The sequence below is a fragment of the Sphaerodactylus townsendi genome, linkage group LG06 (assembly GCF_021028975.2).
Source record: "Sphaerodactylus townsendi isolate TG3544 linkage group LG06, MPM_Stown_v2.3, whole genome shotgun sequence".
Taxonomy (NCBI): domain Eukaryota; kingdom Metazoa; phylum Chordata; class Lepidosauria; order Squamata; family Sphaerodactylidae; genus Sphaerodactylus; species Sphaerodactylus townsendi.
Window position 1 is genome coordinate 85,496,558 of NC_059430.1, and position 248,331 is coordinate 85,744,888.

The 248,331-nt window shown below is 42.4% G+C and overlaps 3 protein-coding genes and 1 long non-coding RNA gene across 8 annotated transcripts; 1 reads left to right on the forward strand and 3 right to left on the reverse strand.

Annotated features, from left to right (window-relative positions):
* The first annotated feature begins 4,247 nt into the window (after positions 1-4,247).
* Positions 4,248-220,724, forward strand: COG5 (component of oligomeric golgi complex 5). Of its 4 annotated transcripts, none has more exons than XM_048499481.1 (22): positions 4,248-4,353; positions 4,953-5,092; positions 7,756-7,813; positions 21,308-21,362; positions 21,449-21,518; positions 24,065-24,185; positions 109,521-109,651; positions 145,196-145,361; positions 154,869-154,981; positions 155,064-155,141; positions 167,415-167,496; positions 172,894-173,098; positions 175,819-175,980; positions 176,696-176,795; positions 188,678-188,788; positions 192,160-192,222; positions 198,155-198,258; positions 199,896-200,133; positions 209,553-209,629; positions 210,520-210,646; positions 213,015-213,094; positions 217,495-220,724. In XM_048499481.1, the coding sequence occupies exons 1-22, from the start codon at positions 4,269-4,271 to the stop codon at positions 217,607-217,609; spliced, it is 2,481 nt and encodes an 826-aa protein (XP_048355438.1). In that variant the 5' UTR covers positions 4,248-4,268; the 3' UTR covers positions 217,610-220,724. The 4 variants fall into 4 exon arrangements, with proteins under 4 accessions (XP_048355438.1, XP_048355440.1, XP_048355439.1 ...); XM_048499484.1 differs by lacking the exon at positions 4,248-4,353 and adding an exon at positions 4,421-4,501; XM_048499483.1 differs by lacking the exon at positions 213,015-213,094.
* Positions 29,471-42,128, reverse strand: LOC125434301. The gene is made up of 3 exons (XR_007244763.1): positions 41,434-42,128; positions 40,091-40,093; positions 29,471-29,481 (listed from the first exon to the last, which is right to left on the reverse strand). It is a non-coding gene; the product is annotated as an uncharacterized LOC125434301 (long non-coding RNA).
* GPR22 (G protein-coupled receptor 22) lies at positions 50,177-56,076 on the reverse strand. Its single transcript, XM_048499488.1, is given in 4 exon segments — positions 50,177-50,952; positions 50,954-51,886; positions 54,176-54,432; positions 55,674-56,076. Coding segments are annotated over 3 exon segments (1,392 nt in total). The 5' UTR covers positions 54,220-54,432; positions 55,674-56,076; the 3' UTR covers positions 50,177-50,537.
* HBP1 (HMG-box transcription factor 1) lies at positions 218,203-240,539 on the reverse strand. Of its 2 annotated transcripts, none has more exons than XM_048499485.1 (11): positions 240,343-240,539; positions 234,568-234,760; positions 230,530-230,764; positions 229,777-229,909; positions 229,387-229,498; positions 229,187-229,299; positions 228,150-228,306; positions 225,360-225,504; positions 223,609-223,926; positions 221,946-222,087; positions 218,203-219,269 (listed from the first exon to the last, which is right to left on the reverse strand). In XM_048499485.1, exons 1-11 carry the CDS (start codon positions 240,355-240,357, stop codon positions 219,258-219,260), a joined length of 1,575 nt encoding a protein of 524 aa, XP_048355442.1. In that variant the 5' UTR covers positions 240,358-240,539; the 3' UTR covers positions 218,203-219,257. The 2 variants fall into 2 exon arrangements, with proteins under 2 accessions (XP_048355442.1, XP_048355443.1); XM_048499486.1 differs by having other exon boundaries at positions 234,568-234,756; positions 240,343-240,404.
* Positions 240,540-248,331: the final 7,792 nt, after the last annotated feature.

Genomic DNA, 248,331 nt, shown 5'->3' on the forward strand with positions numbered 1-248,331 from the left:
AGTGCATTGATTGTATGCTCCTTAAAGTCCTACATTAGTGACTAAGGACAGATTAAGCAATCTTCTTGTCTATCAGCCACCTAATTCTTCAGTGGGCACTCTCTATTAGTTGGCAGAGGTACTCTTGGATGGTGGTGCTGGAGATTCTTAGGCCCACTCTGCACAGTAAATGTATAGCGGGTTGCAGTTTGAATAAAGTAACCTGTTTTCCTGCTTTCATGTTTGCATGCATCCGTGCAGGCTGCATTTGGAGCCCATGGAAACAACGTGGGTTGCTGTCGTGCCTTCGCACGGAGGCACTTCGAATTTTTTTTATTTACTTCCCACTGATGAGGTATGCAGGCATGCACAAATGAACTCCCACAACCATGCTGACGTCTCATGATACGACCATCTGCACCTGCGTGGCTTTGCAGATGTAAGCTGCAAAAATTTTTAAAAAGGAAAATGGAGGTCTCCTGCCAGGCCATTCACTTGCAAGCAGATGCAACCCGGGATTTTGGAAAAGACTCGCAAATAGTGCAATTCTCAAAAAAACCCAGTTTGGGGAAAATAGTACGAGACAGACTCGCTATAGGGATAGGATCTGTGCGAAATGCCCCCCAAAATATTTTTTAACCATTCTAAACCCATATTTGTTGGCCCCTGCGGAGTGGGCCTTAGGCTGATAATTCTGGGGGAGTTCAACACTCATGCTGACGATTCCATGCCAGGATCCATTTAGGATTTTTATTTATTTATTTATTTATTTATTTATTTATTTATTTATTTATTTATTTATGCCATGCCATGCCATGCATGCCATTTCTGGTTTGCTTTTCTCACTTGGACTCAAGGTGCATTACATGGAGTAATTCAATACAATCAAAAGGATGGGATATTGAATAAACAATGCAATAGGATTAGGGTTGCAGAACCAGTGGTAAATCTAAAAACAGAACTGAAGCAAAGCATAAGTCTTAACATGACATAGTAAATCATTAAAAATTACATAGCATAATCCTAATTTCAGTAAGCTAAACACAGCATGGACCACAGTCCCCAATAATGTATGCAAGTAACTTTGTTAATCATTTAGTACAGTGCAGTTTTGTTGCTCACAAAGAAACTTATTTTATTGCTTGGGTCTCTTCCAAATCATGACTAGCCCAAGACACACAGGAGGTCACACCCTTAATTTTTGAGGGAAGGTTTGGTGTCAGGGCTGGAAATTTGCCCTGAATCATTGTCTGACCACTACATGGTCGTTAAGAGTGAACTCAAATCTGGAGAGCCAGGTTTGATTCCCTACTCTTCCACATGAGCGGTAGATTCTAATCTGGAAAACTAAGTCTGATTCCTCACTCCTCCACATGCAGCCTGCTGGGTGACTTGGACTAGTCACAGCTCCGTTCAAACTCTCCCAGCCCCACCTGTGAGCCTTGAAAAGGCAGTGTCAAGGGGTGGGAGACCTCCATGGATGAAAAACTATACAACATGGGTGATTGCAAAGAGGACATCAAAGCAAGAGAAATCATCTGTACCTGTGAATTTCCAAAAGCATCTGACTGGCTATTGTAGGAGATAGGATGTTACTAAATGTGCTTGACCTTTGATCTGATCCAGCAGGGATCTTATATTCTAAATATATTGGAGGGCAAAAGCAATTTCTAAAAAATCCTTTCTGGGATGGTTATAAACAAAGAAACTATGTACACTTTTAAAAAAATAAAACAAACCATATATATTCAGTGAAATCTGGAATCACCTAATGCGTTCATGCCAGTCTTAGGGATGGCATTCAAATACTGAAAAGGTTTTGAAGCACAAGGGCTGAATTTACAATACCTTTCCTCTTCCCTCCAAAGCATGCCTCACTTCCTCTTTCCCTCCTTCCTCTTTCTGTTTCCATCCTGCCAGCTCCAAAGATGAATTTCAAAAAGACATCATCCCAAAGCACATTTGATGTTTCAGATGTCCATCCTGATGAGTGATCACTTTCACCTCTCAGTAGTGCTTTCAAGTCTTGTTACATGTAGACTTCCTTTCCTTTCTTGTTTATTCATAACCTCCTCCTTGAAAAATTATATATTAAAAAACACTGCTCTATTTCAGCAAAAAACACTGCTCTATTTCAGCAAATGGTAGTATATCAGAAAAATAGGATTTTATATGTGCGTGTTAGCCAAAGACTAGTATCCCAGCTAGGCAGATTACAGTACCATCCTAAGCGGTGTTACATCTTGCTGAAACCATTGACTATGCTGAAGATGGCACCATTAGAGGGTAAACTTGATTATAGTAGCACCTGATGCTTGGATAAGCATTTTGCAGTTGAGCTCAGATGAATCTGGTGGGCTTGTACGGGTTCCCTGACTTCCCAAACAAACTTTCCAACATTAAAATCCATGTAACATCTTGTATTAAGGTTGTGATTGGTAGTCATGATGGTCCATAGTTCACACAATGTATTATCTAGTTGACCTTAATAAAAGGAATGGTTTGGGATTCAGCAACCATCTTTTTTGTCAAACTGTATAATACTGAAATTCTATGTAAAGTTACCCCAGCCTAAGCACAGGCTTATACTGAAGTAACAGTCGAAATGACTGTTTAAATAAATAAATATATACTCTGAACAGCATTGCACTATAAAGCTCTGGCTGCAATCTTATGCCATTACCTGAGAATAAGTCCCACTGAACAAAGTGAGACTTCTCAGTAAACATTCACTATAGCTTCTATAAAGATCAAATAGGGCCACAACAATACAGAGTCTGAACTTCAGATACGAATGCAAAACCAAGGATAAGAACATAAGAACAAGCCAGCTGGATCAGACCAGAGTCCATCTAGTCCAGCTCTCTGCTACTCGCAGTGGCCCACCAGGTGCCTTTGGGAGCTCACATGCAGGATGTGAAAGCAATGGCCTTCTGCGGCTGTTGCTCCCGAGTACCTGGACTGTTAAAGCATTTGCAATCTCAGATCAAAGAGGATCAAGATGGGTAGCCATAAATCGACTTCTCCTCCATAAATCTGTCCAAGCCCCTTTTAAAGCTAAGCTTTAAGATCCCCTGTGGGTCTTTGCAGTGATCAGTCTAGTTTTTAGAATGCAGATGGACCACACTTCTCTGTCTCTCTGGTTAAAGCTAGACCTGGACCAGACACAAGATATAGAAAGAACTTTATATTTTAGGAAATTTAACCAAGAGAACTATGGATACTTTGGTCACATTATAAGAAGACAACAGTCATTGTAAAAGATATTAATCCTAGAAAAATTATTTTGTCCCTCAAGAAGTTTTCCTTGTTCAAATGCAATGTAGTCCAGACTGGGAAACTGTTGGGATTATCAAAGGCTTTCACAGCCAGAATCAATTGGCTGTTGTGGCTTTCTGGGCTGTGTAGCTCTGGTCTGGTAGCTTTTGCTTCAAACATTTCACCCGCATCTATGGCTGGTATCTTCAGAGGCAGGTCATAGTGAGAAGTGTTTCTGTGTCAGGGAGAGAAACATTTATTGTGACATGCCTCTGAAGATGCCAGCCATAGATGCAAGTGAAACATTAGGAGCAAAAACTATAGCCACACAGCCCAGAAAACCCACAACAGCCAAACTCCTGGATATTTGGGGAGGGAACCTAGAAAGGACAGGGACCTTAATGGATACAATGCCATACAATCCACCCTCCAAACCATCCATTTTTTCCCAAGGGAACTGTAGTCGGAAGGACAGCTGTAATTCTGAGGAATCCCCAGGTGGAGGCTGGCATCTATAGTATGGGGAGGGGACCTATCTATTCGTTGCATCTGAAGATCTGAGGATTTAAGTCTTGAAAATTTATACTGGAATAAAATCACATTTAAAGCGTCACTAGACAGTTATCTATATCCATACAGCTGAAGATAGATAAAGCTTCCCTTCTGGATTTTGCAAAAAAAACCAAACATTTTTGTGCCTTTCTTCTTAAGTCTGAAGAAAACTTCTGCGGGAGTGATGAATTCCTGTTACACAGAATTCTTGTTACTCCAGAGGAAACCCACTGGTTTCAAATGGCCTAGACAGGAGTAACTCTGGAATTTGGAAAGACTTTGTAGGTTTCGGATTTATCGTCGCGTCTTCTACCTGGCCGCGGCTTCGCTACTGCTTTCCCATAACGAAAGCTAGCGATTGGCTAAGAGTAATGCGTTGCCCCGGGAGATCATTCCGGAAGAAAGCGAGAAAGCTCTCATCCTTATGGGCGTCGTCGCCGCAGACTGATTGCGTCATTGAAAGGCGGCCGTATGCCAGCATGGAAGGGGAGAGAAGCGCTGTTGGTTTTGGAGCTGCACCTGCTGTCCCTCCTGAAACGGCCATGGGGCAGTTGCTGGGAGACGGTGAGTGGAAGTTACAGGAGATGTTTGGGAAGCAAGAACGGGGCTGGCCGGGCCGTCCTCCTCATTTTTACTCAGGAGAAAATCTATTATACTCACTGGATTTGCTCCCAGGAAGTGACTTTTAGTTTGTAGTCCTTCCGTGTTGAAGGTAATTTCGTCACATCTATTGTTGATACATTTTTACAATACGGTCCTATGTAGAGGCACTCCAGCCTATGGCTTTTAATTTAGGCTTCTTCCTTTCCCCTGTGTGAATGGGTGGCTCTCAGGAAAACACCACAGTCTTTGGTGAACGGATCTGTTTTACTGAAGGTTTCTTTTGGCTGAGTTTATGGTTGGTGGGTTCATGGCTATTATGTGGCTGATGATTTATTTATAAGGCTAAGGTGTTACTTCTGAGCTTTTGGTAGGGGGTTGTCATTATTTTAGGGGTCATACACCTGAGTGACTGAAAGAGTGGGAAAGTAGAGTGCCCCTGTAGATCTGCATGACAAACAGGTGTGGAAGATGACTGGATTCTATGTAGGCAGATTGGGAGTCAACTTGAAGAGCCTGTCGGGGAGATGAAAGTTAAATCACTTCTTTGGTGTCTCTTTCAGAATGTTATGCTGACTTTTTAAGGGAAGACTTTGATGTGAAAACATATACCTCACAATCTATTCATCAAGCAGTTATTGCTGAACAGTTGGCAAAACTTGCTCAAGGGATCAGTCAGCTGGATAAGGAGCTTCACTTGCAAGTAAGTGTCCTACAGATTGCCCTGATCTACATAAGGAGCTCTGAATAGCACTCTACAATCGCCTTTTAAACTTATTTTATGAAGAAGAAGAGTTTGAATTTATACTGCTTTTCTCAAGTGTAAGGAGGAGGAGTAGTAGTTTTGGATTTATATCCCCCCTTTCTCTCCTGTAAGAGACTCAAAGGGGTTTACAATCTCCTTTCCCTTCCCCCCTCACAACAAACACCCTGTGCGGTAGGTGGGGCTCAAAGCAGCTTAAAACTCCTTCTCTTCCTCTCCCCACAACAGACACCTTGGGAAGAAAGCGGGGCCGAGAGAGTTCTGAAGAACTGTGGCTAGCCCAAGGTCACCCTGCCAGCTTCATGTGTAGGAGCGGGGAAACAAATCCAGTCCACTGCTTATGTGGAGGAGTGGGGAATCAAACCCAGTTCTCCAGCTTAGAGCCCACCTGTTCTTAACCTCTACACTATGCTGGCTCTCATCTTACTTGATGACAAGTAACTTCATATTTATTAATTGGGTCTATATCCTCCCCTGCATATTTATTTATGAGGAAGTGATTGCTAATTTTTGTCTCTTACAAAAGTTTCCCTATTATGGAGCTGTGCTGTGCTGATGTTGTTTCAAATTGTAAACTTGTACCATTTCAAAGCTGAGATAGTAAATACTGTAAATTAATATGATGCATATAATTTGTGTGGGTTTTGAAGTGTTAAAAAGAGTCTTGAAAGTGAATCACAAAGGTAAGTAGAAAGTTAAGTTGTAAATGTAAAATATGCATTACCTGTCCACCTACTCTCTATAAGAGAAAGTTGACATTGTGAGATACAGCACATAGAGGGAGAATGCCAGGTGCTGGTGTTGCACCAGTTAGGGCAACTGTTTTTATTAACTTTCTGTACAAGAAAGTTGATTGTCTTCACTTATAAAAGTGGGAAATTTGGTTCTGGCTCCTTTACTGGCTCTGCTTCACTGTTCTCTGCTGAATGTGGACTCAAAGTGGCTTGCAACATGAGAAAGCGATAGATCACCAAACACAAAAATTAATCTGGCAGCAACAGATTAGTTCACAGTGGAGAGAAGAGAAACACAACAGGTGGGTAAAAGCCTTGCCTGGATGGCAGTTCTCTCTCTCCAGGCACTTCCTACTTTCTAGGAGGTAAGCTTCAAGGGACTAGAAGGGAGGAACAGAGCAGGTGCTAGAAAATTTGTACCCAGTGGTAACAGTTCAACCCCCCCCCCCCTCAGCACTTCCAAATAACTCTGATAATTCCTTCATTTTAAAGAGAATGAAGTTTCATAATGACCTTTTGTTTTTGGACAGCTGCGTTGGACTGTCACAACTTTTCTAAGGGGAAAAAATGGCACCTGTTCACAGTGATTAAATTTGGGATGTTTTCTGGACTCTTCTCAGGAAAATCTTTACCTGTGATCATATATACAATATTTATAAATAGCAACCATTAAGTTTGCTTTTCCTCAGTGTTCCTTTTGTAGGTATGCCATCCTTCCTATTACTTATGCTCATTTTTGGAATGGAATAGCAGAATAACCAAGGTTTGCTACAAGAGTTGCGCAATTATCAGCATAGGCTTACTTCAGTTTTAGCTGATTTTAGCTCTGCTCAGGATTGCACTTAGAGCTCTTGTCATGTTTTTCTTTGGGACAGTAAAATATTTGACTGAATCTTGTGTGATTGAATCTGAGAAAACTGGAGAATTTGATATAAGGTAGCTACATTTCATAGGCAGCACAGCTGTTACTTCATCTAATAAAGGCATATATTCTCAATTAAAAATTCATGGCAGCTTTCTTTGTAAATACCTTAACAGGCAGAACTATTAAATCTGTTGGAGAAATTTGAGCTGCAACGGGGTAATAACATTTTGACAGGGATTCAAATGAAATACATTGCCTTGCATAAATTGTCCTGGTTGCTAGTTTATACCAGTTGTCAACTGTTGCTTGGGTAGTTTGATTTGAGGAAGGTGATAACTGTCAGAGGGACTTCCCCATATCTGCTTCTGTGGAGGTGAAAGTTGAAGATTTGACATTGCTTCCAACCAGGATTAAGTGTTCTTGACTAATCATGACAGCTTTCAACCAACCACACTGGGCTGGATCCCACTGAATAGATCTGCATGTGCAAGAGGGGAATCAATTCCTCCCTCCAAGGCAAAACTCTCCCTCTTGTTCCTCTGTTCCCCAACTGCAACATTTCAAGGAGCTTTTGGGGCTGCTTTCAGAGGCTGAGAAGTTACCATTCCTTGTATGGAATTTAGACAAGATCCAGCTCAGGATGAGCTCTCCAGCCAATTCACATATCCTATTTTCAGGGCTGTGCTGTGGTAAGTTGCAATTGTTATGTTTAACACTGGTGCGTTTAGGAATATTGTTAACTGAAAGTTGCCTAATCAGAATAAATACCATTTATTCAGTGGCAATGTAATGGTAGGTGAAATACTATTCCTATTATGGTCAGTGGATACCTTCAGCTTTATGGTGTGCTGTCATTAGTGCCAATGTATGCTACCATCCAAACAACTAACTCGTCCTGTTTATGGATGCTTTTGTCTTGCACTTCTCAAACTGTGGTCTGTTGTGCAAACCATTTGTTTTTGTGAGTTAGCATTCAAATTATAATCAATAGTTTTGCTTTGCAGGTTGTTGCAAGGCATGAGGATTTGCTGGCCCAAGCGACTGGCATAGAATCTTTGGAAGGTAAGCATGCTTTACCCTTCTCTGGATAGATGTGTTGATTTGGTGGCTATAATATTTGCTTTGCATCCAAAAGGTCGTAGGTTCAGTCCCTGGCACCTCCAGTTAATAGGATCAGGTAGGACGTGATATGAATGATATCTACTGGGACTCTAGAAAACTGTTGCCCATCGGTAGATAATATTACTATTGGCAGATACAACAGTGTGGCTCAGTATAATACAGTTTCACGTATTGTGTTCAATATGGTTAGATTTTGACTCAGGTCAGTAGAATGTTTTCTGGCATTTATTAAATATATTGATATCTGTCCTCCTTGTGGCTTAAATACAAGGCAGATTCAAATGTAATTGAAGTAAGATAATTTATAATATTTCAGTTTGAGTTCAGTAGAACCTTAGAGCCCAACAGGATTTTTTGGGTAAAGGCTTTTGAGATTGAAGTTCTCTTCATCATATAATATAATAAAAACATCTGCATTAAAATAATATATATATTAAAAATTTCTAAAACCAATAAAACTGCTGTTCTAGGCGGCCATCCCCAGTGCCAAAGTGGGCACTGCCATCTGGGACTCAGGCGGGTCGGTTGCTGTTGGGATCTGTCCCCCCAAAGCTGCTCCAGGAAGAGTAGGGGGCCAGCTGAAGTTGCTAGCCACAGCTGGGAGGCACCACTGGAGCACTCAAACATACACACACAGAGCTCCCACTGCCAGAGACCCAAAGAATGCTTCACCTTTCACTGCCAACCAAGCTGTGGCTGGTGGGCGCAGGTGGTAGTGGCTGAAGGCCAGGGAAGGAGAGTGAAGGCACAGGCTGGAGGTTGGCCTAGGACCGCAGGATTGTGGCAGTGGCCTGGTGTTGCAGAGGTGACCACCTGACTGATGGGGGACCTGGAGAAGAGCGACCAGGGCAGGGTCAGGCCCCATCATGCTGACCAGGCCTTGGAGTCTGAGCAGGGGAAGAGGGTGGAGTTGGGGAAAGGTCGGAGTGGGCAGCAGCAGTAAGGGACAGGGAGAACTGCCAATGTAGTCAAGGCATCTCCTATATAAGGAAAGGGAGGCCCAGTGCCCAAGGAGGAAATCAGATCCACTGTTCCCAAGGCTGGAGAATTGTGTGGATCGTAAGGGAGAGGCAATTGGTGAGTCCTTCTCCCTCACTTCTGAGGCCACACAGGGACCCAAGGCATGGGTGAGCCCTGTTGGAGAGTCAGCACAGGAGGACCCCCACCTTGTGGGGTGCCACAACTACCTTCATGAAAACCATGCTGACAGCAATGAAATAAGTATAATGGGCATAATGAACATTACTATATTGGGATTTAATAGGCCATACACAAATGAATTTAAGAAACGGAAATAACATCAAAACTAAATTTATCCACGTCAGCTGTGCAATTCTTTCTATAACAACTTAAAAAGAACTTTAATTTGTGAGCATCTGTGGTAGCTGTGTACTTTTCTATCCACCGTGCAAGACATTTCTTCCTGGCTGTGGCATATTTTGATTAGTAAAAGAAGATACATAATAATGAATCCACCACAAATAAGGGACAGTTGCAAAGATTCTGCTCTGGAGCCATCTTAAAGAAACAACCTTTCATTTGAACTGTAGGCAATGCATTGTAATATGCTAGCTAGCATATATGACTGCCTCAGTTTGGGAATCATTAGCATGCAAAAATAGTGTGGGAGTTCAAATTTGGCTGGGTATTTGATTCCCTCATAAAGTGGGGAATATCAAAATCATTGCAGCAGTGATAGTATTATAAATATGATGAACTCAAAAAACCTTTTGCAATGGTTTACACAAAGCTCAACACAATAAATACAGTTAAGCAACTATGAACAAAAAGGCTTGAGGAAAAAATGTGTTGTCTTGGTGCCTTTATCTTGGTAGCCTTAGTATCAAAGGATTTCCAAAATGTAGATGTTGCAGTTCCTTTGCCTGCGTACTTTACCTCACAATAGTTCTTTGTTTAAATTCTTACATAGTGAACAGGCACTTATGGGAAGGAGGGGATGTTAGAGTATTAAGTATATTCCTGGTTGTGGGATTTTGACTCTTTTTTTTTTAGTAGAAATTGGCTCGGGGAATGTTTTAATGAAGAGGATGATTTATTTATAGTCAGAGGTGGGATGCAGCCTATTCGCACCTATTCGGTAGAACTGGTTACTAAAATGTTCTCAGTTCGGAGAACCGGTTATTAATGATTAACTCCACTAGGGACAAGGGGTAATCTCTGTCCCTGGGTGCAACGAATCTCGTCAAGTGGGGGATGCAAAATCGCCCCCCCAGGGCCCCCTGCAGTCCCCCCCCATGTGTGTATGAACTGTATGAAATAATACAATATGTAGTAATTCTATTTTTTTTCTTCATTGGTATAAAGGTTGGAAAAGTATTATAGGTAAAGATTTTTCATTTTTCCCCCTTGAAATTTATATTGGGAAGGGAGGAATTTAAACTACTCTTTTAGATTAAGGATTTTGGATCTCTCCCTCTGTTAGTTTTCTTTCAAGTGGAATAGATAAAGTAGTTATAGAAATCTGAAGGGGAAGTAGAAAGTAGGGAAGGAGGCAATATAGGATTTTTTAGTTGAGGGGGTTGAGAGAGATAGACAATTAGATATGTTTGTAATATGTTAACAATTGTAAACAGTTTTTTGGCTTCTCTCCTTACTTATGTTCTTATTTAAAATCAATGAATATAATTATATAAAAAAGGAATAATACACTACCATACGGTATATTGCTTTTTTAATACTTTAAACAGTCATTATTTGAATATAGAGGCGGGGCGAAGGGGAACTGCACCTGGGGCGCACGCACCCTGCGTCCTTGCCACAGCCCCACCCAGGAATGCCCCCCTGGAATGCCTGGCCACGCCTCCATCGTGTCCCGCCCAGCCCCATTGGTGCCACGCCGCTGTTTGAATCCCACCACCATCGGAACCTGTTACTAAAATTTTTGAATCCCACCACTGTTTATAGTGCCATCTTAGACCATTACATCCTTCTAAGTCCATTAATTTCAGTGAATTTAGGAGGTAACTCTGTTTAGAATTAAACAATCAATTGCAAAATTCTGCAAAGCATATTTAGCTTGTTAGAATTACCAGTGCATTTGGCATTGGTATCTGTGGAAAGGGACTTTGACTCTTGAAAGCTTATACCTTGGAAACTTGTTGGTCTTTAAGATGCTACTGGACTTGAATAGTACTTACAGCAGCAGCTTCCTTTACTTTTTTGCTGTTATGTATGCTATTAGATTGTCAGCAGGTGGAGTGTGGTGTTCAGAGATAATTTTTGACAGATCCTTTCTTGTATTTGCAAGAAGACCGGCATTCAAAACATTCTGGAAATTACATGAACTGCAGGTCTGGGTAATTAGAGATAAGTTTTTAATTGAAGGAATAATTGAAGCAAGCAACAGTATATTTCTACTTGATTTCTGAAAAAAAACTGGCAGACAGTCTAGTTTTGCCTTGAATCTCATTGAGAAAGGCTAATATAAATAACTTCAATAAATATATGCAACAGAAATCCTTTTCTTTGAGTTGGTTACTCTTGTCTGAAGCTCGTGTACGTGTCTGTCAGTGTCAGTTCTTCTCTGTGTAAAGACTGTTCTTGTTTGTTTGTGTGTGCATAAAGTTCTGTCAAGTCACAGCCAACTTCTTGTGACCCTTTATGGGTTTTTCAAGGCAAGAGACTAACAGAAGCCGCTTGCCACTGTCTTCCTCTGCATGGCAACTGTGGTGATCCTACTTAGCTTCTAAGATCTGCCAAGATCAGGCTAGCCTGGACCATTCAGATCAGGGCTCCTATTTGTTTAAATAGGTGAATATATTGTATGTACTTACGTGGCTTTTAAAAATGTGCATTTAAAAAAAAGGTAATTGGATGCATGTTACTAGACTGAAGATTATATATCTGAGAACAAGATTATTTGTTTGGAATAACTGTCTTTTATCACGTTATTTTGTCTTTAAGTGATAATTTCAAATGCATTGTGTGGAAGAATCCTAACACAATTTGCTAACTGAAACTATGAGGTATAATGGTTAGTTCTGAACTGGAATCTGGAGGTCCAGATTCAAATCTACATTCTGCCATGTGTCCTTGAGAGAATCTCCCCCCATCCCCCATATGTCCTAAGCTACCGCGCAGACATATTGTTGAGAGGATAAAATTTAGGCAGGACAGAGGGGTGCACATTGCACCGGGCGCACGCCTGGGGGTGGAAAATTGCCCCCCACAGCTCCCTTCGCCCTCCCACACTTCCCCTGGGAAGTGCAGTTCCCACCAAGCCATTTTCAGCCTCAAGTGGCAACTTTTCCAGCCTGCACTTTCAGGCTGAACTAAGGTAAGTGTGTGTGGGAGGCACGAGCCCCCCCCCCCCCCGCAGAAAACGCAGAGTGCACGCTGGGCGCAGTATGGCCCAGCTACTGCCTTTGCCATGTGGGGCTCCCTCAGAGCAGGGCAGGACATAACCTCTCCATGAGAAGTTCCAGTGGCTCAAATTGAGAATCCGCTTCTCCTTTGAAATCAGTTAAATTATCACATGTTCAAGAATCGATTTGAAAAGTTTGGTTTGTGAGACCGATTAATACTTTTTCAGTTTACAAGCACATCTTGGGAGAAAATAGATTGTGAATACCAGCGATTTGAGTCAGTGGCATCCATTTATTAAATACTGGAATAATTAGTAACATACAGCAGGAATTAATATTAATTATCTGAATGAGAACTCAGCATAAAGAATGAACAGTGATGGTTTACCTAGAACATGGATTTGCCAGAATTATGGTAGCTAATTATGGTAGCTTAGAATCATTATTGTAGAATTTAATCTCTTATCACTAATCCCCTTCCTTATTTCCCCTGTCCTTTACCCCTAGTATAATTCCCTTTATTTCACTCTTACGTTCTTATTCTAACTTAGCCTTTGTTTATACTTGTACTATTATTGATTTTTCCTGAATATTTCACCTACCCCTTTTGTGCTTGGTTTTCCCTAAATATTTCACCTACCCCTTTTGTATTTGGTTTGGGCTTCCCCCTGATTCTTCGCTTATCTGATATATAATTATACAAAATGAAGGTAGTCTTTATTCCTTTACTAGCTATTCTAGTTTTGTAACATTCCCCAAATCATTTCAATTTTATTGTTTTACATAATTTTGAATAATTCTGTTTTTACTGTCTCTTTCTATGTATTTGATAAATTGTGTCCATGTGTCCATAAACCTTTTCCACTGCAAGTCTTTTAAGATGGTTGAAAGCTTGTCCAGCTGCATGTACTCCGCCACTTGTAACGGCCAATCTTCATGTTTAATGCAATAATGTAATAATAAAACTTTTTTTTTAAAAAAAAGAATCATTATTGTAGAATTATGGTAGCTTAGAATCATAGAATCGTAGAGTTGGAAGAGACCACAAGGGCCATCAAGTCCAACCCCCTGCTATGCAGGAACACACAATCAAAGCACTCCCGACATATGTTCATCCAGCCTCTGTTTGAAGACCTCTAAAGAAGGAGACTCCACCACTCTCTGAGGCAGTGAATTCTACTGTCAAATAGCCCTGACAGAAAGTTCTTCCTAATGTTTAGGTGGAATCTCTTTTCCTGCACCTTGAATCCATTAATACTGTTTCTTTTTTCTCTCTTGTCCACTAGCAAGATGACTGCTTATATAATAATTGGTGATTTTTTAAAATATACCTTGAACGTTTTCTACAAAAAATAGAGAACATTTGAGTTTTTAATTGGATAATGATAGAAGAAATAATGTGAAAAACAATCCTAAGATCTGTATTGTCGAAGGCTTTCACGGCCGGAATCACTTGGGTGCTGTGTGGTTTCCGGGCTGTATGGCCGAAGATGCCAGCCACAGATGCAGGCGAAACGTCAGGAGAGAATGCTGCTAGAACACGGCCATACAGCCCGGAAACCACACAGCACCCAAATCCTAAGATCTGTTTTCATTTGTTAACTCTGCAGTGTTAGAATTTTTTTCCTGTTTATTTCGGGCAGTCCCATCCAAGCAGTGAGGCAGGTGGCCGCCCTGTCACTCTCAGAGAGGTTTCCCAGCAGCACGGTGTATTTCAACCAAGCATAGTCATGTTGGGTAGCCTCATTATTTATCAGGGAGGTGGTAAGTTAGTTGCTAACTCCCAGAGGCCCATATTGTTCCTTTTAGGTCAATTTAGGTTTTATAAATTCATATTATTTAAATGCAAGAAAGCGATTGAATCTATTTGAGATACTCAGGAAAATATGAACAGCTCTTCCTAGGAAGCAAATACAAAGTTGGACTTAGGTTAGGGATCCCAAGTTCAACTCCTTGGTCAAGTTCACTGGTTGATCTCCTATCTAGGCTTAGGCTAAAAGATTACCCTATCTCATAAGGGAGAAGGGGATCATGTCTGTTGCCCTGAACTGTTAAGAGAGAAGAAAAGATGGCAGACAAATACAAGTGTTGGCTTCCTCAAATCCTTTCTGTGCTGAGAAGTTTTTCTCCAGTGGAAGGAGCCTTCCCCTTTGCAAGAGAAGAATGTCTTGAATTAGCAGAATGTTCCTTTTAATGGAGAAAAATACCTCCAGCTGTGGAACAGATCCATGGAATTCAGCTCAATGCATATTATGCTTACTGTGGAGAAAACTCTTGAAACAATCCAACACATATATACGTCATTATGCCCTCAACATAGATATTGAATCTTCCTGAATTTCTGTTTTTTTCCTCACTTTTTCATTTTCTTGTTTAATAAAGTTTGATAATATGTGACTTGGATCTTGGCTTCTTGATATATAGATGACTAAGCTTTGACGAATATGTGGGATGACAGATTCTTGTTATGTCGCCCAAGTGTGTGGAGCCTACTTTTTATAGAGAGAATTGGACTCCTACAGGCTTCTGAGTTTGTGCATGAATTTTAACTTTATGCACATATGTTAAAATGAACCCCTGAATTCATGTAACTTCCAAAAAGAGGTGAAAATAGCTTGAAATAGGTTGAAATTTGGCTAAGTTTCTGATTCTCTTTTGAAGTTGTATCCCTACGCTGTAAAAATGTTAGTGTCCCTCAGTGTTGATATGAGCCTTCCCCCACTTCAATTAATGCAACATTCTGTTCTCGAGGAACACCTAGTTATGAAAGCTTGAGATTTTATTAGTATAAACTCAAACAGTGTGAACTTTTTGTTCTTAAGGCTGTTTTCCACCAACTGTTTACTGACTCTGTAGCATTATTCAGTCATCATGGTAAATTGCAGTTTGATTAAATGCTGGGTTATTGTATTTATTATTTATTTTGCTTCATTTTTACCCTACCTTTATCTGCAGCAGGTACCCAAAGCTGTTCTCAGTGTCTTCTCTTCCATTTTATTCTAACAACCACCCTGTGAGATAGCTTACACCCTGTGCATGACTGGCCATCTAGTGGAGTTCTAGCATGGCAGAGTGTGGATTCCAATGTGCATCTCCCAGATCTTAGTCTGACACTCTAACCAGCAGGCTGCCCAACAAACCGATGACTCAGTAATCATGCAGCTTCATATGAGCATATGATGGTCTGAAGTGGTTAAAGTACTGGAACTAGGGTTTGTGAGTCCAGGTCCAAGTCCCCACTCTGCCATGAAAGTTTGCTGGTTGACCTTGGGCCAGACTCACTCTCAGCCCAACCTATTTTATAAGGTTGTTGTGAAGATAAATGGAGGAGAATGTTGTAAACTGTTTTCTGGAGAAAGGTGAGATGTAAATGAAGTAAACATTTATAAGTAACCAACAGCTTCAACAGAACCTAGAAGTGAATTTGGTAGCTACTATAAATCTGTTAGCATCAGTGAAATATTTACTTGTGATTTGTATCAGATGACAATCTTGTTGTTGCATTTTGAAATAGCTGAAGCTTCTGAACTATCTTCAGTGGCTGTCCCATGTTTAAAAGCATTGCAGTAATCTAGATTGGAAGTGATTAATAACGCTGGGCAAGTAATCTTTCTTAAGGAAGGGCCTGAACACATCATTCTGCACCACATGGCTTAAATAGGTAACTGCTCTGGTAGAGTGTTTTATTCAACTGGTTCATGACTGTAATAAATTGTTTGATCCTTAAATTTGGTAATGGGCTGCAACTCAGTCCATGAAAAATGGATATTATGGCGTGAGACACAGAGTGGGCCTGACCTTAATTAGATCAGGCATCTGCTGAAATTTTGGACTTCACTTTTCTCCTGAACTCCCTGATGTTGACAGTGCTCTGCCCCTCACCACTGCAACCTTCTCCCCCCGTCCCAACTTTTCCTCATCTACACCATGTACTAGGAGATCAAGATCTTGAGGTTGCTATTTATACCTTACTGTGCAATCCTGTGTGGAGTTAGTCCAGTCTGGGCCAACTGAAATCAGTAGCTTTTCAAAGGATCACGCTCTGCATAAGGTTACACTGTTAGTGATCTGTTGATTAGAGTATTGCATTGTGCTCTGCTGCATAAGGCCACCCTAGGATTTTATACAGAAACTTCAGCTAGTGCAGAATGCTGCAGCTGAAGATTTGTCTGGCAGGTCATGCCACACTGTGTGTTGGTTTTTTGTACATTTCTGGGTCAAATTCAAGATACCTAAGGACCTAAACAGTTTAGGTCATAGATATTAGGTATGTTTACTCTGTGTGAATATTTTTGTGTCATTTAATATCCCACTCAGCCATACAGCTTGCAGCTTAGCTTTGTGTCATTGCTTTGACCTTATTTAATTGCTTTATTTACTTCATATATACTGCACCTTTCTCCTCTATGGGCACCCTAAAAGGCTTACATTGTTCTCCAACATTCAGATGTCAACCAATCATAATTTATTTGTGATATAAGGCTTATACTCTCTCCCCCCCTTTTTATGGCTTCATCAAAACTGAAGCCTTCTTGATTTTAGGAAGTCTTCAATCTCACCACAAATTGTTGTGATATCCAGAGATGGGGTTTCTTAACAATTTAATCAGCATTTCACCTGAGTTTATAATCCTGGCTTGTAGGGAAGAATCAAATCAAGAAGTCTTGGTGTAGAATTCAAAGGGATTATTATTATTATTATTATTATTATTATTATTATTATTATTATTATTATTATTATTATTATTATTATTATTATTTATTCCACTTTTATACCGCCCTCCCCCAAAGGGCTCAGGGCGGTTCACAACATAAAATACATATAAGTGGCTAAACAGAATAAAATGCTAAAATTTATACCAGTTAAAATGCAGCGCTCCAAGTTCATAAATATTTAAACAGACGGCGTTCAACCTTTGACTCCTCTAACTCTGAGAGGGGAACAGCGGATCTCAGTTGTTAACGGGCACCTATCAGCAGCCGGCCTCCCCAAAAGCCCGGCGGAATAACTCAGTCTTACAGGCCCTGCGGAATTCGTTTAAGTCCCGCAGGGCCCGGACAGCTGGTGGAAGAGCATTCCACCAGGCAGGGGCCAGGGCCGTAAAAGCCCTGGCCCTAGTGGAGGCCAGCCGCATCATAGAGGGGGCGGGGACCTCCAGCAAATTGGCCTCTGCCGAACGCAGAGACCGACGTGGGACATATGGGGCCAAACAGTCCCTGCGGTACGAAGGTCCCAGACCGCGTAAGGCCTTAAAGGTTAACACCAATACCTTGAAGACGATTCGGAATTCAACCGGGAGCCAGTGCAGACGGTGCAACACGAGCATGATGTGATCTCTGGAGGCACCTCCTGTGAGCAAACGAGCCGCCACGTGCTGGACCAGTTTCAATTTCCGAATCAGCCTCAAGGGTAGGCCTGCGTAGAGCGAGTTGCAATAGTCTGGAGGTGACTGTTGCATGGATCACTGTGGCCAGATCCGCTTGGGAGAGGAAGGGGGCCAGCCGCTGGGCCTGGCGAAGATGGAAAAACGCAACCCGGGTTACATGGGCCACCTGGGTCTCCATAGAAAGAGACGAATCCAGGTGGACCCCCAGGCTGCGAACCGAGGGGGCCGGTGCCAATGAGACCCCCTCCCACACCGGTGGCTGAAAGCCCCCCCCCCCCGGCGGCCTAGCCAAAGGATCTCCGTCTTTGCTGGATTCAGTTTTAACCTGCTCTGTGTCAACCAACCAGCTACCGCCTCCAAGCAATGCTGTAGAGCTGCAGGGGCAGTGTCTGCTCCCCCCTCCATCGACAGAATGAGCTGGGTATCATCAGCATACTGATGGCACTCCAGCCCAAAGCTCCGTACCAGCTGAGCAAGGGGTCGCATATAGATGTTAAATAACAGCGGGGACAACAGCGCTCCCTGAGGCACACCGCAATAAAGTGGGCACCTCCGGGAAGCTCGGTCCCCGCACCACACTTGCTGACTCCGGTCCCGGAGAAACGAGGCAATCCACTGAAGGACAATACCCCGCACCCCAGAAACGGCCAGGCGGTGGGTCAAAAGGTCGTGATTGACCACATCAAACGCTGCGGTGAGATCCAACAGCACCAGCAGCGCCGATCCGCCTCGGTCAAGCTGCATACGGAGCATATCTGTGACGGCGACGAGAACAGTCTCCGTCCCATGCCCAGCACGGAAGCCGGACTGGAAGGGATCGAAGGCCGATGCGTCCTCCAGAAAACCCTGAAGCTGCTCCAACACTACTCTCTCAATTACCTTCCCCAGAAATGAAAGATTCGAGACGGGGCGGTAGTTGGCCAGATCACTAGGATCTAATGATGGTCTTTTTAAGAGTGGGCGGACCACTGCCTCCTTCAACCCACCCGGGCAAACTCCTTGCTCCAGGGAGCAGTTGATGATAGCCAACAGGTGGGGTCGCAGCTCCTCCCGGCACGCTTTAATAAGCCAGGAGGGGCACGGATCCAGAGGACAGGTAGTAGGTCTAACAGCAGCCAGGGCTCTGTCAACATCATCTTCGGAGAGCAGGGAAAACTGGGCCAAACAAGGGCCGAAAGACGGCAAGGGAGCCTCCAGTTCGCTAATTGTCTCCAAGGTGGCAGGGAGGTCCTGGCGGAGCGACGCAATTTTATCTGCAAAATAGCTCATAAATGCCTCCCAGCTAATGGCCAATTGATCATTTTTTGAACCCTCTGATAAAGAGGTAAGAGATCGAATAATGCGAAACAGTTGTGCTGGGCGAGAGCTAGCAGACGCGAGAGAGGAGGAGAAAAACACTCTCTTCGCCTCCTTCCTCGCCATCTCATAGGCCTTCATAAGCGTCCTATAAGATGTTTGCGTAGCTTCGTTACGAGACTTCCTCCACACTCGCTCTAGCCGTCTAAGCTCCCGTTTCAAACAGCGTAGCTCCTCAGTGTACCACGGAGCCAGCCGAGAATGGGGTCGAAGAGGGCGTTGGGGGGCAATAGCCTCGATGGCATTTGAGAGGCGGACATTCCAGTCCGCTACTAGTCCATCGAGGGTGCTGGTGGGTTCAGGATCCCGCAGAGCATTCAGGAATCCATCAGGATCCATAAGTCTCCGCGGGCGAACATAAATTCGCTCGTCGCCTAGACGGGGGTGTTGCGGCATGCTCATCCGAGCCTTCAGGGCATAGTGGTCAGACCATGGCACTCTATCAATAGAGGATATGACCACATCAACACCTGATCCAAAGATCAAATTTAGTGTGTGACCGGCCTCATAAGTGGGGCAGAATTTACCAGGGAGAGGCCAGCATCGCCATGGATGACACCAGGTCCACGGCCACCGTACATGAGGCAGCGTCGACATGGACGTTGAAGTCCCCCAGAACAATAAGTCTGGGGTACCGCAACGCCCAGTCCGCCACCACCTCCAGCAGCCGCGGCAGGCTGTCTCCCGGGGCGCTAGGCGACCGGTACACCAGGAGAACAGCCAACCTCTCCGATGCCAACCACTCTAGGCCGACACACTCCATACCCATGATCTCAGGGACAGGGATAGCCCTAAAAGGGATAGAATCTCGGACTAACATCGCCACGCCACCCCCCCGGCCCTGTGTTCGCGATCGGTGGAGGCACCCGAAACCTGGTGGCGTGACCTAGCCTAAGGCAACGGTCTCGCCTTCTCGCACCCAGGTTTCGGTGATGCAGGCCAGGTCCATCTGCTGAACTCCAAGAAAATCCTGGAGAACAGCGGTCTTATTATTTATGGACCTGGCATTTATCAACACCAAAGACGAAGCAGGGTGTCTCTGAACCCAACCACCTTCGTCCCTTGGGATAGGTCGGAGGTCAGAAGGTGAACGAGCATAGCCATATCTCATCCACCTTCTCTCATATGGCCGCCGCCTACCGTCATACCTGCCCCGTCCCATCAACACTGGGATCCCCAACCCCAAGGAAGGTGCCCCCATCCCCGCTGTCCCCTCCCAACTCAACCCCGGCAAAACTCTCCACCATAGGTGGACTCAGCTCGCCACTAATTTGCTAGTTCTAATCTATCTAACTAACACTAATACTATACAATAAGCAAGCTAATATAAATTATACAAACCACCCACTAACTAATCTCAGCTAATCAGTTAATCAATTAATCAGTTAATCAATTAATCAATCAGTACAATCAATACAATCAGTCAACCAATCAATTCAGTTAATCAACTAATCAGTCAATCCATCAATTAAGCAGTCAATCAATCGGTGTAATAAATACAAAGGAGAGGGGAGATGATGAACTCCACAGCAGAAAGCAGCATGCAGCACAACTTCTTGATGTCTTCAGCAGTGCTTAAATTATGTGCTCCTGTTACTGGCTGGGAGCGAGTGCAAAAGCCAAGTTGGAGTGGTTTGTTACTGGCTGCATTCACACATGGCTTCTGTGATTAGCAGTGCAGTCCTAAATGGAGTTGCATCCTAAATCCATTGAAGAGGGCTGCAATTTTAAATGTACAAAATCCCATTGAGTTCAGTAGGAGTATACACACACACATATAAATTGTGGAATAACTTCAAAATTTTCTCCAAGGCACAGGAGAACCTGTGTGTGCGGCTCAGGGGACGTAGACTCAGTGTCACACCCGAAGGTGAAAGGGAGCTGTTGATCCAACCATTGTTAACTCATCATGTATATCCATTCATAGATAATTCAGATACACATTCTGTAAAAATGCTATTAGAAGATCGTGTTTCCGCCATTTCACAGAAGGTGGCTAAATTTTGTATTCTGGTACACAACAAGCGTAGTTCCTTATTAAGACAAAGAGCTGTACTGTGTGACGAGGACTGTAATAATGCCTGAAGTTAATGTTATTTATCAATAGATCTTATAATGGATTTTACAATTTATATTATATTTTTGTATAAATGGAATGCTATGTATTTACATGTATTCACATGTACTCTGATCTTAAACTATTGGCTGGCCTAAAGGCCGTAATCAATATCTATCTATCTTCAAAATTTTCTGAGGTTCTTTATCTGAAATATTGTTGTTTTTGTTTTTCAAATTAAACCAGCCTTTACGTTAGATCTGTGCTGATGAAATACTAATTTTAATACGTTTTAACAATCTCGCATATAGGTGTACTTCAAATGATGCAGACGAGAATAAGTGCCCTCCAAAGCACAGTTGACCGGTATGTTAAGCCATTAAATATAAATAGAAACATTAATTTCTTATGTACCACCAGAGCTTCTAAAACATGTTTTCATCTTTCATTAGGATCAGAGCCAAAATTATTGATCCCTACAATAAAATAGTGTCTCGTACTGCACAGTTAGCGAGGCTTCAGGTAAGTTATCTCTTATCTTTTGTCTCCTATTCCCCAGCCAATACCTTTCTTTTGATTGTAAAAAAGGTGGTGACTTCAACTAGAGCATTTCAGAGAGTTATGAATCTGCCAGTGTTGCAGGTAAGCATTTCTTCTTGTAGAAAGGAATGTAATAATTCTGAGAACATCAGACATGTTTCTTAGGAAGGGCTCTTTCAGTATCAACATGAATAAGGATTGATCTTAGCCAAACTATAAGGAATAAGGATTGATCTTAGCCAAACTATATAGTCTTTCCTATGGCAAAAACACAGAGTGTTGCTATGGTTACTGTTTAATGTAGGGTGGGGAAAGTCCAATGACACATTCTCAGAATAATTGAAACCACTGAGAATGTGTTCTGAACACATCAACCATCTTTGCGGGGTGGAGGGGATAAGCCAAATGGACTTGCTCATTACTTGTATTTTCCTTATTGTTTGTTTCAATCTAAATTATTTTGGGAGAGAGGCATTCTGGAAAGGGTCTCCCCAATAGTATCCTTAATTTATTGATTCTGATCATCTACAATAACTTGAAAATGATTGTTCAGGTCTTGTGAGACATAAGAACATAAGAACAAGTCAGCTGGATCAGAGACACAAATATAGCAGAATAATTTAAATTTTCCCTTCATATAATTCCTTAAACATTTGTCTGATTGACAAATCAATAAACTTTTGATAGTTGAAAAAATAATAGGAACAGACTGATCCAAATTATGTTGTTTCATCTTTTCACATTTCCACATGCTTCCTCAATTTGTGGTTTCTTGGATCCATTTGTGGTTTGTAGAACTCAAGCTTGAAAAACAGATGCACCCCCCCCCCCCGCAGCTTCCTTTATCTGAAGAAACGCTGCTTCTGCAGGGTAGAAACAGAGCAGATGCCAGTCAGAGAGATGTGGTAGGAAGGGTTATTCACAGAAGTCACCCCCTCCACCCACTTGTGTGGAGCTGTTGCTTTGGTCATGGACAAGATTTGGCAAGAAGGAAAGAGATGATTTCTGCAAATTTTCCCCCAATTTGCAACCCCCCTGTGTTGCACCCTGCTCAGTTCTCAGAGGCCCTCCAACCCTTGTGAAGCAGGGGGAGATAACTGGGTCTTGTCCTGCTCTATGATATTAGTAAAAAAAGTCCACATATTATTGATATGACTCAAAAATATTCAGTTTAATCTAATGATATGTTTGCAGAAAGTTATTTTCCTGAAATTTCAATTGTGCTTCCTGTGACCCTTCCACCTATGGTCACCAAATGCGATATCCACTTTTTTCTTTATAAATAAATATGCAATAAGTACCAACTTGTATTGTTCCTTTAATTCTTCCACATGTGGTAGCTGCCACCAGGAATATAAACTCCCCTCCCACCCCCAATCTCATTTTGATAGTGTGTGTGAGTTTATAAGGCAAAGTGGATGGCTTTTGTGGTCCTAAGGAAAATGGGGTGGGATTCCAATGTTTCTTCAAACATAGTAAGATTTTATTTATAACTGATAGGTAACTTCAAGGTTTCAAGCAAAATATTTACCAAATCAAATTGGGAAAAAATACTTTGAGGACTTCACTCAACATAAATTCACTCTGACACTTTTGTGTGTGTTTATTACTGTTGTTTTTATGACTGTTGTTATACCAGAAATTGTCAATTACAACAAAAGGAACTCACACAAAAAAGCTTGCATTGGAAATTTTGTGTTAAAACACATACCGAATGTCAAATAAAAAACCCAGTAGTCTGCCAAAACTATAAGCAAACTATATAGTCCTCAACTAATCTATAATTCTATTTTTGCTTATAAAGTCATTGTAACAGCACCCACTCCCTGAGGGGAGACAGCCGCCCCCCAAAAGGCCCAAAGTGGTGAATGACAGCACTACCACGAAATGGCTCCTATACCACTTGGCATGTTTGTGAAGCATTAAAATAAAAAGATTTGAATGAATTTTTTTAAAAATCCAGTTTCTGAATTAAAAATACTTTTTGTTCACCCTAATGTGAATGGTAAGCAATGCCATGCCCTTCACCATTTTATATTCACCCTAATGTGAAGCAGCTATTTATATTGTACTGATTTCAGCAATTCTGCACATACAGGTCATTTTTCTTAACATAGTCAATGAACGAGCTGCTGTAGTAACTGTCAGAGAAACTAAGTTTGGGAGTTTGGTTCTTCCTGTGTTGAAGTTAGGTGCTGATCTTCTGATGGTTCTAACAGAGCAGAACTGCAGCCTTTGTATTCTCTTATTGCCCTTATCCCTAAATGACCTTATCCCTACAGAAGAGCCTGTCATTACAATCTTTGACTGAAAGGAAATCTTTATGTGTGTTTGTGTATGAGTATGTATGTTCTGTTGCAGTTAGTGCTGTATATAATGTGTTTATGCCAGATGATATCAAGGCCAGAAATGAATTGTAATGTGATTCAGCTTGCATTGTAAGCTCAGAAATGTATGCAGTGTTTTCTAAAGACAGTGTTTCAAACTGTGTAATAATGCAATTTGTTGAATATGTTCTTCCTCTCAAGGCTGCCTGTGACTTGCTGCGTAGAATAATACGCATCTTATACCTCAGCAAGAGACTTCAAGGGCAGCTGCAGGGAGGAAGTCGGGAGATAACAAAAGCTGCTCAGAGTCTCAATGAGCTTGGTAAGTCTGCTTGGCCATTTCAGTGTCTTTCTGTTTGCTCACAGGAAATGTTCTTTCAATATCTGGAATGTAATTTCTTCTTCATTTAGGAGTAATTGGAATTCATGGCGAACACAGCTCCTCTTACTTTAGGTGCTTTTGGGAATACTGGGAGGGCAGGAGGTGTTGACTTCCCCTGCTTTTAGTGACTGAGAAACAGGTTGGTTGGTTGGAGCAGATCAGTTTTTGGATTGATTTGGATGGTCTTGGTCACAGGTGTCAGCATTTCTGATGTTTTTACACTGCTGAGTAGCCACATAAACATGACGAAATCATGAACAGGATTCCAAAAGCCAGATGTTTGAAGCATTTTCATCTGTGAATGGGGTTTTGATTTTTTGTATTGAATGCTGCCATGGAGCGTCCTCTGATTCTCATGGGTAGCTTGTGGGGATAAGGGGAGAGAGAGCATGAAAAGTATTGGTTTGTGTGTGCAAAGGCCAATGTGTGATAATCCTAGCTCATAGTTCAAAAGTTTATTTGTTCTCTTCTAAAATGAAGAAAAATTGTAAACTGTGTTGGATTAGGTTCTTTCTTCCATGCTTGCCACCACATCCTTTTTTAGTCAGGGCACCACAAAAATAGACTATAAAAGTGTGTGAACGACGCTCCTCTCTTCTGTCCTTGCAAGATAGGCTCAGCCCCTCATGGCCAGTCAGCAAGACAACAGAAAATGGACACCGTGGGATACTTTGATTGGAATGCCTTTCTTCAGTTTCTGGAAGTTACAGTCTTCTCTTTCCCTCTCCCTGTCTCCCATACCACTACTATGGGCTCCTCCTCTTCCCTCCCTTTATCCCTCTCCAAAAGGTTCCTTCGCCTTGAATCTCTATTAGTGGCTGGTTCTAGGCCTTCCCCTTTGGTTGCAACCTGGTTTGGACTGTGGCACCCTGCCTTTCTCTGGGGGGATTCTGAGGCTGGCTCCTGCTGCCCAAGCATTCCTGCCAACTAACTGCAGTTTCTCCTGGTCTCTGGCTTCCAAGAGTTTCCTTGTTCTCTGGACCGTCTGGGGACAGACTTGTCAATTGCAGGGTGTTTTGTAGTTCATGGGCAGGTGTTTGTGTTAGAGAGGGGTGTGGGGAGGGCTGCTGGGTACTGGGAGGCAGTTCCATCCCCAGACGAAGTGATAGTTACAGCACTGTAGATGATTAGTGGCTTGACAGGTGTATTTATTTAAGCAATGTAAGTACTCTCTTTTGATTTAAAAGAAAGTCCTTGAAGCAGTTTTCAACCCATTATAATCACAATATATCAGAGAAAAACATAACTTAACTGCCAAACTAATTGTCATTACAAGCTCAGAAAAAGGGCAGATTTGACCCAGCATTTGATGATGATAGAGACTCTTCCAGGCAGATCTCCATGAAAATTTATTCCCAACACCACAAAGATGTCCCTTTCAGCTGAAACCTAACTGACAGGGTTGGAGCGAGGGGGAACTGCACCCCCGCCCTGGAACACCCCCTCCACACTCCTGCAAAGGCATGCGCCCAGTGCGTTGCACCCCGCCCATCCCCTTGGTGCTACGCCACTGCTAACTGATGTATAGGATAAGTATGGCCAGATCATCTCATTTCAGAAGACGATGTTGTTGGTTCCCATTTGAACCTGACAAAAGGGATTGCTTGCAGTAGATGTTGCTTGAACGTCTGTTGCTTCAGCTTCCGTATACAAAGCTGGGTCCCAAGAGCATCCCCAAGCTGCACACTGAAGGTGGGCAGTGCAACCCCACCAAGAACCTGCTATGTACCACCTGCCTGGTCTGATGGGCCTACAGTATCTGTGTCTTACATGCATTGTACCTCATTGTGTTAGCCCTCATCCAGCCCATTGCTGTCTCCAAACAGCTATTTGAAATTAACTGATGCATTTAAAATACTTGTTAGCCATTTTTCTTCCTTAAAGTGTCAGTGCCTGTCCTTCATGTGCATCATGTCTTCTAATTCTAAAATGAAAATGAGGGTAAGGCAGGAGTCACTTGCTCATAGTTCTTTTCAGCTAGCCAACTCTCTTACCTTCCTCTTCACTTTGCAAGGATCCCAGTGGACATTTGTCAGTTCTACAGAAATCAGGCAGTCATCTTCTGGTGTACCCTGATCTGCCCTCTGTGCACTCCTGTGTTAATATTGTTGGAACTACTTGTAACAGATGACATTCTCTTTAAGGATGTTAAAATTTAGTAATTGTTCATTTGTGTTTTGAAAGTGATAATGTTTTTAGTTAGTTGAGGGTTTTTTCTTTTTATATTTGTTAGAACTGTATGAAATCCCCCCCCCCCAAAAAAAACACATTCATAAAACACGGCAGGACCAATTGTAAACAAAAACAGGATGTAGCCTACTCTTATCTGTACAATAAGATTTTCATTATAGTTTTGCTTAGGTCTTAGGAAATAACAGCCAGCACACCATATAATTAGCACAGCATTGTGCAGAAGCTATGCTGCTAGCTGTTCAATGAACCACAACTGCAGAGATGTCTGTAATGTGCCGTGATTATCACATGAATAATATTTTCTAGCTTAGCTAATGTATTCTTGCTTGGTGCAGCTGAGTTTGGGAGATGATTGATATAATGACCCAAAAGGATTTATTGTCAATTAATGCGCTTGATGGGATGTAAATGTTCAGTTGAGCTTAATCAGGGATACATCGAGAGATGCAGCAAGAAGTAAAATTCAGGTGGGGAGAATTAAAGGGACCCAATCTGTTTAATATTTCAAACACACCCGTAGCTGCATGCTATTTTTATTTGCCCGGCTCATTTGATGCCATAGTGTTGGGGTCGGTGGAAGAGTAAAGGTGATTATGTGTAAGAGGAAGGCAGTTCTGTTGTGCGGATCATATTTGTTTTCCAGCTATTCTGCATCTTCACTTTGCTACAGAAACTGTGGGTCACATATGAGCAGTTCTGGAGTAGTGCCAAATGACATGGTGGAGTCTCCAGCTACGTATTGATAAGAATCTCAAACATCTTTTTAAAATCACCCCATAGTTATTGCAAATAAATTCTTGAAAGCTCTTCAGCTGAAGTTCATCAGTTTGTGCAAAAGCTTTGTATTCTGAAGTATTTATAACAATGACCAACATCCGATTCAGTTCATGGATGCTTTGCAGCTGAACAAATTAACTATTTACTGTTTAAAGTATTAAGTGGTTGCCTTTGTTAAAACATTCCCGAGGCAGCCTGTAACTTTAAAAATAAAACATCTAAAGCTAAAACACAAAGCAGTAGAAACAACAGCATGTATCTAATTATGCAGTTCCATTGATGGAACTGCCTTCCCATGTGCTTATGAGGGGGCACTGATCCAGCCAATTTCCCCTTTTTTCCTGCACACCATCACTTTGCCTTATGCTGTTCCTGGGGATCTGCTGAACCCCCTGAAACAAACACGGGGTGGGGGTAGAGAGAAGAGAATTAGTGTGCTGCAGCAGTTGGAGGAAAATACTTCTCCACAAAGTCTGCATATGGTTGGATACACATCAGTGATACAATCAACCAGATAAAATCAGAAGTTAAAAAGTGGCAGTAAAAAACAAGGATTATCATGAGCACACAAATGAACAGAATCCCTGACACAACTTTTACCTGCTGTGTAAAGGCAGGTATCAGGTTTATTATTGTAGGGAGGATGATTTGGAATATAAGTTCCTCTTCAGAAAAGGTCCTGCCTTTAGTTCATACCCTCCTTTTCTCAGAAGATAGGGCCACATAGTGGGGCCTTTGATGCTGATCTTAACCAATGAACAGATTCTCATGGTAGCCTTTGGTCCCCATACAATGTACAGTTTTAAAGGTAAGAACCAGCATTTTGAGTTGTGCACAGAAACTGATATCCAATGTGGTTCTCTAAGAACCACCAAGATGTGTTCTACTGAATCCCTCCATCAATGATTATTTTGTCATGTTTTTACACTGTCCGTGGTTTCCAAACAGCCTTCAAAGAAAACTGGAGTGAGTTGTTTTCAACTCAGGATAAAATGAACCTGGGGTTGCTCCTGAAGTTGCTTCAAAAACCTGAGTAGATCTTGATTCTTGCAATGAGTTTCAAGGCATTTGAATTGAAAACTGGAATTGAGTAGATTTTTGTCACCTTCTCTGCTTAGTGCATTGTGCAATTGCATGCTGTTTACTTTTTTCATTAAAATTATTAAAATTTGTGAATTGTGCATTGTTTTCACTGCTGGAATCAGATGGGTGTTGCAGGATTTTTGGGCTGTGTTGCCATGGTATGATAGTTTTTGCTTCTAATGTTTTATCCACATCTATGGCTGGCATCTTCAAAGTCATAGTAAGACATGTGCCGTGGAGAGGAACAAGATCTTACCATGCCATGTCTCTGAAGTTTCCATCTGTAGATGTGGGTGAAATTTTAGTAACAAAAACTACCAGACAATGGCCACGTAGCCAAAAACTACCAGACAACGGCCACATAGCCAATGGCCAGAAAACCCACAACACCGGTTTAAAATATTTTTGGTATGGTACTTTAGGTGCCCGGGCTAGTGGAAAGACATTGTTAGAAGTCAGCTAACTAAATGAATACAATATTATTGCAGTCATGCATCTATGTTAGCTTGAGTACTATATAGAAAGATAAACAATCTCAATGTTCTGCCTCAAAATTCACCATCTGTTTAAGTTTCAGGAGGGTAGCTGTGTTGATCTGCAGTAGAAGAGCTAGATGTGTATCCATTAGAAACTAACAAGATTTCCTGCCTGTATTTGACAAAGGAAGCTTTGATTCTTGAAAGCTCATACCCCAAAAATCTTTTTGGTCTGTGAGGTACTACAGGACTCATATCTAGCTCATTTATTTAAAACAGCATAACAAAGAGAAAGGAAAAGGAAAAAAAGGGAAGGAAAGGCTTGAGTCAAACACAGTAATATAAATTGACGCCATTTAAGCTTTTTGAGTGATTTCCTGAGGGGCAGCAGAGATCTAATAGACCACATCTCGGTGGGTAGTACACTCTGAACACAAGATGAACTACAGAAAAGGGACACAGCTTTATATGACGTTGAAATATGTGGTTTGAAAAGAAGAAAGGAATCCGAGGGGAATAAAAGGAAACTTGTTCTCACTTACGCAGGCTTACAAATGTGTCAGTGTTAACAATGACCACAGACACAGTTGGTATAACAGTGGTGTTCTTGTCTTGTAGGGATTTCTGTATGATAATCGCACAAATATATTGGCAGAATTGTAATGGCATTCTGACTTGAAGCCTTGAATTTGTGCATCTTTTTCAAGCTCTTGTGGAACCAGTTGTCTTTGATGATGCCTCAAGATCACAGAGTTTCCTTGGTTGTCTGCAGTAAGCATGCCTAGAATTAGTCTGCAGCTTTCATTAGAAAAGTTTATTAATGTTCTGTGCATGAAAGAAATTACGTACAAAATTGAGAGAGAAGACCAACTGGTTTGCATGACCTACTTGTTGGAAGACTGGTGTCCTTTCCTCTCTTCCAACTAAGGAAGGTGGGATTGTGGCTGGGAAGTGAGCAAGATCTTTCCATGGTGTTTTGGCCTCCTAGTCCATCTTTAAGCAGCTCTTTGAGATGAAGTACCCAAGTTCATTGTGTTTGGTGAGACCACATTAAACCAATTCTTCCAAATCAATTTCTGGTGGGCTTTTTTTTTTGGGGGGGGGGGGGCTAACATCTATGCTGAGCACTTGCAGAACAACTAAGTTGTAATCAGTACAACTGGCTATATTCAGAATTCATTAATTAGAACAAAAGGTAGAATCTACTTTAAAACTAATTTGTTTTGGAAGACAGATTTAAATATGGTTGCAGAGAAAATAATTACATCTGTGCTGTAGTAATAGTGGGATGTAACAGTCCACATACATGCGTATTAGCTTAGTGCCTATAAGTGCTCTTGTGCAGCCAGCCTACCACCACACTGTGAACACTGGTGGATGGCTTACCAATAAGTCCATCCAGTTATGGATAAATCAGTGACGTATTTCACCTGGTGATCAGGAAGTGATCTGAACCAATAGGAGTTTGAGCATACCTAGTTAGAATGAAAGATTGTATCCTGGAAACCATCCTGGCAAATAAGTGAATGATAATTCCTAGTCCACATACAGTTTCACCAGAGCTGTGAAAGCCTAGAAAAGTTTGACAAAGCCCTCCTTCAGTTTTTCCCAAAGGAAAAATCTTAAGTTTTGGGAAGTACTGAGAGCAAATCCAGTGAAATGTTTTCTGATGGAGAATGCTTTTTAAGAGATTCATAGTGTGATTTCACTCATAGTGTGATGATTGTGAAGAAGAATTACAGTGTTAGAGGATTCCTGTGTATACTGCAGATATATACGAAATATTTTGAAATATATTGTTTAAATGCTTAAATTTAATATGCTAGAATGTGTATGATGATAACAAACCCAGTGTTTTCAGTGTTATAAATATCCAAATAATGCTATTTAAAAAAAAATATGTTTATTATATTTCAAATTGTATAATACATACAAATGACGTTCTGGTAACATTAAAAAAATTAAATAGTAAAAATAATGCAATTGTTTGAATAATACACTTTCTTCTGTTTACTACCCAAGTTGTTTTCTATTTTTACCTTTTATTTTTTCCTGCGTTGTATATGGCAAAAACTAAGGTACATCTGCTATGGCAGCACATGGTGTTCGCAGCTCTCTTTGACTAGTATTGGATATATTCCCAATCTTGCTTGTAGCTTATAGCCCAATTCAGACCCTGAGGCAGCCAGGGAAAGAGCAGCTGCCATGCTGCCTCAAGAGGACTTTCAGACAGTGTGGGTCGGTGGCAAAACATGAAAAAAACCAGCTGTTTGAAAGCCCTCCATAGGGCTTAAGCCTGTTGATCATCCTTGTGGGGCCAGGATCGCGTTTCTGGTCCTACACAGCTGAGTTAGTTTTAAGAAAAACTAAAAATTTGAAATAAAAGCAAAAGACATCTGACATTAGAAACAGACAGTTTTTACTTAGCAGAATGTAGATAAGATTACAGAATGTGAACTCTCCCGAGGGAGAGAGATATCACTCTGTGCGCCTCAATTCAGAGACACAGAATTTAGAATTGCTATAGGAGTGCTCACTTCCCGGGTGGCTCTCGCTAAGGATGCACTCCCTGTGCAGAGGAAGAGCCTTAATTTTATAGATGCAAAGACGTCACATAGTCCATCCCCTTACTCACGTATTAACCCATACTCCTTTCACATGCTACAAGCATGTATGGTCAAACCCCATTGGATCAGATCTGTCTCCTGGTCACATGAAGATTCTGTTACTCAAACACTACATGGTGTGAGCTCGTGGCCCTCTAGGCATATGCAAAGGGCTGCCATAAAACTAGCTTGCTGTCTTCAAGAATAACCTGTTTTGCTAAGTTGCTCCCAGAGAGAGCTATCCCCTTCAGGGTATTGCAGGTTTGAATCTACATACTTCTAGATCATAAAACTTTTCTTCTCTCCCAACGTGAAATGTTAAAACATAATTCTAACAGATTTTACAAACATGATTCTAACAATTCCCCAGTTTGAAATGTTAAAACATTAAAAAGATTATACATACACTGATTCTAACACAATAGAATTATAGTAAAATACTAATACATGTGAATTTCTCCTTATCATTTATGTGTTCATTTAACTATATAGAAAAACACTTGTTGATTTAACTAATCACATTCATTTCTAACCCAAAAACCAAAGTTAGTAAAATGTACTCTTGTTCCTCTGTCACGTAGTAACCTGTAGTTACAAGATGCTAAAGATGTTATCTGTACCTGCCTGCATAGTCACTGACAAGCTTTGACCTACTGCAAAAATGCAGGCTTTGGGTCACTTACACAGAAGCTCCCATTTTGATTCTTAGCTTCTTAGGTTCATTTGGATTTTCCATATTTCTTGATTAAATACAATTTATACACATTCTGGCCCGTCTCCACATCCTGCTGGCGTTTCCAGGGCCAAAGTCCAGTGAAAGCTGAGTAGTGTCAGCTCTGTCTCTGAGAATGTCCCTGAATCCTGGAATGCCCCCAGCTGTGTTGGCCTCCACACTTTAGGCAGGCATAGTATGGATACACCCACCTCCCTTGTTGCCCTCCTGGCCAGCGTAAATGCCACTTATGCCAACCAGAAGGGCAGCTGCGTCAGCTTGAGCCCGCACTTCCTCCTGTGGCCATTCCACCTCCCCCCCCCATATCTGCATTGGGCCACCTATCATTTTATCCTTTTACATTTCACCAAATAGTACAACTTTATATATCAATGTAGTTATACATGATACATTGTATGTTAAAGCAGTAAAATAAGATTAGGGTTGGTCAGTATGTAAATATGGGATACATTTTAATTTTCCCAGTATTTCTGTATTTTCCCTGGAGGGGGGTGGGGGAGAAGTCCTGGTTTCTTACTGACTTTCAGAATTCCAGAAAATTTATATCTATAGTATAGTTCATCGATATTTACTTTGATTAGGGGCTTAAGTGAAGGCATTAAGTGAAGGCATTAAAAGAAGAAAATGTAAAAATATTTTGAGTATTTGCTGTTTCTTAACTTTGAGTAATCCAGTTTATATAACATGACTTGTGTTAAAACCCAGACCTCTATGCCCCCCCTTAAATATGGTATACAACATTTCTTAACTATTTTCCGTTAATATTAAGTTGATTTGATTTTCTTAATGCATATGCTTTTATCCCTGTCTCAGTTTCTGGAGGTTCTTCTTTATTTTGTTGACTACTCTGACTGTGATTCACAGTATGTCCACTGTAGGCAGACCCAAAGGCCTGGACACTCAGAGCTGGAACTTGGAGAAGGTGTTGAATAGCAACCCTGAACTATAACTCAGTCTGTTCTTGAGCATCTTTTCAGCTTCAAAAAAGCTTTCTAAATGAGGTTAGGGGAAAGTTGCGTTTTGACTTCTTGTGTTTTGACTCCCTGCCTCCTTCTCTCTATTGTAGTCCTTTCCCTTTTGACACCTGTTTTTATGTTCCTGCCCCCTCATTACACCCCAACTGTCTCTAGAGCATTCCCTTCATTCATTCACTCTGTCCCTTTCCTCCAGACCCATTCCTTTTGGTGCGTGTCAAGGTAACCCCACAGCTTAAGTTCGTTAACGCTCACCTTCACAACCAAATCCTTTGCCCCTCACAATCCATCCTTCACATCATTCTTGTCCTTCTCTCCTACAGCCCTGTTTTTAAGTATGAGATGGATGCCTTGCTGTCTGAGGTGGTTGCTAAGGCAACCATTTGACACCCACTGTTTGGCTGAGGGAACCATACTCTTTGCTGAAGCCCTGCAGCAGAATGCAAGGGGGATACTTCACTGATTGCTGAGGTTGCTAAGACAACCAAAATGGTACCCAAACTCTCTCAAGAGAAGGAAATCCCATGAGAGTTTGGTCACCATTTTAGTTGCTCTAGAAAACTTATTGAATGTCAAAACGTCTGCACTGAGTTTCTCCAAGGCTCCAGCGCATGCAGTCCTGGTAGTTCCTTGTCTGAGCAACCTCCTCCCAGTATGGAGGCATTACAGAGAAAATTCAGATTTTTCTACATACGTGGCAGTTCTCTTGGTTATGTAGTGTTCTACATGACTTTTGTGCCTGGCCTTGTAGAAGATTTTATTATTCTCACAGGATCAGACATTCACTGTTGAATATAGTCATATTAATAGTTAACAGCTTTCTGCTAGCAGAAGAGCGGGAATGTGATTTTTATTTTGACTGATTCCTACCTCTCACTGTAGCTTTCCCTGTTCAGTTACCTTGATGTTCCTGGGTATCAAATGACTTCTAGGGAACGAAAAATGTTGTATGCATGGTGTTGGGAGGGGCACAGTTGAGATTGGTATACATAGCTCCATAAGGATCTCAGACAGCCTTTTGAGACTGCTTAGAATGTTGGAAGCATTAAATGTTTTTCTTTACATTATTGTAATCCTTATAACAGTTCTTCAAGACAGGTTAGTTGTATCCCAGTATGACACATTTGGATCACAGATAGTAGTGGGGGTAGGGATGCCTGAGGCCCAGTGGCAAAGCTATAATGGGGACATCTGGGGACATTTGACCTGGGCATACCCCAGTTAAGTCACGTGGGGGGCGCAAAATCGCGGCCCAGATCCCTTCCCACTTCCCCTTCCCCCTCGGCCTCGCTCCCCCCAACAGACTGCCCCCGACAGAGCTGGCTGACGGAGCAGTCTGTTGGGGACTGCCCCTCCTTCAGCAGAGCCGGTTGAATGAGCAGTCTGTTGGGCCAGGCCAAGGAGGGAAGGAGGCCCAGCACTGCCAGGCTGCCTGAGACCACCACAGCACCAAAGGTAAGTGGGGTGTGGGGGAGGGGCCGCGACCTGGCCTGGCAGAAGCCCTCCCTCCCTCCTCCCCCATCCCGAAAGCCCAGCCGGGCCTGCAGGGCCCTTGCAGAAGCCTTCCCTCCCTCTTCCCCCACCCCAAAAGCCCAGCCGGGCCTGCAGGGGCCTGGCAGAAGGTCTCCCTCCCCATTCCCCCACCCCAAAAGCCCAGCCGGGGCTGCAGGGGCCCAACAGAAGCCCTCCCTCCCTCGTCCCCCACCCCAAAAGCCCAGCTGGGCCTGCTCTGGGCAGTGCCAGCTCTCCAGCCCCCACCCACCCACCTCCAGCCAGCCTGCTCTGCCCATGGATCACAGGATCCATGGGCAGACCCAACTCTCCTTGCCCCTCCCAGTGGTCACACCTTTTTAAAATGGTTCTGTACTGTGTGCATAAGGAGTTCACTCTGTGTTTTGTCTGGGAGGCAATAATTTTTCAGGCATTCCACTTTATGGTCCTTAAATGGCAGCTGTGTAGTCCTAGGGCAAAAAGCCATTGGTAGAAATTGTGTATTAATGAAGCCTGTTCCTTTTTTCAGACTCTTTTCAAGGGTTGAGGATGATAGTTTGTTTTCTCCCTGATGCAACTTGTAGTGCAGTTTTGCAGTGAGGTAGTTTTGTGGAAAATACAAATAGCCAACAGAATAGCTGTGTACAGTTGGGTGGGAAAATGTCTGGAAAAGAGTTACTGTAGCAGTTGTTTGTGAATCCTAAAAGTTAGTGATATTGCCCCGAAGATCCAAAATTAAGAGCAACAAAGGAGGCTTCTCTTCTTGATCATGCTAGTTTCCAAGGAGCTCAGGTAGTGTGCCTTGTCCCATCCCCCATTTTATGCTATGCAGACAATAATTTAAAACACTTGCTTTTCTTTGCCCTGAAAATATAGCCATAACTTTTTGTACTGCCTGTAGCTTACGGCAAATTGTGTTGTGTAGTAGCTGGACCGGCATCTGAGCATATTAGAAGGTACAGAGTTTGTCCCAATGGCAATTGGCTTTCTTAATGTTTGTGCTTTCTCTGTCTTTTCAATTTGTTTTAAAGGGCAATTTCTAGACTGGTGGCTGCCTGGTGTGGTGATTAAGGTTTCTAACTCTGAGTTGGGAAATTCCCAGAAATTAAGGAGTGAAGTTTGGGGTTGGGGAAGAAAGGGACCTCAGCAGGGTACAATGCCATAGAGTCCATCCACCAAAGCAGGTGTTTTCTCCAGGAGAACTGATATCTGTAGTCTGGAGATCAGTTGTAGATTCAGGAGATCTCTTGGCCCTACCTGGAGGACTGGCTGGCCACCCTAATGGCATTATTTTGGCTGATTGATATTATGATTCAAAAGGCTGCATGGAAGCTTTAATTAATAGCGGATGTACTTTGGTCACAATCGCGCTGTTTTGTATAATGTGTGTCATGGCCAACCCACCCTGCGTTCTGCCTCTGATGCCTCGTCTGACAGCAAGGGGACTTTACATGGCTTCCAGAGCGAGCCCAGCCTCTCACTCTCTGCCTTCGACCCCTCATCAGACAGTGGAGACATGTTTTATGGTTTTGAAAGTGATGCCCACCTCCCGCATCCTGCCCATAATTTCTCCACTCATAGTGGGGAGACATTCCTTGACTTTGAAAGTGAGGTGTAGCCAGATGACAGTGGCAGCAGCCTGGATGAAGCAGCAGCAGCTGTCAGTAGGGAAGCATTGGGCTATTTAGATTTGCCAGTAGGAGACCAGCCAGCTGTGCAAGCGCACCAACTCAAGCAGGAAGCATCACCTGGCAATGACAGCTTTGAGACAGGGCCATCTTACTGGTTCCCTGGCGATCCTGCCCTCTCTCAGAGATACTATCAGCACAGCACCCAGAGCAAACCCCCCCCCCCACCCTCCAGCCTACCATCCCCATTGGAACAACGCCACCACCAGCTCCGCTCTGACCTGGCTGAGTTCCTAAAGGCAGCTAGATCAGTGGTCTGTCAATTGTAAGTGTCTCACAGATTTCATTCAGAAGAACAAGGCAAGATGACACAATTCACTCCAGGGGTGTAGCTAGGGTAAATGGAGCCCGGGGCAAAATCTGAGTTTTGCGCCCCCCCCCCCCCATATGGGCAGCGTCCCTCCCCCACCACGACCAAACAACATTTTTTGCACCAGGTAATCTCAAAGTCACCATTGCATTATAGAACATGCCCCAACACACAAATCTGAACACACCCAGGGCTCCCTAGTTTAAACAACATTGAAAGTGATAAGAGTTTTGATAAGGGAATCCACCCTGAAACAGCATCACTTTTAATGTTGTTTAAACTACAGAGCCCAGATTCTCCTTTTAAATCCACCTTAAGGGGATACTCTGGGCTCCCTAGTTTAAACAGCATTGAAAGTGATGCTGTTTCAGGGTAGATTCCCCACCCCAAACAGCAGCATTTTCAATGTTGGTTATTGTGGGTTTTCTGGGCTGAGTGGCCGTGGCCTGGTATATCTTGTTCCTAATGTATCTGTGGCTGGTATTTTCAGAGGTGTATCACAGAGAGAAGTCTATTATACACTGTGTCCAGCCTTCTCTTATAACAGACTTCTCTCTGTGATACACCTCTGAAGATGCCAGCCACAGATGCAGGCAAAACGTTAGGAACAAAATCTACCAGACCATGGCCACACAGCCTGTAAAACCCACAACTACCAGTTGAATCTGGTTTTGAAAGCCTTCAACAATACTTTCATTTTTTTTAAATCTAGGGAGCCCAGATTTTCCCTTTAAATCCACTCCAAAGGACTCTCCTGATGAAACCACCCAGGTTTAGTGAAGTTTGGTTCAGGAAGCCCAAAGTTATGGACCCTCAAAAGGGTAGCCTCATCTACTATTAGCTCCCATTGGAAACAATGGGGATGGGGGTACCCCTTTTGGGGGTCCATAATTTTGGACCCCCTAAACCAACCTTCATCAAACCTGGGTGGTATCAGCAGGAGACTATCCTTATGATACCACCTAGATTTAGTGAAGTTTGATTCAGGGGGTCCAAAGTTATGGACCCTCAAAATGGTAGCCCCATTTACTATTAGCTCCCATTGGAAACAATGGAGTATGGGGTCACCCACTTTGGGGGTCCATAACTTTGGACCCCCTGAACCAAACTGCACAAAACTTGGTTGGTATCATCAGGAGAGTCACCTGACAATAGCCTGAAATTTTGGTGCCGCTAGTCTAAAATTGCGCCCCCTGCAGGCCAAAAATGGAAAAAACCCTGAAAAATAGAAAAAGCCACAAACAAACCTGCAATTTTTGCGCCCACCACAAGGGGGCGCCCGGGGCACTTGTCCCTGGATGTCCCCATGGTAGCTACGCCTCTGATTCACTCCCCCTGGCCAATATATGAGAGGCTGAAAATGGCTGCCTCTCCACAGAAGGCAATGTATCACCTCGTCTCACTACTGCTTGCCGTGGACCTGCCTTCTCCTGCATCCCTGTCACTCAGCTTGTCTCTTTGGCTTTTTTATTACGGACTGGCCCTGGACTTCTCTTCTGGGACTTCTCTTCAAGTGCCCTTGACTACTGCTCCTGCCTTCCATTTTGGGACTGTGCTTGCTCCATCGTGCTTCAACTCTGGACCCACACAGGGGTCCCGTGCCTCTGCTACTCAGCTAGCAGCTAGACCTCCACAATGTGTCTCATAAAGCTCTTTCCCCCTCCTGAGGCAAACCAAAGACAGATTTCATGTACTTCTATATTTAGCCATGCATTATAAGTATCTGTGCCTTGGACAACCTGGCATCTTTCTAAAGAGGAAACTGATTTGATAAGATGGAAATTTGATATCTTCATTATCAGCATCAATTGCATTTTCTACATGTTTTAATTTGCCAGCAGTACCTCTTACAGAACAGCTTTATAACACCCCCCCCCTCCCAATCCACATTCCATCAAACAACATAGTCTTTGTTCTGTTCTTTGGGAGCTGCCATTTTTAGCAGTGTTATTTTTATACTTACTCTGTAAATAATGCATACATGCACATTCAAACTAGTGCTTTGTTATTTCTCAGACTGCGGTTTAGGGGCCCTGGTGTACTCCTTGAGGGTACTGCAGGGGTTCAAAAGGCCTTTGTGAGACCAGATGATGTGCCCTTTTGTTCCCTTCTGACTAACATGAAAATTGAGTCCTCTCAGTTTTCTTGAAATAGATGCAGGGATTTTCCTTCTTGGAGAAGGGGATGGCATTGGACACCCCCCCCCCCCCGGTCTCTAAGGGTAAGAGTTCATTGACCTCACCTAAAACCATACTGCATCAGAACTGTGTTCTGAATAGTCTATCATCCTGTTTCACCCAGGGGCCAACCAAAAGGTCATCGTTGTTGTCCACTGATAAATTGTAGATGTGCCCCTGTATGTGATTTTTAAGCAGAAGGGAAATGCAAATTTCATATATAAATATTGCCTATATACCATGAAGCTGTCCCTCACAGGAGAAAAAGGAAATGTTTGAGATAAGAAAAGATCCATCAAATACTTCCTTACCCTGACTGGTAAGAGAAACAAGGACATGCTATCTGATGTAGGCATGATTCCTTTTTTGCCCTGAGTAACTTCCAAGTTGCTGAGGCAAAGGCAGTGCTGGGCTAAATTAATGATGTTGCAAATATAAAACATTTATCAAGCCTGAAAGCTAGTATTTTAGTTCTATATCATGACAGAACCTCTAACCACTCCTGTCAGTCTTAAAAAGCACATTTATTTATGTCTATTGCCAAATGAAATAGGTTAAAAGTTAGAAAAGCTGTAGCATTACTCCATCAAGAGAAAAAATAGAAACAGTTTAAACTGAAGGTGAGTATATTTTTCATATTTATAGAAGCTGAGATCCAAAGAGAGTACCATCCACCAAGCCACTGCCCGAACTTGGAAAGTCTTTGGGAGTGGTATATGATTTATGATGGCATCACAAAGATGCATAGAAATGTATGCATAGAAATGGTAGACCATGCAAATAGGTCTCTCTTTTGATTCTGGCAATTTAAATCTATGGTTGCCGTTAGAGAATGTTTTGTAAAATTTTCTAATAACTGTTGTCTGACCAGGGTCCTTGTCTGAGGAGTCTCATTCTGCACGACTGTTAAAAGCCTGGTGAGTTACTGAACAGTGGGACATCCAATTTTCCTTGTAACTTACTGTATTTGGAAAGAATGTGCCTGGTTTAATGAAACAATAAAATATGGTAACCTGAAATTTAACTCTGTATCTTTCCATGCCTAAAAAAATAGAAATCAAAAGCAACATGGTCAACCAATCTTATGAGAATTTGAGCACAACTGGATGTACCCAGGTTTCTAGTGACATTTTCAGGAACAGGAATTTCAAGTACTGCTATCCAACCTATCACATTAAGCTGTGCTGAAGTTTTATTTAAATGATTAATTTGCATCTTGATAAGCGTTTTGTATTTGGCAGAAGCTGTAACAGAAGAAAGAGACAAGGTGCTTCTTACCTTGAACTCATGTTACGAAGCTAGAAATCTTCATGATGTCATTTATCAGAAATGCTCACTCCCTTGGCTCTTATGCTGATGTGCTTGAATGTGCAGTTGCGTCATATACATGTTATTCTAATTTTTTTACCAGATGTGAGCAATATTACAAGAATATCTGCTGAAGTAATGGTTGGGTTATTGAAAGCTATGGATGGGTTTGAGACTGTAGCCCTTGGGCAACACAGATGTAATATTTCCTCATTTGTAGACATAGCAGCCTGAATAGCTCAGCTTCAACTGGGCTTGTCAGATCTAATGTGATAGCTTGTTGGCTGTGGTCAGAATTTGGATAGGAGACCACCGAGGAAAATTGAGGTTCCTGTTCAGAGGAAGGCAATGGCAAAATATCTCTGCTCATCTCTTGCCTGGAATGCCCTATTTTTAAAATTATTTTTTATTCATTTTCTCAATATACACAGAATTAGAAAATAGTAAACAGAAAAAGTAAACAGAAAAAAATAACCAACCATAAAACCAGAATACAACAACAAAATGTATCTTAATATTCTAACACATAGACATATAAACATAATACCATTTTAAGAGAGAGCTTTCTATTCCCCCCCCCCCATCTAGCATTCTATTTTGGGATGAGTCCATTAGCACCAATGATATTTATCAATTTAACAAGTATCTATAACTTTAACTATTGACATATTTATATTATTGATTCAGCCTCATACAAAAAAATGCTTCCCACTTCTCATCGAACTCAGACTTTGGTCCTTTCTGCACGGGCCATATGAGCGGGGGTGCCGGTGCACACCCCAGGATCGTTCGCATGAATGGTCCCACTGGCATGCTGTCCGCATGGGCCATGCCACTCCTGGTGCCCTTTTGCCTCCGGGGTCGGAGGCCAGGAGGTGTGTCCCCTGGCCTTCACAGAGTGACTGGAGCCAGCAGAAGGTAAAAGGGGACCGGGAGCGTCGTGGGAAAAACGCTGACTTCCACACGATGTCGTTCGCTCAGCACCAGATGGAAGCCGGCGTTTTCAAAAACGCAGTTGTGGTGGGAAAATGCAGTTGTGGCAGGAAAATGCAGCTGTGCGATCTTCTCCCCCACAATGGCATTTTTACCAACCCCACGCTGGTCTAAATGGCCTATGCGGAATGGGCCTTTGACTTTCTGTGTACAAGATTTGTCAATTTTGCCATTGTAGCACATTCATTTACTTTATCCTCCCAAATTTCCAAATTTGAGCATCTTTTAGTCTTCCAACGGTATGCTATTATCACTCTGACAGCCGTTAACATATATGAACACAGTTCATTAAGTTTCTTTGGAAAGTTCTAAGGAATAATACCAAGTAGCATTGTCTTGGCAGCAAAAGGGAATTTAGTCTTGAGTATTGCCTTTTCACACCAAATGTAAAAGAAGGATCTACTTTTTGACATTTCCACCAAAGATTTTTACTATTTTTGTTCATTTGCATAATGTCTTTGAAAATCATATACCATCTGTTAAACATTTTATACTGGTCCTCTTTTAACATATGGCATGTAGTAAACATAATATTTTATGACCATGATGGCTCTCATTATTGGAAGGTTATTCTTTGAGATTTTACATCCATTTTACCATACAAACTTTTATTTGCTCTGTTTCTGTTTCATATTTAAGCAGGATTTTATACATCCTTTCCAACAAATATTGTTTCTGTGATGTAATCTCTTTTTCTAGTTCTATCATGTCTCTTAAACTTCTTCCCTCTGATTTTAATTACCTTCTGAGTCTGGACATTAATTGAAAGTATCAGCCATTTTATTACCTTTCCTTCATCCTTTATCTCTTTCTATGACTTGATATTCCCTTCACTAATCATTTCTTTGTAAAGTATGTTATCATTCTTCTTTCATGTCTCTCTGTAATATTAAATTTCTATAGGAGATTTTAGAGGTGAAACCGAAAGACTAAGCCTTAGACTAATCTTTTTCCAAATTCCAAAAAGTCCTTTCCTTATTACATGGGAGCTTTTTCCAGTCAAGTCTTTTCTTGTGATATGATTTTTCCATCCATAAATAACGATGTATTCCTGCTTTCAGATCTGCTGTTATTTCTAAGGCCGTTTCCGCACGGTGGCGGAAACGGCTGGGTCGGCGCATTTCGCGCCGACCCAAAGACACTGGGACCGTCCGCACGGACGGTCCCGGGAAGAGGCGGGACGCCGGCGCCGCTGGGCGCCGCCAGCGTACCGTCGTGAGCCCGTAAAGAATAACCCTGGGTTTGAGATCGCCGCTGGTGCCTGGGGATATCACCGCCTGGCGCTCCTGGGCGCTTGCTCGAAAGCGGCGCAAGAGGCTGGGCGTGTCCTCAGGCCTCGGCGCGACACGCTTCGAGGCCCAGGGACAAGGTAAAGTGCCGGGCGCGGGGAGGCGTAAGGCGATGAAGCTGCTGCCGTTCGCTTCGGCGAAGCGGGCTTCATCGCGCGGCGTATTCCCAAAAAGAACGCTTCCCAGCGTTCTGGGAATACGCCGCTTGGCGGGCCAGCCGAGGAGCGGTATGCTGAGCGGCATGGTTGGCGCTGCAGCTTTCATGCGCATGGAATGGCGGCCTGGAGACGGCGTTTTTACAGTCTCCAGGCCGTCATTTTCTGCCCGTGCGGAACCGGCCTAAGTTTCTTATTCTTTGGACTGGGTTTTTAATCAAACGTGCAATACATACAAGTCCTGCAGCCAGGTAGTATAGTTTAATATTAGGTACGGCTGGACCTCCTCTTTTTCCCCTCATCTTGTAACATCTTAAATCTTATTCTTGGCCTTTTTTTTCTCCAAATAAACTTGTTGATTTGGATTTGCCATTCTTTTGGACTACCTTAATAAATCTTCCTGTATTTTCTTCCAGGTTACTGCATAGTTGTCTTTATATATAGCATCATTTTGTCCATTTAGGTTGACCCTAAATATTTTATTTTATGAGATAAGACATCATATCCAGTAACCTTTTCAGTGTCTATTATTTCTTGTTTAGTTAGAAACTTTGTGATTATTTTTGTTTTGTCTATTGATCTTGTATCCTGCAGAATGTCCAGATAATTCAATCTGGTCCATCAGATGTTTTATTTAAAGTTGAGGATTACTTATTAGCACCACATCATCTTCATAGCTCTTCAACTTAAATTCTTCTCCATTAATTTGCAGACCTCTAACTCTTTGTTGTTGTCTAATCTTTGTCGCTAACAGATCCAGTATCAAAATAAACAGTAATTGCCGTATTCCCTTTTCCATTTGAAACTCTTGTTAGAGTGCCATTAATTAATATTCTTGCTTTTTGTATACAGTATATATTCTCTTTATCCAGTTAAAAAATCTTAGTTCACGTTCTAAATACTCCAGTTTTTTAAAACATAAACGTCCATGAAATATTATCAAAAGCTTTCTCTGCATCTAGGAAAATAAATACAGTTTTCAAACACTGTCTTTCATATAGCTTTTAGGTACAAAACCTGTTTGGTCGCTGTGGATTATTTTATGTGTACCTTTTCTTAATTTAGTCACCATTATTGTTGCAAATAATTTGTAATCTAAATTCAGCAATGGTATTTGTATGATTATGGTAGTTCTGGCTCTTTTCCTCCTTTTTAAATTAATGTTACATATGCTTCTTGCCATGATAGAGGGAATTTCCTGTCCTGGCAAAGCTCGTTCATCATTTCTTTAATTCTGGAGTAAAGCCATCTTGTCCTAGCCATCTTTCTTTACCTTTTTAAAAACACTTTATAGCCTGTGTCAGTTCATGGATCATTATATTTCCATTCAGACCTCTGTAGTCTTCTATAAATTTCCTTGGGAATCCTAGCAATATCATCCTTTAAAGCTTCTTCCTCAACATTTCTTTTTCTAAATAGTTCTGAAAAGAAAGAAGGAAACCGTTCTTATCTCCTTTTCTGAATAAGTAATCTTACCATTTTTCTTAACCCCTTTGATTATTCCTTTGTCAGTTTCTTTTTCTCAAGCATTGTTCTAAAAATCTTTCTGGTTTATTTGCATGTCCAGATGTTTTTTGCTTCAAAATTTTTAACTTCTTTTGCATTTTTTCAGTCTCAAATAGGTCTGTTACATTGCGTAACATTTTTATTTCTTTCATTTTTTGCCCGATTTCTTATCCCAAAATTTTATTTAATTTATAATGTTGTTTTTTAGTTCTGACTTATCTTTCTTTTGTTTGGCAGCAATTGCTATCAATTTCCCTCTCATATATATTTTACTTGTTTCCCAGATTAATGTTTTTGACATTCCTTCAGTTTTATTTATTTAAAACCTACATTTCAAACTTTTTGCAGTAGAAGATTATCCTCTAATGGCCATCTCCTTCCTTTTCTCATTGTCTGCCATGTTATTTCTATTGGGTTATGAGCCACATAAATCTTTGGTTTTATTTCCATCTTTTATAGATTAGTGAGTAAAGTTTTCGAGATCTAACACATATCAGTTTTGGAATATGATTGATGTCTGTCTGAATAAATTGTATAATCTCTTACATTTGGGTTTTTAACACACCACGAATTCACTACATTTAGTTATTTTATATATGAGAACACATTTTAGGAAGTTTACTTCCTCCCCCCCCCTCCGATCTATTCTTATTCAGATCTATGACTGCACTCGTGTCCCCTATTCATATTCATTCCCCTTCTTGAAAGTCCAATATTAGTTGAAACAGTTTTTCAAAAAAGTTTTCATTGGAATTATTGGGTGTATATATTTGAAATAGTATATGTTTTATCATTAGGGATTATGATTCTCAGTATAACAAATCTGCTATCTAAATCTTTAATTTGATCAAGAGTTGTTATCTGCTTGTTTCATATATGAATGACCACTCTGCCTTTTTTGTATGAGTTGAAGCTGAATATTCATTGCCTAATTTTTATTAATCAACAAGGTTAGTGCTTTTCCTTTATATGTGTTTCTTGTATACAAAGAATATCTCCATCTTGCTTTTAAAGTCATTTAGAAATTCTTGTTCTCTTTTAGGGGAATTCAGTCCATTTACAACTGGAAACCATTTTAAACCATTGTTACCTTCATGTGTGACGGAACAGACACATGTACCCTTACGTACGGTATACAATGAACAAATGTAGGATTCATGGAATTTCATATGATGAAGTAACTATTGTGTGGAAATCTTGTGGACAGGATCAGAAAATTTTAGGTGGTATTGTGGTATTTTCCATTGTAAAATCACAGAAGAGGGATATTTACCAGAAATAATGTGTACTACAGTTCAGCATGTACTGTATTACTGGCTATGTGTATGAGATTGTGATCCACATCCTACCTTTACTTTTTTTCCTGCACCATGTTCCTTTATATATTTATTTTCACCCATAGCTTATCACGTAGATCAGAACAAAATGATTTGTGGGTTGAGGGGAAAACTATCATAGCACAATGCTACCCAGACTCCAGTAAGTGAGATTTATACAACATCTGAACAGGCACAGATATCACTTAATGTTTTGAGATTTTTATTCCCACATTAGGGTAGGTTTTTTGTAGGTAAGGTTCTTCTGCAAACCTGGGTATTTTCTCAATTTTCAGAACCCTGCATGACAATTGTGGTAGATCTCATGGTACAGATTTGGCACTGTGAAAAATTATAAGGTTAATATATAATGCATTTTAAGGCCCCTTAAATATCAGCATCTATAACAGTAAATTGGTTGGATCCATTGCACTTGATAAAATCTGCAAAATCCTTCAAACAAAAGCAGAGTTTTTAAAATGTACTTGGGGGACTCTTCAGGTAGATGAGTCTTTGTAAATTAACAAAAAATAGTTATATTTTAGTAGGCTTCTAAAGACTATCTGAGATGTAGAAATTTGGTGAATCATCTTCAAATTAAGGAAGTTAGTTGTTGCCAACAATGCCGGAGGATCTTCATTGTGTGAATTCTACAAGTGAATGGGATTTAATTTTGTAGGTGTATACTGCATTAGGTATATACTGCATCAATTGCCACTAGAATGAAATTTGCTTAAAATAACTACTCAAAATAGCTAATCTGATGTGTATAGCAGTGCTATATGACTCTTATAATTTTCAGTGTTATGTCTTATTTAATAGCAACATAAAATTTGCCTGCTAAATATTCTCTTAATAATATTTATGATGTCACTGCCAAGTAACTCTCTTGCCTTGTAAATTGTTCCCTTGCTAGACATTTGTGTGCTCCACTATAGATTACTTCTTTCCAGACTGTGGCTAACTAAGGCATATGCTACCCACTCCCTTTTAGTGACAATCTTGATTAAACCATCTATTATTTGCTTCCTATCTGGAAACTGTTAAATACTTGTTAGACCTAAGTGGGGCTGCTGGATTGTGTTTCACAGGCCTGTGGCATCTATTTATGAGTAAGATGATAGTTTGTTTCTAACTACTTAGTTAAGCCCAATGTTAAGCACCATTCTACAACTGTTCTAAAAAAACAGGCAATCAGAGCAGAAATATTGGTAGTCAAGGGCTTTTTAGAGGACAGGCCATGGTATGGCTATTTTGAAAGCCTACTGTAGGCCCCAGTCTTAGCAAAAATCAGCCAGTGAAGGGATCCAATGTATCTGAGCAGGCTTTCAAGACAAAACTGGTGTAGGTGACATTTTACTTTCACAACATCCATCTTCAAGCCTCCAACACAGTGATTCCCAACCAGGGTTCTGTGGTACCCTGGGGTGCCGTGAGCATGTCCCAGGGGTACCGCAGCAATACTACCGGCCCCCTTCACTTTTGCGGTGTCTCCCGCACCAGCAAGGATATGGAGCTGGCCCAGGGGCAGGACCTGCCGCAAGATCAGCAGCCACTTCCCACCCCCTGTGCTTCCCTTCACCCTGGGAGGGGTTAGGTGGGGGTGACAAGCAGGGGAACTGGGAGGGGAAGGTGGGGCGATGGTGGCAGGGGTACCGTGAGATATGAAGAGTGAGGTCAAGGGTACCGTGATGTCGAAACAGTTGGAAAACACTTCTCCAACATAACAGCAATCCTTTACAGAGTGATTCCATTATAAACCCATTTAAATCCATAGGCTTAGACTGGAGTAATTCTGTATAGGTTTGCACTGTTAAATACATTTAAATGAATATTCACATTTTCACATTTCTCTCATACTGGGACTTCTTAAGAGTCCTGCAGTGCAGGGTAGTAAGCTGCAGTACTGCAGTCAAAGCTCTGCTCACAACCTGAGCTTGATCCTGATTGAAGTTAATTTCAGATAGCCAGTTTAGTGTTGACTTGATCTTCCATCCTTTCAGCGTTAGTAAAATGAGCACCCAGTTTACTGGGAATAAAGTGCAGATGACTGGGGAAGGCCATGGCAAACCATCCATAAACATAGTCTTTCTAGTAAATGTTGTGATGTGATGTCATTTCATGGGTCAGTAATGACCTGGTGCTAGCACAGGAGAACTACTTTTACCTTTAGGATCTCTAAGTACGTGCTTAAATCTGACCTGATTTCTAACATTTACCATAAGATTTAAGAGGAAATTGAATCAGCTGTCATAAAAAAAGAATTTGAAAGTTGCTTGACTGAAGGAATGGTTAGACCATATGTGGAATTAGGTGACATCTGTTATAATTTTGTGGTAAAAGTTTGTTTGGACATTTAAAATTCTTAGTCTTCAGATGTACTGCAAGAAGATCTAAGTGAAATGAGACTGTTGTTGGGGAAAGTAGATCTTTGTCAATAAGCTATACAGCAACCCCTCTCCATGAGTGTACAGCAATATAGTGACAAAGCCTCTGAGTATTTTGGCAGCTGAATCCACCTAAGGTGAGCTGTGAAATATTGCATATAGGTGTTTGCAGTATGCATCTGAGTAATTATGGCAGCTCCAGTTTCCTACACTGTGATACCTTCTCTGACAGCACTTTGATTTCAAACTGAAAGGAATACTACTTATCCTACCTTTTTAGAATTGTCTGTCTCTTTCCTGTAAATGTCTCTGAATGTCTACACTCTCAAAGTGTCATTTTAAAAGTGTATGACATAAATTGTTTAATTTCAGAAAGGTTGTTTATGGACTTCAGATCTTGAAGTCCAATTTTTCCTTATCCTTCTAGCAATCACCTTTCTGGCCCACAGTGTTGAAGCCCCCATCTGTAACATTAAAACAATTGAAGAGGGATAGCCCAATTTGGGTGTGGTAGAAGAGTTATATTATCTGTTAATAGTCACTGTCCATCTTTACAGCCAGATAGCATTTAGGATGACCATCCTCCTGCCAGCTGTTTGGAAATTCCTGTTCTTTCATTGGCAGTTTAAATGCTATGGCCCCTTCTGCACACGCAAAATAATGCATTTTCAAACCACTTTCACAACTGTTTGCAAGTGGATTTTGCTATTCCGCACAGCTTCAAAGAGCACTAAAAGCAGTTTGAAAGTGCATTATTCTGCATGTGCGGAATGAGCCTATGGCTCAATCCCTCCCCCAATCAAGAACAGCAATTCTGCTTTGGAATGGAAGTGCAAACCATCATTTGTTTGTTTATATGTAGCATCAAACTATTCTCCACAACAGGAGGGCAGGGGAAAAGGGAGAAGAATGAAACATGCTGACCTGAGGTTTGTTCATGTAACTACAAGCCATGGTTTGCCACTACATTTAGACAATATCATTGGGGTTTGATCCATTTTCCTTTCATAGCATAATGCTGATGAACATTGTTGGAGCCCTGAATTCCAGAAAGCAAAATGTACCTTTTAAACACACAATGCTGTTGAAAATTGCACAGACAAGAAAACACTTTAGGTTATCAATCTAGGGTGGATTCTGCATGGGCCAAAAACAGCAGTGTGAAAACAGTGTAAAAGGGTTTAAAACGATATAAAAGGGTTTACACCATTTTCACACTGTTTTCACACCACTGTTTTTGGCCCATGCGGAATCTGCCTAGGATAGCTAGAATGTGTGAACAAGACTTCAATGTGAGTAAAAATCATTACTGGTTCCAAAGTGTAATATTATCATACCTTGAACAGATCTAGAATTTACCTATAAAGTATTTTAAAGGGATTAAAATGATTGTACTTCCCCATTTTTTTTCTTTGTATAGCTCTAAAAATATACTCACATGAGACTTCTTGTTCTAATAGGGAAGGAATATGAGTCTCTAAAGCCCCTTCAGCATGGGCCAATAAATCCGGGCTGGGGACAGGGAAAAACCTGTTTCAGGGGGAACTTTGCATGGCTCCTGCCCCTAAAACAAGGCTACCCTGCGTTTTCTCCCCCAAATGGGTTATTGGAGAATCACGCTATCTGCAATTCTCTTGTTTTAATGCATTTTGCAGCTGCTTGTGAGCGAACGGCTGCGTCGGAAAGCATTTTACTCGGCTGCACTTCCTGGTTTTTAACAGTCCCCGCCCGTAGCCTTCCCTCGGAGCTACACATTGGAGAGGGGTGCATTTTTTAAAAAGCCACGCCTCTGTGCGAAGGCACAACAGCTGCCAGCATTACATTTGCGGGCTCCGTTCGCTGCCTGCATGAAAGCATGCGAACATGAAAACAAAAGTGGGTTACTTTATCCTGCTCTCCCTGTGCTGTGCGGAAGGGGCCTTAGAGAGTGTTATGCCCTTCCATATGTATTGAAGTCTATGGGCTTAGAAAGGTGTAAGTGTTTAGGATTGCACTATGAGTTTCTTTTTCTTAGGGACATTTAATTGTAAATAAATTATTGCCTTACTTTCAATAAACTTAACTTTCAGAGTCCCTTAGGATTGAGAGAGGACTTTTTTCTTTTTGTTTATTTGTCCTTGTTGAAGATAATCTTATCTTGAGTTGATTGGAGGCATAATTTTAGACTATTCACAGTTATATAAAAGTGTCCAGAGTTAATTGATAGAAAGCTGGATAGTATGTTTAAACAGAGGCAGTTGGTAAACCTTTACAATGCAGGGGCTGGATCCAGCCAACTCATCCAATTCTCTGTCACACTATAGTCCCCATTCAAAATGGCTTTTGCCTACACAAGATACACTGTTCTCAACAGACTTTTTGGGTGATCAAAAACATCTCCTTCCTTTCTCATAAGCAGAAAAGCTGGTTGGATCCATCCCATAGCCATGTGACTTCTTTGTGGCAAGCCAATAAAATATTTTTGTGGCAGAAAGCTTAAAAACAAAGCTTTATATATTTACAGCAACTCAAATATTACTTTTTAAAGTGTACACTTCTTTTAAGGCTTTTTTAAAAAAAAGAAAATATTTACTTTGATGTATATTAGAGGAGGACAGGCTTTTTGACAAATTATACCTCTGATAGGACTTTGACACACTGCCATGCAATATACATCTTGGCTAATCATGAAGGAAAATATACAGGCCTAACCTATGCAGTATATATGTTAAACATTTACAGTCTGGGCAATTCTTCTTTTTTCTTTTAAAAAATATCCTTATTTGGCAGTATTTATTTTAATTGTTTTTATATTTCCTTTTAAATGATTCAGTGATTACCATACTACAGTCTAGTCTGTAACAACCTGAGGTACTAAACACTTCTGTCTTACTTCATTGTCTTCAAAGGTAATTGTCCTGTTCCTCTGAGGCTCTATCCATGAGTTGTGTATTACAGCATTATTTGGGATTGGGTCAGCTTCCACTATTGAAACTACTCGCTTTTTCATTTTACTTTTCAGAACTTTTTGAAATTTCTGCCTAGTGAATGCATATAGAAGAGGGTGAAAAATGGTAGTTCCATATGCCATGACTAGAAAACACAATCTCAACTTTACCAAAAGGTCACTTGGGCCCAAACATAAAATTGTAGTGTTTAAAACTGTAATTGGTGTCCAGCAGAGAAGAAAAGTTGAAATGATCAACAGCGACATCCTGAAGACTCTCTTCTGTCTTTCCCGTCTGCTCCAACGGTGATGTCGCTTTTACTGCCCCACCTTGTGAAGGCAATTTAAGGTAACTGCCAACAGGCTGAGAGTCCCTTACACCAAAGACCACATTTCTCCCTCCGCTGCTTTGTGATGCATCAGTGGTTTCATGTTGTGTGGACAAAGAAATTGTCTTTTTCTTTCTTGCTTTTTTCTTCTGCCCTGTAGAAAATCTTGTGCCTATTCGGATATTCAGTGCCTGGAGTATTTTGCTATATGTAATTAGCATTACTATAACAGTGAAGAAAAAGATAGGAATTTGTACTAAAAGGTGATAGTACATCCCTAGTTCTGTGTGATATTCATTTGCACTAACACAAAGAAGTGTCTTGTTTTCCCAAGTATTTGTACTTTGAAGACTGAAGAAACTGACTTCGATGAATGGAATCAGGAATGAGAAAAAAGAGACAATCCATATTGATGTCATAAGCATTACAGCCCTCCCCATTGTTAAAATCCGATTAGCTGGTTTCACAGAGATATCGTATCGGTCCAGCGTGATAGCGAAGACATTGATGGCAGTGGAGACGCTTGCAAAGGACACACAAGCCTCATGGAAGCAGCAGATTAGTGCAGAGTTACTCTCCCGTGAAAGCAGAAGAATAACTGTAGTTAGAGGAATACATCCCACACAAATTATTACATCTAGAACATGAAGGTTCATTGTAATAATGTTACTGACAGAATTGATTAAGTTGGATTTCATGCAGTAAAGTACCAGTACGGTGAGATTGCTGCCAAGTCCCAACACTATTTCCAGCATCAGAAATCCAGTGAGAGAAACTTGAAAGCTTAATGGATAAGAAAGTGGCTGGTACATATTCGTGTTGATGTCATCAATGGCATCTCGAACTGTAATGTTAGATTCAGGCTGCATGTTGACTTCTGGAATGGAAGTGAAACACATCCTTTTGTTGGGAGATCGTTTTGCCCTGAGAAGATAACAGAGAAGATGTATAGCAGTTTGAGTTTCAATACTCTTCAGATGAATTGCATACATACAGTCAAGCTGCTTTGATTGTACATCGACTAACATGCAGTAAATTGGGCAAGTATAAATATAACAATTGGCCAAGTGGGAATTTGAGATGTAAGAAAATAGATTTTTTAAAAAGCTGTAACAGACAGTATTTGAAATCCAGATGATATGTATGCATATATTTGGTCTCTACTCATTGGAAAAGTAAGTTGAACTATTTTATATAAAGCTTTTGTGGGAAAAATGCAGAAGGACCTAGATTTGAAAGAAATCCTCCTCCTGAGATACGTAATTCTTTGGATTAAAATTACTATTTCACATCAGACTTCACGAGCAGCATTCAAATATATTGTAATGGTATAGTGTTGCCTATTCAGAAATTTCTCTGTGTGTTTCTCTGTGTAGTTATGTGTTTGTGTGTAGCTGTATATAGTGTGTATGTATACACACAAATACATGCCCTTATTCTTATACTTGATTGTGGAACTGCATAAATTAGAAGTGCCAAGATTCTAAGAAGCTCTGACAACTAGCAGGCAATGTGTCACATTGCAAAAAGCAAGAATATTTAATTGTGGCAAATTTTCCACATCTAGATTAAACATAAACATATATTAGTTATTACAGTGGGGATGAGCAAAAATACCTTAGTAGGTTTGGGGTATGTGGATTTCAGTATTGTAATAGATAGTTATTTCTCTAGTTACATAGTTCAGAGATTTAGTGACCTGTCATTACTGGTAAAAATATGATCATTCCTTGAACAGATTATAATACCACTATGACATATTTATGTGAGATTGCTGCTATCTACTGTTTTGGAACAATGTACCTTTGTATTGCAGCAAGAATTCTCAGAGATTTTGAGTTGGAGGCAAATTTGGCTTTGGTTGAATTCATGCAGTCACTGCTCAAGAAATCATAAAATAAACATTTAAAAAAGTAAATAAAATTGCATTTATGTCATACAGATTTTTGAAAATCCTTTCAGTTGCAGAAGTTGCTAGGTTTTTGAAACAATTTCTTCTCTTTAAATAGTAGCTTTAAATATAAAATAACAGGATGTTTTTTGAAAAGAAAAAGATTTTATTGAGTTGTATGCACATTTAATAATTGACTTCTAGATGATATTCTATATTTGATGTCTCCCTGCCAGTTTTAGCTATTGGTCTATGTATATCATAGTATTTTGCAGTAGTTTAAAAACAAGGATTCAGGAAGATTAGAGTTAAGTAAGTTGAAAATAAGTAATACTTCTCGCCTTGTAAAATAAGCGAAAGGAATATGCAAACCGAAATCTGACAAAAATAAAGCAAAATTCAATGTGCCAACTTTTAGACAGGCAGCTTTAAGCAAACCAGGCTTTATTGGATCAGTTACTAAGATATGCTGTTAAATGAAAGATTTCACAATGAAAAGGTAATTGAAATGAAATGCATCTCCAGAGCTGTGCTCTGTCCTTTTGTAAATGTGAAGCAGAGGTTGGGGGCATGCAGCATCTGACCTACCTGTTTTCTCTTACCTCAAGGGCCTCTCAGTTTGCTGGAGCAGCTTGTTATAAATTCATACATGGTGTCACTGACTGATTTTGACAAGTGTTTTCACCTGGCAACAGAGAGATGGCTGCAATCTGTTTCCTGCCTTGTAGAGTATTTTAGTTTTTCCTTTCCCTCCAACACGGTTACCAGCAGATTAAAAAAAATTGAACCAAAGGATTTAATTCCCTGATATGCTTCTATAGACCAGTGCCTGAGAGATACGAATTATCTTTCTTTTTTAAAAGCCATTAGTAGAAAGCAGAACTTCTGTAAGAGGCTTGTGACTGTTAACATTTTTGTGGTGTTTGGCACCATTTTTTATTTTCCCAGATGTAGCAAAATAAAAATTGTTAAATAACAACTGATTTCAGAAGTGTATTCAGACATCCTCTTGTTACAGTGGTATGCTGATTTGAATAGGATTTTGGTGCATTGGTCTGAAGTTATGAGTTTGCCACAGAAGTTGTCATATAATTCAGTTCCTGTGTTTTCACTGAGGCCCATGAATTGTATCAGCTGACCTGTGATGGTTAAACTTCGGTCATTGGACTAGTGACTTGGATAACACTTTATAGAGTATTTATAAAGCCCAATCTTAGCTTACTGGTAACATACAAAAAGCCACATCTTACTGTTCATTCATCAGCCATCTCCACAGGTCTGATTTTACATTATAAATCCCCCTTTTTTAGTGAGATGCTCACCATTTTGCTGTAATTTTAAATCCTTGATTTAATCTTCTCTCCATGAATAGTTGTATCAGGTGTCTTAATCCCTGCTGATGTGTTGCAAGTATTTAAAGGGTAATGTGGACTTCCTCCAGGGTTTTGCTCTGGTTCTTCTGTCTTAAAAAAATTAAAAACATGTCCTGATACTTGTAGTGCAGATGGCTCAGAAGATTCCCCAAGCAACTGTATTCTTCATGTTGTTATAAATAAAACCAAATTAGAAAATCTGTGCCCTTGTGAAGAAAGACAGAGAGAGAAAGGTTAGAAACAGAGATTCTAGAATAATGTGCGTCCAGGTATCCCTTAGGATAACATTTTCATATAGTCTCATCTGAAGGCACTTCGTGTAACATGGCTTGTTTTAGCGATTGTATAATGGGGTTTTTTTGCATGAAGTATATAGAATTAAGAACATTCATTTGATTATTTCTAAATATGTTTATATGTATTTTTTGCCCACTATACCTGAAGGTCTGAGGGCGGTTACAACATAACATCAAAGTCATAAAAGTCATATTGACAGACTCAAAAACCATTACCATCTATAACAATAAAACTAATTTAAAATTTATAAAACCTATTAAAACCTATCAACATTTATGAAACTTAAAAAATCATTAAAAACCATTTAAAAATTCATAAAACCTATTTAAAAATAATATTTGGGCCCCCTCAGATCTCTTCAGTGCACATTTCAAAATATTAAAAATAAAGGACAGTAGGCAATAAAGCAGGACAATTGCTGCATTCTTTTCATAAGTATTCATAGGTACTGCTTTTACATATGTGACTGCTGCTTTCTTGGGAGTAATCCCCATTGACTAGAACGGAATAGACCTGTTTAGGATTACTCTCTAAACGCACTCCTGTCTTGACTTCATGTGACCATCAAGAGCCTGTTCTGCTCCGTGGGAATTACAGCTGGTCTCATTCAAAATTCCTTACTTTGTGTGAGCTTATTTACATTACATTTATTGAACTATACCTTCAGTAGCTAAGCAGTTAACAGAGTAATACCCATGCACAAAAACAGGTAATTATTTTCTCATGAACATTTCAGGGATTAGTGATCTAACCCATCCTCCATAAAGCAGTATATCTTGTTCTTTACAGAGTATTTTAAATCTATTTACAAGATACGTGGTGATCAATAGTTTTAAAAATGGCCTGGACGAATCCTTTTTCAATTTCTGTAAAAATTTCTTAAGCAACAGGATCTTAAGCTATACCATCTCTAAGAGCTTTTGGGCACATGAATGGTAATTTTCCACATTTATGCATTTATAGATGAGCACACCAAGGACTCCATTCCTTTGTCAGTCCTGTTAAATATTTAACAAGGTGTGTGTCATTAAACATACGAACAGGAAGTTTTTTTTTAAGTCAGAATTTTACAGTTGAACCTGCAGTCTCACCCCCATCACAAACCTCTTTTCTGCTTAGGCACCATATAGTAATAAGGAATGCACCTTACCTTCACTGAGGATTGGATAAATTCCCGAAGCTGGTGGAGCCGTTCCAGTTTAGAGGGATTCATTTTTTGTGGGGAGGGGGGCTGGTTCACTTGTTAGCAGAATACAGGGGGAAGAGAGTGAAGAGCATCTCTCCAAAACAGGATCTCAATGCAAATTTGTGCTTGTGTTGTGCCATTGTTTCAGCGTTTTGTTCCCGTCTGCCACACGGAATGCTGCTCTCAGAGCCTGCTGCAGTCTCCTGCTTCCTACCGTAGAATCAATAAGCGTCTGAAAAGGCATAATGAAAGTAATTTAACATACTGAAGCCTTCTTGTCTCCAGAGACGACATTGAGACTCGGTTGTTCTGGAACAGGAGCGGTGCGGGCTGCTTTCAGAAAGCTTGTTCTGGGCAGCCTGTAGGGTATGACAAGCCTACCTTGTCGCTTCTCCTTCACTGCAGAGAGATGCAGTGCATTCACTAATTTTGATTGGTCAGTGATGGTTGGGCTTAAACTGTGCTTCATGCATATGGGAGTGCATTTTCTTTTTTCCTCTTTTTAGATGAGGATTCTTTTTCTAAAGGACTCAATTTACACACGTAAGTTGTGTTTCCTTTGAGTGTATTAAGGAAATGAAGTTTTAGTTCTACAATTTCATACACTGTATTCTCCCCCCACCCCCACCCAGGCTTTTTACTGCTTTTGCCACATGAAATCACACTAGTTGAGGAATACATGTGCCTCTACTGTATATGCTGTACTTAGATTATAGGCTGTGTCTTTATTTCAGGGTATCTATTTTACAACTACCTCTAATACAAATCCAATTGTGTCTTTGGCAGTGGATGACAGTTAATATTTGCTAATGTCTTCTGTAAAACAGGTTAGCATTTGTTCCTTATTTTTCATAAGCTATCTTAGTGATAAGCAGAAACTGCAAAAAGATTTTGATTGGATTTGTAAAGAATATACAATGATAAGAAAGAACAATAATTTCAATCTTTGTATATCTTGTGTATCTTGTCTTGGGTGTTGTCCATGAATTCTGGCTTAACACAATTAGATCATTTGTACAGAGACATGCACTGAATGTTAAAATTGCATGAACAGTTTTGTGGGTTTTTTTAAACATTGACCATGTTTCTGTTCTTATAAAATGTTTCCTTTATAGGTTTTAATCCTTTATGTTTTCCCTGCATTATTGCTTTAAAAAATGTTCAGTTCCTTGGTTTTTACTTATATGTCAGTAAGGGCATTGATGATGGTGGTTATGTGATATGCGACTGAATCAAGGAATTGTTTTATTATGTGTACACTGTGAATAATGCAATTGATTAGGTTTTAAAAACCCATTGATATAAGGTTAATGGGAGCGTAGAGATGTGGCCTACAATCCAGCAGATACGAGCTACTGTCCAGTTTTTACAAGTGATGACTTTCTAGCTATGACAGCTGCAGCAGTGAAAACTCTCAAGATGAACCTGACTGTTGATGTGAAACACTTGCATGCATGTTGTGTAGCGTCGTGCACCAAAGATCCTACAAGAGGGTAGCGTCGTGCACCAAAGATCCTACAAGATGGCAAACTTACTGTAAATACATAGGTGCAGGCTTAAGTTCATTTGAAATACCAACAGCCTGAGTTGTTTGTGGCATTGTCAGCTTTATTCAAAAATTGTAATTGTCATGGTAGAACAGAGAATTTGCAGGAAATTCATAAAGTCAAAGGGCATGAAATTCATAAGGGCATGAAATTCATAAAGTCAAAGGGGTGGGACAGGCTCCCCCCTCCCAAGAAGTCTCACTGGACTTGGGCAGCAGACTTGCTGCACCCAGTGTGCAGGAATAAAAGTGACCCTTTCCTCTGGCTTGAGAGAAAGGGAGATGGGGGCCTTCTCTGTGGAATAATTCTGGGCTTCAAACATACTTCAAATCCAAGAGACCTCTCACTGTCTGTGTGCAGATATGAGGGGTCCCCCTCCCATGTGTCTCACTTAGCAGTTGCTTGCCTGGTTATAAAAATACATTTTCATCAATGAGTGGAGCTCTGAAGGATGCTCCATGAAGCCCAATATTTTGAGTTCCTTTCCAGTCTTTTCCTGATCCTCCCATTTGTTTGTCATCTTATCTAAACATGTGGCTGAGTGACTCTGTATTGGAAAAAGGTTGCTAGTTTTGCTCTTTCTACATTGTTTTCATTTGACTCTGACCTCTTTAGCTGCTAACAAATATTGAACTCCATTGTTATTGGAATGGCTCCAGTTCTGTTTCATAAGCCTCTTTATTATATACTGGAATATAACAAGTAGGAACTTTTTTTTTTAGTTGGCGTTTGGGCTATGCCTGTTGAGTTTCACAGCTATGACACTTTGCTTGTCAGTTTTGCTCAACACTTTCTCAGAAGGTATTCTCATGTATAAATCGTGTTGATTAGCAGAAGCAATGTACCTTGGAAGGGAAGGCAGTATGGTATAGTCCGATCTTGGCAGATCTTGGCAGCTAAGTGGGGTTGGAACTTGGATGGGAGACCACCAAGGAAAGTGGGGATTGCTCTTCATAGGAAAGCAATGGCAAGCCACCTGTATTTCACACTTTTCTTGAAATTCCAGTCTCTTGTACACACCCCTTTCTTTGTAGTAGTTCACACTAAAGTACTGATTAGAGCACTACAGATTTATCGTTTGGCATAGTTAAAGGATTTATTACCATTACCGGTATGCGATTTTTTTCACCATCTTTGACAGAAGAGCTACTTTTTTATTGGAAGTCTTTTGATTTTTTTTTAAACATAGGGTTCAGTATTGCCCTCAGGATTTGTTTGTGACCACTTAATGAACCTAGTGAGCCATGGTTTTGGTCTTCTCTGCTCCTCTGCACTGATTACCTAACTGCATGCTATGCTATTTCTGACCTTCCTGAATCTGGTTAACAGACTTGGTCTGGGAGTACCATGCTTCCATGGAGCACATGGACCTTTTTGAATTGGGCTGTGGTGCATGGAAAGAGGCTGCTTAATCTGCCTCCAGCACCATCTCAACCTGAAATAAGCCTTGTCAAGCTTGCCCAGTTGGAGAAACCTGTGTGTAGCCTTTATCAATCCCCATTAATTTTCTCTAGCAAAGCAATTAGCAGCTCCATGTGGTCATTCCTGTAGAGATCCTGATCAGGACTGGTCATATGTATTCTTGGGAAGCATACAATATAGGCCATGTATGATGCTAGCCTGGACTAAGGAACTGGGTATCATATAGTCAGGCCCTGAGATTCTAAACCATGATATCAACCAGGTTTAAAGAGGAAAACCGCAGTAAGTTCTAGCACTTGATTCAAATATCCAGGATGTTTTCATGAATACGAGGTGGTGCTGGGGGAAGTAGATGGCATGTACTTGAGGACTTGCAAGACTTGTTCTTGTCATTATTTGTTAGTGATGTCTGAATATAACCTCTGTGTTCCTAGGCCTCTTAGGCTTCTTTCCTTGAGTGCAGTCAAAGCCTCCTTAGTTGCTTAGGGATATAAAATATCATTCTTCAGGCTACAAGCGAAAAAGGTATAATTGACCAAAGGCTCTTGGTTTAACTTGCCCTCTTTGACTTTCCATTTGTAAAGTCTGTAACATAAAATTGTTGGAATAAAACATCACATGCATGTTCAGAGCGTAATTCCAGATTTCAGGTTCAGATACCCGTTCGACCTTTTGAAGATGGACAGCCCATAATGGAAGTTCATGGGTAGATGCAGAGCAGTGGTTGAAATACCAGCATCTGAGGCAGGAGGGAATTTTGCAATGCAAAGCATTTGAAATAAGACTTCTTGAAGACTGCTTCAATAGTATATTCATAGTTGGCAATCCATTTTAATGGTGTCCTGCACAATTTAAAATAATTGCATTGATCATTAATGAGTTGCCAAACTTCATGGACTATTTAATGAAGTAGGTGGCACATCACAGTACTTCTATATTTGGTTCTGACTTAGAGACTGTTCAGACTGGAGACAAGGGGTTTCTAAATATTATGGAAGTGATATTCTAGGCAGACTAAGGAATGTTGGCAGGGATTATAGTTTGCATTTAGGCTATTAAGCTTCTTGCTTGTACGCATCACATGGTAGATGTGTAAAAGAAATTAGTTCCCTATGAGTTGAGGTGTCTGTGGTGTCAGCTGAACCAACTAAAAAGCAATTATAAGCATTTTTCCAAATATCGTTTCAACTCTGTTTAAAATGGGTGCAGTTGTTCATGGATTGCAGGTCTTGTTCCTGAGGCTGGTGCTCGCATAATGTTGAACCAGGGATCAGTAGGTCCACATATGCTTTGTCTTCCTCTCTTCCCCTCTTTTGGACAAAATGGTCCCAATTTTCCTCTGCTGTGGATCAGCATTACATGCATCTGTCATCAGCTGCTCGTTAAGGGCTTTTCTTACCTTTTGAATGATCCTGCAGTCACATGTCAATCCCTTAGCTGCTGTTCAGCTGCGTATCTGTCCTACCCCATAGATGCATATTTTTGAGCAAGACTGATATTTTCTAAATGATAGGTATGTGAGTGTGTGTCAATCCTGAGAAAAATTATTAATAAAAATCATATCAGTTTCTTTAAACTCTCATTATAAATTGGAAGAGACAGCCCATTGTTCTTGAGGGGCTTCTCATGGTCCAAGGATTAATATAATGAGAAATTGTACTACTTCCGTGTCCTCAGTGTTGCCCCCCCCCCCTTTCCTGGTAGTTCTATGATGTTGGCTGTAAACTGTACCAGGGACTTCTTTACTTTCAGAAAAAGCTCTCTTTGTGTGTGAATATGTGTGTAAATAAATTTTATTTGTGGTCATGAGTGTACGTTATTCTTTCCGATAGGGGAAAATGAGAGTGACACTTAGGATCTCCATGATTTTGTAGCAGTCATAATATATTTTATTTTATTCACTTATACCTCCCCACCCCTTTTCTCTTCAGTGGGGCCCAAAACTGTTTACATTCTTGTCTTTGCATCCATGTTATCTTCTTAGCAACTCTGTCTGGTAAGTTAGTATCAGAGTTTGTAACTGTCCCAAGGTCACGCAGTGAGCTTCAGTGGTAGAGCATGGATTCCATCTGTGGTGTCTCAGATGCTAGTTGGACACTCTACCCCTGGAATGGAGGACAGATTCTAAATGGAAATGATAAACAACAGGCATTTCTTGTACCAGTTTTTCCTTATTGTTGATATAGCTATTTTTCTCTATTACCTAATAATGTAGCTTGAAACTCTGCCAAACACATCTAAAATGTTGGTGAAAATTTTCTGCTACTTTTCTGCCTCTTTACAAAGTTGAGGATGACAAAATTATATTCAAAATCTTAATTTATCATGTTTGGCAAAACTATTTGGAACTGTTGTATAAACCTCTGAGGTACCTTAATGATGGCCATCTTTTTGGTGCTTGATCCTGGGATGAATGACTGTCTTTAATAGAAAATATTATTTATTTTCTCAACGTTATAGCAATTCTTAGCTTCAAATGTCATGCCTAGAATCCTCCCACCTGTTACCTGAATGACCATACTTACTTACCTATGATAAGTCTTCAAAGCACTTAAATAAAATAACAGAATTCACACAGGCATACAGTGATTGCACAAAATATCATTCTGTTTTTCTAGAAACGGGTGAGAGCTTGCAAAAAGTTGGACTTTCTTTCCAACTGGACCAACAGGGAAAGGCTGTATGGCCTGGGTGATAACTCTATGGGAAATTGAATGGTTTGCTTGTCACTTGTTCCTGGTTCAAGCTCCAACATCCCCAGCCAAAGAACTTTCTTAAGTAGTGTAAAGTTGCTATGAGTCTAGTAATTGATTTGGACGGTCCAGTACTTTCACTAGCTGTCCAGGAAAGAGAACTGAAAAAATACATACATTTAAATGTCCAGGGCCATTTCCGCATGGCCAAATAACAGCGACCTATGGACAGAAAAAACCCTAGGGTGCTGTTCGCACAGGAGGCCGTCCTCGCCCTCCCCAAGCGGCGCAAAGACGTCGCTTTTAAACAAGCGAGGTTTTTTAAAAGCGGCGTCTTCCCACCAGCGTGGTGCAAACTTCACTGGCGTGAGGGCACCACTTTTGACCCCTCCAGTGTCTGCGAGGGACTTAACTTGTGTTCATGTGCAGCTCTGGGCAGCTGGAATGACATGTCCATGCTGCCCTGTGACCCCCAAGAGTCGGAGGGCAGTATGGGTGTGTCTTTCCAGCCACCCGGAGCTGCACAGGAACGCAAGGTAAGTCCCTCGCAGACACCCTGAGTGGCTCCAGCGGCGATGTCGGGATTGCCCGCATGGGACCATGCGAACGGTCCCAACTCTCCACTGGCTTCATCAAAGCCAGTGGAAAGCCGCTGCCTCTGGCCGTGTGGAAATGGCCCAGGTTTTTTTCCAGTTTTTCTCAGTCAGTGAAAATCGTGCAAAGTACATGGTTTGGGCTTGGAGGAGGCACTGTCAAACCCAAATGTGAAGCAGTGGCCATTGCTGCTGCTTTGCACTTGACTGTGTGCTTCCTGCCTTTGCAAACAGTTCTCTTTGTGCAATTTATGCTGGGAGGAGGTGCTGCTGAGCCTCGGTGTGCCTGGTTTTTTTTTTTAACATATCTGGCAACCCTAAAACAGAGGTAGGAAAAACCTCTCCCTGAGTCCCTTGGAGAATTGCTGTTGGTCAGAGTCATCTGTACTGAGAATGATGGACCAGTGGTCTCGCTGTGTATAAAGCAGCCACAAACATTTCATGTATTTTAAGCAAGCTTCTTCTGCCTCCCTGTTCCCACTCTGTCACAACCTGTCACTCCTTTGTCGCTCTCACTGTGGAGGTGTCACATATCATTGCTTATTTGACACAAATTTTTAATGCTGCAGTGCAATTGTGTGTCTTTTTATCGACAAACATAAAGCACTGAAAAATTAGTGACAGGAAATATGTTTAGCTTTCGGCAAAACTAGGCTGAGAGGATGAAGAAAGAGCGGAAAGGAGAAGAGCAAGCAACACAAAGTCAAGGTGGATGATCTGTGGAATCAATTGGAGTGCACCCTTTCCCCATTAAAATGTACCATGATTTGTAGAAAATTGGCATGTAAAAAAGATTACGTGTTAGAGTGTATTGGAGGAGGGCTTCAGTCTTGGAGCTTTCCCCACCTAATGTTTGAGTAGTAGAGCAAAAGCTTCTGCTGATTGGCCAGCCATGGTCCCAAATTGCCCCTTCCTTTAAATGCTTCCCTGTCCTTTGATACATGGCATAGGATTGGATCAATCCAGCTTTTTCACTTAATCTCAGCTGAATCCCCTCCTTAGTACAACCCTTTTTCCACATGGCTTTTGTCTATGCAAGTCCTATAATCCCAAGGTGATAGTGCTGACAACACGGATGGAAGAATTCAGTTACAAATACAGCCGTAATAACTTTGGTCAAAATTAAGTTATAGTCAAAAAGACCTTAATAAACAATATAATATAAATGCCTCATTTGGCTTCAACTATTAAAGATAAGATAACATTCAGAAACACAACCTGCACGAGATACACTGTACCGAAGATGAGTTGCAACTACTGAGAACCCCAGACAGGGTTAGGGGGAAAATAAAACCTTATATACAATATTTTAGTCAGGGAACAAGTTCCCTGCAATGTACTTTTTACAATCAATGACAAAACCTCTTGCAATTTTAAAGTACAAATCACAGTTCATCTGCAATTGGGATAATACCCCCTTGCAATCTAAAAGTAGACTCCAGTGCGATCCTTTACAGATTTAAACATGCAGACATGCAACACAGTGCTCAGACTTTCCAGCACTGTATTTAGCTATATTTTCTCTTGCCGCTTGCTTTTGACCTCATGTCAAGGGCTCTACAAACTCACTTGACAACTGCAGTTTAATTAGTGTGAGTTTTTAATGGTTATTAAAACGTTTGGAGTTTTTTGGAAAGTTTTAAGAAACCACTGGAAGAGTAGATTAAAAAATGTACACCCCTGCTGCGGTCCATTTAGTTTTCCCTGAAGCATTTATACATGCACATGTGCATAGATTTTCATGCAAACACATTTCAGTTTTTTCCACAATCACACTCTCACAATTTTTATATTAAAACGGATTACACAGTGATGAATGTGGATGTGTACTTTGTTTCCTCTGTTGTGGTGAAGGATAACTTGTTAAATATTATATCTGGCTAAGGTTACTTGTGCAGGTTTTCAATGGGACTCAGGCCTGGTTTATGCTTGTGACAGAATGAGATGATAATGAATTGGTGGACTGCTGGGGGATGGTAAATATGGGTCTGTGTTAGATCAGGCTGCAGGTGAGGGATTCTTCTAAGTTTGCTTGCGTTAAACATTCCAGCAAAAGTTAGACTAGGCCAGTGTGCAAAAGTCTAGGTGAGAATTATTCTCTCTATGCTAATTTTTTTAAATCAAGGGAGCCTTTAAATTTATTTGTGCCCTGCTTTTCTCCCTGAAGGTCCCAAAGGGACTTATAGAGTTTGTGTGTGCTGTCAAATTACAGCTGTGTTTTAAAGGTAAGAGATGTTCAGAAGTAGTTTGCCATTGCCTTTCTCTGAGTCACACACCTGTTATTCCTTGGAGGCCTCCTTAGCTTCTGATATTTGACGAGATCCGGCTGGCCTGGGCCTATCTGGGTCAGGACTGCAAATTGGTAAGCAGCAGATAAACCAAACCAAAATAAACGATTACATCTTGGACCAGTCCTGAAATCATTGGCTGGTTTGTTCAAAGACACAAGCTGTGAGCCTTGGGCCAAAAGTTCTTTAGCTTGTAGCCAAGGGCTCATACCTTTGGCCGTGCCATAGTTTTATAAGGCACCTAGAACAGGAAGGGAAACAACAGTCCACTGCTAAGATGTTGCAGAGATGACAAAGATGTTTCTCCTACTCCTTCCTCCCTGCTTATGGGAAGAGTATGGGGAGGGAAGGCAGCATGGTGTAGCCTGATCTTGTCAGATCTTGGAAGCTAAGCAGGGTCGGTACTTGGAAGGGTGACTGTCAAGGAAGACTACAGAGGAAGGCAATGGCAAATCACCTCTGTTTCTCACCTGCTTTGAAAGTCACTTGCTGGGTTCAGCTGTGATTTGACATCCTCATGAAAACTTAGACTGGAATAAATTTCATTAGTCTTAAATATGGCACTTTATACCTTTTTTACATTGTCACAACAAAGAAGGCGGCCATTTTGAATAGTTCAGTAAAATGTCAAGCATTTTGTTTCCAAATGAAGCAGGTTATTTCTTTAATGCTTTTTAAATGACCTGGATGCTTCATAAATGACCTGGAAGTAGGGGTGGGTAGCGTGGTGGCCAAGTTTGCAGATGATACCAAATTATGTAGGGTGGTGAGAACCACAAAGGATTGCGAAAAGCTCCAAGCGGACCTTGATAAATTAGGTGAGTGGGCTCAGAAATGGCAAATGCAGTTCAATGTAGCAAAATGTAAAGTGATGCACATAGGGGCAAAAAATCCAAACTTCACATACACGCTACAGGGGTCAGATGCTATAAGTCACAGACCAGGAGAGGGATTTGAAGTCACCGTCTTTAGTTGATAGTTCCATGGGAATGTCAAGCTCTCAATGCATGGCAGCTGTGAAAAAAAGGAGCAAAACTCTATGCTGGGAGGATAATTAGGAAAGGGAAGGTTGATAATAATAAGAACTGCAAGGATTGTCAAGCCCTTATACCCTAAAGCAGTGTAGTGCGACAGCACTTGGAGTACTGTGTTCAGTTCTGGGTCGCATACATCTCAAAAAAGGATATCGAGAGAGACCTAGAAAAAAAAAAGTGCTGAGAAGGCTACAACCTTGAGGATGATTGAATGGGATTGGAGCAGTCCTCTCCTTATGAGGGAGAAGGTTTGCAGCGTTTGGGACTCTTTAGTCTGGAGAGGAGACGTCTGAGGGGGGATATGATTGAAGTCTATAAAATTATGCATGGGGTAGAAAATGTTGATAGAGAGAAATTTTTCTCTCTTTCTCACAATACTAGAACCAGGGGGCATTCATTGAAAATGCTGGGGGGAAGAATTAGGACTAATAAAAGGAAACACTTCTTCACGCAACGTGTGATTGGTGTTTGGAATATGCTGCCACAGGAGGTGGTGATGGCCATTAACCTGGATAGCTTTGAAAAGGGCTTGGACAGATTTATGGAGGAGAAGTTGATCTATGGCTACCAATCTTGATCCGCCTTGATCTCAGATTTCAAATGCCTTAGCAGACCAGGTGCTCAGGAGCAGCAGCAGCCATTGCTTTCACCGCCTGCATGTGAGCTTCCAAAGGCACCTGGTGGGCCACTGCGAGTAGCAGAGAGCTGGACTAGATGGACTCTGGTCTGATCCAGCAGGCTAGTTCTTATGTTCTTATGTTCTTAAAGAGGTAAATCCTCAGTCCCTTAAAAAAAAACCCAAACATTTCTTAATGTTGTTTTCTATACATACATGTGTATACATTTTTCTGTATGTTTTAATGGATTTTGCTTGGTTTTTAATTGTTGATTTTTGATTGCCATTATTTTTTGTTATAAGCCACCTTATGTAGGTCTGTGGAGAGGTGGCATATAGGTTCTCCTAAATGAATATTTTATTTCTTCTCACACTTGCGTCATTTTGGATGAATTGTTTCAAATTTTCTCTGTTCGAAAGATTGGACTTCTGTTATTACTTTATCATTAGCCATTAGGGTTGCCAACACCAGTGTCAGAAATGCCTGAAGCAGAGCCGTAGCTAGACCAGAGTGCTCCTGGTGCACACTCTGGCTTTTGTGGCCTCCCACAGCGCCCTAGGGTGCACCCCTCTCGCGCACCCCACCCCACCCCACTTACTTTTAAGAAAGGAGCAGGCCGGAGAAGAAGGTCGGAAGCCTGCCTGCGTTGCCTGGGCCTGGTGGGAACTACATTTCCCAGGAGCCCCTGGGAAATGTAGTTCCCACCAGACCCAGGCAACGCAGGCAGGCTTCTGGTCTGCTCCATTCCTAAAAGGAAGTAGGGGGACGTCGTGGAGGGGGAGGGGGGATTTTTCCACCCCCCACGTGACTAGAATTGGTGCACCTGGTGCGTCGCACACACCCCGCCCCCTGGTGGCTTTGCCACTGGCCTGAAGATTTGAGACCTGCGCCAGGAGAGGGCGGAGTTTTGGAAGGGGGAGGGAGCTCAGCAGGGGTGGGATGCTAGAGTTCCCCCTCTGAAACTGCCATGTCCTCTAGGGCAGGGGTAGGAAACCTTTAACACTCAAAGAGCCATTTGGACCCGTTTTCCACGGGAAAAGAAAACACTTGGAGCCGCAAATAATTTTTGACATTTAAAATAAAGATAACGCTATATATATTGGGGTTTTTTTACCTTTTACTCCGTTCATTCTGAGAAGCACATGGATACGCCCGCCCTGCTGCCTGCAGGGCGGGCAAGGATGAAGCCGGCGGCTCGGCCTCGCCGGCCGCTGGGAAAGCGCCTGCCCCGCTCCAACGGGGCATGCGAGAGGGCGCGGCCCAGCCAACCGCGGGCAGTTGGTGCGCCCACCCTGCTGCCTGCAGGGCAGGCAAGGATGGGGCTGGCGGCTCGGCACATGGAGCCACAGTGCAAGGGCAGAAGAGCCGCATGCGGCTCTCGAGCCGTAGGTTCCCTACCCCTGCTCTAGGGGAACTACTCTCTGTGGTTTAGCGATCTGTTGTAATTCCGGGAGACAGACTGTCTATCTTAGTCATCATATTAGCACAAAAAGCTAGATTGTGGTATGTTCTTATTTCCTTAAAGTAAGAACACAAAAGACTAAACACATGCACAAATGACATGTTTCTTTTTTTGGGTGCCTGTTGACAGCTAGGATATATTTCGAATAGCTGTTGCCATAAAGCAGTTAGCTAGGCTAAAAAATTCTAAGTCAGTGTGATGGTTTCCTTCAGTAATGGTATTCAGATAAATCTGCAAAAAGGGTTTGTCTTCCCAGTTCTTTCCCCTCCTTACCTTATTTCATGCCAGTGTGGCACAAAAGGATCATTCAGGACACATCAAATTCACCTTTCAGTCTTATGAAGTCTATAGTTTTAACCATGTAGTTTAATCTCTCCAGAAAATAATGTGCTACCAGCTGCTTAACAAAGACTGTCAAAGCAAAGACTGCAAAACTCTAGTCTATACTCATTACTAATTTCCTGCTTCCGTTGGAACTAGTGAGAAATGCATGTGAGAACATACAGTTGCTTTCAAAGGAGATCCAGTGATTAAACCATGGCAGTGAGGAATAAGTCTGCACACATCTGTGAATGATAAATGTGTGCCTTTCTCTACTTTAAGCAACTTAGTAAAATGTATTGGTGGGTGCCTATTTCCTAGTGTTAACTGATGAGCCCAAGTAATTAAAACTATCCATCAAACCTTGTGTTCAGTTCAAATCCATGTGCTTGTTCATGCATATTTATTAGTCACGTGTTCTTGGAACTGCCATTGCAGTGTATTTGCACTGAAAACTATGTGCGTCTACTGTCTGGCCTACCTTAAGTTAAGACAAAGTCAGTGTCTTCAATATACATTCTGTAAAATAAACAAGCTTTGCTTGTACGGCTTTTGAGGAAGATGGATGGGTGCTACATCTGCAGGGGGATGTAGCCAAGAAAGGGAAAGGTTTGAGGAATCATGAGGTAGTTAATCTAGTTTTGACAAATTATTGTAAGCAATCAGAAACCTAATGAACCTGTGGTAGATGTGACATGTGCAATATCCTCCAGATGTAAAGTTCCTTCATGGGACTGTTTTTGTTATTGTTCACATGGGGGCAAACAGGTGGAAAACATCAGCATAAAACCAGATGGCCATGTGGCTTTTTCAGAGTGAAGCGTGGAGAAGAGAGTGCATATATGTTATATGTAACTTGTTAGTCTTTCCTGAAAAATGTAAATTGTTGTCCAATTCTGACAGAGTGTTTTCCGTTTGACTGCATCTATAGTTGTCAATTCCTCATGCATTTAACCTAGGCATATAGAGCTACTTGTGCACTATGGTCTAATATGGTGCATAACTCTAAAATATGGATAATCTTAAATTTAAACCTTCTTTCTTCAAACATAACTTTGGATCGAGGTTTTAATTGTATAGGTAGAACATTTTATTTAAGTCCTGAAAGATCTGTATTGCTTACCTATCTGTTTCTGGACACAAGTCAAAGTGTTGGTTCTTTCCTTTGTCATGAACAAGCTTGGGGCCATGGTACTTGAGTCACTGTCTCCTCCTGTGCTGTCAATCCCGCTAATTTAGATTTTTTTCCCATGCCATATTCTCTCTGCCCCTGACTTCAGAGGTAAAGTGCGTGGTAACTAAAGATTGGGCATGTTCTCTTTGGAATGTCCTCTTGAAGCTCAGCTGATGCTTCCTTACTGTTTGTTAGATTCTAGATCAAAACATCATTTTACCTAGGCTTCAGGTCAGACTGAAGGTATAGGGTCCAGACAGAACTACCAAGTCCAAAATCCAAGAAGCAGGTCTTCAACTGCACAAGACTCAATCTTCAGGCAAAAAGGACAAGAAATCCAGAAGGAGAGAAGGACAAAACTACAATTAATGGTCTTGCTTTACCCCCGACTGCCTGCAGTTCTCCTGTGTCAATGCTATAAAAACATACTTATTTACCTTATCTTACCTGTGCCATAAAATAGGCTTAGATTTAAAAGTTACAGTTATGATAAATTATTTGTTAATTTCATTGTTCCCTTGTGCGTATTATTTTTTAGGTTTAAGCCTTTTGCTTTCTTTGAATTGTGTATACTCTGTGTCAGGGATGGCCCCTAGTTGATTGAGTGGCATTCCTAGACTGAAATAGCCTGACCGTATCTGGGTGATTAAACTTTACTTCTGTCAATGTAACTGCTACAAAATATATTTATTCCATTTGCTATACATTACTATGCTGTAAAGGGACATTCTTTCCTTTATCTGTATTCTCCCTTTCATTCACTTAATAGATAAATAGGCTTATTCCTGACACCTTCCTCTTCCACGGGAAAAGGGGATGTTTCTGTTGACTCATGGGAATAGATGTCCAGTTGGCTGTATCTCAATCTGTTGCTGACCTTGGGGCACTGCGGTGCCAAAAACAACTCTTTCTTACATTCTTTGGGAAATTGGGAGGGGGGATTGTTTCTGAATAAAGAAGGGGGCAAAAGCCAGGTTCCTCAGAACGGGCTTCTTGTAAGCTGGGTGCTTCATTATCTTTTCAATAAACACTACTGATCAACATTCCAGAGCCTGTTTATTGTCTCAAGAATCCAGATCTAACACCTTATGCTAGTTTATACTGGTTTTATTGAAAACATTTTTATATCGTCTTTCCAACCAAATAGGGTTTCAAAGGTGGCAAACATAACAGCACTAAACATTTGAATGTTAAACCAGCATTTTAATTAATATATAAAACAGTTTAATAAGAATGTACAGACAAATAAGCACACAGTGCCAATAATGGTTATTGGGGGTATACCAAATGGAACTAAAAGGTCTTCCGCTGCAGGGGGAAGACATTAGTAGAGGCAGACAGATGAATCTTCCTGGGGGAGAAAGTTCCAATATTTTAGCGGCACTGTTTTGAGTTGCTATCATCTAGTTTCAGATGGTGGGGGCACCCAAAGCAGGACTTCTCATTGTGACTGGAATGTACAAGATGGTTCCTATGGGGTTGGAAGGCCTATGGTAACTTAATTCAAACAGTGCAGTTCTGGGTTTTATCAGTGCCTGGATGAGAGGCCTCCTGGAAATGCAGTGAATGTACTAAATAAAACACATCCCTATCTTTTGCTCATGATTACCCTGTGAAGCACCTTTCACATGATAGGGTTTAAAAACCCCTATAAACCAGGGTCTTTTGATTTAATAAAATCAAATGGAATTTAGGAGACCAATGTAAGCGCCTTTGAATTCCCACTGGGGAGAAAGGCAGGGTATAAATGAAGCAAATAAATAAAACCATAAAAATAGCCAGTTTCAAATAATTGCTTTCAATAAAAACATTACTTTTATAATTTATCTATAACTACATTTTTATTTTATTTCTTCAACAAAGAATAATTCCTCATGCATGCTAATTGATACCTATAACAATAAAAATTTATCGATTTACCACTGCGTTGAGCATTTATGCAACCTAAGAGGGTACATCGTGTCTTAAATATTTAATAGAATATTTTTGTTATTTTCCGAAAATGATAATACAATATGCTGCTTATTTTAGATACTTTAATACTCATTCCCCCAAATATGGTATCTCTTCTGACCAGCAGTCATGGCTAGTTTTGTAAGAGGGATGGAATTTACACTCAGGGGTAAATTTCTTTTCAGTATTCAGTTTTGGTTTTGTCTATACTTTTCATATAATTGCACTACTGTCCTTCCACCTCCCAAAATAGTTAGTACCTCACAAAATAGTAATGTAAGCCAGGGCCGGTAGTTGTTACTATTCACACGTTCTTTATGGAACAGAAGTAATATCCCTTTGACTTTGAAGTAGAGGTATAATTAGAGCTATAGGCCACTTGCAGAAATCAGGTAATCACGAGGCAGAGACGGAAGTAAATATTTGGTCAGGACTCTTTTAGAGGACAGAGACCCATTATACATGGAACACTTACCTTGGTGCTTTTCGCTATGCAGTGGGCTTGTCGTGGGGTCTCCTCACATTTCTCTGTTTACATGTGAGGAGGCACTCACTCCTGCCCTGAAGTTTTTTCTGCAGAGAACTCTCTCCGCCTCAAATGAAATAGGCAAAGCAATTTCCTGGACCATACACGGCTGAGGAAGGGAACCATTTCCTAGACCTCCCCTCCCCCCCCCACACACACACAAAATTCCTGCCACTGCTGCTGCCACAGGAGAAGATGGATGATTAAAAAAAATAAAGGTGTGTTTGAAATAAACTTTTAAAAAGCTTCCTGGTAATCGGGGAGGGCAGAAGTAGAGCGGGGAAGGTGGGGTGGAGCCAAAAAAGACCTTCATTGTACTATTTCTTGGAAAAGCCCTCTCTGTTGTTATTATATTGAGATATCTCAATATGAGCATTTAGAGAAACAGGAAGGAGCTGGCAACATGGAAGGGCAGGGAGAGGGGAAAGGTGTGGATGGCAGTGCGAGGGAGTGGGACGGGTGGAGCTAGGTAGGCTGGCCATGAGTGGAGGGAAATTGACCAAGGCAAAGTTGTGCTGACTGGAAATCTGCCCACTCTGATGGCAAAGCAAATTAAAATTGCACTAGAAGTGGTGTCGCTTGCCACAGAGAGAATGGAAAGTGGAACTGAAGCTCGAGGAAATATGTTGTTACAAGAAATCTTACCGCAATGGACATTGTACAACAGTTACCTTATATATATATATACCTTATGCGTAATCAGTCAAAAACACCAAGATCACTCTGTCAGTGGCCAAATTTCTCACAGCAGTTATAAAACAAAAGCACCAGCAGATGGTTTTAGCATTAGGCTGATCACTATATACCAATTTTATATCTATATTTGTTGTCATATTGATTAATCTGTTTTTTTATTATTATTACCTCCTATTTATTATTTTTAATACATATTACAACTTGTAACTTATTATTCCTGAATATTCTTGTGTATTTTAATAAGTTGGGTCAATAGACAACAATAAAAGTTGTTGTTGTGGTAGGACAGAAGTGAACAGTCACTTGGATGAAACAGTAAATAGCATCTTTGGTATCTTGACAGCTTCTGGTCCCTATAATCTAGTCATAACCTGAGAATGAGAACAATTGTATTATATGATGACTGACGAAGATGTTTTCTCCACAACTCTTAATACAAAGAATATAGGATTTCATAAGATAGTCATACATGGTGGGTGAGTGGGTTGAGAAAAATTGAGGGAGGTTATCACTTTTTAAACTTCTTTATATCCTGCGTTTCTCCACAATTGGGACCCAGTGCAGCTTACATTGTTCTTCTTTCTGCACAACTATTATGTGAGGTAAGTTAGGCTGAAGGCATAAGACAAGCCTAATGTCACTCTTCAAGACCATGGCAGAGTGCAGATTTGAGTTTGGATGTCCCAGATCCTAACCCAACACTCTAAGCCACTGTACAACCTTGGCCCTTTTTTAGATAAAAATGGGTGAGGCAATATTTCTAAATACATTCAAATGCACACTTGCTCCAGTTTCTAAAAGGTATTGCATTAAATTGTAAAGATTCACCAAACAGCATATTATATGGGATCAGGCATATACAACTCAGGGAGAGTAAAGAGTAACCTTATTCAAAACGCGCAGCAAAAATTTGGCTATGATTTCCTTTATTTCAGCCTCGGGATTGTTGAGCAGGAAAATCATCCTTGCAGATAGGAAGATTCGAGAATCCAACTGAGAATCCAGCCGAGGTTGAGGCAGAGAAGTCTGCCCTAAAGCTGGTATACTTAAGGCAGGAGAACAAGGTGTGCTCAAGGGAGTCAGTGTAAGTAGGGCAGAAAGAACAATGTTGATCATGCCGAGGGATGTTTAAGAATGGACCTTGAAGTAAAGACAATGGAAAAGAATTGCATCTTGCTCTTGAGAATGCCCATCTGAGTTTATGGTTAGGGAGTTGGTTCAGATAATGGGCAACACAGAGCTTTTGGGGAATAATCCCAAAGTACAAGGGTGAACAGGAATTTTGTGCCTTGTTCAAAAGATATTGATATTCCTGCTCATATAATTTGTTTTTTAGTTGAAGATAAACCTAATTGGCAGTGAGCATGAGCAAGGAGTCCCAATGATGAGATCTTAGCCTCGATTAGTACCACCAGTCAGAGGTCTGGAGTTCATGCATCACTAGTTGGACCAAGCTGTGTGGAGTTGGAATGGAAACAGAGGTGCACCCAAAATTTGAAAGTGGCAACCCGTGCCCTGGTTTCTAGAAGGTGCTGTCCTGCCTCAAGGCAAAGGACTGCATAGGGGACACAGTGTGAAATTCCAAAGATTTTATATAAGAAGCTGGACTGCAACTGTTCAAGCTTGGATTTCCATGCGTGGATCCATATAGGAATCCCATACATTAGACGTTGAACCACTTTCGCGTTGAATACTTTCAGGGCTGCTGGGATGAATCTGCCACCATTAAGGGTAAAAAAACTTCAGAACAGCAGCAGAGGCACATTTGCTACCCTTCAGGGCCTTGTCTCTGTGTTTAGCCCAGCCAGGCTTATGTTGGAAGACAACCCCTAAGTATTTGAAGGCTCTAATTTGCTCAATAACTGAGCCCTGAATAGACCAGGTCATTGGACTACGAGCATTTTAGAAAACCATCACCTTGGATTTTGATGGACTGATTGAAAGCTGATTAGATACGCAGTAGTTGTTATATTTGAGGAGTGCATTCTTGAGGCCAATCCTTGAGCAGGACAGCAGAACTGCATCATCGGCCAGAGCCCTTCGGGGGAGGGGCGGTATATAAGATTAATAATAATAAATAAAATATAGATGAATTGGGATCTGAACATTATCCAAATGAGGACAATGAGAAGTTATGCAATTCAGTGTCAGGGCAAGATCATTTAGGAAGAGATTAAACAGAACAGGGGCTAACACACAACCTTGCTTGACTCCCCAGGAGACAATGATGTTGGGGGTTAAGTGGCCTAAAGGATTGATTCTAATTTGACAGGTGGGGTTTTTATGCAGTGACATTATTAACATGAGAAATCTGGGGTCCATTACAAGTTTCATCAATTTAGGCCACAAGAGACCCCTGTCGACAGAATCAAATGCCCCTTTTAAGTCTATGAAGGCTGCGTAAAGACTGGATTTATCTCTCTGCACATATTTTGAGATGAGCATACTCAAAATCAGGCAATGATCTAGGGTGGACATCCCTTTCATAAAACCAATCTGTTCAATTCTAATGATCTTTTCCGCCGAGTTCCAAGAAAGAAAGTGATTCAGTAGAAATTTAGCATTCAGTTTGCCAGAAATCGCCAAAAGGCTGATTGGTCTATAGTTAACTGGCAAATTGTGATCACTCTTTTTTGAACAAGGGGAAAATGGTGGCATTTGTCCAGGATTATATGGGATCATATACAGGATAATTGCAAACACAGAGTGCCAGCTAGATTCAAAAGAACTGTAGACTGAGTTCTTTAAGCCCAGTGGTGCTTTTGAGTCGTATTTTTTTCTCCTTCAGACTGCCACTCCTGTCACAAGCTATTTTTGAAACTGTTGGAAGTAGTAAAAACAATTTGTAACAGGTATAGTGACCAGCTGTTCAAAAGGGGAAAAAGGCAAATTAAATAAGAAAAAACTAACATGTTGCTATCCTTTGAATAAGCACTTGCTATTTGTGGGCCAACTTAAATAGGAGCTATATTTGCTTGTACTAATGCTTTAGCATTCATGCTTAATTCCAAAATTATTTTGCCTTTTTTATATGTATACTTCCTGACATAAGCAAAACAACAACAAAAAAACCTGTGGCTGTTCCCGCAACCTGAACAGATGGGGGCTTCTTGCTCCCCTGCAACCTATCAATTTGCATACTCAAATAATAAAATGTTCTGGATTTTTTGGGAGCGGGGGTGGTGGGGTGGGGGTGGAATGACAGAATCCACTCTATCTGTTGTATGAAGTTCGACTCTTAGCTGATTGATTATTTAGCTAGAGTGTTGTGCTAGGTAGGTCATTCCATAACTGGATTGGTTATGGGTTTCATGAAATAAGATGTAGACAGATATGGTATGTAGCCCTGCTCTCACCTTGAATGAATTAGTTTTGCTGCATAGTGATGGGTGGGGTACTTGGATAGGGCAGAGGTTCAACTGATGACAATGTGCAGGACCTAGAAGGGAAGGAGGGCAAACTTCTGCAGAGCCCTTGCTTGACTGAAGTATCTCTTTTGAAAGTGGATGGCCTATCAGTTAAGGCCAAGGCTCAATATAGTATCAGTGCAACCGTGCACCATAAATGGACCTCTTCTATACTACAGCCCATCTGGAGATGATTAACAGCAATGCCAGTCATTCCAAAACCCATAATGGAGGAGCTTACACATGGGGAATCATGAATGGTTCATTGAAATAAGTCAAATAAATAGTTGGGTGGACCCATGGCCCACCTTGTAGCTAGCACTGTGGAATCGTAACTATAGTTTTGGAGATACTGGGTTGGATCCAGGTGGAAGAGTGTACTTTTTTCACTGGTTCCCTTTTCCCATTGCAGACCCCACATTGGATCACCTCCTGAGAACCCCCCTCCCATTTCAACATTTCAGGAAGTTGGAAGAAGTAGGTGGGAAAGATGTGTTCTGCTTTAGCCCTTGGGATGCAGCTTTATACCTATGTGTTAAGTTCAGATTTCAATTTAAACCAGGGCCTTTTTAAAGGGGGGTGTTTATATCTGAAATGCTTATTTTTAAATTTAAATATTTTTAAATTGGAAAAACAAACATTTCAACATGATGCAGACATGAGAAATGCATATATTACCTGTGTTATTTACACATGCTTTATCTATGGGTGTGGCTTGCGGTAAGGGGAGGGAAGAAAGGTGAGGCTTGCAATGAGGGAGGGGAGAGTTTGAAGGTGAGTATCTTATAAAGGAATCTTATGAAGGCTCTATGGTAGTGATTTTCCCTCTTAGCTTTTGTTCTTGGAAGCCAAATTTGAACATTGTTCTAATTTATGCAGATTGTTAATATATAAAATGAAAATATTCATACCTACATAGGTAACATTCTTTGCAAAATATTGTTATGTCCCACCTGCCCTTAAAGATAGCATTCTGTACAGACCTAGCTGAGGTATAGTTTGTGAAATCTTTCCTGGAAGAAAATAGGCTACACAAATGGAAGTTTAGTGCTGTCAGGTTCCACCCTTAAGAAGAGCAACCTGCACAAGATTCTATTCTTTTCCTACAAATCTGTTGTGTAGGGGGTGGTGGAGGAGTAACTCTGTTAGAGATGAAAGAATAGCAGAATTGTTGTAAGTACATCTCGCTTTCTCTTTAAATCCATCTTTTGCAGAGCTTGGGTTTATAGATTCCTCTTATTTTTATCCATATTTTAAGCTTAATTTTTCATCTATTTTGGATTACTACAAAAATGTCCCATAATACCTTTGTTCGTTAGGTTAAATAAAAAAGGGATAAATCGCCCCTATTTTAGGAAGCACCAGAGAAACCAAAAAAGATTAGCAGTTTCCATTGACAGAAGAGGGGCAGAAGTATAGTTATTGTGAAAAAGCCCAGATTGAAGTTGTGTTGGCAGAATTTGTGATCTTGCAGCAGTTTGTACCTTAATATAAACTGCCTCTCCAGTGTGAGATCATACTTCAATTTTTTTCTGCCTTCTCTTTTTGAAGTATTTGCAGTGGGTTGGATCCAGACTGAAACAGTAATATCTGCTGATGGTTTCATTCTGATTCAGACCCTCCCCATGTTGTTGCTCAGGGACACCTGTCCCCCAAGATGACTATTTCATGTCAATCAGTGGGAGAGGAGAAACTTCTGCCACAGGACAATTTAGTCTGGATTCAACTCAATGTATAGTAAATTTGTCTATAGTGCCTCCTCATTTACTAGAAAGCTTCTTCTTCACTAAATCTATTAGTCATTACATTTCAATAAGTTTATTTCTTTAGTACAGTCACAGCAAACAATATAACCCAAGAAAAAATACAATAAATTACAATATCAGTATTAATCATTAAGATGATGCCTTGTTTATACCATTGTGTTGGAGTAGATTGTGGTTTCCAGTATGGATGGTAGGGTCTCCAACTCTGAGTTGGGAAATTCTTGGAGATTTGGGTGTGAGCCTGGGGAGAGGGGTTTGGGGAGCCGAGGGTCAATTTTATGGGTCTATGCACACTGAGGCAGTTTTATTGTACTGTTGTTTGATCTGTAAATCGCCCCAGGCCAGTTCTGGGAGGGACGATTAAGAAACTTGAGAAATAAACAAATAATAAAATAAAATAAACCTCAGCAAGGTATGCGCTGCCATAGAATCCACCTTCCAGAGCAGCTATTTTCTCCAAGAGAAGTGATCTCTGTAACCTGGGGACTAGCTGTCATTCTTGGACATTTCTGGGCCCCACCTGGAAGTTGGCAACCTTAATTGAAGGGGCATGCGAAGATAAGATCTGTTGCATCAACCAGAAATGTCAGGAGTGGGATTGCGCTCAATATGGAGAAAGTGCATGGTTGCATGATGATGGGTTTGACCAACTTCGACCAATCAAGCCAATTAGCCCAAGGATCTGTTGCTGCTTTACAATAAATAATGTGGTGCAACCAACACAGAGGGTGGAGGGGGAATGGGACACAGCTGTTCATTGCACTGGAGATGTCAGTTCATAAAGAACTCTGGAAAAGGCATTTCATCCCAAATATGTCTCTTGTTATGAACAAGCACAAGAAGGCCACCTTTATGGTTGTCATGGAAATGCTAATTTCTAGTTTCCTGCCTGGGCTGATCAAAGTATTCTTTTAAAATATTATGGGAAAGATATGAAAAAATACTTTTTACATCTGCATCTCATCTAAACCACTGTCGTTCTTTTGCAAATGGTAATTCCATTCTAGCACACATTTTTTTCTTGTAGCTTCCAAGTTCTCATGTGCGTGTATAAGTGCCATCAAGTCACTTCCAATTTATGACAACCCTATGAATTAATTATTTCCAAAATGTTCTATTGTTAACAGCCTTGCTCAGGTTTTGCATGACTTATTTGACTGAGTCAACCAGGTTGCCTTACTCCAGTAGAAAGTTTTGCCAATTATGGCTAGCTGATCATGACTGCCTCTTGATGATTTCTATCCCCAGCATCTTGATAATCTATATGTGCTCAAGGCTGTTGTGTCGGATTGCACAATATGTAGCTCCCTAGTTTCTGATACATGGCAATTTAACTGTAGACTTTACAGTAGTTTTAACTAATCCATAGCCATTTGTTTCTAATGCAAATACAACCATTAGTTCTGTTTATTACATAGGGCTGCTTTCAGGTGAAAGTCTTTTGAGGCCATAGGTGTCACAATACTGACCTGGACTGGTGGTTATTCTCATTGCAAGTATCATTTTGGATCAAGGTTTCTTTTTGCTGTAAGCCACTCTTTCCCCTCTAATTACACACTACTGTTATTTGTGTGGATATTCACAAGGAAGTGCTTCTAGTAGCATTATTTCTTGTGTTGCTGATCCAGCTGCTTTGCTGTTGGCAGGTAAAAATTGCTGCCTATTTAACTTATTTAAAATATCTCATTTGATTCCCTGTGTCTTCCCCTCTTGTCCCTCCACATTACAGAATCCTATTTTTAGCAATGATTTTCTTTACCTTTGTTTGTTCTATTTCTGTGTGTGCCTTTCATTGCCCCCAAGGTCTAATCCAGCCTGGTTGCCCTAGCAAATTACCTATATTGGGAACTAGACAAGATGAATGTGTCCCTGATGGACCTTTACCATTGACCATAGTATCCTTCTGGGCTGCATGGGTAGATTAGGCCTTGAGGGCACTATATTACAGTGGTTCCAGTCTTTTCTGGCAGGCTGTTTCCAGAAGGAGATATTGGAGGATGCCTGTTTGATGCCTTGGTCATTAGCCTGTTGTGTCTCTCAAGGTTAGTCTATCACTCATGCTATTTAACATCTATATGAAGCTGTTGGGAGAGCTTATTCAGAAGTATGGGGAGCTGTGTCATCATATGCAGATGATGCCCAGCTCTACCTCTCATTTCCTTCACAATCTAGGGAGTCTGTGGAGGCCCTGAACCAGTGTCTGGCATCAGTAATGGGCTGGGTGAGGGCCAGCAAGGTGAAGCTTAATCCAAACAAGACAGAGGTGTTACTAGTTGACCACAGGACATATCAAGGGATAAAGAACTCACCTATGTTGGATGGAATGGAACTCCCTCTGTAGGCACAAGTTCTTAGTGTGTAGGTGCTTCTGGATTCATTGCTGAGCTCGAATAATCAGATTTCAGCAGTGGCCAGGAGTACCTTCGTTCATCTTTGGCTTATGTACCAACTATGTCCCTTCCTGAAGTTCTTGGATCTGGCAACTATGACACATGTCCTAGTCATGTCATGTCTTAGGTGCTCAGGAGCAGCAGCAGCAGAAGGCCATTGCTTTCACATCCTTCATGTGAGCTCCCACAGGCATCTGGTGGGCCACTGCGAGTAGCGGAGTGCTGGACTGGATGGACTATGGTCTGATCCAGCAGGCTCTTTCTTATGTTCTTATGTCTTGCTTGACTATGGAATGTGCTCTATGTGGGGCTACATTTGAAGAGTGTTCAGAAGCTTCAACTGGAGCCAGGTTACCTGAAAGACCACCTACTCCCATACAACTCTGCATGTTTTTTTAAGCTCAGCTGGGGAGGATTGCCTCTTTATCCCAACTGTATGTTTGGTAGGGAGTTGAGCGAGAGACTGTGCCCCCTAGGCCCTGGAATGCCTTCCGTAGAGAAGCTTGGTTTGCTCCCTCCCTGATTGCCTTTAATCTTATATGCAAGTTCAGATCTGAAGAGGAGTATGTAGCATTCTTCCATCCAATGTTTACTGCCACATTGGCAACAAATGAAAAATTCATACTACTTCTTGAAATCTTGACCGTACGTAGATGCTGCATGTTTTTAGCTTCTGCCTTCCTTGGAAGTACTGATGCTGTACAGTTAACAGGTCTGTGATGTGTGCTTTTTTTGGATAGACACAGCATCTTCAATTTATGTGAGGCTAATGACGCAGATACAATTTTCCTGATCATGAGGAAAGTGTTCTTTGTGGAACACTTCAAAGTCTTTGACATCCTCCATTCAATATTTACAATGTGTTTGTAGCAGAAACAGTTCTGATAATAGCGGGAGATGCTCCATCGGTGATGCCAAAGGCATTCTTCCAAATCAAATCTTACCTTGGCCATGAACTCACTTGGTGATATTTGGAAAGTTACTATTCTCTCAGCCTTTGTTCTCCTACACCTTATATCTATCTGCTTCTGTGTTACTTTTCCAAGGCACTGAGAAGGTATTTGCCATAGGATTGAGCTATGTTTTAAACCAGGGGTTCCCAATTTGATTGAGCCTGGGGCTAATTATGGAATTTTGGGAACAGTGGTTTCCACAACAAAAAGGTTGTCATGGGGATAGAACCAATTGCAAAATGGCTGCCATGGGGTCTATATCCAGTCATAAAAATTGAAAAGTTCCACAAAAACGAGGAGGGTCATAGTAAGTAGCATCCTAAGATGGAGGCAGCTGTTTCTGAATTAGTTTTCCTTATTCTTCCTGAGGCCATCTGAAACATCTTCTACTTCAGTGAAGTGGAAGAAAGTCAAGACAACCTCTGTTTTTGGGAAGAGAGAAAGAAGCAAGGAGGTTCTAGGAAACACTTTTGGCATGATAGTTTTCCTATTATGAGGAGGGGCTTCCAATGCTATTGGTACAACAGAAGGGGCATGCATTGCTGCTGTTAGGATTCTGTTAAGGTAATGCTGGAAAATGCTGTTTAGGATTTTATATGAAAATATTTGTTTCCTTCCAATAACATATTTGATTTCAAGACTTTCTTTTCCCCCTCCTGTAGCCAAATCCACATCCTACCTTTTGTGTAGAATTCTGTTACTTTGTCTAATTCCTCAAAGTGATAAGTGTTTCTGGATTTTTTCCAAGTAGCAAAATTCACCTATTTATATGACTCTTTGATAAGATGTAACCATTATTATATCCCTTGCCTCTGGCCATATGTATTTGCACTGCTTCTGCTATCCCCAGCAGGAATCTATTGTTTGATCTTTGCCATGTGCTTTTCCCAAACAGGAATTCAGTGAATAAGCTCATCCCCCACCACTACAATCGCTCATCAAAGTACCAGAATTGCATTAATTAATTGCATTTCAGACAAAAATTAAATGTCAGCAAATTGCTTCTGAGTTGCTGTTAATTTCTGTTATGAACTGTTATTTGTGATGCACTCTCAAATATTATTGGAACTCAGTGGTACAAATCAATGTACGCAAGTATTGCCTTATAGAATTTGTGAAAGCATCCCATTTAAATACCAGTGATTATTTTTAGATGGATTGCACACACCATTTCCAAAGTCAACTCTTCGAGGATATCAAAGACCTCGTTCATGGTTGTCAAACTTTTTTTACATTACAGATCATTTTCTACTCAGTGGCTTGGGAGCTACATGTGACTGTTTGACATGCCAGTTGTGGCTCTTCTTAGCACTGTCCCCCAGTGTGGCATCCATCCCATTTTCTAGGAAAGCATGTAAAGCCATTTTCTGGTAGAGTCTGTGCTTGTCCCCTTGAGACTACAGGAACTGGAGAATGGGTAAGCAGCAAAACTCTCTGAGCTGTGGGCCAGGGGTAAAGGATCAATCATCTCTAACAACCTCCATTTTCTCCAAAGCCTCCATGCTCTCATCCCAACACCCAGGAAGCAGAAAAAACTGGCCTCAGAAAAGAGAGAGTAACTACCATCATGGTAGCTGTCTAGGAAAAGAACAAGCTGACCATAATGGTGTTTTTCCCCATTTCTCTACGGCCATCCTGCTCTTATTTGGGCACCTTGGCAATCTCACATTCTTACCTGGCCCTGCTGCTGAAGAAAAAGTAGGAAGGCAGAAAAGTAAGCCCTTCCTCTTATTCTAGATACACAAGGGAGAGACAACCCAACATGCTCAGAAGTACTCTGGTAATTGAGGCTACAGCTATATATTTAATATTAATAGTTATATCTTATATAGTAGGGGTGGTGCACAGCACATACAGTGCTCATGTGGCTTTTTTGGTTGATGGTAAATGTGAATGTGATTGACCATGAGCCATGGAGTAAGTATCACTATTCTACACTGATTTATCCGCCATGGAACCCTTGTAGGGATTTCTGGGACATAGGTTGTTCAATGTGTTTGCACAAAATTGTAGCGTTGTGCTTTGAGCATGTGGGTGTCCTGTGTTAATTGCCAGTACATCCTCTGTTACCCTGCCAGTGTGTAAGAAAACCTCCCTTTTATTTCAGGGTTCAGAGGTGTTTACATGTTCAACAGAAGTCGTCTTTGGCTCAGTGTGGAGTGGCTAGGAGAGATGGTGGGGGCATCTCTGCAGCTCCCTAGTGTTCCTTCTGTCCTTGCAGAGGGTGCAGTGAGCTCAGAGGAAATAATCCCTCCAGGAAGTGTAATGCCAAGCAATGCCCATTCTAACTACCTTTAACAGGTGGGCCTTTCCTTCTAACCTAGGTGAAATGTTGCTCCTAACTCAAATTGTGGTGATTTAAGAGTAAAGTGTGAGATTTTACTGGTGCCCCTGTTGCTGTTTGCAGCAGGCAGTCCTTTCTGTGAAGAAATCCTGAGAAACTCTGGAGAAGCACAAGAGTGCTCCACATCACAATTGGAAAATTACTAATGTAAGACAGAGGGAAGATTTTTTTTAAACTTTCTAATCTGGTCAGAGTTAGGATATATTGTATTTTGGTTTCCAGATCATTTCACATTGGTGCTATTCCCAAACATTTAATTATATTATAAATTCTTCTAGAACCTGGGCTACAAAAGATGGGATTGAAATGTGTACTGTCTACACTCCAGTCAACTGCAGATCGTCTTATTTCTCAATGTGATCTGCGTTATGTCTTCCCAAATTCATTCAGGTACTTGTGCCTTTTTAATTAAGAAAACTGACTTTAATTTTATTAAAATAACAAGAAGGAAAGCAAAGCAATAATCAGGTTAGTGCTCTGAGAGGATTCTTATTACAAACAGCAGGCAGCTTTCTACACCTGCATGCTTCATATAAGGCATAGTTTATCCTCTGAAATATTAAATACTGATTGGTTCATTTTAACTTCATTATTTTTATTTTTTGTACTTTTAATTTATAAGCTGTAATATTTAATAATACTTATTTTTAGAAGAGTTATTAATACTAATAGACATCTCAGTAATCGAAATATATTTTATCTCAACAACATACTTCAGTCCTAGAATTAATGCTGAACTTCAACCCATGAGGACTGATAGACCTAAGCAAATGGACCAGGTTCAGAGAAGGGGGCATTTTTCTTTAGTCCTGGAGAACCCTCTAGGTTTGTAGAAAAGTTAGAAAACACCTCATAAATGGAGGGGGATTAAATCCAGTCAAAATAATTGTGTGAGGGTTGAGAAGGAACAGCAGGAGCCAGCCTAATAGAGCTGTTGGAGATCCTGCCATCCTCACCATCTCTCCTTGGTAGGCAGGTGGGTAGAGGAAGAGTGGGAGCTACTGCTACCAAGGCATTCAAGGTCAGCCTTACACACACAGCCTTTGCCACCATAAGTCAGACATCTCTTTCCATCACCATCATTGATTTGGGAGCTCTGTGGAGTACTTGAGAAAAAAAATCAGGAGACAACAGCATCTATATGGTAAAACTAGCAGAAATTCTCTTAGCTATTACTTTCCAAAATTGTAGAATTCTGAAGCAATGCCACCACATATGCGAAAATGAGGCAGTATCACATTATCTACAGTTATTAGAATTCCTGTTATAAATCCTCTCAATTCAAAGTTGTGAAAATGCCACAGAACAGTTGTCTTCCTGGCATTCTCTTAGTGCTGAACACATTGTAAATGCAGATTCCTTGGTGAACAGATATTTCCATATTTCCATAAACCTGGTAACCCAAGGCCTTATTCCTACTGTTTACAAAACTGTTAGGATTTCTCATTCTTGATAAAGCAGTTGATCATATAATTTAGAGATGGCCATCGTGTTGTAGTGGTTAAGAGCAGTGAACTCTAATCTGGAGAACCAGGTTCAATTCAATTCTCTGCTCCTCCACATGAAACCTGCTGGGTGACCTTGGGCCAGTCATTCACAGTTCTCTTAGAACTCTGGCAGGTTGTGCTTCAGGCAGGCAAGGTGTGGACAGGTCCAGTCTCGCAGGACAGGACACGTGGCAGACAAGAATGCAGTCAGAAGACAGTCCAATGGGTCAAGGCAGGCGGCAGGCGAAGGCGTAGTCACAGGTCAGTTCAACAGATTACAGCACAGGAGATCAGGTAAACAGGCTGGGAATCAGCAGTAGACCAGGTACTTGTTGCATTCAGGCAGAAGCAAGCTTACAGCAAGGCTTTTATAGAAAGCCTTGTCCAAGGGTTTGGGATTCTGCAAGGAGTTAATCCTCAGACACTTCTATCTTTCCATATCTTTCTGCAATACGAGCACTCCTCCTTTGCTTCTGCAGCAGCTGCCTCTGCTTCTGCCTCCTGTGCAGAGCTGACTCATTACTGGGTTCCCTTGGAGGATCTTCATGCTCCTCCATCTGCACGTCATCAGGCAGGGAAGGGCTGGGAGTTGGCTCTGCTGCCTGGTCTTCCTCAGGAGCAGCCAACTCTGGCTGCACCATGTTGTCAGGTTCTGCCTCAGACTCCTCTGTATCCTGGTAAGTACCCAGGGGCGGGCTGATGACACAGGTAATGCCAAACCTCCTCTGAATGTCTCTTGCCTTGAAAACCAAATGAGGTCATCATAAGTCAACTGTGACTTGATGGCAACAACAATTAAAACCTTTGTGCTATATGAGAAATTCTCAACACAAAGTCAGACATCTCATTTTATGAGGGTATTCAAAATAATTGTTTTGATGGATTGGATTCCACAGATCTGTTCTGCTGACAGTGGAACTTCCCTCCAGTGCCATGAGCCCTTTTGCTTGTACTCTCCAGACCTCTTGGGTCAGAAAAAGCTTCTTGCATTAGAGGGGGATGTCACTGATAATGTAACATGTCAGTGGGATCCAATTTACCATTTTTGTATAGGCTACTGAGTGTAAGGAACCTCGAAGGACCCGAAATCAAGTAACTTTGAATAGTTCTTTATTTCATAAACTTCAGGAGTCACAATACACGGAATGCAGATTCTGACCTTCCCCAGATCAGGTCGCCTCTTTTACGGGCAAAACGGATCCTCCCCGAACTCCCCAATACAATTCCCACGATAGAAAAAGACAAGCTTCAAACATATATGATAAGCGCAGACAGCAAGGTTAACTCCAGCAGCCACCCTGGGCATACATCCCAGACCGTGGAATGTTCCAAGGCCAGGCTGGCTGAACAGAAACACACATCAAACCACAACCTTACACTCTGCCTCCCTTACGAAAGTTCCCTCCCCACCTGGCTTGTGGGGAAAGGATTTATGAAAAGCAGAAATCAGTGAGGGGGCATCAATATTTTCAACATAAATCCACTGGTTATGGCCTGAAGGATATCCCACCCATGAAACTAAGTATTGCAAGCGCTTGCGGGAATAACGAGAGTCCAGAATAGCATCAATCTCATAGTGCTTGTGGCCGTCAATAATCACTGGTGGGGGTGCCTCCGTTCGGTCGTGCCAGGCATCGGAATCTGGAGCCCGCTTGAGTAAGCTAGAATGAAAAACAGGGTGAATGTTACTCAACGAATTTGGCAATTCTAACCGAGCAGTCATATCATTGATCACTTGGGTGATCCGGAAGGGACCTATGAATTTCTTGCCCAGCTTGGAATATTTGTGCACATCCCTAAGGTTTTTTGTGGATAAATAAACCCATGTCCCAATCTGCAAAGGAAAGTCAGAGCGATGTTTGTCTGCTTGGGTTTTTTGCGCCTCCTGCACTTGTGCGAGCGAAGAGGACACGGTCTTCCAGCCCTCAGCTAAAGACTGGATCCAGTCGCCAAACTCCGGGGGCTGCAACGCCTGATCTGGGAGTTGAGGCAAGGGAGGGTAAGAACGACCTGACACCACTTCAAAGGGGTTTTTGTTGGTACTACTATGAACCGCATTATTGTAGGCGTATTCGGCAAAGGGCAGTAGCTCGGACCAGTTATCTTGATGATAATTGGTGTAGCAACGTAGGTACTGTTCCAGGGTTCTGTTGGTCCGTTCCATCTGGCCGTCACTTTGCACGTGGTACGGGGCAGCGACAGCTGAAGTGATTCCCAGAATCTCCAGGAATGCCTTCCAAAACTTGGATATGAACTGGGGGCCACCGTCGGAGATCACCTTCTCAGGAGAGGAGTGCAAACGATAGATATGTTGGATAAACAATTTCGCTAACTTGGGTGCCGAAGGAATGGTGGAGCATGGAATAAAATGCGCCTGTTTCGAAAAGAGATCCACCACCACCCACAGAACGGTATTTCCATGGCTTTCAGGGAGATCCGTGATAAAATCCATGGAGATCACTTGCCAGGGCATAGAAGCTGAAGAGATGGGGTGCAATAACCCATGGGGTTTGCCCGGGATAGACTTGGCTTCAGCACATGTCTGGCAACCTCTAATATACGCTTCAATGTCTTTGCGCATGGTGCGCCACCAAAATTGACGCCTGAGCAAGTGGAGCATTTTTAAAAATCCGAAATGTCCCGCTTGCCTGGCATCGTGGCCCGCCATCAGGACCTGCTTACGTAGCGTCGGCGGGACGTACCAACAGTCTCCCCTCCTCCAAACTCCCCCCTCAGTTGCAGGAGGGGGTCGGATTCCCCCGTTGGGATGTCTTACCGCCCCGCCTCCTCCAACTGGCGTAGGAAAGGCGAGATGACTTCTGGGATGCTCGGTGGGGGTAGAGGAGTGGGCGCGGATGTTTGGGATCGGGTGACCGCCAATCCCAATTGTGAGGGCTAGAGAATGGTACGCGGAATAGCACGTAAGGACGTGTCCGCCCCCTTGGGCAGGCGGGACAATGCGTCCGCTAATTTGTTGCTTCTGCCTGGGAAGAAATGGACTGTGAAAGCAAATCTGGAGAAGAAATCAGCCCATCAACTGTTTAGCTGACATTTTGAGTCCTGTAGACAGGGCTGCCAGGTTTTTATGATCAGACCAGACCTGGAAGGGGCGGGAAGCTCCTTCCAACCAGTGCCGCCAAGTACTAAGAGCCTCCTTGATAGCAGCCGTTTCCTTGTCACCCACCGTCCAGTTGAGTTCAGGACCGGAGAATTTTTTCCTAACGCCTTGTCCGAAGCGTCTACATGCACGACGAAGGGCAAGGAGGGGTCCGGGTGTTTCAATACTGGTTCTGTAGTGAAAGCTGACTTAAGCAATTGGAAAGAGTCCTGACACTCTGGGGACCAGGGGAGGGAAGCCCCAGGTTTGGATGCTTGGGGACCCTTCCCTTTTGTGCAAAGCAAGTCAGTGAGGGGCAGGGCAATTTTGGCGAATTGAGGGATAAAGTCCCGGTAGAAATTGGCGAAACCTAGAAAGGATTGAAGCTCCTTGCGGGTTGTTGGAACGGGCCAATTAACTACAGCGGCTACTTTGGCTGGATCCATTTCCAGGCCCTCTGGTGAGATCCGATAACCCAAATAATCCATGGACGTCTGATGAAAGGCACATTTAGACAATTTCACGAATAGAGAGTGATCGAGGAGACGTTGTAACACAGCTCTGGCCAGACGAACATGCTCCTCTTCCGATTGGGAATATATAAGGACATAGTCTAAATACACAACCACTCCTTTGAACAAAAATTCCTGTAGTACATCATTGATAAGTGACATAAAAGCCCCTGTGGCCCCAGATAATCCGAAAGGCATTACAAGGTATTCCTATTGACCAAATTTAGTATTAAAGGCTACTAAATGTTCAAAACCTCCAGCGATCCGCACTCGATAGTAGGCTTCGCGCAAATCAAGTTTCGTAAAAATACGCCCCTTCCCCAACGCATCGAGGAGATCCTTGATCAGGGGCAAGGGGTACTTATTTGAGATAGAGATGGCATTTAGTCCCCAGTAGTCGGTGCATAGCCGTAGAGTTCCATCTTTTTTTTTTACAAAAAGAACCGGGGCTGCGTGCGTGCTCTTGGTGGCCCGACGAATAAATCCCCGAGCTAGGTTCTTGTCCAGGAAGGCACGAAGCTCCCTCTCTTTGGTGGGGCTCATTCGATATATTCTACCTTTGGGAAGTTGTGTTCCTGGGACCAATAGGATTTTACAATCTGTGTCCCGATGGGGGGGTAACTGATCACACTCCTGTTCTTCGAAAACTTTGGATAAGTCCCAGTAGACTTTGGGGATTCTGTTTAAGTCCGAGCTAGGAGTGACATCGAGAGCCAGGGGTTGGGGGCCATAGGGAAGTTCAGTAGAGTCTTCCGGTGGTTCCCCCTCATGCATGTGATCCCCGCAAGGGGGATCTGTGAAACGGACGATGCGCTGCCCCCAGAAAATGGTGGGTTCGTGGGAGAGCAACTAGGGCACGCCCAACACGATGGGATGTTTGGCGACTGGGGCCAGGATGAAGCTACGTCTCTCCCAGTGTTCTGCGCAACGTAGGAGCACTGGCTGGGTTCTGAAACGGCCGGACCCTCGGTGCCTAACGGACTACCATCCATCTGAGTGAATGGGATGGGTTTGGCCAATGCAATACGCTTGAGCCCCAGTTGATCAGCAACCTGGGGCCTCATGAGGCAGTGGGAGCAACCAGAATCCACTAGGGCGCGTGCTAAGATGCACGTGTGTTTAGACGTATTGGCCAAAGAGGTCATACTAGTTATGGGGGCACCCCCATCACTCACCGCATCTGGAGCTGGGTTCTCCTCCGCAGGAGCCAATGAAAGGCTTACTCCTTCTGGCTCGGTGTCATCAACTTCCCCCAGATCATCATCGAAAACAGCTTGTGACGCTCCCTGGGGCCCCTTTGGTCCTGGCTTGCTTGGGGTTCGTGCTGTTGACTTGCGAGGAGCTGGAGTGGGGGCCTTCTGTTTCTTTGGGCAATTGGCTGCCATATGGCCCGGACCTCCGCAATATAGACATAATCCTAGGCGACGGCGACGATCCGATGTGGACTCGGCGGCTGGCAGCCCCCCTCCCGTTTTCTTCGGTGGCGCTTTGGAACGGGTGAGGCGGGTCGCAATGGTATTGCCCACCTCGATCCACTCCGCAATGGTGCGTGGTTCATGATGCATGACTGTCCAGGTGCAAATGTCAGGGTCTACCGCATCGTGGAAATATTCGCATTTCATGCGCTCAGGCCAGTCAGGTAGTTTACTCGCTGCCAAACGGAATTCTCGAGTGAAATCTGCAAAGGATCTATTACCCTGCTTAATGGTTTTAATAGTCTTAATAGCCTTGTTCACCTCGTCTGGATCCTGGAATCGGAGTCGAAGTCCCTGAAGCAAGGCAGCCACGGTTTGGCGCTCGCCCCCCCCTCCCCCATTTCATGCAATTCCACAAACCATTCCGCCGCTTCCCCATCCAGCACAGATCCCGAACTTTCTCCGCTTCCAAGCGATATAGATTATCGAATTCTAGCATGTGGGCATCCAACTGTAGGATGAAATACGGTAACTTGGAAGCGGTCCCATCAAAACGTGCCAGAATGTGGGGTCGCGGGTAGCCTCTACCAGCCGCCGGTTTCACATGGGGTGCAGGAACGGGGACAGGAGCACGAACTGGCGGCGGCGGCGGTTGTGCTGGGGGAATCACCCTGTGCGGCCGAGGGGCTGCCATCCGGGGGGCTGCTGCTGCATGGACTGGGGCGGCGGGAGAGCGCGGTCTTGTCGCGCCGTTGGCTTGGGTTGGGGCAGCCTGGGGCACTCCACTGTCTCTCCGGAGCAATACTTCTCTCGCAGCCAGTTCCCTCTCTCTGCGTGTGAGGGCTTCCCGTCTGAAATCCAAGGCATCTCGTTCACGCTGCAGTCTTTCACGCTCGGCCTTTTGGATTGCGGATTTGGCCTCCCCTTGGTTTTCAAGAGCTTTTAAGCACTCTCGCTGACGTTGGAGTTCAAGCCTGGATTGTTCCATCACTCGATCATGGACTGTAATATCTTGAAGGTATTGTTGTCTGAGGATATCTTTCTCCTGTGCCAGCTCCAATTCGAATTCTTGGCGTTGCTGCTCACGTTCCAGTTCGAGGGCTTCGTGCTCCCTCTCAAGGGCTTCACACTCTTGCTCCCAATCACGTTTGGCCACTTCGAGAGCCTCAAGCTGCTCAGCCCAATGGACCGGTTCTGAGTCGGGGGGGCGATCCAGGTCCGCTGCAGGCATGGCAGTCGCCCCCTCAAGTTCCTGTAAGTCCAGAGGATCCCGGGCGCGGGTATCCTCTGCGAAGGCGAGTTGAACCCGAGATCCTTTTTGTAAATCCATAACACCTTCCATGGAATCTCAGGGTGCTGATGGGTGCGACCCTTTCGGGCGGGCTCCCATGCTCTGCCAGTGGTGTGCAGGAGGAGGCTCCTCAAGGTATTGATCCAGAAATTTCTCCAGAGATTCCTGGGTGTCTCCATGGATGGTAGATACTCCGACTTCCTCCATCACCATTCGCATCACCGGTTTGTAATGCACATGTTGGCGGGTGGTGAAGTGCTGCTCTTGGGGGGCACGATCCATCGACACTCCGCCACCTGGATCGTAGAACTCCTGATGCACCTCTAGACGTTCGGCCGAGACCATGCGCCGAGCCATCAGGGGGGCTTCTTCCACTTGCTCGTGCAGTTGGAGGAAGGCTAAGCTCCAGCTGAGCCGAGGCTTGGAGAGGGTCACCAGGGAGATTGATTCCGCTGGCTCCTCCACAGAAACGGTTGCCTGGGGGGAAGAGAAGGAATCCTCTTTGGGGGTTACCGCAACCTCATATTCCACGTCCAGCGGACCCTTGAAAGCCAATCTCTGCATGTTGGACGACATCAGAGATCCACAAGAACGGATGGAGATGGTGCTTAGCCACGTTCAATCCGAAAAGAAAGTTGTGAGAATCTGCATAATGTAAGGAACCTCGAAGGACCCGAAATCAAGTAACTTTGAATAGTTCTTTATTTCATAATCTTCAGGAGTCACAATACACGGAATGCAGATTCTGACCTTCCCCAGATCAGGTCGCCTCTTTTACGGGCAATACGGTTCCTCCCCGAACTCCCCAATACAATTCCCACGATAGAAAAAGACAAGCTTCAAACATATATGATAAGCGCAGACAGCAAGGTTAACTCCAGCAGCCACCCTGGGCATACATCCCAGACCGTGGAATGTTCCAAGGCCAGGCTGGCTGAACAGAAACACACATCAAACCACAACCTTACACTGAGATTGGGAAAGGAAGATAAAAATGTTTTGAATGAAATGAGAAGAGATCTAAATATACTACAAAAATACATTTTCTATTAAACCATCTTCCTCATGATTGTATATTTTCCTCATTTATCGCAAGTGTTATAGCCTACAAATCACAACACTCTCTTAAAAATTACTGTCTGCAAAGACACTGCCTTGCATCCAATTATCCAGTTCCTGTAAACTCCAAAGGGAAAATCTGTTTGTTCAGTTTATACATTTTGGCATATTCATAGTTTTGTTTCATAAGAACATAAGAACTAGCCAGCTGGATCAGACCAGAGTCCATCTAGTCCAGCATTCTGCTACTCGCAGTGGCCCACCAGGTGTCCCTGGGAGCTCACATGCAGGATGTGAAAGCAGTGGCCTTCTGCTGCTGCTGCTGCTCCTGAGCACCTGGTCTGCTAAGGCATTTGCAATCTGAGATCAAGGAGGATCAAGATTGGTAGCCATAAATTGACTTCTCCTCCATAAATCTGTCCAAGCCCTTTTTAAAGCTATCCAGGTTAGTAGCCATCACCACCTCCTGTGGCAGCATATTCCAAACACCAATCACACATTGAGTGAAGAAGTGTTTCCTTTTATTAGTCCTAATTCTTCCCCCCCAGCATTTTCAATGAATGCCCCCTGGTTCTAGTATTGTGAGAAAGAGAGAAAAATTTCTCTCTGTCAACATTTTCTACCCCATGCATAATTTTATAGACTTCAATCATATCCCCCCTCAGACGTCTCCTCTCCAAACTAAAAAAAAGGAGTCCCAAAACGCTTGCAGCCTCTCCTCACTTAAGGGAAGGTGTCCAATCAACTTCAATCATCCCTCGCATTGCTCCCTTCTCTGCACTTTTTCTATCTCTTCGATATCCTTTTTGAGATGTGGCGACCAGAACTGAACACAGTACTCCAAGTGCGGTCGCACCACTGCTTTATATAAGGGCAGGCCCATTCCAGGCCCATTTACTTTGTGGCAGTGCTTACTCCTTATTCTCAGTGTTTAAAATGTGTCCACACGTTTGACAATATTACAGCCTCTTTTACAGAGATCCCCATTGCTGACTATCCCATGTTATAGTAAAAATGTCTAAGGTATTGTTAGTACAGATAACACTAGTTGACTTCATTTTTGTTTGAGAAGTGAAAGCTTTATGAATTCTGAAGGCACAAATTACCAGGAGTTGGAATACCTTGACAGTTTTTATTTTTATTCAAATCTTACTCAGTACCAAGACGGAGTTATTTAGAGAGGTGTAAACAGCAGTGCTAGTGTAAGGAATTCCATAGAAGCAGAAATAAAAGGCTTTTTGGGTGTAAAAGTCCGTTTATTAAGACATCTTAGAAAGCTCACGTACACGTAGTGGCAGGAATGACACTTCCCGCCAGAAGCACAGGTTATAACACCATTCACCCCATCCCCCCTCCTGCTTCCCATGGGAACGGAGTCCTCATCTCCCGCCAAAGATAAAGTCTCCAAATGATGAAGCTGGCCCATCGCTTCGGGCTGTGGAGATGCACTCAAGGTTACTTCTACCATCAACACCATTTTCGAATCCCTTTACACTCTGCCTCCCTTTAAAGAAGACCCTCCCCCCCCAGGTTTATCTGCGGAAAGCAGCTGTGGAAAGCAAGAAATAAGGGGTGGGAAGCGTCAATATTCTTCGAATAAACCCATTGAGTTATACTCCAGAGGAATATCATCCACCCAAGAGACTAAATATTGCAAAGCGTTTGCGATTAATGCCAGCTTAGCCCAGGATAGCGAAATCAATTTAGTGAGTGCTTGTGACCATCAATAATAGTGGGTCGGGCCTCCTCCGCGTAGTGCGTGCCAGGCATCGGAAGCGGGGAGCCTCTTGAGCAAGCTGCTGAAATGGAAGACAGGATGAATATGTTACTAAAGAGAGTTAGGCAAATCTAAGCGGCAGTGACATCATTAATCACTTTAGTAATCTGAAAAGGTCCACCTAATCTTTTGCAAGTTTAGAAAATTTATGCACGTCTCTAAGATTTTTTGTAGATAAATACACCCAAGAGCCCTGCATGAAATCCGGCGGTGTTTATCCGCTGCAGCTTTTGGGAGTCCTTAGCTTGTTGTAAGAAGCCCGGTCTGGACGTTTTCCATCCCTCGGCTAGGGATGAAATCCATTGTTGAAACTCTGGAGGTTAAAGCTGTCATGAGTGATAGTTGTAGCAGCGGCGACCAGACACAATTTCAAAGGGGTTTTCTTTGTACTGCTATGAACCCGCATTGTTATAGAGCTCCATAAACGGAATAAGCTCGCGCAATTGTCTTGGTGGTAGTTGGTGTAACAAGCGTGAAAATACTGCTCTAGGGTTCTGTTAGTTCTCTCCCGTCATCGCTTTTGAAGGCGATGGTAGAGGCCCGGCCCGGCGGCAGGCGACTAACAACCCAAAAGCGCCTTCAGAACTTTGAAATGAATGGTGGGGGCAGCGGTGGAGACCACCTATATAGCGAGGCGGAATGGAGGCGGTAAACATGTTGAATGAACAGTCGTGCCAACTTAGGGCGGAGGGATGGAAGCACATGGAATAAAATGAGCTTGTTTAGAAAATAAGTCTACCACCACCCACAAAACCGTGTTGCCATGACTTTCGGGCAAATCCGTGTAAAATCCATGGAGATGACTTCCCAGGCGAGAGGCCACCCGGAGAGGTTTCAACAGTCCATGGGGCTTTCGGGATGGTTTTGGCTTCTGCACAAACCGAAAGCAGCCCTTAATGTATGCCTCAATGTCCTTGCGCGATTGCGGCCAGCCACCAGAACTGCCGGGCGTGGCCAAATGCAGAGTTTCAGAAAGCCAAAATGTCCAGCCGGCCGGGCATCGTGGCAAGCTTCAAGAACCTGCTTGCGGGGAGGCAGAGTGCACAACATTCCCCCCTCCGCCAAACTCCCATTCTCCAAACGCGAATTGGGAGTCACTTTCTTCCGCTGGAGGTTTCGTGCAGCCGCCTCCTCGGTTCCCACTTAGAGGAAAGGAGAGACGGAGGACTAGGAATGGGGGGTGGAGGAGGAGTGGGCGTTGAGATGGCGTGACAGCCAGCCCCAACTGGGAGGGGAGAGAACAGTGCGTGGAATGTCTCGTAGGCAGCTCCACCCCCCCTCCCGAGGTGGCCCGAGAGCGGTAGCGTCAGCCAGTTATTGGTTTCGAGGGAAAAAAAGTGGACTGTAAAGAAGCGAGAAAAGAAATCATTACTTGAAGTTGTTTTGCGGACATCTTGAGGGGTGGAAAGAGCTGCCAGGTTTTGTGATCCGACCAAACCTGAAAGGGGTGTTTAGCCCCCTCCAGCCAGTGGCGCCAAGTGGAGAGTGCTACTTTAATGGCCTAGTCTCTTTATCCCCCTACAGTCCAGTTGAGTTCCGCACCAGAGAATTTTGTAGACAAATAAGCACACGGAACCAGCCTACCATCTTTCTTTTTCTGCAACAGGGCTGCCCCAAGAGTGCTTTGTCCGAGGCATCCACGCGGAACCACAAGCGGAGATCTGGGTCAGGGTGCTTTAGGATAGGTTCGAGGTAAACACAGACTTTAAGAGTTGAAAGGCTGTTTGACACTCCTCGGACCAGGAAAGGGGGCCCCGGCTTGGCGGACAGTGGATCTTACCCTTAGATGCGTAAGAGGTCTGTGAGAGGGAGAGTCCAGTTCAGCGGGTAGGGTATAAAGTCACGATAGAAATTAGCAAACCAAGAAAAAGATTGGAGCTCTTTGCGGTTGGTGGGGGGCAGAGCCATTGGAGGACTGCGTCAATCTTAGCAGGATCCATTTTCAAGCCCTCGGGCGAGATCCGGTAACCCAAATAGTCAATGGAGGTCTGGTGAAAACAGCATTTGGAGTGTTTGGCAAAGAGAATTGTCGAAAGCAAGCGTTTCAATACTCGAACCAATGTTTCATGCTCTTCTATGGTTTGTGAGTAAAATCAAAGCGTCATCTAAGGTATACCACAACTCCCTTGTACAATAAATCATGGAGAACTTAAGTTGATAAGGGCCATAAAAGCCCGGGGCCCCACTTAACCAGAATGGCATTATCAAGTGGAAACTGTCCAAACTTTGTGTTAAACGCATGGTCAAGTGTTCATAGCCTTCAGCATGATTCTGACCCTGTATTAAGCTTCTCTTAAGTCCAATTTAGTAAAAATAAGCCCTTTGCCGAAAGTGCATCTAAAGGGTCCTTGATCAAAGGCAAAGGATATTTATTGGACAGGGAGACCGCATTGAGACCTCGATAATCTGTGCAAAGTCGTAAGAGCCCATCTTTTTTTTACAAACAAAGCGGAACAGCGCGGTGTGTGTTTGGTAGCCCGCCCGTATGAACCCTTGTACGAGGTTCTTGCTTGTCCAAGAAACGCAGTTCCTTCTCCTCATTGGGACTCATGCGGTGGAATTCTACCTTTGGGTAGTTGCGCCCTGGTTGTACTATACGATTTTGCAGTCAGTGTCTCTGTGGGGTGGCAACTGATGGCATTCTTGCTCCTGAAAAACTCTGGCTAAATCATGATACATAGGTGGGATGTCAATAGAATGCGGAGCAATAAGCTGAAGAAGCCAGGGAGGGGGGGTGTGTCAGGAGAAGTTGGTTTTCCCCAATTCATGTGTTCACCGCAGGGGAGGGTCAGTGAATTCTAAGATCCGTTCTTTCCAAATGAACTTTGGTTCATGTAACAATAACTTCATGGCATGCCCAAAACTATGGAGTGTTTGGCCACTGGCGCCAAAATAAAACTAATTTTCTCCCAATGGTCGATTATAGCGGAGGAGAACGGCTGTGTTTTTTGAACTGGGCCGTCCTTACCGTTCGAGGGCACAGATCATTTGGGTGAATGGTATGGAGCTTAGCCAGGAATTTGGTCCAGACCTGACTCCTCTGCCACCTGGGGCGCGTGTTAAACAGTGGGAGCAGCCAGAATCCCACAAGGGGCGAGGCTATAATGCGAGTGTGTTTAGGGGTTGGCCAAGCAGCTTGGACAGTAATGGGAGGCTGCCTTCACTCACCGCGTCGGTCGGGGCCCATGTTGGCATGGGGCTGAAGAAGGCAAACAGCTGCTTCCCCTCCTCTGGAGTGCGCCGATGACCCCGCTTTAGGCGAACCCGATGGGGCCCGGCCCGATCTGCGTGGTGGCTTGGCAGATGGAGTGCTTGTAGCTAAGCGGTTGGTTTTGTTTCTTAGGACAGTTGGCGGCTAGATGACCTGGCCCTCCGCATGAGTAAAGACACAATCCCAGTGGCTGACGGCGTTCAGAGGTGGTTTGGTAGAGGCGGCAGCTTGGTGGAGCACAGTAGGCGGGTTTTGAAATGCGTGACCTCCCGACACAGCGTGCTTGAGGCGCCACCTGGGACCTAACTGGATCCAATCTGCAATAGTACGAGGAACCCGAATTAAAACTACCGTTTCCACGCAACACCCGTCACAGCATCCAGTATTAGCATTTCATGCGTTCAGGCCACTCAGGAGAAGTCGAGCAGCCGCCCTTACGAAATTCCACCCAGGCAAATTCTGCAAGCGAGGCGGTTGCCTTGCTGGATAGTTTTGATAGTGCGGATAGCTTCATTCTGCTCATGCCCTGGATCTTGGAAGCCAGCTTCAAGGCTTGGGCTTGGAGGAATGCGTGGCACCCGTATGGCGTAGAGTCTTCTTATCTTGCAAATCAAAAAAAGAGTCACTGAACCAGTCGGAAACCGCTACGTTCCATCCAGGACTGACCCGATGTCACCTGTTACCCCGGCGCTCAGACCCGGTATAAAATCATCAGTATAGTCTTCAAATTAGGCGGGCATTGAGTTTGCAAATAGTAAGTAGGAAGTTTAGGCGGTCCCACTCAAGCATGGTACAGGTGCTCGGGGCAACATAGTGCAGCCCCCCGTTCCACAACTCTTAAGCGCCTAAGCTGGCGTAAGTGGTTGCCTTGAGTTGAGCAAGGTTGGGCAGGCAGCCGTGCCGAATGCATCGGCGCCATACAAAGAGTCGGGCGCCATGGCGGTGCCGCTGGCGCTTTGGGTGGCAGGACCCGATGCGGGTATGGCAATTCCCTGGCGCCGGTATTGATCAGTAACAGCATAGACTCCAATCCTTGGGGCTTCCTGGTCTGCTGCTCTGTAGCTCCCTCTCCAAGCTTTGCAGCCAGCTCCCTTTCCTTGCGCTGGTCAATGCATCCCACAGATGCGCATGCAGAGCAGCTTTTTTCGCTCCAATTTAGCCAGTTAGGTCCCGTTTAAGAGCTCTCCAGTGAGCTCACTTTGGCGTGCGCGAGAGAGCCTGAAAACGCCAGCTTTCGTTGCCGTTGTAAATCCAGTCTGGAGAGCGGTTCCAGGACTTTATCAGTGGACTTCGACCAGATTCTGGGCATATTGTCGTTGCGGAAGCATCTTTGTACGGTACGTCCAACTTTCGAAGTTGGACTTCTTTGCGTTGCCGTTCCAGTTCCTTCTGCAGGTTTTCGCTACTTTGCTGCAACTGCGCCTGCCCCGTTCCTCCCTCCCATAGCTGACGTCAGTCTGGTCCAGCAGCTGCTGGGCGATCTACTTGAGTCGCCCCACCTCTTCTTCATCCTCGCAGGTCTCCGCCGATGGGAGAGGGAATGCAGATCCGGGCTGGGAGTGTAGGCTTTCTTAGGACTCTTCGTGCCGCCTGGAGGCGAGACATCGGAGATACCCAGTGAGCCACCGGTGGCTCCCGGGGCACTCCTCGAATTTTGCGCGATTCGCTGGCCGGGATCAGGGGTTAACCGGATTGGAAGACGGTAATGCGGATAATTCTCCCAATCCCAGGTTTGAATTTGGTATCCTTCAGGATGGCCCTCCCACTGATGTAACGCGGTCCCAGTGGTTCTTTAGGAGCATCACCAAAATCTGAGTCCAGTCAGGAACTCGGTTGTGGATCTCCTGGGTTTGCCGCCACATGAAAGGTGGCCGGTCAGGCCCCTGCCTCCTCCATGACAGGTTGCATCCGAGGTTTGTAATCCACACACGCAGCGGGTAGAGATCCGATCCACAGGCACTGGACGATCCATAGAACCCAGCTTCCCAAACGGCTCCATGGGAAGTCCCCATGGTGGTCGCCACGTCCCTCGTTCCAGCGGAGTAAAGGAAGACTTCGTTAACTGATCCCCGAGGACGGAAAAGAACCACCAAGCGAGGGCCTCGTCTTCTCCTGCTTTCGGTTCCTCCAGATCCAGAAGGAAAGGTCCAGCACGCGATTCTTTGGAAGACTACCGCACCTTCCGCGAGTAACATCTAACCTCCTTTCTCCATACGTCAAGACACCTAGAGGTCCACTGCACTAGGAATAAAGAAGATGAATTCAAGATTCCTGCCACAATGTAAGGGAATTCCATGAGAAGCAGAAATAAAAGGCTTTTGGGTGTAAAAGTCCGCTTTATTAAGACATCTTAGGAAAGCTCACGCATTTACCGCGTGTGGCAGGGAATGACACTTCCCTGTACAGAAGCACAGGTTATAACACCATTCACCCCATCCCCCCTCCTGCTTCCCATGGGAACGGAGTCCTCATCTCCCGCGCAAAGATAAAGTCTCCGCCGATGAAGCTGGCCCATCGCCCGGGCTGTGGAATGCACTCAAGGTTACTTCACCATCAACACCATTGAATCCTTTACAGCTAGCTGTAACCCTGAGAATTCTTGCCGGAGAGCAGGGCCCGCTGTAGAAGTTCAGGCTTCCTTCTGAATAAACTGCCTTCCAGAACGGCTTTTGTTGAACAAATTAATCAAATAATGTATTTTTGTTTCATTCAAGGCCATTTGAGTATTGATAAGCATAACTGAGTGGTTTAGTCTTATATTTTTTCTTGCAAATTCTGGAAGACAATAATACTTAAATGCCTGTCATTGTTTCAATATAAAGAGCAAGCTTTTTTAGACCTAGTCAAACAGAATTGTTCTGTACTGTGATGTTGCCAGTGGATTTCCAATACTTCAGCGAGTATGAGATTCTTCCATACAAGAACAAACAAGCAAGGTTGTTTGCTAGATCTATCCTGACACTTACCTTCATTCAACAGCTATTGCATAATATCTGGTCCCCACACAATGAATAACCAGCTGTGGGACGATAGTGCTGGGGGGAAATTCCATGCACACTTCTTCTCTTGTATTGCTCTGCCACTATTCTGGAGTGGGAGAACTCTAAAGTGGTGGGCAAGAGCAGCTGAAGCAATTATTTGTTACATTTTGCGGCACAGAGGGTATTAGCTGTGCCCCCCCCCCCCCACCTTTATTTTACATGACGGTTGTAAATTTACTCTAGACTTAAGGAGAGGAAGCTCACAGTACTAGCTTATGAAAAGAAAAATGCGGGAAAGACTCAACAATTGTGTGGTGTCTATTATAGAACTAATTGGTGATATTGAGAGCAGTCTTGATCTACCTGTAGACACTGTGTGATCGAACTGCAGTATTTTATGGGGAGAATGGATTGCATTTTTCAAGTTAATGAATATCACTGGATTTTGCTCAGAAAACTTCAGAAGTACTTCTTTTAAAATGTCAACTGGATCTATTGTGACAGCCAGCATGGTGCTGTGGTTACATTGTCAGGATAGGACTGGTTAGACTCGGATTCAGATTTTTATGTCACCATTAAACTCATTGGGAGACATTAAGCTAGTGATGCCCAATAAATGGGGTACGTTATTTATAAATTATTTACCTTGTAACTTCTTTGTTTTAACGTAACATTTCCCCCAGTGATATCTTTATCACAGAGAAGCATTTTGAAGTCATTATTATGGTGGATATAAAAAAGCTCCTGCGTTTTGAAGAAATAGATAGCGGCCAGCCAGTGGTGGGATCCCAAAATTTTAATAACAGGTTCCAATGGTGGTGGGATTCAAATAGTGGCGCCGCCGCACACACGCACCTCCAGTCCCTATTGGGCAGGGAGGTTGCTTTAGTAACCCCTTCTCGGCACTCAGAAAAAATTAGTAACCACTTCTAGAGAAGTGGTGAGAACTGATTGGATCCCACCTCAGCTGCCAGCTCAGAAAATATTTGGATTACCCAGCCTGTGGTTATAGACATTTGTGTTAACATCCTTCAACCAAAACTGTTACATAAGTGTTCTTTAAAGTTTTGATTTAAAATACATAGATCATTAAGCCGCAGCTCTACTGGTAAGTTTTTAAAATCTGTTTACCTTTAGTAAATCAAGAAATTTTCAATTTTAATGACAAAGACATCTCTCTTCTTAAAGGGTCCTACCCCCTCTTCAGACTATTGTAACCCATAAATCAGTGATGGCGAACCTATGGCACGGGTGCCAGAGGTGGCACTCGGAACCCTCTCTGTGGGCACGCGCACACAGAGTTCATCATGTGGGGAGCAGAAAATCACCCCGCCCCCCACACATCTAGGCTGGCCTGGGCCACTAAGCACGACATGCTCGCACCACGATGAGCAGGGAGGACTCGGCTGGCGGGCCTGGTGCCTGTGCTCCAGGTGGCTGCTGCCCGAGGGAGAGGGGCACAGAGGAGGCAGAGATGCTAGAGAGGCACAAAGCAGTGCACATGGGACTTGCTGGAGGCTAGAGCAGGCTGGCCCCTGCTTTAGAAGGTGGGGTGGAGGAAGAGAAAGCTAACCGGTTTTTTAAAATCTAAAACCTCAGCATTCAGGTTAAATTGCTGGGTTGGCATTTTGCAATAAATAAGTGGGGTTTGGGTTGCAATTTGGGCACGTGGTCTCAAAAAGGTTCGCCATCACTGCCATGAATGCTACTAATCCTCTTGTGGTTTTACTAATATAATGATCTTATGCATGGTAGGATTCATTGATGTTATTGTTGCTTTCAACTGCAAGCACAACTTACTAAGACATTACACTATTTACTTAAGTGCGAAACTAGTTTTTCCAGGTATGGCATTAAAAAGAAAGGAGGCCATCTTAAATTTTGCATCCAACTTACAGTTATACCTAATAATAAAAATCTTTGGGAGTATAACATTTTTTGCAGGGTCATCTCCCTTTCAAATAAATACAGTACTATTGAAGTACATGTTACTATGATGCCCCCTTCTACTGCTTCCAGTTCTCTCTTTTCAGACCCTGACCTTCTCATGCTAGCAGTTTTATCTTTGACCTTGGCCCTTCTACTCTGCTTGCCTGCTCCCACTGGGTGGCCAGCTTGGATTTATCCATTCTTCTCTGCATACTTGCACCCCAATTTGGGGGGGGGAGGTGTGCCGTCGCGAAGTGACATCTAGAGGTGACCCACGGTTGTGTTGGTAGAGTTGTCCTCTCTGGGGCACTTACCCTGGCGGAGGGGCAAATTTGCTTGTAGTCAACTGCCACAGCTCTCCAAGATGCCTGGACATAGTGCAGAGCTCTGCATCAGCGTTAACCAGCGTAGCGGGGGTATTCCAGAGGAATAGCCAGGGACAGAACTGATGTTAATTGTCTTTCATCCTGGCTTTCCCTCCAAATGCGCCATTACCTGGGCCTGTGACTTAATGCCACAGTTTTGGGTGGCATAAATGCACTGAACCAATTAGAAGGTTTTCCAGTGGAGGAAAACCTTTTTTTGTTTTTTGGCTCCCTGTGTCGCCGAAAAGCCTTCTGGAGGTGGCAGGGCGATGCAGCCCTGGCCTCCTCAGGACTCAGAATTCAGCTGCCTGTGTCATAGCTGTGACTCAGTGGGATTCTCTTAATGGAAAGTGGGAGTTAGGGTCTAAACTGGGAAGATCAAAATCCTGACTAGAAATGCCAGTTCCCCTCCTCTCCTCTTCAAATCCAGCCTTCAAAATTGAAACGAATACGGAAGTGCTTTAAAAGGAGATAAGGGGGGAATGTGTTTCTTGCAAGAAATGTATTTTTGTGAAGAAGGCAAGTGATCAAGCTTGATTAGGTAGAACTCAGTCCAAGTCATGGGCTATTTTGCACTTAATTATGAGAGATTTTGGGTTTCATGAAATTAGTAGGCTTATGTTTCTTGCTTAACTGCTTTCGAGTAATTTCTCCCTTAGTCATGCAGGTAGAGTTTGCAAATTTCTGTTGAACCCTGTTTGTAACTCCTGGTGATGTTTCATCTGTTTGTTTACCCTGGAGCAGTTACGATGGAGCATACTCCACAATGGTAATGGAATACAGTGCTGTCACATGACTTTGGTTTAATCCAGTCAGGGAGGCTGCACAAGAATGTTTAGCATTGAATTATGCTCCCCGTCATTAGTAGGGCCTTGTTATGGAACACAGTGAAGCCATATTTACAGTGAGGCATAATTTCCTTTGCATCACACTAAAGACCAGCCATGGCTAAATTGTGTCTAGAGTCAGCAAATAAAGATGACTTGCCTGAATATCTCTTGTAACCCATCAACCAAAAAATATAATGAGCTTTTCAGAACTCAATATGCCGTAAACACTCTGCATGCCTAGCAGACTCACTTCTGAATCACATATACCTGGCAATTGTTCTTGGGAGTCTGGGGAGGAGAGCTAGTAAGCTTTCTGTATACAGACTTCAGCAATTTTCAAAACAGATCAGTGATACTGGGCATGAAAGACTAGGGGCCAAACTTAGAAGAGGCACAGATTACACCTGTTTTAACCTATTTTATTTGGAGCCTGTAAAAAGGGGACAGTATTCTTACAAGAAGAGTCTTCTTCAAAGCACACTGATGCCCCTTCTCTCTGAAGCAGAGCAAGATTTTGCTTGAGGTTCCTGCATCTGAACTGTAGCAAATTGTGAAGCAAATGAAGTTTGGAGAAGCCTCTGGTCTGGATGGAAATTGTATAGAGCAGCCATTCTCAACCAGGGTACCGTGGTACCCTGGGGTGCCGTGAGCATGTCCCAGGGGTACCGCGGCAACACTACCGCCCCTCCCCCCTCATTTTTGTGGTGTCTCCCACCGGCGCCAGCAAGGACATGGAGCTGGCTCATGGGGCAGGGCCTGCCACAAGGTCAGCAGCCACCCCCACCCCCAGTGCTTCCCTTCATCCTGGGAGGGGAAGGTGGGGTGTATGGCAAGCAGGAGCAATGGGAGGGGAAGGTGGAGGGTGGCGGCAGGGGTACCGTGAGATATGAAGAGTGAGGTCAAGGGTACCCTGACCTCAAAAAGGTTGGGAAACACTGGTATAGAGTAACAGCACACAGGCTCTCAGAAATCTTCTGCCACTCAACAGTGCTTTTGACATGAAATTTTAGAAACTTTTTTTGAAACCTGAGAACTTCTGTGTGACAAATATCTCTGTTCGTTCTAGACCAGGCAGTAGTTTCTCCCATCAATATAGTTGCTATAATTTCTATAGCATTGGACAGTTGGTTAAGTAAAGATGCTGCCACTTTACTGTATGCTGCTCACATGGGGTCAGTTCCTGAGCATCAAGGTACCACCTTAGGCTTCTGTTTATCTTAAGCATCCACAGTGGCAGTAACAGAAGAAAGGGTTTTTAATGATGATGATACTGCTGGGTTCAGAGAAGGCCTTTTTGCTATAGTAATTCTCTACAAATGGGTCTTACTGGTATGGGAGGTGGAGGCGCCGGGCAGGGAAACCCCCTCTGCCCGACGGAGCAGGCAGCCGCCTGCTCCATGGGGCAGAGTGGGGCTGGCTGCTGCAGCTTTCCCGGTGCCGCTGCCTCTCGCGCTGCAGGCGGCTGCGGGAATGGCAGAGGGGGGATGGCAGCTGCTCTGGAGGGACACGTCCATACTACCCTCCAACCTCCAGGGGTCAGAGGGCAGTGTGGGTGAGTCCCTCCAGCCCTCCAGAGCAGTGCTGGAAGGAGAAGTGAGTGGAGGGGACGTGAAAAGCGGTGCCCTCACACAAGGAGCAGCCTCTGGTTCAGCCCCTCCTCTCATCTTTCCTTCCAGCGCTGCTCTGGAGGGCTGAAGGAACACACCCACGCTACCCTCTGACCTCCAGGCAACGCAGAGTTGCAGTATAAGGCTGAAAGAGCCACATGCGGCTCCGGAGCCGCAGGTTGCAGACCCCTGGTCCAATGTGTTGCTAAGAGAGCAGATTTTTAGAGTTAATTTTGCTGGTTGTCATGTTTTATTGTTTTATTGCTTTATTCAATATTTACTTATAATGTTTTTGATATAATTGTAGATGTTTTGTAATCAGTTTTGGCTGCATACAAATAAATTCATTCTAAGAGGTAAGGAAAAAATGTTGAAGGTTGAGAACAAATTCTGTTATAAACGAAGTATATTGTATGGTCAGAAACACTGTCATGCAATCACAATTTCAGTATTAAGTTAAACTTTATAAACGGAAAACACTGAACTCTTTAATAATGTATCATTAAACACATTATATTAGAATCCACAATGTTTTTGATCTTGTGGGCATCTTTGGAATTCTCTCACAGGGTTGTGGTTCAAAAGCAGGAAGCCAGCAAGGGAAGCGGTAGGCCCGTTAGATGACAAAGGAACAAAGGGTGTGCTAAAAGATGGCAGGGAGATTGCAGAGAAGCTGAATGAATTCTTTGCATCTGTCTTCACCCAAGAGGAGGTGAGGAACATTCCTGCACCTGAACCAAGCTTCTTAGGAGGCTTAATCCAGGGGTACTCAGCGAATGATAGTGGTAGACAAGGAAGAAGTTCTGGCAGCCATTGATAAACTAAATGTTACCAAATCCCCTGGCCCAGATTGCATTCACCCAAGAGTTCTTAAAGAGCTCAAGCATGAAATTGCTGATCTTCTCACTTTAATATGCAACTTATCCCTGAAATCAGGCTCCATCCCTGAAGACTGGAAGCTGGCCAATGTCACACCAATCTTTAAGAAAGGATCTAGGGGGGACCCGGGAAATTACAGGCCAGTCAGTTTGACATCTGTTCCTGGTAAATTAGTAGAATCTATCATTAAAGATAAAATTATAAAACATGTAGAAAAGCAAGACCTGCTGAGAAAGAGTCAGCATGGCTTTGCAGAGGCAAATCCTGTCTTACAAACTTACTAGAGTTCTTTGAGGGTGTAAACAGGCATGTGGACAGGGGTGAACCGGTGGACATTGTCTACTTGGATTTCCAAAAGGCTTTTGACAAAGTTCCTCACCAGAGACTGTTGAGAAAACTCAGCAATGAAGGAATAAGAGGGGAAGTCCTCCTATGGATCACAAAACTGTCTGATAAACAGGAAACAAAGAGTGGGTGTAAATGGGAAGTTCTCACAATGGAGAGATGTCGGGAGTGGTGTCCCATAAGGATCCGCTTTGGGACCAGTGCTCTTTAACCTATTCATAAATGACCTGGAAGTAGGGGTGGGTAGCGTGGTGGCCAAGTTTGCAGATGATACCAAATTATGTAGGGTGGTGAGAACCACAAAGGATTGCGAAGAGCTCCAAGCGGACCTTGATAAATTAGATGAGTGGGCTCAGAAATGGCAAATGCAGTTTAATGTAGCAAAATGTAAAGTGATGCACATAGGGGCAAAAAATCCAAACTTCACATACACGCTACAGGGGTCAGTGCTATCAGTCACAGACCAGGAAAGGGATTTAGGCGTCTAGTTGATAGTTCCATGGGAATGTCAACTCAATGCATGGCAGCTGTGAAAAAGGCAAACTCTATGCTGGGGATCATTAGAAAAGGAATTGATAATAAAAATGCAAAGATTGTCATGCCCTTATATAATGTAGTGGGTGCTGACTGCGACTTGGAGTACTGTGTCCAGTTCTGGTCAGCCGCATCTCCAAAAAAAAGGATATTGAGGAGATAGAAAAAAGTGCAGAGAAGGGCAACAAAGGATGATTGAGGGACTGGAGCACCCTTCCCTATGAGGAGAGGCGGGCTGCAGCAGCGCTTGGGACTACTTTAGTTTGGAGAGGAGACGCCTGAGGGGGGGGATAATGATTGAAGTCTACAAAATTATGCATGGGGTAGAAAATGTTGACAGAGAGACATTTTTCTCTCTTTCTCACAATACTAGAACCAGGGGACATTCATTGAAAATGCTGGGGGGAAGAATTAGGACTAATAAAAGGAAACACTTTTTTCCACGCAACGTGGTGATTGGTGTTTGGAATATGCTGCCACAGGAGGTGGTGATGGCCACTAACCTGGATAGCTTTAAAAGGGGCTTGGACAGATTTATGGAGGAGAAGTTGATTTATGGCTACCAATCTTGATCCTCCTTGATCTGAGATTGCAAATGCCTTAACAGACCAGGTGATCGGGAGCAACAGCCGCAGAAGGCCATTGCGTTCACATCCTACATGTGAGCTCCCAAAGGCACCTGGTGGGCCACTGCGAGTAGCAGAGAGCTGGACTAGATGGACTTTGGTCTGATCCAGCTGGCTTGTTCTTATGTTCTTATGTTCTTACAGAATGACTGATGAAGGAGGTGGAGCCAACCACAGAATGTCAGAGAGTGAGGTGGTGCATAACTAATAATAAGTCTAATCCATTTCAGGCCAAATCTGGATTTACCTAATGTTCAATGTAATGTGTGATGTCCTTTGTCCAGTGTTTGAGACAGCAGAATGCAAATGGAATTGGGAATTCAGAAAATAAAAAAGATCTTGGAAATATTTTCTGTCATTCCCTCTTTTTTAAAAAGAAGAATTCTGAAAACACAAGAGTGATGCAGCTTGCATCCCCTCTCCCAAGAAATCTTTGATTAAGACAGATCTTGGTTCTTGGATCCCACCTTAAATTTCTGCAGGGTTTTCACTAGTTCCTGCCTTCTGTGGCAGCCCAAAGGATCCTCAGATTTTCACTGCTGGAGCATTGAGACCCCTACATTTAGCTTGTGGGGGAATCAGAGGTCTCACAAAGGAGGGGAATAGATCAACAGCAACAAAAATCCACCCTCATGCATTTAAGGAAATTGTAGACTGGACCCAGGCCAATATCTGTTTCTAAAATGGGCAGCAATATTACAGTTTTCACAGTCTGGTGTAAGAAACAGTATTAACATTCTAGTTCAGCAAAAGTCTCTATTTTTTAATAACTGGCATTTTTGATTTGAAGAAAGTGGTATGAAAAGTTACAGCTATGACAAGGTTCAGGAAAGAGGCGCTACTCAGAGTTTTCACCAATGTAAAGGCTTATTTACTGTTTCTTCTGTGATACACTTCAGTGCCTTTAGAGCAATATTCAGTTATCATCTTCTTTAAGTGCTGTTGAGCTAGAGGAAATTACTTCTGCACTTCAAATGCTGGGTTTCCGTCTGGAATAAAAATGAATTGGAATTGCTCAAGGAATGGCTTTAAAAAAATAGTGTTTTTTATTTCCTGTATCAAAAGAAATCTAAATGGAGCAAACAAGCATAGCAAAAAAGCTGTCCTGGTTTGATGAAAGATTAAAACATTTAATACAAATAATTTACAGAACAAAGTTTCCTTTAAAATGGTACAAAGAAAGAGATCTAATATATATAGGATGTTAGTAACATTTCTGTTTCAGTCAATTACTATATTTTAATTTTATAGCTTTGACTAAGGTCTTATAGGGGATAGCTGTGGGATGCTTAATAGCAGCAACAGAGCTGCAGCTGTTCGTTTAGACACAGCTGGCTTTTCCTCTCCATGTTTCTTTGTTCCCCTCCATACCACAGTCCCCATTACACAAGTTATTTGTATATGTGGGCCCCATGTTTCTCAGAATAGCCTTTTTTGCATGATTAAACTGGACGTTGCGTTCTTTTTTCACTAGCTGAAAAGCTGGTTGGATCCAACATGTAATCCTGACCTCAAAGATGTTTCCAGTGCATTCTTTCTGAATGAAAATTAAACAGCTATAACTCACATTCATTTTGTATACTGTATGATTGTCCACATCAAAACCAGACTGCTTCTGTAATTGGCTGCTATCCTAGCCAGAGTTAGAGCCCAACACTCAGATTTGAGTCCATGGACTTAGAAGGGTATAATTCTGTTCAGAATTACACTGCTAGTCATTTATGGCAGGAGTATAGATTCCATGGGGATATAGGGCTTAGACATATGGATTTCATAGAATGAGGTAAGAGATGTGCCATAGAGATAGAGGCTTTAACAGTAGCAGTTCCTGATTGCACATAATACAGCCTTGCATTCTTATTTTACCCACGTATTGTGTCAATGTCTAGATATTGGGTTTCTTCCTTAATATAATATTTCTTCCTTAATAGTTAATTTTAGCACTTTCCTCACTTTGTCACTCTGTTGTTTATTTTTATCTCTACCTTTAAACTGATAAGAATTAATCTGAATTTCAGGGCAAAAAAATTCTAGTTACCGGTAATTATATAACATTGTTGCTATTTCATTTACAGCTGTTGGGCACTTTTAAAAGTAACAGGGTAAAAGGATGATCATCCCAGTTGAAAATTGATTGCATCCCTTTCTTCTGTGACTGTAATCTCAGGTCAATGGGCTGAATTCAGAAAACGTTGAGCAGAAGGGGAAATAGCTGCCAACTCTGGTCTGTGAGCTCTTGCACAAGGCACATTGCTGTGATAGGTTTTGTGGTGGTTCACATGTTTCTGCTTGTGCAAGTGGGATAATATCAATAGGTTTAACTTTTCACATATCATTCTAGAGAATGGTCTAAACCATCCTTTTGACAATCAGAAAGTACCTGTGGAAGTAAATTTTTGAATTCAGCATAGTATTCTTGTATTTTAATCAAAACATTCCCTTGATCACTAGATTATGTTTAGTAGAAACAAATTCACTTAGTATGTTGTTGAAATATCCCTACCTTGATGAATAGTGTTTATTTTGGTGACTTGTAAAATAAATGGTTAGAATGTATGTCAATATCAAATGTTCTAGATATAAAAATGTGACATGTGAAATAATGCCTAAACGGTGCAGTATTTTGTATTCTCATTGTCAGATTTTTTATAATATATCAAAATTCTGTTACTTTTTATAGATTATCTTTCTCAAGGAATTGATCTCTCTGGAATAGAAGTTATCGAAAATGACCTGCTTTTTATTGCAAGAGCTCGACTTGAGGTGGAAAATCAAGCTAAACGTTTGCTGGAGCAAGGAATTGAGACTCAGGTACCATCTGTTATGATTTTCCTCAGAAGCCGATACATAATTTTTTTTTAGTGTTTATAGTGAAGTGGGTGTATTGGATTGTTTGCAAATATATTGGTGAATGTACTGCTTTTCATACTGCTATGTAACCAATCCAGTTTATTCACGATAGTATCCTTTTGCAGGATTACAACTTGAAAACTAAACATTCCACCCTTATGTTTGGGCTCTTGAAAAATTGCTTAGGCAGAGAAAACAGACCCCTTCCCATATGCTGTGGTCTTAATCAGAATCAGGCCCCCATGCCTTCTGAAAACTGAGGCAATTTCATTCCTAAAATGATAGAGGTGTCCATATTGTGAGGATGCCACCATATCTAGTTTGGCTCTCAAACTGACTCAGTGATGGCAACGAGGTAGACTGGCCATTAGAATCTATTTTCTGGCCTGCCCCCCCAGGAGGAGTCAGTAGAGGCAAGCAAGCTAACTTTTCACTTCCCACACTACCACTGTCTAGATTTGAGCTGAGTGGCTCCTCTGCAAGGGTCACTCAGCTTGGACCCAGACAACAGCCGTGAATACAGGCTCACCCACCCCACATCACTACTGGTTCAGTAGGGGCCCCTGTAAGGTTTCTAGGGTAATAGTGCACCAGAAATTTTCCTAGTAATGTAAAAATCTAGTTCATCTCTAGGTGCAGGAGAAACAGGTTTATTTATAGCTGAATTCAAGAACCACCTTGCATTTTCCACCCAACAGTTTACCAACATTTTGAACAGCTTCTTTGAGTTGTCTCACAATTTCTAGAGTGGGAGAATACTTCCAATAGCTGTGCTATTTTGTGCATAGGTTCAAATATGAAGTGATTAAAAATATGCTACTTATAGTACCTTCAGCATTGAAATTTGATTAATGTTAAATTCCTGCTGGAATAGAAAATATTTGGCTTACTTCAGGTCTTCATCACACCTATTTTAAATGACCATATTGTTCAAAATATTTTCTTGCTTACACACAGTTTATCCTCAGTGATGCAGTGGAGGTCTTTGAACTGTGGTAACAGCTGCTTCCAAAGCATTTTTTTTAATCTGCTCAGCCAATCAAAAGCCCTGCTGTGAAAAAGCCCCATCTGGCTGGCTCATTTTCTGAAAACACTTGTCAAGCACCTGGAAAAGTATCAGACTGTGTGTACTTGATGGACATCTGGCATCCACCATATTCTGGAGTGGGCTGTTCTGGAGTGGGCATAGAACTTTGTATCTATGAAATCTCTGTTTCTATTTGCATTGTTAAAAAAGACAAGTTATCATTATTGTGTTTGATCCAGTAGAAAACTTATGCTAACAGAAGGGAGGGTGATTTTTACTAATTCCCCCTTTCTGTTGTGAGCTTGTACTGTCTTCCAGAAACATTATTTTGGGGATCAGTTTGTGCTGCATGGGCAGAGAAGGAAATTATATTCCGTTGATGCAAGATCCAACACATTAAATACATAAATCTTAAAATGTGTTGTTCAAAAAGCCAACATTAGGAAGGACATTTTCACCCTGTGCCCACAGAATTTATTATACTATGTTAGCTGCCATGATCTTCCTATTTTATATTGAAAAACAAGTAGATGCATGCAAATCTGTTTCAGAACAAGGAGTATTGCTTTTCCAAGCACAGAATTGGTATTGATTTAGGCACTCTGGAAAAAAAAGGGGGGTATGTATGTAAATGTTTGACTATAGATATCTGAAAGTACTTACACAAACAATATTTTGCCTTGAAGATCCGGGTGGATCTGCCACACCAACCCTGTCTAGGCGATGGACCAATTTATGTCCGCCCGCAGAGACTTATGGAACCGAATAGTTTCCTGAATGCTCTGCGGGACCCTGAGCCCCCTGGCACCCTCGATGAGCAGGTGACAGACTGGAACTCCAGGCTTTCCGACGCCATTGAGGTGATTGCTCCCAAGCGTCCTCTGCGCCTCCTCACGGCAAGCTCCCTGGTACACCGTGGAGCTGCGCCAAATGAAGCGGGAACTCAGACAGCTAGAGCAATCGAGGAGGAAGTCTCGCGACGAAGTAGTGCGAACAACTTATAGGACGTTTATGAAGGCCTATGAGTTGGCGATTAAGAAGAGAAGAGTTTGGATTTATATCCCCCCTTTCTCTCCTGCAGGAGACTCAAAGGGGCTTACAATCTCCTTGCCCTTCCCCCCTCACAACAAACACCCTGTGAGGTAGGTGGGGCTGAGAGAGCTCTGAGAAGCTGTGACTAGCCCAAGGTCACCCAGCTGGTGTGTGTGGGAGTGTACAGGCTAATCTGAATTCCCCAGATAAGCCTCCACAGCTCAGGCGGCAGAGCTGGGAATCAAACCCGGTTCCTCCAGATTAGATACACGAGCTCTTAACCTCCTACGCCACTGCTGCTTTAAGAGGGTGAAGAGAGCCTATTTCTCGTCCTCTCTCGCATCTGCCAGCTCTCGCCCGGCACAACTATTTCGGATTGTTCGGTCCCTCACTTTGTTAGTTGTGGGTTCCACAAATTCTCAATTGGCTATTGGCTGTGAGGCATTTCAGAGCTTTTTTGCAGATAAAGTCATGCTACTCCGCCGGGACCTTCCAGCCACACTTGATACAGTAAGGGAACTCGAGGTTCCTTCGCCATCTTCGGGTCCAACTTTGGACCAGTCCTGGCTGCTGTTAGACCTACTACCTGTCCTCTGGATCTGTGCCCCTCCTGGCTGATAAAAGCTTGCAGGGAGGAGTTATGACCCCATCTGTTGAATATAATTAACGGCTCCCTTGAGCAAGGAGTGTTTCCGGGTGGGTTGAAGGAGGCAGTGGTCCGCCACTCTTGAAAATACTATCCTTAGATCCTGGTGATCTGGCCAATTACTGCCCCGTCTCGAATCTTTCGTTTCTGGGGAAGGTAATTGAGAGAGTGGTGTTGGAGCAGCTTCAGGGCTTCCTGGAGGACACATTGATGCTCGATCCCTTCCAGTCCGGCTTCCATGCTGGGCATGGGACGGAGACCATCCTCGTCGCCGTCACAGACACACTCCACATGCAGCTTGACCAAGGCTGATTGGTGCTGCTTGTGTTACTTGATCTCACTGCAGCGTTTGATATGGTCCATCACATCCTTTTGATCCACTGCCTGGCTGCCTCTGGAGTGCCAGGCATTGTCCTTCAGTGGATTGCCTTGTTTCTCCAGGGTCGGGGTCAGCAGGTGTGGTGCGGGGATCAGGCCTCTCATAGGGCCCCACTTAACTGTGGGGTCACGGAGGGGGCCTTGCTCTCCCCCCTCTTATTTAACATCTATATGCGACCCCTTGCTCAGCTGGTGCGGAGTTTTGGGCTGGTCTGTCACCAATATGCAGATGACACTCAGCTCATTCTGTTGATGGAGGGGGGAGTGGCCTCTGTCCCTGCGGCTCTACAGCATTGTTTGGAGTCGGTCACTGGTTTGTTGAGGCAGAGCAGGTTAAAACTTAATCCAACGAAGACGGAGGTCCTTTGGCTAGGCTGGGGGGAGAGCCCGAGGGATTTTCAGCCACCTGTTTTTGAAGGGGTCGCATTGGCCCCAACGTCCCTGGCCCGCAGCCTGGGGGTCTGCCTGGAGTCTTCGCTAACTATAGAGGGTCAGGTGGCCCATGTTACCCAGGTTGCGTTTTTCCATCTTCGCCGGGCTCAGCGGCTGCCTCCCTATCTCTTCCAGTGTGACCTGGCCACTGTGATTCATGCGACAGTCACCTCGAGGTTGGACTACTGTAACTAGCTCTACGCGGGCCTTCCCTTGCACTTGATCCGGAAGCTGAAACTGGTCCAGAACGCTTTGGCTCTGCTTTTGACGGGTGGTGATTACTCCAATCATATCACCCCCGTACTGCACCGCCTATACTGGCTTCCAGTGGAGTTCCAGATTGTGTTCAAGGTGTTGGTATTGACCTTTAAGGCCTTGCGCGGCATGGGGCCCTCATACCTGCAGGACCGCATCACCCCTTATGTCCCAAATAGACCGCTGCGTTCGGCTGCGGCAGAACTGCTGGAGACCCCCGGTCCCTCAATGATGCAGCTGGCCTTGATCCGGGTCAGGGCCTTTATGGCTCTGGCCCCTGCCTGGTGGAATGTCCTTCCTCCAGCTATTCGGGCCCTGCGGGGCATTAGTGAGTTCCGCAGGGCCTGTAAGACAGAATTGTTCCACCGGGCTTTTGGCAGGGCTGGCCGCGGATCCACCGCCCCCCAATGAGGCTACCATATTCCATCTTGGCAGGGCCATGACTTCCATCTTGGGCTTGGCCCTTCCCCTCTTGGCTTTTAGATCGAGCACCTGATTTTATTTCCTTGTTTTCTTTAATTCTGATGTATCTGTTGCTGCTGAAAGATTTGTTGCTGCTATAATTGTGTCATTTTATCAGGTTAACTTATATTTATGTTTTTATGTAACTGTTATTGAGTATAGTTATGACTGTGAGCCACCTCGAGCCCTTCGGGGATGAGGCGGCCTATAAAATCCAATAAATAAATAAATAAATATTCTGTTTTTATTAAATGCTGAAGAATAACTGACATATGAAACCCTGAAAATTAATCTTCCTTGTTTTGAACAATTTACAGTTTTGTTAGGTGGTCTATCAAAGTAATTATGAAATTATTAGTTTATATACCTGCTCTGTGTGGCCAATACTTGCTTCCAATCATGCCAAGGATCATTTGGGAGAACTTTATAAGTGTTTAGTTGTACCTCAAGTGGAAGGAAGATTGAAAGTACCATGATGAAATGCTGCAGGGTTGGCTTCTTTGTTTTCTGTGTAATAACCAGTATGACCTGAGAAACCTGTCCAGTGTGTTGTAGGGAAGGTGGGTGAATCGGATAACTTAAAAGAGAAATTGCAGATTTTACATCTTTAATTCTTCCTTACTTGATACAGGCAGTGTCTCTATTCTTCCTCACATGGTTCATTTTCATATGGTTCATACTGTGCTTGTTCATATGGCAACTGAATTTATATTCTTGGAGTCCTTGGTATGCTAGTTTAAGTTCGGGGAAGGGCAGTCTATAAATTTAATAAAATAAATAAATAGAGCAGTCACTAGAATTTTGTATGCTAGTTTGAGTGAAGCAGTCACTAGAATTTTGTGTGCATTTGAGTTCATTAGGTGAATTTTTGAGCTCTTTTACCCTTGTTAATAAATTGTAATCATTTTTGGTTATGTAGCACAAGTTCATGCTTTACTTTTTCACTGTTAAGTTCTCTTGTTAGGCTAACTATAGTAGAAATGATATTTATGTCCCAAGTAGCCAATTCTGTGTCGACTGACTCACTAAAGTATCCTGAAAGCTGTTTCTCCATCTCCCTTCTTCCAAAAGTACAGTAGTAACAGACAGCATCATCTTTGTGGAGCTTCTGTGCAGTCACAGTGTGGGACTGCACAAGATCAGGTTTATCTTTGGAGAATAGGAAACTTATTTCTGTTCTGTCACTTTAAGAGCACTTTCTCCCCATCCCCTCATTCAGGCAGGAACCTTCCCACCTAAACGTAACGTGTTAAAAGGGAGGGGGCAGAATGTGTCCCTCAGGTCTTCTTTTGCTGCCACGGAGTTTAGATCACTTGATTGTAGCTCTGTCATTAGGTTCTTGGCCTTCTACAGTGGCTGAACCAAAGAAAGACACTGCACTCTTCAAAAAGTGTGCTATGTGTAGCACAAAGGTAGCAAAGATGGATTTGCACAGGGAATGTCTCCTGTGTTTGGGTGAGACCCATATCCCTTCCAAAGTCTGAGGGCTAGACAAGGTAGGGCCTCCCATCTGAAGCTGGCTGTTTGTGAGAGGGCTCTTTGTCCACTGGCGAGAACCAACAAATCATCCCTTTCTATCCTCTCAGAGCTGGCTGACACCTCAGCCTCTGCCCTGCTATCCCTTGCTAGGTTGTTTCTGAGACTCTGGCAAAAAAGGCCAAAAAAAGGGAGCAAGTGGATAAACATTGGGAGAAGAAAAGCCCACCATCAAGATGAAGGTCTCCAGATCCAAAGTCATCCTGTAACCACTCTTCATCCGGTCTCCAAAACCACAAGGAGACAAATCTGTCCCAGTGCAACAGAACCAAAGCACTTGGGGACACTCATTGCCATTGTCCCCTCAGATTTGAAGTATCTCCCTGATACTGTCGCACAGTTCTGACTGTGCTCCTCTCCAGCTCTGCAAGAACATGGGTCACAGATCTCGCAGCTTAGTTGCAGCAGATCTTCATCTAGACGCTCCTCAGTCTCTTGCATGGGACAAACTTCAGTACCATTGACACAATCTGATGTGTAGCAACCCCAATCAGTGTACTCAAGAGAGATCTGCAGCTGCCAGATGATGATGTCATTGTCATTCTTCCCTGCTAAGGTGTGAGCCACTAGGACCAATACTAGAGCATCTAGTTCTACCTAGGGTGCCCCACACAGGAAAGTTTTGGCCGCAACTTCCTCCACCATTCGGATACTTCTCATATCTCCAACATCCACATATTTGGATGTGTATAGTGCTTATCATCACTCCCCTACTTTGTCAGTATTGTAAGCCTCTTCGACATACTCTTGTTCAGTTCTGAAAGATCATTATCACTCCCCAGAACCAATGAAGAGGTGTCAGGAGTGGCACTCATCAAAAAGATCATTTGCTGGTTGCGGAGACCATCTCCCAAGTATCACTGTATTGGTTTCCTGAGAAACAGCCATCCACACTGATCAAGGTCACCAAGGTGCTCTAGGTCCAGCAGTCACTGCAGGTCTTCAGAACTGAAGCCATCATCCTTGAGGCACACTGTTCAATCACTGCTCAAACTCAGTCGCACCCTTTTCAGTCTCTTGGGACTGAGCTTCTCAGACCGTCAATTGGAGAAGATCTTCCTCTAGGTCTGACTTAGGCAATTTTCCTAGGAGTGATTCAGATGATGCCTCCTCGCAATCAGATCCAACACCTGAGAACATCCTAGAGGAATCTCTGTCTGTGTTTCTGGCAGAGGAACTCTGCATTTTCTCTGAATAGCTGATCTTCATGGCAAAATCACTGAAGCTTAACTGTCAACAAGCTTCACAAGAGCCCAGTGATTCTGACTGGTGATGCGCTGTAGACTTGGCCTCAGAGGATCCAGAATGTATTCCTTTCCCCAAGGAAGTTGTCCGTGAAGAGGCCCTGGGTCTACAAATGGGGCAGATTCAATAGATGGACCCTTGCTCAGGGAGTGTCTACTGAATCTTGCTCCCTAACATCTATATTTGAGTTTATCTTACACTGAAAGACTCAAGTCAATTCACTCCTCTATTAGGGGGTGCCACTCAGCCATCTTGGTATTCCACATTGGATTTGATTCCTTTTCAGTTTTTTCACAATCCTCAAAAAGATTATTCAGAGGCCTCCATCAAACCTCTTATCCCACACTTGAGCTTGACCTTGTTCTCTAGACTCATGGGCAATCCCTTTGAGCCACTGGCCTCATGCAGTCTGGATACGTTATCTTATAAGATGGCATTCTTAATGGTCTTAACATTGAGTAGGAGGGTGGGCTATTTAAGTGCTCCACACTGGGACCCCCAATTTACTAAATTTCATAATTATCAGGTGGTCCGCCCCAGCTTAGAGCATTTCCCATGGTGGTTCTATGGTTCCACTTGGGCCAAGGGATTGTGCTGCCAATGTTATGTCCTAATCCAGCAACACAGCCTCAGCAATTCCTTCACATGTTGAACCTGAAGAGACTCTTCTGTTGTGCATCAACTGCACAAAGCTGTGCCGCAGAGACGACAGCCTCTTTGTCTGCTTCACAGGCAAGCACAAGGGTTGCAAGGTGATAATGCAGACTTTGTCAAAGTTGGTCAACAAGGCCATCAACAAGGCCTGTGATACTGCCAGTATGCACTTCTCATTAGTGGTCCACATTCATTCCACCTGAGCTCAAGTCACTTCCACTGCCTGGGCATCCAACATGGCTATAGAGGGCATCTGCTGTGCAGCTACGTAGTCATCCCTCTCCAATTTCATAAGGCACTCTGTCGTAGATACCGACTCCGGGAGAGAGGCAGCAGTTGGGAGAGCAGGTCTGCAGGCAGGAGATGTTTAAATGACATCCTCTTCCAAGGTGAGAAAGCTTTCTTCTCTCCCAATGTGGGACTTTACAGAAGCTCCACGAAGATGAAGAACAGTGGTGCACTTATCTGTGTAACAGTGGTTCATTAAGTGAACTTCTGTGTAGGCAGACATGCCCTCCCTCTTACTCTGCTGTGGGCTTCAATTTAACCACCTCAGCTCTCTTCCTCAGGTATGTTACCATAGTGGTAGTAGAACTGAGGCACACACTCTACCACTTCCCTTTTATCATGCTATGTTTAGACAGAAAAATTCCCACCTGAAGGAAGGAACGGGGCCCGAGTGCTCTTAAAGCAACAGAACTGAAATAAACTTTCTGTTCTCTGAAGGCAAGCCTGCACATGTGCAGTCCCAATATATGCCTTCACAGAAGTCTACTAGATGAACCACCGTTACACAGGTAAGTGCAGTGTCATCTGTAATGTTGCTCTTGTTGTCTTCCTCTGTCTGCATGTGTGTATACATATGGGTACCAGGTGGTACATGCTCAATCAGAACAACTGCCCAGGGTCCACCAAAACCTTGAGCCGGTCATGTTTCCAAAATAGAGAAAAAATGAATAGAGAATTTTAGATAATGAAACATACTGCCTAAGCTGTGTTTTTCTTTCTTTCCCCCACCTCCACTGGTTTTAGGATCCTAAGAACAGGAATTCCCTCAGAGGACATGGACCTAATAAACATTTTCAGTTATTGTAAACAACATTTAATCATGGTCAACAAGATCTTCTATATATTCAACAAATATTGATATGCTGACATTAGATTTTTCATCGTGTGTATGATGCATTATGTATGCATTAGTATATGTAATGGAATTAGATAAAAGGGGAAATATATAAAATACACTGATAATATCTTTTTGAGTTTAGATTACAACTGATGAAGTTGACACTGACTTTCCATTCTCTTAACTAACTCTAGAGACTAAAATATCTTCATGTTATGCCTTCTGTAATGCTGAGTGTTCCATTTCATCTTTTGTTGGCAGCAGGCCTGATCAAGAGCTGAACCACCAAATGTGTGCTATGCTTGCCTTCCCATCATTAGCAATCAATATAATTGAACTTGATCCCAATTTGGTAATAGGAGGTCTGACAGGCACCAAAATAGCACTTGGCCTATTATCAGTTAAGCACTTTGCTGTCTTTATGACACTTGTGACTATTATGCTTCTTTCCCTTTGTCATACAATAGGAGACTCTTAATTTGAGCTCACTGTTAAGAAGCCTATAGTTCTCCTGAAGAGTGTTCTCCTGGACACTTCATAAAATCTGAAAAGGCTTGGATTAAAATAAATTGTTCTATCAAATATGAACACTGGAATAAAAATGGTTCTCAGCAGCTGTCATTACTATATTCTTTATTTCAAAGTGAGAGAGTTCAAGGCGTTCCATCTTTTCAAAATGTGGAACCTCACTTAACTCCTTGACATTCTCAGAAATTTTGGGCCTACTTTGCTCAGTAAGCAGGGATCATTGTGACTTCTCGTTATTCTGCTAACGATTCCCAAGGGGAGACTTTTAATCAACTATCTGTCTCAATTTAGCACCAGTAGCAAGCCGAAACACGTTGCATATTCTGAAGCTAGTTCTTTGACCCTCCTGGAAAGTTCACTCATAATAGGCTCTTACTAGCTCAGGAAAGCTTCCTCATGACATTTTCCCTAAGCAGAGGTTTTTCCTTTATGAACCAACATCTGCTGATGCAAGTGTACATATGCATGGAAACTAGTATATATAGTCATAGTCGCCCAAGTGTTTTGAGCGTTGTTGTGTGCATATTTATGCACGCCTTCATCATGGAAGGAACCCTCAAAATGGGGCGAAAGAGATGGTAATGTAGGGTGGGATCCAAAGATACTGTATCATTATCGTAATGAAATCTCTTCATAGAGAGAAGGACAATTTCTGTCTATTCCTCTTCATATTGCTGCCCTCCCCTTTACGGTATTCCTGATAACTTTTTGAGCCCTGGAGCATCCTCAGGAAGGAGACAGATGTAGGAAGCTGTTGTGCTGCAAGCTTTGCTGCTCTTATTATGATCTGACCCAGCCTATTGTGCGTTTGGATTAGAGTGGACTTTGAAGCTGTAATGCTAAAGTAACTGAACTTAAAGAGAACATTGAAGTTCTCAGTTGTGTTTTTCATTTTGTTTTTTTCTGTCTGTACCTTTCTTTGAGAATTTTATGAAGGCTCATATTGACTTATTGCATTTTGTTTTCCTGCCCCTGTAAGGTTTGGCTTGGCAGAGCAGAAATTTGAATTAAAGTTCTCCTAATTAGAATTGGGTTTTACCCAGTGCAATTGCGTTAATTACATTAATATCAAAAGTATTATAAGGTTATCATTAGTACACAGCACCTAAGTTAATTTTTTAAAAGAATAGCATAATTATTGTTCTCAGGTGTATTGATTTGCTGTAGTCAAAACACCAAAGACAAGCACTGTTGTGGATGAGGGGCAGAGGAGCAAGATAGATGATGGTGACATTTATGGAGATGAAATGATGGGCTGGCGTCCCAGTGATGGGCAGAGTATGGGGAAGTTACACTTCTCCAGGTAGAGAAAGTTCTTTACTGCTTAAAGCAGTGATGGCGAACCTATGGCACAGGTGCCAGAGGTGGCACTCAGAGCCCTCTCTGTGGGCACACGCACACAGAGTTCATCATGTGGGGGGTGGAAAATCACACACACCCCCACACACACACCTAGGCTGGCCTGGGCCACTGAACACGATGTGCGTGCACCATGATGAGCAGGGAGGACTCAGCTGGTGGGCCTGGTGCCTGTGCTCCTGGTGGCTGCTGCCCGAGGGGGGGGGGGCGCAGAGGAGGCAGAGATGCTAGAGGGGCACAGAGTGGTACGCGCGGGACTTGCTGGAGGCTAGAAGCGAAGGCTAACTCTGCTTTCAGTAGCTGGTGAAGGGGTGGAGGAAGAGGGAGCCAACCGGTTTTTTTCTAAATTAAAACCTCAGCATTCAGGTTAAATTGCCGGGTTGGCACTTTGCGATAAATAAGTGGGGGTTGGGTTGCAATTTGGGCACTCAAAAAGGTTCGGCATCACTGGCTTAAAGGTAAAACACACAAGCTCTTTGATGCATTAACACCTTAAGGGGAGATGTTCTGGTGGGCTTGAGCCCCAGGACCTGTGCTCAGCTTGGCTAAGGCCCTAGGACCCCAAGTGGAGAAGGATCTAAAAAGGGGAGCTGTTCCTTTGTTTGGGGTTCCGTATGGGAAAAGTGTACTCTCTTGTACATGCATTGCCATGAGAGATGATTGCAGATAATGTCAGAGGATACTTGAGGTGTATCCTGGAGTGGGGCACCACGCGACTGGCAAAGATCAGATATTCTAGGATTATAAGTAATTAGCCAGTTACTTGTCTTTATTTTGCTTGGCTGTACCTAGGGCTATTTTATAGCTGCTCTGAGTTTGTGCCTTGTAGGAATAAAGTTGCTGAACTAGAGAGTGTACAGTAGCTTATAGCCTTGCTACTGTGAAACTGACAAAATGTACCCCTTTTAGTGACAGTCCTTGGGTGACAGTAAGAGACAGAGGGGGGCAGATTTTATATCGAAATGGTGGCATGCTGCCAGAGAGGGACAATTGGCGACTTTCTGTGCCAGCTTCCCGACTGGGCTGTGAGCTGGCAGGAGAAGTATGGAGAGAAAATACCCTTCCATTTACCATCACATTAATGGAGTAATAAGCCTGTCCCAATGCAAATAACTTAAGGTTGAATGAAATTGTTGCAGCATAAACTTGCATGAATTCAAGCCCACTTTGGTAACTGCATGAAGTGTTCCATTCAGTTAGCAGATATGTACAAGCGTACACAACTACAAAGAGCAGAAAGTGGGGGGTACAGGGGGGAGTTATTGCAAGGTTAGTCAAAAGGGCAGTTCCTAGAATATCAGTGTAATACATTATATTGCAGAACAACAATTAAATAGTATAATGTCAGAAGAATAAAATACCGAATCAGAGTCTATTCATTACTTCCTATGAATGATGCAGAAACAAAATAGGATGAATCTGAATAGTGTACAAAAAACTGTAAAGATGGAACAATGATTCTGTGTATTAAATTAACCAATCCCAGTCTGATAGTAGGGAATTGAATTCCACTTCAGCCGCTTCTTCCTGGAGTCTCTTTTTACTCTTCTGAAGACCTTCAGCCCTTAAAATCTACCTTTAACGTAACAATGCCCTCTGACAAAAGAGTGTATGAAATTCTGTTAAACATTGTGATTTGTGTATAAAATTGGGTCCCTCTGTGGAACGATGTACTTCACTGAAGAGTGCCTCTGTAGGTATGATGGTAAAGTGCAAAGACTATCACATTCCAGCCAACTTTCAGCATGAGTTGTAGCATAGCCATATGTATGGACTAGCTGAGCATTCTTCTGCACTTCCCTTTTTTGTTAAGGGAGATGATCATGTGAATACTCACCATCAGTGCCTGCATTACATATTATGTTGTAGGTGGGATGGAGCATGGAAGTATTCAACCTCTCTCCCATCTTGTTTAAGCTGGGGAGTTCCTTTTCAGGGAGTTTAGGAACCAAGACACAAAGTTAAACATCCTTTTTCTCACAGTTAAAAATTTCTTATTAAAGCATGTATCTTGACCATATTTATTGAAAGCAAATCCCATTGATTTGAGTGAGTCTTTAAGGATTCTAGCCATACTATTCTACAAAAGAGCTTTAATGACATTTTTTGTGGGACATAATTAGACATTATATGATCTGTCTATTACTGTCACAATAGAAATGTTTAATGCTTGCCTTGAACTTTCATCCTGCTGAAATTGAAATGCTGTGCATGGGCATTAAAATCAGACTAACATTCTGTAGTGAAATACATTTTTTTTCAAATTAGGGTTTAAAATAAACCACAGATTTCTCTGCAGTATAATCAGCTGATAGTGATATAACCTAGAATATCTTTTCAGTTTCCATAGGAACAGATGATAGAATATTTGAGTCTTGAAGTAGGTAAAATAAATTGGGAAAATAGAATCTTGCTGATCAACTTGTATATCATTGAAAGACCCCCTCTCCTTATCCCAAATTACTCATTACATGAAACACTTGTGGAATCCAATGATATTTTATGGGTTTTTTTAACGTTTTGGAATCTTTGTTTTGTGTTGGGATGTCTGCACATCACATAGAAGTGTTTCCTAGCATTTGTTGGGTGGTGGGGGGGAGGGCTACAGACATGATTTCAATAATGACACATCATTTTCATTTAACAATTGCTGTAAAATTGTAATCTAGATTAGTACAGCATAGTACTTTATTTCTGTACAAGTTGGATCTATGACATATTTTGAAACATATTTTTAATAATTTTTCTTCCAGATAGAGAAATTAATAGATCTGTAATAAATTGGATAAGAGTTCAGGAGAAGAAATGAAGCCATTTTTTTTTAATTTGTTCTCATTGGCACCTTTTGTTTGCTGTAGTTCAGTCAAAATTCTGCACAAAAATTGGAGCTGTGATTTTTTTTAACAAAGAAGAAAATATTGCACCTCAAGAAAATAATTTGAAGGCGTAGCCCCTTTACTAAAGTTAAGCAGATCTGAGTGTGATTGCTGCCTGAATGGGACACTTTCTGATTAACCCTTTATCTGTTACCTGAAGCTCACGGCAGAAAGACTAGATGTGTATGTAATAAATATAACGGAATCTGAGAACTGGCTGTTGTAGGTCTGTTAATTTGGAGCCTTGGCAAGGAAAAATTGATGATATTTCTGTACCACCTTAACAGTATCTACCCAATTCAATTCACCACGGAAACACTACCAGCAATGAGAGTGTCTTGTATTGTGTATACACCAAGCTACAGATTAGTGTGAAATTTCTCTTAGAATGTTGATACTTCTACCTGAAAAAGAAAATAATGCTCAGAATCTGAAATCATTCGTAGTCATTTTTTACTTTTGACTTTTCCTATATACTTCTGTGTTTCCCTTTTGTAGTTTACCCTCCCATAACTACAAGATCCATGGTTAAAAAGGAAATGATAAATGTTCTCTCCTCCCATTTCTCATTTAGTACCTATGCTAGCAATTTACTTTTCCCTTAAAAGTTCAACTAATTCTAAAGCGGGTAAAGATTTTCCAAGAGCACAAAGGTTAATATTTGTCAGGAACAGCATCTTCCAATAAGGGGGCTGGTTATTAATGTTTGTGGGCAGCTTATTTCTTTTCCGTTCAGAAGGCCCTGTTACCATTCTCTTCCAGTGGAGATATAATTCAGATATTTAACAAGGTTTTTAAAGTAATCCAACTGTAATGTAATTGTTATTAAGAACCTTTTATGCAGTCAAGATTTCAAGCCAGATTAATGTTACTGTGAGGAGGTGGACATTAATGATGGTCGTTCTGACTCATGGGACCCAATGCATTTTGTCGTTTAATCACTGAAAATATTTAGTTGTTAAATAGCATCTTGCTGCAGTACATACGGCTGTAAGAAATCATTCACTCACCTACCAATAACAGCACCAGCAGCTGCTACTATAAAAAATTAACATGCAATATTTTTAAACCTGAATGTAAATTCTATCTGCCTGAATACATACATATGTAAAGTCATGTTACTAATGACTTATAGTGACCCCAGAAAGAGTATTTCAAAGCAAATGAGAAAGGGTAAGAAGGGTCCTGGGAGTACAAATTGGCTAACTGTGACACTGTTTTGGTGCAGCCTGGGAGCCAGAAAGGGGGGGGGGGGATATACCTGATATATGGAGTGTTACTATTTTGCACATTCCCAGACGTGGGATGGGAGACTCAAAAACATCTCTTAAAAATCCCCAAGGAATAATACTTTCAATGCGAGCTCAGCCTGAGTTAAAGCAATATTAACTGAGGAGCAAATTAGCTACCGGTATAACTGAGTACCTGATGAATCAGGGATCAGACTCTCTGCCTTAGGCTAAACTACCTGTTCATCTTCTAGCTAAAGGCTATGAAAATCTTGACATTTCAGCAGTGAGCTGCCTTTGATGACTTAGTTGTTTTCAACCTCATGGTTAAAGCTATAAAGTGTCTTGGGTCTAGCATATGTGTTTGGCTTCTACAGCTCAGTAATTACCTTACAGTTAAATAGTGATAAATGGATACCATATACATCTGTCTAGATCTCAAGAGCTATTCAACCTTAGTTCCCAAATGCTTAAGTAAAAATGTCTTTACTTGTTTCTTTAAATTATTTAAACTTTGCCTGCCTGTTCAAAAAGACCCAAGATTGTGTCCAATACTTTAAAATACAATGTAGCCAGTAGTTTTATCAGCTTTGTTTATGGGCCCTGTACGCCGCTCAGAGCGGTTAATGAAGTATAATAATAATAATAATAATAATAATAATAATAATAATAATAATAATCCCATAACATCAAATGTATAGTAAAATTTATAATGGTAATACCTAAAAAAACCTACACTGGTACATTTGACAATTACATTATTGATTATTTCAAAACTTGGTTGAGTAAGATAAATGGATACTTGATCCTGATGGAGGATTAGCATGTTAGCATGATGACCTGCAGCTTTTTCTACGATCATGGCTCTGAATATACTGCGTCTTTGTGCAAGGTTCATCTCAAATGTTATATTCCTATATGGAGGTTAGTCTCACAAATACACGCTGAAGCACACAGCTGCTTGAGTACATTTTCTCGTGCAAATACACCAGTTATACAGCCACTGCACATCCTGGGTATTCTATCAGTGTATTCATAGCAGAAATATGCTCAGTTTTAGAGTGTGCATGCTTTTTTTTCTGCACAGAGGTCTATGTGCATTCCTTGTCTATGGATAAAGAGAGTCGAAAATTTGACACAATCTGTAAAAAAGTATTTTTTTCGGGAGCATTGGTGCTAAGAGTTTTACATTTTATGGCAGTCATGGGAAGGCACCAGATGTTTTCTCTGGGATTGACTGGCCCAATGTACTCATGCTTTACCTGAGGCCAAAAAGATGTTATTCAGAGTCCTACATGTGGAAGGGATAAGACTAGGTAGACAGATATTGAATGCATCTAGCCAATAGAGCTATGGATTCAGGTGTGGTTCTAAGGTGTCACTCATGGCTAAGAACCTCTACACTCCCTACAGACACAAAAGCAGGACCTCAGCAATCAAACCAGCGCTGTCCTAAATTAGAAAGGGTAACAGCTAAGTTGCTGGGAATCACTTCATATTCCTTGGGACCTGACAAACGAAGGTATTTCCCAAGGCATGTGCAGCAGTACCAATATAGTAGACTTTCCAAGTATCACCCTCACCGACAATATCAACACGGTATTCAACAACCTTGCAATACACAACAACTAAGAAAACACCCTCAGCAAAAGGGTGAAGGTAGGCATGTGGGATATTCCCCAAGAGACCAACCGTCCAAGAGCAAAGCAGGAATGTGTATAGTTGAAGATAAGCCTGTTTCTCACCAGGGTTTCTCAACTCACATGTGACAATTAAATTTTATCAATAACTAGCGGGCCCAGCCATGCATTGCTGTGGCTCAGTCTGGTGAAGTGGAAAAGAAAGAAAAGGGGAAGCGAACGGTTTGAACATGTGTCATTGAACAGTGCTTGCAAGGGAGGGGAGGGGCAAGGGGCCCCTCGCTCCTCTCCCTCTCTCCTGTTCCCTTGCATGGCACCCCACCCTGTCCCTCCCTAACGTTCCCCTTCTTCTGCTAGGGTGGGTGCGCCATGTCCAGGTGGCTGGCCCTCTCCCTTTCACTCCCTTTCTTTGCAGGCGAATTACCTAGCTGAAAACACGCTGGGAGGCATGAGCGACGTTGTGTTCAAATTTCAGAGCGTTTGGTCCAGCAAACCCCTGGACCCTCCCTCACCTTCCCCTTCCTCCTCTAGGGTGGGTGGGCCATGTCCAGATGGCGGACCCGATCCCTTTCACTCCAGATGGCATAGGTTTTCAAGGAAGGCATGTTTGTTTCCCTTGTATCAGAGGGTGTTGCTTTGACGGCCAGCAGATAGCGCTGTTGTGGAACAGAACTGTGGTTCCAACTGTCACATGTGTGGCATGCACACAATAACTGGCATAGTTGTGACATGTACACAACAGGAGGTATGGAAACAGTATGGAAACCTGGCCACATGCGAATGCGACGTGTGAAAATTTCAAAGCAATAGGTCCAGTATTTTGGGAGATTACCTGTCAGCAGAAAAACGCACTGATAGATTTTTATATATATAGATAAAAGTTTGTTACTGTTTCGAGTTTAAACAAAAGAAGGAGGAGAAGGAGGAGGAGGAGCAGGAGGAGGAGCAGGAGGAGGAGGAGGAGGAGGAGTTTGGATTTGTATCCCCCCTTTCTCTCCTATAGGAGACTCAAAGGGGCTTACAATCTCCTTGCCCTTCCCCCCTCAACAAACACCCTGAGAGAGCTCCAAAAAGCTGTGACTAGCCCAAGGTCATCCAGCTGGCGTGTGTGGGAGTGCACAGGCTAATCTGAATTCCCCAGATAAGCCTCCACAACTCAAGCGGCAGAGCTGGGAATCAAACCCGGTTCCTCCAGATCAGGGTGCACCTGCTTTTAACCTCCTACGCCACTGCTGCTCCCATGTGTTTTTATATGTTTTTATAGCCTCCTTAGTCATCCTTTCCAGAACCATTTCTGAAAAAGTGATTATGTGTGTTCACAAAGTACCCAACAGCAGTAATAGCCTACCTGAGACTTGAGGGTTGCACAGTATACCCATCTCTTGATGAGTGGCTTTTTGTAAGCACTCTCAAGATTCTTGTTTGGAATGCAAGCCTATTGTAGTAATTAGGGTGACTAAGATCTGGGAGACTCAGGTCCAAATCCTCACTCTACCATGGAAGCTTGCTGGGTGACCTTCGGCCAGTCATTCTCTCTCAGCCGAACAATCTGTCACACAGGATATTTGTTACAAGGTTAAAATAGAGCAGGAAAGAACACAGTTTGGGTACGTACTGGGAAGAAGAGCAATCTATAAACGTACATAACTTTTCCAAAGATAACGTGCTCCAGTGGAAGAAGGTTGGATTTGTTTTGGGTGGGATTACAGTCTGACATCTAATTTAATTAGTATGACTTCCACTTATGAATTAAAACCAGCTTCAGTTTTACCAGACTTAATAGGATACAAATTTTATTCAGTCCAAAAATGCCTGACCTCCCACCCATCCCCTGCTGGTATGACGTTAAAATATCCCTGACTTTCTCTTTGCCTGAGTAAAATTATGTACTCCTTTGTGGTCACTAGGTTCAACAGATGTTCTGCTAGACTTGGGATAGATTATTTGACGCTTAAAAGCATGAGGAAAATCTTCTAAGCCTAAAAATTACCTCACTGCCTTATAAATTACAACTGAAAAAGAATGGACTGTGTGGTGAACAGCTCACTCTGATATTTTTGAAATAGTTTCCCTCCATTTCCTTGCTGATCTTAACTGTGCTGCCAGAGCAGCCTGCCACACAATTTAATTAGGCTTTTCTGTTGTTGTTGCTACAAGTTACATTTTTAAAATAGAAATCAAGAAGGCGAAAGCAGCGCCCGCTGCAAGCAAGTACCACACAAGCCTGTCACGACAACAGTATTTAAAAGGAAAGAGACTCATGAGCTGTTTAAAAAGTAATGCTGCTTGCCAGATTCCCAACATCAACTCTGACAGGAAAGCTAGAGAAGGAGGAAATAGATAGGAAGGTACTGAGTGATTACAGTTTGATAACTTGTTCCTGTTCCAAGGAATTAAACAGTGTAAGTACTTGAATATTTCAAAGTCATGTTAAACTGCTAAGAGAGAATGACCCCTTCTGCACAGCAAATGTATAACGGGTTGCAGTCAGCATAAAGTAACCTGTTTTCATGCTTTCGCATTAGCATGCATTTGTGCAGGCTGCGATTGGAGCCCACGGAAATAATGTGGGTTGCTGTCGCACCTTTGCACAGAAATGTGTTTTAAAAAATTTACTTTCTACTGATGCATAGCTACGCAAGCATGCACAAATGAACCCCCACAGCCATGCTGACGTCTCACAACTATCTGCACCATGTCACTACGCAGATGTAAGCTGCAGAATGTTTTTAAAAGGAAAGTGGAGGCGAATAAAGTGTCCCCTGCCCAGCCATTTGCTTTTGGGTGGTTGCGACCCAGGATTTTTTAAAAGACTTGCAAATAGCACGATTCTTTTTTTAAAAAAACGTTTGGGGAAAATAACACAGGGCAGACTAGTTTTAGGGTCAGGATCTGTGTGGTCCCCCCCCCCCCAGTGGGTTTTTAACCATTCTAAAACCATGTTTATTGGCCCGTGCAGAGTGGGTCTACGTTCTACACTGAATTTACCAAGTCCAGTGATTCAGAATTGCCAGAAGGGTTGATATAAGCAGTAATCTTAAATGTAAACGTATTATATAGTAGTATTATGCAATTTTCCTGGGCTTTTAAATTACTTCTATATGAAGCATAGAAAGTCTAATGACAATTTCCAGTTAATCTGTACAGAAACAGTATCAAATATTGGTTTTATACTTAATTGCCTGTTGATTCTCAGATTTATAGCATTTGTCAGTTTGCCAAGTTACTGTGTTTCACCACTAGTAAATATAGCATTAAGCTAGGCTATCACAGTTTGGATCCAGCAAGCGGGCCTTTCTCATTTCTGTCTTTTGTGCTGCACTCTCTAGGTAGCCAAGCAGGAGTCCCTCTGGAACAACATGGTAATGTTGTGTAGTGTGAAGGGAAATCAGCCACAGTCAGAAACGCCACTTGCTCAAGTGAAGCAGTTTCTACTTTTGCAAATACATCTTGGATTCAAGGATATACTAGTGTGCAATTATGAATGCTTTCACAAGAAATGTCATGTAGCTTGAAAACTGAATTTGAATTGAATTTTGTTCACTTTTGTCTATTCTCATGACATTTGTATTATATACAGTGCCTAGTAATTTCAGGAAAAAAATCCTTTGCCAATTGAATGCAGTGGATGTTCAATTTGTTGAATATATTGCTATTCAGCAATCTTGATGAGACCCAGCAAATAGCAGTAGTAATTAAGCTGCTAGGCAAAAATCCTGAATTAACATCCTTCTTTAAAAAACATTACTTCTCTGAAGCATGTGAATTCTACAGACAGCTTCTGGAAGCATCTACAATGGCTAATGTTTCACTTTTGGTGCCATGTAAAAATACAGAATGGTTGCCATTTTTGCAGCTCTCCTCTTTATATTATTTAGAAGCCAAGTTTGTGGCAGTTTCACAACTGTATTCATGCTAAACATTCGATTGCTAACTTTCTTCCCATCAAAGTAGAAATTAGATGCTGTATAACAAGAGTCCCAGTGGAAACATCACCAGGTATTGACAGCAGCACAGCTTATAAATTTATATAAGTCAATGGCTCCTTTCAGCTGTGCTGTGTTCCTGCCATAAAACTTACAGGCTATCTGACACATTTTCTCCTAATCTAACTGATGAGCATTATGTCTTTTGGCAACATCCCTTTTTTTAGGCTATTGAGATTTCCCCATCCCTATTACACCCAACCCTCATGCCATTTTTAAGGAAAAGCCAGAAATAAAAAAAAAATCATGTCTGAGGTAGTAGGTAGTTGTGATTCATGAACACAAAATTAGAACTAGAGATTTAGGGAGTGAATAATGGGGCATTTACAGATACTACTCTGTGCTTCACAAACAGCTCTTCACATTCTAGTGTTCATCTGTGAGCCTTTATTGTCACTGTGGTTCATAAAATACTTTCATTTTATGTTCCTAGTTTTGTGACAGCTCTCTCTGCTCCCCCCCACCCCACGTGTGGGTAGGTTCCAATACGCCGATGATGACAGCACTCATATTTTTGTGGTGAAAAATGTTGCTAGCTTCAAAAATATTTGTTTTTTCCCTTTTCTGTATGAATCACCACTTCCCCCCAATTTAGTGATAGGTTTTATTAAGGAACATGTTGAGGAATGACTAACTGTCTTTTTATTCCATGTCCTAGTCTTACCCTCCCTTTCCCCCCAGTGGTTAATCTATACTGCCATGGCATTCCACCCAAAAGATATTAAAAATTATATTCTTCCTAAGAAATATTGGCTTATTTTACTAAGTTAGAACTTGATATTGATTTAGACAGTTTTAAAATGAGAGCTTTCTGAACTGAATGTTTCAAGCAGAAAACCTGGTGCTGCATTCTTTTCCAGACGCAGTCTATTTATGGATAGGTGAACAGACAGACTTTCCCCCCAACTTATTCATGAAAGCAAGCATGTATAATAATCACTATTACCTACAATACAAATTCAAATAGACAATGACATTTTTAGTGAAATTAGAATGTTATTGACCTACCCCTTCCCAGTCTGAAGGAGAAGCAGGATTTGGCATCCAGTGTGAGGTAAGAAGAGCATGTGTCTGCTATGTGTTATGATAATCCTAATTAATATATTTCTACCATGCCTTGTCTCCTCAGACAAGATGGTTTCAATATAGCAAGAACATAGAACCATTGAGTTGGAAGGGGCCATACAGGCCATCTAGTCCAACCTCCTAATAAGTGGAGGAGCAACTTAAAGCATCCCTGACAAGTGTTCATCCAGCCACTGCTTGAAGACTATGTGAGAAGGAGCTCACCACCTCCCTAGACAGCGGATTCCACTGCTGAACCACGCTTACTGAACCCCCCTTCCTAATATCCAGCTGGTACCTTTTGCTATCCTCTGCTGCCAACCAGAACAACACCCTGCCCTCCTTTAAGTGACAGCCTTTCGGATACTTAAAGAGAGCAATTATGTCCCTCTTTAACCTCCTCTCCTCCAAATTTCCAAGTCCTTGAGCCTTTCCTTGCAGGACTTGGTCTCCAGACCCTGCTGATCATCCTCATCACTCTCCTCTCCTCTGCACTGTCTCTATTCTGTTCATATCTTTTTTGAAGTGAGGCTTCAATAACTGCTCACTGTACACCAGGTGTGGCCTGACCAATGCAATATACAGTGAGACTTTGACATCTTGCAGTTTGGATGTTATGCCTCTGTTGATGCATTCCAAGACCACGTTGATCTTTTTTGCCCCTGTATCACACTGACTGCTCATATTTAGCTTACAGTTCATCTGTATCATATGAACTTGTTCACACACACTGCTGGCCAGTATATGTGAACAACCAGTATATAAAATTCTCATTTTTGTTACCCTGATGTAGAATTCAACACTTAACTTTATTGTATTGCATCTTGTTCATATATGCCCACTTTTCCAATGGAAATAACGCTGCAGTGTCATGGCTTAGCAGGGCTGATTATTTATTTGTTTATTTAAAACATTTTATGCCACATTTCCACCCAGAGTCCCCAAGATTTCCACCAGCTCACAGCATGAGATCTTGGGTCTTCTCTCAAGGCCCGCATAATGCCAACCTTAAAACTGTGACTCTTGTAAATGTATATCACATTGGAAGAATTCTGCCTTTTGCATTCATTGCTGCTGAAAATGTAGAGGTATACCAATTTGTGGAGCCGCGTGGCATAGTGGTTAAGTGCTTGCACTGCCACTCACACGGTCAGGAGTTTGAGCTCCCTGTGGGTCAGATATCCTGGCAGGTGGCTCATGGTCAACTCAGCCATCCATCCATTTCTTGGTCGGTAAATGAGTACCTAGTTCATAGCTAGGCGGTAAAGAATAGCTGGGGAAAGCAATGGCAAACTACCCCACAAAGAGGCTTGCCTATAAAATCACTGCTTTCAGTGGTACCCCAGGGTTGAACATGACTGAAGGGGAGACTTTACAATTCACATATCAATTCACATTGGAGTTTCCAGAGAGGAGGTTTCTGCTCACTGTCTGTCCTCTGTTGGCCAGTGTTTTCACTGCCTTTTGCTTTGCTATGCCACTGGAGGGGGGGGGGGGGCTTTAAAATATATCAATAATTGTTTTAGCACTATAACATGATGGCATTGAACCCATTGCTGATGTTTTAAGAAAGCTCCCACAAAAGTCCTCTGGTGGCACAGCAAGAAAAATGTCAGCTACAAGGGGCTGATAGAGGGAAAATGCTTCAGATGCGGGTGAAAAGACTACCTTTCCGTCCAGACAACAACCTACTTCTTCTCAGTGAGAATGAAGAAGGGCAGGCTTTGAGAAAAGAGCATACCAAAGACTGAAGCATAATTAAACCTCCACATAAAATAGATGCTGTTTAAAAAGAAAAAGTTCTAGTTTCTTAGCCAGAGTGAAAAAAGTCCATATGAATGCAGCCTATGAAAGAGTTTCAGTGGGTGCTGCTTTCCACTGTGTAGCCAGTTATCCATGCCTATGAAGAAGCCCTCTTGTTTCTTTATTTACAGGTTGTGTGTGCAGTACTACCGTGTTACTTGGATATAAAGGGTCAAATTTTTCCTTGCCTGTGTTTTAACATATGTCCCTCTATAGTTTTAAATTATATCCCTCTGTAGTCCCAACTGCCATTTTTATATCCCTCTTTAGTCCCACTTCCAGTGTTTCTCTGGCGCGTTTCAGAAATGAGATGGTTAATAGTTAAAGGTGATTTCTCCCAGATAAGACACATTATGTTAAATGCCCACCCCCAGTCTCTAATTCCATTTGTTGTTGTGCTGTTGACTGTTGATTGTTAACAGGTTCTGAAATAATTACATTACATGAGCTATGAATACATATGCACCATTAATAGGCTGCATCTGTTTGTAGCAGAGTTGAAACTTTGTCTGACAACCCTTGAGGTCCCGTTCAGGAAACGTAATACAATTCCTCCTTCTCCATATGCTGGTAATCTGATTTCACTTATTTCTTCTTCTCTTTAATCCCCTTTAGACCCATAGGTTCTCCATCTTTTTCTTTCTCTAGGGCTGCTCATTAAATTCTGAATAATTGCACATTGAGACCAAAGTGATCTTGCTGAAATTTATGCCACATACAGAAGATTACATCTTTGCACTCCACATTAATGATTCTGGGAGTAATTCTTTACTCAGATCTTTAATGCAAATTAGAACCTCAGCTTTGCTTTTCCCGTAAGCATGACTTGAATAGATGAAAAGAAAAATCTCACCTATTCTATCTTTGTTGGATGTTCAACAGAATCATTAAAGGGTACTGAAAAGTTATCCATCTGCTTTAAGTAATCTTAACTGTGTGCCCTTAGGGTTAGAACATAAGAACATAAGAACAAGCCAGCTGGATCAGACCAAAGTCCATCTAGTCCAGCTCTCTGCTACTCGCAGTGGCCCACCAGGTGCCTTTGGGAGCTCACATGTAGGATGTGAACGCAATGGCCTTCTGCGGCTGTTGCTCCCGATCACCTGGTCTGTTAAGGCATTTGCAATCTCAGATCAAGGAAGTTCAAGATTGGTAGCCATAAATCGACTTCTCCTCCATAAATCTGTCCAAGCCACTTTTAAAGCTATCCAGGTTAGTGGCCATCACCACCTCCTGTGGCAGCATATTCCAAACACCAATCACACATTGCGTGAAGAAGTGTTTCTACTGTAGGAGTGGGGCATCTTGTGTGGGTGTGATCTCGACCAATTGCAGAGAGGCAGGAAATGATGAAATTCTTCCATGTACTTCCTGTGAGGTCTTGGGGTCACCTTCTTCAGTATTTTCCTGCCTCTGCAGAGAAGCGGATAGCCAGCTTTTTTTGGCAATGCTGGCAAAAAACCACTATTCGTAGTCTGTTTGTGTCAGTCTGTGTTTGTCTGAAGTCCTTAGAGGTGTGAGTAAGCGCGATCTGGCTTGGGGAAGAGTAGTCTAGCCGCCGCTGAAAGCAACCGCTTTCATTCCCACCCACCCTCTCCCCACCCCTTTGGCAAATAGAGCGTTGGCAAATAGACAGTTAACCCCTCATGGGCCGAGGAGTCCTTTTACGCTTCTGAAAGCAGCCGAAACCTTTGTTAGCTCCGCGGCGAATCGAATCACGCATCCATAAAGTCGAGGCTGACCATAAAGAAGGGGGGAGAAGCTCCACTCAAGCCCGGACGCCGCAACGCACTTGGCCCGGCGGGGAAAATCTGGCGCCTCGAGCATCTTGCGCAGATCATCCCAACCCACGCCAAGAAAAAGAAAAGATCAAAAGCGGGCGGAGTTCCAGCCGCCCCAGGGGTTAGCTAAGCCCTAACGGCGGCGAGACTCCATAGCCGACCTCCTCCCGGCCTTCCCAGGGCCTGCGGAGCAAAGTCGTGCTTTACACCTCAAGCAGGCCCCCCGATCCCAACTGGTTCTTCCCTGTGCTGCCCTAACAGGCAGAGACCCACAGGATCCCTGAAGCGGGGAGATTCTAACACTGGGCAGTTAACTCCAGCCTCCTCCCTGGATGAGCAGCGCCCCTGCGAGTTTTACAAAGCTGGAGTTCCCTTAGAAGGGGAGATAGACAAAGCTCTTTGATGCAAGAGATCAAAGAACAGCTAATGCCCGCTTCCTCTACTTCGGGTCCCATAGGATCACCGGGCGAAGTCCCCACCCGAGAGGACTCTCCGGCTCCCTAAGCAGAAGGGACCCTTAGGCCTACTACCTACAATGAGGAGGAAGAAGAATTATCCAGTTTAGACAGCGAAGCTCTGATGGGGGAGAAAAATTCTCTGGACACAGAGGAAACCCCTGAGCCAGCTGTAGAACAATCCATACAGTTCTTTAAACTGGAAAGGAAATCCAATCCTTAATTTCTAAAAACTATCTCCTCTCTCTGGATTCACAGCGACCACTGAGGACGTGGAAGAGGGTACAAATTCCCAGCCTTCCATTAACAGCTTCCAACAAGCCAAATCAAGGGCTATCCAAAAGGCACATCATCCTACTTCCCCGGGCTGATAGAGAGAGGGCTTAATAAGTATTTCCCTGTTCCTACCAGAATGCTTTGTTAAAAGGATTCATAGGGAATGGCTCAATCCCACTGCCCACAAGGGCTTGCCCCTAATTTTAAGAAGAAAAATATCTGATGCCTCTCCAGCAGTTTCATCGTCCTCCTCCAGAATCTCTCTCAGTTGATGCCCTGTGTCCATCCTACATTTCCGGGGCACTGGTAGCTAACTGCAAAGAGGGGGAGGGCAAATATCAAGGACCCAGCTTGATAGGAGGTCTAGGAAGCAGCGCTCGTAGAGATCCCATGAATGGTTGGCGGCAGCCATCAAAACTCTTTAATGCCCTCCCTCCACAGTGTGCCAGAGCCTCCATGGTGTGGCTCAAACGTCCTCCCTGGAGATGATCTCCAGAAGTCAAAGCAAAAGGCATCCAGAGAGAAGGCATCGAAGCGGTCGCTTTCTGCCAATTCCTTCATAGCAGATGCCACCTTGGCGACGCCATGTCACTGGTAGCTGGCAGATCCTTAGCCTCCTAACATGATAGCAAAGATCTTAACGCCTGGATTTAAGCCATTTATGGCAAGCGGACATACAATCCCTAAACACGTAGTGGCTGGTTATTCATACTATGGAGGGGCCCTATTTGGCAAAGAATTGGGTCGAAGTCCTTGTCCAAACCACAGGACAACAAAAAGAGCGATGCCAAAATCTGTCCGGGCACCCGGTTGCAAGGTCCTTCTACCAACAAGCAAGTTTACCTTCCGGTCCCACAAATCCCTTACCCCGCACGCGAGCAGAGATCGGGCAAAGACCCACACTGGCAGAATCAACATTCCTTTCGGAACTACAAACAGTCCCTTCCAAACAATACAACAAGCCGGGCAAAGTCCTTCCAACTCCAATAAGAACAAAGCAACGTGACGATCAAAAGCATCCCGGTGGGGAGACCGTCTCCAACACTTTCAGCACCGTTGGCAGGGGAAACCCACGTGGACAGGAATGGGAAAAAGGAAGTCATCTCCACAGGTTATGTGATCGAATTCAACGTTATTCCACACATCACCACCTGTTCATTTTAAGCCGCTCTCAAAGGATCCGGCCAAAGCCAGCAGAACTCTGGAGGCTGGTTTCCTCACCTAACCAAGATCCAAGCCATCGAACCTGTACCGAAGACGAAGCGGAACCTTTCTCAGGGAACATATTCACATTTTGCTTTACAGTCCCCAAAAGAAATGGGGACTGGAGAGAGAACAATCACTCAACCTGAAGCTGGCATCCAACAAATTCATTCGGGTCCCCAAATTCAAGGATGGAAACCCTTCGGTCCTATCCACGGCAACTCTTCGCCATCAAGATCTGCTGACTTCAAGTTAGATCTGACCGAAGCCCTATTTGCACATCCCTATTCACAACTCTCACAGAAAGTACCTGAAGGATTCGCCATGTACAGGATCAACAATAACATTATCAATCTGGCAAGAGCGTTGCCATTCCGGACTAGCCACGGCCCCAAGAACCTTCTCCAAAGGTACTATTGGCTCCAGTCATCATGTTGAGGGGAACAGGGGATACACGTCTACTCCCTACTCTCGACTGCATCTGCTGGATGGATTCGTTCACGCATCCATCCTCCAAAGGCCATACGCCCGACATCGAGGTAGTTCAAAGAAACCCTAGCACCAGCATGGCTTTATCGTGAAACAAGAGAAAAAAGCTCTTTCGATTCCCTCCACCACGGCTTCTAAGAACGCACCTGAGGCGCAGTGCTGGACAACGGTACAAGACTCCCTTTTCATACCAGAAGAGAAGGTAGAAAGAAGAATCAGGAAAACTTGAGCATTACTAGTCATGTCCAACAGAAGATCGGATCCTTGCTAAAACTGGCAAGTCTGCTGGGAACCTTTCATCTCTCCAGTAATCGAAGCCTGACCCAGTGGAGCACGTTTTTCACGAGAGACCGGCTCCAGCGATTCCCTCCGTGCATACCAGCTGGACATTATTGCCAAAAAAAGACAGAAAATTGACCATACCCCCAAGAGTCCGTCTCATCCTTCTCTGGTGGGGCCGAACCACTCCAACCTCAGACAGGGGAAAGCGTTATCTACATGCTCATCGAAAGCTCAAGTCTTCACAGGCAGCCAGCCTTCAGGGCTGGGGGCCACCTCCAGTCAAATGTCTTATGTCCAGGGAATCTTGGTCTCCAGGAAGAATCTCGGCTCCACATCCAATGTGTTTGGAAACTTCGAGGCGATCTTCCTTGCCCTCTTCAACATTTCCGGCCAGCTAAATTACGTCACCAACATGTCATCATAAGAACGAAGACAATGTTGCCTTGAAGATGTACATCAACAACCAGAGGCGGCTCCAGATCAGCAAAGGCTCCACTTTCGGAAGCAACAAAAAAATCCTCCGATGGGTCACCGAGGAGAACTTGGTATGCAGCTTAGAAGCCTTCCTACATACATCAGAAGGGAGTCCAGAATCTAGAAGGCGGATTGGCTCAGCAGACAGAATTCACTGTCGCGTAGGAACCGAATGGCGACTTCGGGATCCACGGGTCTTCTTCAAGATATGCAACACCTTCGGCACTCCGCAGAGTGAGACCTGTTAAGCCTCTCAGGAAGAACCATCAACTTCAAAGTTCATGACCCGACACACTACCATCCCACAGGCAGTAGCAACGGGCCCTCGAAGCGCGACATATGGCCTCCAAATCTTCTCTATGCATTTCCCTCCTTTTTTCCCCTGATCCCTCGACTCCTGCGCTTGGGATCATATCCGAAGAAGCGCCTTGGTGATCCTTGTAGCCCAGCTAGATGGCCCAGGAGACCCTGGTTCCACCCACCATCCTGGAACTGGCCATCGCAGAACCACCCTGACTCTGCCAATCACTTCCGACTTCCTGGCCTTGAGGCTCCCATCATACATCCCGATCCCAGCTTTTGGTTCAAAGCTGACCGCGATGGCTCTTTGAGCGGGCAATACCTCCAGGATAAAGGGGTACTTTCAGAAGAAGTCACATCTACGAAATCTTAACAGCCAGGCGCGGAATTCGAAGCGGTCAATATCTACAACTGTTCATGGAAGGCCCTATGCGTCAGGTGGTGCCATACCGCCAGCTTGACTTCGACCCCACGGAACCATCCATCACCGTTATCTTGGAGTTCCTGCAACAGGGGCTGCTCAATGGAGACTCCAAGTGTTTCCCACCTTATGCAGACAATTGGCAGCTCTTGCTATCGTCATCCCTTGTGTGGGCGACACCCCATCACCAGACATCCGACGACGTTCTGAACTTCCTAAGAGGGGTAAAATTGTCCCAACCTCGCGGTAGTGTTCCCCTCTTGGCGCCTGGACGCTGTCCCTGTCGGGCACTCACTAGGTCCCCGTTCAAACCCACATTCAAACTGTAGTACACATCAAATGGGTAAGAATGAAAGCGTTATTCTTAATTGCAATAACATCGGCCAGAAGAGTGGCTGAACCCAGCCCTTACTCAATAAACTCAAAATTCTGCGTGTTTCCCTAAGGATAGAGTAATGTCTTCATACAGATCCAACTTTTCATTCGAGTTAACTCCCACTTTCCACGTAAGCCAGGAGATGCGTCGTTCCCAACTTCATGCCGAACCCCTCTCATCCCAAAGAGAAATGCGTGGCACACATTGGGCCAGCCTTGGCGGGCCTTAAAAGCATACATAATAAGAAGCGGAGGAGTTACGCCAAATCAGAGTATGTTCATCAACATTAGCCCGCCCAACTTGGGGCGCAAATGTCCAAGGCAGCAATCAGTAGTACCCTGAAAGCCTGTATATCACGAAGCATACAAAGCTTCCTGACTTACCCGGTCCCTCAGGGAGTCACAGCTCACTCAGTTAGCGATGCTTTCGACCAACGCAGCCTTCCGAAATCAGCCATCGGTGAAGAAGACATCTGCCAAAGCTGCCACCTGGTCTTCCATTTCCACCTTCATACGTCATTTATAAAATTCGGTCCCTGGCCTCCGGCGGGAATCAGCCTTTGGCAAAGGGTACTTGGAGAAGTATCATCGGGGGACTAATGGAAACCCCACCCGAATTAGGGACACTGCTTTCGGGGAGGTCCCACACAAGATGCCCACTCCTACAGTAGAAGGATCCATTGGATACTCACGCCATTGAAGGAGTCTTTCTACTGTAGGTAAAGTGGGGCATTTATCTTATCCCTCAGTTCCATTTGTTTCCTGATGTTACTCTCTCAGTTATCAACTAAATTCATGTTTTCCAGACCATGTTCAACGTTTAGGGTTGTGCGTTGTTGTTGTCACTGTTCTAATTGATCCCTAGTTATTGCCGAGCCGTTGTTTTCCTTCCCGATGTGTTTTTGGTTATATGTTCCCTGTTACTTAAGGTGCTATACTACTATGCCGAGCGCGAGGGGTACTGAAGAAGGTGACCCCGGTTACCTCACAGGAAGTACATGGAAGAATTTCATCATTTCACTGCCTCTCTGCAATTGAATTAGAGATCCGCACCCACACACAAGATGCCCCACCTCTACCTACAGTAGAAAGACCGCTTCACGGTGAGGTATCCAATGGATCCCTTCCTTTTTTTATTAGTCCTAATTCTTCCCCCCAGCATTTTCAATGAATGCCCCCTGGTTCTAGTATTGTGAGAAAGAGAGAGAAAAATTCTCTCCGTCAACATTTTCTACCCCATGCATAATTTTTTGTAGACTTCAATCATATCCCCCCCCTCAGCCAGCCTCCCTCTCCAAACTAAGAGAGTCCCCAAACGCTGCAGCCCTTACTCTCCCCTCATAGGGAAGGTGCTCCCCGTCCCTCAATCATCCCTTGTTGCCCTTCTCCTGCACTCCCTTTTTCTATCTCCTCAATACATCCTTTTTTGAGATAGCTGCTCGAAGCCAGAACTGGACACAGTACTCCTTATATAAAGCACCACTGCTTTATATAAGGGCATGACAATCTTTGCAGTTTTATTCTCAATTCCTTTTCTAATGATCCCCAGCATAGAGTTTGCCTTTTTTACAGCTGCCATGCATTGAGTTGACATTCCCATGGAACTATCAACTAAGCATCAGCCTAAATCCCTTTCCCTGGTCACCTGTGACTGAGTAGCACTGACCCCTGTAGCTGTGTATGTGAAGTTTGGATTTTTTTTGCCCCTATGTTGCATCACTTCTACATTTTGCTACATTGAACTGCATTTGCCATTTCTGAGCCCACTCATCTGAATTTATCAAGGTCCGGCTTTGGAGCTGCTTACGCCAATCCTTTGTGGTTCTCACCACCCTACATAATTTGGTATCATCTGCAAACTTGGCCACCACGCTACCCACCCCTACTTCCAGGTCATTTATGAATAGGTTAAAGAGCACTGGTCCCAAAACGGACACCACTCCTGACATCTCTCCATTGTGAGAACCTCCCATTTACACCCACTCTTTGTTTCCTGTTTCTCAACCAGTTTTTAATCCATAGGAGGACTTCCCCTCTTATTCCTTGATTGCTGAGTTTTCTCAACAGTCTCTGGTGAGGGAACTTTGTCAAAAGCCTTTTGGAAATCCAAGTAGACAATGTCCACCGGGTCACCCCTGTCCACATGCCTGTTTTACACCCCCCTCAAAGAACTCTGAATGGTAGAGTTTGTAGAGACCCAGGATTTTGCATCTGCAAAAGCCATGCTGACTCTTTCTCAGCAGGTCTTGCTTTTCTACATGTTTTATAATTTTATCGCTTTAATGATAGATTCTACTAATTTACCAGGAACAGATGTCGTCAAACTGACTGGCTCTGTAATTTCCTGGGTCCCCTAGATCCTTTCTTAAAGATTGTGTGTGACATTGGCCATCTTCCTTCCAGTCTCTTTCAGTGGGATGGAGCCTGATTTCAGGGATAAGTTGCATATTAAAGTAGAGGAAGATCAGCAATTTCATGGCTTGAGCCTCCTTTTAAGAACTCTTGGGTGAATGCAATCTGGGCCAGGGGATTTGGTAACATTTAGTTTATCGTCAATGGCTGCCAGAACTTCTTCCTTGTCTACCACTATCTTTGCATCAGTTCCTCGGATCTCGGGCCTCCTAAGAAGCTTGGTTCCAGGTGCAGGAATGTTCCTCCTACCTCCTCTTGGGTGAAGACAGATGCAAAGAATTCATTCAGCTTCTCTGCAATCTCCTGCCATCTTTTTAGCACACCCTTTGTTCCCTTTGTCATCCTAACGGGACCTACCGCCTTCCCTTGCTGGCTTCCTTCTGCTTTTGATGTACTTGAAAGAACTATTGTTTGATTGCTGGTCTTGATGTTCGCAGGCCATAAGAGTTCTCTCATATATCCTTTTTTGCCTCCCCTTACAGCTAACTTGCTTCTCTTTTGCCACCATTTGTGTTCCCTCTCATATTCTTCATCAGTCAAACTGGACTTCCATTTTCTAAAAGACATTTTCTTTTTTCTGATAATTTCCTCAACCTCGCTTGTTAACCATGGTGGCTTTCTTTTGGACTGGGTGCTGCCTTTTCTAACCTGTGGAACCTGTGGAACACATTCCAGCTGAGCTTTTATTACTGTGTTTTTAAATAACCTCCAAGCATCCTGGACAGTTTTGACTCTCTTGATTTTCCCTTTCAGCTTCCTGCGCACTATCCCCCTCATCTTTGAGAAATTTCCCTTTCTGAAGGCGAATGTAACTACATTAGTAGTTGCCACTTGTTCGCATGCTGAGATACTGAATCTGACAGCATTGTTGTATCCAACCAGCTTTTCTGCTGGTGAAAAAGGGAGGATGACGTCCCCTTTGGCCACCAATAAGGCTATGGTGACACTTACAGGATGTGTATTCACCAAAGACATACAGTTTAACTGAGTAAAGCAAGTATCTGTCTCCTATGACTCTAAAGCCAATTGTGGCTTAATGCAGAACTAAGTGTGGCTCTTTGACAAAGAAAATTAAAAACTAGTATCTGAAATGAATTGCAGGCAAAGATTTTTGTGAGAGTAAAGGAATTTAGAGAGCTTTTACAGAAAATAAAGTGATGGAGGTTAACAGTAGCCAGTAATCAAAGTACAAACTATACACAAATGTATTACAGTGCACTATTACAGCCATGCTAGTTGCTCCTGTTTATGTTTAATACTTCTTATGAGACCTTGTGTGTGGGATTTCCCAGTAAAGAGTCCACTACACCAATTTGTGAGTTGAAGAAATGTTATAGATTACAATATCTGAGATGCCTTTCGAGAACACATTCAACCTGTGTTGTGCCGCTTGCATTGGCTCCCAGTCGAGTTCCGAATCATTCATAAGGTATGGGTGCTTACCTTTAAGGCCTTACGCGGCCTGGGACCTTTGTACCTTCGGGACCGTCCTACCCCATATGTCCCTGCATGGCCTCTACGTTCATCAGAGGCCAATTTGCTGGTGGTCCCTGGCCCCTCGATGATGCGGCTGGCCTCTACCCGGGCCTTTACAGCTCTGGCCCTGGCCTGGTGGAACACCTTACCACCATCTATCCAGGCCCTGCGGGATCTTGGAGAGTTCCGCAGGGCCTGTAAGACCAAATTGTTTCACCGGACCCTGGGGGGGGGCGCTGATGAGCGCTCCTTTCCCCCCTTTTCTTCCCCTTTTACACTCTGGGTCTTAATACTTATGGGGGCCCTCCGCTCCCTTATCTTGTTTTCTTCCAGGGTGGGTTTATGAAGTTTTATGCTGGACGCCAATGTAATTTTGTTAATTTGTTGTTTTAATGGGGTTTTAATGTAATTGTTGTTTTATTGTGTTGTTCACCACCCAGAGCCCTTCGGGGGAGGGGCGGTATATAAAATTAATTATAAATAAAATAAAAATAAAATAAATGTTGATTAATAATTTTATGCTGCATATTTTCCATTACTCATATAGACTTTCTTATACTGGCCTCTGTTGATCATTTGATCTGAATGTTGATGTAGTTTGGCTCTTTAATTAAAGAAGATTGCTGAGTCTTGTTTTGAAACTTTACATAGCCTAGAACAGGGGTCTGCAACCTGCGGCTCTCCAGATGTTCATGAATTACAATTCCCATCAGCCCCTGCCAGCATGGCCATCTTCAGAGGTATATCACAGGGAGAAGTCTGTTATACACTGTGTCCAGTTATAACAGACTTCTCTGTGTGTGTGTGATATACCTCTGAAGATGCCAGCCACAGATGCAGGCGAAACATTAGGAACAAGATCTATCAGATCACAGCCACACAGCTCGGAAAACCCACAGCCAGTTGAATCCCACCGTGAAAGCCTTTGACAATACATCCAACTAAGTCCTTTCATCCCCAGTCAAATTTTAGGACTTGTGAAGCCTCTTCCGCTCAAGTTAAGCAGCATGGTGTTTAACAGGACAGTGATATAGCTCCAAGTTTGTTCTGTAGTATTACTGAATGATCTCCAGGGGTGTTATCTCCAATGGGTACCTTTAGGAAATTGGAACGGTCTTGGGTATTTGGTGGGTTGCTTCAGACTGAAATGTTGTATGCTGTTACTTCCTGGGAAACAACAACTCTTCCTCATCCTGTGGAAGGTTTGTGGGAGGTTCTCTGCTGAGTAGATGTCTGCTGGGAGCTGGTGTCTGATGTGAGACCCCCTCCCCAGGCAGGTTATCCTCACTCACAGTCATTATTTCTACCTGCTTGTGAGATATTTTTAAATGAATAGATCAGTGGGAATTGTAATTTCTGCTTCCTATTCAGTTTTCCCTTCTTCTTGCTGTTTGCTTCTCCAGGAGAATGGTATCAGTATTAAGAAATTTTAGGGCTGAAAGCTGTAATCATTCTAATTGACAGATTGATCAGTTTAAGATTTAGTTGATTCACTTAGCTGATTAATTCAACCAAAGTTCTGATTAATAGCTTGAGGCCAATTTTAACCAATGTGCATGTTTGATCAGTAATGTTCTGAGTGATGCTTGTTTATATTTCACCTCAAACTGTTTTATAAGGAATTTAAAAAGCAGTATTGAAGATGGTTCTGTTCCTTTGAGAATGTGAATAACTTTGCCATGTTTACTTTAAAAATAAAACCTGGCCTTTGACAACAATGGGTTGTACCTTTTGTTTACGGTGTTACAACTTAGTCTCACATGTCCCTCAGTGTCTCAAAAATGGTTTTGTAATATGCACAGATATTGAGATATGTATTGGACTAATTAACCTGTTAAAAATGATCAATAGACTCATTTTTTCCCCAGGAGCAGCAGTGGCGTAGGAGGTTAAGAGCTAGTGTATCTAATCTGGAGGAACCGGGTTTGATTCCCAGCTCTGCCGCCTGAGCTGTGGAGGCTTATCTGGGGAATTCAGATTTGCCTGGTACTCCAACACATGCCAGCTGGGTGACCTTGGGCTAGTCACAGCTTCTCGGAGCTCTCTCAGCCTCACCTACCTCACAGGGTGTTTGTTGTGAGGGGGGAAGGGCAAGGAGATTGTAAGCCCCTTTGAGTCTCCTACAGGAGAGAAAGGGGGGATATAAATCCAAACTCTTCTTCTTCATTGGTCAGCAGCCTTATCAAGTAAATGAAGCAGGGCTATGAAATCAGGACTAAATTGATTAATAGCAAGAATATACAGACACTTGCTAGTATCTGGTCTTCTCTATCCCCTCTTAGAATCCTACTCAAGTTGGAACTTCTCTTCAAGTTTTCTATAATTTGGGGACCTTAAAAGAGACAATTACGAATGTTGTGGATGGATATTGTGCATCCTTGGAAGAGGACATCAACAACACCTTGGATATTAAAGTTTTGACTCAGCCTTCACAAGCAGTGGTTCGAGGTACTACTGGTTTTTTTTTAAATAATCTGTATTAGAATACCACCTGGTAACATAAGGTAATATCTCCACAAATGGAATAAAACCCAGTTAAACATGTCTGATATGTTCTGCAAATTGATTTCCTTTAGTGTGGTTCCCTTTCAAACTGTGAAATGAAAAGGTAACATTAAGGTGAATGAAGTTGGCCCAATGCCAAGCCATATTCAGTTGAAATGCATTGCACTTCATATTTGCAGTGTGCAACTCTCTTTTTATCCAGATTTCAATTCATGGTAGCAATTGGTGTAGCATAGTAATGAAAACAGTATGAAATGGTGAAATTGTGTAATTTCTGTCCTCTACTGTGAACTTACTGGGAGACTTTAGCCTAGCTCAGTGATACTCAGTGGCTCAGGAGCTACTTTATTCACCATGCCATTTGTGGTTATTTTAAGCATTGCTCCCTGATGTTTCAGGAAAGTGTTCAGAGTTCTTGCCTGGTAGGGCTTGCGTTTGACAAATGGTTTCCCCCTTCAAACAACCCCTGCTGGAGGAACAAATAACCTGAAGGCCTCCCTGAGGTACAGGCCTTATGTCAGGGATTAAACTAAATGTGGCCGTGGTATAACAGTCCTGCTCCGACCTGCAGGCTCTATTCCATTGTGCCTTCCCAGTGGCTGCCTAAGGTATATTTCTGGCACGTTCTACCCATCTGGTTTTCCCACCACTTGATGGAACTTTTCTGTGTCTCTGTTCAATTGCCTCCATCCCCTGTCTTTTGTAAGAAAGGCCACTAGGAGGGCCAGGCTCCCCTCCTTTCCCAGTCTGAGGCGCAGCTAAAGCCAGGCCAAGAAAAAGGGGTGAGCAAGAGTGGCCAAACTTGCTCAACATAAGAGCCACATAGAATACATTCCAGATGTTTGAGAGCCACAAGACATGAACAAATATTACTCACACATTTTTATTGTTGCATATACATTTTGTTACAAACATTTTGTACAAATATTAAGAAACACACAAACATAATTGTTTGTTGTATTGTCGAAGGCTTTCACGGCCGGAATCACTGGGGTGCTGTGTGGTTTCCGGGCTGTATGGCCGTGTTCTAGCAGCATTCTCTCCTGACGTTTTGCCTGCATCTGTGGCTGGCATCTTCAGAGGATCTGAACACTGCTAGAACATGGCCATGCAGCCCAGAAACCACACAGCACCCCAATAATTGTTTATGTATGTAATATTTATTAACATTAAATGAGACTAAAAAATAAAAACAAAATGGTTAAAAACAGATATTGCTAATAGTATTTATTTGACTAAGACTCTAAATATCTGGTCAAAACATGGAGAAAAATATATAAATTAGAGATAGTTGTTGGCTGTTAGTGCTAGTAAAATATTGCGAGTTTCCATCTTTGCTGTAAGTCTCCATCTTTGTTGTGAGCAAGGATTCTGTTTGGAGATTCTAATGGAGATTAAGAAGAACAGGAAGAGTTTGGATTATATCCCCTTTTTCTCAACAATAAGGTGTCTCACAGCAGCTTACAAACTCTTTCCCTTCCTCTCCCCAGAATAGACACCTTGTGAGGATGGTGGGGTTGAGAGAGTTGAAAGAGGACTGTGACTAGCCCAAGGACACCCAGTAGGCTTCATGTGGAAGAGCGGGTAATCAAACCCAGTTTTCTGAATTAAAGTCCACTACTCTTAACCACTACACCATTCTGGCTTTGTGCGGATTTTTTAAATGTTGTTTTGCTTCAGTGTAGCTGCCCAGTTGCTTTGGCACCTACCAAAAGGGACAAAAAGGGGGAGAGTTGTTCTTCTGCATCACTGGTGACAGTTCCCTCAGGAATAGTATGCATTCAGCAGTAGTATGTAGAACTAATACAGTTGAAGAAGCAAGGGTAGGGGAAACCCCAACACAACAGAGGAACAGGAAGTATAACTTGAGCCTCTCACTCTGGCTTGTATATCAGGATGTGTAGTCATCCCCGCAGGGTCGTCGCTAAGGAAGAGGCGAGACGCGGAGGTTTCATCTGGTGGAGAGCGCCAGCAGCGGGAGTGCGGGTGTCCGTGTTCCTAGCGACCCTCCCGCGTGCTGGTTCCTGGCACCTTTTATTATGATTATAGCGGGGGCGTGTAGAAGGGCGGATCGGAAATCGAGGCCGGGAGAGCTGGAGAGCGGGAGACTGAGAGAGATCATCATGTGATGGCATGATCTCCACCCTGGCTGCTACGTCTTGAGGAGAGGAACATCCAGTGTCTGGGAGCCTAATCCTCACCTGGGGGGGGCAAGACCATTGTCCCTTTGTCTGGGAACACCCGGTGGTTTGTGAGCCAGGCAGTTCCCATGACCCGTGACTCCATCGGGGGGTGAGGGGCTGCAGGGGAGGGCCCAGTGGCGACCAGAAGACCCGATGAGGGGAGTCGCCGGTGTTCCAGCGCTCTACTTCACGGGTGCTGCTGGGTCAGCAGCTCATCCCTACATCTCCTCCTTTTACATTTAGGAAGGGAGGCCGAATTGTTAGGAGGGGCGATTTAAAAGGACGCTACCTCCCCTCGCGCCGGCTTGGCCAAACTGGTCGAAGCTGCTTGTGCAACATTAGAACTTTGGTTCGCGATGTAAGGGAAAAGTCAAAGGGTTTCTTGCACACGTTACAGGCAAAAGTAGATATGCATCGAGCAAGGCAGAACTCCAATAATAAAGCATACAATCAAACCAATGCAGGGAATTGGAACAGGTGAGTACAGGTATCTGGCAACCTCATGCACTTTCATATGAAATCAACAAATGACAAACAATCAATGGCGTACACACGATTATCTAAAGGTCGCTTGGCAAGCTCCTGTTGCTTTCTCGAGGAGACCAGAGCATCCAAGGCAGTTGAGGTAGAATTGGTGGAACCCATCGCGAAGGGCACAGGCCATTAGAGCGGCCGATAGTCTTGGTGTTACAGGAAATAAGAGTCGAGGAGTTCCTGGGCACAAGGGGAAGTCAGCGAGGGAAACATACTCCGCCTTGGCTAGAGCCGCCTTGTCGCTCCAGCAAAAAAAGGGGGGGAGCCAAAGGGAAGGGGGGAGCGACGGGCGGCAGCGTGGGCTTCGAGGTGGAAGCCTAGAGGCAGGACGACTGGTGAGGCGGCAGCAGAGAGTTCCAGCGAGACCGGATGCAACAAACAACAAATAACATAACTTCTAAAATTAAAGCATGCAATAACTTCCATGATCCCAGCTGGGTTTACAGTACTCAATAATTCCCTTTGGAGGTCGGCTCCAAAGGAAGGGCATCATGTAGATGGAAACAATAAACATAGCTAAACAATACAAAGGCTAGGTGATGAAAGGAAAAAGGGGGGCAGCCAGCGGCTGCATAATTGTTAATCCAATGTCTACGGCTCTTGCTGTTTGGCCACCAAAGCCTTTAGAGTGATGGTGGTAGAGGTCCATGGATTTCTCCAAAGAGCGTAGAGAGAGAGAGCTGACTGATAGTCTTTAGCATTTGTAAAGTTCGAGTGACTCTCACGAGCAAGAGCTGCGAGAGAAGGCATGTTCCGATAATAATGGCACAACTCAGGTGGCTGGAAACGAAGCGGAGAGTTCCAAAAGGTTAAACCTATCAGGAAATGTTCCTGGCTGTAACTTCAAACTCCAGCCAGGGGGCGGTAGAGAGGGAGAGAGAATGGCGGCTGTAGATGAGGAGCAGCTGCACACACAGAAAGCGTCAACCTCTGAGTCATAGCTGGCCCAGGCAGAAGGAGCTAAAGCGTTGGCGTGACGGCAGCTAATTGCTCCCAGATGTTGGTCTGGTCAAAGCTCATCGGGGGGGGTGGCCGACTGCCACCACCCGGCAGGAGGAACAGCAGAGCAGGCAGAGAATGGTGACTGCCGAAGTTGGCGGTGATGATGCGCCCAAAAGATGGCAGCACAGAGACCCTCCCGAGGTGTCTCGATAGCCTTGCCATGGCGCAGCAGCTCTCGGAAGCTATGGCTGGTGGTTGGCCTTGACATCCCCCCAGGTCATCCGGGTCTCTTGGGACCCGTCGAGGCGTCGGGCGGCCAGCGTCTCCCGTTAAAGGGGCCGCTTGGCGGGATCACTCCAGAGAGATCCTGTTCCATCTCCGGGATGGGGTTGGTTTCCTCCCTGGCGCCCCATTCCATGGGCTGGCCGGGTCATGGCGAAGTCGGAATCCCACAGGGGACCTGTAGGGAAGAAGGGACTAGAAACACACACCCCTTCCCCAGGTTATGGGAGGGGGTCGGGTCCCGCCAGGCTTTCGGTTCTAGAGCCCCAGGATGGCGGGGAGAGTCAAAGATCGAGTTTTGTTGTTTGAGTTAGAGTTTAATATAAGAAGGCTTATTTTGCAGCCTGCGTGAAGGTTGCTTTTAATGCAATCCACTGGGGGCCGCCTACTCCTCTTTCTTTAAATTGTTTGACAGGAAGGGCAGAGGGTAGGCAATCCTGATGGAAGCTGGCTTCAGAGCATCATCAGGGTGCGTCAAAGCGAGGGTCCGAGCCTCGAGGGAGGAGGGGGCTAGCGGACCCTAAGGGAATTGTGGGTGTGCATGCTTAATTTGCAACACAAAGGAGGGCTTGGATGCGCTTTTGGGTGATGGATGCATCCGGGAGACAAGCAATCAGGCGATTAGGGGTAAATTTCACACACAAAGGGGGGGGTCTTTCTTTCGCGGGGAAAATGTACCCCGTGACCTTGGTGGTTAACGCCGAGAGGCTGGAATGGTGCTGGAATTTGTAATGAATTATCTTGGGGAGATGCTGCCCGCTTGAGACCGCTCCTTAAGGGGCGGCTTCGGTCAGCGCCAGGGAGCCTACAAGCTGAATTCATACAGCTGCCCTGCGCTTTGGCAAACACCACCCACCCAGATCATGAGTGGATCTGTGTTTGCAGCAACCCCTTAACTTGGGGCCTGTCCTGGCAGTGCTGCGGTACCAGGATGGGCCCAGATTTTAATCCAGGGAGGGCCAGTCAGCCAATTGGCCCTCCTGCCTTTGCTGGTTGAAAAATAGAAGGAAGGAAGGAGGGAGGGAACAGCTCCTGGGGAATTTAGGGAGTGAATTCAGAAGACAATACAAAGTGCATGAGAAGAAAGCAAAAGGGGGGGAGGTTTTGGAACTTTACCTTCTCCTCCTGTAAGGAGACCTTGGCGGTTTGAACTTCGCTTCCTACCTTCACAGCGGAGGCTGTGTAAGGTAGGTGTGGCTGAGAGAGCCCCCAGGCATTGTGACTAGCCAGGTGTTCCCAGCGGAAAATGTGGGAGCACGGAAATAATTCTGGCTCCACATATAAACTTGTGCTACGAAATGTGGTAATGTAGGCTCAGACAGCCAAAGAAAAGGGTTCTCAAGGAAAAGCTTTAAAGAAGGATTTGAGGGTTTAACTAAGATGGAGGCTGACTCGAGCAGGCTCCACAGGCATCCTAGGGAACATGCACGAGCTGTGTCCTGCTCAAGGCTGATGCTGTAATGGGTGGAAACCTTTCAGGGGCACTGGCACACATAATCAAAAGGAGAAAAACTTTAATTGAGGCACAAGAGCGTGGCTTAGAAGCAATGGAAAAATCCCTCTTATGAGGGGAAAACTTTAGGGGTCTCTGAGAAGGGGGCAAGACATACAGAACATATATAGGCATACAGAGCACATATAAAGTAATGAGGAGGATTGCATCTCTGATTTGAGGTCTTGCTCTCTGGATCTTGCAGTCTTGCGATTCCCTTTGCAGGCTGCGATCCTGCTTTCCCTGAGGTAACTAGACGATTTTGCTGCCACTGGGAGCTTTGAGCTTAGAGAAGCTTTGCACAGGCTCAGAGGCTATGAGATCTGGTTTGAACCTTACAGCTGGAGAGGGCCAAAGGGGAGAAACTCTCTTCTTCATGAAAGGACTTTGGGCTTAAGGCCATTGTCGCGAGCAGCATCTTCCCCTTTCCATGCCTCTCATTGTCCCTGTAAGGATTGGCAGTATGGGGCATTCTGAGGAGGGTTCCAAAGCGGCAGTCCCTCTTGGTTAATAGAGACGGACTGGGCATAGTACCAGAATGTTGCTTGGCGTTCTCTTCGTTAGCATTTCTTTCTGTGGCAAATTCAGTGACTGTGGACTCTGGCAGAGATTTTTTGAAATGCGTGCCCACTCTGGGGCGCACTGGCCGGAGGCATGGTGACTTTGGAAGTAGAAGGGGTTAGCAGGAGCAGGAAATATAGGCGTAAGGGGGGGAGCAAACAAGCAAGATTTAGATTAAGCTGGAACTTACCGATCAGCGGACCTCGAAAGTGAAAGCTAATAGGGGCAGGATGATCGGATGAACTTGGCAGTCCCTGCGGGATGTTTGTCCACACCTGGATGTGGATGGCTCCCTCAAGTCGCGTGGAGTCGAAGCGACCCTGGGATGATGAGCAATCCCCTGTTCAGCCCTGGCAGAAGTTTTTTGGCAAGACCAGCCCAATGGTCTCCGATGGGGGATGGGATCACTACACTGAGCTGGAGCTGCGTAAGATCTCATAGGGGAGCTCCGGGGAAGGGGTTTGAAGGAGTCGCGGACCTTGGTTCCCGAGGCTGGGGAGATGCCTGGGTGCGAGGCCTCCCCAGTGGGCATTGGGAGCACCTGGTCTTGGAGGACCTCCCTGGGGGTGCTTCGCCCTCTGGGGGGAGACCCCCCCCTTCAGACGTCTGAGGCTGTAGGCCCCACCCGGGCAGCTCTGAGAATCCTAACGGGAAGTGTCCTGGCTTGTTGCAATTGGAAACACTTTGGAGTCTCGGGGCTGTCTCATGGCAGCGAGGAGAGGGCTGCAGCTAGAAGAGCTGGCTTGATGGGCGAAAGACCCGATATCCCTGGCGAAGCCTTAAGCATGTCGGCCAGTTGCCCGGGTTCCTACCTAGACTCTGTGAGCTGCTTCGCGGCACTCCAGCGGAGGCGTTCTCTTTGGCAAAGGCAGCTTTAAGGAGGTCTAAGCCTCTGGGCCTCCCTGCGTTGTCAACCTGCCTTTTGAGGGGCCTCCTGGAGCCTGGTTCCACGAATCCGAGGCATAGAGGGCTCCTCTGAGAGGCTTCTGGCCGAGACTGGCTAAAGAAAAAGCTTTGGGCTGGCCGTCCGGTGCTGGGGACTTTCAAAAGCGCCTTTGTAGGCGATTCAGAGGCGACCGTGGGGTGGCCTCCGGCAGGAACAATTTGTCTGCGCTTTGGGGTTTAGTGGGGAAAGCTCGGTGAGCCACATAAAGCTGCGGCGGCTGGCCGGTGTAAGCGCCGCCAGAGGCTGCTCCTCTGCTTTCATTATGCCACTGCTGGCTGGTACTTGCTTTCCCAGATCACATACTGTGCGGGGTTTAAAAGCATGTCACGAAAGGTGGTTTTCTCTTAGTCCCTCCGGGAACCGATTAAGGTGGTTCCTGGCAACTGCTTCCAACATGCACCTCTCACATAGGGGCTGAGTGGATTCCCTCGATCCCGCATTGCCTTGCGGAGCTCAGTGAAGAATGTTATAATCACCAGCGGTACTTTCGAACAACTCGCCCGAATGATGCCATCCTCCCCCTCGTTATCTGTGTAGTGGATGGAGGCACATGGCAAGAGATGGTCGGCATCGTCTTCTCCGTCAGGGTTTTCCTTCTTGCACGCAGATGCGTGGCTATCACGCTCTGTTAGGGTTTTGAAACCCAAGCGCCATTACGTATGGCGCCGACTTAGTCGCGGTGGCTTTAGAAAATGAAGGCGGGGCGAAGGGAGGAGGCGGCCGAGCCGCTTGTGGAGAATTTGAAGGAGGCTGAGGGAAGCAAAGGGGAGGCAGAGGGAGTGACAGAGGCGTCCAATTTGAGTGGATAGAGAAATTCCGGGGGTGAAACGCTGAAGCTGGAAAGAGGTCGTTAAAGGAGGGCGATCTACGGCAAGGGAGCCATAGACCTGCAGGCTGATGGCGACATAGCATTGTCTCCATGTCAGTAGCAGTGACATCGGCGCGCAAGGTTCTGTGTGAAGTGTGCGCCCGATGTTTTCCCAATCCTTAAGATTCAATGTACCCCTTTCTGGGTACCATGGACACTGAGCTTCAATCTCCTCAACCAATTTGCGCAGCTCCCCTCTCTTTATGGAGACCCTAGAGCTTTCAATTCGCTAACGTGCTTGTCATAAGCCCTGCTTTTGCAAGCTCCCATACTTACCGTTGTTCCGTCGGACGAGAGAGTGTCCTAGGACTCGGGTCCCTGGATGCGCCGATCCAGCGGACGGGCGGTACCGAGAGGTGGGTCCCTGGATGCGCCGATCCAGCGGACGTCGGTACCGCGGCCCTTTCCCAGGCGACGGTAAGCAGGGTGGAGGTTTGAGGATTCCCGGGTTTCGGCACCAGCTTGTAGTCATCCCTGCAGGGTCGTCGCTAAGGAAGAGGCGAGACGCGGAGGTTTCATCTGGTGGAGAGCGCCAGCAGCGGGAGTGCGGGTGTCCGTGTTCCTAGCGACCCTCCCGCGTGCTGGTTCCTGGCACCTTTTATTATGATTATAGCGGGGGCGTGTAGAAGGGCGGATCGGGGGGAAATCCGGGAGAGCGGGAGACTGAGAGATCATCATGTGATGCATGATCTCACCTGGCTGCTACGTGCGGAGAGGAGCATCAGTGTCTGGGCCTAATCCTCACCTGGGGGCAAGACCATTGTTCCTTTGTCTGGGACACCCAGTGGTTGTGAGCCAGGCAGTTCATGACCCGTGACTCATCGGGGGGTGAGGGGTGGGGGAGCGGTGCGACCAGAAGACCGTAGGAGCGCCGGTGTTCCAGCGCTCTACTTACGGTGCTGCTGGGTCAGCAGCTCATCCCTACAAGGATGCATAATGATTTCTTAACCCCCATTTAAATCTGTGATTCCTAACTTCTTGGTTATGCACCATGTCTTGCCTTAGGTAACCAATTTATTACCTTTATTTTGTTTAATATGCATATAACCTGCTTTTGTTCAAGTCATCAGAGCTCAAAGGGGCTTCTGTCACTAAATCCTTTTTCTCAAGCATAACAAGAAGAAAGCTGTTTATTCCGTCATCATAACTGACCTATCCTCCCAAGCCACCAAAAGCACACTAAAAAAACTCTGCCTTAGAGAACGTTCAGAGTCTCTGCAATGGGTGGAGCCTTCCTTGAGTCCTCTGGAAACTAGTGACCACTGAGAGAGTCCAAGGAGAAAAGTGCTCACTAACCAGAATGGAGGAACTGTTAATAATCTTTGGCTTGATGACTTGTATCTTACCCTCTAAGAAGCTAGATGGTATACATGAGAGGTATTCTGCTTTGTCTTCTGAACATCTCTGGGAGATAAGTAAGAAGAGTAGTTAATGATTTTCAGAAGACAATTCAGTGGGCTTCATGGCAGACAGAGGCTAGAACTTTGCCAAACCAGGACTCTGTTGCTGCTCTCTACCTACTTAAGGGCTCTGGCATAGCTGCATCTTAGGTCGAAAGCAACCTTACATCTAGAGATTCTGAATATTACTACTTAATAGCGTGTTCATCTTTGATGCAAATTTTTCTTTAAAATCCCTTTAGGTGGCCCTGGGCGAGCAGCTATGCCAACACCTGGAAACACAGCAGCCTTTAGAGCGGCTCTTTGGACAAACATGGAAAAATTGATGGATCAGATCTGTGCAGCTTGTGGGCAGGTATTTGATTTTTTAAACATTTGTTTCCATTGTGGTGTAGTTTATGAAATCAGGTTTCAAACAATGTCTGCTCACTTTTCAGGTGCAGCACCTGCAGAAAGTATTGTCGAAGAAAAGAGATCCTGTTACACACGTGTGTTTCATTGATGAGCTAGCAAAGGTAATCTTCCACACCTCACCTTCTATCAAAGCAGGGTCTTGCCGAAGCAGTTTAGTAGCTTTAATATATATTTGTTTACTTCATTTAGTCCCTGCCTTCCCCCTAGTGAAAACCCAGAGTGGCTTATATCATTTCTCTCTCCTCCGTTTTATTTTCACAGCAGCTCTGAGAGTGAGTTGGGCTGAGAGACTGGGAGTGGCCCAAGGTCACCCAGCAAGCTTTCATGACAGTTGGGAGTGCTCCATTTAAAATTCGAAAACGATATATGATGCAATAAAATAGAGGCAAGAGGGGAAAGCTTACATAACATAATCCATTGATTGGAACAGTTTTGCTTTCCTACATTGCTTTCCACATTTTAAATCAGGCCTCAATCTTATGTGACTTGAACCCAAAGCAGAACTGGATTTTTTCCTGCTACTGGCGCTCAAGGGAGAGCATCTGCTTTGCATGCAGAAGGTTCTAGTTTCAGTCCCTGGGATCTACAAGTAAAAAGATCTCATAATAGGTGTTCATTGTCATTGGATACTGTGCAGGCCTTCCACAAGAAGATTTTGAAGCTCAAGATACTACAGGGTGCTCCTTCCCCCCTCCTCTGTACTGCTTTCCTCCCTTTTCCAGTGTAAATGGAGGAGGGGAGAACCATTCTCTCTGCCATCATGGAGAATGATTCTTTTCTACAAAGCCTTGTGTGAGCAAATTGTCAGTCTTCTGACCTTCTTCTACTTGTGGCACACCAAATTTGTTACAAAGAGAATTCAAAGCAACGAGCCTCAAATAACGTGGTCCCGAAATCTATGTTTAAAGAAGTGCAGAACTTGCAGGGCTAAAAATCCCCCATAAGAATGACTGTATCTTATGTCTACTGTGCTTCGGTAATGAGCACAATGTATTGAGGTGCCTGGCATGAAGCCTATTTACTCTTAAAGTAAGACATGACAATGTGTCATCTTTGAAAGCTGCTGTGTGAGAGAAAGCTTTGTATGTTGCTGCTTCCAACCGTCTTCCAAACCACAATGCCAAGGCTGGCTTCAACCTCCTCACGGCCTTGGCCACAGTGCTGAAAAGGCTGCAATTGACTGCCACTCCAGCATCATCCAGCAGAAGTGCTTTAGAGCCTCTCCATAAAAAGACTTGTGATAAGCACAAGCATGCTGAAAAAATTCATCGAAGTCACCCAAGTAGTTTTATTCCTCCCATCATAAAGCCACTGTTCCAGTCCAGCCACGGCTCCCCTTCCTAAAAAGTTCACGTTTAGGGTAGTTTTGAGGCTATCTCTTGAATTCTAGCCCAAGATAGTTTTCAAATTCAACTTGTGTCAAGATCTCTATTCTCCAGCATTCCTTCCACAATCATAGGACAAAATTGAGTATGACCTCCACACTTTGGACATCCATAGGGCTTTACTATTTTACCTGGACAGAGCCAGAAGTTTCAGAAAGGATAACCTGTTCATCCCATGTTCAGGTCCTAAATCAGGCCATAAACTTTCCACACAATCCATTTTCAGATGGGTTATCACTTGCGTCCAATTATGCTTCCAGCTTGTGTGAGTTGACTGCCAATTGTGCCTCCACTCCCATTTCACCAGGGCATAGTTTACCTCAGCAGCAATCCAGAAAGGCCTTCCATAAGAGGAGTTATGCAAGGTCCCTCTGCTTGCTCTTTCAGCAAGCACTATTCCGTGGACTTGATTGCCATGAAGGATGTGGCAGTCAGAAATGCATTACTCCAAGCAGTATTAATTCAGGAGCCTCACACCTGCCTTTCAAGACTTGGTAACTGAACTTGCTACTCTCCCATAAGGAATTGCACTTGTACCACAAAGAAGAAGAACAGGTTGCAGCAGTGGTCTCCTGTGCTGCTGTGAGTTCTAATTATTATAATAATCATTTCCCCAGTGAAGAACTGAAGGATGCTCCACCCCCTCCTTTTACACTGGAGAAAGCAGGAAAGCAATGTAGAGAAGGGGAAAGAAGAGGAATTGTTTTTATACCCCACTTTCCTCTACCATAAGGAGTCTTGAAGCAGCTTACAAGCATCTTCTTTCCCCGTCCCCCCAACAGGCAGGTAACTTGTGAGATAGGTGGGGCTGACAGAGTTCTAAAAGAACTATGACTAGCCCAAGGTCACTCAGCAGGGTTCATGTGGAGAAGTGGGGAATCAAATCTAGTTCTCCAAATTAGAGTCCACTGCTCATTCACTTCCAGCAGGTGCTAACTAGATCATGGACAGACAGACTAGAGTCCAGGGCAGCAAGCGAGGCATAGTCAAGACAGGCCCGAATCAGGGCAGGCAGCAGGCAAAGACATGGTTGAGGCAGTCCAGAGCCAAGGCTCAGCCAGGAGATCAGGCAGGCAGGTTGAGAGCCGGAGGTTAGAGGCAGACCAGGCATGTGGAGCTTACTAGGAAGTATACTCGTTGCACCCAGGCAGAGCCAAGCCCATGACAGGGTTTATATTGGAGGTTTTGGCTAATGAGGCCAGGATCCTGCAAGAATTCCGTCCTCCTCAGAATTCCGTCCTCCTCCATTTTGCAGAGCCTTCTGCCATACCTAGCAGCAATGCGAGCACTTTTCCTTTTACTCCCAGCATTGCATTGGCCTACCTTGGCTTGCAGGGAAAGGTTTGTAGCTGGCTCTGATGCCTGCATCTCCTTGTGAGGAGCCTGCTCTGGCCCCACAGTGATTTTAGGCTCTATATCAGAGTCCTCAGTGTACTGGCTCATGACAACCCATGTGGAGGAATGGTGGATCAAACCGGTTCTCCAGATTAGAGTCCACTGCTCTTTACATCATGCTGGCACTAGAAGCCAACTAGCTCCAGAAGCACCTTCTAGAGTTTTTGAGCTTCAAAATTTCTCTGCAGCAGGCTTGCACATGTACCACTCAATGAACAACAATTACAGGGAAGTTCAACCCCATTGTGTTAAAGAATCACCTAACATTCAGAGCAGTCATTAGTTACCTTGATAGACCAATGATCTGACTCAATACAAGATAGATTTATGTTTTCATGTTGTGTAGCACAAAAAAAGGGTTAGCCCTCAAAAGGTTCTTAGAAGTTATTCATTGAAACACTTCAAATTGCTGTGCCTTACTTAGGAAAACTATTCTGAGGTTAGCAAATTGGCCTCACAACCCCATCCTTTGGGTTTTCCTCTCTTCCTTCCCTGCATCCCAAGAAACCCATCCTGAAATTGGAGGAGGGAACCTCCCAAACAGCTTTTTGGGTAATGTAAAGGGCTGTCAGTAGTGGTGATGGGGTGGGACACTGATTCTCCCTTCCTTGTACATGCACAGAACAACATTGCACTTATGTGTAATTTATTTGGGGCCCAAACTGTTCTTTGTTTTAACTGATAGAACCCAGAAGATACCATTAAGTCATTTTATTAATTATCATTGTTTCCATTCTTCCTAATAATGTGTGGACTGACTGATATTTATGCATTAGTAATAAAAAGTGTCTTCATATTGTATGTAGCATGATCCAGCCATCCGCTTCTCTCCTTTTTGGCAATTTCTCTCTGAAAAACAATCATGGCTGTTCTTTGCCTCCAGGAACTCCAATGTGAATACTTATTCTTATCCATTCATTTGTATTGTTTTATGTTCTTAGTTAGAAGAATTTGATTAATGGTTTTCCCAAAAGCTGAGAACAGTACTGCCAAAGCCATTTATCTGTTATAATGTACAGGAGGAGAACTCTCTCTTCCCCTTGTGTTTAAGTTCTGGCTTTATGCAGCAGCGGGCAGGGAGAAAAAACCTTTCCAACTCCAGGTGGCTACATTAATTCTAACATCTTCTACTTTTTAAATCAGAAGGGGAAACCATGCATGCAAATCTTTTTAGTGCTAAAATTAAACAGTGACTGCATGACACAGAGCTTGTTTCTCTTAGCAGATTCTGCTGACAAAAGCAAAATTAATTTTTAAAGAAAGCAGATCTCCTTTATTTGGGAAGCTTGTTCATGAAGCAATTTTTTTTTGCTGTTGGTGGTGATGCTTATAGCCAATCCCATACCAAGAATCATGTTGATTTAAAAAGAAATCCCACTGTTTCTGGAAAATATTCAGGTTTGGTCTTTAGTGAGTCTTCAGGGGATAAAAATTCCAAAGCTGAGGGATGCAGGGTATCTGTTCCTCAACTCTGGAATGCTCATCCCCTGAAGACTCACTAAAGACCAAGCCTGAAGATCTTCTAGAAGTAGAGTAAGGTGATGAACATCTCAGCTCATCTTAAACGTTTATAACGTTCAAGTCAAGTAATCCCCCAAAGTCCAATTTTTGCCCCAGGTTATAAGCTTTCATCAGCCAAAGCTCACTTTGTCAGCTTATACCCTCCAGAAAAAAAATCGGCTTTAAGGAGCTACAAGGCTCAAATTTGGTTTTACTATTACAGAATAACATAGCTAACCATATCATATGATTTTAAATATTATGTAAGAAGATTAGGTGGAGGTAGTCTCATGAGTATGCTGTGTCTATCTTGTCTTCCAATGTGCTCTGTTGCTTCATTGGAATGGCCTAATGTCTTCAAGGATGTATATAAATCAATGTTCATTCTCCATCCTCCTCAGATGCTACCTTTTCTGAGACCTCTGACTGTTCCAGCAGCTCATGTTGGTTTTGGAGCCACGTAGAGTGGGCTGCACAGATTTTGTGCGAAATGTCAAGTGGAGGGAAATAGATTTTCACTTGATTTAGCACTTTAAACAGCCTGTCTCTAAAAAGATTGTCAAAAGAGAGGCTTAGCTTCTGATCAGTAGAAGACTTGTCTGGCACCAAAAGACCAGTGGAGAATATGTGGAGGGTGGGTGGGTAGGGTACTGCTGGTTATTTGGTTGCTGCATTTGTTTTAAAGTTGGAAGAGCCCGCCTCTAGCTCCTTTGGATAATTTGTGTTTTAAACTATTATAATTAAATCTTGCATATGCAGTTTCAGCTGAGTTGTTTATTGAGCAGGAGCAGCTCTCAATAAACTTTAAAATATATTTTTCTAAAAAGTGTTTGTGTTTCTGCATTTTTGCGTGCACTTTTACAAAATCCTAACCCACGTTTCTTTGTAAAGAGTAAGCAGTAAGCTTATCTCTTTCTTTACATGGTGGAGCCTCCCACAGATAATCCCTGAAAATTCCTGAGAACCATCATGGATCAGCTTCCTTGTCTCCTTACCTTGCCCTTTCAAATCTTTCACGTTGTTCAAATGGAGTTAAATAGGTGCCCAGCTATGAGATGACTGGTAAAGCATTAGTCATAGATTAAGATGGGACTAGTATGTGCACTGGCAAATCAGGTATCTGTGATGCTTGCTCCCCAGTTGGCTTAGTAACTTTGGCCCTTTGTTGCATTGTGAGTTTGAAAATCAACACGTATTCATTGGCTGTAGAAATATATTAGGAAGAGGCAAGTAGGATGAGCGCATACAGCTTCTGTCACCATTCTATATCCTCAATTCATAACATCAACTCAAGGAACGTTTTAAGTGGTGTTTATGAGCTTTTCTTGTACCATTTGTTTAAGCAGTAGGAAATGGAGGATGACTACAGTTGAGTGTTTCTAAATTGGGCATTCCCAGAGTTTTCATATACTCATTTCAGAAAACCATACCCAACTGAGAGTGATTCCTTGGCCTTGTGGACAACTTTGATGACCCTCCAGTTTGGGATTTAAAATCTTCAAGGATGTATATAATCATATCTCTATAATTTCCAGAATGACCCACCCATGCTGAGCAAATTAGTAATTTGGGATTTTAAATGATGGTTTTAAGGTTTTATGTTATGTAAGTGTTTATTTGTTGGTTTAAAATATGTTGTGCACTGCCCAGAGCCCTTCAGGGGTGGGCTGTCTATCAAATTCAAATTATTAAATAAATAAATAAAATACCTTTTTGCTTTTTTCAGAGACAATGCAGTTTCATTTTCATCCTAAACCACTTCTGCTTTCTAAGTGCATTAATGTCTTGTGCCTAGAATCTTGTATACATTCAGCTTAACAGTCTACTATTATTATATATGTGGTGTTGGAAATATGTGCCAAATGTTGGGAGAGATTGTCCCATTTGTTTTAAAATTTCCCCACTATATTGTCACAAGCTGCTAAGTAGGTCTTTCGGAACTGCCTAACAAACAACTAAAGTTTAGGAATGTGTGTGCATCATCAGCGCATGTTGAGCAACAGGGACAATCATACGGGAGAACAAGAGCAATTGAGTCTGCTGCCAAGACTCATAAATAAATGGATAACCTTAGTGCAGAGCCTTAGAAATTCTACTATTAATTCAAAAGCTGAATCCATTTCATATACTGTCAAAATTTCAGCAGATATAAAACGTCTGGGACAAGATGTTAGATTTCAGTAAAACCAGATTTCTAAGTTGAATGATCAACCAAGCATTCCCAAATTTGCACATGTTTAAAGGCAGTGTCCCTACTCTTGCAGGAGGTGGAAACATGAACCCTGCAGAAACTTGAACACTTGTCAGAGATGCTCCAGGCCTGTGTTTCCCAACCTGTTTTCACTCGCTTATTCCTCTGCACCCCATTTCCCTAAAATTGTACCCTCAAATAGCATAATTACATAATTTTGTTTGCATACCCCCAAGTGCTCTGGCATGTACCCTGGGGGTTGCACAGATTGGAAACTATTGTTCTAGGCTGATTCTGCATTAAGCAGGGGGTTGGACTAGGTGACTTATATGGCCTCTTTCAATTCTGTGATTCTATGATATGTTTATTTTGGGAATAAGCACCAGATGGCTGGTTTTTCTCAGGACAGTAGTGATGGTGCTCATCTTATTGATTTCTTTGTTTCTACATAGAGTGTCCTATCTGTCTCCTTTTCTCTCAGGCACACCCTCCAGAATCTGGTGGGATGAGACCAACACTAAAAAGTATCAAAAGCCGTGCTTGGTTTATGAAAGGATGACGGTTCTGCAGTTTGCCATGCTGCTTAAGTGTTGCTAAATAGGATTTCACACATTCTCTCTGTGAGCTTGATTCATGGATACTAGGAAGGACTATTTATTTCTCATTTTCATTAGCTTCTCTTTTTCTCCCAGTCTTTAAAATAAGTGATGTGATAATAAACTCTTCATGGAAGAGCCAGTTCTTTCAGAAGATCCTCCTCCCTGTGTTGTGGGAGTCTCTCCTTGCCCCAGGTTACTATATCTGTGTCTTCCCCTCCAACCTTTCCTAGCCATCAGAAAGAGACCTTATGCCACTGTGAACTAGAGAGCGTTGAGTAGTTACTGACACAAAGTAAGTAAGCAGCTGTCATTTTACCTATTCCAAATGTGTCGGGCTATATCCTATAAGTATTACCTCTTGGGTAAGTCCATCATGCTCAGAATTGCCAATCAGCTGTCACGGAAAAGCTCACAGCCAGGACAAGTTGAAGGTAGTTCATTTCTAGTTTATTTGAGCTTATTTTCTTTTCATTCTTATGCTCGGAACCATTTGTAGAGACTTATCTAGACTGAGCTGGTGAATTAATGTGGCTTAGCAGTTAGAATATTAAACTGAAATTAAAGGTACCTGGGTTCATATCACTGCTCTTCTGCAAAGCCTTCTGGATAACTTGGAACCAGTCACTATCTCTCAGTCTAAGACAACCCTTGAAGTAATTAAGGTAGTTAAAATGTTTGCATTCTCTACTAGACGGTCTTCAGAAGGATTTAGAACTTCTGGATGGCTTGGGTTTATATGTCGAAACAAAAAAGGGTGACAGTGGGATAAAGAAGCCTTTCTTTCTTCTGAAATCAAGTCTATTCCCATGCTTGTTGAGAAAGTTCACTAGCTTCTATGAATGAATCTGATTTGGCTGAGGGTATCTTCGACCACTATTGGTACTTCATTGAACTTTTTCTACCACTGGCCTCACTTGCAAATCATGTAATGCTGCTTGAGCAAAGGATCTGACATTTTACTCTTACTTGGATATTAGGTCTGACTGGGCTGTAGTGTCCATGATGCCAGGCATCCGAAGGGCTGGATCCCTCCATGTGAATTTGGGAGGTCCATAAGTTGCCTTTGTTGGAAAATTCCAGCAGCCACATTCTTTAATTGAGGAGAAAGTAGGAACCACAGGAGGAGAGCTGCCTTAACCATTGTGTTGACCTTGCACATTGTTTCTTCAGAAGAAGTCACTACTTACCTGTTGGAGATCATCTGTTTTTAAGAAGTGATAGAAAATTGAATAATAATTTGAGGCTCAGTGTAGATTCTTGGCTATCTACTGAACTAATATTTCTAACAGACAGCATACCAGCAATGTTTCTAAATGAGCAGAAAAATATTTTCTGCCTTAAAATAGTTTACCTGTTCTCTTTCATGCTGAAGAATAATTTGGAATGTGTTTTTTTTAATTACAGCTGTCATGTCATCAGAGTAAGAAACACAGCTTGCAGAGTTTTAACTTATTCTGTGTCGTCAATTGATTTGTTGGCATTAATTGATTAGAAGAACAAACTATATTTTCAAATAGAAGCATTAGACTAGATTAATGCGAACAGCTCTGTCACTGCGAACAGTGATTTCTTTCAGGAATAATCTTATAATCCTTTTCACTAGGCAGCGGTAACCTAAATTTGGAGCTTGTGTTGTTGATCAGAGCATCTGGAGACATGTGTGATGTAATGGATGCCATAAATGCAATCCTTCAGTTTTGTTTGAAATTTCCAGCTTTAAGTACATAGTGGCAAATTTAATTTTATAATGTAGACTACTATATTATTTTAAAATTTGTTAATACTGCATGGAATCCAACCACCTTTTCCACTCAGTACATCTCCTTGCTACACCATGTGTCCTACATGGCTTTTGTTCATGAGGGTCAAAGGGGAGTTCCACCCCTTCTTCAACTCAGAGTATCGGTTTATTTTTAAAAAGGGGAAAAAACTGAATGCTATGAATTCATTCTATTAAAAGGGGAGCCTTCCTCAAGTGCCAGGACCCTTTCTTCAGTGGAAGTCACATACTGTGCTGAAGGAAGGTCCTGACAGTAGCAGAAGGCCTTCACAAGATCAAACCAATTTATCCATTCCATCTTTACTACAAGACAATGGAGGAATCATTGTATCTAATGCTCAACATTTCCTCCTTAATGGATACCTAAATCTAGAGATTGTGGTCATGATCAGGCAGAAAAGATCTTAGACATGTTTGCAGAAAAATCCAAAATCTGAAAAAAATATGATGGAGGAGTTAGCCCCCCACCCCTCATGTCAGAAGCAGCACCTATACTATTAAAAGCAGGAATCTCAGCGCCAACTGTGTAGGTTGCTAGGTAGCTAACACAGTATTGTCAGCCTTGGTTTCTGTCAGTAAAAGGCAGTGAGAAAGGCCCTTTCCAGGGCTATTTTGGCCTCTGTCTACCCTGCTCCGTACCTTCATGCCCAAGAGGGAAGATTCATTGGGATAAAGCACAGAACTAGCCACCAAATAACTTGCTGCCATGTAATCAGTATGATTCACTCAGTTGCAGCAGTGGCTGCTGGACAGTTTGATGTCAAACAGCTTATCTGAACCCAGTGGAAGCAACTTGGTGGGTCCTTTTTGGCAGTCATCACCGCACAACTCACCCGAACGATTTGGCACTTTATGGCTTTTGCAACTTGACCAGATTTGTCCCTGGGAAAGGCAGCTGGGAAAAGCAAAAGTGGAAGCCAGTGTGCTGTGGTGGTTAAAATGTCAGACTAGGATCTGGAAGGTCAAGGTTTGAATCTCCACTCTGTAACATATGCTTGCTTGATGACCATGGGGTAGTCACTTTCATTTACTTCCCAGCACTGTTGTAAGGATAAAAGGGAGGAAAAGAGAATGATGTGAACTGTTTTGGGTGCCTGTAGGGGAGAAAGGTGTAGGCAAAACAAACCACTTTTATATATCCTGACTTCTTGCTGATGAAATTATCTTTAAGATAGCATGATTCTGTTCTGTTGCATGATCAGTAGGGCTGTGCATTCAGATAAATGTTTTGAAGTTATTGTTTCTGGGCAAGGTAGTTGAGAGAGCAGTTGCAGAACAGCTGCAGGTGTTTCTGAACAAAACCTTGGCTCTGGTTGACCTATTCCAGTCTGGCTTCCAACCTGAGCATGGGACAGAGACTGTATCTCATGGATGAGATGGACCAAGGCATGTCAGTACAGCTGTTACTCTTAGATTTGGTAGCAGCTTTTGATACAGTCAACTACTATCTTTTCATCCCCTGCCCCACTGGCTCTGGGATCTTGGATACAGCCTTACAGTGGTTATCCTTATTTCTCCAAGGCCAAGGACAATGGGTGGCAATCAGGTGGGAGGTGAACAGCAATTCTCCCTTTCTTGTGGGGTCCCTCTCCCTGATGTTATTTAACATCTATATGCGCTCCCTGGTTTAGCTGATCTGGAGTTTTGAGCTGGGCTGCCATCAAATACTCAGCTCTTTCTGTTGAGGGAGAGCCAACTATTCTGGCCAGGTGTCTGGATGCTGTGAGGTGATGACTGAAAATAGCAGACTGAAATTGAATCCATTGAAGATGGAGGTTTTGTGCCTGGGACAGAGTGGGCTGGAGGGGAATTTCCAGCTCTAGGAGTTAGGTGGAACAGTGCTGGTACTTGCCTCCTCTGTGGAAGCCTGGGTGTGCTCCTAGAGTCCTATTTTTCAGTGAGCCCAGGGTGCACACACAGCCAAGGTGGCCTTTTCCACCCATGCCTGACCAGGCAGCTGGCCCTCCTAACTGTTCCACTAAGACTTAGCTACAGTAATCCATGCAACAGTCATCTACTGGCTGGACTACTGTAACTCACTGTAAGGTGGCCTACCCTCGAAAGTGCTCTGGAAACAGCAGCTTGTTCAAAACGCAGTGGTTTGTGTCCTTAAAGGGGCTCCAATAAGATCATCATCATTGTGTTTGTTCGGTCATTGACCCACAAATTAATAAAAATCATATACAAATGAGCAGATTAACTTCGAAAAATTAACAGTCATTCTATCAGCCCAATAAGATCACTTGTGCTCTGTCAGCTGCACTGATTACCAGCTTAATTCTGGATCATGTTCCAGGTACATGTATTTTAGTTGAAGCTTGTTGATATTAATGGGTTTATACTGGAGCACCTCTGCATAGGTCTGCATAGGCAGGAACACTTACTGGAGTACTAAGCCACTTGATCATTAATGGGACTCATCCCAAGCATTTGTACATTAGGGTTGCACTGGAAATATATCTATGTGTGCTTGTATCTATGTATGTATTAGAAAATATATATCCTGCCTTTCTAACCTCAAGAGGACTACCAAGGTGACTAGCAAATCAAAACATACATAATAAAATGACATTTAAAAACCATTAACACCAGCCTCTCCCAAAACACACACACACATCATTAAAACAGTTTAAAGCATCTGAAATATGTGTAAAAACATAAAAGCAGCAATTAAAACATTGGTCAGAAAAGAGGGATTCAGAGTTTGGGTACCCCAACTGAGAAGGCCCTCTCCCAGGTTGCCACCTGCCTTATCTCAGAAGGTGGAAGTAGCCAAAGCAGAACCCCCGGAACACACATTAATCCACTCTTTATTTATTTGGTTTGGTTTGTACTAAAGAGTCATTAGTACTGTGGTCAAAACATTGTAAAAAGCATTAAATTGTCTAGCATTAAATTTGTCCAACACATTTCTTCACTGCTCATTTGAGTTGCTCAGTCTAGAAGATCTGCAATCCAGTTTTCGGAATTTGGAGGTGTACAAGCTTTCCAAGTCTTTATGACCATTCTTTTAGCCGTTGACCAGCTGCAACTTGTTCAAGGTCCAGATGAGGGGTATATAACTAATTATTAAATGAATAAAGGATGATTCAGAAGCAGTTGGCAGAGTTGAGCTATTGAACAAAATGTGGCAGTGCTGTTAATGTTATCCTCAGAGTTATGAAAAAAAACTATTAAATGGTGATTGCAAGACTGCCAACACTTGGGAAATCATGTAAGCATTTATAACTGAGGACTGGATTGCAGCCTAACAGTTTTAGAATTACACTGGAACAGCACAACACTATATTTATAGACAAGAATAAACATTTTCCAGTGATTGCTATGTTTTGAGGCCTACAGTTGCAGCAAAAGAATTTGCTCTGTTCTTGGGATTCTGTATCCTCTATGTTGAATTAATCACTCACAGTTAGTAAGTAGCAGTGTGATTGACTTATTAAGATAAACATTGAAACACATTCTTGTATTTAATTTTGGAATATAACAAGCTCTACAGAATGCTTCTTTTCATTTTTCTTATCCAGGATGGCCAGACAGACATTTTGTATACGTTTTGGACAGCGGTAACTCGAACTCTTGCCTCCCAGTTTCAGATGGCAACAGACTGTAAGTTTTCAATTCATCCCTTGTGGCTGTTCTGTCCACTTGAAAGTGTGATGAGTCATCACCATTATCTACTTCAGATGTTTGACTAGGACGGGGGGTAGAACCTGCGGCTCTCCAGATGTTCAGGAACTACAATTCCCATCAGCCCCTACCAGCATGGCCAATTGGCCATGCTGACAGAGGCTGATGGGAATTGTAGTTCCTGAACATCTGGAGAGCCGCAGGTTCCCTACCCCTGGACTAGGATAATGGGCGGAGGTAGAAGTAGTGGGAGAAGATTTCTTCTTCCACATATATACAACCTCCAGCCATCCAGAGAATTTAGTGCATGTAACTATTATTTGTGCAGACTCTCCATGAAGGAAGGCAGCGTCAGTGATGACTTCCATTTAAAAATTAACTGGGACTCACTTCCTGGAATGGGACTTCTCTACATAGCACAGCCATTCCACTAGTAGAGGTGATCTTTTTCCTTGGCTCCATTGAAATTCTAGAAGCAAGGTATTCATTGGTGTCTTTGCACCTGGCTGATGACTGTGTAGGAAGTCTACACATCTGATGGAGAATTTGAGGTTTGACCATAATTTTTGGTGATGCCAGATACAAAGCTAATAACAAAATCAGAAATGGGAATTTTTCTCTCTTTTACCTTTTTGCCTATTGAGTAGCCATGGTCTATAAATATTAATTTCATGAGCTGTGGAAATTTCAGCATTCTTTGGGTTTGTCTAGCCCAGGGGTCTGCAACCTATGGCTCTCCAGGTGTTCATGGACTATAATTTCCATTAGCCCCTACCACCATGGCCAATTGACCAGGGTGGCAAGGGCTGATGGGAATTGTAGTCCGTGAACATCTGGAGAGCCTGCAAAGAGTGCATCTTTTTCAGTTGCACAGCCCTCTCACATGATTTCCAGGAAAGGGGGAGATGGTATATTTGGTATTGCAGATTTTTGTTGATTTCACATTCTCTCTTAAAAGATAGGGAAATGAAAATGTCAAGGCTATTTTTTATGACTTGAAGGGAAGATCTGTGCCACACCTGTGAAGAAGGCACAGCTTTCAACTTTTTTAGAAATGAAAAATATTTGTGAAATGGTGATGATCAGGAAAGAAGGAAGTTTACCTGCATTGTAGCTTTAGTTGTTTCCCTAATAACAAAAGAAAAAAATCCCTCCACAGTTGCACAAAATAATGCAGGAGGCAATTGCTTTACTGGTAATTATTCAGTAAGTAGTCATGGCATCTATTAGCCAGAGTTCACAGAGAATTTTTGATGGCATGGACTGGAGAGAGAGATCGTGTTTCCAATAGTGAAATGTTCCAGTTTGCGTGCTAGGAAAATGCCCCTTTTTGCACCGGAAGTGCTTCCTTGAAGAAACTGGATTGGGCATCATGAACACAAGTGCCGTTTTAACTGCTGGATGATCTCCATGGAGTGATTTTTTCCCCTTTTGCACGGAAATGTGCTTTTGAGGACTGACCATCTTGAATACCCAGCTTTGAATATTTATAATGCAATATTAACAAACATTCTGAACACCTGGTTTGAGTATGTTGCCTGTGTGCCTAGAATCAAAGGTCCAATAAAAAAGTTGTGTGTAGCAGATGGAGTTGGAGTTGCCTTGGAAACCGCTGGCTAGGATCCAGGCTTTCTACCAATTTCCCCCTATTCCTCAAGAATAGCATTTCATTGAGATCAGTGAGCTGTGGTAGGAGTGGGAAGGTAGGAAAGTTCCATTTTGCCATTAGAAAATTTAATCAGGATCCAACCCTTTGACTACACTCTATCCCCTTTCAAATAAATGAGTTCATCCCCATTGATTTAAGTGAGAAATAGATTGTACTATTAGGGTACAATCTATGCAGAAATATTTCAGTCTAAGCCTATTGCAATCAATAAATTTAGAGTGCAATAATTCTACATACTGTTGTACTTCTGGAATCAAATTTCCATTCAGCCATAATGTTCACTGGGGAGACTTTCATCGTGTCACTAACTCACAGGGTTGTTGTGAAAATAAAATGGGAAATCTCTGAGACTCTTCAAAGAAAAAGGTTTTGAGAAAATAAATAGTAAACTGAGATATGTGTGTGTATGTGTTTATTTAGTATTGCTGTGATGAGCTTACAGTATAATTAGTCAAACAACTGTGGAGACTTGGTATAGGTTTTTTTTCCAGAAGGTGCAGATGATGATGAACCCCCACAAACAATATTTTTCTTCTGTTAATTTGCTAGGTTAAAAAAACCTGTGCACATGCAGCTCAGTAAATAGCATCTGTGGAAGCATCTTTGTGGGTTCAGCTTAAATACTGGATATATTATTCAGTATGTAAGCATTTGCTCTGTAGTTGCTAAGCAACCAGGTGATCCAGAAGCTAACTGAAATCAAGGGACTGCCTAATTCTACCATGCATACTACCTCATAATTACTAGGAATGTAGTGCTGGAAAGAGCCAGAGCATTTCTTGTTTTAATTGTATTTTACTCTCACAGGACTGCGAGGTACTGTGCTTAAGAACTTCTCTTAACCAGGCTGGTTAACCACAGAGATTCTTCCCTGCAGGGAGAACGGAAAGCTGCCATGTTCAAAGAGACTATGCGCATTCAGAGCATGATTAGTGGGGCTTATTGGGCCTTTCCATCTCTTTAAAGCTATTTTTCCCCTTCTTGCCCAGCCCAGCCCAGTCCTGCTAACCCTAACCCATGCTATGCCACAAAATGGAAAAACGAGGTTTCTATACCTGAGTGAGGGAGAGTCACATTTCCCATTGCGCTGTGCTTTTACTTAGGCAGATAGAGGCAGGAATGGGTTTGTGCCGACTCCAATTTCACCTGTTCTTGCCCTGCTGTGGTGGCAGTGGCACATTTTTTGAGTCCAGTCTGTGCATTTGATTTGATTCTGTCAAATCTAGGCTGTGCTTTTGCAACATCATACTTCAGTTTCAGTCATGAATATTTCTTTCCTACCATTTTGTCTCTTGTTCCTTTCTGAACCTATGTGTAATTATTTCTTGTTTATGAGACATATGTGTGTTTATTTAGTAAATAACAGGTCAGATTGGTATTTAGTCAAGCAGAAAAGCCCCTTCTCTTAGGCACTCCTGATTTTGCTGTGAGATATATAAAAATCTAAAAACAAAAGGCATCTCAGGCTCTCTCTGTTGCTCCTATCATAGAAGCCCTCTTTAATTCCACCATGGCTGTATTGGCCTATTGTCTGGAGACTGTGGTGAAATGGTTAAAAGCAGAGCCACCTGAAATGAAATCCATGGAAGATGGAGATTCTGTGGCTGAGTGGTGATAGTGGTGGGAATTGCCAGCTCCCAACATCTGATGGCATGCAAGTAACACCTGTGCTGGCCAATAAGAGTTTGGGAATGATTCTAGATGCCTCCTTATCTATTGGGGCCCAGGTCATGAATGTGGTGCACCAGGCATTTTACCACCTTTGCCAGGCAAAGCAGCTTCTCTCCTACCTGTCCCAACCTAACCTAGCCTCAGTGATCCATGTAACAATCACCTCCAGACTACCTCAGCTCTCTCTATGCAAGGTTGCCCTTGAGACTGCTCTGGAAACTCCAGCTAGGAGAAAATGCAGCCAGCTGCCCAAGTCCTTATGTGGACTCCATGGCATTCTCACATTAAGCCAGCGCTTTACCAGCTGCATTGGCTCCCAGTAGAGTATTGAATCAGGTTCAAGGTTCTGGTATTAATTTTTAAAGCCCTAAATGAACTGGGGTTGTGATAGCTGCAAGACTGCCCCTCCCCATGTATTCCCCAAAGAGCTTTGCACTCAGCAAATTACAATCTGCTGATGGTCCCTGGTTCTAAACAGTTCAGCTGGCCCTGGCCTGATGGAACGCTCTGTTGAGTGAGACCAGGGGCTTGCTGGATTTGGTGCAATTTTGCAGGGCCTGTAAGATGGAACTGTTCCTCTGGACCCATGGTTGGGGACAGCAATAGTTTTCTATCTGACTGGCCTCCCACCCCACCCCACCCCACCCCACCCGAACCCTTTCCCTCTCCAATATGACTGAAGAAATTGTTGTGAGAGGGTATTGGTTATGATTGATACCTTCAATTTTAAGACACCAAAGTTTTTTGTGTAATATGGAATTTTATGTCAATTTTTTTGGGTTTTAAGCCACCCTGAGCCCATTCGGGGAAAGCTGGCCTAGAAGAAAAACAAACAAACCATCTGGCATCCACAGTAGACATGCTCCTTTTCATGCTCCTTCCTTACAGAGGAAGTGAGGATGACCCATACTGTGTCATAGTTCTGCAGGCAATGCAGGGCCATGTTATTTAGCTGGATCTTGGATGGACCTCTGCTGAGGTCTATGCCTGTGGAGTTTGTGAAGGCTGTGTCATATTGATGTGATGTGGATTGTTGCAACATCACTAATGGTGATAAAAGTAGGACAATTTTTAAAAAAAATTAACAATAACCTTTAGGAGATATTTGCAGTAAAATTAATGGGCTCATTTAAAGTCAGAAAAAAAGCTGTGATCATTCTTGTGAAGGTTAGAGTCTTGGTATGTATATTCAGATTAATCAAACAGGAACGTTTATAATGGTGGTAATGTCCAAGGAAAGGTACCATGTTTGATTTCTAGAAAGAGACTTGCTTAGACTCAAATCCATCTGGAGATGGAGCCCTCTGTAGTGGAGTCATCTTCTTTTAACACCTGATATTCTGGGCCTCTGCATAGTTGACTGGTGAAGGAAATTCACTTTGTTCTTGATTAGACTAGACTTTCCTCTGTTTCTATGTTCTAGGATTGACTCATGGCCCTGAAAACAGGTGCCAAGGTTGAGCCAGGTATACATTAATCCATGGAAGGACAGCGACAGCAGCTAGAAGACAACGAATTGTGGAACAAACATTTATCTAAATTACCTTTACCAGTGTTAATGAAAATCGTTTATCATAGTAAAGGGTAGTAGCTGTTTCATAAAGTAATATTTTAGCACTAAAATTATAGGAGTTAGGGGAGAGGACTGTACAAACTGAACAATATTTTATTAGAACAGAACATTTGAAAATAGACTTTCTGCTAGTTGCACCAGGGGCTTCCTCAGTCCATTCATTAACTTCTTTCTGTAGTAAGAAGGGAAGTAGGAAACAGACCTGACCTTCTCCTGAGTTCAGTCTTGAGAGGAAGGAGACAGCCCCAATACACAAACTGCATTTATTTAAAAGCTATCATATCAGGCCAGTTCCTTCTTAAAATGGTATCTGATTAAGGTGATTTGAACTCTCTAAAGCTTATGCCCTGAAAATCTTGTTGCTCTCTAAGGAACTACTGGACTTGAATCTAGCTCTTAAAATGGTAAGAGTCACAGAATTGAATACAGTACAGCACAGGTATTCATGGTTTTTGTCTTACAGCTTCCACGTTTCTGAAACAAGCTTTTGAAGGTGAATATCCTAAATTACTGAGGCTCTATAATGATTTGTGGAAGCGCCTTCAACAATACAGTGAAAATATTCAAAGAAATTTGAATACAAATGGAACTACGGAACACTTTGTTGAACTTCAGCAAATGGAAGATGATACACATGACCTATTCATGCAAAAGAAGCAAGATTATGAGTATGTGCATTCTGTGTATAGTTAATGTATAGGGAATCCCAGGCTATACTATTTCTACTCTTCAGCAATATCTTTCTTTTGAAGTTTTGCTGGGGAATCCATAACGTTAGACTGAACAAAAAGAGTATTTTCTGCAGCATAAAGACACTGCAACTTTTGTATTGATCTTCCTGTTGAACACATTGACTCTTCTCCCAATGGTATGCACAGTAGAACATCTATTAGTTTTAATTAATGCAAAATAATGCTATGAACTCCCAACTGTGTGGGAATCTATGAACTCCCAGCTATGCGGATAGCTATTTGGGTTTTCTCACCATCAGCAGGAACTGAAGGATTCATATATGACATGCTTGTGACTGGGGTTGGTTGATGGTAGGGTGATGAATTATTCTAGGTGACTAATTCAGCAATTTATGTATTTAGAAAGAAGAATGGATTCCTAGGTAATGCTGATTTGGGGCCTGTGTGAGTCAAAATCAAATCAAATTCACATTTAATTATATATTATTAAATATGGTAAATATATTATTAAATATAGTATATTATTAAATATGGAAAAAGTAGCACATGTTAAATAGTGAATTAGAAAGCACAGTCAATATCATACACGGAATATTTCCATTAATATCAGAATAGTTTACATTACATTAAGCATTTACTTTACATTTAAAAAGACTCTGTCAGAAATTGGATCACCTGCTGCTTATTAACAAATCTTTTGGCCTAAAGGATGTCCAGAAGAATCTCGGCACAAGATCTCTCATGTAATTGACAATCAAAAATAATATGGCATATTGAATCTGGCAAGTCTGTCCCACATGAGCAGAGTCTCTCCTGATAGGGGACATGACAGAACCTTCCTGTAGTACCTTTGATGGGAAAGAATTCAGTCTTGCCAACATCAAAGCTCTATGTTGAATGGGGAGGACTAAATTATGGAATAATGGGCCATAGTCCTGAAACTGAATTTGGATGCCTAACTTAGCTAGAGCGCATAAATATGGTTGGAAGGGGCAGAGCTTCTGCTGTTCATGATCCACCAGACTCTGTTTAATAGATTGAAAAAATAAACAATAAGAAAGTAATAAAGAATTATAGGCGATGCTAATTTGATTTAGTTTTTGCAACATTACATGAAACCAGTATGCACTATAAACATCACTTTCCAAATGGACAAGAAGACTATTTGGTTGAGCTCTAGAATGAATATTGAGCCAGTACCTAAAGATGGTAATCCAAGCCTTAGTGTCCATGCAACTTTTTCCCAGTTCAGCACAGATGGCTAAACAGGGAACACATTTTGGCCCCTTCTGCACAGGCCTGGGGAGCAGCAGGGCACCGGTGTACATGACACTGGTGCAGCCCCAAGACCCTTCGCACACTTGTGTATGGGCAGCCCCGGAGCTTCCGTGGCCCGCAGCAGCACCTCTGCACAGACGCACACTGCTTTTTTAGAAAAACTCACCTCTTCCCTGCGTAGCTGCATTGGAACAAGGGAACACACACCCGTGGTCCTGGCAACGCCCCAGGGAGCAGAGGGCAGGAGGCATGTCTCCTGGTTCCCACGGAGCTATGCAGGGAAGAGGAGATAAGTTTTTTTTAAGCAGCACGCTGAAAAACAGGCCTTCCACCCGGTGCTGTTCACTCGGCACTAGATGGACGCCACTGTTTTCTAAAAGACTCACTCATTTAGCAAGTCAATAAAACACAGTTGCGGGAGAAATGGGTCGGTGCAGCTTCACACCAGCAGTGGCAGCTGTGCAAAGTCCTCCCCCACAATGGTGTTTTTACTGGCTGCACATCGCTGTATACGGCCTTTGAGTTCCCAACTGTTTGGCAGGAAAAGGAGGTTTGTATGGCCTCAGTATACTTATTAAAAGCAGCAATTTGTATAGGAATTCCATTTAAATTTGTGTTAAAACTTTAGGACTGAAAAATTTCATTGTGACGGGAACACAATTGGTTGCTTCTCAAAAAATAAAATTGTTTGATTTGAGTTGCAGAACATCTGGCCAAATTAATAGCACAATTTCTGTTCATTATCATTTAAGATTATGTTGATAAGAAATTCCCAGATATTTAAAATTTTTGACTCACTCAGTTTCCATATCACAATACTCAATTTCTGTGGTTGCCAACTTTTTGGGGAAAAATCACAACTTTAGATTTATCATAATTAATTGAGAGCAAGTTATCTTGGCAGTACTGATGAAAAAACGTTAAATATCTTTGGAGGCCAACTCTGATACAAAAGAGAATGGCAATGTCATCTACATAAAGTAACAAAGAAATTGATAAAGAACCTAACTGGGGCAGGGGTCACCATTTACAGGGTTTTAATTATGTGCCAAATCATTTATAAAAAGGTTGAACAGATGTGGATCAAGGACATATCCTTGCATAATCCCCTTGGTAGTTGGCATTTTAGATGTCAATTGGCCATTAGCTGAACCTGTGTGAGTCTTCCTGCTGTTTATGGAATTTGAGGTTACATTGTCTTTTTTGCCCTGTACCATTAGGAAAAGAATTGCATCAATACTCTGAGAAGTATAGGATTGAAGAACAAGGTTCTGGTTGATCTTATGAATTCTACAAGAGCAGCGCCCCCTCAAAGTTTATAAATACTAAGTTCTTTCAGCCAGATCTATTGCTGTTATTTCTTTTGTTTGGAAAAAAAAAGAAAACAAACTTTTAAAACCAAGTCCTCTGTTACCCAGTCCAGAAATAGCCTTGAAAGACTCTCTGCAACCTTATGAAGCTGCCTACTTGTCGAAGTCATTATCTCGACTCTTCGACCCCATCAACCTCGTCTTTCCTCCTGGGGGTCGCAATCCTCCTTCGACTGATGAACTTGACAGCATCATCAAAACCATTGCAAGGTGTGTGACCAAAATAAATTTCCATATATAATATGTTGTCCTATCCTGTCCCCTTTTTTTAGAAATGAGAGTTCATTACTGTTAAATAGCGGTTCATTGTGCTCCTTCACATTTGGTGGGGTACATCTCACTGCTGAGGAACCTGGACGTTTTACTTGATTCAGCACTGTTGCTGGAGAAGCAGGCAAGCTCAGCTATGAATAATTCCTTCCCCTGTCTTCATCTGGCATCTGACTGGTTCCCTACCTTGCCCAGCTGATCTGGTCATGTGGGTTCATGTCACAGTAACTCTGAGACTAGGTTCTTATCATATACTCTATGTATGATTGCCCTTGAAGACAGTCACAGGATGTGACCTGAGACAACAACCTGTGCTTGGGCTTTTACAGTGGTAAAGCTCCTACAAGCTGGAAAAACCTACCAGTGGAGGTTAGAAAAACTTCCAAATATACATTCCACAATCTAGATACGACAAAACTTTTCAGGAGGGCCTTTTTATAAATTAACTGCCGCTTGTAATATTATTTTGTTGCTGTTTGTTTTTACTGGGTTTAAGTCTTTTAATTGTGATCCACCTTTGGTTTTTTTTATTGAAAAAGGTGGACTACAACTACATAGTGAACTCAAATATCAGGAATAATAGTTGAAGTTTTAAAAAGTCTACTAAAAAGCTAGTGCTTTTTCAAGCTATATTCTTTTTCTGTTTGTTTTCTAGTGAGCTAAATGTGGCTGCTGTGGATCCAGACCTCAGCCTGGCAGTATCTAAAAATGTGGCAAAGACTATACAACTGTATGGTGTAAAGTCTGAGCAGCTTGTAAGTAACTCTCCACTGCTAAATTGTTTCAAATTGTTTCAAATGGCCATGTACATGGAAATTCTGTTCAACTTCCGTGGCTCATGGTCATGATAGGTGTTGATCCGCCTATCTTCCCATGAATCTCTTTACTTCTTTTAAAAGATTATCTGAACTTTGTGACTATCATCCCACTTGACAGTTGTACACATGTATCAGTGTGCATATAGTGTCTTGTTTTTATGGTGCTTGCTTTTTATAATTTGTAATCTGTCTCAAAAACTTCTCTGGAGGGACTGCACATAAATCTAAATACATTTGGTTTTAAACATTTAGCAAACTTCTGGACAGCATGACTTTGTGGGCAATATGCATTGTGGGTTTCTGCCCTCAGCAGAAAGAAGAAATGCTTCTGCCATTAAGAAATAAGTTGTGTTTAGTTTCATTCAGTGTCCCTTTTGTATCTTGTAAACAGAATCCCCAGCTTTACTTTGTCTCAGCTGTGAGGTATTTATGTGTGTTCAGTGTGTGTGTCTGTGACATAGCAACTAGCATATAAGTCTTACAGTTTAAATATTAATGCTTGCTCTCCATGTTCGTTGTGCGTCCTCATATATTATTTTCTTTGAGCACAGCTCCTCCTTGATCTGGTTTATATTAAGCTTGTTGCTAACATTCTGAAGGTGCACCCTTAATTAAGAACCCAGCTTTGTTTGTGGCTGCTTTGTCAGAAATTAATCCCGTTGACTCCATGCTGCCTGTCCACAGAGCTTTGGAATGTCTCCCTGGTGTTCCTCAATAGACTTCCCTCAATTAAGTAGTGCTGATTTCTGTTCACTTTATCAGCCTGCTCTGTGTAACAGAAGCCAAATCATCTTCAGGATGTCTAGTCTTAAGATGTCTAGTCTTAAGTACAACCACCTTGAAAATGAATGGCTTTGATACAACAAAGCATTTCTATCCAGGGAGCAAAACCTTCACCCTTCCCCACTTCCACTTCAACCCAAAATGTCCCCTTCCTCTTTTTGGTAGATGGGGAAGGTGAGAAAGTCTCGAGCAGAACTTGCTGTTGGATCTTGACCACAGTCCTTAACCTATTCTTATGTGGCTTATGGATTTCTTCAGTTGCCTCTTGTGAGAATCAGTGAGTCAATTGTGTGTCCAAAGTTGACAGTGGTTGCTATGACAAAAGTGAGAGGCCGCTGAACGTTGCTACCCAAGAGTTACTGCAGGCCTCTTGGTCTTTAGAGTGGTGGTTGTCGTTTAGTTTGGTTGGGAATGATTGCCGATAGCAGTGTGGTTCATTATTCACTTTTCTGAGCTTTGCAGATTTGATTCCTTCCATAATCATGTGCTAATTGCTTTTTGGTGCAATCAAAAGAATGAAAAACCCATCCACTTATGAAAATTCTTGGAGCAGGTATTAGTATTTTTAAAGCGTTTGGAAATTAAACAAAATATGAAATTACTAGCACTGAAGTCAGTTGTGTGAAAAAATACTCTAAAAAAGTGTATCATTACCAATACATGTTGCATGTGATCGCATCAGCATGGCCGACACTATTCACTTGAGTCCCTTTTAAAAGTAAGCCATCAGCAGAACATGTTGCCTTTTATATATATATATACACAAAAGATACTGTCCCCTTCTCATTAGCGGTAAAGGAAAGGTCTTTGATTGAGTACGGATAGAGCAGCCATGTCTTAATTGGGAAATGATGCTTGTTCTTCTAAAAACTCCTTGGCTCTTAGAGTGCACTGAACCACTTGCATGATCTCCAGTCTAGCTGCTCCACTAGTCTGTTCATCCACCATCCATTCCTGTTTGTTTGAATAAGAGGGACTTTAATTTTGCCTGGGAGTGGGCTACATATTATCTTGGTTCAGGTAGAGATTGTAAAGGTACCACTGCTTTCCCCATAGCTAGCTTGGCTTCTGTGCCCTGTTGTTGGCCCTCCTGAGTAACCGGCTGGCCACAGTGTGAGACAGGATGCTGGACAAGATGGCTCTACTGGTCTGATCCAGCAGGACCATTATGATGTTCTTGGCCTGTTTGAAGAAGATCCATGGGTACATTTGTGCATAGATCGTCGAATGAAAGAGTTTTGTAGTGAATATCCTGAACATTCTCGGCATTCATGGATAGGACATATTTGAAGAAGGAGGTATTACTTCTTGCTTCGAACTTAAACAGGCCAACCTTACTGCTCCTTGAATGAAGAGAAGTTGTTCTCAGGAGGAAATGAGTTAATCTAATTTTCTGGATTGACAGAAATGCAGATTTTCTTGGAAGAATGGATCATCCTCTCTTATTTGGTGACTTTAGTAAATTAATCTTGGATAACATGCCTATTGGTGCAAGTGTTGGTAGATTGAAAATATGAATTATTTTTGCAGAGCTGTAGTGTTGTTCTTTTCTAATCCCAGTAGATCAAGAGACAGCTTGGGAAACAGTGTGTCATTCTGTGTATTGTCGAAGGCTTTCACGGCCGGAATCACTTGGGTGCTGTGTGGTTTCCGGGCTGTATGGCCGTGTTCTAGCAGCATTCTCTCCTGATGTTTCTCTCCTGACATTCTCTCCTGAAGCTGACAATGTTTCTTCACCCACCCTGGACACTCCAACAGGTATATATACTCTATTTGCTTTCCCAACATCAGATCCTCTGAAGATGCCAGCCACAGATGCAGGCGAAACGTCAGGAGAGAATGCTGCTAGAACACGGCCATACAGCCCAGAAACCACACAGCATCCAAGTGTGTCATTCATCTCTTGTGATGAGTTTTTGACACTAGTCCTCCTAAAGGTGTTCTGTCACCAGTTTCAGGTTATATTGATTCACCTTTGTGTGTATGTGGGGGGGGGATATTTTAAATGTCCCCTCCTTGGTAATGAACCTTAATTTTTTTCTGACTCCCAGTTTCTGTTTACGGTATTTATTTAAGGTATTTATATTCAATTGCTCCTAATTTCTTTGTGATTGGGTCCGTAAAGTGCATAAATCACAATTTGGCAAATAACATTTTATTGTTAGATTGTATTTGGTACTTTTTAGTAGAATTATAATTATATGCATTTATGTTATTAATGGATTAAGGTATGGGGGATGACAACATGTGCCTAAAGTATGTTTATGAATGCATCATGTAACTTATTGCACTATCAATCAAAATATTAGAATAGGTTTTGACTGCTGTCTCCTCCTAGTGTATACGCATCTTATGAACCCTATCCTTGGACTGGATGGAAGGCAGGGAAGGAGCGAGGGGGAACTGCGTCCAGGGTACGCGTGTGCCCTGCGCCCCCGCCCCTCCATGCCCCCACACAGGAGTGCGCTTGGGGCGTTGTGCCCTGCCTCGTTGGCACTACGCCACTCATGGAAGGTCATATGGTTAAGACACATAGTCTGGTGGTTAGGATGTCAGTCTAAGATCTGAGAGTCCCAGGTTCAAATTCTCACTCAGCCATGGAAGTTAATTGGCCCAGTCGCATGCACATGGTAGTGATTGTGACGATAAAATGAAGTAAGAAAGCATGATATTAAACCACTTTGGGGTCATATTGGAACAAAAAGTGGGGTATAAATATTGAGATAAATAATTAAATGGCACTATAAGAACATTTCCCTCTCATTAATGAGAAGACTGTAGTTATGTCACGTTTGAGGGATGTCACAATGGAATTATACTAGATACATTATTTTAGTGAAATGCAAATCACATAGTGCAGTGTTCAGAAAACCTTCATTTGTATTACTCAAAAGCATGTTATATAAATATTCCAAAGATAAAATATTGCAAGTACCAGTAAGTTTAAGTGGTTTCATGGAAGTTAGTTGGAATGGGCCAAATAAATCCCCTTTTCTTTGTCAGTGAAGTATTGTTCTCCAAATGCTTGTAATTTTTAAAATTCTTCCCTCATTCTGAGCCGTGTCTGCAGTTGGCTCACACTGTGTGAGTGGTAATATAAAGTACTGTATGTTCTTTTACTTTGATGCTATTTCTGTTAAGCTTCCCATGTGGGTGGATAGAAATACACTAACAGGCCCACCTGCTGCACATAGATAAAATGTGTTGTACTGTGAACTGGAAAATACAGTTGTCTAGAAATGAGGAATGGGTTCCTTGTAGCCTAAGATATCCAAGCTAATATTCCCTTTTAAAAATCAATTATCTTGTGATATTGCTTTTAAAATAGTTTTCATTGCTTTTTGTCCCTCTTTTTCTCTTTGATAAAGGTTTGCCTTAATTGATAGATGAATTTGTTAAAATGAACATTTTGAAGTGATAGTGACTTTCATTTTCTATCAGTATATGCAAATGGCTTCTAGGAATCTAGGAAGTGTCTGTTTCTGCAGAATCTGGGAGCTTCTTTTGACAGTTCAGTTATTTCTTTTTCTCTCAAGCCCCATTTTATTGCGCCTTCACTAGGAAGCTGTCTTTAAGATTGACTTTGGTGTTCATTTGTGATAGTTATTAGTTTTTTTCTGAAGCAGGCATAGCAGTCTTGCTCGTTTTTCTACACGATAGAACATTACTATCAAGAGAATACTAGCTGGCTTTGGTCTTGATGATCTGGCATAGCTAGCTGAATGTGTGGTCACTCCGTTCCAAATACTGGTCTGGGTGATAGCATTACATAGGATGTTCATTTGAATGCATTTTCTTTCTATTTCTTTGTTTCTTGAAACATTTTCTTGTTGGCCTAAAGAGAAGATAACTGACCCATTTCCTTTCAAACCAGTTGACGACAATTCATTCCACACTTCCTAATTGTATTCCTAATCAGCTTGATTTTCTGCCAAAGATAAATTCCACGTTTTATAATGAACAGCTCTCTCCCCTCTGTCTCAGTCTCACCCACCCAAGGGATAAGATTTGACACCAACTCAGTGTGTGTGGAATCTTCATATACAACATCAGTTTAAATCCTGGTCTCTGTTTGAATGAAAGAGCCTTGCCTAAAATATCATTTCCAGACTTAACATCCATCTCCTTTGATTTACCAGTACAGAAACAGCTAATTTTTTAAAAGAAGGGTGGTGGTGCAGAATTTCTATGATTAGATCACATTTGAGCATAGCATTGTGGAATATATCCTTAGGAGGCTTCTCCAGAGTAGGATGTCTTGTACAGTGATCGCATCATTGCTTCTAATTCATGTTCTACTTGTGTTAATCATCTGCTTTCCTCACTGTTCGTACTTAATTTCTCAGACTGTTAGGTGGTGAAACAGTTTTAGGTCTAATGAGCTGATAGTACATACAGTCTTTCACACATCTCACACACTCGTGGTCAATGCTTGCCATTGCCTGATTGGCCAAACAAGGACATTAATGTTTCAATGAGCTGTCTTCATAGACACGCAAACACAATTTCAGAGTCCATTCCAATTTTCATACTGTGTCTGCGTGTTTTTGAAGACAGCTCATCGAAAAAATTTTAAAAGAGAAAATTATATATTGCCGGAATAGGCAGAATGAGCTGAGTACAACCATGTACTTTCCAGGGTGAAAGGGCACCTAGCAGCAGAACCTACAGAACAAATGTCCCAAGGAAACCTTGAGCAAAAAGCTTCAGGCACAAATAATCCCTGCACCGCCATAAAATGTCAGGCGCTAGTGGAAGAGGAAACTGAGGAGAGTTTAAAGGTAGGTGGGAAAAATAAGATGTCTCCTCATCTCCTGAGCTCCACATAGCAAGCAGGAGACGACTTGTAGACGACTTCAGGAAAAATTTCACAATTTACTGACTTTTAAAAAAGTCTTGGTGGAAAAGCTGTGCAGAGTTCCTCCCTGGGATGCTTTTTTCCTCATCCTCAGGACGTCTTATTTGTGCTGTGCAGAATGGACCATTGGTTGTAAAGGGACGAGGATGGATGAGTCACCGAGGAAACCCTGGACTTGTTCTGCTAGCATATGTTCAGTTACTTTCCCTACAAAGGGCAAATTGAAAACCAGCCTGTCATTTGCCAAAGTTTTCTTGTCTAAGATAATTAGTGAACCTCTGCCTCTTTTAACAGTCTAGGAAAGTCTCCATTTATCAGGGAAGCACTGATGATCTTTCCCAGTAAATTCCTCAGTTTTTTGCAACAAGCCTTCACCAACCAGGATGGGCTGGGATATAAACTGCATGTTCTGGCCTTCATAATATCATCTTAAATTTGCCCTCAAATTAAAATCTGAGAGATTTTATTGGTAAAGAAACACACAGAAGTATCCCAGTTAAAAGCGAATTATAATTTTGGAGTCATAACAGGCCTGCACTAAATAATTTTGTTGGACACTGTTCATCTGATGCAGAGGTGCAGTGGAAAAGTAAACTTTCTTCACCATCAGCTCACGCGTTTTCCAATGAGCTCTGTAAAATGCTGTGTCATGATATCCTAAAATGATATCCTGAAATATCATTTCAAAATCACTGTCTGTGAGTTCCATAGGGCTGAATTCCCAACATTAACACCAGGAGGACACTGGGAGGCAACTCTGTTAATTGCCTTGCAGAGCTTGGTTTTCTTCAACACCTGAAGAAAATTGGCTAAGTTTCCACATCCCCCAGGGAGTTGTAGAAACCAGCTTGATCTGTCAGCGACAAGGTGGTTACAAACCTAACCAGTCCACTACCTCCAAGGCACATCTGCTTTACCATGGTGCAATCTGAACCATCAACTGGTACAGACCCAGAGAGAAATTTCAGTCCAGTGGGTGCCCTTTCCCATTTGTCCTGCCCAAAATGGCATGGGACAGCCTTAAGGAAGCTGTAGTGTGACTAGAGAAAACAGCCTCTACCTAAGCGGTGAAGGACCAAGAATCAGAGTGGTGGTAAACCAGTAAGTTTGCTTACTTTTACCCTGGAAGCTAATGTAGGGTACAGCATATCTTTAAAACATACTGCAGCAAGCCCTGGAGTATACACAGACCCCTTTTACATACTGTGTTTCCCCGAAAATAAGACAGTGTCTTATATTAATTTTTGCTCCCAAAGATGCGCTATGTCTTATTTTCAGGGGATGTCTTATTTTTCTGCTCCACAGCTGCATGCTCTGTGTTCTGTTCGACGGGCATGCTTCCAAACAAAAACTTTGCTGCATCTTACTTTCGGGGGATGTTTTATATTTAGCACTTCAGCAAAACCTCTACTACGTCTTATTCTCAGGGGATGTCTTATTCTCAGGGAAACAAGGTAGTCTCATTCTGCATAAAGCATCCCACAATGCTACACCTGCCTCAGAATAGTATTAATCAGCGCTGAGTTACCAACTCAGCCATTGCATTAATTTCAGTTAATAGAAATCTTCCATTTTGAGGCTAGCAAATATCAATGTGATCTGTGCACTGTTAGATTCTACTAAGCTATCTTATGACAGATATTCCAAAATTGATTTGCCTGAGGCTATCAGAAAGGCCCCCACACTTCTGTCATTTTACAAAATGTGCAAAGTAGAATTGTTCTGGAGGGCGTTCTTGTAGTGGGAGCAAAGCCGTAGTATAATGAATCAGCTCAGCATAAGCTTTATTAGGGATAAAGTTTTTTTCTTTCCTGCACTGATTGCCTTGTTGCCTTAAGCAGATACGTTTTCTTGCAATATCCTTGTAAACCCCCCCCCCCACCACCACCAATTCTACAATCTCAAACCAACTGCATAATTCTCTCTTATTAGGAGTTTTCGCTGTTAGATTCAAATGTTGTTATATTTTGTAATCTGGTTACTGATTGACTAACTGATGTAATATTTTGTAGTCTGTACTGACTGACTGAAGGGTTTTTTGTCATACTTGTAACCCACCTTGAATCACAGTGAGATAGGTGGACTATAAATGGAAATAATAATAACAACACAATACACATTTCTAATATCTAAATTCCTTCTAATATCTAAATCAAATCTTTTTTAAAAATCTGGGTTTGTCTTATATGAAATGAAGCTCCTTTTGAATTGCTACAAACAATGAACAAGTGAACTTCAGTAAATGACCTGTTCAAATCCCACTTCACCCATTTTCTTGCTGGGTGGCTTTAGGCAAATCCCTGACTCCGATTCAATTTCTCATCTGGAATGTTGATTAATTGTGCTTGTCTATTATACAAGGTTGTTGGATGGATGATTCTGTTCCCTGTATGAAATAGTCACTTGGAAGAAGAGTTTATAAATAGTACTTTCATGAGTGCTGAAAAACTGGGATTCAAACTGTGGCATAGCGCCAATGGGGCGGGGCGGGGCACGACAGGGGCGTGGCCCGGGCATTACAGGGGTGCGGCATTCCTGGGCGGGGCTGTGGCAAGGATGCAGCCACTGCGCCGGTCCTTGGGCGGGAAACGAATGCATGCAGGCGTAGGCTGCCACGCATGCCGGTGCACCTCCTGCTAGACTGCTTCAAGTTCTGCACACTACTGCTGAGAGGAGGGGCATAACTAAGGCAAAAATCACGTGGCAAAATCACCAATTAGTAACCCCCTCTCGCCACACACAAATAATTAGTAACCTACTCTCGGGAACCTGCGAGAACCTGCTGGATCCCACCTCTGCCTTTATCCCCAAAGCAAGGCCCCTTCCCATTTTTCCAAGAATTGGTGATGCCCCAAGGTCTCAAGCCACCTGGCTTTCTGCCTCACAAGATAACGAAAGCAACATTGTTCTCATGGGACAAGAGGGCCAGGGGGAGCCTAGTTGTCTACAAATGTGTAAAGCCATAAAGCAAAGATCAAGGGAAGAATGCGCAGATGACAGTGGTTACATATAGCAGACTGGTTACATATATCTCAATAGCAGCAGCAATGTGTTATTTTAAGCTGGCACATGGTTCTGGGAATGCTTCTCAATCACCTAGCTAGCATGCCCGTGACAGTGGACTCAGTGGTATTCTATATCAATGTGATCCCTTTCCTTCCCAAACCACACCCTCACCAGATTCCTCCCCCCTAATGTCCAGTTATTTCCCAATTCAGATTTAGCAATCACTAAGGTGGTATAAAAAAAGTCATAAGTTTGTTTGAACTGCTTTCCCCTACTTTTCTAAAGGTTAATTGGCAGCTGTGCATGAAAGGGATTGCCCAAACTAGCCCTTTTCTGATTTATGGCACATCTTAAATTCTTGGAATCCAGATCACTTTCTCCCACAGGGTTCAATTTTAGTGCTTTTCTTGTTCTGGTTTTCTTCAAGTGTTGACTGAGGATGATTTATGTAGCCTCTCATGTAATTGCAGAATGTAATTGCAGCATTATCCTTTCTGGTATGAAGCGGCACAGTATGGTCACCACACAAAGTAAGGAGAAGTAGTTGGTCGCTTGCTATTCCTTCAGCACTTCTTTTTCCTTCCCTATCTCTGTCGTCGAAGGGAAATTGGTTAAACAGTGTTGTTCGTATCAACACTGTTCTTTTCTTTATTTTTAAAGTATTAACTTTTGCATGATAAATTCTACACTGAATCATTTTTAAATGCTTATGGGACAGCTTAAATAGACTCTAATTTATCTATTTTAGTAATTAAAAATATTTGAATGTTTGTGAATTATTTTTTGTGCCGTCAAGTTGCTTTCAGTGTCTTCAATGTCTATGAATCAATGTCTTCCAAAATGTTCCGTCATCAACAGCCTTGCTCTTGCAAATTAAACTCTATGGCTTGCTTTATAGTCAATCCATCTCATGTTGGATCTTCCTCTTTTCCTGTTGCCTTCAACCTTTCTTAGCATTATTGTCTTATCCAGTGCACTGACTCTTGTCTTCTCATTATGTGGGGGAAATATAAAAGCCTCAAGTTTCGTCATTTTAGCTTCTAGGGCAGTTCAGGCTTGATTTGATCTAGAACCCACTTATTTGGTTTTTTGGTGGTACACAGTATCCATAACACTCTTTTCCAGTGCTACTTTTCAAAGGAATCTACACCAGTGTGGTATAGTGGTAAAGAGCAGTGAACCAGGTTTGATTCCCCACTTATCGACATGAACAGAGGACTTTAATCTGGTGAACCGGGTTTGTTTTCCCACTCCTACACTTGAAGTGATGTTGGGCTATTCACAATTCTCTTAGTACTCTCTCAGCCCTGACTAACCAGCAAGGTGTGTGTTGTGGAGAGGGAAGGAAAGGAGTTTGTAGCAGCTTTGAGTCTCCTCACTGTTGAGAAAATTGAGGTATAAATGCAAACTCTTGGTTGCCGTCTCCCTTTGGTTGATGATAGACCCAAGAAATAGAAAGTCTTCAACAATTTCAGCTTCTTTATTGTCTCCCTAAAGCCAAGTAATTCTCCAGCAGTCATTAATTTTTCTCTACTTGATGTTCAGCTGTAGTCTTGCTTTGGCACTTTCTTCTTTAACTTATAGCAGTAATTAGTTATTATAGTAGTTATTATAGTAGTTCTCTTTGTGTACAAGTTGCTGGAATGCTGCATTTAGACTTTTGCTTCTGTTTCTATCACCTTTCAGTTTTCCTTTTCACCTGTCTTTAACAGTTTTAAGAATTTCCCCAGTCATCCATTTCAATGTAACTTTTAATTTCTTTTGGCCACAGGAAAGGACTTTGCACATTCTTCCTTGAACATATCTCTCATTTCAACCCACAGTTCTTCTAGTTTACATACACTTGAACTTAGTAATGCAAATCTGTTATTTTCATGGTCTTTAAACTCTTCAGGAATGTTGCTTCCTTTGTAGTTAATTATGTTAGAAGACGTTACCTTTTAGGGACAGAAGCAAGCCTGGAATGCTGTGGTTGCCTAGCAGTATCCACTGATGGTAGTCACTGCTTAAAGCTACACACTCTCCTTCCATGGTTTTTGTTGTTGTTTTTTAAACCCCCAAATCTTTTTTTTTTTAAGATTTCACATTTTCATGTAAACCTAGGGCACTTTTCAGGTTTGTAGAAAGACCTGTTGTCTATGCCAATAAAGGCTTGCTTCTTAAGAAAGACCTGTCCTTCCCATTCACAGCTCCAGGCCCCACATTTAAGTATCCAAAGATTTGGCCAACTCTGCTATTGGAATATAAGATGACGATACAATATAAAAATAATTGTCTAGGCAGTTTCTGAGACATTGAGAGAAAGAAATGTCTTCACTATATTGGGTACCATAACTTTTTTCAACGAATATATCACCATGCCTTTATGTCAGCAATTGTTTTTTGTTAACTGAAAACATGTTCCTGAATTTTTCTTACCAGTGAATGCCATTGGGAGGCTAGCAGTGGTTTAGTACATTGATGAATTGTGTGTTTACTGCTGAAGAGATTGCTTCTTGAGTTACATTTTCCAGTTGACTGCATGAACTCCATGAGACATTGCCAGTATTGAGTATTCATGGAAATAGAGTTGAAAGGAGTGGCTTCACAAATGTGCCCCCAAGTGTTAGATTTTTTTTCACTCTTCTATTATTATTCTTATTTATTAATTTTTGTATACCACCCAACCCCAAAAGGGCTCTCAGCAGTGTACAATAAGGCCAAAAGGCAAACAACAACATACGACAATACATAAATATAAAGAATACATTAAAAGTATTTGAAACAGTAGCAGTATCCCACATATTTATTGGCGGTGCCTGGTCCCACCCTCGGGACCAATGATGATATTCAACAGGTGGGGTTGTCCGGTTGTCAAATCCTGGGGAGCAGTCAGCAGGTGAGGACTTTTGTCTGCAGTTCTTTATGGACTTCCCTGTGGCATCTGACTAGCTGATGTTTGAAACAAGATGCTGGGCTGGATGGAACACCGTTTTGATCGTGCACGGCTATTTTTTTTGTTTTCATGTTAAAATGTAAGACGTTATTTTCCATAGGGGGGAGGGGGTAGTAAAAATTCCCAATTGGTTTTTTTAGCATGGAATTTTATTTTGCTTTTCATTCTATTTAAGAGGCAGGATGTGTGTGTTTGGATTAATATCCTTATATCGCATTCCTTATATCCTTTCTGCAGCTCTCTACACAAGGAGATGCCAGTCAAGTGATTGGACCATTAACTGAGGGACAAAGACGAAATGTTGCAGTAGTTAATTCACTGTACAGGCTACACCAGTCTGTTCTAAAAGTAAGTGCCAGCAATGTGGAAATACTTTTTTGTGGATTTTTGAGTTTAACTTTTCTGTATCAGTTCTAAATCAAATTGGAGAATTTGTACACAGTTTGTACACAGTTTGTTATAGAACTTCATTTATTAGATGTCTGTATGAGTGACTTGGTTGTACTTCTACCTAATAAGACTTGGATATGTTGTGGCCTTGTTGTTTTTGTTGATTGGTGCGTTTGATAATGTTGAAGGCTGGCACAGAGTTGGACCAGAGGATACTCTCTTGAATGCTCTTGATTAAGCTATATTTGCTGGAATAAGTAGAAAGCCCTGCTTAGTTCTTTGGCTAAGTCATAATAGGCTCCAAATAACATAATTTAATTGTGCTGAAATATTTGGTCGGGGTTTTGACTTTTCCTCTATTTAAACATCAGGTCCACAGGACGCCATCTTGCACTGTCCAGGCTGGATCCTGCAGACCTGTTCACTAGCAGAGGCACTTTCCTCTAGTGGAAAGCACTTTACCCAATACAGCATGTACTTCTGGGCTTCATGTGTTGAGGGAGATTCATCTACTTGAAGAAAGTTAGTAGAAGAATCAGTGGGATCCCAACCCTACGTATGGAAGGTGGCCTGTTTCAGAAGTACCCAGAGTTCTTTCAGCAGTTCCAGTGTTCTGCTTTTCAGATCCTGGCCATGTTATTCAGATTAGAAGCCCTATCCAAACAGCTCAAGAGAGGCAAATGTAAACTTTTTTTCTCATAAATCTGTACCATTAGGGATTAGGAATCAAATTGTATACAGACATCACGGAATATAAATCACTCATATAAATCTCTCATGTGTTTGGTACATTTTAGAACCCTTGGATTAAGTTGGTTGGAACCAGAGGCGTAGGTAGGGAAAATAGAGCCAGGACAAAATCTGAGTTTTCTGCCCTGCCCCCCATATAGGCAGCTCCCCCCACAACTAAAGAATGATTTTTTGTACCAGGTTATCTCAAAGTCGCCATCACATTATAGAACATGCCCCAACTCACAAATTAGAACACACCCAGGGGTCCTAGTTTAAACAACATTGAAATTGATGCTGTTTTAGGGTGGATTCCCCTCCCCAAACCAGCATCACTTTCAATGTTGTTTAGACTAGAGAGCCCAGATTCTCCTTTTAAATCCACTTAAAAAGAGACTCTGGGCTCCCCAGTTTAAACAACATTGAAACTGATGCTGTTTTGGGGTGGGGTGGGGGAATCCACCCTGAAGCAGCATCAAATTTAATGTTGTTTAGACTAGAGAGCCCAAATTCTCCCTTGAAATCCATACTGAAGCAGGTAGATTTAAAGGGACAATCAGGGGGAAAATTGAGAGTGCCTGTCAGAGAAGCAGTATTTAAGCTAGCAGTACCAACATTTCAGGCTATCTTTAGGAGACTCTCCTGATGATACCACCCAGTTTTGATGACGTTTCGTTCAGGGGGGTCCAAAGTTATGACCCCTCAAAGGGGTAGCCCCATCTACTATTAACTCCCATTGGAAACAATGGGGGATGGGGCACCCACTTTGGGGGTCCATAGCTTTGGACCTCCTGAACCAAACTGCACCAAACCTGGGCAGTACCTGCAGGAGACTGTCCTGATGATACCACACAGGTTTAGTGAGGTTTGGTTCAGGGTGGTCAAAGTTATGGACCCTCAAATGTGTAGCCTCATCTACTGTTAGCTCCCATTGGAAATAATGGGGATAGGGGCACCCCCTTTGGGGTCCACAACTTTGGACCTCTTAAAAAAAATTCACCAAAAGTGGGAGGTATCATCAGGAGTATCTCCTGAAGATAGCCTGAAATGTTGGTGTCACTAGTCTAAAGATTGGGTCCCTGCTGGCCTAAAACATCAAAAACACACAAAATGCTATGAGCCCAGGATTGTATGGCAGTAAATACCTGTGACAAAAAGGTTAAAAAATTACTCAGTTTTATTTCACTGTTAATATTATATGTAGTGTAATGTGTTTATTGTTTTCTGAGCTTACAATCCAGTTTTATTGTGTTTGCTTATTGTATATTCTGGATTCCTCAACCCTTTTAAACAGCTTTGTAGTTTTTGGAATTCTGACACGGGATGCAACCACAAATGGCTGCCAAAGGAAACAGAGCCAATCACAAATATTAAGGATTGATGTTATGCAAAATTCTAATAGTAACTCTTCAACATTTCAGGCAGAAGCTCTTTTTAAAGAGGATGCCTTCTATAATGAACATGTTTAAAATATTTTGTTGTATCTACATAGCTTGTCTTCAAGTAACTCAGTGAAGGTACTTGTGCTGTGGTAGCAGCTACTGCCAAATCAACTTTTTAAAAAATCTGCACAGCAAATCAGATCCAAGCCATGCTGAGCAAAATTCCCACCCACTTTCTAAAAACACTTGGAGGGCATCAGGAAAGGCATTGGTGGACACCATGGTGCCCACAGTCACCATGTGGGGCCCCATGGTATGTTCTATAACGTTTGTCATGCATTTTTAAAAATTGTAATGCATTTTGAGTCTCCAAGAAAAGCAGATTAGAAATGAAATCAATAATAACAGCATGGTGTAGTGGTTAAGAGTGGTGGATTCTAATCTGGAGGACTGGGCTTGATTCCCCTCTCCTTCTCATGAAGCCTGCTGGATGACTTCGTCCAACCACAGTTCTCACAGAACTCTCTTTGCCCATGCTGAGGCAGGCAATGGCAAACCTCCTGCAAACATCTCTTGCCTTGAAAACTCTACAGGATTGCCACAAGTCAGCTGTGACATGATGGTGCTCGAGCACACACATACACAACTTCAAATTTAACTTATTTTTGTGTCACAGTGGCACATCATGGCTTTTATTACATAGTTGTCAAATAATATTTATGCAGTGTTCACAGGGCGGGGGTGGGGGACAAAAAGGATTCCAATGTGCTTTTAAGAAGCGGGGCAGGAGGAGCTGTGAATTTATTCTGCTGTCACACCCTATCTCCTGTAAAGTCATACATAGTACTGGGGGTAAAAATTGCTACCTTTGGAAGGGGCTGGGACTAGAGATCTTCAAGTATTACAACAAGTCATACAGCAATCAACCCCTGGAGAAAATGAGTGCTTTGGGGGGGGGGGTGGAAGTTTAGACTCTACGGTGTATTATACCCTGCTAGGTACCTCCTCTGCCCAAACCCCACCCTTCCCAGACTGCATGCTCAGATCTCCAGGAATTTGCCAACCCAACCCTAATTGGGTTTGAGGCCTCAAGCAGACATTTTGCAGCTTCCACCCTAGAGCCATTGTTGATATCATATAAATGTAGTAGAAGTAGATGAGCATTGGCTTGCTTTGGGCCTCAGTATAAGAATAATAGTTGTTCTGGATGTTTTTCAGGTAGTCTCCAACCAGAGTGCATTTCCAGCAGCTTCTGAGCAAACTATTAGCACAGCCTTGAAGGTAGGTGAATATTAGCCTGATACAAAGGCAGATTTTGATATCTATTGTATTTTTTCCACAATTAAAAATAAACCACATTCCCTCCTTAGTAATATTTGTATTTCATTTTCTTATCAAAGTTCTGGCAGTAATTCTTATCTGTATTATGTGAAGATGAACAGATTTTCAAATTTAGGGGAGGTTCTTGTACAGTTTGGTGTTTACAGGCCATTCTTTCTGTCTCTTCCCTCATCTTCCAACCCTTCTTGCTTTATGCTGTGCTTGCATATTTAACTAGAGGCAGTTGTTCTCTACTCTCTTTCTTCAAAGGTCTGCCCAGTCCTGCCCAGTCCTGCATTCCATGTTGTTCACCTGCTGCCTTAGAGATATTTCAGTCTACTGGTGCTTTCTGTCTCTCTTCTTGGGCCTCCACATGACACCTGAAAACCTTGATCTTCAATAGCATATTATTAATTAATTAGTGTACTGTTCTTAGACTATATTGGTCTGCAGAGGCAGTTAATTTCAAAAAATAATTTTAAAGAAAACACAACTGAAAATATACAGAACAGTAGCAAATTGTGGTCCTAAAATACCCATTATACCCTAAGGGAATGTTGTGCATTGCCTCCACACAAATAAGTATTTTACACATAAGTCATTTGAAGCACTTTGAAATGCCATAGATTTCAGTGGAAGAGTTCATCATGTCCTTAAAGTTGCCATCTGAGAAGTTTAAAACTTTGAATAGCAGTTATATCATGCCCTTAATATTTTACTTAGTACGTTGCACAGGTTGAATAAGTTTTTACATTTTCTTTTACATTTGATTAAATTAACAGAACCACACATACTACACAGAAGGAAAAATATGTGTAAGCAAAAGGCTCCTTCCTCATTGGATTTTTCCTCACCTTTTTCTGCCTATAGCAGCCCTTTGAGACCCCCCCTCCCAAAAAAGGTATCATCAAGTGTCATAAGATGCCTGCAGCTAAAAAAATCCATCAAACATGGAAGGTTACTGTACAGAGAGGCAAAACTGCTTTCATAACAATAAACATCTTGCTCTACGTTGCGTCTTCCTCCAGTGGAAGAGTGAAGCGGAAGCAGTTTTTCTTAACTGGAGTCCTCCATGCCTAATGACTTTTGGTATGTGGGGGTCCTATGCCCCTCCCCTTAATTTGTCACCCCTGTTCTTAGTGGCTTTTTGTCAACACAGATACTTCAGCAATGTCTTTTCATTGGTGTCTTGGAAACTAAAACTGGTACAAAATGTGGCCCAATTCCTGTTGATGGCTGTATGGCACATGTAACACGAGTTCTGAAACAGTTCTTTTGGGCTTGGTTTATTGTGCTGCATTGCTCCCTACAAAAAAGTAGAGTATGCATTTATAAATAAATGTCATGGATAGGAACAGTGGTAAGCTTGCCATAATAACCTAGTTTTCCCTCCATGTAAAGGTGAAAACAAAAATATAAATTAAAAAATGGCAGTTGGAAAATAACTGAAAAGCTAATGTTTCTGTTTGTACCAAATTCTAGAAATAGTTGTTAAATCAGATCAAACTTTTCTACAGAACTACGCTGCTACAAGTGATCTCTACTTTGTTTGACCCATACAATCCCATAAGCAGGGCTGGGAAGATTTCCAGCCAAGCAGCACAACAGGATATGTTTACCGTATATACTCATGTATAAGTCAAAATTTTCAGCATATTTTTAATGCTGAAAAAGCTCCCCTCAACTTATATGCGGGTCATTAAACATTGTTGTGTGTTTTTACTTTGCTGGCCAGCAGGGGGCGCAGTTTTTATGCTAGCGGCACCAAAATTTCAGGGTACCCAGATGACACTCCTGATGATACCAGCCAAGTTTGGTAAATGTAGATGGGGCTACCCTTTTGAGGGTCTATAACTTAAGACCCTCTGAACCAAACTTCACCAAACCTGGCTAGTATCATCAGGAGAGTCTCTTTATGATACCAGCCAGGATTGGCGAAGTTTGGGTTAGGGGATCCAAAGTTATTAACCCCCAAAGGGGGTGCCCCATTCCCCATTGTTTACAATGGAAGCTAATAGTAGATTTTCCATTTCTGATAATATCCCTCTTAAAATCTAAGTTGGGTTACATTTGGACATACAGATGAGGAGGAGGAATCCAGTTTTGAAGGATTTTAACTCTTATGTTTTAGCTTGGTTGCTGATTGAGCTAAGGTTTTTGTACTTTTACAGTTATTGTTGAGATTATATGTATTGTTCTTGTATATTTCGACCCTCACTTTTCCAATTTCTTACAGAGCTGCAGTTTACTGTTTTTTTCTTTTGAAATAAATATTCAAAAAAACATTTAACCTACTGGATGTAATTTTATTGTGTATCTATTTTTTATTTTTTGAAATTTTACTCAGTAGCTTCCCACCCTGTCGACTTATACACCTATCTCAATAAATTTTTCACCCAGTTTTTTGTGTCGGAAGTAAAAAATAGGTGCCTTTCGAATTTTATATGCTGAGGTCGCACTTCTACCACGAAAGTATATATGGTAATTCATCTTCATGGTATTCTGTGAACTCCCCACACTGGAACTGTGCTTGTGCAGGCCTGTCACAGAAAGGTCTTAAAACTTTCTTTCTGCTCTGCAGCTCTAAAGAGCACTCCCTCCCCCCATTCCCTCAGAAGGGAAAGTTCCCACCCAAATGGTCACATGATGGAAGGGGGAGTAGTGCTCTTTGCTCAGTTCTTCTTTCACTGCCATGGACGGAGGAATTTTGGTCTTCAGCTCTGCTGATTCTTCACTTTACATCAGGCTTCAAGCCCTGTGGGGTTATTTTTCATCAAAATCTGAGGTTTAACTCTTCTACCGTGGAAGTTAAGAAGAACTCTGCCCTTTTCAAGAAGTGTGTGACTTGAGTTTTGAAAATGGCTGATGTCATTGATTGCCTCTAATGCCTGGGTGAGGCACAAGCTTCCTGCAAGGCCTGGGCATCTCCCTCACCAAAGGCAGCCCTACATGAAAAGTCTCTGGCTCTTTTGGGTGCTTTAGAACTAGGAGAGAAGAGGACTCGTTCACCAACCTCCAACATTGTATGAAAAGTTTCTGGCTCTTTTGGGCACTTCAGATCAAGAGGGGGAGGAGGCATGTTCCCTAGCCTCCATTCTGTTCCTTCCCATTGCACCTTGAGGCTTTCTTTGCCACGGCTGCTTCAGAGCCCTCTCAAAAAAAGGGTCACAAAAGGAAGAACAGCAATCATCAATTAAAAGATGATTCTTCTATGAAAAAGGTCATCTCCCCCACCCAGGCAATTGGTGGATAAAAAAGAACTCTCACCGACAATCACCATTGAGTTTTCTCCAATGCCAAGAGGACATGGTCCAAACATGCGCTTGTCATTGAGCCTTTTGAGGCTCGCCACCAACATTTGTTGCCAGTGAATTATCATCATCAAGATACTCTCACCCTGAGTTTTCCCCAGGGCTGGTTTCATCACCTTTGAGCTGTCAGGCCAGCAGCTTCTCACCATCTGACCCACCCATCTCCAGATGACAGAGTTACAGAGGTTTTACAGCAGCCCTTTCAAAGTAGTCCCTCCAATGTTGCAACCTGGGTCTAGACCTCAGTGATCTTAATTGGGAGTTCCTCGCTGCAGTACCCTCTGTACTTCTATCTGCAGTTTTTGGAACCATGGGGCCATCGTCACTCTTGATGCCTGACTCCAGTGTTTTCAGTGTCGAGTGACCACGCTTGTCGCCAACACGGCATCTAGATGCATCATCATCAATGCATTCCATTTGCCACGGCAGTCTCTTCCCTTCATTTGAGAACTGGGACTCTCATCTACCTCTGAACCCACTGTATCACTCATCCTCCTCCGGCTGGTCTGGAACCATGGGTTTGTACAGGGAGAACTGCAAGCTCCTTTACAGGCACCTACAGCCAAGCTCCATGAAACAGGGTGGGAAGTCAACCTTCCCTTCACAATAAGGGGATGGATCTAATTATCAAAAGTTCTATACAGCTACTGTCCTGGAACCACAGATGGATGCCTTTATATGCTAATTTTCTTGTGGGATACAATGGGTCGTGGCCAGATAAGCCTGAAGCACGGGCTAATCTAGTTCCCCAGATAAGCCTCCACAGTTCAAGTGGCAGAGCGCGGAATCAAACCCGGTTGTACAGATTAGAGTGCACCTGCTCTTAACCACTACGCCAATGCTGCAGGGAAGTCCCAGGATGACTCTACTACAAGGGCGTCCTGATTATGACTCCACCACTTTATCATGCACATAGTCATGAATGGCTCCCTGTCCAGGTGGAAGGGCCCACTGTGAAGATTGAGTGTTCAAGGTTTGTGATCAACTACTGCAAGTTTCTTTTCATATTAATCTGCTCAACCTTGGGGCAATCAGGAATACCCTTATTTTGATTTCAGGCATGTTGGCCAGGATAGATGCCCAGATCCGCACAGACAAAATGACTGCTGTGTGTTACATAAACAGGCAGGACAGTTCAGCCACCATACGTCAGGGCTAGAAGTTCTCTGATCTGGAAGTGGCCCAATTCCTGTTGGCCATTCAGGTCTCTGGCATTCAGAACATCATAGTTGACAAGCTGAATTCAACTGGGATTTGAACAAGCTGAACCAAGTTTGGTCAAGGGCAGACATGGACACACGGGATGCATTCATAATCCACTGGAATGTAGATTTCCTTTATCTCTTCCCACCTTTCACTCTACTGGATGAAGTGGTAGCCAGAGCCCAAGCTGACAAGACCTGGAGAATTCTCACCACCTCTCATTGGAGTGGACATCCTTGGTTCCCAAACCTGAAATCTTTCTTCAGATTGTTACCACCTCCTGACCTTCTTAGGGTGGCATGCCTGGTGCACCATGGCATGCAAGCTGTCCGCCTAACTGCATAGCTGCTTCAGCCTTACAAGACTGGCCTGACAGGATAAAGGCAGTTCTCTTAGTATCCAAAAAAGAGCCCACCAGGAAGTCCTTTGTCTACTGGTGGGACCTGTTTTATTTTGTGGGTACAAGGGGAAAAACGTACCAGAATTGGGTGACTTACCTCATATTTTGATTATCTCATTCACTTTAGAGACCCCAGTCTACCCACCTCCTCAATTGAAGTACATCTTTTTGCTGTTCCATCATTTCAGCTTGTTTAGATTCTTTTTACTCATTGGCTCACCCCCTCTGCAAGGCATTTCTCAAGGGGTTTCAAAACAGGCGCCCTCGTGTTAATAAAACTGTGCCCCAGTGGAATTTGGCTTGGGATCTCACTGGGTTAGGGGAATCCCCTTTAGACCTATGGTGTAGTGGGATTGGTTACTCCTGTCTTATAAGACCAACTTCTTCATGACCATCACCTCTGCTAGGAGGTTGAGAGACCTGCAGGCTCTCAGGTGTGATCCACATTCAGTATTTCCACCAAGAAAAAGTTCTGCTATGCCTCAGCCTGGAACATTTGCCTAAGTTGGTCTCAGCATTCTTGTCTAGCCGTGACAGTCATAGGAGAACTGAGGGAAGAGCACTCCTCCCTCTCCCATCATGTGACTATTTGGGCAGGAAGGAAAGTTCCTGCCCAAATAGTCACATGATGGGAGAGGGAGGAGTGCTCTTCCCTCAGTTCTCCTATGACTGTCACGGCTAGAGGGAGGGGAAGTGACTGCTCTTTAATGAAAGCTTGAAAATCTTTTTGTGTCAGGCCTGCACTAGAGCAGTCCCCATGTAGGGCTACACAGAAACCCACTCAATGAACTACAGTTGGACAGGTAAGTGCAATGCTGAATTTTTATCTATAATGGATCATGCCACAAAACAGCACTTTTCAAAGTTAACTGATCAAACATTTCATAGTTTTATTGCTCCTTGGTACCCGTGGGGTATAAACATGTGTTTATTTTCCTTCTTGGTTATTTTCTGACCTTGGCTATATATTTCCTTATAGACAGTCCATGATTTGATGGGCAATGCTGTGCAACCTTTACTGAACTCAGTTGGAGACTCGATAGAAGCTATAATCATCACCATGCATCAGGAAGACTTTTCTGGGTAATGGATTTACTACTTCAGTGTTATCTTAGGCGTACATATGATAGGTCCATCCTGGGAAAACCAGAAATTAACATCAGTGACTTCAGACCAGAAGTGCCAACCTCAGCAGTTCAGTCTATATTCTGGTCTTCAGTTTAGGAAGCTGCAGTAATTCTGGCTCTTCATCTGTAAACAATTCACTTATTTCTTTGCCTAATAAGGAAGACAAATCAATACTTTTCCAAAATGAAAAATGAGAAGAGCAAAAAGGACCAAACCACCCTCATTATTCTTGTTTAAATTGTGAGAAATTTAAACTGTGTTGTCTGCTTGAATATACAATAAATTGTGACAACTGATTGAACTTTTTTTTAGAAGTTTGGGATTTTTTAGTGGGTTCAGTCCCACAAATCCATTCTATTAGCAGAGAGGCTTTCCTCTAGTAGACACCAGAGGAAAGGTCTTCCTGGTAGTGAAACATTTAAGCAGGATCTAACTTTCCCTCCCACAACATAAAATTAAATCAGAAAACAGATACTTGCTGTAATGTTGATAGTTTTCAAATCATCCGTCATGAGGTTCTGGGAAAGATGCAGCATAGTCTTCATTATGTATTTCAAGCCCAGATGTTTCTTTGTTAACAGACTGATTTGTCAGGTGAGCAGGAATGCCAGTCATCAGGTTAGTGCAAATTAGGGCCAGAAATTCCAGATGCTTGTTCTAATTTTTGTATCACAGATAAGCTATAGGGTTAGGGATTTGGACTTTCCAAAGGCTATAAAGTGAGGTGAGTGTGACTTTCCTCAGGTATGTGATGCAATAGGCCAGTGGTGTGAACCTTTGGCACTCCAGATGCTATGGACTACAATTCCCATCAGCCCCTGCCAGCATGGCCAGTTGGCAGGGGGTGATGGGAATTGTAGTCCATAACATCTGGAGTGCCAAAGGTTCGCCACCACAGCAATAGGCTAGGAGACCATCAGGCATTTGAGTTGTCTGTTGAATAACCCAGGCAGCTACCCTGTGATCAACTCCAACAATAAGGTCCAGATTTTCCAAAATGTTAAAGAGAAGATTATTTCCTGTTATTGGAGGAGGTGGCAAGCAAGGGACTTAGCCATTGTCATGAATCATTCAGACATAACCATGGGCTCCTCTGCCCCTATTAGCTCCCTGTTTTGCTTTCCTCTGTTGCTCTTTGGAAAACATTGTAGTGTTATGAACTGGAATTAAAACAGTTGAAATAACTAAGACTGCATTCAGACATCTTACTGAACCTTGATTAATCAAAAACATTCACAAACATAATTTGTTCCTGGGCTCAAGCGCACGTGTCCCCTTTGTTCCTGGGCTCAAGCACACGTCTTTCCCTTTGCCCCTTCCCTTCTTATACAGAGAACTATGGTTAAAAACCATGGGAAAGTGGAAGGTTACCCTCAGAACAGCAATAACGTTATATTCAGTATTTGGGATTTAGCTTCAGGGGGAACCCTTGTGGTTCAAGATTAAAATAGGACACTCAAACACATGCCACTATCGCAATCATTGTTCTGGGGATAAAAGGAAACACAGCATAGACACAGACAGATCTCATCGATTTGTATTGGTTATGAACAGGAAAGTAACACTTTTCTTTGCTCTGCTTCTCCTGGTAGATCACTGCCTACTTCAGGAAAGCCTGATGTTCCTTGTTCGCTTTACATGAAAGAGCTGCAGGGCTTTATAGCTCGAGTAATGAACGACTACTTCCGACACTTTGAATGCTACGACTTTGTTTATGAGAGCACGGAAGCAATTGCACAGAGAGCTATTGAACTTTTCATTCGCAACTCCAGCCTGTTACGGTCTCTGGGTGAAGGAGGAAAGATGCGGCTTGCAGCTGACTTTGCACAGGTAAGCGAAGGAAGACAGGCCTCAGTTTCTATTTGCTCACATCTTGAAGGAAGAATGTACATTCCAGCACACACAAACACACACTGGCGCAGTGTCCCATATTGTAGTCCTATATTACAATTTTATCCGAGCCTTTCTCCAAAAGTGTAGGGCAGCATACAGGGTTCTCCTGCCTTCCTCCATTTTATACACTTAGCATCCCTGTGCGGTTGATTATGTTGAGAAAAAGTGATTGGCTCAAGGTCACCCTCACTTTGCTTTTTTTTGCAAAATTTATCTCCCAAACGTGCCTTCATCACAGCTGCTATGGCTGCTAACAGATTAAAAACATATATAATAAAATATGTCTTAAAAACTATTAAAACCAAACAAAAATGCACCATTAAAACAATCACAATTAGGCTTGAAATTCACATACAAAAACATAAAAACAATTAGAACATATGATATCTAAGTGGGGGAGTCCAGTTCAGTACACTCACCTCTTCACTCGCTCAGACCCACCCACCTCACAAGGTGCCTGTTGTGGGGAGTGGAAGGGAAAAGAGTTTGTAAGCCCCTTTAAGTTTCCTTACGGTTGAGAAAAGCAGGGTATAAATCCAAAACTACTCCTCCTCCTCCTCCTCTTCCTCCTCCTCCTCCTCCTCCTCCTCTTCTTCTTCTTCTTCTTCTTCTTCTTCTTCTTCTTCTTCTTCTTCTTCTTCTTCTTCTTTGTCTTCTTCTTCACTATTTCAACTTTCCGCCCTCCTGCATTTTTCCATATTCTGCAAATGAAAAAAGAGGCTTCAGAAAGCAAGATGCTTCAGACATTACTATTAATTTCAATTTCAATTCAATTTCACTTTATTACAGTCAAAGACCAGCAAATTACAGTCAGGGACCGACAAATTCTATAAACATTACTATTAAAAAGATAGTCTGTTTACAATTTCCATTATAACAGCACAGCTGATTCACACATTTCAACCAGATGTGTTCTGGGAGTTTCATTCTTGGTTTCCCAGAGGCACACTTTGCATCCCAGAGACCCAATTTGCATCAGGCCCATGGTGGGGAGAGGTCTTAAGCATTCCTCCATGTTTTTCTCAACCTGAAAACTGCCCTGGGAGCCACTACTGCCCCTTTGAGGCTGCAGGTAAATTTCTGTGAGGGAAACAGTAGCTTCCCAAAGCCATTTCAAGTCCGAAAAATGTGACTGAGGGGCTTAAGCCCCTTTCCCCCATGTATATGATCTAAATCAGACCTGCATGCTCCTGGGAATTCCTGGGAATTCAGTTCTAAACATGGAACTCCCAGCACACATCTGATCAGAAGTGCTTGTGATATCCTAATGGGTGCCATGAGGACTTTGTAATGTGTGACTATGGTGATCCTGGTAAATATAGCTGTGATTCAAATACCCAAATATAGGTGTCACAGTGTGTCACAGACTTCCCTCTGCAATGCACCTCTGAAGATGACAGCCACAGATGCAGGCAAAACGTTAGGAACAAGATCCACCAGACCACGGCCACACAGCCTGGAAAACCCACCACAACCAGTTATATTCTTGTTCCCTAACAAGATTTTCCTAATCTCTTGATCTGGATCCTAATTATTTTGATATTTTTTTATTATTCAAGTTTTCTTTTACCTGAAAACATATCAGCATTATTTACTGTAGTTATTGACTGCTCACTAGAATGAGAAAAGGATCGCTAATCCCTGTAGCAGCAGTGTCCTGGGAGAGAAGTTTTATAGAAGCCTGCAGAATGTCTTCCTCCTCTTCTGCTTGTCTTGGTTTTGTTTTGATTCTCTCTGGATCTTCTCTTTCTCAGTATTGCTCCTTTTCCTTCTTGATGTGGAACTTCTTTTTTAAAAGAAAGCTGGCATCTTGGTATTTGGTCCCCTGGGATTTTCATGTTGCCTCCCTTCTGTTTGAGCTGCTGGTCCCAATTTTACACCTTCACCTTTGGCTGGCTGTTTTAGCAGGGAAGGAAGTACATTCTCACTCAACTCTTCCTGAAAGTACAGAAATTATTAGGTCTCTTCAAAATCATCCCTGGCATTTGATGCACCTGCAATACAAAACAGCTTATTGACTAGAATGATTTGAAATGAAATGGTTGATCACCCTTCCTTCAAAAGAAAGGAAAAGACAACAATGCCAGGAAAAAAGGAAAGGAAAAGACAACAGTGCCAGGAGAAATTGAAGGCAGTTGGAAAGAAGGCAGTTGAAAAGGCAGTTGAAAAGACCTAACATGAGAGATGGATTGATTCAATGAAGGCATGGCTACATTGATAAATGAAGGCATGGCTCTCGGTTTGCAAAAGGGTTGTCTGTGATAGAATGTCTTGAAGGTCATTAATTCATAGGGTTGCCATAAGTAGAAAGCAACTTTGAAGGCACATAGTACAACATACAGATCACTTTGAAAAGCTGCTATTTGGTATCTATGTAGCAGAGGACCTGCTGATTGTTCGAAAAGTACAGAAGAGAAGAGGGAATTTCTATGCCTTGTAATTAGAATGGGGTTTTAAGGGCTTTTCCAGAACAGTACGAAAGCTGAGTGCAATCTTGGTACCTATAGAGTCTGAAACATTCTAGATCAGTAGAGAATACTGAAAAGAGGATATCTTAAACAGAGCCTGGATTGTGATTTTTTTTGCTCAGATGATATAATACAGTACAGAACAAACAAGTGGGGAGAATAAAGGGTTGTGGGATTTCTGTTTACAGATGGGTGGGGTGGGGGTGGGGAGAGCACTTCTGATAGCAGCTAGGAACATGCAGTGGTTGAGGAGCCTGTGTCTGGTTTGCAGAATCCATGATTCTGTTATTTTTTTATATAATAGGACCACCGTTACAAACAAGGCAACTAGGTTATGGCTAAAAGTAAATGAAAAGCATGCAGCTAAATTGACGGGACTTTCAGCTGCCTTGTATAAACCTTGTATTGTTTGATGCATCATAAGATAAAAATAGTTTTTGAAAATGTTGTTTTACATTTGGACTGCCTCAGTGATGCTGGATTCCTTCTATCTTGAAGAATCATTATTAAGCTACTGTTTATCCAGCTCCTTTTTGATGAAAATTCTAAATTGCCTCATATTACAAAATAAGATATTAGACATATGCAGAGTGTGGTGTTTGACTGGGGGCAGAGTCCTGCTTATGGATACCAATTTCACCTTATCCAGAACTAAGCAAACGCTTTCTTAGGGTGATTTGTTTTCTTTTTAATGTTCCAGAGAACTGAAGCCAAACTCCAGAGCCTCAGGAAGATAAGCCATGCAGACTCTGTTGTTTAACTGTGTGCTTGGGGAAGCTTTTCAGTCTGATCATAAACAGCCTGTGCAATTCTCTGTAAGCTCTATCTTCCCTCCTTTCTATTTCCTTGCTCTTTTTAACTTATGGGGAGCCAAAAAAACCCAATTGCCCTCCCTAAAGCCTCAGTGTGAAATAAATCTGCATAATGCAAATACAAGCCAGGCAAATGTGTGTTGTGAAGCAGGTAATTACAGATTTCATCAGCATCACAAGGCCTGTTGTGTGCCAGGTTGAGCATGCGCATTTAGCATCAGCAGCGTACCTGAACTCTCACACATCTGCAGAGATAGGAGCCTGAAAACATTTGCAATCCCCTACCAGTTTATCTCACAGTATTCCCACCTGCCTGAGAGAGAGATCTGAGAACAGGTATGCAGACATTTAATTTGCTAGCACTCTGTTCTCTCTTGAAAATTGGTGTCGCTCACGGCATGAGTGTCAGTCAGTGAGGAAGCTAATAGAAATCTGTTTTTAATACATCACATTTTAGAAAAGGTCCCTTTTAATAAGGAAAATAATCACTTGTTCTGCGCTCATGGCTATACTTTTGAACATTCAGGGATAGCCTGATAAGGATTTGTTGGGGTCAGTGAAATATTCTGAAATGACATTTTCCTGACATTTATGCACACCGTGAGGCATCAGCTGGGAATTGATGTGCCTTCTGACATACTCATTATGAAGAGCTTTTTTGCTGTTATAACAAAGCTAAGTGCACTAAGGTTACAGTAATTTAGAGTATTTTAGGTTGCGTTCAAAGATACATTGCTGGAAGTCATATCTTGGCCTTTAAACGTGATGCTTCTCTGAATGATTAAGAGCATGAAATGTGAACATGATGGAGTCAAACAGTGGAAGAAAAACTGGTTTTTCAGTACCTGGCACCAAAATTATGGCTATTTAGACATCTCACCATAGTCAGGAAAGCAGTAGAGATATGTGATTAGAAAAGATAATAATTAGGCTGATATTAGGTGGAATAAGTCGGAACCTTCAAGAAGCTTGCAGAAGCAGCTGTCCTATTCACCCCACCGTTGCTTTCTCTCCTTTCCCCCACTTGTCACTCATTCTCCCTTCTGCCATCCCTTTTTTCTCCTCCATGCCTATCACTTTCTCTTTCTGCCACCCAGCCCTATCCCTCTGCCTTTTTGCCTCCCAACCTCCCACCAGCTTCCTCTTCCTTTCCCAGGCAGTAGCAATGCCAATGGCACTATGAGCCACCCATTTGCTTTCCCCACTCGCCAAATGGTGCAGCAGTGGTGGCATTAGCTTTTCTCCCAGAATGACAATGGACATCCCAACTACAGAGATCATGTCTCCTTAGGGTTGCCAATTTAAACTTTAAAAATCCTGGAGATTTAGGGGTGGAGCATTGGGAGGGTGAGACTTGAGGATGAAAGCAATCTCATTAGGTGAACTGATTTCTGTCATCTGGAGAACAGTTATAACTCCAGGTGATCTCCAGCCCTCACCTGACAATTGGCAATTCCTAGTCCCTGCTGAAGGAACTAGCTGCATTGGAGTCTATGGTATTATATCCTTCTGAGATGGGGACTAAAGAAGCTTACATTATTCTTCTCTCCTTTCTATTAGCACAACAACCCTGTGAGGTAGATTAGGCTGCAAGTAGGTGAACTGATCCTAAATCCAGTGAGCTTCCACAGCAAGATAAGGATTTGAACCTTGCTCTTCCAGCCCCTGCTCTGAAACTCTAACCTCTGTACGCCACTGGCTTTCAGAGGGTGGCAGCTTTTGAACAAGCAGTCAGGCCTAATGGAATCATGCAAGTCAGGTGATATGTTGGCCAGAGATTGCTGCCAAGTCTAAGGTTGCCAGCCTCCTGGTGGGATGTGCAGTTCTCCCAGAATTACTGCTGAACAGATGACAGAAATCTGTGTCCCTGAAGAAAATGGCTTTTCTGGAGGGTGGACTCTATGAAACAATATCCAGCTGAGACCTCTTCCTTCCCCAAACCCTGCCTTGTCAGACTCTGCTCTGAAATCTTCAGGAATTTACCGAGCTGGCAATCTTAGCAAGGCCTGTCCCCAATGACTCCTCCCTCAAAGGCTAAAATAGACTTAGAAATGGTGCTGCCCCTTCTCTTTGCCTTTTAGTGACAAGCCCAAGCCTGGCATGCTGTGGTTGCCTAGCAACAGCCACTGCTGGTAACCATTGCTTAAAGCTACCCTCTCCTTTTATCTTTTTAAAGGCTTTTTAAGCAATCCAGTGTTTTTTTTTAAGATTTCAGTTTTCAGGTTTGTGAAAAGATCTGTCTTGTCCATTCACGGCTCCAGTTACCGGATTTTAGCATCCAAATATTTGGCCAACTTTGCTGTTAGAATATACAATGAAAATCCAGACAGCATCTGGTCTTTACTTTTTGCCAAAGAGGCCATAGTAGAATACGAATTTCCATTTAGAGAAAATACATTTTTGTTGGTTTGGTGTACATTATTATCAGTGTTTAGCAGACACCAATAAAGACCCAGATACTAGTGAGTTGCTTTATATAAAGGTTTACTAGCTAAAAGGGTAGAGTAGCATGGAGAAAAAACAATATATACTATACTGTCCTGTTACATATTTATAGTTGTCTCAGCACATGGCAAGGACTGAGAGAGAGATCTGAGAAAAAAAAAAAAAGTTAAGAAAACTTCAGGTATATGTGCTCACAAACATGTAAGCAATAGCTAACACTGCCCAATAGTTTATCAATAGGTCATCTCATTAGCATGTAACCTCAACATATTGCATACACACAGGTAACACTTTCATGATTGGTTGTGACAGACACTTGCAAATACCAACCATTTTACATAGAAGCAGAGATACAAAATTTCTGGAAAAGTTGAAGTTATTGAATTGTTATATTAATTTTTTTTAATGGAAATGTGGGGAATTGTTCTTTCTTATCAAACTTGAACATATTTTACTGATTTAACAGCATCAAGTGCATAATTTAGAACAGCATATAAAATTGTACTATTTGTCATGTTTATAAAATTTAGACCTATAAAACGTAGTATTCTACAAGCAGAATTGTGAATATACCTAATACTTGAGCAAGAAAGCTGCAAACGGCTGCATCCTATGCTACCTGAGCACATTCTTCTTAGTAAAACATAGAAGCTGAAAGTAGAAAAACAACCTTTACAGTAAACTGAAAAAGTATTATCTGCTGTTTATGGAAATTGTTCCTACTTTTCTGATTGGGTAATGCAGGCACCTGACACTGCAGGCACTGTTGTGTTATGCAGGCACCTGACAGCGTGTGTGGATTATGTCGTTTGATGATGGGACTTTTAAGTCCGTACAGTAGTTCTAACTTTTAGAAACACGGGGGGCGGGAGGAGCGTTCTGGGCAGGCCTGATACAATAAATGTATTAATTTATCTTTTCTTTGGATATATGAAACTATGGACAGCTGCCCAACAGAGAGAAAATGTGATCCTTCATCATCATGCTCTTACCTGCATCTCATGAATGTATTTCCTCTTCACTTTAATACAAGGTAGAACTTATGTAAGCCTCTGCTTCTACTCTCCCACTTTGAAGGACACATGGGCTGCCACTCACTGGGCAGGGCAAAGTCTGTTTTCTATCTTAATCCCCCTCACTGCCACCAGTCAATGCTGCCTTGACAAGACAGCCAACATGTGTGAACAAATCACTTGCCCCTCTTATTGCAGGCAGACTTTCTGTCATCAGTGTATTCTGATGCCAGGCCTTTGCCTCTGTTCCATCCTCCCTCTCTCTACCTTATTGCATGAACAGCCAAAACCTTTCTCCCAGCCTAGTAGGAAGTGAGCAGGGAACCAGCATGGTGTAGCAATTAAGGTGTTGGACTAGGACCTGGGAAATGCAGGTTCAAATCCCCTCTTGTGCAATGGAAGCTTGTAGGCCAGTCACACAATTTTACCTTGAGCCATGCACACACTTTCAGCCCTCACCCTGGCTAGTATTTGGATGGGAGGCCTCTAAGATATACCAGGGTTGTATTTGGAGGTAGGCAATACAAAGCCACCTCCCAACATCTGTTGTCTTGAAGACCCTTCAGGGTTGCCATGCATCAGCTGTGACTTGACAGCAAAAAAATAAATAAAAACAAAGTGAATACTGCCCAGATATACTGTAGGCCATACAGATAGTAGCCTTGTTCTTATAAAGAAAACAGAAAGCCCTATCAAAGCAAATGGGATAGTTCTGTGATTGACAGAAAGTATGAATGTTATTTACAGAAAGCAGCTATTTAGATCACCCTGTCTGACAGGAAAATTGCCAACCAATTCTGGTTTAGCCAAAATTCCTATCAAACACATATCTGCTGAATCACTGTCTCCCCTCATAGCCCTGCTGCATAGGAAAATGAAATTCAACAGTGAGGCACAAGAATAATTATCTGATATGCTGGCTTCCAAACATTTATTTTATGGATGGGTATTGTTTAGGTTGGATCTTCAGTAAATTTTCAGATGAGCACCTTCTAGAGTTCAAGGCTGCTCTAACATTTGACCTGAAGGAATTTCTTCTTATACCAAAGATATAATCAAGGAAGAATGTGCAAAGACTATTCTTGTAGCCAAAAGAAATGGGAAACCTCAATCAATAACTGAGGAAATTCTTAAAAATTGATAGACAAGAAGCAAAGGTAAAAGGTGACAGAAACAGTAGTAAAGTCTACATGCAGCATTCCATTGGTTCACATGCAGAGACAAAGAGAACTCTTGCAATAACCAGTATAAAGAAATAAAAAAGAGCAACAAAAAAGGAAGAATAAGAGATCAGTTCCACAAGAGCCAAAAAATCAAAGGAAAAGCATAGTTAGGCATGCTGAAAGATGAACATGAAAATACATTAACTGAACAGAACAAGGATAAAAAAAGAAAAAGTGAGAACTATACACTGAAGAACCATACAGAAGAGATGAACAGATGACTTGATTCTTTCCAAGAAGGCTTTTTTGAAGAAGGACCTACAGTTTTAAAAAATGAAGTGAAAGCTGCACTGAGCGCAATTGGGAAAAACAAATCACCAGGAGCAGATGGGATATCAATAGAACTATTCAAAACCACAGAAACATATCCGTCAAAATATTGACAAGATTATGTCAACAAATACAGAAAATGAAACAGACTGGAAATTATCAATGCTTCTGATTTGTTGATCTCCAGGCTCTGAAATTTGTCCAGATATTTCCAGGAATGAAAATTATGATTGGTCCTGTTTGATACTAAGAATTTTCTTTTCACTTGTGTACAGAGATGTTGGTCAAATAGTGGCTAGATTCAGATTCATAATAGGGCCTCCTAGCAAGGACAGCACTGTCTGATTTCCATTGTTGTGGCATTCAATCAAAGGTTGAAAGAAACTGACAAAAAAGAAGCAGTGAGCAACCCCCTATAACCGTGGTGGCGAACCTTTGGCACTCCAGATGTTATGGACTACAATTCCCATCAGCCCCTGCCAGCATGGTCAATTGGCTGTGCTGGCAGGGGCTGATGGGAATTGTAGTCCATAACATCTGGAGTGCCAAAGGTTCGCCACCACTGCCCTATAAGGCAAAAGGCACTTGCTGCCTGCCATTCGTCTCCCTTGTCTACTGTGATGAATACCAACCCTTAGCCTTATTTTCTGCAACTGGGCTGCAGCCCACAAGGAGTTAAGTCCTCAAAAAGAAATAAAGTTAGATCACCACGTTCATGCTACTGCATCACAATATTAATAACAGAACCGAGGGGAGCTGCTCCAGGGCCAGAAGCATATGTGACAGTTAGGAATTTTTTTGAGAAGGAAGGCATCTCTTCCAGCAGGCAACTAGTGGGAAGAGGGAAGACACTGGGGGGTTAAGACCTGCTAGTCAATAATTTGTTGTCCACAGGTGATCACCTGCTTTTGGTCAGCTGTGTCTCCTGAGTTTCTCCTGCTAACACTTGGGCACTAGAAAATGCACTCAATAGAAATCCAGCTTGTGGAAACTTCCGCATATCTGTGAAATTCACCCACTGAAGATCTGCATCTCAACTGCTGGATGTCTAGTTTGGTCCAAGGTTTGAATTCCTGATTGACACCCCCCCCTTTTCTTTTTCTTTTTTTTTGCTTCCTGCTTCAGATGGAGTTAGCAGTGGCTCCCCTCTGCAGACGAGTTTCTGACCTGGGAAAACCTTACAGGCTCTTGAGATCATTCAGGTAACCTCCTTTCTTAAACAGAGTCACCTACTTGACATTCTGTTTGGGATTTTAATTAAAACCTTCTGCCATCATCATATGTAAATTACCAACAAATTAATGCGTTTGTGCATATGTGACCATTTCTCCTTTAATATTTTATTCAGTGAAACTCTGACTTGGAGAATTTTGTCATGCTAATGTAAGCTAAATTGTACCTTTTTGATTTTGTTTTTGGTCTCAGTTCTTTTGATAATGAGCTGTGGTGCAGTCACACTAGGGGTTTTTCTAAAAACAGAAAGTAAGATGTGGTAAGGGGGAACTGTTTAATTAAAATAATAAGCTGTTACTGCAAACTATCAGTAATAGAAGAGTGTAAAGACTGTAAAGCAAAGAAGCAAACAACCTCATGAAGAAAAGATCTTGTTTTTCAGACGGCATTTGTTCCCTAGCACAGTGTAAACAGTGTACAAACTCCTGGGTTATGTCTCTTTGTTGCACTTTAGCATGACCAACAGTTGCAGTCCAGTTGCAGTCCAAACTCCTGTCTAATCCAGTTGATGTCAGTGGTCTTAGACTCAGCAACTCTGCATTAGGATTGCAATGCAAGAAATAGGACTCAAGGCGCTGTAGCTAGTGTTGGACCTGATTCTTGGTAGCTGCCGTGAAGTGCAAAATAAGTTGTGCTAACAAGCAGTGTTAGGAGAGAGCAAGCTGGCTCTACCCAATAAAGTGGGAGTAATCTGAGGCTGCACTCTGATGAGGATTACATACCTTTCCTTATGACATACCTCCTGAGACTTGATACAAGACAGAACCCATTCATTGTGACCAGTTTTTTTTTACTATTAAGTCAAATGGAATAGGAATTTCTCTTGATTTTATAACTTTCATTTTTCTTCTCCCATCAGACCACTGCTGTTCCAGACAAGTGAGCTTATTGCGAATAGCCCAGCTCTGGGAGATATTATTCCGTTCAGTACTATCCTTCAGTTCTTATTTACAAGAGCGCCACCTGAACTGAAATCCCCTTTCCAGGTAATCAAGTTATTCAATCTTGAAGAAAAAAAACCTGAATCGATTGTGAAAAAACTATTTCTCCTTAATTGCAATAGTGTTTGTACCAGCTTTCCAAGTTATAGCTTGATGGTTTTGCTCTGGCAGGAGGAGGTCACAGGCATTGTCTATTCTATTCAACTTCTAGAAGCAGCACATAGGGGGCTGGATCCCAAACCTTCTTTTGTGAACAGAAGGGCACATACACAAAGGGGAGCACATGTTTTTCACTGATTTCCTCTTCCTCCAACACACCCCACTTCAGACCCTCACACTGAACCACATGCTGTATGTCCTGCCATGCTTTGGAATCCTACATGAGTGCAAGTGAAAAGTAGGAAATAGGAAGGAGACCTGCACTCTCTGTCCTTTGACTCCAAGAAGAAGCTGTCTTGGAGCAAAATAGTGTTTGTTGTTGATTTCTCTGTTTAAAAGGTTCTCTGTTAATAAACTATAAAGCAGAATTCAATAGCAGAAAGAACAATATTTAAAATGAAAGGACAGGTATTCCTCCATGATTATCCTGTAAGTCTGGACTTGGGGTCAAACTAGATATGAGAGGAGGATCCATGTGTATTTACATCTTCTTGTTCATGTGTAAAAAGAGTCTTTTTAAACAACTGGAGCCTACAGGGGACAAGATATAAACCTCCCCGCTCTGCACCTCACTTCACAGCATTCCCCTGCTCTAAGCATTTGTCTCTTCCCCTCCCCCCAGCTTTCTTCCAGTATCAGAATCTATATACCATATATACTCGTGTATAAGCCAGCTTTTTCAGCACATTTTTTATGTTGAAAAAGTCCTCCTCGGCTTATACTCGAGTATATACGGTAATTCCAAGATGGCGGCCAGAGCTAGGGCTGCTGTGGGGATCCGGTAAGCATGGTGCTGCTTTTTTTCTAACTCACCAGAGAGCCGTAAAAACAAGCTGTAAGGACAGCCTGCATAGCATTACAACTAGTGTGTGAGTGTGTTAAAAGAAACAGAGGCATTTCTCTCTTAAGAGTTATTGGTGCATTGCATTCTAGATGAATACAATTATTCATACAGTAGTTTACTGCCAAATACTGATGTTGCTGAAGACAAAGACTTTTTTTGGAGCAAAGTTTTGGCTGGCATGGCTATGAATCCCAGAATTATTCTACATTTGGAGGAAAACAGTGGTTCATTTGTGTTCCTAGAGTGCTGGAAAGCTGCTCATCCCTAATGCAAACTCTGTTAAGCAACTCTATCTCATCTTGCTCCCAAATCTTCTGTTTTTACTGCTATTGAGTCAAGTTCGAAGGCTTATACTCGAGTCAAGTTTCCCAGATTTTTGTAGTAAAATTAGGTGCCTCAGCTTATATTTGGGTCGGCTTATACTTGAGTATATACTGTTGTCAGTACTGCTGTTTAGTGCCACATTTACAGTGGGGCAATGCTGCCACAGCTGGCTCGACCCAACATATTGTGTTACTTTTTTGCTGCTGGGCTTTCCCAAATCAGACTTGACAGTAGGTGCAATTTCTGTCTCTTTGCTAATTCTCCCACTGTGTACCAAAATCACACTCTGAATCTCAATGGCATTTCTTATTTGTGGAACCCTTCTTGTAGATGTGAACACCAGTGTTTCCTTGTAAAGGAAACAACTTCTTTCTTTTCTTTTTTTCCCCCCTCGTTTCTTCTCATTTGGCCTTAAAACAGCAGATAATTTTATGGAACCCTACCAACTTAAGCAGACATTCTATGCCCACGGAAGACAAGCTTGGTAAGAAAAAATGTTTAAAACATTGGAGTGCTGCGAGGTAAGACTGATGAGATGGCAGAGTTTCACTCTTCTCTTTCATGTGGTTACTTTTGGGTGAAAAAGGGAGCTCCCCCACACTTCGTGTTTTACATCTGAGCTGGAGGACATGGCAATAAATACATTTGGATCTTCTGTAAGTCTAGTTGAATCCTGAGAAGTAGCATCTAAGGATACTTTGAAGTAATGGAGAACCACCTTCACAGAGCATATCAATCATCTATAAGCAAAAGAGACCCATTCTGCAACCACTTTTTTTCTGAGATGTTAGTCCATGCTTTTCCTGAGTGGTTCAGAATGCTCTAAAGAAACAATTCGTTCAAAGCTCCAAGTTATTAAACACTATACTGGGCTGTTAAGTGCTATGGATTTGAAATTTTCTGAAGATCTCACTAATACATAGCTATTTGCTTATAGTAGTATGTGGTTGATATTTTTTTACCTATATTGATAATCTGCTAACATTAACTTTTGTTCTACACTTGAAAATGACAGAAAATATATTTTGCATATAGATTCAATTTTGGTTAACAATATTTAACGGATTTTCTTTTGTCTCCTGGAAGAGAGCCGAATGGACCATTGCCCGATATTCCCGATGGCTTGATGACCATCCCTCTGAGAAGGACAGGCTCATTTTAATCAGGTGCATTTCCATTGAAGTCAGACATGTGTTCTAGTCCTATGTATTTTTCTACTAGTTATCACTATATACCTTCCTTTTGTTTCCTACTGGCTTGATAACTTGTCTTCAAGCAGCTTGATGTGCCAATTTTGCATGTTGTAATGGGAAGTGTACCTCCATTTAACATTAACATCTGATATTTTACAACTTTGAGATATCAAGCTTTTCAGGCCTGCTGGTTCACAAGGCGGGCTTGACTACAACACTTGATAACAGTTGGTGTCTAGGAATTGTACTGTCTGTGTGGAGCATGTTATACAGTTCTGAATCCCTTAAAAGCATTTTCCCCCAAAATCCATTAGGTGTGCACAATTCAGCATTGATTTTTCAAAAGTGTCCTTTTGGATTGACAAAAACTCAGACTCCTGCTCATTCGTTAAGATGACAATTCAGAATCAGAATGTCTGTGCTCTGTGAAAGTGGTCTTTGTCTACAGAAGAAACTCCACACTCCTTCTGTTTTACCATTTCCTTGCCCTGATGTTGAGTCATAGGCAGAGGTAGGGATTTTGGTATGAACTACAGTGGTTTGCATTTGTCTGTAGTAATCAGAGAAAAGTTTGGAAACTGCTTTTATATGGAGTTTGAGGGCTATTAAACTGTTTATAGCAAATGGTCAGAGACATCTGTTGTATCATATGCTCTGAAATAAAAGAAGATATTCCATGTATTTTAGCAAATTCTGGTTCAAATGGAAGAGAAACAGCAGGAGAGACAGATACTTGACTGCAAAAGCTAGCCGTTATTGAAAAAAGCTGCTATTTTTAGGCAGAAAGAATTTCTGTTTTACCTTTGGTCAGTTAGAATTCGTGAGGTAAAAGATTTCTTTATGACCTCGGCCCTTATTTTTTCTGTGTATTCTTTTGAGGTTATGGCAAGGGAAAAAAACATAACAGTTTCTTTTTCTATATTTTTTACTCATATATTCTCAGAAGAGCTGAATTTTGATGTCATGGCTTTTATAAGGTCTGAGATCAGAAAATCATCCCCGCTCTTAGCCATTAAATGAATATATATTGGAAGGCAAACTGTGCTAAAACTGTGTGTGTGCAGGTGGCATTTGTGAACTTACTGGCTAGGATGATTAATTGACATTGTTCAGAATAACAGGCTGTAGTGATGGGGCTGGGGAAGGTCTGCAGCACTAACATTTGCTGGAGAACAGTTGGTAGACCCTGACCTGGATGGCTCAGGCTTGCCCTGTCTTGTCAGATCTCAGAAGCTAAGCAGGGCCAGAGCTCTGGTTAATACTTGGATGGGAGACCATCAAGGAGGTTGAGCGTTGCTGCTCAAAGGCAGGCAGTGACAAACCACCTCTTAATTTCTTGTCTTAAAAGCCCTACATTGTCATCATAAGTCAGCTACAATTTGACAGTACTTTTCACCATCACACTATGCAGCCTGTCAAAGGAGTCTCGCCCTTGCTGCGCCATAGGAGAGTTTGCCAGATCTGGAGTGCTTCTTGTACTTGAGAAGTCGTGGGCAATTTATGCTGAGGATTTTTTTAGTACAGTGGCAGATAAAATGCTATATAAATTTGGCAATGACTCCTGAATAATGATGGTTTATTTTACTGTATGAGAACACTTGAAGCTATAGTTCTAAGTGCTCCCCTTCTAGCATTATTTCTGATAACAGGACAGATCCAAAGCTCGCCCGAGGGCTGGACTGCATTGTCATTCAAGTTTTTTGTTCCCTGTGTTAATCTGAGCAAAAGTTATGCCAGCCGGTTGTGCTGCAGAAATAATCCTCCATCATTTGCTGATGAGCATGTGGGATATATAAACAAGAGTAAACCACCCAGGCAGCCAAACTATCATCTCTAGCTCATAAAATGCTTGCTTATTTATTTATTTTGCTGGCAGGGCACTATGGTTGATTTGTCTGAGTGAGTCCTGATACAATTTGAAACTACTTTTCATAATGCACGGCACTCGCTGCCTTCAAACTGGGCTGTTGGCTCCCCCATTGTTTTTGTTTTCATGTGTGGTAGCTTTTATAATCATTGGGATTAAATGAACAGAGGCTCCAGCTAGTATGTTTTACATTTAATATAATAGCGTACTTAAACAGTTGCTGTGTTTCTCTTTCCTTCTGGTGCTTGGTCTAGATGTTCTTTTTCTTACTCTGTGAACAATTAGGTGATGCTTTGGGGGCCCATGTGCTTTTACTTGTGCTGCATTAACAGAGAGGAAGAATCAATGCATCTCCCCTACCCCACCGTAATGTGCATATTTGGACATTATGCTGGAAGTGTGAGGAGAGGCACTTGTGACTCCAGTTTCCTCTGTGCTCTGGTGAATTTGCCACTGTCTTAAAGCAGCCATATGTGACCCAAGGGAGCATGGTTAAGGCTATGATTCTCATAGCGTCAAAGGTATTTTGTCTAAAAATGCATTTCATTGAGTTGTTTCTTAGGTGAGTGGTTCTCACCAGAGACTTAACAGTGGCCTACAGGCCAGCCCCAGAACATGCTTGGCAACTTCATTAATAATTTCTTTCCTCAAGACAAGTCAGTGTAGCAAATGTGCTTCCATTGACTTGAATAGAGACTGGACAGGATCTGTGGTTATGGAGCTGATGTGTGTGTGTGCCCCCCCCCCCCCCCCCGATGCCTCTCTTGATTCCCCAGAGATCTCCTTGGGTGCTGTTCCAGATCTTGCAATTGTTTGATCTGCGTGTCCCTGCCCATGAGCCCTCACCTCAGTATCCAAATGACTGTTGATGGTGTTAGAAGCCTGATGACTGTACATGAGCGTCTCTTTGTTAAATTAATCTATATGTTATCTTTCAATTTAGTATCTTTTTTGTCTTTTTAAACCAACTTGTTCTTGTCCTGGATTTAACAAATATACACTCACATATGTTTTTGCTCAAGCAGTTGTGCTCTAAAATCCTCTTCTCAGTTATATGTGGAAGGCTCGTTTTCAACTTTGGATGTGGGGAATGAATCAACATGTTGCATGCTTGTGACACGAATGAATGTAGACCAACGCCATCCCATTTTCCCCTCCCCTCCATTATATTATTTGGTTTGCTGTGAAAGAGTTTATCATTTTTGTGTATACATTCTTTCTCAAGTAAAACACTTTTTCTTTGAAAAAAAGCCATATAGCAAATGAATGAAGTTTTTTCATAGTTTCTCTACCCGACCTCAGTGCTATACAAAAATTCTATATACTTTGCAAAATGTAACCATTACATACTCTCCTGTTTTACTGTTTACATTACATACATACATTATACCTACATTTCCACATACATTTGAATTCTGTATCTTCAGTTGGTTTGTGTTCTTTGTGGCTTGTGGAGTGCATTCCTCTTGTGCTAGGCCCTTTTTCAGGTGCCTGAAAGACACTAGTCTCGTTTGAGTGAAGGAAGCACCTGACACCAAAGGAATGCACTCCCCTGCAGAGGACCACCCCTGCAAGTGAAAGCATGCTGTATGAGCCACATCATTATAAATTGCTCTAGAATCCATGTTGATTTGTGTAGTTGAAAAGTTAAACCTACATTATTGTTCTATAAAAATATTCTGAAACTCTTCTGCATGTGTGTTGACATAATTTGTAAACTCTGAAGTACAATTTCACTATGCCACATTCGAAACTGAAGGGGGTGACGTTTGAAAATTTAACACCCTCAAGCATCTGTGATGGAGTACTTAGTCCTGAAAGCTGTTAAACAGATGCTACCCCAGAGAAACTGCTTTCAGAAACTGTAAAACTGGAAACCGGGGGGGGGGGGGGGGGTAATGCCCTTTCAGTTATATCCTGCTAATTTCTGTTCTCTCCCTCCTCCCTTGGTGATGTTATGTAAAATGGAAACAAGAGTTCTGAGTACTTGTGTGACCCTGCCACTAGAATGACATTTGTCTGGCATACTGCTCAGAAGTGGCAAGGAAAAAAGCTTCAATGCTGCTTCATATTTTTGAATTTTTAGGGGGTTGGGGTGTGTGTGTTGGTTTTGGATGCCTGTTCAAGAGCCTTGATCAACCTCTGCTGTCTTGGTGACTTTGGATTGTTCTGTCTTCACTACTCAAGAATCATAAAGAAGATGTGAAGGCATTACAGAGCCAGTAAAAACTGGCTACCTGACACCATCTCCACTAAGAATAGAGGGTTCAGCAGGTGGCTACTCAGCCTCTCCCTCTCTCACACTGTGTGTGCATATATATATGTATGCCATGAATACTATTGGAAAGTCATTTTTACTGTAGTGATCAGTAAGTAGTTGAGTTCTCAGCAAGGCGGCATCAGGCACTTTTAAGCTGGTTTACTTTTTTGGTATTGTACTGTATTACAGGCTTGCTTTTACAACCAACTTCAAAGCATTCTAATGAACATTTTCCCCGTTAAACAGAGGTGCCCTGGAAGCATATGTGCAATCAGTAAGAAGTAGAGAAGGAAAGGAATTTGCTCCCGTCTATCCCATAATGGTGCAGCTGCTGCAGAAAGCCATGTCTGTGCTTCAATAGAAATGTCTCTTGAAGGCATGAAGACTCATCAGCAAGGGTAGGGGACTGCTTTAGAATCTAAGCTGCATCTTTCCTTCTGTTGCAAAAACCTGTTGCTGTTTAATTTAACTGAAATGTGTATAGCTTCCTACAGCTGTCTTACAACAGAATTTGTTTACAATGTGCTTTCTTTTTATTAGATAAATTTCAGATAAAATATCTTTATGAACAATTTTCTGGAATTACCCATTGAATTTAGAAACCAAGGAACACCAACTTCACTGAGAAGCTTCCCTTTCTTGCATTTGATAAAAGTGGGAATGCAGAAATAGGATGTTCACTTAAGCTGGTCCTGAAACAAACAAACAGAAGCTGTTCGTCTGCAATAACATGCATTTGCTTCCTACCAAAAATGTTCAATTTTTATAGTACAGGTTCTTTTGTGTTTTAATTCTGAGCAAAGCTGTCCAGCTCTAAATAGAAATAATCCACTTTAATTAAAAGAAATGTTTGATCCTTGTTTTTCATGTGTCATTTTGCATTACATAACATTTAGTCACACCTCTGGGAGTGAGTAGGTATCAATTTTATACCATTCATAAAATATACAATAATATGTTTTACAAATTTATTTGAAATAATACATGAATATAATGTGCAAAATCATAGGAGCAACATCATGTAGACATAGACCTGACATGTGCTGAATTAATAGTTGTGATCCTTACACAGAAACATGCTCTATTTAGTAATAGTAAATCTATGCTGTAAATGTTCACAGCAAAAGTAGCCAAAAAATCTAACATATCTGCTCTATTTTTAGACAGTTGGGGAGGGGTGGCGGGAATAAAGTGCAAATATTGCACCTCTAGTAAGTGCAAAGTTTGTCCCCATCAAAAAAAAAAGATGTATTTTGATAAAATAAAAATCTTAAAAAATATGCAGCATAGGAGACAAAAAAACCTTTAAAAATAAAATGGTGTCATTACAACAGCACCATTCTTTTGGGATAATGCAATGCTATCAATGAATTTAATCCTGGGCCATTTAACTGCAGCCCTGGCAGTTCTGTGAGCCTTTCATGTCCAACAGGAAACAGCTCCAGCTACAAATGTAAATTGTACATGCAGTGCCTCCCCAAACAGACAAAAATCATGCTACATATAGGATATATTCTGCTATCTGCTTTGCCACACATTCTGGTAACTTTTTGGCACTGGGCAGACTAGAAGGTCATATGTTATGTCAGAAAATCCCAGCTCCCAGATTTGTAGTTAATTACATAGTTTGTGCAATACATATTAATCAGTAATAACAATCAATGTATAAACAGGTGTTACATATTTCAAAATTCCCCTTTTTGTGCATTTTTTTTGAAAAATAAACATTTATACAAAGCTCCTCTTCTTCCTACTGTTCTTTAGCACCACAGGATATCCATTTTTCAAGCCTATTACACCTGATAGACATATGTAGTTTGGAAGAAAAAATAAGGCAATTTGGTTTAAAATGTTGATAGTTGTATCTTGCTTAATCCTCTACTATAATAAGCAAATCCTCATTCCTAATGACCCAGTGCAGCCCCAGATTTTATGGTCAAACCTTCACAACAAATGATGAAACCTTGATCTTCTTCCACCAGGCATACATAGAAGAATTCTGATTAATGTTATTGTGAACCCTGTAAGCAAAAAACAAAGATACTTACTTAGAAAGCAGCAGAGTTCAAAAACGATGGCTACTGATATGATAGGTCCGACCCATACATGCAAATAGCAATTCTGCTCATTCTTCTCTCTGTAACTGGTCTTCAAAATCCTAACTCAAGCTATGGAAGGCATTCTCCTATACCACAGGAAAGAAGTGCTCTTATTCACATCTGTAAGGAGGTTTCAAGGCCTGTTCTGCAAATATTAACTGTAATGCTGTTTGTAGGTCTATCGACTTAATGTTATAGTTGCAAATCTGGTGGAATCTGTCCTGACTTCAACTTGTACAGGGCTCCATCTACTGTTGAGAAAAGTTTCTCATGCCGGTTCTAGCTTCTAACAACATGAAGGTTCAGGGATTAAGAGGCAGTTAACATTCAAGACTTATCAATGCAGTTGCAGCTCAGCAAAACTCACTGGCTCCTGAGGCTTGTGTCAGTATCAAACACTGGCTTGTAGGTAGGTTTCTAAAATGGGAGAGGGAGATCTGTCTAACCTGATGAAAGACACATGGACATTGTGAGCAAGAAAATTCTTCAGCGTAAAGAGTGTTTCAGTAGTCTCTTGCTCTTGTGTTATGTCACAGGTATAACTGGGGAACAGAGCCTAAAACAGCTGTTCCCAGAGGCAGAGTGTTGTTTTGTTTTTAGCTCCTCCCCTTGTCTTTTGTGTGCATCATGACATTAGCAAACAATGGGATGGATCCAGAGATCTGTCAGCAGATGGTGATAACAATCACAGATCCTCCCCATTGCTCCCAAACAGTTCCTTCTGATCTAGAGATGTAAAATATTTGAGCATACTAAAGCCACAGGAAAAAATTAGTCTCTCCCCCCGCTCCACTACCACACTCTGGTTTTTCCACCCGTGGGGGGGTGGGGTTGTTGGGGTTTTTTTGTTTTGAAATATTTGCAATACTTATTTTCCGAACCTTAACTTCTTTTACTGATGTAACAACATAAGATGCATCATTTATAATGTATAAAATTGTACGATTTGGTATAGTTATGGAATGTACAAGTGTAACAGCTTTCATTTTCTATTAGACAATTGCACAAATATCCAATACTTGAGAGCTGTTGCAAACTGTTGCCCCCTCCACCCCACAGCACATGGATCTTTTAATTTTTATAATCTGAAAGGTCTGGGGAAATAAAAGGCAGAGATACAAAGTGTATTATTTGGACAGAAATCATCTCAAAGAATTACAGTAGGCAAGACTGCCAGCATGTTTAGATATTAAGCTAAACTCTGCAACACTGAAAACACAGAACTCTTTAACGTATTATTAAACACACAGCATACTAATTTTTGCCAAAATTACTTACATTGAAAAATTCTTGAAAATATTATATACGTCTACAATATACATAGGAATTATCATCTAATTCTGAAGATTTTCTTAAATAAAAAATTTCTGTACTTCATATTTTGAGTAAATTGTGTTTTGTTTCACTTCTTGCAAAAGGGGAAAAGGGGTTTTCTCAGTGTTTCCCCAATTTTAGTCCTTGATCTTTTTCATGCTACGTATTTGAAATGAATTGCATGTGTTTTCATATTATACACGGAGAATGAAAAACTTTGCTGTAAAGAGCATTTCACTAATTCTGAAAGGAAATATATTTCACAGGAGATTTTGTTCAGGACTTGCATATCTAATGGATCATATCCATTCATATGTCCCTATGCATCATCTACCTGGCATCAACCAGGGATCCTTCCTTTAACACTCTGTGAAAGACTCCCTGAATGGCTAAGAAATCAGGCACCGTAAGGTCCTTTTAGTCACCAGGGCTTTTAATAGGATATAACTCCAGGCCACTTGTGGGGAATTTGGAGTAGGTTATTCTTTTAGTTTCAAATTGTAACCTTTTAACTGTGATGTGTAGGTCATCTTGAGCCATGAAGAAAGGTGGGAAATAAACATTCATGTCAGTGGGCTGCAGTAAGAAGAGTTTGAATTTATTATCCCCGCTTTCTCTCCTGTAAGGAGACTCAAAGGGGCTTACAATCTCTTTCCCCCCCCTCCCCCAAAACACCCTGTCAGGTAGGTAGGGCTGAGAGAGCTCCGAAGAACTGTGACTTGCCCAAAGTCGCCCAGCTGGCATGTGTTGGAGTGCACAAGCTAGTCTGGTTCACCAGATAAGCCTCCACAGCTCAAGTGGTACAGTGGGGGACCAAACCCGGTTCTCCAGATTAGAGTGCACCGGCTCTTAACCACTACACCACACTCCCCCTTCTAGCAGCACAGTTCTGCACCTGGAAGAGGTTGGAACAGTAGTTTTGCCCTCCTTCTACTCCATGCTGCAGACCACCAATCCACTGGGCTCTTATTCCAGTCTAAGCCCAGAGTCAAAGGAGAGTGCAAGGAAAGATCTGTTAGCCAGTGGTGTAGTGGTTAGAGACTTAGGTTCAAATCCCCACTCTACCATACAATCTTACAGGGTGCACATAAAGGAAATTCGCTTTATTTTGGAAAGTGAGCAAACTACGGCTATGATGTTTTCCTTTAAATCTGAAATTAGAGTTTGGTTTCTGGGACAAGCACAAGGGCTTGTATTTCCTGCCTTTGTTAGTAAGTTGCCATACACATTCTGCATTTACTCCAACTTTCAAGACTAAAACATCAGGAACAGAAAAATACATACTGAATTTGTTCTTTTCCGTTTCCAGCAGTCGGGATTTAAGCGTTTTTGTTCTTCAGCCAAGGCCTTGGCTTCTAATGTATACATCCGTCTTTCTTCATTTTTCATTTTTTTCCACCTGTCACCAAGTATCACACTTATGGCTCTGGAAAAGAAACAGAACAACACTGAAGACAAGAATCTAAAAGGCTGAATAACATTTTTTGGTATCCACTGCTTTGCTAATGACCCCTCCAAGTTGGTACAACATTTAAACAGATCCATAGCACTCTAGTAAGATAAAAAGTAGCTTGCAAAAGTTACAGACTAGTGTGCCAACATTTTTAAAAGCCAGGCCTGGAGTTATTTTCAGAACTGTAACCAAACTGGGTCTGCAGCTTCTCTTCCCCACGATGTAAAAAAAAAAAAAGGCACAAATAGTTGAAAATATGCATTGTCAGATTCAGCATTTCAGGTTTCCTCAAGTGTGGGCTACCTATTCTGAACCCACTCTATGGATGATACTAGAACTAGTCACTTTTGTATAATTGTTCCTTGTTAGAGAGCCAGGATGGTGTAGTGGTTCAATTGTTGCGCTAGGATCTGGGGAACACAGGTTCAAATCCCCACTCTGTCATGGAAACCTGACCTTGGGCCAGTCAGAGACAATTAGCCTCAAACCTGGCAGGTATTTGGATGAGAAACCTCCGAGGAATATTAGGGGCATGACACAGAGGCAGGCAATGGCAAACCATCTCTGAACGTCTCTTGCCTTGAAAACCCTACGGGGTCACCATAACTCTGCTATGACTCAATGGCAAACAAAAAAATAATTGTGTCTGCTAACACAATGGCATGTGGATGCAACAGACTATAATGGAGCTCTGAGACTTAAGTTTCAACGAAGAACTGGAATTATTGTTCATAATTTTAATAAACACTTTTGATTCCAGAAAGTGTACATTTAGCCTGCCAACCTAGTCAGTGTATTTTAAAGCTTACTTCAGGCATAAAGTAATAGATTTTGCAGGCAAGAGAGATTGAAGTTTGGCTCCAGGAATATCAAAAGCAAAAATTATGGTAGGTATGTCAAGTAACAGACTGCAAGATGCAACTTACTGGAAAAGGAATCCACACTGAATTCAGCATTCAGTTAAAGGGTATAATGTCTGTAATATCTATATGCCCCAGCGCTCCAATTAATGTTACTAGGCTAGCTGTGTTACTGGAAGAATCAGAACATCACATTTAACTTGTTAGATTGATAAGGTGAAGAAGGCATTGGGCTGGATGCAGAGGTGTAGCAAGGGGGGAAAGCGCCCGGTGCACCGGTGCATCCTCCGCCCACACCCCGGAATGCCCCCATCCTGCCCCCACAGGGGCGCGCATCCACCCACCCCCTTGGAGCTATGCCTCTGGCTGGATGCTACAAATTGCTAGCTCAAAGTGGTCACATAGGGCTACTGGGAAAAGGCCAGTACTACGTCTATCTTTGTGTCTCTCCGTTGTTGTTTTTTCTCCTCTGATGCTTTCATGGGAAAGCACAAACAGCAACAGCACTTCTCAAAAATTAAATAATGCACCACACACTCACTATCCAGATCAATGGAATACACAATGGCAGGCCATAGCAGAACTCCCCGCCCATAAAATATAAAGTCCAATTTGAAGTGTAAATATTTTTTACCTGTTATCTTTTCCAGGATACATCTGAGTATATTCTACTCTGTACTTTTTGGCAAAAAGCATGAAGGCATTCATTGGTCTTTTGCATTTGTTGGGAGAAGCGGCACTCACAGTAGTTGCAGTCCCTGAGCTGTGGCTTTTGCCAGCTTTACTACACAAAGAGTTGGATGAAGACTGGGCAGGCCCACAGTTTGCACTGCATTCTGATCTTTCAAAGTCTTGGCTTCCTGAGCCTCCACAAGATAAAGAAGCACGGCGCTGACGAGCCATGCTGCTTAATACATAGACTGCAGAGGAATCCAATGGTGTAAAATCGTAACTGAAATGGAAAGGGGGCAAATTAGAAAAAAGAAGGACCCCGTATGAATGATACACAATGTTTGAGCTGACTAATCCAGGCAGCTTTTTCAGTCACCTAATTTCCCTCCTTATTACAGCTCTCCATGCCTGTTCTACATGGCTTTTGTCCATGTATGTCCCGTGATCCCCAGCACAGTTATTTTGGTGGTCAAGATGACCCCTTTCCACACTTTTCAACATTGAGAAAGTTGGTTGAATCCAACCCAGTGTTCCATCTCAGTCAGAGAAAAACATATCTCTTACTCCTGCCACTCTCAAGTCTCTTGGTAGTACTAGACTGCCTGCCTGCAAATAATGGGTCAGGCTGTGGTCATGTCATAGCCCCACAGCACAATGATTGCTGAGGATTCTCCCTGATTTCATTCACAGATTTGGGTGGTTTTCAGCAGGCAGCACAGCAATTTGATGTAGTTTTATGGAAGGACTTTTATTCACAACACAGGCCAATAAAAGTAGTCAACAGTATCTACCTCAAAATAAGGTATCAGAAAGGATTTGCTTTAAGAGACCAGGCCTTAAGTCAAGTGAGAGCTTACTGAGTAACAGCACCATAATTTCAAAGAAACAAAGAATAATCTTAATCCGATACTGTACTCAATTTCTCTAGTAACATTCATTATTCAGCTATGACTGTTAAGACTGTAACTGTTACTAAAGAAAAAAACCACCAAGAAGAATGTAGGAACCTCAGGAAACACATGTAACAATAAAGAGATTTAGCTCTGCTTGTCCTTGGAAACCAGTCAAAGTTTGATAATATTATAAATGTTACTTTGAAACATAATCAGGAAGAGTTCATTTAAGTTTCCTGAAGCACCTAGCCCAATAAACTTTTGTGTTGTAAAATTCTGAGAACAAGACTATTCGCAGAGCCCAACATTAAAGAGAACTTCAAACAATAAGTAATGGAAGGTTTCTTAATTCAACTCTGAATTGGTAGTACTGCACCTTCTAGTGGAAGAAGTCTGCTAGTTCTACAATTTTTCTGTTAACACTATGGATCTTTTAGTCAACTGTCAACATCAACAGAGGGAAGATAAACTGCTACAATATCCCCATGGCCTAAAACAAGCATCACCAGCTTTAAAACAGATCCTTAAAACTACTTAAAAATAAAATCATGAATTATTTTTAAAACTGGATCTGCTTTGATCAGTCTCTACTCTTGCTCAAGAAACATACGAAGAAAAAATTCAGTGTCAGCGAAAAGTCTGGACTTCTGGGTCTACGTCAATACTAGGACAACTCGTATTTGTTCCAACTAGAACCTTCCTTCATGTGCCTGTTTTCTCATAAATTAACTACATCTTCCTTCTGATACATTTCAAAGTGCTAGCCTGACTTTAATTAATTTAGATTAATTTAATTTACCCCCTCCCCAAAAAAAGTTACCTTTTGAATGTATCAAAAACACCCGAATCATCAAAGTTAATGGCATCAGGGTGACCAGGAGGTAGACATATATCTCCAATATGCATTTCACAACATGGAATGCCATGCTGAACCACAGTCAGGCTTGGATAAAAAGATGACCAACCTGAACGAGAAAAAGGGTGGAAACTATCAACAGTCTTGCTAGCCAGACTCTCCTTTTTTATTACACACATCTTCACTTTTAGCAAATGTATGTGCCCGCAGTTTCCTAATACTGAATTCAGAAAAAGCCAGAAGTAGAGCTTGGCCATTTTCACTGTTGTTCATAAGTTGGGAGTCCATGAAGAACAGTAGAAAATGAGGGGGATGAAATGTTCTGAAGTTCTTCTTTTAACTCATTCCCCTTTACTCTTATCCACTCTCTCTCAGCACAACCTACTTCACAGAGTTGTTAGCATGAGAATAAAATGGGACAGAGGAAAACACTACAAGCTGCTTTGGGTCTCCCTCCAGGCAGCCTCTTTTAACTCTTAAGTATTTCCCCATCTATTTGTGTTTGACTCTCAGCATTACATGCTCCTGTTATTGGTAGCCATAGGTCAATCTGTCCAAGCCCCTTTTAAGGCTATCCAGGTTAGTGGCCATCACCATCTCCTGTGTGCATTACTTTACATTTTGTTACATTGAACTGCATTTGCCATTTCTTAGCCCACTCACCTAATTTATCAAGGTCCGCTTGGAGCTCTTCGCAATCCTTTGCAGTTCTCACCACCCTACCTAATTTGGTATCATCCGCAAACTTGGTCACCACGCTATCTACCCCTACTTCCAGGTCATTTATGAATAAGTTAAAGAGCACTGGTCCCAAAACGGATCCTTGGGGAACACCACTCCCTACATCTCTCCATTGTGAGAACTTCCCATTTACACCCATCCTTTGCTTCCTGTTTCTCAACCAGTTTTTAATCCATAGGAGGACTTCCCCTCTTATTCCTTGATTGCTGAGTTTTCTCAATAGTCTCTGGTGAGGAACTTTGTCAAAAGCTTATATATAGAGCATCTATGGCTAGGCATCAGGAATTAGAACTACACAAAGAAGTCCTGCCTAATAGTTCATAATCTAAAAGGCCCAACACATACAGGGGAGGAAAAGGGAAAAGAAGCTTCTCAAGATCAACATTTTCTCTAAAATAAGGCAAAAAATGTGTATCTTTCTCCCTTTTATTTTAAGTTCTTTGGAAAGTCCATTTTGTTAACCTGAATGGCTAACTGAAGACAGTCCCAAGAAAACAATAGTCAATTAAAAAATTAAGGGCTTTGCCTGTGCTTCCGTCCCCAAAAACAGCTGCCCAATCCAGCCACACAGCTGGTTTTACTTACAAGTGTCTGAAATCTGTGGGCCTGGTTAATAGTAGCTACTTATGACTTACTAATTTCTCTGTCTCTTAAAAAACAATACCCTTTAGTTGGAGTAGATGCATCTACAATAAAGACATTTCTTTTTGTAAACTATATTGCTTCATATATTCAACTTCCATATGTATCTGCAACAACTTTCAAACGTCGGGATTTTTATCATCAAAATCACGGAAAGTATTTACAATCCTGTCCCAGGATTCATCTTGCCTGTACCAGGACTTAGAATGGCATATATCAACAGATCCCTCTGCATATAACCAGCCAAGCAAATATTATAAAAATCATATGTATCGTTAAAATTAAAGAAAAAAATTACCTTTAATTGTAATTGCTTTTTTAATTTGAAAAAAAATCACACATTGCAAGAATTTTGATTTGTGCACGTATATTGTAACTTCTCCCAAGCTCTCAAAACAGGATAAGACAGGTTACCTAGCAAGCGCTGTTTTTCACTGTGACAAGCCTGTTCCTTTCATCCTTCCACAACCTAATTGGCCATTCATAACCAGACAGAATTGGCTATTCAGACACCCACAATAAGGCAGCAAACATGATGAAGATTCATAACTAATCAACAACCCTTCCAAGATTAAATAAACAACAATTTGAGAAAATTCTGGAGCTGGATAACCCATATCAAAGATACATAATATATTCAAGTTTAACAGCATTTTTAGGAAGCTGTAAGCCTTGAAAGTTTATACCTCAACAACCTTGCTTGCCTTTAAGGTGCTGCTGGACTCAACTATAGGTCTTCTACTGAAGACCAATGTGGCTATCCTCTGAAACTACACAATGTATGGTATATTAAGGACCATGAAGTCTCACATCATAACACTGTAGAAACCATTGGAAAAAATATCAGATTTTCTTCAGTTGCTTGAGGTTATTATAAAAGTGACTGTTGAACATTATCTGTGATTTCTAGGGATTGTCACCACAGCCTTCAACAGATGGCACTGACCCTTGCATGACTGAATAAAGTTTATGGCTCAATGCAATATAAACACAGGAAATCTGGCCCAGCAAAACCAATTTTATGCAGTTACTATGGGCAAACATATAAGACATCATTATAAAACAGAAAGATGTATTTATTTGAAGTCTTGAAAGTCTTGGTACAAATAGAAAATATGTTTCATGCTAATTCAGTTTTAAAAATAATAACTGCAAGAATTGGGAAGCATGTCCTGTCATGGCGAGTTATTAGTTAATACTTTAGAATTTTTTAAAAAGGAAAGAACTGGGAGGGGAAAATAGCCAGCATGCTGTGGATTATGTCAGTAAGAAGATTTTCCTCGTGGATTGCTGAAACAGACAGTATAGTGACGTTCCAATTTCTCATAAAGCATTATAAAGGATAATTGATAGTGACAGAAAGGTTCTTACCTTTATTTTTGACATAAAAAGGGTGATCTAATCTGCACTCCACAGTAAGCAACCCATCTGCCGCTGTGCCAGGATCAAAAGTCAATTTCAGTACTGACTCACCAAATGAAACACTTTCTTCATGAGAGATCAACTTCAAACCATCAGAACCATATCCCTGCAAAATATGTATGTGTATTAGTTGCTGAAGAAATAAGTGAACTTGTAGATGCTACAAATGCTAACAATCTGATGGTTAACATGAAAGTGATCAAGGCTGTCAGAAAGCATAGTCTCAATATACCTGGGGGGAGGGGGAGAGATGTGAGAAAACAGGTACATCCTCTTCCCCCAAACATCAGAGCTCAGGCAATTTGTTTTCAGATACTCTTGGCCCACTTTCAGTTAGATCTAAGTTACTAATATATGTCTGCACATTACTCTGGAAGCAGAATTTTCCCTTTAGAAGTCCGAGGAGAGAAGTGCAGAGACCTATAGAGACCCATACTATTTTCTACTTGTCTGCTTGCATAAGAACTTTCCACCATCACCATCAGCATTTCAGTAGCAAAGCTCAACTGTATAGCCCCTCCTCCTGGCTTTCCTGCTTCCACCAAAATGCTATCTTTGAACTTTGTGCTCTTTCTCACTTGATAAAGTAGAGCATCACAATGGTATCTGTGCAAAACATACTTTCCCACACTCATATGTCTACACATTCAAGTCTGTCTCTTGGAGAGATTTTGCAGGGTTAGCTTTGTAAAATCGGCCTTGTAAGCCTACACAGGTCAAAAGGAATTAGGAACCTCCATAAATTAAAATGAACACAGAATTTAAGATTCACCCTTACCAATGGCCATAATACCGCCCGTGTGAGGATAACTGGGCTCAACAGGATTACAGAAAAGAGTGCACCTGAAAGCATTCTGAATGACTCCACAAATAAGTACCAAGAAACAATCTACAATCTGAATATGTGCCTTCTGCAAATTAATGCAACAAATGACAAAAATTTTATGTCATCTATAGCAAAAGAATGTGAAAAGCACAAGGCTTACTTTGTAAGCTCCCACTGAGACGTCAGCTTCATTTTCGAATTCTGCAGACCTAGCAAAATCTTCAACATCTTGCCAATCCTTACTGCGTCGTTTGTGGAAGCATAAACGTGTGCCTGATGGTTTTCAGAAAAGTTATTTAGAGTCATATAAAAGATGCATCTGATTATTAAACACTCACCACAAAATGAACGATATTTTACCTTTGAGGAAACAGTGCCAAACAGTTGGAGGCCAAGAGTGGCACCATCCTAGATCATCATCGTCTGACAGTGAAGACATGCAGAAGATGCCAGACTCTGATTCACTACTTGTCTATGGAGAAAACAAAACCAGAATAAGGGTTTTGGGTTAATAGTTACAAGAAGGATTGTACAAAGGCTTGTCCACATTGTTCTCTACAACGAGGGATTCCTTAGGAGTTTTCAGTCTTTTTACCTAACCATGCTGGTATCTTGCCCCATGTATTTGTAACAGTACCTCTCTTATCTGTCCTCACAATCACACTGCTTCTGGCCAAACTATCCCCCTCCCTTTCATATTTGAGCACGAGAAACATTCACAGAACTCCTAGTTCAAGAAATAAAACTTACCCTTTCATGTCTGACTGGTGTTTCATCTGTGGGATGCTTGAGAAAACCAGAATCACTTTGAGAGGATGCTGGAGGAGGACGTGCATAGGAATGTAAACTTTTGCTTGTAGCTATTAGATGAATGGGTGATGATCTAAGAAAGAATTTTAAAATCAGCAGAAATGGTTGACAGAAAATTATGCTGCTTATATTTTTATAAAGGGGTGGGTGGGAATTCTACACACAACATTTTAGGATGGTGAGGAGGGGGAAGATAACTGCAGACTTCAGCAACAATGCCATGCTGCTGCCCAACAAAGAGTTTGTGTGCTTATGCTGATTTTTTCATTGTGAAATTAGAAAATCCAACTTTCAAGACAGCTAAGTCATGAAACATGTACTAAATTTCAATCTCACGTCAATCTTGATACAAGCTTTTTATTCAGTCAAGTTGTCTGTCTCCTAGTTCTCATTCTAGCAATACATAATAAATATCCGGAGCCCTTCGAGGATCGGGCGGTATATAAATTTAAGAAATAAATAAATAAATAAATCCCTTGGTACTTTGTGACGATGGAATCGCATTTAAACTGTATCAGGGATAAACAGTCACATCAGCTATAGGCAACAATCCATGCAAAGATATTTCAACTGTCAGATAGGAAAGAGATCATCAAGATGAAAAGGGACAGTTTATTATGCTTGAATTCAAAACCATGTGGTTGGTTTTTAAACAATGCTTCCAGTTCACAGAAAGAGGGATCCACATTGTACCTGTTATAAAAAGAGCACTGCATAAGAGGACTCTGTGGACTAGTAGCAATATTTGCCAGTTCTGTCAGCCAATTCACTCCATTTTCACAAGGATAAGCACTTTCTGAACTACTGCTTGAGGTATGTTGGTTCCACGAGGGCCTTGAATATTCCTGATGAGAAACATCTGCACTCAGTTGAAAAAGCGCAGGAGGTGTAGAATCAGTATGAACAGCCTGCAGTTCAGGAAGATCATCTGCAAATAATTGCACAAGAAGTCAAATGCGTTCCTCTGGCTCAGGCTACACCACTTGGCCTAGAACTGACTGCTATCTCTGCCTAGCATATCATCTGAAGTCCTTTGGAGAGATGGACCACATGTGGACTACAGCACTTAGACTGAATAATGTGAGAAGGGGGACCAGGAACCACACTCAAACCCATCAAAAGAAGACTACATTGGCACTGTCTTTCCCCTTCTTGGATGCTGGGGAGGGGGGGCAGTTTCACAGTCTGTTTTACAATCTCATCTAGATCGAAGACAGTGAGTGAACTGCACAGACAGACACCACTGAATTCATGCAGGATAATGGTACAAAACAAAAGTAAGGCAGAAGAAAAAAGGCAACGGATGGAGAAACAGTTGGTTTCACTGAGATGGGGGATAGGAATGGGGAGAGAATGAGACAGAAGCAGATGGATTGCAGAGACAACAGAGTGCACTTTGAATGAAAGGAAAGGAGGGGAGATCCCTGATAGATCTCTAACCCCCTTTTTCGCTGGTCAATGGAAAATGGGTAAAAAATCAAAGGCTGCATCAAAACTGAACCAATTTTTTTCCTGTGGTTAACTCAGTGATGTGACTCTTGTAGTTCAAGTGTGACCCTCAGAGTTCCTGCAGTTGTGCATCATTGCCATGGAGGAACAACAGAAAAGAGACGTCCTCCATTCAAAGACCACAGAAGCCGCATTCACTTATCTCCTTATCCCCCACTCCTACTCTTCAAATTAGTTCCCTTCCACTACTTAAGACTGACAGCAGCAAACTTACTCAGACAAGTTTCAACTAGTTCTGCGTGTTACTTTGGTCTTGGGTACATAGAAGCAACTGTGCAATTAAGCATAGGGAGGGGGAGAGGTGAATTCACACAGGCCACTTGTGCACTTTTCAGCCCTTCTACCACTGTTGGCATGACTGTGTGAAAAACAGAACAACAGTTTCAAATGCACTGGTACAGAGTTTCTGAACTGATGACTTTTTAAATATGTTTCTGCTCTTTACAATATATGTGATATTTCAGTTTTGCAATAATACTCTGTGGGATCAATAGACACAAAGAAAAAGAGCAGTGTGGAGAGAAATGGGAGAAGGTTGAATAACATCATTAACACCATTTCAAGCCTGATCAGAAATGTAAACAAATAGAAGTAGAGCATTCAGTTGCAACAACCTTGGTAACTATTTGCTACATCCTAACTGAATGAAATGCTTTAAATAGATCTATAAGCTGTTATGTTGCCCACTGTATCATGTATAATGTTGCAGAAGTAATCCCAGATTTATATATTTGCAACGTGCCACATATAACCAATAATAGTGCAGTGGTTTAACTTATTTTTAATTTATTTCAGCCACTTTTGCAAAGCCAAACAAATACCACATGAGTGAGTTAATGCCTCCTTTTCTGCCCATCCATACATTTAAAAAGTTATGATAGATAACTGGGTCTAAGACAAGGAGTCAGCCAAGTGATTAGTTGACTATATAGAGGCCTACAAAAGACAGGATTACTGCCTGTCAGCTCTATGGCTTGGTTCAAATGTCACATTCCAGTCATTCAAACCACAGTTAGAAGGATAAGAAAAATGCTGCACTCGTTTACCACTACCCTCTTTCAATTCTGAGCTTCCTCAAACCAATGCTAGTCATAACGTCAGAATCAGGCAAATTATGGTAAGTGCTAGCCTCCAAACAATCATCTGAAATGTCCTAGTAAACCACCACTTGAACGGTAACTATAATCTATCTGACTTGGACATCTGAACATACTGTGGTTAGGAGAAACCTGAAAATTGAGAAGGGAATCAGTTACATTACGACCCCAATGGAGCCTATTCAAAAACAGGAGGTTTTAGAGTAAGCAATTAAGGATATCTCTCTAAAGAAACCTGATAATTCCTGCAAACCTTTCTGGAAACAGGCAGATTAGTAGATAAGTGAGTGTTCCATATTTGACTAACAAAATTCAAAAGGATGCAATATCCACAATACATACTTTTAAAAAGTCTAGTTTTCATCGTTATTCTTATGCTTAAGCATTATCCGGGCAAGGTTTCATGAACTAGGGCAAATAATGTCTTTGGTCATTATTTGCCCTAGTTCATGGAAAGCTACCTCGAATTCCTGAAGAACAGACAACTGGGCCCCAATAAATCAAAAGAGAACACGAAGAAAGATTTATACACCACTTCATCCTCACAATGCACGTGATTGGAGCAGATGTCTCACTGAAATGGAGCTTAATGTGAAATTTCCTGAAATAATTTAAAATAATGCTCTAAATCAGGGGTTGGCCATCTTTACCACCCAAAGAGCCATTTGGACCCATTTTCCACGGCCCCAAAGATCTACCAAGCCGGAGAGGCTGCCTCCAGTTTGGCCCCTCCACTCACCTTTCCTTCCAGGTAGAGGTGCTGGGAGGTGGAGGTGTTGGGCAGGAAAACCCCCTCTGCTCTGTGGGGCAGAGGGGGGATGGTGTCTGCGGCGTTCCTGGTGCTGCTGCCTCTGGCGCCGGGCAGGGAAACCCCCTCTGCCCGCATGCTCCATGGGGCAGAGGAGGGATGGTGTCTGTGGCCTGCCCAATGCCGCCACCTCACACTGCAGGAGGCAGCAGCGCTGGGCAGGGAAACCCCCTCTGCCCGACAGAGCAGGCAGCCACCTGCTCTGTTGGGCAGAGGGGGATGGCAGCTGCAGGGATGGCGGGGGGATGGCGGCTGCTCTGGAGGGACACACCCACGCTACCCTCCAACCTCCAGGGGTCAGAGGGCAGCATGGGCGTGTCCCTCAAGCCCTCCACAGCAGCACTGGAAGGAGAGGTGAGTGGAGGGGACGCGAAAAGCAGCACCCTCACGCACAAAACCGCCTCCGGTTCAGCCCCTCCACTCACCCTTCCTTCCAGCGGTGCTCTGGAGAGCTGGAGGGACACACCCACGCTACCCTCCAACCTCCAGGGGTCAGAGGGCAGCATGGGCGTGTCCCTCAAGCCCTCCACAGCAGCACTGGAAGGAGAGGTGAGTGGAGGGGACACGAAAAGCAGCACCCTCACGCACAAAACCGCCTCCGGTTCAGCCCCTCCACTCACCCTTCCTTCCAGCGGTGCTCTGGAGAGCTGGAGGGACATGCCCATGCTACCTTCCAACCTCCAGGCCACGTGGAGCCACAGCATAAGGCTGAAAGAGCCACAGGTTGCAGACCCCTGCTCTGTATGTTCCTGATTCTCATATGATTTTGAATGGGGAGCAATAATTACCCTTTCAGGTTAGAATTTTCAGCTGGCGAGAGGTGTCATGCTTTTCTACAATGAATATAGTTCTTGAAGATGTGGAAATCAAAAGGCATCACTTTCTGCAAGGCATCTACCAATTGTGGCTAAACTCCCACTACATGCATGGAAGCACATTGCAATTATTATAATGCTAATTGTAATCCTCCAAGTAACAGTGTTTTTGAAAGACAGGCTGTGATAAAAAGAACTATGAAACTTGGCTTGGGAACCCAAAGTTCATGCTGCCAAATGGCAAATTAAAGAGAGTTTCTATGGCATAGGGATCAGCTGTTCAACAAGGACTTCAAAAAAGTTTAGTGAACCAGCACAAAGCCCTAGCATGACTCCAACCAGTCTTAAATATCAGCCACAGTCTTTGGACTGATGAGTTCTCTTATGAACAAGGGAACTGTTGTGATTGTCATTCCATATGTAGTACCCACTGAAATCTATTGGAAATCCCCTGCATGGCACAGACTCTCAGATGACCGTGAAGAAACAAAAAAGGATTTACCAAGCTCCATGTGTTCATCACAAGATGCATATCCAGGAGAAGATGGGAGGTTCTCGTTACACTTCAACAGTTCAAGAGACTCATTCCTCCCCGAAGCTCTCTTATCCACCACCAAGAGGAGTTTCTGTACTGTATTAGGCATCTGATTAGCCTTCAGTTCCCAAACCATTGTAGGGCGCTTCAAATTATCTGACTTAAAAAGAACAAAGAAGAATTACAGCCAGGGAAACTATTCTGCAACCCTAGCCATCTCAATGTTTTCTGTTATACAACCTGTTGTGGTAATCTCCCCACTTCCTACATTTCTTTAAACTGTATATCTATATTGGTGGTTATTTGAAAGCATGATGTGTCCTACAGTCCAGGAAACACTGTCCTTTGCTAGAAATCTACCAGCTTCTCATCTAACAATACGAAAGCAACAAACATGATTACCTGCTATTCCTATTAAGTATTGTTAAATTCAATCATAGATGGTTTGTGCATGGAAGACTGCAATGTATAATTTGTAAATTAAAACTAATTAAAATCAATTAAATCATCCAACATCATCCTCTAAATACAACCACACATTCTGATCATTCTAAAATACAGAAGCCTCCAGTCAAAACAGCAATACTGGAACATAATTTAGTGAAACATAACACAGAGGATTTCTGTATGATGAAAATAGCAAATAACAGGTTACATACTAATGTGTTACACATAATTATACTAACATACTTTAATCCATTCCAATTTATATCTACTAGTCACATCTCTTAAACAGTTTCAGGTGACTCTGTTAGCATGTAGTAGTAGAAAAAATGAGTCCAGCAATCCTTTAAAGATAAACATTTTTTTCCAGAGTGTAAGCTTCTGTGAGTCAAAACCGATTTCATCAGAAACAAATGAGAACAAAATGAGAACAAAAATCCACCACCCCTTACATCCCAAACAGAAGATGGGAGGCATGTTGCTAAGAAGGGCCACTGGAGCCAGAATGCAGAATTACAATACAAACGGTAATAAGCTTGATTAGAGAATGGAGGTGCGCAGGTACTGCCAAAAAACCCCAGCATCTGTAAGGATAAGAATTCCATGTTTCTGTTCAGCCCTGGCAGGTCCATTATCCTAAACCTAAAGATGAAATCTAGTTCCAAAAGCTCACATTGGAAGAAAAGTGCCATTCTTCGGCCACCGGTGGAATATCCTGGAAGATTCAAATGTTTTCATACTGGTTTACTGTGTATTGAGTGTGCTTTTCAGCATCAGATTTATGTCTGTTTATTCTTTATGTAGGGAGGAACTGGCCTGACTGTCCAATGCAGAGAGTAGAAGGGCACTGTTGATGGCATATATAGCGTTGGAAGATCTCTCTCACTCTCTCTCTCTCTCTCTCTCTCTCTGGTGGTTTAATTTATGGCAGGCCCTGATCCCACAGTCCATGCCAGGAGATACTTTATTGTAATTGAGAATTTAAGATCTGTGGTGAAGAAAAAAAATCTGCCTTCCAGTGTTTGAGAGATAACTTATGGAGGTTCTAGCAGGGGAGCGCAGCTATCATATACCCTTGACCGAAGAACGGTACACTCCTTCTATCTGGGATGGTCATCCTCTTCCACCAAGCGCGCAGCTTCGGGAGGGACGCACATGGAGCAGTGAGGGAGGTAAGGGACACCCGCATAGCCAGCCAGATCAGCCGAACCAACCCTGGCGATCAATGGGGTGACAGATGTCGCAGCCAGATCGCCCTCACATCCGAGATAACTTATGAATGAAGCAGTGAACCAGTTTGAGCTGTGAGCTACATGTGACCACCCATGGTGCTCTGTTCTTGATTTGTTTGGGCCTATCTTTTAACAAGTTATCCCTTGGTGTCATTCTGGCTTTAGTGATCTATTAGTAAAACATTATAATTTAAAAAAATGTCTGTTGTTGAGCCATCAGGTGAGAATCTCTGTCACAGGAACAGACATAGCTGTAGTTTAGAGCTTGGCTGTTCAAAATGAACTGTTTAATGTGTATAGGATGGTAACGTGTACTATATAGCTATATTTGACAACAGGTTTCCAGTATAAAGTGGTGTTTATGTGTAAAAGGGTATCTGTACAGCAGTATCTAATACTTCCTTATACTGGCAACCAACTGATTGCCAAGCATTCTCAGTCTCTGGAGACAGTTAAAACTGCTTGTTTACCTATGGTTGCCATTGATTACATTTTTAATGTAATTTCTAGAATAGTTGGAAGAGGCCATATAGGCCATCTAGTCCAGCCCCTGTTTAACAAATGATTGTTTATATTGTTCTTTAACTGCACATTAGCAGCCTTGAGCATAGTTAAGGGAATAAGAAATTAAATAAAAATAGATACCTAACATAATAACAACCATTAAGGAGAAGTACTACATAAACAAAGTTTACCAACAGAAGCTCAATCTTTTTCAATCTTTATTTGCTTTTTAAAATTTAAACCTTTTGTGTGACATCACAAGGACTACATTAATCTTTCTTTATATATAAAAATTAAAACTATAAAAATTATTTACGTTTGTGATCCAGGCATCAGGCTAATGCTACAAATAGGAAGAACTGACAATAAAGCAAATGACTTTTTATAAGACAAACATTTCACTCTCCTACAATGATCAAGGGGTTTTTTTTGAGGGGGGAGATTAAGTAAAACCATTAAAAAGCTGTAAAGACTTTCTCTTCAAGTGAGAAGAAACAAAAAAAAATACAAAAATGCAATAAAGTGATGCTTGAACTGTTACACTTCTGCTTTGCTGCTCACTCAAGAAGCCAAACATGAATGGCTGTATGACAGAAGGATTGTCAAAACCTCTCACTGACAGTTGGTGCTCAAAGAAGTTGAGAAAACAGTTTGAGTTTGCTTTGCTGTATTCTGGAAGCACAGTCATTACACTGTTGTTAGATACATCTATTTCTTAACACATGGATGGTCTATGACAGCAATAAATAAATAAACCAGACTATTTCTTAACAGGACCAAGCTCAACCAGTTCAGCTGGTTGGAAGAAATCAGTTCTGCACGGAATTGACTAGGAGAGGAATGGCATTTGTAAGCCACCTTGACTCTCCTTACAGGAGAGAAGGGTGGGATATAAATCCAAACTCTTCTTTTCTAGGTGAGGATTTTAACATCCCATTTGTACCTCTCCCACCTCTATCCCATGCAGTTCAAAACAATGGTCAGGGTTTTCAAAATACAATAAAATAGAATCCTAAATTTTTTTAATATGAAGACCTGTTAGGGGAGAGAAATCCAGAAATAATTTACTCGTGTACAACTCAGACATTTTTTGTCAAGTGCAACAGGAAGGAAAATGGCCCAGCTCACCCTGCTGAATTTTAAAAAACTGCACCAATTTGTTGTTTTTTTTAAAAAAAATAGGCATCCATTTCACTTAAAAGATGCAAATATTACACCCTTGAAGGAAAGATTAAGAATCTTCATTCTTACATGATGCAACATTTATACATCTTAAGATGTCCATGTGAGCTACATGGCATTTGGCTGCTCGCATTCTGAAAATATCCAACAGAAGAACAAATTACATAATTTTTAAAACACAAATTCATGCCCATTCACAAGACAGGTCTGACAAATCTGTACTGTATACATAGACACTGTGGGACACCGTTTCAAGGAAGATGTGCCAGACTGATTCCAATGGTAATCCATAAACAAGTAGAAAGTTAGTGTTTTCAAGTTTGTCTGACTGCAAAGTGAAGTTCTGTTAACTGTAGCTGCTAACATTACCATCAGTGGGTACTGTTTACTACTGCTATTGGTTTCTACAATACTACTGAATTCATATTTTGTCATATTAAGAGCTATATTAATGGGATGTTGTGTGGTTTCTGGACTGTATGGCCGTGTTCTAGTGGCATTTTCTCCTGACGTTTCGCCTGCATCTGAGGCTGGCAACTTCAGAGGATCAGATCCTCTGAAGATGCCAGCCACAGATGCAGGCGAAACGTCAGGAGAAAATGCTACTAGAACACGGCCATACAGCCCGGAAACCACAAAACCCCTCAGTGATTCCGACCGTTAAAGCCTTCGACAATATATCTATATTATGTTTTTACAGCTTGCATATCATATTCTGTATCTGTGGGAAGAGTACATGATTTAGAGACATTATAGAGGAAAAAAGAGTGGCTGAGTGCCAGGCATTCCCTGAAACCATAATGGCAGTCCTCCTTCAAAGTTTTCTGTTGGATCCGTTTGTTTTAGTCACTACCCAGCCCCCCAGGAGAAGGAAGGTGCCTACACTGTATTGTAAGGATGGCCTTTTGTGTACATTGAGATTTTAATGGTGACCCATGATCGTGGGGAGCAGTTAATTTCTTGCTGATGTAAAGTTGCTATAATGGGTGTTAATGTTTGTGTCTGGAAACACTGGCTGGTGATCTTGTTAGGAACAAAGGAAGGACAAAGATGCTTTAACAATGAGGGATGCAACTATGCACGTTGTAAATACAGTCTGAGACAAAGATATCAGAGATGTTTGCAAGTGATCAATATTCCCTACATGCTTTCTAAACCCATATTTCATTCTCTAGCTTATTCAATTGAGCCTTCATATTATTTGTTCAGAAGGACCCCACGGCACACATGAAACTGCCTTATACACACTCAGTCTCTTGGGTCTTTTGAAGTCAGTATTGGCCACTCTCCAGTACCTCAAAAAGATCCCCAGAAGAATATTTATTAATTCAGCATCTCATTTTGAAAAGCAGAGATGCAGGTATCCATTCATAGTGTGATTAGGTAAAACTATAGCCTGCAAAGATTTATTCTGACTGGCAACAGTTCTCCAGGATCTCAGGTGGAGGTTTTTCATATCACCAACTACCTAATCTTCTGAATGTTAACCAGGCACTGAGCCACAGTTTCCTTATACACGACAGAGACTTTGCACAGCGTCCTACGCTGCGAGGAATACAGGTCAGCTGTGTGTTTACCTAATTAACAGGTCTAATTGTTACATAAGGCAAGGCCAGACGCTGGGGTCTCCGTTCGCTCCCTCCACCTCACCATCAGCTTCCCGGCGACTCAGGCTCTTGCCCAAAACAAGCCCCCCCCCCCCTCATTTGGCGGAGTCTCGATAAGGCTATGCCAGGAAGCGCTGAAGGGGACGGACAAGAACCAGCTGCCAAAAGACGCCCCCTTCACCCACTCCACGGCCCGCCTACTTTCGGTCATGTGATCCCCGGCCTGGCAGAGGACCTTGTTTATAAACTTTTGTTCCCCGCCTCCTCGCGGGGCAAAACGGCGCATGCGCCCAAGGGCTCATTCATTCAGAAGTGCGTAACAACAACCAAGGAAGAGGGTGGGGGAGGGGCACGGCCCCTCACAGTTGAAAGACCAACTTTGACGACTGGAGGGGATCGGGGGATTCGGTCCCACTTCCGCAAGAGGTCAATTTTAGACACGGGACGGGACGTCAAGGAAAGGAGATAGGAAGTAAACACAAGCAGATTTTCCCTCAAGAGTGACACCCACATTGCTCAGGGGACAACAATTCAGACTGTTTTTCCCAAGAGGGAACTCAGCAAACCTGCCCCGACTACAATCAGAATCCGTGTGCCCCCCCCATCCCTTTCACCCCAATACTTTTAGAGGGAAGCCCCTCGAGATTGGGACAATTCTAGAACAACGGAGGAAAGAAAACAACCTGTTCATTGCTGAATTGTCGTTCCCTTGCCCTTTCCAATGCCATCCTACACTCTCCCACACTCCATACGAAAACTTCTGAGGTACTCACCAATCCCGTCGCCATTACAAGACTCCCTTCAGTTTTTCCTTCCCTCCGCCCTTTCGCCCAATTTCGGGGAAACCCCGCCTACTTCCTATTAAGAGTCTCATCCTCAATGGCTGAATCGAATGTCCTTTATGCTGCTCTCTCATTTCATTGGATAGGATGAGGGTCTGTCATGTTTCAGTCGTGGAAAGCAGACTTGTTTTGCGGTCCATCGTGCACCTGATTGGGTAAATGGTGACGCCCGTCTGTCGAACGAAGGAATCCGAATTAGTATTGCCCGCCCTCCCCTGCTGTGGAGGGTTCTGGGATTTGTTGTTGATCCCTTCGGCCAAAATGAGCTTAATGGAGAAGTGACGAACAACAATTCCCAGAAGGCGCTTGGTTGATGGTAAACAAGGCTCATAGAGACACGTGTATTTATACATCGCGCAGATGTCGGCCCTGGTTTCATCCCCTGCAGCAAAACCACATAAGGAGCTACGGGGGAGATTGTTCGCTTTGCTTTTCGTGACAACCACGCCTGGCATTTGGGAGGCAGGAAGATTTGCTCCACCATCAATACTAAGATGGCGTGCGTTTTCCTGAATTAAAGGCCATTTAACCAGATTATATTTATTATTTGTTTTCTATCCTGATCTTCTCCCACCAGGGGCGGGTCTCAGAGCAGCTACAAGCGAGTTAAATATACATAATACATACTAATAAAAGCAAATCTTGAATGTAATAAATGCAGGTTTTTTTAATTCCACTGTTGGTCCAGCCTATAGACCTGCGGCTCAACGGGCAATCCGAACCGGCAGGCAAGAGCAGCCTTCGGTTGAACCAGTTCTGCACCCCGCTATTTGATAAAGCAATCTGTGGGGCGGGGGGAACCATGCGTAATGCACGAATCGTGATCCTGCCCAGCAACTGCATATACATTTGCACAAGGGAAGAAAATAAATAGCAAACCATAAAGTCAAAAAACAATAAATGCATTAGATGCAGCCTGTTCAATTGCTACATATAGCTCAAACATTCATATATTGGGGACAATAACCATTCACAACAGTAATAGCTGAATGTTGTTAGCATGGCGAAACTTTGTGTGATATCTGCATTAGTGCCAGCCTTTCAGTTGGGATATATTGCTGCTGGTCTGAAAGTCATAATTTTTTCTTCCTAAGAACTTTAAAAGGGACACCGCAGAATGATTAGAATTTACCATTAAGTTTGATACTGTCCATCTGGATAGCAGTCATTATTATGGGTTCCTCCTACATTCCCAACTGAAAGGCTGGCACTAATGCAAATATCACACAAAGTCCTGATCAGCATCCAGGGTCCCAGAACACTGCAGGAAGCAGCTACCCACTAATGTCTGGGTGTGTGATTTTTCAGGAGCTGGGGGGGGGGGGGGGGGTTCCTACTTGATAGTGTCTAAACTGACACTCATCAAGAAAGCATTTTTGAGGTTCAGGTTGTGTGCAGCAGCAGATAAAGGTAAATTGCAAAGTATGTGCTATTAGGAAAGGGACTGAATTTAAAGCATCCACTTTTCTATAAATGTACAGTACAGTCACATTTAAAATCCCATGTACAATTCTGGCCATCACATCTGAAAGAGACTTGAGATGAAAGAACTATAGAAAATGATAAGCAAAATGGCGCAATTACATAAAAGTGGACGTTTTAGGTTGAGAAAAATCAGGGGCAGAGTGAGGGGGAATGGCACCTGGGGCACACGTGCGTCCTGCGCCCCTGCCACGCCCTGGAATACCCCCACCATGCCCACACACCGGTGCATGCCTGGAGCGTCCCCCCTCCCCCTTGGTGCTATGCCACTGAGAAAAATGCATGACCAAAAAGGGACATTTTAATGGATGCAACTTCGTGGTTGCAGATTTCCTTTCTAGAAAGGACACAGACTCATAAACTGGACTCACTCCTAGTTGTAGTGCTACACTAGATGACTTGCATGTACATTCTGAAATGCGAAGTATGTTATCTTGTACCTGCCTTCGAACAGATTTGTTTGGATTCCCTACAGAGCAACCTTCTGTAAAAGGGTGCCCTTCAGCTTCAACCTTAGGAAGGGTTGGAATGAAGGAATGGCTTTTCCCCCTTGAAGTTTGAAGGGAATATTTAAGCTTTTCTTTCCCTGGGGAGGAGGGAGGGGAAAGTCATTTCAGTTGCTTACCTGCCTCACCTAAGCCATTGTTTTAGAAATGCAAATGGGGAGAGAAAGAGTCAATGGGATAGGCCAACCCCATTCTCCCCTCCCCCGGCCGGTATCACAGATTTGGAGGTCTCAAAAGGATAGAAGGGCCTCAGGAAGAGGGTTCCTGGAAGCAGCACTAAAGCTTCCTTGACCCAGACTGACCAGGTCAGGTGGCGGCGGGGTGGGGGGTGGGGGAGGGACTGGGAATTGATAAAACTCTTGGGAGCAAGGCAGCTAATCAAAGGCTGGGATCATCAAAGGGGCAGAGCTCTTGCTGGAAATCTGGGGGAGGCAGCCATCTTGGCCACGTGCTATCCCATGGAGCTGGCACAACCTAGGTCAGTGGTGGCGAACCTTTGGCACTCCAGATGTTATGGACTACAATTCCCATCAGCCCCTTCCAGCATGGCCAATTGGCCATGTTGGAAGGGGCTGATGGGAATTGTAGTCCATGACATCTGGAGTGCCAAAGGTTCGCCACCACGGACCTAGGTAATAGGAACTCTGTGACATACGTAATATTCTAAATTTAAGAGCCTACCCTATGATACCATCTGGTATGGTATGTAAAGAGGGAGGGACAGAGGAATTGTGTTTATCTCTTAATTTCTTTTGAATCCCTTGGTCAATCTGATGTTTTGCTAAAAGTATGCTTGTAAACATTTTATTTTTAATAAATACTTTTTTAACATTGGATGCTGATAGCAGTTCTCTGTACCACATATACCTCCACCATCTTGGATATGCTATTTTAAAAAGAGGGCTCTAGGAGGGGCGGGGAAGGCTGGCAGTTGGCAAGCAGCTATTCCTGGTGTGCAGTAACATAATATATCCTACAGGTCAAAGCAAGCCGGTTCCGCCACAATTAAGATTATGACTAAAGAAGATGCGCTCTCAGGTATATAGGATTTGGTCATTATATGGGCACATATACCCTCTGGCAGCAACGTGGTAGGAACAAAACTATGCTTCTGGTTCATAATTACACAAGTTGGCCCAGACAGTTTTAACAGTCTGCATATTCAAAACCACTGAGAAGGAGGGCCAGTTTTCCTTGTTGAGCTCCTAATGCAGTTCCACTGTCAGACACATATATTTTTTTCAATTCAACATTTTTTCAATTATTTGAACCTGGTCTGACTAGTTCCAGACTGATCCTAGTGTGACATCTTAACCACCACACCATGTTGGTTCTCTGTCATAGAGTAGCTAAAACATAAAATATTGTTGGCAATCATTGGCTCCCTGCCACTGGAAGTGTCACCTTTTTCATATGTAATTGGATGCCCACATGAAATGATAGTGAAACTTATTTCAGTTGATAGTAGTTTTAGAAGAGGATACTCACCAGAATTCTTGGTATTTAGTTATGTAGCCAGTGTTTCCTCTGCTCTTCAAAAGTTGGTATTGTGTGCTGTTATGTTGCTTATATTGTATGTGCCAGATACTAGAAGAAAAATCTCTTTTCTATTTCAAAAAGAATGGTTAAGACAAATTAAAATATGTTTTGTATAATTAAATTAACAGCTTATTTAAAAAAGTAACCCTTACCTATACTGGTGTTTGGAACGAAAAGCCAATAGACAATAGTAGGAACTTTTCCCCCCTACAGTTTGATTAGGAAAGATTAGGAATATATCAAGTTTGTTTCATTGTTTATAATACTATCTATATCTTCTATATAAATAAAAATGTAAATGTTCATTTGTTCAAAATCTTAAATCTCCAAAACCTCTTCACCGATTGGTTTGAAATTTTGACACAACGTTGCTTTTGAATATGCGCATGTTTTTATCTACCTACTATTATACTATGATACAGGTGTCACACCTGTAACAGGTAAAACCATGTTTTTTAAAAAACAGCACCTTCTGGTGGACGTGACAGGAACACACTAAACTCACTACTTTACGATTCCATCTCAATTTGTTTTACAAACAGCGCCATCTGGTAGACGTGACAGCAACACAAGCTACTTTACGATTCCATCTCAATGTTTCTGATTTCACCAGACTGGGCCACTGTTTCCGATTTCACCAGACTGGGCGGGAGGCAAGGGAGGGGTAGCATGCAAGGCGGGGGGAGGGGCCCCAGCATCTGCACATGGCCCACCCACCCTAACGGAGGGAAGGAGGGGAGGGGTGGCATGCAAGGGAGGGAGGGGGCCTGGCATCTGCACATGGCCCACGCACCCACCCTAATGGAGGGAGAGGGAGGGGAGGGGAGAGAGGGGTGGCATGCAAGGGAGGGGAGGGAGGGGATTTTCTCATTTTCTCAATGTTTCCCATTTCACCAGACTGGGCCACAGCAATGTGTGGCCAGGTACACCTAGTGTTTCATAAAAAGAAAAAGTACTTATTTCATCTGGCCTGAATCCTTTGCCAAAAATCTTGCTGGGTAAAAGCAAGTTCCAGTTACTATTATACAAGAGCAAGGAAAAGAAATCCAAACATGCATCTCCTTTGCCTTGAAATCTTCAAGTGAAGCTTTACTGGCTGCCTTGTGTTAGTTGGGTGATTTTAGCTCATTTGGAACTCCTTACTTAACTTTAATGTAGCCTCCTCACTGTATATCTGCCCTTTTCAGATAAAGATCCATTTTAAAGTATCTGCTGGATTAGGTTGGAAAATACCACTGGTGGCACTCACTTTTTTTTTAACATTTAGACACTAATTGTTTTATTGTGATTGTTTTCAGGGAAGTATAACAACTTAGTGGCATGTGTGCTTTCTTATGGAAGGATCTCATGGTGCTGCAGTAGCTGTTTGTTAGAAGCATGTGGGCAGGAACTTTCCCATGATTCTAGGAACTTTCCTAGGAACTTTCCCATGATTAGGTGAGAATGCTCTGGACTCCAAATGCATACTTCTAGAAAACAGAGAATGACTTTAATGGCATGAGTGGAATGCATTCCCATTGCTAAAGGAGACCCTTACTGGCATGTTGATTTGGACTTTTTCAAAAAGAGCTGAAGCCAGATGGCCACATGTGTAGAGTTGTCATCATTTGGTTTCTGTAAGCATCTAAAAGAAAGGAATTGTATGTTTCAAATATAGTGATCCTCAGGTCTCTAAGCTTTACTGATGTTAAAACAATGGGATATAGCCTTAAAGTATGTGAGACATCTTTAGCAAAAATACATTTAAAATATACTGGACACCACAGTGACTCTATAGCTTTGTGCATGCCCACTCATTCCGTTCTTCTGAGAATTATTACTCATATCAATTTTTTACTAGACTCACTGATTTTTGAGGGTGTCTATGACTCACTGCTCACTGATTTTTGAGGGTGTCTATGTACTTTTAAATTATTGTGTCTCTTTGAGGCTAATCAATGGTAAACAAAAATGGATCATCATGCCCTTACTACAGCTAAAATCATATTACAACAATGAAAAGATAAAAGCCACCTGTGGTAAATCAATGTACTGAGGACCTTAGAACTCCATCAATACTTCAACACATGGCACACAGACAGCAACTGCTCATGGTCTTATTTTTAGATATTTGGAAGCCATTTATATAAACTTAAGTTTATATCTGCCACCACAGTTATATTTTTGTCTTTGCTTTGTTAATTTTTTCCAGTATTTCTCTATTTTTTTTAACAAAATTAAAAATTAAAAACAGGACTTGGTGCATATATATCAGATTTGCTAAGGAAGAACACAGACAATGCTAATTCTGATCAAGAACTCCACAGATTACAAGCCCTGTATTTTCAGGATGTTTTTAAATAGAAATCATCGATTCATTCATCTGGCCACAATTGGATCAACAGTAATTATTTCCAGCAGAGGGAGCACTAGTGTCATGTTCCATCTCTAAATGCAATTACAACATGACACTTATATGATTATACTTAACAGAAACCAACAGCTGATTCTTCTTAAGTGTCCAAGGCTAACACATGTATGAAATGTCTGATACAATCCAGAGACTCAAGACGCATTGTGTATTCAAAATTATTTATTAATTTTGTACACTGCAAATCTGCACAATGTATAGGTAACATAAAAAGAGGTAGTCAGGAAAGAGCAGCAACACTGAGCAGGGTGTAGGAAGCAGAATGCCAAATGGCATCCCAAAGGTTAAAAGAGCTGATAACATCTGAAGTTGTGCTACTAGCATCTGACTTTTCAAAACTCTTTATTGTAACCACATACATTTCTTACACGGTTGTGGGGTACTACTGAGTCAGTGTGGCCCAGCATTATTCCTGAGCAGAAGCTGCTAGCCATGGAACAGCACCTCTCAGCCACGGAGGACTATTTGGCTATTATGTGGGTTCTAGAGAAATTAAGACCTTATGTATGGGGATGAACGTTTACCCTGCACACTAGTCATTCCCTACTATGTTGGCTCCACAACACTAAAGGTTATAAAGGCAAACAGCTCTGATGCAGTTTACTTCTACAAGACTTTGACATCATTTATGTCTGTGGGCAAGAAAATCTGGTTGCTTTATCCAGAGGGATGTGAGCTCTAGGTGTTGTCTGTACCAAAAGAGAAAAATGGTTTGTAAATAAATGTAAATATGAAAAATGCTACTCTACCACTATTTTCTTATTCTGTTCCTGTAAATTGTTTATATTGCTTAATAATATTACTGTTGTGCAATGAAGAATAAGCTTACCTAATTGACCAGAGACCCCAAAAAAGGTTCCACCTGTGTCAATGAGCTTCTAAAAGGGATCATATGACAGACAGAAGCTGTCCAGCCCCTGAAGGGAAAATCCACCACTCAGATGAGCCCGGACAAGTGCTGCTCCAGCATCCAACCACCTTCAAAAAGGAAGATGAAATGTTGGAGGGAACACAGGAGAAGAGGAAGTTGAGCAGTGACAGCTCATGGAGAGAACAGTGTCAGCTCAGCTCTGGCTCAGGACACTGCTATACAGATGAAGCTGAACATTCAGCTATCAAATGCATAATTAACTATTCTGACAGTGGCTTTCCAAAAGTTCAGGCGGATATCTTTATCACATCTTCTGCTGGAGATATTTTTTATCAGAGATGTCAGAGACTAGACCTGGGACCTTTTACTAGCAAACAATACGCTCTGTCACTAGGCTGTGTCCCCTCCAGTTCAGTGTCTATGCGATATGGATTACATAAACCCTTAACCATCTACTCGAAAGACTGCATGTGGAGTATCCTCCTAATCACACATCGACATTTCAGTATAATTTAGACAAATCACACATATGCAGATCTAAACAGATAGATTCCCCTCACCTCAGTTTTGAGGAGCAAAAGTTTCAGCAGATGGGCATGGATCACTACACATGCAGATCCAGTGTTACAGGCAATATGCAGTGCAGGAGTTCACTAGGATATCAGCACAGTGCTGGAGCAAGCTGAGTCAAGTGGCCCTCTAGTCAGTTTGGAAATGGACCACTTGGTTCAGCCTGATCCTGGCCATCGGCAGCTCTCCAGGTCAGTAACTCTCCTAGTAAATTAGTGGGTCAGTCTATCCTTGACACAGTCATCCTGAGACTTGGGCATGAATAGCCAACAGCAATGTGCACTTTCACCCATGCAAACAATTATGTTTTAAATTTCTTTTTTTTACAAATAAAAATTTCTAGAGCACAAAACAAAACCTGATTTCCAGCATACACTCAAAACCAGAAAGCTTTTGAACAAAGAATACTTCCCATGTTGCATCTCCCTATTTATGCTGTCAAGTGCAAGAATTTTTGTTTATGAGAACTGAATCTCATGAAGTGACATAGCTTCACAGCTCAGAAAGGATCTGAGCAAAGTTCTCCCTTGTTAAATAATATC

Bases quoted from the DNA above. Each gene is read 5' to 3' on its own strand.
- HBP1 (XM_048499485.1), bottom strand. The intron at 230,765-234,567 runs GTAAATCCTTTT...AATTATTTGCAG, and splicing joins TGATGAACACATGGAGCTTG to ATGATCTTCCTGAACTGCAG. The intron at 222,088-223,608 runs GTAAAAAATATT...TTTCTTTTCCAG, and splicing joins TATCCTGGAAAAGATAACAG to AGCCATAAGTGTGATACTTG.
- COG5 (XM_048499481.1), top strand. From the start codon at position 4,269: ATGGAAGGGGAGAGAAGCGCTGTTGGTTTTGGAGCTGCACCTGCTGTC. The intron at 7,814-21,307 runs GTAAGCATGCTT...TCTCGCATATAG, and splicing joins TGGCATAGAATCTTTGGAAG to GTGTACTTCAAATGATGCAG. The intron at 21,519-24,064 runs GTAAGTTATCTC...CTTCCTCTCAAG, and splicing joins CACAGTTAGCGAGGCTTCAG to GCTGCCTGTGACTTGCTGCG.